Source organism: Camelus dromedarius, chromosome 10 (genome assembly GCF_036321535.1).
Source record: "Camelus dromedarius isolate mCamDro1 chromosome 10, mCamDro1.pat, whole genome shotgun sequence".
Lineage (NCBI taxonomy): Eukaryota > Metazoa > Chordata > Mammalia > Artiodactyla > Camelidae > Camelus > Camelus dromedarius.
In genome coordinates this window covers 34,260,910-34,512,201 of record NC_087445.1, presented here as the reverse complement: position 1 = coordinate 34,512,201, position 251,292 = coordinate 34,260,910, and the positions used below count along the sequence as shown (strand labels likewise).

Below are 251,292 nucleotides of genomic sequence, written 5' to 3'. Positions count from 1 at the left end.
CATTTATCCCCACCCCCCACCCACCACCCCCACCACCCCCACCACCCCCACCACCACCCCCACCGCCACCATCCGCATTCCACCATCTGTGCATACCGGCTGGAATAGCACGCCTATTTCCACGAGGCGGCGATCTTTTGAGCTCACGATGTTGGAGGAAGAGCAGACACTATCTGTCAATCACTGTGGAAGGGGGTGGGTTTTCTGGACAGGAAATGGGGCCTGATGGGGGAGAGAAGACTCCTTGCCCCGCCTAGGACCATCCCGGTGCATAAGTGCAGGATGGCACCAGTCACGTGGGGCGAGCCTACTGACTTGTGGCGGGGGTGGGGGCGGGGGATGCTGGGTAAAGATGTTTGGTGTCTGCTGCCTTCGGGCAAGCCTGTCTGTGGGATGAGAGAGGCCCAACCAAGAACCCTTTCTCGTGGGATCCCAGGAAGAGGAACCGGAGATTACACTTTATAAGCGTGTCGATTCTTGGCACTCTGATTATTTCCTCGTTGTTCTCCCCAGCTTTTATTCGTGTGTGTAAATAATAATAAAATACACCATCTTTGTCTCAGTAAGGTTCTTGGAAGCAAAGAAAGACTTCCTATTCCTCCTGAGCCCATTAAAGCAGGAGAAATGCTTCCACTAAGGACAGTGTAGGGCAGCAAGAAATGAGGGAGATGGAAGAAATGGGCACCCCAGGGACATTTAAAGAGAGTCAAGTTTGCATGAATGTCCCCATCAGGAGACAGCCCCCGTAACCCCCTGGAAGATTTAATTCTAGTTTGTATCAGTTTATCACCCCTTCATGATTTGGTTCATTAATCCAAATACTGCTCTCCTGAAAGCCTGCTTCTTCCAGGAAGCCTCCCTCCCCACTGCAGTCCTCAGTGCTTTTCTCTTCATGTCACTCTTAATGTCACCTTTCAATTGACAATGAATCCTGCACTAACTGGAGACATCTCTTAAACTGGACTGTTACTGATGTTTTCTGTGGTGAAATATTTCACTCCTTTGTCTTGTTTTCCTTGAGCACCAGGAACATTTGCTTTATAGTGTTCCTTAAGTCATGTTTGGCTAAGGACGTTTTGGCCCTTCAAGTCACAGCAGTCAACTCTAGCAAAAACCATTTTATCAACTTGAAGCAATATATAAATGAATGTAATTGTTTTGTCATTTTATAGTTGTGGGTGGTATTTAAATAATTTGTGTCAATAATTTCTGTGATTGTAGTTAGTCTAATCCTTGGCATCCATTACCACAGTCATCCTCACTGTTTGGCCTGGGCTCATCATTCTGTCTTCTGGAATTAGATGCATTTTTGGTCTTATAATATGTCTCTAAAACTCAGTATAGTTTTCTTCCCTACCTTGTAGAAACCTGACAAGGCCTTCTTTAAAAAAAAAAAAAAAAAAGTAAAGAAAGAAAAAGAAAGCTTGATAAAATACATAATAGCTGGTATATATGTGTCTACTAAAAGTTTCAATTTTTAAACTTTGAATCAGCCACAAAATGTTCATTTTACTATTCCCACCTCTCTACCTCATGTTAATGGCCTATGGTGAAATTTCAGGCCTACTTACATTGTTATTTATCCTAGGAGTATTAGCACTGCTAATCTGTTTGTTTTGTCTTTGTTTTGTTAGCAAACTGAGAAATCAGCAAGATAGTGGCTATTGAACCCAATGGGAGATGTATCTGAGCTCCTTTGTTGATATACATTTTAACTTCCAATTCATTTGAAACTCTTAAGTGAAATTTTATTTCAGGATTTGTTTTCGCTGTTGCCTCTGTTCTTTTTAATCTATTACAGCAGAAGACACAAGAAAACTCTTTCAAGAGCCTCAATTTACAAGATCATCAGTTGTATAAGAAAGTACTTAGGTAGATGGTAAATTGAGTGAATTATTAAATTGAAAAATTAATCATCTTTGCTTTTAAATGGCCAGTTAAAAGAAGGCATTTATAAATTATAATCTGAAAGAGCATGCTAATGTTTATTGGCTCTTCACAAACATCAAATAGTTAATGTATGTTGTTACTTTTTCCCCATGAAATTAAACTTTGTAAAATGCATATTTTTCAACCAGATATCTTCTTGAAATTTTAAGCAATTGAGCCTACAAGAAAAAAACTCATGATAGTAAGCCATTTCTTTTTCTTAAACGGAAAAGGGTCACTATGCTGCAGATAGTTCCAAAATAGCAGTTAATACTGAAAAGTCATCTACAATTATCTTCAAAATACATTTTTAAATTTGTCTGGATTATAAGTACATTTTCTCTAGATCACTTCATTTAACTTATATCATGTTCAGTGATTTTCCTAAATAACTTAAGCTTTCCTCTTTAAATGTCAAAACTTACATTATAACAATTTTTATTGGGAAAAATTCTAGAGTATTTCTACTCTTCTTCAACAGAAAGGAACTTAACATGATTTAATCTTTTGTTGGTAACTCACAAGGCATGACTTGTGAAAATCAGTCATTGTGTGGTCATGAAGCAGTGATGCTCCTGGGGTCTCCTTAGGCAGAAGGCCTCTGCGCTGAATAACACAGAGCAGCCTTCCCTGCCTGTGGCTGTGCCGTCTCCTATCCTCCCGTCAGCTCTAACCTTTGCTGAAGTGCTGCTTGTGATGTGCGCCCTTACTGTATGTTTTCATCTTCCTGAGAGCCTGAGACTGGCTCCAGATGCTCAGGCAGTGCGAGGATGATGCACTTTGTGATGGATGTTTGCTGCTCAGACGTTCTGTCGCTTATTTCCAGGTTCCAGGCTAGGCTCCTAAGAACTGACCTTGTTGGGGACAGTTTGCTTGAGAGGAGCTAGCAAACTGCCCAGATCCAAAAACCTGCCTCCTTGTTCCTGTCATCTCTCTGTGCTTCAAAATTCCTCCCATAGAATTCCAAAACAACAACAGTTCACACTTCAATGGTGCTTCTGCTCTCACAGGCACTCATTTCAGCCCTTTACATACGTCAGTCATAGCATCTTTACGACACTTCTCAGGTTACTTACAACTTCCAGATGAAGAAAGGGTGGCACAAAGAGGGTAAGTGACTTGCCCATGGGCTCATGGCTGGTAAATGGCCAAGCTGGGACTCTACCCAGGCAGCCTGACTGCCAGGCCTGCAGTCCTATCTACCACACTTTCCAGGATCTGACTCTCCATCTCTGTGGTTATTGGTGGGAAGTGGGGTGCAGAGAGGGAGGTGGCTGGTAATGAGATTTCACAGCTGCACCCTCGGGTAGAGCCATCTTCCTGAACAACTAGGGCCCTGCCAGCATTATCTGCTTTCAGATTGCTCCTGCTCCACCAATCCAATCTGCAGTTAGCGTCAGCTGCCAACAATGATCGAGCGTTTTCTGTGTGGCAGGCTTGGTTCTAGGCATCTGACAGATATCTCTGACCCCTGTGCTACTGTCTTCTCCTCATAAAGAGGGAAGGTTCAAGTGGCTTGTTCAGATCACAATGATTGGCAGGCCCACCACTTTCATTCTTCAGACACCTCAAGGACAAAGCCTCCATCCTTCTCCATTTGCCTATAGGATAGAAGCCAAATTCCTCACTGGCAGGCAAGGTGCCATGCTATCTTTCCAACTTTATCTCCTGCTGGGCTCCAGCTTGACTCCTCTGTTCCAGACTGGCATGTCTGTGCCTGCTCCCCCAACCCACAGGCTCACTCCCAGTGCCCCACCATTCATCTGTTGTTCCCACGACCTAAAATGTCTTGTTTTCTCCTTTGTGCCTACTCAAGTCCTGTGTGACTACCAGGTGCTGTTCAGTCTTCCCTCTCACACAGGGTCCTCCCACACGAAATGCTTCAGGTCCTAGGAGTCTCACTTCCCCCTTGATTCTTCCCGCTCATACCAGCCCCTAGGGAACCTAGCACATGAAGTTGTACACCTAATCGTTAGGTCCAGCCAGCTCCACACTTGACACTTGAGCTGAATATTTTGACTCATATAGTATCTTGCTTCATATATATAGTTAGAAGCACCACAGGGAATTTTCCCTATGACCTGTTGCACCAAGAACTGGAGCAAAAACTGCTTTGCCTGGACAAAATGCAAAATAGATTAAATTTATCATTGGTCTTTTCTAATATAGCTTCCCCCTCCCATAAGTTATGCCAGTACATGGAAGGTTATATATATATGTACCTTACTCACTACTCTTCTTTTCTTTAAAATATGTAAATAACAACAATAACAACATTAACAACAGCATACATATTATTGTGTGCTAGATACTTTTCTAAGCACATTATGAGGATTAACTAATTTAGTCTTCCTAATAATCCTCTGAGGTAGGTGTTACCTTCCTTTTATAGCTGAGCTGACTGAGTCACAGAGAGGTTAAGAAACTTGCCCAAGGTCACACAGCTGGCATTCAGTTAAGCTCAGCACTTAATTATGATGCTGTATTCCTCACCAAGAAAATAATGTTTGTTTCTAATAGTGAAAGTAATGCCTGCTAGGTGAATTTTTTTAAATCAAATAATAAATAAAATATATGCACCACAGAGCTGTAGTAACTGGAAAGCAAAACACATAATAATTTATTGTGAAACAAGATTGGGTTCTAAATTCTAATGCTAAGAATGCTGGGGAGCTGGGGTTGACCACAGGGCTGACATTGAGCCCGCAAGGCCCAAACTCAGATGTCAGTGCTTACCACCCAGCCGCAGGGAAGAGACAGAAGGGAAGGTGCCAGAAACAAAGAAGCAAACTCCCAAAGTATAAGAATATCACCCATAATTCTATAACCCATGGAGAATTAAATAACCTACTTAAGCAGATATTAATATACATTAGCTCCTATTTCAGAAATGGAACCCCACTGTATATCACAGTTTTTTTTTCTTTTAGTTCAAAAATTTAAAGAGTTTCATTGAGGTATAATATGTCAACTATAAAATTCTGTTTTAATCATACATATAATTTTAGTAAATTTATGGAGTTTTTCAACCATTATCATGATCCAATTTTAGACCACTGTATCACCCCCAAAAGATCCCTTATACCGAATTGTACTCACTCTCCATTCGAAAACCCAGCCCCAGCAGCTACTGATCTGTTTTCTCTTTATATTGATTTGCCTATTCTGAACATTTCATATAAATGGGAACATATAATACGTGGTATTTTGAATCTGGCTTCTTTTACTTAGCATACTGTTTTCAAGGTTCATTCTTGCTGTAGTATGTGTCAGGATTTCATACTTTTTGATGGCTGGATAATATTCCATTATATGGATATACCACATTTGTTTATTAATCCAGCCATTAGGGGACATTTGGATTGTTTCAAATGAATAATGCTGCTGTGATACTCATGTACAATCTTTGTGTGGACATAATATTTTCATTTCTCTGTAGTAGACATCTAGGAATGAAATTGCTGGGTCATATGGTAAAGGTTTCCAAAATGGCTGTGCCAGTTTACATTCCTACCAGCATTATGAGTTTCTCCACATCCTAGCCAATACTTGCTACTGTCTGTGTTTTTGAGAATAGCCATCCTAGTGGGTGTGAAGTGGTATCTCATTGTAGTTTTGATTTGCACTTCCCTAGTGACTAGTGATATTAAGCTTCTTTCCATGTCCTTATTGGCCATTTGAGTATTTTCTTTGGTGAAATGTTCACTCAAAATATTGCCCATTTTTCAACTGAGCTATTTGTCTTTTCATTATAGCATCACAGAGTTCTTTATGTATTCTAGATCCAAGTCCTTTATCCAATATATATTTTGTATTTTCACTTTCTTGATGGTGTCTTTAGAAGCACAAAGGTTTTGAATTTTGATGAAGTCAATTTTTTTTCATTCATTGCTTGTGCTTTTGATGTCATATCTAAGAAGTCTTTGCCTAACCCTGCCAAGTTCCAGAACTGACCTCCGTTTTTCTCCCTCACTTATCTCTATGCCCTGGACATCTTTCTACTTCAGTACATGTAGATCTGCATCTTCATCCTTCATAGTTTTGGTTTCTAGAAAGAAGGAAGGGAAAACAGGGCCAAACTTCTCAAAATATCCAGGGCCACTCTGTTCATCTTTGAGGTCTTCCCACTTTCCTTTTATATTGTCTTGTGTCTGGTACCTCCTCTGTGGTTTGTGAAGGAAAACTTTATTAGGCTATTAACTTCATCACGACATTGTATGTTTTAATACCTTGGCCACACAGATTCCCAACCCCAATTTTTCCGTAGACTTAAATCCATCCCTCACAGATTCTAGTGAGGGGATGCTCATAAGAAACATGTGTGCCCTGTAATTTGGGATTTGACAGCCACTGCTTCTGGCATTCGACTTTGTTCTTTGAAACTGGACTTGGCCTTGGGAATGATGCAGCTCTAGTTAATGTATTAAAACATAAATATGGAAAAGAAAGAAAGGTAGTGGATAACAGCAATTAGTATGTGTGTTTTAATGAAAGTCTTAATGGCTATTCCTGAACAAAATAGTGGTTATCATTTACCAGATTCCAGAATGAGATGAATGGTTGCTTCCTGGCCTCTGTCATAAGTAAAGCTTCCTTGGCTTAATGGATAGGATATGAGGTAGTGTGTAAAGCTAGAAGCTTCTTTAGGAAATACTTTTCAGATAAAGAACACTAATGGAGAAAATCCAGGTTGAGGAAAAGAGCCTGTGACAGGGGCCTCAGAATAAGAGTGGGAAAGGCAGGTTAGCAGATTTCAGAGCTCAGGGCTGAAAATGCTAATCTGCCAAAAGAGAGGGTCGATGGACAACCATTCTGATGAGAAGTCAATGGTGTGGCTACGATCCTCTGGAGACCTAACCCTCAAGAGCTGAGACCAACAATTTGGAACCTGAGTACTAACACTGGGAAAAGGAGAATTGGGGAGAGATGTAAGGGCAGCCTCCTGGCTGGACAACAGCCACTGCAAGGTTAGGGACCTGGTACTGATCAAAGAGGTAGGAAAAGGGCCAACGAAGAGCTCCTCCAAGCTGATAGGTAACTATATGAGGCTGAGAAATGTATTTGAAGTCCTTAAAGATGCAGTCTTAGGTCTTTAACTTTTGTTTTTCACAAGGAAAGCAATACCAAGCTGCTGCAGAGGCCAGCTGCTGTGTGCCTGGAATACAGAATACACTGTAAGACTAAGGAATAGCGAGACCAGCAGAAAGCTACTGCAGAGATTCAGACAGAAGGGCTGGCCTTGGAGGAACACTTGGGTATGTAGGAAGAAATGGGCAGCAGGCCATCAGGGTGGATATGCTATGCAAGGGCAGAGAAAGAAGACAAATGTGTTTGGGGTAAGGGTGAGGATATAAGCATCCCCTCACTAGAACTTATGATAGAAGGCTTTAAACCTACAGAAAATTTGGGACTGGAAATCTGTGTGGAAAAAGAAGGCTGTAAGATTTGGGTTTTTTGGAGGTATAATTATGTACAGTAAAATGCACAAATCATATATGCGGAATGAATTTTGATAAATGTCTACAGTGGTTTAACCACTCCCCTAATAGAGGTTTTTTTTTGGGAGGGGGAGGGGGAGATCATTAGGTTTATTTATATATTTGTTTAATGGAGGTACTGGGGATTGAGCCCAGGGCCTCCTGCATGCTAAGCATGCACTCTACCACTGAGTTACACCCTCCCATCCCCAACAGTAGAGCTTTTTGAAGAATAAATTTCCAGTGCCTGCAGATTTTAAGTGAAGTTGCCTCAAAGTCAAGAAGCTATATGCCCCTGAAATGAGAAGCAACAAGGACTGAACTCTAGCCTGGAAAGTTATCTGGAGCCAGCAGGTAGAGATCTTGTGCGCAAAGGAACACAGGTGCAGGAAAGGGTGACCAGAGAACAGAAAGGCCCAACTTGGGGTGCGCTTGAGCCGAACACTAGGGTCTTATTTGCTGATATAAGCGTAGAGACTTCTCGTTTTTTCAGGCCTTCAATCTCATACTTAACTCTCTTAAATGAGATAGAAACCACTTTCTGAGTTGGCTTCTGCCGAATTTGGAGAATAGCGTCAGGTGGGGGAAGGGAGCTGGAGGCTCCCACAGGGTGGTCTGCACCTCCTCCAAGCACCCTGCAAGATGATGCACAGCTTTGTTCTCGACCTGCGGAGCCCAGCTCCCTCTGTGCAGCTTGCTCGAGCTGCCCAGCCTTGGCACCTCGAAGAGTACAAGGACCACACTATTCTCGAGCTCCTCTGCTCTGCTCAGGTGCGTGAGCTTGCACCTGCCCTGCAGCAACTCCCTGGGTGTTTGCAGCTGGTGCAAGCTTGCACGCGGCGGGAGCAGTGTGGCTAGATTTGGGGGGCGTGGGGCGTGGCCGCGCTCTTTCGCGCCCTCTCCCGCCCAGGCAATCCCGGGAACGTTCTGAAAAGTATCCAAAAGTTCTAAGCAGTGCGCGCGCAGAAAGAAAAAAAAGGGCCCACCCCCCACCCCTCTGGGCGGTCCGAGTCCCGACCTCGCTACTCTGGCTGCACCTCCGGCTGGAAGGCACACGTCTCCTAAGCCTTCTCCTCCAGAGCGTCGCGGTCGGCTGGGTGCTCCCCTTGCAGCCACCGGAGAGTCCTTACGCTTCAGCTTGGGGCACCATGCCCAACGACGACGCATACAGCAAGCCCTCGGCACCGTCCGAGGCCCCGCACGCCCCGCAGGGCAAGGCCGGGGGCTTTGGCAAAGCGGCGGGGCCGCTGCTCGGGACCGCGGGTGGCGCGGGCGCCGGGGGTAGCGGCGGCTCCGGCTCGGGGGCGTCGGGCATGGGCGCCGCCGCGAGCAAGAAGTCCCCGCGGCTGCCCAAGTGCGCGCGGTGCAGGAACCACGGCTACGCGTCGCCGCTCAAGGGCCACAAGCGCTTCTGCATGTGGCGGGACTGCCAGTGCAAGAAGTGCAACCTGATCGCAGAGAGACAGCGCGTGATGGCCGCGCAGGTGAGTGCGGGCGTCCCGGAACCGGGTTTCACCCGCGAACTTTTTGGATAAAGCCCCTCGGGCCAGGCGGGCGCCCCGCGGGACCTGGGTTCGGGAGGGAGGCGGTGCTGGCCGATGGCCGCTGTGCGCTCGGGGCCCGGGCTCCCAGCCACGCGCCAACGCCGCGCTCAGAGGGCCGGGACTCGTCTCCGATGCCGCGGGCGGAGCTGGGCGTGCGGGGTTTACTCTGCTCCCGGGGCTCCGGATCCTTGATCCGTCCCTCTAGCAGGAGTTGTGGGGTTTGCCCCTTGGGGGGTCCCCAGGATGTCTGATCTCTCAGAGCTGAGAGTTGCAGGGCTCGCACTGCTGGGGAAGGTTCCCCGGGATCTCCGACGCCGCCTCCAGCAGAGAGTTGCGGAGTTTGCCTCTTCGGGGCCTCCGGCATCCCTGACCTCGCTCTTAGAGTTTGGGGGTTTGCCTCCTCAAGGTGCCGTGGGATCCTTGACTCCGCCCCCGATCAGAGAGGTGCGCTTGAATTAGGGAGGGTGCTGGAGGGTGCTGGCGCGGACTACTCGTTAGGGCTAAGCGGAGAGCCGGCCGGCTGCTGCTTAGCTGGATAGCGTGTCGGGAGGCTTTGTTTTTCTGGAAAAGTCGCTGTAACGGACGCGAGCGTGGCGTGGTCCTCGTTGTGCTCTTGGCGCACTTTTCGTATTCGCCCTCGTGGATCCAGGCTAAGCGTCTCAGCCATTTTGTGTCCTACGGAAATTTCATTAGCTTTTTAAAATTTGCTGTCTCGACCTAAGTTACTCCAGTACAAATTACTCTGAGTATATATTAAAACGCACTTACGAGGTTAAAAAATAAGCGAATGGGAGAAAATGCAAGAGTTTGAGGTATTGTCTGTCGTTCATGGTGTTAGTTTTTTAAAGCGTCCTAAGCTGGGCAGTGATTTAGCATCTTACCGGAAATAAAGTCGTCGGTATCCTAAAAGGATTTTTAGAAGAGAATAATATACATTCTTTCCAGCTAAATGTTGTTTCATCCTTTAAAAACAGGTTATTTAAAATAAAAGATGCCAAAGAAATATTTACTAACGATGTGCTTTCGGTTAGGAATGGATAAATATTCTCCATTGAAAATGATTTAGATAAGAGCGATAAACAGGACTGCACAAATGATTAGAGATTATACTTTTTATGTACCTCCAGTTTTTAAAATGTGTTTTAAACTAGATGTATCTTGGCTTCACAGATTGTGAGTGCAGTCGTGGAAATAGAGGTTGCTTTACTCAGTTTCTTTACAGATTTTTAGCTTAATCTCTAGTGGATGAAAAGAAAACACTTAGTGTAGCATTAAAATGCATCACAGTGAGCTGACTCAAACTTAGGGACATTTGAATTGTATTTGTAGATAGAAAATTTTTCTGAACATTTAGCTGTTGGCTCTGATATTTAGTGTGGAGAATATGCTTGGGAGGGGAATGTTCCTCAAAATGTAATAAAAATATTTATCCAAGTAGGGCCATTAATTTTGAATAAGCTATGTAAATAGGGGTACTAACTTGGGAAAAGGCTGTTTGCTATGTTAAAAACAAAGGCAACTCAGGATTACTTTTATAATATGAAACTTACATATTTTTCACATCAGAAGGCTTGTGCTGTGCTGAATGAAATCCTTTAACATCCATGAGACAGGCATTTTTAGTCATTCTAAAATAGTTTGAAATTGATCTTAGGTGTGACTTTAAAATAATTGCTTATTAAATCAATTGCCCCATCTTCCCCATTTAAGTAACATTTCCTCAGAACCCTTGAAAGATCTTTGTAAAAGTGCTTTTATTTTTTGCACTATATGATACCCTGTACATTTTGTGCATGCATAGAATTTGTGTAAGTCAGGGTAGAAGTTTGCACTGACATACTTCACAAGTTTGTGGGTATTTAAAACAAATTATGGGCAAATCCTTAATCTGTTTCTCAACTTCTGGGTTAGTAGACAATTCAAGATTTAAGCTTAATTATTTAATTTGATTATTCAAGGATAGATTTTGTAAGTTGAAAACTCCTCTTGTTATGAGTAAAATTACTTCCAAATTAATCAGCCTTCTGAATTTGGACTACAGATTCCTAAGACAATACATAAATTGTAGTTGTGTTTCTGGTTTACTATTTTGATTTCAGCTTTTGGCTTGTATGTGGCTTGTATTTGTACTTCTCTTTCTCATTTCATTATTCCTAGTGGTCAGTTTCAACAGAAAGTCTCCTTTTTGTTACATGTAGTAAGCAAAAATACAAGTTATTTTCTTGACACCTCTTTTTTCAACCTTTAACAATGTTATTTAAAAAGATAAATTAAAGAGGAACTGTGAGGAGTGTCTTAGGTGTGCTGGGTCCTTTCCAGCCCCCACTAGCAGTGCCTCCCCTCCTGCCTGAAACATCACACCTGTCCTCTCCTTTTCTCTCCTCTCCAGCCTCTCTCTCTCAACAGCATATTCCAGCCCCCTTTCCCCCCATTGTTTCTGTACATGGTCCCTCCACCCCAGAGGACAGGGGTCTGCGGGGTTTCCTCAGCAGCCCCTGCCTTTCCTGCCCACCCTGCTCCCTTGTTCTGGAGTATTCTGCCCCTTCGTCCTTGTCTGTCCAAGCCCCATGCATCCTATCCTTCAAGGCCCTTTTCCAGTGTCACCTCCAGCTCTTTCTGTCTGAATTCCTTCTGGAGGATGAGTGTATGCCTGTCCTACGGTGTTTGCCACGTTGAGTGGCAGCCGCATGTTTGCCTGCCTCCTGTTTCTCCCTTTAAACAGTGGGTACCTTGGAATCTAATCTAATCTCACTGTGTCTGACTGGTCACTGTTCCCAGGACACATGTGTGGAAGGCAGGAGTGAGCGGTCCCCCTCTCCTTCCTTCCTAATCTATCGGTGCTGACTTCTAGTCTTTACATGGAATTCCTCTGCTGAATCCTGTTTTTCCTCATCCAACCTAACCAACTTTATTTCCTGCTCCGCTGCATTCATCTGTTCAGTCAACCTATTTCGAGCACCTGTTGTGCGCCAGCGACCTTGGCTCTAAACCCTGTCTCCGCTTTGGCTGCATATCGGTTACCTCTGGGGAGCTTTAAAAAGAAAGGAGGGAATCTCAGGCCTCACCCCTGGCGCTGATGAATCGTGATGTCTGGGTTGGGCGGGGCTTCAGTGGTTTTGGCAAAGCAGCCCGGTGATTCTGTGGTGCTGGAGGATAACCCACTCACTGCTCGGTGCTTCCAGGTGGCCCTGAGAAGGCAGCAGGCCCAGGAGGAGGAACTGGGGATCAGCCACCCCATCCCGCTGCCCAGCGCGGCCGAGCTGCTCGTCAAGAGGGAGACCAATGGCAGCAACCCCTGCCTGATGACCGAGAGCGGCAGCGGCGCCTCGCAGCCCCCGCCGGCCAGCACCCCCACCACCGCAGCTTCAGGTACGCAGAGACGGGTGGGCTGGGCTCCGGCTGCGGCGCGGTGGGAGGGACCGACGGCCTGGAGGCTGGATCTGGGCAGACTCAGAATCACAGACTGCCCATGCCAAGGGGGTCCAGACTGCATGTCAGTCAACCCCTTCCGTTTTAGGGTCCTCTTGGTGGGAGCTAAAGATCCTTGTTTCCTAGCACCGAAAGCTCATTTCTCTGGAAAAGACTGAACTAATTTAGGGAAGGCGTCTGAAAAAGCCAAATCCTAGGTGTTGGGTTTCAGTGGACATTGGGGAGTGGGGCAAGGCTTGTCCCATTGCCTTACGTTCTCTCCCCTGTGCTAAGATTATAGCAGGGGCTTTATGCCTGCTACTTCATTTCATTTCATTCTTAGAATTAGGAAGTAGTAACCCTATTTTATACCATTTGAAAACTGAGGTAAAAAAAAGTTGAAGTCACTAGCTACGTCTGCAGAACTAGAAAGTATCTGAGTTGGTCCATCTGCCTCCAAAGCTATGTGCTTACTGCACTGGGTCTCCAAATGACCTCAGGAATCTTGGTAGTCTGAAGCTGCACTGGCCAATACAGAAGCCCCTAACCACATTTGGTTATTTAAATTTAAATTAACTACAATGAAATAAAATTAAAACATTCTTCCAGAGAAGATACGCAAATGGTCAAAAGCTCATGGAAGGATGCCTGCTATCATTCATTAGTCACTGGGGAAATGCAAGTGAAAACTACAGTGAGACACTACTTCACACCAGTTAGGATGGCTACTACCAAAAAAGCAGGAAATAGGAATATTGGTGAGGATGTGGAAAACTGGAACTTCTGTGCACAGTTGGTGGGAATGTAAAATGGTACAGCTGCTATGGAAAACATTACGGTAGTTTCTCAAAAATTAAAAATAGAATTACCACATGATCCAGTAATTCCACTTCTGAGTATACACCTGAAAGAATTGAAGGCAGGGTCTTAAAGAGATATTTTTACATCTGTGCTTATAGCAGCATTATTCATAATAGCTAAAATATGGAAGCAACTCAAGTGTCCATTGACAGATGAATGGATAAGCAAAATATGGTAAAAAAATTATTTAGTCTTAAAAAGGAAGGAAATTTTGAACATGCTACTATGTAAATGAACCTGGAGGATATAATGCCAAGTAAAATAAACCAGTCACAAAAGGACAAATACTGTATGACTCCACTTACATACTTAGAGTAGTCAGAATCCTAGGGACAGAAGGTAGAATGGTGTTTGTCAGGGGCTGCAGGGAAAGTTATTGTTTAAGGGGTACAGGGTTTCAGTTCTACAAGATGAGAAGAGCTGTGGAGATGGATGGTGGTGATAGTCGCACAGCATTATGAATGTAGTGAATACCACTGAACTGCGCAATTAAAAAATGGTTCAGATGGTAAATTTTATGTTCCGTGTATTTTACCACAATAAAAAAATAAAATAAAAAAATTTAAACATGTAATTCCTCAGTTGCACTAGCCATATTTCAGATGCTCTAAGGCCTGCCGTATCGACATTTCCATTTCTCACTAAGTTCCATTTAATGGCACCGGTCTAGGATGGAGGGGCTCTAGGAAATCATCTCTGACATCCTGTTGGCAAATAAAGACATATATTACATATTAAACACATATGTTGAGATTTACAGAATCTTTTGAGCTTCTGAGGCGATGGGGAATGTAGCCTTGCAGTGTGGTTCCTCTTAACAAAGCTTTTCATGAGTTAACTCAGTTTGCTGCACTTAACCACTGGGCTAAAGTCAGCTGCGTGGCATTAACTAGCTGTGCACCTTTGGACAGTTTGCTTAAGCTCTCTGATCCTCTTGTTTCCTCTTCTTAAAAAGGGGGGATGAGGTCTTTGAGGCTTTTGAAGATTCTAGGAGCCTTGACCATTATAAGGAAGGAGGAGGTTAAAGGGCACCAAAGAAAGCAGGTGAGAGATAGAGTTGTAATCTCTGCTGCAGGAGGGCATGTCTGGGTATCTGTCACTGTGTGTGTTATTGGGGCTGCAGATTCTGTATTTAACAAAGGGAATAGTGTTTTTTTTAACTTGATTGCCTTTAATATATATTCACAGCTGTTTTAAAACTTCACTTTTCATAGGAAGGAAGGAGTACTTCTGTCAGAAAGATAATTCTTGCATTTTGGGATTTTAAGCTGTGTCTAAGGTTAATTACCAAATAATATGAGGTCAGGGCTGATCAGGTGGATTCAGCTGGAGGGCTGTTACAGGAACAGGGGGTGTGCCAGAGGGGTAAAGAGGGGAGTAACTCATTTGATGTTCACAAGCATCTTATGAAGTAGGAATTATTATTCCTGTTTACAGATAAGGAAACCAGTGGTAAGGAGACTGCCCCAGAATACAGCTGAGTTGAGCTGGGATTCAGTCCAAGTCTGTCTGGTTGCAAGCCCATGGATTTTTCATCTGTCTGTGAAGAGTGGCTGTGGGACTAGTAGCCATGTCTCCTTAGAAAATGGACAGTTATGATTAGAAGTTGTGATTTAATGCTCAGAAGGGAGTTAGGGCTAACAGGCAACTAGGAACACTGTAAGGACCAGAGCCATCCTCAGCTGGGATAGAAGGCTGTAGCCCCTGGTCTACATGGGGAGAAACACAGGGACAGGCGGTGATGGTTAAATGTTAATGCTGGGCACTTTGTAGGGAAGCACAGGTGGACGTGGTCTAGCCTGCTGCCTGCATTCCACCACGGTGGGAGAGGTGTCAGCGTTTGACTGCACACCCCAAGACAGCAGAGCCCTGGAGAAGGATTTCAGGCTAGGTGGAGTTCAGAAAGATACAGAAGTCCTCGCAGGGTATTTCAGAGTGGTGATAGGGAAAGTTACAAATAGAAGCTGCAGAGGAGCATGACAGAAGGGTCAGGGTCAAGGAGGATGTGACCAGTTTCCCTTCTTTGCTGATAGACCACAGAGCCATTTCAGGGTCTTGAACCAACACTCAAAGGGAAGGGAGTGCAGAAGCCAGCAGTTATGTTGTGCTCCTGTGCTCCGGTATGGGTGGGAGGCTTTACCTGCCATGGGAAGGTGGGCCCTTCCTGAGCCAGCTCATCTCCATGGGGCAGGAGCCTCATCCATCATCGTCTCTCACAGGACGTCCACTAAGGCTCTTGAGTCAGGACCGATGACTTCTGGACTGGGCTGGGACATGAGCAAGGGGAAAACAAAAGCCAGTAGAATTAAACTACCTAAATATACAGAGGGAGAAAGGAGGAGGGAGGGGGAGAGAGTGAGGTAGAGAAACAGAAAACCAGGCACAAGATAGATGGACGAAAGAGTGTTCTTCAAGTTTTATGCAGCACATGGGGCCCAACTTCCTACATAGCGTGCTGCTAACAAATACATAGCTTATATTAAATTTCCAGAGGTTAGAGTTTCTTTAAAATAACATTTAACTTTCTGTCGGTAAATGATAAACATTTATAGACTACAAAAACAGAGTCAATGAAAGATAATTGTTCTTCTGATGCCAACCTGCAGGTCTGTACGTCATCCCAGGATTACTGGCTGCGTGTGCACACTTAGGTGTTTGTTTTTATATACGTATGTGTGTGTGTGTGTGTGTGTGTGTGTGTGTGTGTGTGTGTGTGTATTTTATGTATTTAGTTAATGGGAGGTGTATTGTTCCCACTTGTGTGTAGTTTTTTTTTTTTTTATTTAAATCTGTGAATTTCTTAATGGCCTAGTGTCCCATTACATAGACGTGGAAGGCTGGGGGTTGCAGTTATTTCATGAGAGGTGAGGTTGTAGGAGCTGTCACAGGCAAGTAGGGCCTACCAGCCTGGCTCCCACCGGGGCAAGTTCTCACCCCTTTCTAGTACCTGGTGTTCAGTGTCTGCAAGGCGGTAGCTTAGTGACATCCAGGAGACGTTTATGTCCTTGAGATTTCTTAGTTATCTCCTTTTGGCTCCTGAAAGTGCCAAAAATGAGAGTGAGAAATGCCTGAGAACTGTTGCTGAGATTATTGGCTGAATTCTGAGGCTGCAGTGAAGGAAGTTGGATTCACCAGTCTGTTACTTCGTCCGTCGGAGGACTGATCCCTCTGACTAGGTAACAGGCCTTAGGGGAAAGTCTCTATGGTCCTTCGCCAAAGATTGGTTCAGATCAACCAAAACATTGAGTGAAAATTCCTCCAGCAATGGATATAAAAGATGTTTGTTGTTATTTTCATCTGTGACTGTGGGTGTTACTGTGAGGAGACAGCCTTTTGAAGAAGTGCCCTGTTCATTGCTGTTCCTTAGACGAGCAGAATCAGATACGCCAACAGATACACGACTGATTAGCAAACACTGTCTTCCCAGCCATTTTGGAGGCCCCCAGAAATGAAAGGAGAGCATTTTTGGTTATAAGCGACAATGAATTAATAGCAACTTCAGCATTATTTCTGTGGTTTCATTTCACTTTTAAAGTTTTATTCTCAAATATGTATTTTTTTTAATTTCAAAAGTTATCAACTGACTTGAAAAAAAATCTCCTAGGCATTCTTCATCTCTGAAATTTGGGCTCCCCTCATTTTATTTTATATTCTGCTTTTTCTTCAACCTCCGGTGCAGCCAGTAGAATGCCGTTTCAGCCAGTGCCCCTAAGGGCTGCCTGGTTCTTTGCCTCTCCTTTTCTGTACAGAGCGGTCAGATGAAGGGCTGCATTGTAGAGAATCGGTTCTGCATGTGTGTCCTTTGTAAGTCGGGACCTGAATGTTATCTCCCTTGGGGCCCTCCCTTCGGGCGCACCCTGGGCTTCCACACACACTCACGTCCACACTCCCCCACACCCAACTACCTTCGGCCCTCAGGCCTTCCCCCTGTCTCCCAGCTGCCTGTGGCCTGCATTCACACACCTTTCCCCTGTGCAAGGGTCAGCCAGGCCTGCCTTGGACGCTGTCTGGACCCTCTCCTTCACCCCTTTCTTAAACAGTCCACGGAGAGAGCTCGTGCCGGCAGGGAACACATGCTGTCCTGGTTGTCTGCCTTCCGAGTGCTTAAATGCTTTACAGACATGCAGTGTGGGGGGTTGAAAATGGAATGATGTCCCCATGCAGTTTTTACCAGTAAAAAATGTGGCTGATGAACTGTCAATGGGAGGTGTTGAGTTAAGTTTCTTTAAATATAAACTTTATTCATTAGAGCAATTATGGGTCTACAGCGAAATTTAGAGAAACATACAGAGATTTTCCATACCTCCCCTGCCCCCGCACCTGGCTTCTTCCCCCAGTATTAACATCCCCCACCAAAAGTACATGTGTTACGATTGATGACCTACCTTGACATACCATGATCACCCGAAGTCCATAGTTTGCATTAGGGTCCACTCTTGGTGTTGTACCCTCTATGGGTTTTGCATAAATTACCAGTGACGTGTATTTATCACTGTGGTATCACACAGAGTAGTTTTGCTCCCCTAAAAGTGGAGTGATTTAAATTTAAAATTTCATTTCAGTTTCTGTCTTAGCAGTATTCCATATTGTACAGAAAGAAGTATTTCATTCAAATGGAAAACCAAAATATTTTATCCAGATTAGTTTGAAAGTTGATATTTGGAGGGTTCTGCCCACTTACAGGAGATGAACTCCATTTGATTTTAGACAGAGCTCTCAATTTCGAGTAAAATGAAAGATGTGGAGATTGGGTTTAAAAAAGCCTTCAGATAAAAGCATTCCCCAATTTTGCTTTCAGAGTCAAAGAAATTTCCAGGATGTTTGACAAAAATCTCCTTAAAGTGAAGCAAGAGTGGAGGCTTGAATGAAAGAAAACACTTAAGATTAATGGTTCTGATCATTTTGATAGTCTAGTGTTTTATTTTTTTATTTTTTAAATTTTATTTTATTGAGTTATACTCAGTTTATAATGTGTCAATTTCCAGTGTAGAGCACAATTTTTCAGTCATACATGAACATATACATATTCTTTGTCACATTCTTTTTCATCATGAGCTACCACCGATCTTGTATATATTTTCCTGTGCTATACAGTATAATCTTGTTTATCTATTCTATATACACCTGTCAGTATCTACAGACTTCGAACTCCCAGTCTGTCCCTTCCCACCCCCTTCCCCCCTGGCAACCACAAGTTTGTATTCTATGTCTATGAGTCTGTTTCTGTTCTGTATTTAAGTTCATTGGTCGTCATCATCTTCTCCCCCCCCCTCCCCTCCCCCCTCCCCCTTTAGATTCCTCATATGAGTGATCTCATATGTTATTTTTCTTTCTCTTTCTGGCTTACTTCACTTAGAATGACATTCTCCAGGGACATCCATGTTGCAGCAAATGGCATTATGTTGTTATTTTTATGGCTGAATAGTATTCCATTATATAAGTATACCACAACTTCTACATCCAGTCATCTGTCAAAGGACATTTGGCTGTTTCCATGTCTTGGATATTGTAAATAGTGCTGCTATGAACATTGGGGTGCAGGTATCTTTTTGAAGTAGAGTTCCTTCTGGATATATGCCCAGGAGAGGGATTCCTGGGTTGTATGTTAAGTCTATTCCTAGTCTTTTGAGAAATCTCCCTACTGTTTTCCACAATGGATAGCCTAATGTTTTAAATAGTGTCTCAATAAATTTTGTTTATTACAAGGGCAGTTTCTGCTTACAGGTCAAATATAGGAATTCGCTGGCTTGATAGAAATTCTCCACAGACAGGATTTCTGTAAAGTAGTTAAAACAATGATGTAAGTAGGAAGTAGCCTGATGATCAACCTTTAGCTAGAAAGGAAATTTGAAAAAGATATAGAGAGACCAAAAAAGTAAATATGGGGTTTAAAGTCAACGAATCAGGTTTTTTTGAATTGAAGTATAGTTGACTTACAGTATTAATTAGTTTCAGGTGTACAGCATAGTGATTCAGTATAGATTATACTCCATTTAAAGTTATTCCAAAATAAGGGCTGTATTTGCCTGTGCTGTACAATAACAAATTAGTTTTGTACCAGCATAGGTAAAAGATATAAAAATATTTGATTGGTTTCCACCTCTGTCTCCTTTGTGAAAGTGAAATCATAAAGCAGGGGTGCATTTTATTTATCGTGTCACTCATGTGCATAGTACAGTGCCTGCCTTTGTAGTATGTGGTCAGTAAACCTTTGCTGAATATGTGAATAATGAAGGCTAAATTTGAAGTTTTGTTCTAAAACACTGTGGTAGTGGTCATGAGCCCACCTGCAGAGATCAGAGAGTAAAATCACTGACGTTCAGTCTGCATTTTTGTTCCGTGATATTTTTAAAATGTATCTGAATTTTTTTAAATAGCTAAAAATTCAAATGTAGTTTAACAGCCTAAGGTGTAACTTATATGCTGTACAGTTCATCTATTTAAAGTGTACAACTCATTGTTTTTTTAGTAAACTCACAGAGTTGTGCAGCTGTCCCTGGCATCTAATTGTAGAACTTTTTTTTTCCTTCTTAAAAGAAACCCTGTACCTGTGAATAGCCATTCCCCATGTACTTCCATACCAGTTATAGGCAACCTCTTTCACTTAATCTGATGTTTGCAAGGTTTATCCATGTTGTAGCATGTATTTATTACTCCTTTTTTTTAAATGGTGCTTTAAAAAATATATTTATTTATTTATGTTAATTAATTAATTTATTTTTAATGGAGGTACTGGGGATTGAACCCAGGACCTCGTACATGCTAAGCACGCATTCTGCCACTGAGTCAGACCCACCCCTCTCCATTATTCCTTTTTTTAAAACTGAATAATATTCTATAATATGGGTGTGTCATATTTTTTTTTTCTTCATCAGATGATGGACTATGGGGTTGCTTACTCTTTTCGGTTGTTATGATTGATGCGTCCATAACATTTTTGTGCCAGTGTTTGTATGAATAAATGTTTCATTCTCTTGGGTATGTACCAAAGAGTAGAATTGCCGAGTCATATGGTAATGCTGGGCTTAACCCTTTGAGGAACTGTCAGAATGTTTAAGAGGCTGCACTGTTTTACTACATTCCCGTCGCTGTGTGAGGGTTTCAGAAAATTCATACTGAAGTTTTTTTAAATTAAAAGATGAGATTCCTTTATTCTGGTAAACACTAAAAACATAAAACCCAGTCAGTGTCTCTTTGCTGACCAGAAGTTTAGACTATTGAGTATTCTCTAAGTTTGTAATTTATTGTCACTAGAAGTATGTTAATATTCAGTCTTTAAAACATTTCCTCTTTTGCCTCATTATCACAGATACTCTGTAGTGAAAGGAATACTGTTTGTGGGATTAAACCGCAGAGGGACTGGTGACGGGTTTTTTTTTGTTGTTGTTGTATTATTGGCTGATTGTTTCTGAAGGGCTTAAGCAGCTTTTTAGACCTTGGGTAACAAGCATTTCCTCAGAACAAGGGAGAGGGAATTCTCCTGCCCTAGAAACTTGGCAAGAATCATTTTTATCTTTGGATTTCTAAAAATGCCATCACTGCTGTGGAGAGCAAAAGAGGAAACCTGAGAGTTGGTGAGGATGGACAGCAGTTCCTCACTTACCAGCGGGAAGAGGTAGTTTACAGATGGCCTTCGAATTGACTGCCGTGGCCGGTCATGGCGCTGGAGCGCTCTGACAGGTGCCAACTCCGGGTGCTCTCACGGTGCTGTCACGGTGTGGTACGGCCTTGCGCTGGCCGCCTTACGAAACCTGGGAGTGTCGGAAAGCTCGCCTGTGTCATCAGTGTCTCCTGCCTGCTCCACAGTGTCCTCCTGGTTATCTGCTGGCTCCAGGAGCCTGTCCCTTGACCACCCCCTCAGCCACTTACTACTCTGGGTCTTGTGGATGCCTTTCTGTGCCATCTGTTGTTTTATTAACTTAAACAAAATTTTAATCGTGGCAAAATATACATAACATAAAACTGACTATTTTAACCATTTTGAAGCATACAGTTTAGTGGCATTAAGTACATTCACATTGTTATGCAACTATCACCACCATCCATCTCCAGGACTTGGTTCATCTTCCCCAATTGAAACTCTACCCGCTGCGTGGTAACCCCCCATCCTCTTGTGAACTTGGCTCGGGACAGCCTCTTTTGCTAGCCCAGCTTCCTTGGCCTTTGGAATCACCTGCAGACTCACATGAGATGATTCCTTCTGTCTCATCAATCCTTTCTTTCCTCTCCTTCTCCCAGGCCCAAGATACTTGCTTTATTGCAGACTTCTCTCTTAGTTTTATATGCTTGTCTAATCTGTGTCTCTGGGGTCATGAGGGCTGAAGTTTCTCAAAGGACTGAGGGTAGGGGGCCCAGGGGAACGTCACCTTATGCCAGATACTGTGAATTCCGTTCCTCTGCCAGATGATCTGGACTCTGGGCCTACGAGTGTGCCATGCTGTGCCGTAAGGCCAAGGAGGCGGGGCGGGGGTGCCTGTGCGGCCCCCGGGGCTTGGCTGCGGTCTCACTGATTCTGGACTTGCCCAGGTTCCCTTTGCCATGGTCCCAGGCCAGTCTGTAAGTGCAGATCTGAATTTCCGTCTCAGCCTCAAGGTGTCTTACTTTTCAGCTTATACAAAAATTCAGTGTAACAAGCTTTTTGACTCCCCTAAGAAAAGTCACATAAATACTGATCCCTGTTGCTGATCCCAATTTCATTTCAAATGCAGTTTCCTCTGGTCTCTTACGTCTGCTGGTGGACTTCACAGTCTCTAATCTGGTCTCACTGTACAAAACCGCTGGATGTGCTTTTCAGGAAAAGTGCACAAGAAACTCTTAAAGTCGACTATAAATGGCTGATTTGTTGTCCAAAGAAAATATCGATTCAGTCTTCTAGTAATAGCAGATTGTCTGATGTTTAATGGCAGTAAGAGCTCTCAGATACTGCTTCACCATCCAGTGTCACTTCAGTCTGATGTGTGCTCACAGACGACTCTTAGAATTGACCCCAGCACTTATAAAACTACTCCGTTTTTGCACCACCCTTTCACTCTGGTCCTGAGGTTTGGGAGTTTATCTAAAATAGAATGTATGTTAATTCAGGGAAGCAGGTTGGATTCATAAAACACTAGTAAATGTTCGCTAAACAGAGTTGAATTCATCTTTGCTGGTAGTCAGATTCGCTCCCTCCAGTCTTCCCCTTCTTCCTTCTGTTTTCGATCTTATTTTTCATTTACTCAGCACGTATTCATTGTGTGACTGCCTTGGGCCAGACCCTTTTCCAGATGTGGGTATACTGCAGTGCAGAGAACGTCCGTCTCTGGTGGAGCTCACACATCCAGCAGGGGAGATGGTGGATAAACAAGCACACCAGTCAGTGAGCGAGACATTTGCAGAAAGTGGTGATGTGGAGAAAGACTGAGGGATAGGACGCTTGTGTCTGCAGGGACAGGGCTGTTGATGGGGTGGTTAGGGAGAGGGGGCCTCTCTATGGAGATTAATTCAGAGTTAGTCCGGAGTGAAAATAAGCCGTCGCGGTCAAGGTCCGGGGGAAGAGCCCTCCAGGCAAAAGGCCCAGCAAGGTGAGACGGCGCCCGACAGCAGGACCGGGGCTAGTGTGCTGGCGTGCTGAGAGCACGGGGTGACGTCCCTGGGGGCTGCGACTCCAGGCCCTTGTAGGCCAGGGAAAGAGTTGGGATTTTATTATGCGTGCGATGGGAAGTCACCGGATGTTGAAGCAGTGAATGCTGTGATCTGATTTACTTCTTAAGAGATCTCTGCTGCTGTGTGGAGTGGAGTTTGAAGGGAGACTGGGGAGCAGAGATCAAAGTGGAGGCTGCAGTTGCCCCGGCAACGAGAAGCCACTTGCCCTGGGCAGGGTGGTGATAGCAGAGATGGAAAGACATGGCAGGACAGGAGGTCTATTTTGGAGGCGAACTGACATGGGATGTTGGTAGATGTTTTCAATGGCACTCCCTCCAGAGAGCAGCTGCCACAGCAGTGCCAGTGCTGGGTGGTCCCTGGGGCTTTTCCAGCCTGAAAGGTGAAGAGCTGTACATGGGTGTGGTCAGCCCCCCAGAGAGGTCCACACCCCGGTCCCTGGGCCTGTGAAGAAGTTACCATGGCAAAGGGACTTTGCAGATGTGATGAAGTCAAGGATCTGGAGATGGGGAAGTGATCCCAGATTCCAGGTGGGCCCATTCTAATGGTAGGAATCCTGGGAAGTGGAGAGCCTTTCCAGGCTGCCCCAGAGATGCTACAACAGAAGATGCAGGAGAGTTTCAAGTCCGGAAAGAGACTTGACCACTGTTGCTGGCTCTGAAGATGGAAGAGAGGGGCACCAAGCTAAAGAATTCAGTTCTCTAGAAGCTTGGACCAGGCCTCTGCTGACAACCAGCAAGGCAGTAGGACCTCAGTCCTACAACTGCAAGGAACTGAGTTCTGCCAGTACCCAGTCTAAGTGAGGGAACGGATCCGTCCCAGGGCCTCCAGAAAGGAACGCAGCCCTGTTAACACCTTGATTTTTTTGCCTGGAGAGAGCTGGGCCAGACTACGGGCCCACAAAACTCTAAGATAATAAGTTCCAATTGTTTTAAGCCACCAGATTTGTGGCAGTTTGTCATAACAAATATAACTGATATAGTTTATAATCCCCTTTGCCTTTGTTAGTGAGGCTGAACATCTTCTCATATGTTAAAGGGCCATTTGTTTTTTTCTTCTGTGATCCATCTGTGTGTGTCCTTTGCCCATTTCTCTGTTGAAGCCCCTCCCCCATCTAGGAGTTCCTTATTTGTTATAGAGATTGGCGCTTTGTGACATGAGTTGCAGCGTCCCCCCACTATTTGGTGTTTCAGACTAAGACTAGATGAGACTGGGGACAGGCTGCAGAGGCAGAGGAGCCCGAGGGCCAGCCCGCTCGCTGCACCCCCCGCTGGCCCCCGTCAGCGGAGCACAGCCAGGGGACAGGGAGCCTGCTGTTGCCCTTCACACTCCTCCAGCTTCTGTCTTCATCCAGTTTAACCACGGGCGGAGCTCGAGTTAAGCTCATGGCCCCAGTGAGTGAACCAGGTGGCAGTCATGTCTGGTGTTGTGGTCTAGAGGTTTCAGAATGACTGTGCATAATAAACCAGCATGGCCTCGGCAGAGGAGTGGGATGTACTGTCTAGTCAGCTGTTCTGGTTACTAGAGACCGATTTTCTTACCAACGTTACAGGAAATTAGAATGCACATCACCCATCAACTATTTCAAAATAATTTTACTACTTCTTTGTTTGATGTTGAACGCATTCTGGGTTGTGTGTCCCCCAGGCTGAGGGTTAGTTGTTATGACTGTGTGGCAGTGCTGGGTTCCCCCCTCGCTGCACCCCAAGAGAAGGGTATAGCATCACAGAAACTTGATCAAGGATCTGGAAGATTGAAGACACCTGGAAGCGGAGATTTGCTTTTGTCTGGGTGACTTTATTCTTGGGGAGGAAGCCCAGTGTCACTGAAAGGACATGAGGTCTAGAGTCCAAAGACCTGACCGTTACTATCACCTTTTCTGACTTTGAGCAGTTCACTTAATTTCTGTGTCTGTTTCCTCATTTGTGGAAAAGATAAAAATAGTAGTGCCTGCCCAGTTTACCTCGAAGAATTGTCATGGTGCTCAACAAAGATTTTAACGTAAATGTTCTTTGTAATCCATGACAAAGTCTAGAAACATGCCAGCAGACTCAAGTTTCAGACATTCAAATGCGGAACAGAGGAAGGAGCCCAGACATGATCCACCCTGTAGCCATAAATTAGTTTTTTGTTTTTGTTTGTTTGTTTCCCCAGAATCAAGCTACATGAACTGACATAAGAATTACGCCTCTGGGAAAGGATTGTCACAGGTCCCTCCACCCCAGCCCACACTCAGCGGCCTGGAGTGTCAGAGATACACCTTAATGCACACACATTAGACTATGAGTAACTCTCCCCTTCTTTTCTTGGCCTTACTTTTCTTGTTTTACTGATTTTACTGATACATGTCTTTGCCGTTAGCTGTCTCTTACCCTTTCTAAAGGGGGTAGGGCGTGTTCTATAACCACACGGATACCCGGGGCTGGAAATGAGGAAGTTACCGTCAGCAAAATAGATAAAGCACCGTCCGTATCCTACTGCCCCGCACAGTTTGGACAGAAGGCACACGATTCAGGAACCCTGGGCCTTGGCTGTGGATGAACAAGCAGGGACCGTCAGCACAGGCCTGCTGGGGGAGGGGAGAGGGGTTGCAAGGACACAGCTGATTCTCACACCTTCACACCAGTCATTGATTGCGGTGGACGGGGAAGGGGCTGACAGGTGCCAGCGCCCTGCAGTGCAGAGCTCTCCTCATTAGCAAGTTTGAGCGTATCTGACCCTGGCATCCGGGGAGCTGCTGCCTCTCAGAGCCCGGCATCATGGGCGAGGGCGGTGTTCACCCCACCGATCACTCTCTCCCACGTTTCTATCTGAGAGATGGAATTATGAATTACGAGGTGAAAGGAGACAGAAGCACATCAAAGAATTTTCTGGTGGCTTTTGAATAAGGGGCCTTCTTGGTTGAGGGTTGTTAGCTTTGAGGTGTGCTGTTTTCATCATGAAGCACCTGGGGTTTGCTTTTCTCTAAAAGATGTAGATAAACTAGAGAGAATCCAGGGGAAGGGCAACAAAAATGATGGATGGTTTGGAGAGCAGGAGAATAACCGTCTATAAATATTTGAAAGGTAATATAAAAGAGGGAGAGAGATTATTTATGGCAACGGAGAGGAGTTGGACAGGGAACAAAAGCTTGCCTCTCGGAGCAGGGGAAGATTGGGTAGAACTGAAGAAACAGGGCAGAGTCGGAGTGATTAAGCAGAGAAATGTAATCCTCACCTTCGTTTGGGTTGCCAGGAGCTAGCGTGGCAGGAATAAGGGGTGTTTCTCAAACTGAGGCTCCACGCACGACTGTGAATAGCGTTTTCTAATCCCGTGTGTGAAGGGGACTGCGCATGGTGCTTCATCCTTCGCCTTCTGTGTGTGTGGTTTGTTTAACTCCCAACTCTTTGGCATTATGTTTTCAGAGGTGGTGGTAATGATTACGATACTGCTAGCTCTCATTTACGGGGTGTCTGCCTCATGCCAGGTATTGTCTTAGCTGCTTTGTTATTTACGTTCTCATTTACTCTCTACAGCAACTCTGTAAAATAGGAACTATTTTTTCCATTTATAAGGAAACAGGCTCAATACTGTGCCCAAGATCACACGTATATTAAGTGGTGGGCTTGGGATCCAAACCCCAGTCTGTGGCTCACAGCCTGGGCTCATGCCCTGTACTGGGCTCCGTTACTCTCTGGTCATGTTAGTAATTTGGGACCCACTAGGTAACCAGGTTACAAAGCCAGGTGAGCAGTTTGTATCCTTACAGGGGTGAGCAAAATAGTGATGTTCAGAGCTTCTTTCATTTTTCTTCCCTTGAGCTGTATTTTCACAGTGTCACTAAGGGCTGTGTTACTAATATGCTACATTTTCTCATTCTGTGTTTTCAGTTACACCACAGGTTTTTGTTTTGTTTTGTTTTGTTTTTAACATTTTTTATTGATTTATAATCATTTTACAATGTTGTGTCAAATTCCAGTGTAGAGCACAATTTTTCAGTTATACATGAACATATATATATTCATTGTCACATTTTTTTCTCTGTGAGCTACCATAGATCTTGTATATACTTCCCTGTGCTATACAGTATAATCTTGTTTATCTATTCTACAATTTTGAAATCCCAATCTATCTCTTCCCACCCCCCCCGCCCCCTTGGCAACCACAAGTTTGTATTCTATGTCTGTGGTCTATTTCTGTTTTGTATTTATGCTTTTTTTTTTTTTTTAGATTCCACATATGAGCAATCTCATATGGTATTTTTCTTTCTCTTTCTGGCCTACTTCACTTAGAATGACATTCTCCAGGAGCATCCATGTTGCTGCAAATGGCGTTATGTTGTCAGTTTTTATGGCTGAGTAGTATTCCATTGTATAAATACACCACATCTTCTTTATCCAGTCATCTGTTGATGGACATTTAGGCTGTTTCCATGACTTGGCTATTGTAAATAATGCTGCTATGAACATTGGGGTGCAGGTGTCATTTGGAAGTAGGGTTCCTTCTGGATATATGCCCAGGAGCGGGATTCCTGGGTCATATGTACACCACAGGTTTTAAACAGCTTCCCAGTTACAGAGTGATCTGTACACATAAGAAAGAAAATTCGTGAAGTCAAGCATTACCCTGAATCTTAAACACTAGTTGTGATGGGGATCCCTTGGTGGTGTTCTGTACTTCCCTTGGCTTTCTGACTCTGTTTCATAATGTCCAGTGTATTGATGATTACTAAAAACAGAAACAAAACACACGGCCTTAACTACTCAAAATCAAGGCGAAGAGCTAGGTGTCTGGATTTTTCTTGTCATTGCAAAAAGACACCAGACCTGGACTCAGGAGACTCCAGCTTCTACTGTATTCCTCTGTGTGCAGGGCATCTTTCTAAGCCACAGCCAGTTCCTCTTTCTGGGTCTCAACCACATAGCGTTATTGCTGGTAGCAACTGAAAATCTATGTAATTTGTAGATTATTCCATAGATGAAGGATGATATTACAGCTAAAAGTTAACATCATTTGCATTAGGAGCTCTCCTCTTAGCTCTACTCCTCTTGGTTAAAATCTAGGACAGTTAGTGATGGTTGACACTTGAGGAAGTTGACATTATGCAAAGGGGGCAGTGTCAGATTTTTACTGTGGGTGAAACAGAAAGTGTCAAGTGAGTTTCAGAGACCTTCTACTAATACCACGACTGTTGGCTCCCCCTTTGGCCCCGGTGCCACGGAATGGAGACCATGCTGAGTTTCCTGGCCAGAGATGGGTGGCCTGGGATCCGGAATGTGGCTCAAGGCCCTAGCACGTCTCCTTTGCGCTCTTCACCTCGCGGATCTTAGCCATTGTTCTGCATAGAAAGTACCTTCCCTCCAGAGTTGTGTGCTTTCTGAAAATAAAGAGCTGTTGGATTTCCGTCCCCGTGCTTTTCTCCCAGGGGCTGTCTCCAGTGATTTCCTCTCTAAAGGCGTCCCTAGATTACTTTCACTGTAACCTGTAATGGTTTTACCCTGGCCGTATTTCTCCCAAGGTCTCCTATCTCGGTTACTTGTAAGGCTACTCCTCCCCTCTCTTGTTCACTTTGATCTTTTATAATTGGCTTAAAACTCTCCATGTTTAATCTGCAGTGACTTTGTTTCTCCTCCCTAGTTTTACATTTCCAGTCCCTGAGAATTTAATAATCTGTTGCCTATTATTTTCTCAGTTTTTCTCAAGATGTCATATTTCCGGTCGCACTCTTTGTCTCTTCCCCTTGTCTACCTGTTTGCTTTATTTTAGCTATTAATGCAAGTCTGCACTCAGCATTTCCACTTGCAATGAATACAGTCCTACCCATTCTGAGGAGTTGGTGGGCTTCCTGGTTTCAGACTCTGGTGCGCATGGTAATGCCACGATAAAATGACCCTTCCTACTTTGGAGTTAAACAATGGAGTACCCAGTTGGTGTAGAATGAATGAATGGATGGATGGATGAATTTGTTGAGCTTTTGAGAGCTTCCCCTCACAAGTTGGCCAGAACAATGGCTGTGACTGCTCACCACGTATGAGGGAGCAGCTCTGTCACCTCCTCTGCAGTTGACTTTTGGGTGACTCCTTCCCGTGACAGCATCCGTAACTGTCTTTCCAGTGAGCTCAGCTGTTCGGCTCACGTCCTTCTAGTCACAGCACTGTCATCTCTTCCCAGAAGGCCTTTCAGCTGGTCTGGGTCTCGTCCAGGGATGGGAGAGAACCCCCGGTGAGTGCCCAGCTCTGCCTGTTTTGTTGTTTTCCTTCCTAGGGGGGAGGGGGCCAGACAGCTTTATCTTAAAACTTGTATGTTAGTTGGAGCGTGTGCTTTTTTATGGGTGGTGTTCAGGTAGTTCGTCTTGCTTCACCGTTGATGAAAAGAAAACCTGTTTTCTCCCACTTGTCAGCCCAGTACTGTTTCTGGGATGGAGTGAACCTTGAGAAGCAGGGCGGGGCCGCTGCTTGTCGCAGCCACAGGTGATACCAGGCTGGCTCCCGTGCTGCGGAGAGGCTCCCCGGGTGCAGGCCTGCGTTTTAGAGTTGACATGCTCCTCCCCATGCCACAGGCTGTCTCCTCGCAGAGATGGTCCTAGGTTCTGTGTTTACTTGGAGTGTTGCCAGACGGTTCTTGACACTGATGACCTTTCTTTGAAATGGAGTTTCTGAGAGCAAGTCAGATTTCCAGAGATCCAGATGGACAAAATCTGCACACACAGGTCACTCGAGGAGGAAGAGAAAGGTGGACTTGATGCAGTGTGACTGTCGTTGTGAGAAGTTGGCCGGTGACATAGCTTCTGTCGCACTGTTTCTTAGTTGCCAGGATAACATTTTGGTTGCCAGGCCCACACTGGGTCTCTGTAATCATTTCTTTCAGTTAAGATCTGACTTTCTTTGCAGTTGGGCTGATGATTGACTTGTAGGTAGAGGTGTGTCTGCGTGTGTGTGTATATGTGCGTGTGGTGTGCACGTGTGTCTGCATATACACGTATGTGTCCCAAGTTGTCAGAGCCCTAAGGGCCTTGCCGCTGCTGCTTTGCTGTTATCAAAAGCCACAGGTTTCTGGCTCTAGCCCCCAAAAGAAAAGGGCATTGTCACAGATGAAGTCCCACTCTCGCTTTCTTCGTGCTCTGGGGCCTGGATTGCACAGAGGCTGAGTATTTGGGTTCTGGCTCCTGCATGGGGAGGTAGGAGTCGGCACAAGTGTGACATTTTTCACTGTGCCCCCTTGTCCCTGTCATTAGTGATATGTCTGGCGGAGCAGTTGATCTAGAAGAGAGAGCAGAGTTCAGAGGCCATCACCTCGCATGGTGTGTCGTGACTTGTGTACACGCTTTGAGAACCGCACCACACGGCTGGCAGCGAGGCACAGCTGCAGAGCCAAACGAGGACCCAGGGTTGGAGCAAGCTGCTTCGGGGATGAGTCAGAAGGGCCACAAGTTAGGGCTGTTGGGCCAGTGGTACGCGCCCTTGGGCCAGATCACAACTCAGCCCCTGTCCTGCTGACATCTCCTAGCGGCAAGGATGAAGTCCTGACTGTGTCCTGGTCTCTGTCTTTGGAGTCTGAGAACTGTCTAGACCTCGGTGTTTGACCCACCTCCACGCCAGCCTGTGAACGGTCAGTCACTTACATTCCTCCCCAGGAAATCGTCGGGGTTGACTCCTTGTCAGTAGCAACAGATGTCTTCTGACTTAAGGTGTTCACGGACCGTATGTAAGTGGCTTCCTTTCCCCTTAATGAAACGGCTTGGTGGCGAAGTGTGAGGTGTCAGACGGGAGCCTCAGCCTGCTCCTGCTGCCAGTTGTGAACACATCCGTAGATTCACCACTTGAACTTCTCCAGGTGTCGAAACAAGGGATGACATGACTTCCTCGGCCTTCCCAGTTGTCAGAATCGGTGAAAACTGTTAGGTTTAATTCTCTGTGGGTCACCCTACCTGGCTTTGGTAAAATTGATGGTTGAAGGAGTGGACAATTATTTATTTTTTAGAATCGACTTTTCATTTCAGAGAAGCTTTATTCAAAGGGAAGGAAAAATGGAAGGGAAATCAGGATGGCACACGTGGCAGGTGTTACCCGTGAAGGAGATGCTGTGGGCGGTCCCAGGTGCAGTGGGAGTTAGCGACCACACAGAAGCGGGGCAGTTTCATTCCCAACTTTGTGTGTGTGCATCTTACCATAGCGCAGAGTGCACATCCCCCCCCCCCCACCTGAGTGCAGCGGAGAAGACACAGATGCCAGAGCATGGCTAAGCATTTTGGTGCCCACGTGTCCAGCCAGCAATCCCCGTCCCCTCTCCTCTTTCCCTGCTAGTGTTGAAAAGTGAGGTAAATGTGACTTCAGGCTGTTTTACCAAATGTCACTTCTAGAATTAATATTTTATATGCACCTGGAGTCCCCAAATCTCATCTTAATCACTGACAGGAACATAGTTGCTCCTCCCACTCAAAAAAACACTAAATGTGGGAGCATATATATATTGAACTTTAAAATTGGAAGTTTCACCCTTTTTCTATTCCCTTCCGCATCTCCGCTTCCCCCGTAGTGGTCTTGAAGAAAAGTGATACACGTAAGCAGCCAGATCGAAGAAAAGGGAGTATGAAGGGGTCCAGGTAATTCCCAGCTTGGGTTATCTGCTTCCACATAATGGAGAGTTGATGGTGCTTTATTTTCTTGTCATTTGAGGGGGTGGGGAGCTCCACCGAGGTGGCAAAGGAACATCTGGAGGAGACCTGAAATATTCCCGACTTGGCATAAGTTTGCCTGTAAAAGGTTCTAATGTCGGCTTTGGAATATACCATTCAAAGCGGTAAAGGTCAGGAAAGCTTCCTTCACAAGTTTGCTAAGAGGGAGCAGTTAGCCGTGACGGCGTGCAACCCGGGAGGTCACAGACCAAGCTGGGAGCAATAATTATGCCTGGTAGTGGGTAATTACAGATAATGGCCTTCCGGGGGCGGCAGAAAGCGCACAGCCCCACGGTCCTGCCTGGAATGGACACTGAATAGCACATTAACTTTATAGCGAGCTAGAAGTTCAGCCCCGGAGCAGCAGCAGTCCCCCCAGGTACATAAAACCGTTGCCCGACTTAAGGCAGAGGCGCCGTGGTAGCCACACTTCTCAAAAGCAGAGTTGACCACACGAGGAGGTGGGGCAGGAGAGGCGGATTTGGGGAAGGGACGCTGTCTGAGTAGAGACAGCTCCCTTCTCACGGCAGGTACACAAGTGAAGGGGTTGTTTGCTTCCCTGGAGCCAGGTTTTGTGTGATGTTCAAAACAGCCCTGTCATGATTGCCTCGTGGGAGAAACGGATTGTTCCCGCATTTCCTGATTATGACTCTGGGGAGTGATAGCACACCGACTGCGCTCAAGGCTACTGTCTGACCTCTGAGGAGGCCAGGAGCGGAGGGCTCTGCTCCTTTCCAAGTTCTGTTGCACTCGGGAAGCCCTGCCAGGTGCAGCTCAGCCCTCCTGTGGTCCCCCAACGATGAGCATTTGGAGCAGGGATTCCTTTTTCTGGTCAGAATTATTTGGTGGCAGAGAATGCTCTCACTGTGTTGTGATTGCGAGAATAGCACGAGCGAATGTTTACTGAGCACTTACCCTGTGGGCCTTTCTCCACCTGCCTGCCCTCTGTGATGTAGGTAGCAGTATTAACCCCACGTTATGTATAGACTCTGGGGCCCGGGAGACTTGAACTGATCCAAGGTCACGGGGCTGTAGATTCAAGATCTGACCCAGAGTTTGACCAGGAGCCCATGCTGTCAGCCTGAGCTCTGCTGCCTGGATGCACTGGGTACTGGCTAATGTCTTGTTTCACCGAGAAAGAACCTTCCAGGCTTAGGGATAAGCTGGAGGTGCCCAGTTGGACCATTCTTGCTGACCGATAACTGAGCGGCACGGGGCGCCAGCTCAGGATCAGACACTGACTGTGACTCCATTTGTTCTCAAATCAGTCCTCCTGGAACGAGAAAAGCCTGGGATACGGAGGTTCTCATACCTCTTATGCTCCTAAAAATTCTCAAGGACCTCAAAGAGCTTTGGTTCATGTGGATTATATCTCTCAATATTTATTGAATCAGAAACTAAAACTGAGAAGTTAAGGATATATTTGTTAATTAGTTTAAAATAATAAATCTTGTTGATGTAAGTAACGTATTTTAATGAATAAGAACTACATTTTCCTAAACAAGTTAGTGAGGAGGGTGGCGTTGTTCCACATTTTTACAGCTGTCTTGGGTGTCTGGCTTATTAATAGGACATAGCTGGGTTCCCATACCTACTTCATTCGATCTGGGGCTTTTTGATTGAAATACATGAAAAGAGTTCAGCTTCACATAGATAAAGAGTTGGAAAAGGGAGAGAAGTGTGTGACGAGCCTTTTGAGATCACTGTGACTCTCCTTTGATGCTAAACCAAAACTTGACAAGTGATCATTTCTTACAGATTAATTGCAGTGTGGATTGGAAGCCATGCTAGTGGGCTTTTTGTACTTGGTTAAATTAAAATCCATTGGTCCATCTTGCACTATAGACAGATCTGTCACCCATGCATTATTTTGTAATGTCATACATCAGTCATTTGGAAAATACTAGTTCGCTGAATTGTACGTATTTTCCAAATGTTGACATATTTCATTACAAAATATCAGAAAATCCCACTCATGAATGTCACTGCTGATTTTGTCAGAACAGTCTAGGTTTGGGAAGCTGTTAAGCACATGGTGGTGGACATGCTTTCCAAAATTCTGATTTATACCCTGAAGCCCACATTTTTGGTAATAACTACTTCAGTTGTTTTCCGTGAAGTGACAGGCTCACTTTGCTCATTTTCAAGAAAGTGTCTGCTGAATACCCAGGGCTCAGTAATTATCGTTTGTTATCAGTTATTCTTTCGAGGAAATGGCGTTCCATTTAAAAAAAAAAAAAGGCAATGACTACAGCTCATAAACATTTGCACAAGTGCCTTTTCCAAGGAAACCATCCTCACCCTCCTGTGCGCAGCAAACATGCTTCATGACCCCTTCCCCCTCGGTCACACAATTAAGAATATGCACTCAAAGGTTGAGATTTAATCAAGTTTTTTTCTTTTCCCTGCTTCATCAAGGGTATCTTAAGCAAAATTTACATAAAATGTAAAAACTTACAAAAATATTTCACTTCCTAGCAGTGAAGAATACAGTGACTCTCAGTACAGTTTGATGGGATGGCTTTGATTCCTGCTAAGGCACCAGGGTTTTCCCACGATTGCTTCCACGTCATCAGCGCAAATGTCAACACAGCAAGGAAGGCCAATATCAGCTTTACGTTATTGTGGAAATACTTTTGACCTTGTGGGCCCTCGCACGGGAGGTGTGGACAGGGGGCCTCAGCTGCATTTTCGGAGCATTTATGGAGCTGCTGGGATGAGGTGTGAGGGCAGGACCTCTTGGCATTAAAATACTGACTCTGATGGCTTTAAGGCAGTTGTCAACCTGCTGGTGCTGGGGTCACCCTGGTGGCTGTGACGAGCTCTGAGGCCGGGGTCCCCAGCCAGAGGCTCTTATGTGCAGTGTCTGGGGTGTGGCTGGGTCCTGAGGAACTTTGCCCTCCACCCCAGCCCATGCAGCCAAAGGTGACAGCGGCTGGCTTAGAGGCAGATTCTATTCCTGGGGGGCCCAGTCCTTCTCAGCAGTTGGCGAAGTTACTGTTCTTGATGACATGAAACGTTTTACAAGACAAGTACGTGGAAACCAGGACTGTTGAACTGAGCTGGATATAGCCTTGAGTTGAACGAAAGCCATGTGAAATGATGCTTGGTGTAATTTGGCTGTCTCCTCACAGTTACCTAAGGGTCCACTCCTTCACCTCAGATTGCTGGTGGTGACCTTCAGGAACAAAGCCAAACATCGACAATCTTTTTTAAAAAGAAAGTTGAAAAAGCAGAATCTAAATCCCAAATTGAAATTAGGGGGCTGGCCTTGAGCAGACTTAAAAATGGATGTCCCTCTGTTGAGCACCATTCTTGCCAAGAAAAAGACCCCGATAAAGGAAACCCCTGCATTTTAAGTTGTTGGAATATGGTTCAGAGCAGACCTTTTCTGTGGAGACCTAAATATCTGGACATAGTCAAAAATGCTCCTAATTTAAAATTTACTCAGTGTAAGAAATATTTAAAAGGTTTGAAAAGGGATTCTCCCTGTAAGATGTCTTCTAATAGAGCCGGGGGTGGGGGGAGGTGCTGGGCCTGTCCCTGTGCTCCGGCTCCCCACTCCCAGCGCCGCCCCCTGCTGGCTTTGCTTGGTACTGCCGCGCCCTCCCCCCAACCCCGTGCCGACGGAGCCACACACTGTCTCCGCCATCTCGCCAATGACAGGAAATTCTGAATTGGCCTGCAGAGAGGAACCTCTTCCCTGGCCGTGAGATAGGCTTTCATGGCCATGAGACATTTTCTAGTGAAGTCAGAGACATGGCATTTTCTCCGTATCTGACTGCCCCATGGGGGCAGCTCCCCGTGCAGCTCCCTTTGGGTTCTCTCCTCCCCTGGTGTCGGGGACTCTGGGGCACACACAGAGGGCGGGGGCCAGGGACGGGAGAGCAGAAACCGTGACCAGGAAAACTGGCGGGTGCCCACGTGGATGGGGTGGGGCCTCCTCCAAGAGGCCAGCGGCTGCTCCTGGGGACCGCATGCTGAAGTGCCAGTCTTTCCAGGTCCAGGCAGGGTTTTCCCTGGGAGGAGAGCCTAAGCCCCATACCTGTGCCCGCAGCACCCTCGTTCTCATCCTGTTGGGACCTTGCATTCCGCCTGCTCTGCTCTGCGGGCTGTCGGACACCCGCAGAAACTTTTTTGGAGCCGTGTTTCCTTTCTTTGCTTCCTTCCTCTCGCCTTTGCTCTCCCATCTTTTTTTTTTTTTTTTTTGAAGTGTCTTCCACTCTGAAAACCTCTGATCCCTTAAATTCTCCCGTGACTGCATCAGTACAAAGAAGCTCCTGCGGCCACAGATTAATTGGCCTTTGCTTATTCTGGGCATTCCCTGCCCGGCACTTTGGGAGCTGCTGCACACGATGGATATTCTTGGTACTCCCTGGGCTTTTCAGTGGCCCCAGGGCAGCCTGTTTCAAATCTTGGCAGCTCCCTTGGAAGGCCTGTATTTGCTTTTCCCCTCTTTACATTTTCTCCCTCGTCCCCCATGTCTCCGGCTTGATTTCTTTGATCTAGTCATGTTCAATAATCAGTATCTGTCTCTCCCCCGCCATCCCTTTGCAACCCACACTAATGTTTCACACACCCTTGAACCAAGCTTGCCCCTGGCTTTAAAGGCCAACTTCAGGTTCGTTGTGTAATGCAAAGCCTCCACTCTGTGAAGAAGAGTGACCTTGACAGATTGCTCCAGGACCAAATTACATTAAAAATTTTTTCTTCTTGGGAAACAGGAGAACCCGACTGTAACATATTCCATGCCTTGTGGACGAGAGTGACGCTAGTGAGCCACCAGCAGCAGACCCTGTGCTTTGAAGGCTGGGCTTCATCTCGCCCTCCCGTCCACACAGTTTCGTGTTTTCCCGGAGCCCCGGTCAGCCTCTCCTTCTGTGTGTGTGTTTCAGGATCTCCCCTGACTGACGGCCCCTGCAGCATCCTGGACTATGTCCTTTGTCCCCCAAAGCTCCGGACAGGTGCCCTTGCACACAGTGGGTGCTCAGTAAGTGTATTGCTCTGAACGTGAGTAGTTTCTCCAGAAGCAGGGGAAGGTGACAGCTGTGGTGATGTCCCTCGTCCACCGTCACAGTCACCACTTAGTGGTGGGGACAGTAGGCACACTGCCACCTCTGCCACAGCCTTCCCCACGCCAGCTCTGCGCTGCCTCAGGGGACCCACCGTTTTCTCAGTCGGGATGGTGAGCTCTCCTCTCGCAGTGGTAGGAGTGCTCAGAGGGCCCAGGCGTCAGAACGGCTTCTCTCCCCGTGTAGCTCCCTTTGGGCTTTCTCCCTTGTAGGGGAAGAGTCCGGAGGCCGAATTTCTCAGTTCTCCCTAAATCTAGGAAATGTCAGGAGCTGATTAGTCTGGATGTAGTGCTTCCCTGCAGAGAAGACCACTAAAGACATGGAGCTGAGGAAGCCTCCTTGTTCCATCCTGTTCCAGCGAGTAGCATCCGTTACCTCCTCTGGACTTCGTGACATGTCGTCAGACAATGTTATCTTTTCTCAAGATCTTAATTTTCCTTAAAAAAATGAGGAAAATGACTTGGACCTTTTCTGTACCTTCCTAGATCTCAGCACAACACGTTTAGTGGCTGGTGGGTAATTTTGAGATCTCAGACTTACTAGCAGTGAACAATTTTCCTGGTTGGTAATTCTTAAAGCTAGGAGATAAGTAGGGCAGGCAAGGGATGGGGTTACAAAGAATAAAAACCTGGTATACTTAAATTTACCACTTACACGAGGTCGTTGTGAATCACAAATAGTCTTATCGTTTGTACCTTGTAAATGCTGGTTTCGTGTGTGATGTTTCACGTAGAAAACGGTGGGGTTTGGCTTTGTCATTAAAAAAGGAGTGTGGCTCCGGGTTTGAACATAAAGGACTCAAAGTGCAACAACTCCAGGAATCTTGACACTAGACAAGGGCGGGAGAAAAAGCCTTCACATATCTTAAAATGAATTACTGGTTAACTACTATTAATATGCCGTGGGCCGGGAGACCAGCATATAACACTGCAGGATCAATAAGGGTGTTTATCATGTGTGGGTATTGATCTCCCAGGAAGGAGTGAATCATATTTCACGCTGCATATGTTAGTGCAAAAAAAAAAAAGTAGCAGAGGGATTGGGAAGCCTTATCAAAGAACTAGACGTGAGGACAGTGAACTTACTGAGCCACAGATCACAGCATCGCAGTAAGAAGACAGCGAGTCTGTGGGCCACGTCTCTGCAAATGTCTGTGTTAGACGGTGCCTGCTGCTCATTTTCCCGGATAAAATACCTCTCCAGGCCCTGCTTCCTCTCCTAGCTGTTGAATCCAGACCTGCTGATCTTTCTTCCTTACATGGCAAATCGGGACCATCTCAGTGATAAGTAACAACACTAGAACGGCTGACTTCATGCCTCCATTTGCATCTTGGCAGAGGACCTAGGAGTTGATAATTACTCTGAGGGACCCCTGATTAAGAAAGCTGCCACATTTTCTTGGAACAATGCCACTGGGCTTTCTATTATTATTAATGTCCTTGCTAAGTCACTCTGGCCAGTTCTTATTCTGGAAAAGTAAAAAGTGAGATCCAGCTTAACAATTTTCGGCAAGCTCATTAAGATGTTTCCTTTTCAGTGTACCTCTCTGGTCTTCGGACTTAGTCACCCTGGCCTTGCAGCTTGGAGTCCCTGTCGCAGTGTGCGTGAGGCATGGGGACGGCCAGGAGGAAGTCACAGTCACAGTCAGGGGCCTGATACACACTGGTGCATTCAGCTCAGGTGTGTGGAGCCAGCTGTCAGTTTTTACTGCCTTTTTTCTTTCTTTCTGTGATTCAGAAAATGGTTAGGAGATGAGTTTGTATAAGGAAAACCACTCTTTGAATATATACACGTACTACTTGGCATTTTATGTGCTTAGTTTATGTATCTCGTGGCTTGTTAGTGGGACTCTTTAGGGTTTATCGTCGGGGTACAGTGACGCTGAGCCTGACCTGCCAGCTTTGACGACACCTCAGTGTTGAAGAGAACGTCTCCGGTTTCTCTTCCTGGAACTCCGCTGTAGCAGAGGTTGGAGAGGTGGGGTGTGCTGCCTGTGTTCTTACTCTGGGTGGGAGCTACACACTCCTTCTCAAGCTGGAGTGAGTGAAGCGTGATCACTCAGCAGTTGAGCATGGATCTGAAAGGGGAGCTGGGCAGGGTCCCAGGTCCCTGGATGGCAGGTATTAGCAGTGTAATGTGGTCGTTTGAAGGAAATTCCACAACACCAGACTGCCAGTGATTTTCATGCAGTTCCTTTTTTCCCGTTACTGCAGGCTCCCTGTACAAGCTTAGAGTTACCTCTTCTGGCCAGGAGTATTCAAGGAGCCTAGTCCATTCTAGTCTGCAGACCATGTACACACACATACATAGAATGGACTGTTTTAGCCTAGTCTGTACTCCTGCATCCTTATTCTCCATCTGTCTTTTGTGCTTGGATCAGATTAATTTTCCTAAAACATCTTTACATTACTTCCTCGCTCTGAAAACTCATTGACTCCCTAGAGCTTAAGGGGAAACTGGAAGTCCTTGGCTGGCGTTCATACTCAAGACCTTCCACTATTTGTCCCAGGGTGACTTTCCATTCTCATCATCTATTGTCTCTTGATGTGAACTCTGTGCTCCAGTCAGGCTCATCTGGTCACTGTCCCTGGAACATGTCTTGTCCTTTTCTTTTTCCTCTTCTGAATGCCCCCTCGCCCCACCATCTCTGAACCACCTCCATCCTGGCTCACTTCTCTGCCGCCTTTGCGGATGGTGACACCTGCCTGTGCTCTCATTGTGGCCACTGGGTTATTGCTCTGTAGGATTCTCAGTCTATACCTAGTCTTCTCAAATAGCTGGCACATCTTTGAGAAGAAATGAGACATTCTGAATATTTCTTTGTGCCTTTTTACAACATCTAAAGCAAAGCTTTGGACATAGTTGTTATATGATAACTAATGAAATGAATCAAATGTAAGTACAAAAATAGAACTTGAGGTCAAAAATAATGACTTTTGCTTTACCTGCTCCTCTTGGTTGTCCAGAAACCTTATGAGGAATAGTACGGTTTGTCAAATGGAATGAGCTCTTGAGAGGGTGAGTTAAGCTTTTGTGCCTAGAATAAAGGAAGAAGGCCTGGGTTGGGCCATGAAAGTCAGAAAACCATCTGGCAGCAGTGGACACGCAGCACCTACGGCTTGTGATCTAAACTCCGCAGTGATTTCTCTAGAAGCCCAACTTCTTTATTCAGGGGAATTCACTTGTGTGCTCTTATTTGATAGCCAGTCAAGACTGTCAGAGTAATGCAGTGAGGAGTTGACGTATTTTTAGGGATAATTTATGGAGCAGTTGCTTTGAATCTTTAGATCAGTGGTTCTCGATCTTTTGAGTGTATCAGGACCTACCGAGGGCTTTGCTGAAACTCCGATTGCTGGACTGGCCCTTGGAGTTCGTGATTCAGTGGGTCTGGGGTGGGGTCCGAGGATGTCCATTTCTGCAAGTTCCCAGGTGGTGCTGCTGCTGCTGATTCAAGGACCACATGCTGAGAGCCGCTGCATTAGACACAGGTAGTTTGATGGATGTTTATTTCAGCCTGGGGAAATTTCCATGTACAGGTAACATGCACATAAAGCCTGGGAGGCATAAAGCTGTTTTTAACACTGACTAAGAGTTTTAATTTGGAACTTCTAAATGCAGTTGGGTGGTTTACAAAATACAGGATTTGGTAGTTCCCCGTGTCCCTGGAACAGGTGCCTTCTTGTAGTGCTTTTTAAAATGTCCCTTTTTAGGAGTGCTTAAAACATGTTAAGAGTCTAAAATATTTTGTCATTGACTCTTACAAAGCTCAAATGACTTTTATTATTTAAATACTGGTATGAAATGAAACTTTTACGTGTATCTTAATTTATTCTTAAAGCACCATATAATTTGAAAGAGGAAATAAAATACAGGTAAATGGAAAAGTGATGGTATCTTAACTAATCACAGTCATCTGCAGCAAAACAAATCCTTGCTTTGACCTGATGTAGCATTTTATCTGAGGTTTACTGTAAAGTTTGTTGAAGCTGTTCTGTTGTTACCCTGAGAAGTAATACTGGCAACATTTTGTTGCTGGATAACATGGCCTGGTGAAGGGTCTTGCTGATGTTATGATGTAGAAATTCACAGACCTGTGTCTTAGAGTGCTGGTGTCTTTAGGTTTCTCTTTAATTCTTTACCTGCTGCTGTATTTTGTTTTCTTTATCAAGAAGCTTGCTTTTGAAGGTTAGGCCCTCGGGGTGGGTATCCAGTGTTTTTCAACTGAAGGGACAAGGATGAACATCTAATAAAATGCCTTCCTCGAGGCCTGTGAGATTGTATACAGATGCCCAACTAATAATGATGACTAGGTGGTAAGAATATGTCATTCGGTCCTTTTCTAATTTAAATATCTGTGTAACTTTTTTTTTTTGTGCTAAATTTGTATTGTTTTTGTAATCAGGTTAACAGTAAAGACATGACACTGAAAACAAAAGAATTAGATGCTGAAAACTGCCTATCTTGCCGCTAAATTGGTATTTAACATAAGAGAAAGGACCCAGTGGGAGGCCTTAGGAGGGGAGAAGGACATGTGCTTTCTCCAGACTCGGGGAGAGTCATGGAATCAGAATTTCCCTTCTCATCAGTTGGGAAGAGGAGGAGAGAAGAAAGGAGAGAAACATAATAAGACAGTGGCCCTGACAGTGCATCTCCAGGAGCCTGAGGTGGATGGATTTGGTGTCCTTTTGGGGAGAAGAGGCTTCAGTGCTGACTTTAAAGTGAGGCTGTGAGAACATTTTGTTGTAGATCTGTCCCCAACCTCCCCCACATTCAGGCAGCGGACACTGAGCACCTGCTTCTCCCTGCCCACGTGTGCTCAACCCTTTTCTGTGGTTTAAAAACGAGGTAACAACATTCTGTTACTCCTTCGAACTTCTATTTTCCCCTCACGTTTATGTTGATGCCAGGCTACTTGAAAAAGAAAAAGAAAGTTATTCGTGGCTCCCTTCTGGAAATACTTAACCACCGTGTGTTGGGCAGTGCACTTGGCACAGGACGCTTGGTGAGCCAAGAGGAGGCGTCGTGCCTGCTCTGTGGAGCGTCCCTTCCGACCAGAGAAGGCTCTTCGCAGTGTCCACCGCTGTTTCTTCCTCACTCACTTGCTCCTTTATCTCTCACCGGCGCCTGTGTGTCCTCCCACTGTGCTCAGCCACAGGGCCCTGGAGGCCTAGTCATCTGTCGGTCTTTTCCAGAACTAACTTTGCTGAATCTCTTAGCAGCATTTGACTGCACAGCCTGCCCCTCCGCGATCCTGTCATCTTTGTCCTCTGTGACATTGCGTTCCCTCCTCCGTTCTCCAGGATGCTGGCCTTGGCACCCTTTTCTCCTTTCAGAACATACCCTTCCGTACCAACTCCCTTCTCCTCTCCCCAGATGGGCTTAGCATCTCCCAGAGGAGGTGACTCCTGCTGACCCCTGCGGCATCTCAGCTTCTCACCTCAGCCTCTCCCGTGTGAGTGCAAGTGTCAGGTTTCTCACCCTGACTCCTCCCTGGCTGCGTGGCCGGCGGCACCACCGTGATTAAGCAGAACTGACCCCCTCATCTCCTCCACCACTGTCACCCCAGGCTTCCTGCCCTTCCTCTTTGGCCTTTCCCGGATCTCAGATCAGACGCCCATCAATCCTGTGGTTCTGTGAGCTCGTCCCCCCGTGTCCCTGGCAGGTCCCTGCTGTCGTGTTTGCAGTCTTCTGGGTCTCTCCCAGCCTACTTCAGCGGCTCCCTGGTGGCTCTCCCTGCCTCTGGTCTCTCTTCCCTTCGCTATCTGATGAATTGCCCTCAGCTGAATCACCCCAAGGCACAACTCTGACCCTTTGTGCCCCTTGCTGGGAAATCCTCAGTGGTTCCCACCACCCTCTGAAGAGAGTTCAGAGAGCTGGGCTGAGGCTTTCCCTCCCCTCGCTCCCGCTTGCCTATCGGGCTGGACCTCTCTTGCCTTTTTCTGGTCCAACTCTTCAACTGGACGGCCCCATCCACCGCTCCCAAACTCCGCGCCCACCTTCCTGCTTCCATCCTTTGTTCTCAGTACTCTCTTTTTCTCATCTTTACCTACCCTTCTGCTCTTCTTTTAAAGTACAGCTCAGGTGCAGTTTTTTTCTATGACAGTCCCTGTCGTTCTTTTCTAGGCTGCAAGTCATCTTTCCAGCTTTTGTGTTTCTGTAAAAGTTTATGGTATTCTTGTATGAGAGTCCTTGTATAATTCATAATTCCATCATTCATCCTAGGCTGGACTCCCTGTGAGTAGGTGCTGCCTGATACCTTGCAGCTCTTTCTGGTCCCTGGCCCACCTTAGAACATTGTTTAAAAAATGTCCATTGGAGGGATGAGTTAGGAGTCCATTCAATTATTTATTGAAATTAATGCAGTTTAATGCCTAGACCCCAGGCTGGCAGACTTCACCCTGTGGATCGCTCCGGCCCACTGCCTTGTTTGTGAATAAAGCTTTATTGCAACACGACCACACGGCAGCCAGCACGTCCTACAGCTGAATGCCGCTGAGCCCGCAGCGGTCACTAACTGACCTTTCACCGAGCTTTGTCCCCCCGGGGCTATACCACTGTCCAGACTTCTGAAGGACACAGTATCAGCTGTTGGAAGGAAGTGAAGGAAACAATGTTTGCTTAAACTCTTAGCCTCTTGCTTTGGCTTTCAGACGTATCTGTGTGGCTACCGCAGTTAGGGCACTGGAATTTTTTACTACTTTATTCAAAGTGAAGTTCAGTTAATTACGTTGGAAGAATGTTGCAGACAGCCAAGTTAACAAGATTTGGTCTCTAATTTCTTGACATTAAGACAGGAATCTCTGGGCAGAAGTTAGACCTGGCCAGGATTTATGTAATTAAAATGACCCCTATCAAAAATGTTTTTGGTATTCTCAGTAAAAATAATCATCAAGAATCGGTCAGCTGTGCGGCCAGAGTCACGCCAGCCTTAGAAACCCTCCTGTACTTCGGCTGCAGGAGAAGCAGCACGCTCAGGTGCCTTGCTCTGCAGCCCTGCGGATCTGGAGGAGGAAGCCTGCGCGTTGCCAAGGTTTAGAGGTGAAGTCTTGTGGCCCCCACATTAACACCATGCTGTTTTTTTCTTTTTCTATTTTTTTTTCTTCCTTTCTAGAGGGACGTATGGTCATCCAGGACATTCCTGCTGTCACCAGCAGAGGGCACGTGGAGAACACACCTGACCTTGTGTCTGACTCCACCTACTACAGCAGCTTTTACCAGCCGTCGCTGTTCCCTTACTACAACAACCTGTACAACTACCCGCAGTACTCCATGGCCTTGGCTGCGGACTCCTCTCCCGGGGACGCGGGAAGCCCCCTCGGGGGGTCCCCTGTGAAGAACAGCCTTCGAAGCCTCCCAGCGCCTTATGTGCCTGGTCAGACAGGAAACCAATGGCAGGTAAGAGGTAACCCAGAGAGTGAACTGGACATGTGAAAGCCACACACACACATACGCTCAACTCAGCACACGTGTATACCATTATGCAAAAGGTACAAAAAGTTCTCTCTACCTATAACATCATTTACCCCCAGAGGTTGCCTGCAAGGAATTGGAAAGAATTGTTCATGTATTTGTTGGCATTTTCAAATTTTACTTTTCTCATTCTTCAGCGTCATTTTGCCCAAATACCCAGTTGGCCAGAGTCAGCGTCACCAGCGGCTTACAGTGTGAGGCTCCATCTCCTCCAGCCTTGCCTCCACTTTTTTGTGCAGCTTAGAAAATGTTGGGTGCAGCCTTCTGGATGGCAGTAATCCTAGTGATGCTTTTGCACCCTGGAAGGGAGGTGTGTTACGATCTGTGTGTTTGTGTGGAAGAAAAGTAAGAAAAGGAATTAGGTCACTATCATGCTGGGCCAACTTGAGTGCATCTTTAGCTGGGAATGGAGGTCACTCATATGCTAAGTATGTGTTTTTAAAATAGTGTGCAATCAAGAGCTTTTAATATTTGGGGTAATACAAAGCATTTTGCATTATCAGGGAACATTTATTCAGCACTGTCTACTTCCTCAGTTTTCACCATTTCTATCATGCCAGTATATTAGCTGCAGAGTCAAGGCATGGAAAGCATTCACAGGCTGGATTAGCACGTTGGGGGACTGTGCACGCGTGAGCGCGCGGGCTCGGCACCTCCACGCCCGCTCCAGCTGTAAGATACGATTCTGCGAGAACTGCTCTCATCGTGGATGCGTTTTCCGCGCTCAGGCTTCCCAGTGGGGCTTTGATTCCAACACAATGCAATGTATGTATTTGGGAGTTTAGGCTACATCTTTGATCTTCTTATGCCCACTTTTAAAAAGATGTGAGTGGACGTTTTCCTCTGAGCAGTTCGATTCCGTTTTGCATTTTCAGATGTGGGGAAGTGGTTGATATTCACATCCGCCCATTTTTAGATTTTTGCACAAGCCTTAGGGAATCTGACTACCTCTGCATATTAATGTCAGCTTTAATCCCCTGGGCTACTCATTTTCATAACTTTTCCATAGATTTTATTTTTAGAATCATACTTTTTAAAAAGAGCTTAAAGCATATTGGTGTTAGAAGTGAGAGGTAATATGAATGTAAAGAAAGTGCGATGATTTATGGATCTTCAGGCTGAACCCCTGCAGGCCTTTCAAAGTGCCAGCTGGATTTCATGATTTTGCGTAGGTTTTAGGTTGATTTCTGTTAGGGACTCTCCTCTGAGAAAGGAGAAAGAAGTACCTTATAGTTCTTAAAAAACAGCTCATCCTGCAGGTTCCCAGGAGCCAGGGACTTCATGCTACTGGAGTGTCCTGGTTTTCTGGCTACTTTCAGGCTTTAAGGAGAAAATAGGGAAGGTCTGTGGACCTGCTGGCTTATAAGAAGAAGGATGAGAAGGGAAAGTCTTAAGCGTCTTCTGAAAGAAAGACAGCCGTGATTGGCTTTACTATAGCAGCATCAGAAATCTCCTAAATTAATTAACCCTCCTTTGTCAGAATCTCTCAGACGGCATATGATGCCTGACACACAAATGCTTACTCACTCCACCTGGAAGACCTAGGGAGGACATGGCAGAGGTCGTGGATTTCCTTGGAGGTCTCTGGCCACGATCCACCCTCTAGGGGCCTGGAGACAGCCAGGAGGAGAGTCCTCGTGGGCAGCTGCATTGCCTGGTCTTGGAGGGCTGCCTCGCCTGCTGTGGGCAAGGAGAGATGCCCCTGGGGGTGAGGTCCAGCACCCCTGCTAGCAAAGTGGGAGGGAAGACTGTGCCCGAACATTCTTGGCCGTGCGGGGGGGCCTGCAGCTTTGATGCTGCTCGTGCCCCCTCTAGAACCATCACTCAATTAGCCTGGAGAGCTGGGTCCCTGGTGAGAGGCCCAGCATCTCACCTGCCGAGGCATCAATTAACACTGGAGTTTGTTTTCAAGGAGGCCTGGGCTCAAGCCTTTCTATTTCCTAGCCAGTCACCACTGGCAATACATGCTCATCTAACTATTTTGCAGAAATAGAAATAGGTCCTTCCCTGCTACTGTGGTTGATGCCCGTTCCTCTTGGTAATAACACGGATTCTGATGGTTGTCATTTGTTGAGCAGTGAGTCCTCCCCACAGCCCTGGGAGGCAGGTGGAATTGTCCCTTTTTCATAGGTGAGGACATCGAGACTCAGAGGCCCGCACCACCACACAGCCACCAGACAGGGAGCTGGAGTTTGTATCTGTCTGGCTCCAAAGTGTGTTTCCCTGCTCGGTCTGGTTATCGCTGGATCTGCAACAGACTCGGGGCTGCAGAGACGGCTGTTAATTAAGTATGAATACGGAGACCCTCTTTAGCTCTCAGGGCTTGGAATTCCTACCTAAGTCCTTTGCTTTTCACTGGGGATCTTCTTGGACCCACTGCTCTTCTGATTTTCTGTCTTCATTTGTGGGGACTGGAAATAAGCAGAAACTTCCAGAACAGTGATGAGGTGGGGTACTTCAGGTGGCTGAACACAGAGCCCCAGACACTCCCCTGAAATACAGTCTTGGCCTTTGGTGTTTAAAATGTGCTGAATCCCTTGCAGTTTGGAAGTTGCTTTTGGAATCTGCATACATATTTTCTTTGAATGTGATTAATCCTAAGCACATCTGGGCCCAGCTGCAGTGGGTTTGTGACATGGAAGATGATCCTCACAGTGGAGATGAGAGGGTTTGACCATGTGGCCTCTCCATCCCTTCTAAGCCTGACGTTTTATGAGTCTGTGGATTAATCTTGTAAGCAAACATGAACACAAACTTGACTTACAGCCTTGTAGTCATGCCCACAGAAATCAGTTCTCTTGGAAATAAACTCTTATATTAAAAATACAAGAGCCAGCATCCACATAAGCCATCAGTTTGCAGAAGGATAGGTGAACGCCTGTCCAGTGCTGAGCAGAGCTGACGTGGGTCTCACATAGCTCCAGCGCAGCCCATCCTGCTGCAGGACGACTGAGAGCTGGAGCCGGAGGGGTTTGCTTGGCACCCACAGCTGGCTGGTGACAGAGCCTGGCCCAGAAACCAGGCCTATTTATTTGGGGAAAATAGTACGGTGTGCTTTGAGGAACATGGAGTCTGGTACTTGGAGATCTATATTCGGTCCTAATTTGTGATTTAACTGTTTGTGTCACCTTGAGCAAAGTACTTAACCCTCTGAATCTCAGTTGTTTTGTTTATAAAGTGGGCATAGTACCACACTCATAGAATCACTGCAGGGATACACAAGACGACAGTTTAATGACTGAAGTGAGATGATTACTGCATGAGGAAGTGTCTGTGTAGACCAAGAAGCGCTATGCTGACATGAACTTCAGTAAATTCATTTCATTAATCATTATTTTCTCTTGGCCCTGCTTTTATAAAAAAAATCTATTTAATTTTTTGTTGATGTGTGTTTTAGTTAGCTATGTCAGATCCCCTCTGGGATAAGATAGGGTATGCATAATGCACATTTTAGTTGTTACTGGAAGGTCGTGACATGTGAATATGGGCCAAGTATGAATGTACATGGAATCAGTTTTATCCGAGATGGGGAAGAATTCGATCCATTTAGGAAGTAGAAAACTGGAAGCATAGACAAGAATTATAATGGTGCAAAATGTGTTTATTAAGGGGTGTATAAGTAAATACTAACACCTACAGATAGTACTTAAAACCAGTGTTGAAGGGGTAGAAACTGGACAGCTCGTGTTGTCACTGGGCCGTTAGGGCAGAGGTGCAGGGGACCGCCATCTGGGGCAGGGCCTCCCCCGGCCTTGCTGATCTGGGAGGGCGCCCTGGCTCTGCTCTTTGGCCGGTGCCTTGCCCCTCCTGGTGGAAGCCTCCCGGGGAGGGCCGGGGAGGGGCTCCCTCTTGGTTGGAGCCACGCTTTCCTGTCTCCTTTGTGGAAAGTGGGCCACAGCTGCGCCTGGAGGGCACCGAGCTGGTCTCTCTGACTAGATCTTCCCCAGGTCTGACCCCGGCTCGACCTGAAGGGCCTGAATCTTAGCAGCATCTCCTCCATCTACTTTCTTGGCTCTGTTGCTAAGACCCGACTTCCCTCCTGACTCTTCACCAGAGTGAGAACTTTTATAAGTTATCCTCCTTCCTTTGCTGCTTTTGGGTATCAGTGTGTTTTGGGGGAACAGCGTGAAGTGTTTTCCAACAGAGAGCACCTTTCTGATTCCTAGAAAAAAATCGACACTAGTGGAGATCATCATACATTTTTTTTTTAAAGCCAGACTTTTTTAGAGGTTAGTGGGCAGAGTATTGAATTATTTACAAAAGAAACTATTGACTTTTTGTTGTAGCGCGGAGACTTTCTGTAAGTCTCCCTATAAAGTCATGCAAGCCACAAGTAATTATTGAGCACCTACTAAGTGCAAAGCCTATTTTAAAAAAATAGCCGTCTACTGGGCCAGGATCCCAGAATCCCAAGGCGCTTTCGTGTCGATGCCCAGAACGCATGCTGAGAGCTGCTTTAATTGCTTTTGGTCTGTCTCCAGCCTCTGGAGATTTGTGGCCCAATCACAGATTCCTGTCCTGTTGTGAAACAGAAATAACATTTGTGACACTGGAACAAACTCACGATGAATGGCTGGTTCCACTGACCAGCAGCTCAATTTCACTTCTGCATTTAATTGCCTGCAAAAGCTGTTTATTGCCTGGTGCACTCCTCCACGGCAACATTACCTCTTAAATAAACGTGTTGTACCAGGTTGACAAGGGAGAGGTGCATATCAAGTAAGGAGAAATAAATATAGGAGGACTCCGAGCTGTACCGGGATCTCCATTTAGTCCCGGTGGCAGGTGCCCCCTTGATTAGCTTTTCAGAAGCTTGTGCCGCTGGAGGTGGAGACCCACGTGCCGGCCACAGCTAGGGTGTGGTCAGAAGGCAGCGTGGGTGATTTCCTTCCTCCTGGTGGTTCTTTTGGGCTCTGTCTGAAGGGTCTCAAGATACGGTTGCCCATTTATGATTATGCTCCTCACTGGAATGCATTCAGTTATTAAGTGAACAGGCATCGAGGTCCTACTGTGTGTTAGCGATCTACCACTGAGCCACACAGTCAAAAATATGAAGAGGAGGTCTTGGAGGAAGGCTGTTGTTATCATCTGGTAAATGAGAATGGAACTAGGGGATCATCCAAGTAGCGCTGGATTTGAAAGTGAGACACAAGGTGGGAAAGAAATCAGATTCTGGCGTCTAGTCCTTGGAGCACAGAGAAAGGCGCCCCCGTGTGGACATTACTGGGATGGCCCTCCAGCACTTGCCTGCCAAAGGCCAGAGGGCCCAGCAGGGCTCCTGTAAAAGCCGCCCATTTGGATTGTGCGGCCTGCAGGCAGATGTTCTCCATCCTTTGCCGAGCAGCCAGACTAGGCCCTTGTTTACACATGGCCTCCTCTTTTTATTAGCATGGTTCAGTATCAGAACAACCCGTTAGCTGGAAGAATGCTGAGAAGTGGCTTCGGCAGCATGTGCCCCGGGGGTCCCACAGGAGGGTCCAGCGGCCAGGGTGCAGGATAGGCAGCCATGGCTTAAACCCGGCTCCCGTTCCCAGGGAGACAATGATAGTTAGCCATTCATTCATTAAGCCATTAATTTTTAATATTTCTAAGTGAAATAAAAAACAGGGACAAGGTAAAATACACAATCTCCTTCAATTTTTAAGGTGAAGTAGGAGACTTGAGATAAACGTTTGTGCTGGCCTCAGGTCAATGAGCTGCACCGTAGGGCCCCCAGGATAACGTGCATCTGGTCACTCAGACCCCTGAGTGATTCTGGCTGAGAGCGATGAAGTGTCTTGTCTGAGGAGCCTGGGTCTTCTTACTCTGGGTTAGGCGCCCTCTCCCAGGCACCGGTGATCCACTAGGCGGCCCCTCCAACCCCATCACCCACTTCCTCGGCTGCTTAAACTGGCCCCTGCTTCCGTTTTTAGAGCAAATTCGCAATTGGCCACTGTTGGTTGGTGGATAGACACTGACAGGCTTTTTCCTCTGGAAAGAAAAACTCACAAAGGTTTTAAGCACAAAGAAGAGGAATTCGTAAGACCATGTTCAAGTCAAGACATTTAAAGCAATTTCTTTCCTCAGGAAAAAAGAATTAAATTAGATATGGCCTTGGACTATTAGAGCTCACCACCCTGATTTGTTTTTTAAAGGGGAATTTCAGAGACGTGCATTCCTGTTGATGTTGCTGTGCTGAGGTGTACTTGCATTGTATCTGGCCACTTCCGTGAACTCTGTAATTCTGATAATTTTATAGTTGCTTATTTTGGGGTTTCTAGGTTAGACAGATATTTTATAGGAAAATACTGATGCTGACATCTTTCTTCCCCCTGAATACCTCCAGTTCTAACTTCTGTTCTCAATGCATCGTTCGGTTGAGGTATCAGAGGTGGACGCCGGTGTCATCTTGTTCCTTACTTCACTGGGAATGTGTCTTGAAGTTCACTGTCCTGAGTGCAGGATGTTACCTGTGCTGGTTTACAGAGAAATGGGGAAAATAAGGGCAAGGGGGTTTTCTTACAGCCAAAGTATTCAATTCAAAGAATGTTTTTTATTGAGACTGTACCCTTCCAACATTTTTTTAATGAAATGAGGATTTTTTTTTTTTTTTTGGTAAATGCCCTTACTCAGCAATATAAAAAGTTGGCAACTCTATCCCTGTCTCCCTCGCCCCCTTTTAGAAAAGTTGTACTAACCTGAAGTCCAGAGGGAGCCTGGAATCCACGGCCCCGGCGCCGGGTCTCCGTGACAACAGTGCAGCTCTTCGTGGTCCTCACAGTGCTGCTTTTAGCAGTTGTTTCTCCCTGCCTCTTTGCAGGAAGAGTGCTTCGGTCTTTTCCTGTCTTTTGATCTCAGCCCTGTGAACGTCCCTGTGCTGGGCCAGCATTCTGTGGGACTCCTCACATGCACCCCATGTCGGTCCTGCCTTCTGGTACAGTGAGGACACAGGGGTTGGGCTTCCCTGCTCAGGGACCCAGTCTTGAAGAGTCTTCTGTTTTAACATTAAAGTCATCACAGACCACCAGAAGTCTAAAGCCCGTGAAGTGAAGGTGCCAGGCCTCCCTGGGTTTGGGTCACGTTGCCTCTACTCTGAACTTTCCTTTAAATGACCTGTCAAGTCTCAGCCATGTCTGCGATTTTCTCTTCTGAAACGTAATTCCTTGTTAGCTTCTTCTCGTTTACGGAGAAATAATAAACCCAGTTCTCTTGTGCCTTCCCATTGTACTCCTTTTCCTGCAGGAGAAAAGCTCTGTGGGCCGGGGTAGCGGAGGGGCGGCAGCAAGCCCGGGCTTCCTGGGAGCTTGGCAGCCCGTGAATGCAGTCCTGGCTTTCTATTTCTAAGCGACCTCCTCGTGGACATGGACTTTCCCAGCGGAATTGCTATTTTGTCTCGTTCTAGATGAACACAAGCCATGATCAGAAAGCTATCGTCTGTTATTTATTATGCTTTTCCTAGAAGGAATGGTTGTTTTCTTGGAGGGATTACCAAAGTTTAATGATTTGTGAGCTTTTGGTCCCACAAGAGGACCATTGTTGGCGAGAATTGGTGCCCGTGATGACGATATTCCTGGTGTCTCTTGGTCTGGAACCAGAGCTGAGGGAGGTGGTGGGTATTGTAGGAGCTGAACTCGGGTGGTGAGAGGTAGGGCTGAGGACTGTTCCTTCACTACAGCAATGCACAGGAGAGTTGCTTTGGCTGAGTATTTTGGTTAAAAACCTGTGGATTACAGGAGAAAGTGGAGCTGGCCTCTGGAAACCGGGGCACGGGGGAAGGCAGCTGGGTCTGAGAGAAGATTTTGGGGGAGGGCTGGGCCCTGGCCCTCCCAAGGGACTGTTTCTAAGTCTGGCTGACACAGTCCAGTAGCAGCCCAGGAAATCCGGAGGGAGGGTAGCCTTGGATTCTTAGGAGGAACCTTTGAGGGACTCCAGTAAATCCAGGGCCGCCCTGCAGGGTCACTTCCAATCTTCCATGAGTTCAGTTTAATCTGGACTGAGTTGGGAAATCCTGGAAAGGGCTGGTCCACTCCAGGGACGACTCCACAATTCAATTGCAGGCAAAAAGAAAGACACCATCAGTCTGTTGCGAGATTGTTACACAACATGATCTCTGACACGGTAGCATCGGGTTAGTAAATAATACAGTCATTTGGGGAGTCTGTAATCTACTTGAAAATTAGATAATTAGATCACAGTTTTTGAAAGCTTTCAGACTTGATTTGGTTGGGTTGGTGGCCAAAATCTTACCTATTTGTGTTTGCCTTTTTTAGGTTACCCTTATTCTTAAGTAGATGTAAATATGGTATACAATTAGTTGCTTTTCAGAATGTTTAAGTGTGTGGATGAGCGATGCTAAAATTTCTTGGGAGTCCATATTTCTGTGGCCTGTTAAGTGGCCCTCATTAGTTGAATAAAGACCGAAATCAAGGAAATGCTTAACAGAGGCAAATTTGCCCTCTTTTTGAGCTATGTTAGGAATATGGTAGTAGAAAAACAAAAAGAGTAGGGTTATGGGAAATCCCCGTATGAAACAGCATGCATAAGAAACTCCTCGGTGTGTTTATCATTCATTTGTTGAGCACCAGCTCCGACCTTGGCCCAGTGCTGGACTGTGCCCTCCGGCGCCAGCTCACAGTGGTTGGATGAGAGATCAGAGAATGACACGTATCATTCTCTGATGGCCACTGTGGTCAGAGTCTGGAGGTCTCCCCGGAGGGCTGTGGTGCCTCGTGGACAGGCGGGCCCTGTGCAGTGCTGGGCCCAGGGGTGGGGTGGGGCGAGGTGAAAATAACTATTTTACCACTACTGTCACTTAAAATTGCCCCTGCAGGGCGCTAATTAGAAGCAGATTGACTTTGTGTGTTTTATTATTTTTGAAAAGTGCTCTGGAGAGAGTGTATCCCCTTAGTGCAGCCAGGACAGGCTGCTTTCAGTGCCCTCTTCTTGGGAGACCCCTGACCCTGAGGGCATATCCTTGAGATGCATGAGTTCCTGAGGTGAGGGGCGGGGGGTTCATAAGAAGATTGAAGAACAGGGAAAAAGGAATTTTCTCCTCATTTTATTTTTCACACCTTTTTTTGTCACATTCTTTCTCACTAATACTGTTTTTGGCAATTCCTAGCCAGTACTAAGGGAAGGAAGGCAGACGGAATAATTTTATGTCTTGGGTCCTGGTATGAGACCAAATAATGTGAAGGAGCCTTTTCACTGTCTCTCTGTGTGTGTGTGTGAGATAGTGTCAATGTAGTTTCTTGAGTTGGTTTTTCAAGTTTTTAAATGTGAAAAGTAGAAACATTTTGGACAATGGATTTTTCTTTCAAATATCAGACAAATATTTACAGACTTTAAATAATTTTTGAAGTATGTAATGGGCAGGTTTTTTCTGCCGCCCTCTCTGCCCCTGGATCCCTGACTCCTGTGAAAGGGCTCAGAGTCATATGGTAACTCTGAGGGGTCCCTGGGTGTGACCACTCCTCCACTGATGCCCCCACAGCGGGAGGCCAGAGAGGGGAGGGGACGGCGTGACAGGACAAGTTCTGAACAGCCTGGCGCCCCTCCTCCCTGCTGCTCCCCTCAGCCCTGGAACTCGGCCTGTCCTGGATTGGCATCTCCTTTTGTGGGCGAGGAGGCTGAGGCTCAGGAAGTGGAGTAACTTGTCACATCACAGGTGGCAAATGGGGGCTCGTCCACACTCCCATCTCTGCCTTCCTCATGGTCAGCACACGTTTCTTCTTTTCCTGGTGTGAAGCCCTGAGAAGTGTCATAGTGTCTTCTTGCATCTTATGATACAAGCTACTTTAAGAGGTAATTAATATTTGCAGACACTTAACGTGGGGAGAGTCCTAGTTCTGATCATAGTAACCAGACTTCAGTCACACATGCACACATACACAAACACTTCTGTGCACTTTAGGGGAACAGATTTTTGGTCATTCTTGGGTTGTTTCGGTTGCTGAGAGGTGGATTTTGGAGTGGGAAGCACCTTTCCAGGCTGCTGACCGCCTGTGAGGCGGGTGTGCCCATCGGCGGTCACCAGCCTGCGTTCCGAGTTTTCGTGCCGGTTCGGATCCAGCACATGCGCGTGTCCTGACACTTAGAAGGTGGCCCGAGACAGTCTCACCGTGCCCTGCAAGCAGTCTGTCATGTTCAGGACTCATAAGATACCCTTCACACTGCTGATTTATGCTGAAAGTATCCTCATGTTTCCGACAGCTCATGTGTGACGTGAATATAATCCATATTTCTTAGAGCAGCTAATCCAAGTGGCTTATTTCCCGATACTGCTGATGGAGCTATATCTCTTGGTGTTGCCGCCGTTGAGATTCTGATGGTAACATATTGTTTGTGGGTCACTAGTTTTGTCTAAAACAGTAGGTTGGAACAGAGTAGCAGAGGTTAATTAACTTTGTCCATCAAGATGGGAGCAGAAATGGTTGCCTCTGATACGTCTGGTCCTAAAATCAGCGTTCCTGAATGTGTGGTTACAGGCATCTTTTCTTCTCATTTTCAGACTGACAACCCTCAAAAAAGTTTCTTACTTAATCTCAGAGTAATGAAAATGTAGAGTTGTTAAAATTCAAAGGCAATGAGTAGGTCCTTATAATAAGCAAATGTCTTACTTTAAGATGGGAAAGGTGGCTTGGTTTAGCAGAGAGAGACTTTTGAGGCCAACTCACCTTCTCTGCTTAATCCCTTTGTGAGCAGAACCAAGTTTTCTGATGTCTCTGTGCAGTTTCTGCCTGTGTTCATGCTGATTGCATTGTGGAGGACTCAAGTCTCTATAGTTCCCATTCCAACCCAGCCCCATCCCCCTCTTACCTGCCATGAGATTTGGCAAGGTACATTTTCTCGGGAAACTTACATGAAGAATGTCACCATGCCAGAGCCCCCCGCCACCTCTTCAGAGATGTGACATAATGCTCTCAGAGACTTGCATGTTAGGGAGAGTGCAGTACTTTGACTTGACAGTTATTAACCCAATTTAAAGTTCAAACCAGCTCTTTTGCTGAAGCTGTTTCCTCCTAGCTTTTATGTAATTGATGCATATTTTCTGCCTGGCTCTGTGTGACTTCAGCTGGGAAGTCAGGGTTTGTGTTTTAGATTTGTGAATCACAAATAGAAGTTTCTGACCCAGGAGCTTGAAAATCCCTCTAAGGTTAGTGGTTTGGGAAAAAGAGAAGGGCCCTGGGCTAGTCCCAGAGGCTGTTTCCAGGTGGCCCTGCCCCTTTCTTTTGTGAACCCCCAAAATGCATCAAAACCCTCCCAGGCTCCAGGAAAGGGAGCCATTTTCATAGTTTGGCTTTTTCTCACTCTGTGCCACTGTTTAAATGTCAGAGTTTGCAGTTAGGAATATTATCCTCCACAGTCCCTCTTCTTAGGATGACCATTCCCTTTCTTCGCTGACTCTCAATTCTGTGCAGCTGAGCCAAGCTTAATCAAAACTAGAGGACAGCTTGGTCCTCAGGAATCTTCCAGCCATTTCCTGGATGGATTGTTGGGTTCTAGGTAAGACCAGACCCTCTTCCTATCTGAAGCATTAATAGACCACCACTGAGTAGTATTTAGGATTTTTTTTTAAAGGAAGTGAGGCCTAACACTTTTACATGTTGGAACTTTATTGTTACAATAAAGAAGGGTGTCTGCGGTGTATAAGAAGGAAACCTGTGGTTCAGGTTTACTGTGCTGTATGTTCTCAACAGTTTAATAAAATAAAACCCGAAGCTCTGAGGTTGTCGTCCGGGGTTAATACTACCAGCACGCACGTTCCCTGCCAGCCCAGCTCCCATCGCAGGTCACACATACTCAGACTTGGGGTGGGTAATGAGATTATAAAACATGCCTCTTGCTTGCCAGCTACCACATGCTAATAATAATAGTACCCATAATTCACTGGAATCCTGGGCTTTTATGTTTTACTTGGTTTGTTTGTTTAATTTAAAGGAATAAAAAATAAAATCTTGAATGAAAAATAAATCTCTTTTTAGCAGAACTGCGCAGTTTCTTTCCTTTGTGAGCACCTTCTGTCCCTCAGTAGAACTTTGCTGTTTCAGCTGGAGGTGAAGGGCGAGCACAAGGGGGTGGCATTAGGTTAGTTTAAAGCAAGTTTTCTCCCGCGTGGCACTATCAGAATGGTGAATCGGTCGCGTCTGCGTTACGAGGACTGCGCTGGAGGATGGTTATCGGCATCCTGGTCTCTGCTCCCAGGTGCCAGTAGCACCGCCCCCCACCTAGTTGTGACAATTGAAAGTGTCTCCAGACTTTGCCAGTTGTCCCCTGGGGGACAAACTGCCCTCAGTTGAGTATTGCTGGTTTAAAGTAAAACAGCACGTTTCAAGGTTTTCCTTATTTATTCCATTTTTGTCTAAGCCTTAAGTAGCATACTGTGATTTTTTTGTTTGTTTGTTTTAGTTAGAAGGGAGCAAGAAGCGATCTAGAGTTCTAAGTCTCATTTTTCCATGCCATTTTCTATACTTTCTGGGTGAATCACAATTCATTTTTTAACTCCATGTCTCAGAGGTTTACACATGCACTTAGAAATGCTTCTAGCTGGCTTTCTTACATCTGAATTGTCACATGGTGGTTATTTGTAGATTAATCTTCCATTTAGGAGCAGGTGAAGGCCTCAGTAAGTTCACATTTTGATCACCTCAGGTGGAGTCTGACCCTTTGTATCTTCTTCTTTTGCTGGAGGTCTTTTATAGCTCAGTCTTCAGGATTCATGGGAGAAATTGAAAAATCTAAGTTCAGTTAACTCAATACCTATTTCTAAATAATCCTTGTTATCTGATGCTTTCTGAAAACATAGAAAAGGAATTAAGGGGAGAAATAAATATGAACATGGGTTTGAAATTGCGTCTATTTTCCAGTAAGCTTGAGCTGAAAGGAAAAAAGAACCCAACAGTTTATCTGAATCTCTTTTCAAATATTATACATATTGGGATTGGCAGCAGTTGACCAGTCTGTGAGACTTAACCTTTTGCCTTTTTTAGTTAATACTGGGGATGTTGTGATTTTGTGCTTCTCCGGGTATGGGAAATACGTAGGTAATTCTAGAATACTAGTTCTTAATCTGGGTGTCAGATTAGAATTATCTGCGGAGATTTGAAAAACTCCAGTGCCCCAGCAGCATCCCAGACCAGTGAAATCTGATGCTCTGGGTGGAGCCCAGGCATCGGTGCTGGTCCCCCTCCTTCCCCAGTATTGCACTGGGAGTGAAGGTTGAGAAACAGGTGCATTTTTATAAATAAAGCTTTATTGGAACAGAGCCACTCTCATTCATTTACTGATTGTCTAGAGACCCTGTGGCTCGCAAAGCCTGAGATAGTTACTCTTTGGCCATTTACCAAAGAAGTTAGCTGACCCCTTATCTAGACTCTCAGTGAACATTTTTCAAATATTTTGAAAAGAGGCTTTATACAAAATTCACAGTAAAAGGGAAAAAAAATCCAGCATTTTGCAGAGCCTGCAGGCTCTCATCCTCTCAGTTTTCTTGTACGTGGAGAAAACTGAAAAGCATTTTCCCTGAAGAACTGATTGGAAGGTATTGTCAGAGCAGAAGAAGTAACCAGCTCACCACCACCTCAGAGCTGGGAAGCTCCATGAGTTACATTAGGGCACTTCATACTTAAAAGTTGGCACTTGGCTTCCAGCTCAGTGTTCGTTACTCAGCCTGTGTCTGTGTAGTAGACCCGAGGGAAGCCTGCAGAAGCAGAAATGGCTCTTGAATGCAAAGCATGTTTGAGTTCATTATTATGGCTGCAGGAGTTCTGGATGGTGGCAGACCCCTGAAAGAAGTTCTTTAGCTCTGGGGAATCTTAGATATAAAAAGAAAAATAATGAAAAAATTTGAAATGCCTTTTACATCATTTCCTCCTCCCCTCAGTTCAGGTGGAAAGTTGATGCTTGTAAATAGCTGGTCAAAAAAATGTTTTAGAAGGTCCTCCTTTGGTCACAGCCCCTAAAGGCCCCAAGAATGGGAGAAAGGATCATTTATTCTAGTCCCTTGAGCAGAAAATCAGCATCCCCTGATTGAGATGCTGATTGAGAGCGCGTCACACTGTGAGGCCTCCACCCTGGACTTACTGAATCAGAATGTGCTTTTTAACAGGATCCCCAGGCTATCTGAATACCCATGAAGAGAGCCCTGGGAAGCCCTGGTCTAATTGATAACAGGGTCTGTGCAGTAAACTGACCATTGATTCTTACTTTAAGTGATTTCACAGCTCCTTAATGGCTTCTGACTTGGGCTCACTCATTAAAGGCAGACAGTTTTTCCCCTTTGGCTATTTCCAAGTACAGCTTGTCCTGCCCTCTTATTTAGTAAAGATTTATAGAATGGTGGAAAATGATTGTGTGTGTGATTGAGCTAGAAGAGACACTGTTTTATATGCATCAAAAAAAAAAAAAAAACCAAAGTAGGAAGGATAAAGGGAACTTGCCAGATAAACTTCACTTGTAAGGACATAATCGAGTGGAATAGAGTTTTTTTTTTTGCTTCTGCAAAAAGTAATCCACCCATTAGAGCGGACATCTGGGCTGAGGAGCAGTTGGGAGGGTCAAAAATGAATCCCTTGAGCTTCTCCGATTAGCATAGAGAGATCAGAGAGTTAGGCGGGTTTCATTTCCTCCAAGCAAAGCCGTAATCCCTAGGCCTGTATCACTTGGGAAATTGTCCAAAATTTAAAAGCTCATAGAAAATCTTGAAGCCCAGTATCTACTTTTATCCTGCCAGGCTCTGTCAAGTTAATACTACTTACTTTTATCAAGTAGCATTCTAAAGATTTGATTGAAAAACATGATTTTGAAATTATTCCTTAATTCTTAAACAGAATTGGTTTATCCTTGAACGTTCTCTTATGTTGACTTTTTAAATAAAGTTAATACCATCTAAATTTAGTCTTTTAAAGGCAGTATAAATAATTGCAGTCTAGCTGTTAGTCTAGCTTTCTTGCGTGAAAATCTGATTATGCCTTCAATGCTCACTGTCTAGTCCGTGTAGGATTCAGAACTTTTCTGGGTGTTTGTGGAAGTGGCCAGGAAGAGCCAGAAAAGCAGAAGTGTGGACTGGGACCCCTTTTAAGCCTGGAGGTTTCAACTCCTTAGCCTGAACGAGAGGTCAAGGAGCTGTGGGGGACTCCTTACGTAAAAGCTGCCCGATGTTCCCAAAGGCAGGGTCTGACAGTCAAGGATCAGCTGCCACTGACCCTTCTGTCTTCCAAATCTCATTTCATGTCCTATGAGCAGAATCCAAATCATCTCCAGAACTCTGGTGACAAGAGAGTCCAGGAGACAGATCCCAGACTTCGCTCCCTGCTATAGGGAAAAGCACAGGAGTGGGTGGGAATGGACTCTGAGTAACAGTATTCAGCGCAGCATCATGCTGATGACAACAGCTGACCCTCACACGGGGTTGCATGTTGTTTTTAAAAAACATTCTCTTGATGTGAAGACTGAGGTAACCAAAGTAAGATGCCAATTTTACACATGACGAAACACATGAGGAAGTTAAATAACTTGCTCCTGGTCAAACGCACTGGTCAGTGTCACAGGGATTGGGTTGGATTCTGTTGGCGCCTCAGCGCCATCTTTTCCGCCCTATTCTCTCTTATGCTTACTATTCAAGCATCATATGAGCAGTTGGAATTAGAGGGGTACTTTTAGAGGGGACCCCAAGAGGGAAAACGCCCCTTGGCCTGCTCAGTTCTAGTATTTCTAGAGTCTGTGCACTAGTATTTCTAGAGCTCATTCATGGGCGAGGATGCTTCCAACTTTAATAGGCTATTCCCTTAATTTAAAGAAGTAGTTAATTCTTGTAATGATTGTAAAATGCAACTGTGGTCTCAGTATATTCCTTCTTTTTTCTTAAGCAGATGAAAAACTCGGAGAACCGCCACGCAGTGAGTTCCCAGTACAGGATGCATTCTTACTACCCGCCTCCTTCCTACCTGGGCCAGAGCATGTCCCAGATCTTCACTTTTGAGGATGGCCCCTCCTACTCGGAAGCCAAAGCGAGCGGTAGGTTTCTGTTACTAAGTCTGGATTTGAGGTGGAGAGGAGACGAAGGCCGGCTCTGGGTCTCCGGTCTCCTCTGTCAGCCTCCCGGGTAGCAGCTGGTGGAGAGGTTATGTAAGTATCTCTTAACGTGTTTAGTTATGGAATGATTTTGCTTTGCTAGGTTCTTAATAATCATGTTTCTCTCTTTTCTGGATGCTTGGAATGACAAGAATAAGACGGAGGCTCCCGTCAGAAGCTAAAAATATATTTTCTAGAGGATCACTAACATCAGGGACACTTGAAATGTGGTTCAAGTCCTGGTATTTTTGGTGAAACGAATTTCTGTATATTGAAAACTCAATTTCCAAAACTTCTTCGTTTTAAAGCTGAAGGTGTTTTCATCTTTTGGGGAGGAAAATAAAATAACATAATAAAACATTTTTTAATACAGTAGATCTCAGAGTTGATGCAGTAGCAACATGCTCTGATATGATGGCTTTAAAATAAAAAACGACTGCTTGATGAACCAGAGCACTCTGAAAGATGCAGTTCCTCAACTTCAATTTTAACTTTCTCCCCAGTGTTTACCCTGTGAGGATGACAGGCAGGTCTTTTATGGCTGCTGTGTTTCCAGGCCCTGTTTTTAAGTTCTTTACATTTAAGCACCGTCTTTTGATCTAGGAAAGTGAGACATGTGCACAGCTGAGGCAGTACGTGGAAGTCAGGGCAATAGTGAGGGACTTGGTAGAGAAAACGGCAGCTAGAGCTTGCTCTGTACGGGACCAGAGAAGCTGGTTTTCTGAAGAACTTGACTCCGCGGAGATCTGGCTTCTTTGTAAAGCAAGTGTTTTTAGAGAATGAGAATCAGAACCGTGCTTTGATTTCCAAATTGAGAACAATGAAATCTAAAACAGCTGGGAAAGTTATGCTTTCTTTCCCATACTAAAATAAAAGATTTCGTTAACATGGAGTCTGTTGGTCGAGGGAACCGACCAGTTTGAACTGTGGAGAGAGAGGAAAGCACGCATTGTTGATTGCACTTTTTAACTTTTATTAATGATCACTTTTTGTCGGGAGTGGGCAAGCACAGCTCTGTTTTATAGGAACTCACGCCGTGTACTGTATGTCCACCTGGCCCTTGTCCACACTGCCTTTGATTCTATGTATGTATGTGAATTAGCAGCTCCTTAAGGACAGAGGACACATCTTCTGGACTTTTCTAGTTGCTATGATGCCTTTTGTTATTCACCGGTTGAGTGAATGAATGAAGGGAGGAAGGAATGAACAAATGAATACTTGAGTCAGATACGATTTTTAAGTAACCTTGCTCTGTAAGAAAACACAATCCTGAAAGATCAGAATCCCAACTCGTTGTGTGACTGATGGAGCCGGGGCACAATTTAGGGATAAAGCAGTTAAAAGATACGTTGGTTCGTACAGAAAATTAGGACTGAAACCTACTTTCAGGAAGAAATGGCCTGAGCTCCTTGCTCTCGGAATAATAGAATATTTCTAGAAGCACCGGCACTCTTGAGACAAAGGTGTAAATTCAGAGCGAGGCAGGAAGACAAAAAGATAAGAGGAAATTTATTAGAGCAGAGAGGAAGGAATTTGGAGAGGAGCAATAGGCATTTGAATTTATGGCAGGAAAGGAAGAGACTCTCTCAGAAGGAGGGAGGTCACAGTCCAGGAAGGGAAAGAGCAGCTGCACCGGTGTTCCTGGGGAGAGCCTGGGAGGGGCACCTAGAACGTCCCACAGCTTCTCTGGCGATGTGTGTATTTGAAAGTGTGGTGTGAGGAGACCTCAGGCTTGACCTTCTGGTCCCCCTCTCACTCACTGGTAATTAATCCACGAGGGCCAAGCTTCAGACATGAGGGAGTTGGCTCTGAACAAGTGCAATGAAATCTCAGGGATATCTGTATTGGAATTGCCATGGAGAAGGAGAATGGGAATTAATAGAAAATAAAATCTCAGCCTATGTTTTACAGAAACATGGCTCTATGGTTTCCAAGTATATGGTATCTTGGGCTTCCACATTGCATGGCATTTTTACAAAGCAGGTTGGAAGGGAGGGGAAAGGGGAAGTTGGGGATCAACAGGAGCACCCCAGGTTCACCTCCTGGGGCCTTAGATCCTCGTTTTACCATTAGCATCGACGCAGGTGGGGGCAGGTTAGGCCCTCTGCTAAGTGTGGCTGCGGCTGCTGGCAGGATGTGGGGATGGGGGTGGGGCATGAGCATGTTCATTTGTGAGGAGGTGGCAAAGGCTGGCTGATAACCAGTTACGTTGATCACTTCTATCAAGTTTGAGCTGAGGTCCTTTGGTTGGTTGCATTAACAAACAAATTATGATTTGTAAATAGTATGTAAATTATTCTGAGTGCGGACTTGTAAGTTATTTGAAAAATGTTTTCTGTAGGTTTCATGTCTTCTTTAAAGTCTTTTTTAACTATAAATATGTCCAGTAAATACATTTTTCTTCAGTTTCTTAAAAGATAAGTTTAAACCTCTCTATACCATCTAAAGAAATGAGTTCAAGTTCAAGGTTTTCCTCTGGTTTTGCTGAAGATGGCGTCATGCAGATAGAATGGAGGGGAAAAGAATTACACAGAAAGTTTTCCTTTCGCTGTGTTGCTACTGCTTTATGTTTTTCTCTGTAAAGAGGCTAAGAGCCGTTCTCTCTCCTTTTTATGTCCTGGAAAGTGTTAGGAGGTAGATGAGAGATGGCGGGGCCTGGCCATGTAGGACTTTGTGAGCCATTGCCAGCTCTTTGGCTCTTACCTCAAGGAGATGGGAAGCCACTGGAGGATTTCCAGCAAGGGGGTGACATGTTGGCTTTCTGGTTTTAAAGGTCATCCTGGCTCCTGTTTAAGAATGGACTGCAAGGGTGCGAGGTGGAAGCGGGGAGGCTGGTTAGAAGGCTACTGCAGGAATTCTTGCAAAGGATGACAGTGGCTTAGGGTGCGAGTGTGGGAGTGATGGCAAGTGGTTGAATTCTAGGTACATTTTGAAGATAGAACCAATAAGATTTGGTGATGGATTTGGGATGTGACAGAAAGGAAGGAGTGAAGGGTGACAATCTAATTTTTGACCTAATCAATCAAGTAGAAACTGGGCATTTCTATTTTTTCAGGTAAAGAAGACCATGAGAGAAACAGGTTTGCAGGAATTAGGAGTTTAATTTTGCACACGTTGTGAGATGTGTATGAGTCATCCAAGTGGATCATCAGGTAGGAACTGGATGTATGAGATCTGAAGTTGAGGGGAGATATCCCTGCTGGAAATAAGAACTTAGTGTAGATGGAGAAGAATAAAGGGCCAAGGACTGAGCTCTGGAGCCTTCCAGTGTTTGGAGGACCCGCAAGGGAGAGAGTAATAAGGAGCACCCATGAGGTGGGAGGAAAACAAAGGTGAATGGTATATGGGAGGCAAGTAAAGAAAGCATGTCAATGAACAGAGCCCAGTGATGCTAATAATGCTGGCAGGGCGAATGGGATGAGGTCTGGAATTGACCACTGGCTATGGCAAGGGGAAATGATCGGTGGCTGGATGAGTGGCTGGTATGGTGGGGAGATGGGCAGCACAGCTGGATGTGCATTCAGGGGAGACACATCGGGCAGTGAGTGTAGACAGTTCTTCAAGGAGTTTTGCTGTAAGAGGAGTAGTGAGATGGGGCAGGTAACTGGAGTGCAGAGGTGAGTTCAAGGAAGCTCCTTCCCTTTTTTTTAAAGAAGGAGGATATTATAATAGGTTTGTGTGCTGTGGAGGGATCCAGAAGACAAGCTGATGCGAGGTGTGTGGGGGGCACGATTGTCAGGGACAATAGCAGTGCCTCTGAGTTGAGGGAGACAGGGTGGGACCCCCTCGGGCGCTCCCTCCTGGGGCAGTGGTCCCCCGGGGTGGGCGCCATGCACACTTTGTCACCTGTCTAAGAGGATGTAAGTAAAGGAATTAAGAGTACATAGAAACTTCATAGCAACTTGACAGAGCAGTTTTATGCCTGTTGAACCAATAAAAAATTGGATCTTATCTTCTGTCTTTTACTTTTCTAGTGATTCATTTTTTTCACTGAAGTAAAATCCACCTAACATAAAATTAACCATTTAACCATTTTAAAGCATTCAGTTCAGTGGCATTTAGTAGGTCACAATGTGGGCAGCTGTCACTTCCATCAAGTTCTGAGTCATTTGCACAAGGAGCCCCTACCTGTTAAGCAGCCACCCCCATTCTCCCTTCCACCAGCCCAGGGGAACCTCTTACTGCCTTGTTGTTTGGATGAATTTGTCTCTTCTAGATGTTTAATTTAATGTAAGTGGAATCATATAATCATATACTATGTGGCCTTTTGGACTGTCTTCTGTCACTTAGCATAATATTTTCAAGGTTCATATAAGTTGTGATGTGTATCAGTACTTCCTCATTACAGCCTAACAGAACTGGATATACCAAGGTTTGTTTACCTGTTCATCAGTTGATGGACATTTGGGTTGTTTCCACCCTTTTTTGGCTACTGTTAATAAGTATTGCTGTGACTATTCATGAACAAGTCTTTGTTTGAATGCCTGTTTTTAGTTCCTCTGGGTACACAGCTAGGTGTGGACTTGCTGGATCATATGGGAATTCTGTGAGGAGCCACCGCACCATCATCCACAGCCGCTGTACCTTTCTACATTCCCACCATAGTGGACGAGGGTTCCAATTTCTCTAGCCAGCACTTGTTCTTTTCCATTTTTGGATTATCATTCTGGTGATTCATTTTTATTGTATTTTATAAAAGCCTCAGACTGTGGTGGATTGGAAACTAAAAAAAAAAAAAAAAAAAGAACAAAACGGGTCCGTCCTTGCAGAGAGTTTGAGAAACGCTGACCTAGACCTAGTGCCCGAGTGGAGGGCTGGCTTATGTGTGAGTGGCCAGCTCCTAGTAACAGGTGCAGGTTGTTCAGGAAGTAGTGACAGGAGCATCCGGGAAATGCTGCTGCCTCAGCTCGGGACAAGGAGGCAGACTGCGCAGGAGTACCTCTGTGTGGACAGATGCACACGTGCCTGCAGGTAGGTGGCATTCCACAGCTGTAAACAGGCATCTTTCTCTACATGTTCAATTCCTGAGTTCTTGGAGTATAAGTAGCTGGCCAGCACTTGCAAAGAGATTTAGATTTAAAATGGTAAAGATGAACACGCTTAGATCTTTTTGCCTATTTATATCGTGATCTCAGTTTGAAAGTTAGAAATGGTGCCTCCTGTTTCTTCTGAATCTTTGGCTCAGGTACAGTAGTAGCAGGCACCTGTGCAAACCCACCCTTCCTTTACATGCAAACTCTGCTCCTTCTGGGAGACAGAAACACACATTTGAGGTGCTTATTTTCTGTCCCGAGCCATTTGGGTGTTTGTCATCTAAGCACACAGGACGTCAGCAGCTCTTTGGGGCCAGGTGCACAGCATTTACATTTTACCCAAAGGTCAGACGGCCAAGGTCAGCAGAGGGGCACCTCTGAGTTGAAGGCCTCCTGTTCCTCCTGTGATGTCTGGGCAGCTTGCTAAGGCCTATGTATTTTCAAGTGTGCTCATTTGAATTCATTCAGCATTGGCAGGTTCATAGGCCAGTGAATCTAGAAGTGTCTGATCTTACTGATAGCACAGGCTACCTTCCCCAGTTGGCATGACTGAATGTGAAACGGAGTGGACTTGCTTAATGCTGCTCATTCAAGGTGGATTTTAGCAAAAGCTTATCAGGCCGAATCTCCCAGGTGTCTCGGTGCGAACAGTGAGGTTGTGCAGCCAGTTGGAAGCACCCTCAGAGCTCCTGGCTCACAACCCAGGATGCCAGAGCTGCCTTTGATGTAAGGGCAGGGCGGTGGAAACATTATGTGCTCAGCCTCTGAATGGATCCGTGCTGCGACCAGCTGTAGCCTGGGGAGGATCAGACTCTTTCTCACTTGGTAAAGGAGGGGGAAGGGAGAGCCCTGTCAGACCCTCACAGGTGTTGTGAGGATGAGACCTACGGTGTGTGTAAACAAGTTCTGTAAATCACAAATGCAACAAGAGGGGCGGGACACTCTTCTTACTTTCACATTCCTTTCTACAAGGGTCGAGTTGATGTTTCAGACAGTTCTTGTCCAGGAGAAAGCTTTCCTGGAAATGCTTTAGTCTTGCTCAGACAGGAGACAGAGCAGTCCAGGGAGTCTGAGGGCTGCTCTGTTGTGTGTGTTCTGCTCTGAGTTGTAGGACAGGTCCACAGGAGGGAAGAACGTTGACCCTTTTCTTTCCCTGCTTTTTAAAGAAGGCTGAATGTGTTTTGTGCAACATTTAGAAAATACTGAGTTGAAGCTTTGGCACTTTAGGAATGACTTACCATTTGCTAAATTTCAAAGAAAAGAGCACTTGGCTGGTAAACCTATTTTTCTCCTCTGACTTTTTGATTCTCAGCTTTAGCTTTGGCTAGAGAGGTAAGTGGGGTGTTCAGTGGCAGTGACCGTGCAGGCTGGTGCGTGCAAGGGCATGGATGTCCCCCTGCCGGGAGGGGAGATCAGGCTCAGATCCCCAGCTCTGGGCTGGATTATAAGATGCTTGGTTAATATCTTAGAGCTTCAGACCCCTCATCTGGAACGTTGAAAAAGATAATAGCAACTTCATCTGTGTTTACATATGGATCACATAAGTTGAATAAAAGCATGGCAGGAGCTATCAACTCCCTTAATCGCACATGAAGACCCACCATCATGTCTTACAAATCTTTCGCTTTCAGCGAGTGCCCAGCACTGGGCTGGTCAAATGAAAGTGATCACAGTTGTGAGGAGGGCTTGTTTTTAGCCCTATAGGGACCCTGCTTAACTTAACCCCGTGTGTATTGTGGTTCTCAAAACTGGCTAGACATCGTGGTCTGCTGAGTGAGGAAAATGAAGCACAGTAACTTTAAGCATATAATAAACATTTAGAAATGGCAGCTTTGAAGACTTGTTTTTAATATGTCACATACATGATGTGTTTCAAAAGAAGCAGTCAGGGAAGAGGAATATATAAGGACACCAGCAGGTCTCTATCTGTAAAGAATGATATAGAAGGCAAGCTGAAACTCTGCTGGATGAGCGCACACAGGTTTCTGTCTTTTCTTCAAACTTCCTTTTCTCCCTCCATGAGAAGAGAGGGAGCTGATGGGTCTCTACCACGTCCTCTTTGTAGAAAGCTGCCTTTTGACAAGGCCACCACCAGTTTAGAAATCGCAGGCACTTCCCAGGGCCCTCCCTGAGGGAAGTCAGACTCATTCGTGGAAGGGAGAAATTCACCCACTGCTGCACCTTAGCAAGAATTAGCAGGGTGTTTTCCACACACAGAGGGCAGCCATCTCATTCGCTCGTCTTTGTCTTCCTTCAGGTGCCCAGCATGGCCCTGGGCTCTCAGAGGACTCCTGGGATGGTTCACAGTTTCTTGTATGAATAAGAAACTGACCTCTGGATTCTTTCTGCTGGTACTTCCTTGGCCCAGAGTTAGGCATTCTGATGAAGCACTTGGTGAAATAAATCAGACGTGGGAAAACAAGGGGTGCAGCCCCCCCAAGCTGCACCATATCCTGGATTTGTATCAGGTAGAATCTTTCCTGTGGAAAACTTGAATTTTAAAGACTTAAATCTTTACGGATGACTTTTCTGATTAATAACACAGCCCTGCAAGAAGGTCAAGAGGTGCTGGGTGGAGTTGCAGGCAGGGTGCCCTGGTATCTCTGAGCCTGTTCCTAGTGTTGAAGGAGACGAGCCAGCAGACGAGCTCAAGTCTCCGAATCTTCCCTGGTGTGCTTTCTGCTCCTAAACTCTGTGCTTTCTTCTTCCCTCCCTTTCCTTTTCTCACCAACACTTACGTAGCTCTCACACTGTCTGCAAGACAGAGCCCTGTGTGTTGTGGCGATAGCTCATTTTATTCTCATGATAGCAGTGTTATCCCCATTTTGCAGATGAGAGCACTGAGGCATAGAGCCAGTGCTTGTGAGATTGGGATGAGAAGGGGGTCCTCATTTCCATGTGGCAGGTGGAGAAACACAGTGATGCCTTAGCTGGTCAAAAAACCCCATAAGCAGCCTTAAAAAAATCCACAGGGTGTCACAGATAGTTTTTACATTATTATTCCCAAAGCCAAATGTAAACTTCAGAACACCTTTTTATGACTTGATTAACATGGTAAAGTCACTTTAGTTTTTTGGTGATATTTGAATTTTCTTTTTATTTGACAGGAGAGAGTGAAATGCTAATGTACTATTTTTAAAAAGCAGACATTAAATAGCTAGTTATTAGCGTTGAAATTATAAGTACAAATAGAAACAAAACTACTTTTTAAAATAGTTTTTTCTCCTCTCTGTGGACATAAGTTATTTTAAAATCAGTATGAATAAGAGGCCTATTGATTTTCCCCAGGTAATTTTTGTGAAAGGCAGTAACGTTACATTCTACCTAGTCTGTCAGTGGCTTTTACTCTTTAACTTCTTCTTTAAAAACAAGGCACCTTTGCTGGGGTTTTCCTCTGGGCTAAAGATGACAGGCGGGAGCTGGGCAGAGAGAGCAGGGCTCTGGAAAGTGCACTTTGAGGAACTCTCATGTGGCCTGACGGGACCAGGTTGAACATAATGACTGGAATCTGCTGGCCCAAGTTCTCAGGGCTCATTTTATCATGACGGGATTTAGGCTGCTCCCTGCCCACTCAGTGCGGGGAGCCCACCTGTTGTGGGCCCGTCACACGTCATCAGGTTTGCCGATTCTGTTACTCATTCAGCGACCACCCGTCCTTAAGAGTCCTGGAGAGACAGTGCTCCCGCGGGCCGTAACGCAGGGGGACAGTAGCCGCCGAGGGCCTAGCGTCCAGCATCCTCACCCGCGAGATTTCCTCGCCTGAATCTGACTCACATCCCTCCGGCCTCAGCGCTTTTTCTTGGGCACAGGATGGAGTAACTATGGAGTTTATGTTCCCTCCTCGGCTCTTCAGAGGCCCAGCCCAGGCCAAGTACAACTTGAATAACCTTCAGGAGAGCTGTGCTGTCCTTCTGTCGGCCGCTGTCTTTGAAAATTGCCTGCAGAGTTAGTGAGCAGGAACAGTTAAGATTTACAAACAATGATGAAGCTTGTCATGCGTCTTTCACATCCATCATCTAGGTGCCGTGCCTGGGCGGCGAAGTGTTCTTCATAAAAACCAGCTCGGTGTGAAATACACCTCACGCAGTGTTTACTGCTCTGAAGCTCGTCAGCGGCCCTTTATAGTAAATCCAGATTGCGGTGTGACATTACAGTATATCATTGCCCGGCGCGGCGGGGTTTACACTGCGAATGAGTGCAGTGCGCACCAGATGAGGTGTCCAGATTGAGTTATGTCAGAATTTGGCTGTTATATGGGGATAGCTTTTGTTTGCGGAACACTGAAAGTTAGCTTTATATGTATTTATATTTATATATGGGCATATACTTCCCATCTTGCACGTATACATGGGTATACAATATATGCTGAGGTCAGATTCCAACTGGGCTTCTGCTGTAAAGAATGGGGACCAGCTTTTATGTCCCTTCCAACGTTTGTTCATTGAAATTGGCATAAACGGTATCTTTAGGGGGAACTAGATGGTTATTTCATCACGGAAGTGGGTTTGATTTTGCTGTTTGTAAAGTGCTCAGATTTACCATTCCTTCTTACAAAACAAAAAGGGCCCCTCCCTCTCTCCTGAGCTGATTGTGATACGCTGGAATGATCCCTTGGAGGGAGGGCAGAGAGGAGAAACCCCTAGAACTGCCCCCACCTGCTCTCGAGCACCTGGCCCGTCGTGCTGAGCACATGCATTTGGGGAGGGCTCTGAAGTCAGTTGCTTATTTATTATCTTTTTAGTGGGTATCAAAATCCTAGTGCTGCCTCTGTTATCTTGAAAGATGCTGCTTCCAAAAGAAGATTTATGGTGTTTTAGCTTAAATCTGCAAAATAAAAGAGCACACTGAATTTATTGCATGATCAGCTTTATTTACATTCACCCTAAAAGCACCGATATTAAAAATGAGCTCCATAAAAAAATAATATTCAGAGATAACGGCCGGCCCAGCGGTTCCATGACCATCTTCTTAACACACATATTTTAGAATTCTCTTTTCAGTGTAGCAGGGTTGTCAGGAGAACCATTTTGCGGGCTTCACACATCTGGCACTGCACTGAATCCAGGGTCTCTCCCTGACTTACACCATGTCTAGGGAGGAGTCCCCCCACTTTAAATGCAGGGGTAAACATAGCCCTCTCGGCATTGCCCTTTGTTCTTTTTCCCCGCTGTTTCCTCTTAGTTGCAATGTCTTCTTACTGAAGATTGGTTAATGGTGCCACGTCTGAGCTTCCGATGCTGCACAGGACAAGGACACCGGTGCAGGTGTGCAGTGCTGGCCTCTACGGGTGGGACAGGGGCCAGACGCCTTCCATTGGCTGCAGCCCCGGGAGGCAGAGAGCAGCCACAAGTCAGCCCAGTGTGATCACTTTATCAGTGTTGTGAGATCAGACACGGGATGGCCAGTTACAGTGAAATGTCAGATAAACCACAAACATTATTTTAATGCTTAATAAGCATTTGTATGCTTACTGTGTAAAAATTATTTATTGTTTCTGTATTTGAAGTTAGTTCGGCATCTTGTATTTTTATTTGCTCAATCAGGCCACCTTGGGCTTCAGCCAGGTCCTCTGAACCACAGGTCTCGGACACCGGGGTAGAAGGCAGAGATGAACAGTGGGCGGAGGAGAACAGTGCTTTCTCTAGACATATTCAGCAGTGCTAAGAGTTGTTTCATTTATATTTCTGCAGGAGTAGTACAAGGGGCGGTGCTGGTCGTGCTCAAACTAGTTTCCAGTTTTGGTTGAAGCTATTTGATGGGTTTCTTGGTGAAAAATTTCTGGATCACAATTTGTCCTTGCACATGTGAACTGTATTGTTTCTTCCTCTATTTAGGTAATTTGTAGGTCCAGAAGTTTCTTTTTTCATTTTTTTCATAGGTTAGCTCCATTAATATAACAGCAAATGAAAATTAATGCACTGCTACTCAGAATCAAAATGGAAATGTATAGTTTTTGTGCATTTGGTTCAGTTGTCCCGTTGTAGCTTAACCAGGCATTACAGACACTCTTGAAGCTCTTGGTTCCTCTGTGTCTTTCCTGAAGTCTCCCCACGCCCCTCACCAGGATATGAACTGATGGCTCAGTCAATAAACAAGTAGTAAATTCATTGAGTGCCAATTATGTGTCTGTGGCCCTAGCATTATGCCCAGGAGATGAACCGTGGCAGAGAACAGGCTGCCGTGATCCCTTAATGTCAGCAGATCTTAGGGACACTGGCCCTCCCCTTCCTGTCCACAGAAGGGCCGTGCCTCAAAACCTCTGCAGGGTGTGCAAGGGAGTAGCCACCTGCCCCGCTGTCTGGCTCTTACTCAAGACTTGGTTGAGGTCTTTGCCACAAACCTAAGGGAGAATTTCCTTCTCCGGTTAGAGAAGCCATCGTCACAACCAAACACTGTGGATAGACGTTCCCAACACGCGGCCCTTTCCAGGCGTGCCTCCCGTGTTCCTGTTAGGGCTGTGGAGGTGGGATGGGCTTGACTCACTTGTTTGTTTATAACAGCTTTATTGATACATAAGTCACAGATCATCAAATTCACCACTTTAAAGTATGCAGTTCAGTGGTCTTCAGTACGTTGACAAAGTTGTGTAACCACCATTACTATCTAATTCCAGAATATTTCCATCATCCCCGAAGTCTCCATATGCAGTCAGTCATTTCCACTTCCCTCCTAGTGCCTGGAAACTACTCTTCTACTTTTTGTCTCTGTGGATCTGCCTATTCTGGACATTGCGTGTGAATGGAGTCATGTAGCTTGTGGTCTTTTGCGTCTGGCTTCCTTCACTTAGCATAATGTTTTCAAGGCTCATTCAAATGGAGGCAGGTAGCAGTGCTTCATTGTTTTTTATGTCAATAATATTCCATTATATAAAAGGGCTAGGTTTATTTTGAATTCAAAAACTATTGCAGGACCCAGCACAACTATTAAACCCTAAGGTTCTCAAGATGAAATAATGTGTTTTCTCTTATTTTAGTAAGTCTCCACCTGTTTCAACTCAACACATGAATGTTTATAATGAGTAAGACCTATGATATGAAATGAAGTGACCCCACAAATGGGGGGCCCAGGCTCCCCACATTCAGCAAGCCCAGTTGTGTGACTTTCCTGTTTCATGTAAATGCTATTTATATTAGTCTGATAGGGCGGCCGTAACAAAACAGCACAGGTGGAGTGGCTTAAAAACCAGAAATGCAAAGTTCTGGAGTTTAGAAGTCTGAGATCAGTGTGTAATCAGGGTTGGTTTCTGGGGAGACCTCTCCTCTCTGACCTTCTCTGGTGTATGCAGAGAGAGAAAGAGGGAGCGAGCTCTGATTTTTCTTCCTCTTCTTGTAAGACCACTGGTCCTATCAGGCCAGGGCCCCTACCCTTAAGACCTCATTTAAGTTCATTTACTCCATAAAGGCGCTCTCTCTAAATACAGTCACGGTGGAGGCTAGGGCTTCAGCTTATGAATTTGAGGGTGGAGGGTGGGGCACAACACAGTTCAGTCCATAACACTGCTGAAGGGTTAACCATCTCTAAAGATCTTTCCATGGTGAGGTCCTTGAGAGGTGGAGAGGTGCTGAGGCTGGGTGCACCAGTGTGTACACCTTGCCTGGTCCCACTGCCCAAAGTCTGGCATTGGCTGCGCATTCAGTCACCTCCTAAGCTCTCCGATGTGCTGAGCCCAGCCCATGGCAGGCCCTCATCTGCAGGTCAGAGTCCCCAAAGCATGGAGGTTTTTAGAGAGAAAACTCCATGGTCAGGTGTGCCCCACTCACCGAGAGCACTTCTTGTCCAGATTGTTGCTTTTCTTTTTCTCATCCCCCACCTCCTCCTAGAACTTGGTTTCTCTTTTTGTTTCTCTTTCTCTGAATTTGGAGGAAGAATTTCCGATTCCTCACCATCTTTGCCCTTGAAGTGCTCTATGTAACCTTAAGCAGTTAAACCCTGATGTAGTGCTACAAATTAGAATCTTTGCCAGTTTTCCTAGCAAATATGGCAGGGAAGAATTAGGGCCTTCCGCCAGAGGGAAATGAATGAGAAAGCTATGTATTGTTTCCAGATGTTACTATGAACTGATGCAGAGACCACTTCATGGTAAACTTACGATTAGCGTCCGTAAACTAGCTAATGTCTGTTACGGATCAGCCAAATAGGAGAGCTAATCTCTTACTCTCTGAAGCACTTTGACCTACATCATCTTGTTTAATTGCAACAACAGTCTTACTAGGTAATAAGAGGTTTTTTCCTCCTGACACCAACCAATTCTGACAGCACCTGGGTGCCCTGTGATTCAGTTCAAGTCTAATGCTGACTATCTGAATTTAGCCCAGACCCCGTGGGTTAAGGGCTCAGTCTCACAATACCACCCCTACCTCAGTCACTAGCCACAAATGGGGTGCTCAGGCTACCCTCGTTTCTGCCTGGCCCATTACAAATTTGGGGGTTCCTACAACCTCTCCTCAGGTTTGATAATACACTAGAATGAGTCACAGAACTCAGGAAATCATTTTCCTTACTTTACTATTGCGGGTTTACTGTAAAGGATATGACTCAGGAATAGCTAAATGGAAGGGATGTGTAAGGCAAGGTAAGGTGCGGGGAGAGGATGGAGGGCTTTCGCGCCCTCTTCGGCAGCACTGCCCTCCCATCACCCGATGTGTTCACCAGCCCGGAAGCTCTGAGAACCCCAGTCGTGATGGAGGCTTCATTACTAGGTATGATTGATTAAATCACTGGCCATTGGTGATTGGCTGCATCTCCAGCCCCTTTTCCCTCCCTGGAGGTTGAGGGGTGGGGGTGGAAGTTCAAAGCTTCTAATCAGGGCTGGGTCTTTCTGGCGATCAGCCCTACCCTGCATCTGTGACCAGCCCCCATCCCAAAATCATCCAGCTAACCCGGAGTCACCTCATTAGAACAGAGAGGCTCCCATCAGCCTTCTCACTCAGGAATTCCAAGGATTTTAGGAGCTCTGTGCTGGGAACTGAGACAGAGTCCAAATACCTTTCTGTGACACCATGGGTAGGTAGAGCAGAAATCCCAGACCCTACTTTAGAGAAGAGAGAATGGCTGAGTAGAGACAACAGGAGCAGCTGAGGGTGGAACGGGACTAGAAGCCCTCCGTTCTCCGAACTCCGTGTCTCTCCAGGACGCTCTCCAGCCTGGGTGTCACTCCGGTATTGACACCCTTGTCTTCAGGCTGCTGTCTTAGACCTGCGCCATCTAGGACAGGAGCTACTGGGCACGGACGACTACTTAAATTTAGATTTAAATTAATTAAAATGAAAACCCTAGTTTCTCTGTCACACTAGCCCCGTTTCAAGTGCTCAGGAGGTAGCTATGGGTAGATAGAGCAGAGAATGTTTCCATCCTAGGACAATTCTGGGGGACAGCGCCACCTCGGACAGTTAGGGGAAGGCTATTTCGTTAGGGAATTTCAGAGTGACAGGATGGGGCAGCAGTGTTTAAACCTGAGACAAAGGGGTGACATAGGTATCGCAGCCTCAGCCGACACCACTTTAAAGTCTTGTGGGAACATCAGCCCGTATTCAGATCGCTGTCAGGTCGACGAGGACTGACTGAAGGTAAACTAATTGAACACTGATAAACGTTAGTTGATCTTTGGGCCTAACAGTGGTGCATGCTTCTTTCTGTAATAGCAGGTGAGAGGGAGTAAGCTAGAACCTCGTTGATCTCCATCCAAGAATGATAGTACTTGCCTGGGGTAGAAAACCTGTCTCGTGGCCATGGGCAGCGTGTGAGTCTTGGGCACTTGCCAGCGATTGCTGACATTAGAACCAAGAGGGTAAAGCGGCATTGATTCCCTGATCTGATACAGGGTTTGTGAATACTTTTTCCTATTCCACAGGTGGCCTTTTCACTCTGTGCATTGTGTGCTTTGATGCACAAACGTTTTTAATAGTGATGAAGTCAGATTTGTCTATTTTTTCTTCTGTTTCCAGTGTTTTTGGTATCATAGCCAAGAAGTCATTGCCTAATCCGATGTCATGAAGGTTTTCCCCTATATTTTTTTCTAAGAGTTTTATAGTTTTAGCTCTAACATTTAGGGCTTTGATCCACTTTGAGTTAATTTTTATATGTGGGGTAAGGTAAGGGTCCAACTTTATTCTTTTGCATATGGATATCCAGTTTTTCCAACACCATTTATTGAAAAGGCTGTCCTTTCCTCATTGAATGGTCTTGGCACCGTTGGCACCAACGTGGAACACGGCAGGAGAGTCAAAATTTGACCATTGCCTGTGGCTTTTTCCTGTGATCACCAGAGAACATTAGACACTGCATACTGAATCTGTAGCACAAACCTAAAGTAGGCAGTTGGTGATCCACTTGGATCTCTGTGGTGAATAGGTTTTCTAGAGTTATTTTTTTTCTTTTGTTTACTTGTCTCTTCCTTCTGATTCATCTGTATCTTTTAGCCATTCCTGACAGTTCTTAAATAGAGGAGAACAGGATAACAAGGGAAGGGAAGCCTTCCACAATCAGGATTGTAGTACACAGCGCTATGAGAGTAGTTGCGAGAAGAAGAGACTGTGGCTGATTTTCCATTGTTCTTTTTTTTTGAGGAGGGAGGTAATTGGGTTTATTTATTTATTTTTAGAGGAGGCACTGGGGATTGAACCCCAGACCTCATGCCTGCTAAGCACACACTCTGACACTTGAGCTATACCCTCCCCCACAACATTGTTCTGATTGGAAGTGACTTAGAATTTTTCTAATAGAAAGAGACAAATGTTAATTTTTTAAATACTCAGTTTTTAAGGGTCTTCTAAAGCTGCTTATCCGTGAGAGATGGCAGAACCTTCTTGGGTGAGCCCCAGTGGCAAAGCCATGAAGCCTTTCCTTCCTGTAAGAATATTCCTGAGGCAACACTAGCAGAGCTGCGAGCAGATAAGCAAAGACTCTGAGAATGCCTGGCTGGCCGGCTGCAGCCCAGAGTTGTCAATCACCCCTTAATGTTTACAGAAGCGAAAAGTCAATGTGTAGTTGTTTTAATTTGACACACTCTTGGGTTGAGAGAGTACAATCGCTGGAGGGGACAGTTAAGTGGCTGTGCTCCTTGTCAGCTCATCTGACTCACACACTGAGCACTTTTCTGATGAGCAATGGATTGAGTTAAATACCTGCGTAATTGCCCGCTTCCGCATACCGCTCCAGCGCGCCCACACCGTCTACTACATTTCTATCAGCACTTGCCTGAGGCTGTTGGGGTTTATGCTGCAAAGAGAATCCGTATGCTCATTTTCATGAATCAGTGTCGGTTTTTGAAAAGCAGTTGTTACAGCGCTAAGTGGGCTGTAATAAATTACACCCTCTCTAGACCTATTAGAGTAAATCAGAACTGCTTATATCTGTCCAAGTGGTCTTTTAAGTATAAACGACTTTTTGTTTACTTATCAAACCAAACTTTTGTCTCCAGGAAATGGAGGCAAATAATTTGCTCATTTTTAAAAATGCTGTGAATTGCACTTTGCTGCTGTTAAACCAGAGAGGAAATTCTGTGTGTAGTTAGGTGGGGAAGTCTCCCCACACAGTAAGAGATACTACCCCGAAGTCATTTTCAAGGCTAGAGACACTTGACTGTAGTAATTAGACTAACTCTGCACATCAGCTTTGTCTCCCGCCACTACTTAAAATGTGCTGGTGGTGCACTGGGTCTGAAGGGAGCGTGGTTTCTCGCCCAAGAAGTTTCTAAGTGAGAACTTCATTTTGGAATGTGCGTTTCTCTCTTTGGATTGCTGGGCTCTGCTTCTTTGTGAAGGAGGTGTGCTCCCTGATACTTACACACTTTGGCTGTGAGAGGAACACTGTGGACACGGCTCTGTTCATCGCTTTTGCAAGCTGAAGTGGCCGGAGGTCTGACCGTTCATGGTTGGGACACAGATGTTTGTTAGAGTTTGATCGTGGTGGCTCTGTTATTATGGAATCTCTGTTTCACATTTAGTATAGTTGGAAGAACTATCTCGTGATTTTCTTTTCTTTGTTTTTTTTTGGGGGGTGCTGGGCCGTTGTCTTCTTCCACTTAGACCTTGTCTGTGGGGCTTGCTGGGACAGATTAATACTGTCTCTCTCAGTGAAGCACTGTGAATCTTTTATTTTTATTATACTTTTTCTTTCATGCTAGACATATATAACATAAAATTTGCCATTTTAACCATTTTAAAGTGTAGGGTTCAGTGCCACCAGCTAAAGTTAGTCACTGACCAGTGAGATGCGGGGGTGGCTTCTAACCCTCACTCCTCTTCACTGGTTGAGTCGCCTCACCCCACAGCCTGCTAGGGGTACCTCCAGGGTACCAGGGACACCCCCTTCATCCCTTAGGCATCTTTCCCACAAGGGTCCTCTTTGTTTACACCACGGCTGGATCCTGATCTCGCCCCTGCTCGTCTTCTGTGTGACCTGAGTAGTTCAGTGTCTTCTTCTTCAAGGTGATCCTGGTGCCCACCCTCTGCTCCAGGGACCACTCAGGTCCCCCTTTAACTGTCTGCCCTTTCCTACTGAACTTACTCCCAAGTGGAGCCATATTCCAGAAATAATCTAAACTCCCTACAACGCCCCTCATTCGCCAAGTCCTCTTCTTCAGTCAGCCAACTCTAGAACTCCTCTATCCTGATGCATTCCAAGAGCAGGGTGATTTTCCCTGGTCCTGCTGTTTGGAAATATGAAACTTCTCCACATACTGAGAATAGTTATTCCTATTTTCTGTTGCATATTCTTTCTCCTCATTTGTCCTTCAACCGTTAACGTTTCTTTGTTGGCATTGGCGTAGGCCACAATGCCTGAAGGGGGCTTCGCATTGTTCTCTGTGAAACTCCTAGTTCAATGCTTCATGCAAGGTTATTGTTATTATTTTTGTAAAAACCAATACAAACTCATTGGGAAAAAATCAAATAATACAGAAATATAGTAAAACCAGAAGTTTCATAGTAAATTTTTGTAATTTATTTTATGTAGATATACATTTTAGGAAGGTTCCTTCCCTCCCTAAGGTATATTATGGAAATATACACTAATACCCATAAGAATGGTCGTCATATTTATGTCAAATGCCTTTTTGGCATCCATCAAAATAACCTGTGATGTTCCTCTCTTTAATGTAGTAAGTCACATTAATGGATTTCCTAATATGGAGCCACCCTTGTATTCCTGGAATAAATCTTACCTGGTCATGAGGCATTATCTTTTTAATACATTACTGGATTCAATTTACCTGTATTTATTTAGAACATTTATATTTATACCTATAAGCGAGCTTGGCTGTTTTTCCTATTGTGTGGTATCCTTATCATGTTTTTGTCTCATGGTTATAAACTTACAGGATGAAACAGAAATTGTTCATGATTCTTCATTCTCTGGAGAAGTCCAAATGACATGGAATAATCATGCCTTTGTGTTTGAATGAAATACTCATAAAACCATCAAGGTCTGGGACCTTTGGGAAATGGGGAATGTCTTGATTAACCTTTCTGTGTATTTTATGGTAATCTATTGAATGAACTCTCTTTCTCAGTTAATTTTGACAGTTTTTCTTTCTTTGAAGAGAACTATACATTTCACTGTTATTTTCAAACAATAATATAAAATTGCAATCATCTCTTAAATTTTTGAAAACACTACATCTGTGGCTATATCCACCTTCTCACATTTAATGCTTTTCTCTTTATATGCTTATTTTCTTGTGTTCATGGTTAGATTTTCCAAAGGTTGGTTTGTTTTATTGGTCATTTTATAGCACCATCATATGAGTTTAATTTACTAGTTCATGTGTAGATTTTGGTTGACATAAAATGTTCTTTTTCTTTTTTCTCTTTTTTTAAGATGTTTTTTTAATTGAACTACAGTCAATTACAATGTGTCATTTTCAAGTGTACAGCACAATGTCCCAGTCATGCATATACATACATAGTTTGTTTCCATCAAAGGTTATTATAAAATATTGAACATAGTTCTCTGAGCTACACAGAAAAAACTTTTAAAAATCTATTTTTATATATAGTGGCTAACATTTGTAAATCTCAAACTCCCAAATTTATCCCTTCCCACCCCGTTTCCCTGGTAACCACAAGATTGTCTACTGTGACATAACATGTTCTTAAAGAGATTTTTGAGATTCTTTATTTCTACATTTCTTTCATTACCCACCCCAAAAGTAGATATTTGTGGTAAGAAAGCCAGCTGGCTTAAAGAAGTTACTCCCCTAAAAAATGTAGTAAATAAATGGCAGAACTGGGGTCAAACTCAAGATCTGTCACTTCCTCCCACCCCCCTGTATTATGCTGCTTGGTGAGGTATGAAAGAGGTCTGTGTCTTAGCTTGGGTTCTACTTAAAAGCAGAACTCAAGACAGCAAGGGCTGTGTGCCATAGTGTATGGGATGGTAACTCCAAAGACGAAGAGTGAGGGCAGGAGGAAAAGCCAACATAAAGTTGTGTCATGGGAGTCATGGCGGATAGCAGCAGGTGTTAGATCTGGAAGCTTCTAAGAAGCCCCTAGAGAACTGTTGCAAGATTGTCCACCTGAAGATAAAGCAGGAGAAGCATTTTATCCACGGGCTCCCACCACCACTGGCTGAGGTGTTAAGCCCCCTCGCTTCTGATTTGCACTGTGTGCTTGAAGAAGGATAGTGTTTGTGGCATCAGAGAAGCCCTGAGACAGGAAGAGTGGCCCACGGTCCATTCGATGCAAGATGCTATCACAGGGAGGAGAGGTGAAGCTTACTTACACAGAGGATGCCGACGGGACGTGCTGGGCACCAGAGGCGTCTGTTACAGTCTGCCTATAGGAATATCATTTGAAGTCACACATGACAGTGCATGTACCCAGCTCTTTTCCATGACCATAACTCACATAGCCTCCTAACACTTATATCGTGGTTTTGGAGTACTGTGAGTTGTTTTTATTTCCTTAAAGCCTGAAAGTCATTGGGAGGGTGGGACACATGGTCCATTGCCAAATGGACTTCCTTTTCACCTGGGAACATCTGCCAGGGGAAAGGGGGCGCCAGGAGGATTGGTTGAAAATAATGTGTTGAAGATTTGCCAGCAGATTCTAATTTACTGATGAAGAACCTCATTCTCAGGAAGATTAATTCTGGTTAAGAAAGGCAGAAAAAGCACTGCGGGAAAGAAGCTATTTTTACCTTTCTTAACCAAGATATATCTACTTAAAGAAAAGAATGCAAAGGTGTGAGAGAATGTGGTTGGCTTTGGGGCTTACACCCTGATTTGTGTTCAGATGACTTCATTTTCCTTCGTGTATTTGCATAATGGCACAGAGCATTGAGTTTGGAGTCTCCTAGACCTGATTTGTCACTTTGTAGCACATGACCTGGGACAAGGGTCTTCCTCTCTCTGAACCTTAGTTGTAAGTTGGAGGTGATAGTATGCATCTTGTTAAGGTTGTTTTTTTGTTTTGGGGGGGTTTTTTTCAGTGTGAATTAAGGGAAGTCATGTATGTAAAGGGCTTATTAACACCATATACAGCACATGGTTAGGGTTTAGTAAGTTGTAGTTACTTTTATTGATTTTTTTAGGAATTCATGATCTTCTTAAGTGAGTATTTCTGGTTGAGTTTGAACCTGCCAAAATTCTTAGAGAGGTTACAGTTAAAGTGCTCCAGCCAGGACCAATTTCAGGAGAGAAACAGAGTGATTAGTAGTTGTGGACTTTTGTCACGTCTCCCCTCATCCTCACGGTACAAGCACACTGAGAACCTTCTCTTACTTTTGGCAGCCTGCTCCCCTCTTGCCCACCCCTCTTTTGAGAAAACTGTTTGATAAATAACATGGTAAAATAATATTGATTTTATGTCTTAGTCCTCCTGAGTATTTGAATTTTAAAAGGATGTTGGTGTTTATTCTGAAGAAATGGATCTTTAATGGTGGAATTTCAGGTATTTTGGTCTTTGGGTAGCAGGCATATATTAAGGACAGACCTGCTTGTCCCCTGATTCTCAAATCACTCTTTTATAAGTAACTACCTCTTTTCTGTACATGGAGCCAAGCCCGATCCAAGCATCTTGGTTACTGAAGTGTTTTAAATTTGGCTTTATTCCAAATGCTATATTTGTGCTCCTAGTATAATATCACACACTTATAATAACAGACTGTGTGTCATAAAATATCACTGTGTTGTAATGTTTCAATATAGACATTATAGTATATTTTTATCTAGTTGTCAATTGTTTGCTTTGGAAGGTGCACGACTACTTATTAACAAGATAATTGCCTAAAGTACACACTCAAAAATGGCTAACTTAACCTAAGGAGCTCTCCAGACCTCTGATAGATTAAAGACCTGTATTACAAGAAATTGGGAATAATAATGACCTCCCCTACACATATTATCAGAGAGTTAGATCATTTGCAAAGTTGCATTTTCAAAAATCATAGTTTAAAGTGGTTTATGTGAGCAGTGAAACTACAGTTAAATTTTTTGCTTTCATACTGGTTTGCAAGCAGCTACTTCATACCTCCACCAAGATGAAACTTGCTATACTTGTTTTATCTTTTGTACTTTATTCATCTAAAAAGTACTCTTCCAGTCAGAAGTTTCAAAGAGAGCAGTCAAAAATAACTTAGGAAAACTGGTTTTTCAGAACATGTTTCTGAACATACAGTTAAAATAACTTTTTTCTTAAATGAATGGAATGAATTACCGCTTTTATTTTCTCTGTAATTCCTGACAAGGTTTGTTGGTTTCTTTTTTAATCCATACGCATGTTTTCTTACCAGTTGTAATCTTGGTATGTGAATTGTGTTGTGGCCTACTTTTCCCTTATTTGACGTGTTTTAAATTGCCTCAAGAGCTAGACTCTCAGTGTATGTCATTTCAGACGCTGTGCAGTGCGGACAAGTGTTTCTGTAGAAATACATAGTTTGCTTGGCTTTTTAACGTAAGGAGTCATCATAGTGAGCAGATTGTTGTTCGCATCTTTTTCAGTCAATAGCTGGTCTTAGTTAGAAACCTGTCATGTTGGTGCAGGTAGATCTACTTTATTCTGTTTAACTGGCACACACTATTCCAGAGTTTGGGTGGATCATAGTTTGTTGGTTAATTTCCTTCTTTATTGACAATCATGTTATTTTAAACAAATGCTGCGGTCTCCTTGTACACATGTGCTGGTGCTTTCCTGGGGAGATGCTAAGGAGGGACATTTCAAAGAAAGCCTGCCTTATAGATTGTATTAAATACTGACAAATTACCCCCAAGACGAGCTGCACCAGTTTACATTCCCAGCAGCAGTTCGTGAAAGTACCACTTTCTCGCCAGCCTTTGCTAGTGGTGGTGGCGAATGTCTACATTGTCGTCTAGCCGGTGAGTGGAAAATGGAGTCTCGTGGTGGGTTTCATTTTCATCAGAGCCAGAGTAGCCCTGGAGCGGCCTGGCAATAAAGAAGGTCCCCTCAGCGGCATCTGGACAGGGCCTGAGACGCCGGTGGCAGGACTGTTTGGTCCACCACTGCCCCCTCCTCTCCCTGCGCCAGGGCACAAGAGCAGGTCACACAAGACGAGCCCCTCCAGCAGAGCATGTCTCTCCCTAACAGCCAGCTTGCTCTGAGTCCCAGTCCATCTCCATGTAAAACACCAGCCCTTATTTGTCCAAGCGGAGGTGCTTGTAAAGACTAGCCATTTCCATCTCTTGTAGCTGCTTTCTCATTACTAGAGGGTCTAGTCTGGGAGAAAATAGACCGAAAAACAGAAAGGAGAAGGTGGTTCCACCTGCTTTCTCATTGATACAGCATGAGGGACAAGTATATTTCCTCTGGGACTAAAAATGTGCTGTCTCCCTTGTAGGAAGAGTTGAAAATGTGTCCTCCTGGTGCCAGTGGGTGTGTGTCCAGGTCTGCGAGGTCACACTGGGCAGTAGTTGAGATCCATGCAAAAGAACAGTGACTGACACTCTTCCAAGGCCTGGATTCATAGACTGAGCCATCAAGATACCAAAGAACCCGTAGGTTTAGGAAATTCATTGTGAGAAGTTTTAGCTCATGATCTGATTTCCACCAAGTCTCCTGACGTGATTAGGGATTGATTATGGGGCAGAGGCTGTCACATGTCACCTGAAGCTCCTCTTCTACACAGAGATGGAGGATTTGAACCTCCCATTTAGTGGCCGAATCCCAGTGATTGGAAAGAGCTTAGTGCGTTGTTGACAGAAAATGTTCACGCCCCTAACTAGGGAAGAGAAGGTCTTCCTATCTTGTTTCAGAAGTGATCACTTGATGCTGAATTACTCAGTTCTGTTTTATATTAGATCAGTTCTGACTTTGAGTAGGCACTTAAACCTTTTGAGCTTGAAAGAAATGGAGATTTCAGAAGTCATACACAAAGAATCTTCGTTCCGAGAAAGAAGTTAGAGGTCATTGACCTCAGCCCCCCACTTTATAGATGTGGAAACCGAGGCCCCAAACATGATTTGCCCAAGGGACAGTATAGTCTTAAAGACAAATTCTGTAGAATCCAAGAGTTGATTACTGTACTGAGAACCATTCCCCAATGCTCTGGCTTTAGATCTGAGCGTGAACTGGACTGTGTTAGCTTCACTGATGGATAGGTTTTCCCGCTGGTGGCCCCGGGCAGGCACGGTGGCGTTTCTGTTAGATGTATCAGGAGCCCTTGATACTGCTGACCGTGAGGTGCTGGGGCTTGCTGGGGTGAAGTCATTCATTTTTTACCATCTCCATCCTGACTTCATGGAAGGTCACATGAGGTGGAATTGGGTAATTACTTACCTACTCTGAAAACTCACCTGTATGGATTGGCCTGACTTCGGCCCTCTTGTGCCTCTTTGTGCTTGGGGAGCTTGACGGTGAACGTGAGGCCTGTGAGACGCGTCCCGCCTTGGTGCCACCCAACCCCAGCTCTTTCCTTTGTCAGATGTGCGCCTTGCTGAACAGCATACGTCTTCATAATCTTAAATCGGATGAAGGGAAAAGCATCCTTTTACACGAGGAAGGGTCTTTTGTGCCCCTTTGTTCTTTTCTCCCCTGGACCCTGTAACTTGGGGAAAATAACACCCCTTGAACACTCTTTTTTGACATTTTGTTGTCTAGTTGCTTGCAGATTCCTGGATCCTATGGTTCCGTTTCCGACTCTCCTACCGGGTGCTTGGGAGTCTTGGTGTAAATCAGCATCCTCTCCATGGCCGCTGCCAGCTTCTTCGCTGGTCCGGGAGAGACCATCCCCTCTCTGTGCTCTGCTGCTTAGGGCTCAGAAGGTCTGCAACAAGGGATTGCTTTGACGGAAATGTAGGGTTCAGCCAAGTGACTCACAGTTTCCGAAACACCTGGAGTCTGACTGACATGCAGCGAACAGTTGCCTTTCCCCCACCCTTCACTCCACTGAATCACATGACAGCTCCCTAAAGTCTCTTCTGCTTGGAAAGTAGATTAAAAGATGTGGGAGTTGGGGTCCCTTGGGAGCGGCTTTCCTGGATTCATTTTCAAAAGGCAAACCTGCAACTCAGGTGACACTTGGGCTTCCCAGCTGTCTTTTTCAGCAAAATCATGACTTTTTGGAGGGGAGCTCAGGCAGCAGCTTTGAGAATGTGAAGAGGAAGGCTTGTGGCAGAGGACTTCCTGAGTCGTGCCGGCAGAGTGGGCTGTGTGAGAAACCAAGCCAGCAGACCCATCGTGATGAACTGGGGTGGACAGTCAGTCCCAGGTTTGAGTCCTGAGCACAGGTTCTGGCTCTGACTCTCGACACTTGTGTGACCTTGGATGTTAATCACTCTCTCTGAGCCTCAATTATTTAAATCTGTCAAATGAGGATATTAATACCCACCTCCCCGAAGGGTTTTTGTGAAGATGATAAGTAAAGTACAATGTCTGGAACATGATCGGGGCTCCGTGAATGATAGCGATGATTATTAATAATTATGCTAATAAATAATGTGGGCTGAACCTCATTTCACAGGCCTGCTTACCTAAGTCAGCACTCGGCGGCTCCTGCCTGGGGCTGGCAGTCCAGCCTTCCTGAGGCTTCCTGTTTCATCGCCGGGCACCTGCCAGCCTGCTCTCCTTAAAGAACGCAGTTCACTCCTACAGGGCGCGAGCAGAGAGCGGTGCGCCCAGAAGTGGCCTCTGTGTTCTTTGATTTCCTTTTATCCTTGATTCTGTCTTTTTATATCACTTTTTATTACTCTGAAAACAATACATGTTTACGAGAGCAAATTAAATCTGATGTTATTTGATTGTTTGGTTTTTTTCACAGAAGGTTCTAAGTACTTTTTAAATAAATGAATGACCTTAGTTTTGCACTGTAAAAAATTTCCCCCTTAACTACCAAGCACGTTCAGTATTTTTGTCTTTTCCTTTTCTCTCAGTTTTGTCTGGTACGGTGTTACAAGTAGCAGTATTTCCTAACGAAAATAATTGAAAGTTCATTTTATTCTCTGCTCTGACACATACAATTCAGGAACATCTCTGAAGCACTAGAAAACAGGAGACTTACTGTTAGCGGAAAATAATTGTCTTATAACCTCGGTTCTTTAAATGCCAGTCGTTTTCTGGTTAGCCACAGGACAACATTCTAATTAAGCGCCTGCAAAGCAAGTGAAAGGAAAGCTGATTATCAGTGTGAGAGTCTCTTAGCGGTAGATGCTTTGAGAGGCTGTGCACTCCATCCTAGGGTGGGGACGCAGACCAGGCTGGGCCCAGAACCTCACTTAGCAAGAGTGTGTCTTTGTGGAAACCTGACATAGTAAAGGTGAAATGCTAGGATTCACCCACTTCATGGCAGTACCTTCTGTATACTGAGTGGTTTCGACAACACTTGAGAAACTTGTCCTGCCCCCAAACATGACATCTGTGCAATGTCTAGAAGCTACCTCTGAAATGAAAATGCCATTAGGAGGGTCAGAGCATGAAGCCCATGTTTATCTCTTAGTAAGAGCTTAGTTTAACTGGATTTTTTTTTTTTTTTTTATCAAGAACCCCAGGCAGTATCCTGAGAGGATAGAACTGTGTCTGGAGCGGGAGAGGGGGTGTTGTAAGGTGTAATTTGGCAGAGGGGGGCCTAGGGGAGAGGATCAGGGAGCACCGGATACCTAAGAACAGAAAAGTAGTGCACGGAGGTGAAGGAGGGACAAAGGATCAGGCAAAGATATGACTGAGAAAAAAACTCACCTTCCATCTCACTTTGCTTCAGGTGGCCCCTGGTGTACATTTGAAGCAGTTACTGGTTATCTGCTCCCTTATTACGGAAACGCACAAGCAGAGGAAGGAACAGTGTCGATTGAACATAATTTTTAAAAATTACAACGGCTTTTAACATTATTGTCCTAGTAATGAATGTCCGGGATTGAGATTCAGAGTGTTAAACTGTTGTCTGCAGTCACATCCCAGAACGTGACCCAGCTAGGCTCTGGTCCCAGGTGTCTCTGACTGCAGGTGTCCTTGGCGTTTTCCTTACGTGGACAGAGACTGCTTTATCCTTTCATCTACAATAGTGCTGGGCCCAGAACAGACCCTTAGTAAATACTCAATGAATTAAGTTAGCACCACACTGTCTTCTTTAATGCTTCTGAAGAGTGTTCGCTAGTTCTGGAGCTGGATGAGAAAATAAAGAGGACCAGCAGTAACCACCGTGCTCCTGAGTACTCGGCTCCCTAAGGTCTCTTCCAACGCCTTGGATGTGAAATAAAGCATGTTCTGAAATTTATGCTTTAAAAATTATGGTGTAATCAAAAGGCCTAGCAGCACATAAACTTGACAGTTCACGTAATTTAAATAACGTTTCTGATTCCCAGGAAGCTTGCAGATAACTGTGGAAAGCCGAAAGCCTTCCACATGTAAACTGGTCACTTTTGAGATGAGCTGGTACCTTCTGAAATTAGCAGGTTACTTAAGCTTGAAGGAGCTGAGGTCACCGTTTGTTATTTGATTGCTCTTTGCTCTAAGCTTCGAGAGCAGCCAATAATGCAGTGAGAGCTGGACTTTCACTCTTGTTTTCAAATTAAAGATTTAATTACAGTCTTCACTGAAGATGAACCAAGTGTGAAAAGACCTGATCTGCTTGAAATGCGGGACCGAGGAGGAGTGTGTGGGTTGGAGCCAGTGCTCTGGCACTTAAATACTTTCAACAGTAGCATTGAGGGCGAAATCAATTATCTTGTGACCAAATACTGGCCTGTTGGGTAGTCAGAGTCAGTGAAATTTATATTCTTCTTGTTTGTCATTTTTTAAAGTTGAGAGTTTTATTCCTTAGTTGTTCTTCTGATAGACTACAGGCTTAAATCTCCTAAGACTTCAAAGGTTTGAAAGATACACATCTGTGAAATTTGTGGAGACTTGCTTTGTAGATTGGTACATGGTCATTCTGTGCTAATGTTTCAGGGGTGCTTGTGGTTGGGGCCAGAGTTCTATGTACATCTGTTGAATCAAGCTTTGTGTTGTCACATCTTCAGTCAGTCAGTCATCAGTCAGTCAATAATAATGAAAGCAGTCTATTCAAAATCTATCTGACGGCACCATATTACCTAGTTTTTAAGGTGGTAGTTTTTATAAGATTCTTTTGCTTTGGAGAAAAAAAAAGTCTATATACCTTTCAGTCTTCCAGCTTCCGTCCTGATATTTCTCTGGGTGTCCAGAGGGATGTTATGTTCATCCAAGGACTGGGTTTAAGAATAGGTTCATAAAGTCACACTAATTCACCATCATTGAGAAATGATCTGCTCTGATTAAATGAGTTTTCCAAATAACTGATAATTTCTCCAGCAATTGCCAAAGTTCTCTGCCTCCCCACCTTTACAAAATGGATTCTTTTCTTTCTCACCTCAGGATGTTGAACCTTCCTTGAGGGTTCGGGTTCATTGCCACAGACATCTGTTTTTGTGCTCCCAGCTCACCTGGTTCCCCACCCGCTTTTTAGGTTTCCTTGCCCCTTCCGTGACGTGGGCTGGCGGCTGTCACTTCTCTCCTGCCATTAGCGCTGCCCCCCACCCCCGTTCCTTCTGTGCTCACTTGTTTAGTACTCTGGCTGTGTTGGTTGGGATCTGGGAAACAGATTGGCCGGCTCTGACCGGTGAGACTGACCGTTCATTCGTTCCTCACCACCACTTGCGGAGCGCCGGCCAGGGGTGAGGCCTTCAGCTGGCGGCTCCCAGAGGGCCTCCACCGAAGTCTGAAGTGGACCGTGGCCTGTTGCTGGGGGGCAGTTGTTAGGTCAGTGATGGAAGACGGTGGGAGGGTGAGAGTGCCACAGGAAGGTTTAGGGAAGCTAGCTCTGGAGCCGGGCTGAGCTGTGGAGACTGGGGAGGCAGTGGGACCAGCGTGAGCTGGGTGTCAGAGGCAGGGAACCCAGGTCAGTGCGGGGATCGAGAGCAGGAGCGAGTCTGGAACATGGCTTCCCTGCAGGGAGACGTGGGGAATCAGGTTGCCCCTCAGACACCAGGCCAGTGAGATGGGACTTCTTCAGAAGCCTCCAAAGGTGTTTGTTTAGGGAAAACATCTTGTTAGACACATGCTTCTGGAAGAATAACTAAGTGGCCATCCTGGGGGAATTAGAGTGAAGTAAAGACTGGACAGGGTGATCAGATGGCTGGCGGATGAGGGCTGTGGAAAGGGGATGTGTGGGAGCTTCTGTGCAGTTCAGGAGAGCAGGACTCAGCAGCAGCTTAGATGTGGGGGGTAGAAAGGGGTCTGAGAGAGACCCTGAGCTGCAGGGGAAGTGGGCGTGCTCAGGACCCAAGGGAGAGGGGGTGGCAGGTTCATCGTAGGAGGAGATGATGGTTTCAGTTCTAAACATGTGCATTTGTGTGTGTGTGTGTGTGTGTGTGTGTGTGTGTGTGTGTAAGCTCATCCAGGTGGAGATGTTCAGCCGATATTTCAAATACATAAGTAGTTCTCAGTGAGAAACCAGGGCAGGAGATAGTTGTGAAGTCATTTGCAAGGAGGTGATATTTAAAGCTTGTGTGACCTAAGGGTACCAGCTGGAGTAGTTAGGAGAGTCTGTGCCCAGGGTTTGGGCAGGAGAAGTGATAGTCGGGGGAGAAAGCCTGGAGGGCAACTGAGGGAGGTGAGGGGAGGGGGCATGTCAGGTGTCAGAGCTCCAGGGCAAAGAGGAAAAGACCACAACAGGCTGTGGGCTTTGGGGACCAGCAGGTCATGAGTGACCTCAAGGAAGCTTTTCTAGGAATGAAACAGCCAGCAGCTTGCCAGGCATAACCCAGTGAGTGATGGGCAGTGGGTCGGCTCTTCAGTTAAGTTTGGTGGTAATCAGAGACAGGGTGGCGGGTCAGGGTTGGGGAATAGTAGGAAGAAATGGAGGAAAGGATTACTAGAAAAGAGTCAGAAAACAAAATCCCACAAATCACACCATTAGGATAGTTATCATTTAAACCACAACAACAGCAGCAGCAGAATAAGAAGGGTGGCTGAAGATGTGGAGAATTGGAGCCCTGGTGCGTTGCTGGTGCGAATGTGAAATGGTGCCCCTACTGGGGAGAACTGTGTGGTGGCTCCTCAGAAGCTTCAAAATAGAAGTAACACATGATCCAGCCACTCTACTTCTGGGAGCATACACAAAAGAATGGAAAAGAGGGACCTGAACAAATATTTGAACACCAGTTTTCATAGCAGCACTATTCACAATAGCCAGAAGGCGGATACAACCCCTGTGTCCACTGATGAATGACTGGGTAGACAGAATGTGATGGTACACACAGTGGGCGATTATTCAGCCCCCAAAAAGGGAAGAAATTCTGCCACATGCTACACCATAGGTGAACCTTAAAGACATTATGCTAAGTGTAGTAAACCAGCCACAAAAACAACCACTGTGTGATGCCACTTACATAAGGTGGCTGGAGTAGTTATATTTAGAAAGTAGAAGGGTGGTTACCAGGGGCTGCGCAGACAGAACACAGACTTATTGTTAACAGGTACAGGGTTTCAGTTTGGGAAGATGAAAAAGTCCTGGAGATGGCGGGCTGGTGAAGTTTGCACAACACTGGGAGATACTTAATACCACTGAACCGTTACACTTAAAAGTGGTTAAAGGGATAACTTTTTTGTTATCTGTATTTTACCACAATAGAAAAATTTTCCTAAACAGAAAACTAAATCCTGAAAGAAGACCAATTTTTGGACTAGTGGGAGGAAGACTTAAATAAAAATTGTCTTACGCTTTGGTCAATACCTGCCAGCATGGGTTTCCTTCATTTGGTTGAGGCTGAGCCTGGCTGACCAGCACCAGCAGGCCCTGCCCAGAAGCTCCTCACCCAAGAGACCAGGCGTTATTCTGAGAAGCCCCTAAAAAAAGACTACGGTTAAGTTTGGCTTCAGACAGGATGCGGCTGGGGGAAAAAGAAAATCTTTTCTTGAAAGCAAACTAAAATACTTGTCAAAACACGATGTCTTCTCTCCTGAAGCAATTAAAAAATATCGTGAACCCCTGGAGAGGGGAGGGCGCAGTCACATTTCCTGAATGCCTTATATCACCGCAGCTTTTTAAAGGCTCAAGTCTTTTCTTGGGGTCTGACTGAACAGGTGGCATTTTAAACAAACAAAAAAATGTTTTAAGAAATACATATATGAAAATATTAAGTATGGGTGTCTTATGCAAAGTGTGCAAATACTCTTCAGGAAAGACAGTTTGTGCTGTTTTTTTTCTCTTTACCCTTAACGTGAATTGTTCCAAAAGAGTGTATTCTTGAGCCTGTAATCTGAACTGCCTTATCCATCCATGATGGCTGTGTTGAATTTAGGAGGTAGAATAACCTGTGTGACTGAATAGGCATGTATTCTCCTGCCTGGAAATGCCTGGAATTTTCTATCCTGGTTGATTTCATCTGATACATGTTGTATTTAAGTGTGTCTTGGTGTTTGCTTACTTCTTCTGTGCCAGATAAAAATATTAATAATTACTCATCTTAAATTTCCTGTGATGCTAGTTAGAAAGAAAGAGAAGAAATTGGCATAGCATAAGGAGCTGATACTGGTGAAGTTTTGCATTGCCTTTTGAAGAAGGCAGACTCTCCTAATAGAAAAGATAAAATAATTTACCAGACACAATCTTCTACCCTGCTACTAGCATAGCACTTGAGGCGTGGTATTTATTTTCAAATTATAAGCTGTGAGTTTTACTCACATTCTACTTGAGAAATGGGTCATGAACTTTCTCTATATTCATTTAGTTGCAAAGAATCAGAATATTTTTAAATGAAAGAGTACCCTAAAACCCATACAGCTAAAGCTGCACATATTACATACATACTTTGTTAAATATGTTTTATCGGAGATGATCTAATTCCAAAGTGAAAGGTTGACCCCAGGCTGGTGGATTAGCTGGAAACTGAGCTCATTTGGGGCCCCAGTCAGAAGGCAGCTGTGTTCATTCTCTTCATGACCGGCTCTCCTGGCAGTGGTGTGGTCTCCAACACTTTAATCCTTTTTCTTTGTCTTAACAAGACATCCGTGAAGGTTGAGATTTCCATCATATATTATCCTTTAAGGCTGAAGCATCTGCGGTTCGTTCTTTTCAGTGTGAAGAAAACTCTCAGCAAGGCTACTTTAAAAAATTTCTCTTGTTGCAAAACAGCTGGACAGAGGCACCCTAGTTTCTGGGATGACAAATGCCACAGCTTTCCCTGAATCAAATGGAAAATCTGTTCCAGAGGTGACTTGTAGAGCCTCTTGTTTGCCTGGTCTGCCTCAGCTCTTGAGATGATCACACATTTAAACTCTGTTTCCAGATGCAGTTGCACGTGTGACCACACTGTCCTGGCACCATGCAGGCACTTGGCCTGCCTTGCATTGCCGAGTCCCCAAGGAACGTGGTCCTGCGGGCCGGAAGCCAGACTCCTGGGCCTCAGCCCCAGCTGAGATCACATTCTAGGGTGTATTTGTGGCTTTTCTCTTTGCCTTGATGCCCAGAGTCTTTGGAGTAAACACAGATGGAATGAGATATAAACCTGGCACTTTAAAATCCTCAAAGCTGGTTTGAGACTCGCACTGCCTTTGCCAGTGCGCGGGTTAGCCCTGCCGCGTGGGGGCAGCGTGTCTAGTGAAGATGCATTTGCACGGTCTCGGTCTCTCCCCCTCGCGCAGTCGTTACTCAGCACTCGCTGGCTGCGCCGCACCTTGCCGGACCAGATTGTGTGCCGTAGATGTTCTCAGCTGGGTTTCAGTTTAGCAGGTGTCAGTGTTCCACCTGGCAGACTTCCTGTTTCTGCCGGGAGGTGGTTGTCTGGCTCCCGGCCCCGGCCCGGCTCAGCCAAGTCCCTTCCCGTTGGCCCAACCGCAGGAAATGTCATGTGCACCTGAAGTCCCGGGAAAAGCACAAAATAACAGGCTTGGGTTTCAGTGTGGAATTCATCTTAGCTTTCAGCCCTCTGGTGTGTAAAGAGGGACGAATAAAGTAAAAGTTACCTTTCCCTGAACATCGAAATTGAAACTGGCCACTAATTCTTTTTTTTTTTTTTCTTTCCTTTCTCAACCAGTGCTTAATAAAAATTCTGCTAATTTCTTGGTCCTGTCTTAGGCAATGTAGTCTGGAGACTAAGTCACACTTTTCCCCTGAAGAAGCACACACTCTCAGGCCAGGGGAGATGTCTTCACCTCTACAGATGATTTTGTCATATACCATCTCTGCCATCCTCAAAGCAGCTTTGTGAAATACATCATTATCCTCCTTTTTACAGTGAAAGAAATTGAGGCTCAAAGGCGTTATTGAGGTGCCAGTGTCTGATGGCAGAGTTCATGGTCTTTCCACAGATTCTCAGGTGGCTGCTGTTGGGAGGTGGGCTCAATCCAGCCTAACAGACCCTCTGAAATGAGCAGAGCTGGGCAGGGCAGGACCCCTCAGCCCTCTTGCCCTTATCCGTGCACGTATGTGGTGGGAAAATGGTCTGCCTCCCTAGAGATAAGAAGCTGGACCAGAGATGACAAGCACTGAAGAAAGACTAAGCAGGGCAGCGGGAGCATGGAAGAGGGCAGCAGAGGGGAGGATGAAGGCGGGGAAGTGATGCTAGGAGTCGGGCTCGGTTCAGATGGCATCTAGTGCTCAGGTGCTGCAGGCCACACATGTGGGTGACTAAGTGGTAAAGCTGTGTACAGTTGTCATGTGGGCTTTTCAGATGCATCAGGCTTAACGGGGCCCCAGCACTTTATATAGAACCATCCGAAGTGCTCTATCCTGTGCCCATTTTACAGATGAGGAAACAGGCACGGAGAAGGTAGGGCACTTGTCTAAGGTCTTAGGTTAATAGGAGAAGGTCCTCCTCCAAAGTCCACACACCTCACCCCAGTCCTTTGTTGCCTTCTGACTGAGGGTCAGCTTCTGGTAGCCCAGGGCTCCAGGTACCTAATAATTGTAGATTAAGAACCATGAGACCCCTACTTCTTTCGGGACATTAAAGCCTGTGCCCAGGACTTCCCAGAGTTTTCAACTTTATTTTTGAGGACAAACTTAAGCTCAAAAAAAAAGAGATCTTCCTGCTTTCAGATACTGCTGTCTGAAGGAAGGGCTTGCTTGACCATTGGATAATAACATTATTTTTTGTATGGTTTATAAAGCATGTCCAGAGGCATTCTGCTCCTTGATTTTCATTTGACACCAGCCATATTCTCACCCTCCTCTCAAAAAAATGAAAAAGGCAGAGCTTATGTAAGGAGGGACCTGTTGTCCAGACAAAGAGTATGTTGTTCCCCAAATGAAGTAAATGTGTATTCCTGGTTCCTAGCTCTCTCAAGGCCCATGGATGTGTGGCCCAGAGGGAACAGACCTTGTGCTAAATCCTGATTGGATTCTGGCACCTTCAAAAGCAAGAATCTTCTGACTTTAAAGTACTGACTCTGCAGACAAAGGAAGTAAGAAAACTAAATATGTACTCAGTAATTATCACAATGGCCTGCGGTTGGCCTCATTTTACAGATGGGGGTCTGATGCTAATCCCATCACCAGGTAGCATAGGGGATTTCTTCAGAGTCCACTTTGTGCTTATTTCACTGATGGGGAAAACCGAGCAGAGTTAGTCAGTGTGAGGACTTACCTCAGAATGTTGTCACCAAAGAGAAGAAAGAGCCACACTTTTTAGGTTTTGAGATGGAGTATATTTTGGGTAAAGCACAGTGGATTAGAGCACCTTTGAGTGTTTGGAGTGTGTTTCACTCAGTGCTGCCTCCCTGGATGAGACCAGCCAGCTGCGCCAGGCACAGTGAGTTAACCCCTTGCGCGCACACTTGCCCACTTCAGGAGGGGTGCGGGAAGAAATGAGTTCATGGAAGAAGAGTCTGCACAACTCGGGCCACACGGAGGGTGAGAGAGAGGCCACGGGGCATCCCCGCTGCTGGTGGGCAAGAGGTGTCTTGGGAGGTGTGGATGACGAGGTACTTTGAGGGTGTGAGTGCCTGCAAGGGTCAGGCGGCTGTCACAGACACATTGCTTGTTCACAGGCTTGCTTTGAGACTTGAGCTGGTTTTGGTGACCTCCTCTCCTATGAAATAAACAGGGAGTGGGGGGTGCAGAAGGGTCTGTGGCGGAGGGTGGGAGTCGGGGCCGAGAAGGAATGTCTGGACCTGAGATGATACTGCCTGGGTCCCAGGCGAGGTGGGAAGCTGAACAGTTTCTTCTCTTTTCCCTTTTTGTGCACTCACCACTTTATAGACAAAAGAGCGTCTTTCCCTTCGTGTCTCAGTTGAACTCTGAGATTCTCGCCAGAGCCCTCAGCACCGGGCTAGTGGGTCTGCAGCGACAGCAGGGCCAGCCCGTGAGCCCAGGTCCTCATGCTCCCAGGCCAGCACGCTCTCCCATGCGCCGCTTAAGGATGCTTGAAAGACTTCAGTTTATTTTGAGAATTAAAAAGTTAGAGTATTATCTTGTGAATTGTGTATCCATGTTGTACATGAACTTTAGAGGGAGAGAGGCAGTGCCGCGGGTGGAAAACTATGTGCTTTCTGTTATCCGTCCCCCTCGTTTGTGAAGATGGCTTTGCCCAGGGGTTGCACAGGGTGTTGTAGTTGTAGCCAGGAGGGAGCACCAGGCATGTGCCTCCTTCCACAGACAGGAGCTCTCCTGTGTGACAGCTTGGCCACTTCTCTCCACAACACAGAGTGCAGAGCCGGCGCCTCTCAAAACTGGTGTTAGATTTTAGAGCTGACAATTAAGATAATGTTTTCAGGGAAAGCATAATCCCCAACAGCCCCTCTCTCTTGTCACTGCTCTTTAATTACACATAGGTGGAAAAAAGCATGCTTAATTGTTTCAAAGATTATTATTTTTTTAGTAAATGTATAGTAAATGGGGGAGATTAATAAAGGGCTATTCTCTTCTCAGCTTGTGGTTTCTAATTACATCAGTTACAGCTTAGCCTTCCTCTTCACTAGAGTGCAGGCATGAACTGGAAAAGAATGAGCTAATCCATAATAGATCAGGTGGAATAAAGATCTCCATTCATATCTTTACCTTTTATCCCTTGCTCTGAGTGCCAAGAATTAATGCTGTTTGAAAGTACAAACTGAACCTGCCAAGCCTCGGATAGCTGAGATAATCCTAATTATTTTCAATGTTAGTGAGAAGGGCAGAGTTCCACTCTGGAAAAGAGTTCTATTGTGAAACATTAAATATCTGCTAAGTGGTATTGATTGGGCATGATTTTATTTCCAAACACTATGGTTATCACTAAGCGGAAGAATTCCTTGTTTGAGACATTTTCATCAGCTTTTCATCAGACTCCTGGGCCTGCAAACTCTAGGAAGCTAAAGAGGCCAGCACTTTTGTTTTTTTTTCCTGTCAGCATCTAGGTGAAGAGTTGCTAACAGTTGAAGAATGCCACTTGCATTTTGATTTTTAAAATGGTTTCTTAGTGGGAGTTTAATAGTACTTAACAGATAGAAAAAGAAAATTTTTTTTTCTCCAGCATGAATATCCTGTTTTCTCACATCGCTGGAAGAGAATTATTCCTTCTGGTCCATTGACTTCCAACAGATCATTCAAGTTAAAAGTCAGGGGTCTTTGCAATGTCAAAAGATTTAGCAGTTAGATTGGTTTTTGTTTTGCTTTGTTTTTAGAGAGGTGGGTTTTAGGGGAAGTCTCTAAGGCTTTCCAAAAAGAATATTGGTAGTTAGATGGCATCACTGACTTCATCCTTTCCCCCTACATTGGTAAGAGTGATTATGTGTAAGGTTTTTTTGTTCGTTTTAAAATATAATAAAAGAAAGACCATTTAGCTCCTGTAGACAAATAGGCTGCTTGAGAGAAAACAGATACTGGGCTTGCTGGTTCAAACAAGGGTCAGCCTCAGGGTTTAGTCTCCTTTCATTGTAACACGAAAACAGATCAGATGGGCACGTCCTCCCTTTTTGTCCTTTTCTTACTTTTCAGTCTCTAGTCTCTTCTCTCCAGAAGTCATTTCTTCCCTGTCTATAAATGCTGGGAGCCTATGGATGATTACAGGGTAGCATAATCCTGAATTGTTTATTGCCTGTGAGAGCTTCCTGCCCCCCAGGCCCAACGCAGCTGCCCCCATCCCTGCCCCACCCCCGGCACCAGAGCAAAGCGCTCAGTCTTCACTCATGCAAATAGTAGTGTGTTGAGCATCTCCCGGCCAATTATTCTTTCTTTCTTTGGGTTTATTCCCCAGAGTGGAATTACCAGGTCAAGGGGTATGAACAGTTTTACGGTTCTTATTCTATGTCACTAGATTGCTGTCCAGAAAGATTGAACCAATTTCCAGTGCGACCAACAGCGTATCTTTCCCCACAGTCCCATGGACACTAGGCATTAGTATTTTTACAAAATAATGAAGGGGAAACTTTTGAGTTGAAATTAGCCTTCTGCAGGGCTCATTAGAATCAACAAGCAAAAAGAATTTTGGCTTTTTAAAAATTGGTATAAAATGATTTTAAATGACCAATTATTACTCTTTCCCCCCAATAAAGTTTAATGAAGCTGCATTTAAAGGAAGAGGGTACCCGAGGGACTAGATTTAAGGATGATAGTAAAATAAATTTTGGACATTAGTCACTAAGATAAACACTTACTAGATCTTTCATGCACTTGGAACTACTTTTACAAGGTGCTACACAGAATGAGTTAAACAGACAGATACTATCTCTAACTTCAACAGCCTATTATTCAAAGACAATGCTAAGCCTCGAACAAATGAAAGTAAAATGAACTAGATTTAAATTTTGAATGGAGAAAAGCTTTTAAAAATACAGGTATTTTCCCAAACAGGTTGAGTTCCTTTATTTGCATCTCCTCTGGAGTGCAGTCATGCGTTGAGTATGCTCAGAGCCTCCCTTAGTCTGTGCAGGTGACCCACTGTGTGTGTTTTTGTAGCCCCAGGTCACAGGAACACTTTTAAAGAAAATATCTACAAGGAAAGTGAGAGCAAAAAGGGCTATCCCAAAATTCCTTTCTTTTGCAGAATTCCTGTCCCTCCCTTTTTCAGTCCCAAGTGGGCTGAATGAGGAGTGGAGGGGTACCCCTAGGTCAGCTGTTAACTCTAAGCAGAAGGCAAACTCAGGGCTCAGAACATGTCTGGGGGACGCTTACCTGTTACCCTTTATAGCCTCTGCAGTAAACTGACAAGGGTCAGTTATATTTTGCTTCCTTAAACGCACACAGAAGTTGGGAAGGTTCCGTGGCCAGTGACTAAATGTGGCACCCAAGGGTGGGATGGTGCAGGGGTGAGAACAGGCCAGAAGGTGGGGCTGACCAGTGCTGCTCTGCCCTTGGCAGCTTCCACAGGGTCCCCTTTGTAAAGTAGGGAGAATAATTCTCAGCGATGGTTTGAGGGTTAAATGTAAACACTCATTATTAAAGTAAGTGGCATACAAGAAGCAGTCAGTAAAAGTGCCCTCCTTTCCCCATCTCTTCTATTCAGAGGACCTTCTATCACTGGTTTGAGGTGTAGGAATGAGGGTGGGCAGATTAACTCACAGATTCTGGTTGGCTCTTGGTGCTTCAGATCTGTGTGTAGAAACAAGATGTCTGAGCAAAGTCTGCTGTTCCCTGTGTATACAACATCCCTGAGCATGTAACACAATTCATAAATTATCTTGGATTTGTGGGGAAATTAACATCCATGTAACAATTCAAATTTAGTGAGCAACCTTTATGAACTGCAGTAAAATGAAGGTTTCATGTTTCATAAGTTCCCAGTTTAAGGGAGTTGCTATTATATATTTATACACACATGCACATGCTTTTTGGGGTATCTATAAAGTACTATTTAACTGCTTTTTCCTTTTTTTTTTAAAGCTTACAAACTAGTACCCTGCTTGCTTTTTATTTATGTTACTAAAAACTGAACAAATAATATCAATATCAAAAGTAAATTGCTAATCAGGAAACTACCTAGATTGTTTTTCAAAAATTTTAACTTACTCAGTTTTCAGATCACTCCTTTCCTTTTTGGATATTGAGGTAACTATCCAAAACTCTCCATCTGTCTGTCTCTATGTACGTCATGTTAGAAGAATGGGGCTTTCTGGAATAATTTGGTCCAGTAGAGTGGTTAAAGATCAGCTGCTTAAATCCCAGCTCTGTTCTTTTATTTCTGTGTCGTTCCACCAGCTGCAGCAAACCTTTTCCAAACCCATAACAAGCGTAAATAGTGTTCTCTTGTAAAAAGGTCTCTTTTCAGCATGGTAATATACCTTATTAAATTCCAAACATAATAAGTATTGATGGCAAACACATCAGGACCCAGTACAGCTTCTACTATGATTTAGTTCTCTACAAATGACTTCAGCACTCAGCTCCCAGTGCATTTTGCTAATTACATCATAGATTTCCCTATTGATGAACACAAGCTGAATTAACACAGGAGCACTAATGTACCCTTTCACCATTATTGTTGTACAAGAAGCCGTGGCAGATGCTGGCAGTTAGTTACACAAACATTAGTATTAACGATTGGCCATTTGGAATTGGTGACAAACTACTGCCCGGCAAAATCCTGAGGCTGAAACCAATCAGGAAGTTAATGAGGAGAGAAATTACCACTGCAGCTTCCCCTTAATTACATTCACACTAGGCAGGAAGGGAGTTCTGGGGATGGATCTAAACTCGGCTAAGGTTAAGAAGGTCAGAGACCCTTTTGCTTAAATTTTGTATCTACTGTGGCTTGTAAGGTTGCAAAAATTGTCCAACATATTATTACTTTTGCATTCTTCATATTTAATGTTGGTTTCCCAGTGACGTTTTATGTTTATGAGTTTGCTGTTAAAACCTTTACCTGACTTACCTGACTTCTGTTTCAGTGTTACATAATTTAATTTCTTTTACTTTTTGTGTTTTTAAAAAGGTTTCCTTCCCATTTACTGCTTTTTACCTTTTACAAGTTATGTATGCTAACCACCCCCTCCAAGTGCTAGTTTCCCTCTCTCCAAGGAAATAACAGGGACGTTGATAAGCTCTCACCTTCACTTGCTATATACTGAGAAACTAGGGTTACCTGTCAAACGGTAGAAATGACTTGGTTTGATCTTGCTTGGGGTAATTTGTCAGATGGATCGTTTGACAAGGCTCCTTCTGTTAGCATCCTTTATATAAAGGGGAGGGGCTCAGTTAAGGGTGGAAATAGTTTCCCCAAAGAGGGGGGAGCAGACTGTTTTTAATGAACATAAAATTGAAACACTGCTACCTAACTAACCTCTTAAGTTAAATAGATAATGCTGTGGTTTTTTTTTTTATTCTGAAGAAGCTCTGGGGATTTTAATTGGTGTCTATAAAAACGCTTTCAACATAGAAATTGCGGAGTACCTTTTTCTTTGTTGGAACCTAACTGAACACCGAATACAGAAATACTAGCCACTTGTAACTCACTCTTCTCCCTCTGTCTCCACTTCCCAGTATTCTCGCCACCTAGCAGCCAAGATTCGGGCTTGGTTTCCCTCTCCAGCAGCTCTCCTATCAGCAACGAGAGCACAAAGGGAGTGCTCGAGTGCGAGCCCGCCTCGGAGCCCAGCAGCTTCGCGGTCACTCCCGTCATCGAGGACGACGAGTAAGCGTTTGGCGTTCATTTGGAGCCGCAGGCTTGTTCCATTCATACACAGGGTTTGTTGTTAACATTTTGCTTTTTGACTTACGTTGCCAACTTAACTGTTGAGGATGCATTTGGTTTTTACTCCGTAGAGCTTAGCCCAGAGGCTAGAACACATTTGGAATAGTTTAGGATCTGTGACTGCTATCTGCAACAATTAAGTGCTTTGCTCACGGAGTTCAATCTCAGATAGTTGTTGTGCCCCTCATTTTTTATGACACTAGTTTACATGTAGTTTTCAAGAAGTACAATAATTCACTCAAGCAGAGCAGTACACTTGAATCTAAATGTGTCATAATTAGATATTATAGTTTTAAAATGAAATCCTAGGTGCCTTAGGTTTTTTGAAATTTAGTATTTTAATACAACTGCAAAAATATAAATTTAGCCAAAATACCTGACTGGTGAGAAGAGCAGACAGTTAGTGATTATTTTTGAAATCTGCAGAAGGTTAGAGGAAATAGAAATACTGTATGTTTGTGTTGCTGTTGGAAAAGCCAAGCCCCATCCCATCCCCTCAAATCCAAAACATGACTGAAATATAGTCAGAAGGAAAAATTAATGCCTTTGAGAATTGCTGCCTTTTCTGTAAAGGGTAATTTGAAAGCAGTACAATTTAAAGTAACCCTAGTAATGCAGAAATTTCCTGTGTGTTTCTTCAGAATAAGAGTTTACGATACATATTCTACTACAAGAAAAAAATGGATGCAATCTAGATTATTTTGTAACGTTAGGTTGTAAGCTGATTTGAAAATAAGTACATCTTTATAAGTTACTACAGATTTCTGAGTTCATTATTTTGTTAAAAATTGCTTGTGAAGTACTTCCTTATGTAACAGAAGCCATCCTGAAATGAAACTAGTCTAAAAAAAATTTCATTGTTCTGTGTAGTTGCAGCTGTACCTGAAATAAAAATGTTATTGATGACTGAATTTTCTTGTGTGTATATTTGGTGAGAGGTATTAAACAGGAAAAAAGAAATTACTTGTATTTTCTTCGCTCTGTGCTTTGAAAACATCTATTTGATTTCACCCCCATCTGTTGTAATCAATAACCTGACCATCTTGTTTTTTATTAAATGCACTTACTCTTAATTTCATCCACCAGTGGTTTTAGAGAGAATAATGTGGAGTTACCTATATAGGTTTGACATTATAAATCACTTCTTGGGGCTGAATCGTATAGCGGTATCGATTGATCCTGATATATCACAGAAATTTACTGTCACTTCTGTTTTCAATTAAAGATACAATCAGTCAGATAATGACTTAATTGGATTTTACAGAAGATTGAGTTTTATTGCCCAGTGCTTTACGAGTTTAGTTAAGGAAGATCATTTTATCACACTTGTCAGGCTGCTGCTACTGCAGCCGAGTGCCCTTCGGGGCGGCTGTAGCTGTAGCTATTGTGACGGTGACGCTGGGCGGCTGCAGGGCGCGCAGGGAAGGTCTGGGCAGTCGAGTCACCACCTCCAAAGCGTTAATGGTGGCTTCTTACAGATGAAGATCCCTTGCTCACCTGCGCACTCGCTGTCCACTGCCCAGACTCCTCTCCATTTCTTTGAATAATCCTGGCTTCTGCGGATCCAGGAGTCTTCCAGTTCTTACCATTCCATAAACGACCCCAACACACTAATTTTGCCCGGTGTTTTTGATGGAGAAACTCGGCATGCCCCAAATGGGGGGGGGGGTGCGCGCGCGCGCGCCCTCTCCCAGCACAGCCCCCTTCAGTGCCCCTACATTTCTGGAAAGCCATGACGGAGGCCGGATAAGCGTGCCAGCGCGCTCTCAGACTCGACTGAGCACCCTCCGGGCCCCTGGTGCCCCCAGGGCACCAGGTTCTGGTTTCCAAGGCTGTGCGCAAACTGCCGCCCGGAGCTCGACTCCTGCCGCTTGAGCTTTGGGAACCACACTTATCGCGTGGGCAGCGCCAGCCCTTCGGAGAGACCCCTCTGGTCTACGCCCCGAGGGTCCACCTGCTTCTATCGCTGAGTCGGGTTCTCAATCCAGGCAGCCGCCGCGTGGGAGCGCCTATCAACGATCCAGCCCCAGAAAGGCCACTCCCAGCGCAAGGGCCAGGCCCTAAGACCGCGACGAGTCCAAGTGGAGTCTTGGGAAGGTTCTTCTCCACCGAATAGCCCCGTAAAATAGGGACCTGGGGCCTTCCTCCTGCGCCTGGTGGGGTGGAGCGGCCCTGCGATGCTCAGGTTTCCTTCACAGGGGCTTACTGATCGTTAGGGAGGAGGGCGCCAGGCAAGCCCAGGGCCTGGCCCAGGCAGACTGCGTAAGGAACTTACCACATTCTGAACACAAGGTAGAGCGCACACAGCAAGTTTTGGCTACTGGATTTTAACCGTATTTTAATGCCCACATTTGAGGGGCGATCAGTTTCTCTGAGCTCTGCTCCCTTGAACGGAAACCTGTAACAGCGAGGCCGCGTGCTCTGGGGCGGCAGCGGCGCAGTGCGCAGTGTGTGAGTGCGCACTGCTGTGGGCGTGTCGGGTGTCACTGCTCCTGCGCGGGGAAACCAAGGCAGGCGCGCAGGGCCTTCCTTTCCCGGGTTCTGGGCAAGCTGCCGCCAGACGATTTGAGGCTGTGGAGACAAGAAGCTCATGCATCTCTCCAGGGCTGTCTGCGGCTCCCCGCAGGGGCTGGGAGTGAGGGCGACCCTTACCCAATTCCAGCTGACGCGGCCCCCAGGCCCGCGCCCACCCTGGTGCCCCTGCCTCTCACCCCATTAGTGTACAGCGGACGCCCCGCTGAGGAACTAGGGCCTCGGAAAAGGCCGTCTGCGGGGCCCAGGGCGCGCTTGAAGACACTCGTCTCCCGGCTGCCACAATCCCTGATACATCTGCAGCGAAGACTCCCCAAAGCCCACGCACGAGACCGCAATTCCGGTCAAGGGCAGGAGCCGGCACCACCGCCTCCCTCCCACGTCATGGGAACTAGACTTCTGCCACGCTTAGAAATCGAGCCCCTCCCCGCTTCACGGGAACGGCAGTGCTGAACCGGCTTCACAGGCACACGTGGATTGCATTGCACCTGACGCTTGGCACCAAGTGGTATTAAAAGCGTTTTACAGAACGCGCTTCGCGTCGCAAAGAAACCCAGGGGGCGGCCTGTTGAGGGAAGGGGATCTTTCCTTGGCTCCCAGGCTTGGTCCTGCCCGCCCCACGGGTTGGGGTTGCGGAGGCTTCCCCGCACGCTGCCGCCCCGCTTGGCGGTTTGCTTTGGAAACTTGTGAGAGGCTTTTTGCCCGCTTTTCTCCCCACACGCACACGCACGCGGACCAGGCCTGAGACCTGTGCTGCTTGCCCGGAATCTGGCGCCCGTGAAGCTCAGCCGCCAACGACTCGAGATCATTAAAAGGCGCCTCCTCCCTCTCCCCCCTCACGGAAGTGTTGTCTTCCTCAACTCTCAGCAAAAATATCTGCAAACTTTTTGGCAAATCTAAAGCTGCTGTCGGGACAGCTGGGGAGGGTCCTGGGCGAATGGGCCTGGCAAGCAGGACTCGGGGCGGGGCGTGGCGTTGGGTGGGCGGAGCCCGAGTGCGCCGGAAGTCGCCCCGCCCAGGAGTCTCTGGCGGGGGGGAAGGGAGCCGGGAGTCTCGGCCTAGATCCCCGGGGGTGGGGCACCCTTCGAGTCTCAGCACAGCGTCTAGGCCTTGCCGCGTCGGTCCCGCGAGTGTGGCCTCGGTGCGTGGAGTTCGCATTCAACTTTCCCTGGGTTGCGGGCAGCGCTGGCCGTTTCCCATCTTTATTCCCGGTCCTCTTGAACCGAGAAGGGACTTCTCCGGAAGCCCTCACTTCCGACCACATTCCCTGGGGCAGAGCTTTGTTCCCGGACTGCGGAGGAAGTGGGGAAGAGGAAGAAAGTTCTGGAAAGGGGGCTTTTCTTGGGGAAGAACTGCACCAGCACCCCAAGAGCAAACAGTGGGGAAAAGAAACTGTCTTGTATTTTGAGTGGTTCTCTAAATTACCTAAAGTGGTTTCGTCGGCCTTTTTTGGTTTTGTTTTAAATTTTTAAGTCGCATGGGGAAGATTATTTAAAAACTTCTAAGGTCAGCGCTCTTCTGATTTCACCTTGGAGGGTACGTGCTTTTTATTTTTCTTTTGGCACAGAAGGCAGACGAGATTTGCCGGCTGTCCCGGGGATTCTCTTCCAAAAGGGTGTAGGGACCTGACCGACGTCCTCAGTCAGGCCCCCTGCTGCCCCGCGGGGTGTGTGCGACTCGGCCTATGAGCCCCGGGCGCCGAGTCTTCCGCTAGAAGTACACCCGGGCCAAGGCCTGATGAGGGAGCGATCGTCTGCGCCGGGTGGCTCGGCAGCCCAGGCCCGGCAGAAGCGCTCCGAGGGCGCCCTCTTCCAGACCCTCCCCTTGAAAGAGCGGGGCGGAGGTCGCTGCTCAAGGAGCTTCTCAGATGTTAGAGTGTAGGAGAGACACCCCTGCAGCCACCCTAGAAGATGGGGGCGAGCTCGGCCTTGTGTCTGGGCAGTGTGTGAGGAATCTGCACAGGTGGGAGCGCTTGCTCCCAGGCCTAAGAGTAGAGTTGTCTTCCAGAGTTCTAGAATACACTGGGCCGAGCAGCAGCACCTGTGCTTTCTGGGCCCCCGTTTGCTCCGAAAGGCCTCCCACTGCCAAATGTTGTGGGGTTGGGACTGTCCAGGATCTTCCTTGGGCTCAGCGGCGTCCCGGGCCCGCCAGACGCAGGTTAAGTCACTTCCCGGTCGCACGGTCTGCGCCCTCTGTCCCGCGCCCCAGAGGGCGGCTTCGGGGATGCCATGGACGTGCACACGAGCCTCTTCTCACTTAATTGTGGGAGACAAGGGCATTATTGTCACCTCAAGAAAGTGACTGCTGGCTTCCCCACCGCCTCGCTAGACATTTGTCTCCTCTTTAAATATGAAGCTGGCCAGAGAGCGATGCCGAGAGGCACGGACAGGGTGAGAGCTGAGAAGTTCATGCCCGGGGAGAGGGAGCCCGTTTTCCTGCTTTTAAAGGGCTTTTTGTAGGCCCTACCCTCCAGCGTCACAGTGGTCGAGTTTTAAACAGCGGAATAGGAACCTTGACCTCCCCTTCCATGAGAATGCAGCAAAGCAGAAAATTTCCTGATGTATTATACATCCGGGACAATATGAAACTGTCCTTTTGATTAAGTGCCGCTTGCGGCACTTAGACTTCTAGATTTGGAGTCTGAACATCCTCAGTTTCTCAGCAAGGACACCTGCATTACAAACTTTCATATATATATGGACACACACACACACCATGAGATTGTGCGCCAAGAGAAAGAGAACCACATACACACACTTTCACCCTTTCGCTGTTAATACCTATAGCAACTCTTAATTGTGGTTTGAAAACACGCGGACCCCTCCCCCCCACCTAGAGCAGAACGCGAGTGGATCCAGTCTAGTGAGGTTATATTTACTTGTAATCCTTCCCCCTCCCTTTCCAGTTTCTTTGATGATTTTTCCCATAAGTGTCTAAGCCGCGGGGACTTAGTAGAAGCAGGCTGCTCCTCCTGTGATTCGGACCATATGCTTTCTACATTCATCCCCGCTCCGGCTTTTCTTCTCCACACTAACTGCTAACACGTTATAGTCACCTTGAAATTTCCTCTGCTATTTTCCAATTAAAAGCTTAATAGCCCTGGAAACGGAGTTCATGTGGTGAAGTTTACCATAGCCCCTTGTTCTGAAAGGCTTTCTGCTGGGATCCCATTATGTGCTTGAATAAACCCTTTCTGCAAACAGAAATGGGACTCGGGGTTGTCAGGTGTTGGGTTACAATAGACTTTGAGGCAGGGGACATTTTACCAACATAAATACAAACCTGTCCCTATAGGGCGATGTTGTCAAATACTGGGATATGGAAAACATTCCCACCAAATATGAGAAAAGGATTATTGCACTATATCAAATGAGTATTTAGATTTCAGCCCCCGATGTGCACTGGAGTGAACTGGGGCCGGGGACCAAATAATGCCGGACTGTTTGAATGGCAAAGGGATAGGGTGGCTAGGTGAGCAGGGAGGATAGGAGGTCGCCTTGGTAGTGGACATGCCCCCTAAAATCTGGTACAGAGCTCTGCTGCTTTCCTTTAAAAAAAAAAACAACTTTCCTCCTAAGTTCCCTATACCCGTTGGTTTCACTGTGTGGAGAAAATCAGGAGAAATTTGGCTTTGAAAAAAGGTTGTGGTCCCTGCATTCCCAAGAGACCTGGAGATTTCAGCGCGAAGGTTCCCAGATTCAGTGTCATTCTAGGCCCTCTAAGTCTCTCCTCACATGAAGCGACTCTGCCAACTCCCCACTTCCCGGCCTCTGAGCCACGGGGCTGCGGGTGACCTCCAGTCCCGAGAGCTTCTGAAGTTTCTCCCACTTTTGTTTTAGGGCTTGTCTTCCCCCTTTCCCCGTGAAGTTTGGGAGGAGAGGATCGCCGAGCTGGTGGTGGGGAGGAGGGCTGGGGATAGTGCCAGACGCACACGGCTTTGGAAGCAGCTCTCACACGGTTATCACTCGTGCACGTGATTCCTTCCCGTGGCCCATCTGGTCCGCAAGTCAGAAACAGGGGAGGAGGGGTGCAGCCAAAGGCTTCAAGGGAAATGCACACGACCAGGTTCCCTTTTAAATCTCCTCGCCTCCTGGAATCACCCTTCTAGGCGGAGGGGTTGGCTGCTAGAACACCTGGTGGTACTTGAATTCACAGCAAACACAGAGGGGCTTTTTCGGGTTGCTTGTTTGCTTCCACCAGGGCAGGGCAGAGAAAAGCGGCCTCCCTGAGAGGACAAGGGCCGCTCTACAGCCTGACGGTTGGCCATTGCAGCAGACTCGTCTATGCTCTGGTCTCGCATTCGATTCGTCAGACCGCCGAGAGAGGAGTTCAGGGTCGGCTCCCAGGAGCTTGCGGACCAACAGTCCGGGACTGCTTCGCTCTGAGCCGTTGTGCTACTCTGCGCCGCTGTATCCACCTACTTTTTTGTTTGTTTGTTTGTTTATTGCATTGGAGGAGGGTATTCTTACACTGGCGGAGGGTGCCTGTGTTTTTGTGGCGGTCGTCTGCCTTAAGCCAAACCGGTTCCGGTAGGAGATAAGAAAAACACAAATAGTTTAAACAGTTTTACGCTGTCATCTGGTGCAAGGGCCCTCTCCCACCCCTACCCATAGACACTGGGTGGGGGTGTGTGGCCCCATCCCTTATCCATGACTAGATCACTGAGTCCGTGGGGATTTGAACTGGGTCATGCCAGACCTCCGTTTCTCTCAAAGATTTCTGGACAGAGGGGCGATCATATTAGGTAACTTTAGGGGCGCTAAGTGTGGCTCTTCGTTCGCTCTCTGAAAGTTTAGACTCAGTACTTAAGCAAATCCTGCATAAGAGCTCTTCCCGGCCTTTCAGGACAGAGGCTGTTTTTTCATTAAAACATAGGGAGGAGGGTAGAGAAACTCTGCGCCAAAGGGGGGGGGCTGTTATTCCCTTTGAAATAGCCTGCAAAATGGGTTGTCATCTTTGGGCCAGCAGATTTTCAAAAACATTCGTTTTCTTCTACAGCAGCAAAGGAAACAAATGTTGAAAAAGAAAATCAAGAAAGCCAAAATTTCTCGAACCAATTCCACTGCCCTACCCCCAACTTTTCCCGCCAGGGGCTGCGGGGCTTGGTTCCGAACCCTCCAACTTAAAACCCTCTCAGTTCACGCCGGGCCCCGAGTGCACCTGCAATGTTCCAGTAGGCACCGGTTCTCCCAGAGCCGCATTTCTGAAACTAAGTATGGGAATAAAAGCGGCCTTGGGTTTGGTGCAGCCAAATCAGACCTGGAGGGAGGGAAGAGAGCGAAGGGGAACTGCCACCTCCCTCGCCTACCCCCACCCTCACCCGGGCTAGTCCTCTCTTCCCCGCCCCGCGTGCACTGCCGCTCTTGGAGCGCTGCAGTCCCTCCCGCCGCGGGCTGGGGAAGCGCAGACAGCTTGGAGGAGGGGGCCGTGAGCGCCCCCGTGAGAGTGGCCTGGCTGCAGGTGGCAAGGAAGCTGAAGTGCAGGGACTCGAGGGGCGCGAGCAGGAAGGAAGGAGGCAGGCGTGGAGTGGGGTGGGGAGTGCAAGGGACCAGGACCCCGGGGGTGGGGGTGGGGTGGCAGTGGGAGGGAGAAGGAGTGGGGGGAGGGCGGCGGAGGCAGTGCCCGGCCGGGCCGGCGCGCGCGGGAGCTGCAGTCGAGCAGGCTCACACCTGAACCGGAGCTCTCGCCGGTTCCTGTTGGCCGCCGCAGCGCCTCGGCGAGGGAGGACGTGCGCGCCAAAGCAGCGGCTGGCGGAGACGCTACTGGCGTGGGATTGGTGGAGCGCCAGCCGGGAGGCTGAGGCTGCGAGCGCCGCGGGAGCTGTAAAAACGGCTGCTGCTCGTCCGGCTACCCCGGAGCGCTCGCGGCCGTCGAGACTGCGGGACCAAGGACTGCACCACCCGGGGGCCGCCCCCGAGCGGGCCTCACATCCCCGCCGTCCAGCGCTCCCAGACCGCCAGCTTGCCAGCTCTTCCGGGAGCCCAGGGTATGAACGGCTACGGCTCCCCCTACCTGTACATGGGCGGCCCTGTGTCGCAGCCGCCGCGGGCTCCCCTGCAACGCACGCCCAAGTGCGCACGCTGCCGCAACCACGGCGTGCTGTCCTGGCTCAAGGGCCACAAGCGCTACTGTCGCTTCAAAGACTGCACCTGCGAGAAGTGCATCCTCATCATCGAGCGGCAGCGGGTCATGGCGGCGCAGGTGGCGCTGCGGCGGCAGCAGGCCAACGAGAGCCTGGAGAGCCTCATCCCCGACTCGCTGCGCGCCCTGCCCGGACCCCCGCCGCCGGGAGACGGCGCCGCCGCCCCGCAACCGCCGTCGACTTCGCAGCCGTCTCAGCCGCCGCCGCCGCCGCCGCGCCCCGCCGCCGAGTTGGCTGCGGCCGCCGCGCTGCGCTGGGCCACTGAGCCCCAGCCCGGGACGCTGCTCGCCAAGCCAGGTAAGAGCGGCGGCGGCGCGGGCCCCTGCCCGGCGCGTGGGCGAAAAAACTTCGAAGCGGCTGCTGCGCCTTTGTCAGGGAGGCCCGGAGGCGAGTTTTGGGGAAGTTGGCCCGAAGGGGCCTTCCGCCCCAACTCCCTCCAAGCCGGTCCTTCCTCTCCCGGCAGAAGCGGCCTTCAGTCTGGATCCAGCGATGTAGAACCCAGGCGCCCACGGGAAAGGCGCCTCGGGCGAGCCAGGTGCCTTCCCCGGGTTAACGGGGCGCGGGTAAATAGAGAGGGCGAGACAGGGCCAACGTGGAATCCACGCGGGCACATACACCACCGTGCGGACGGGCTTTTCTGGCTGCGGGCTTTAGAGGGCCTTGCATCTAGAGGTGGATATGGATAGGTGTCGGGAAGGAGCCAAGGCCCAAGGCTTGGCTGACTCGGGGTGTTCTTCTTAGCTTCCCGGGAAACTAGAGTGAACTACAAGCCCTTCTAGAAGCCTGCTGTGGCCTCCAGCCTCTTGCAATTTGTTGAAAGAAGCCCTATTTAGAAGCAGTAGTAAAAAGGGCCAGAAAGGCCCCCAGACTGATAGCGGGGACCCAGAATCTGGTTAGCCCAGAGTCAGCTCTTTGCAGAACCGCCCGGGCCCTTTAACACCATTCCACATGCAGCCCACAGCAGTCTCTGCGCTTTTAAAGAAATATAAACAAAACTTGATTTCCCCAGTTCTAAGTGGGCCTGGGCCTCCTGCTGTCTTCCCCTCTCCTCTCCACTTCTGTGCTTTAGAGAGCATGGATCTGCCCTGAGCCCTGGAGGTGGGCATACCCGGCCCTTCCCCCTCCTTTCCAGCGATTTCCCTCCTGCAGGCCTCCGGAGCCTTGCCGACCCCATCTAAGTCTCTCCTGGAGAATTTCTAGTTTATTGTCCTGCCCAGCCCAAGTGCTACTTTGATTTTAAGCTCTTGGAATTCAGTGGACAGGTGTTTGATGATTCCTTTTCGCTGGGGCAAATGTACAAAGGATAAAAGCCCATCTTCTCAGGGAGAGGGTATGAGGTATGCTGGAATTCAGAGATGGAAGGCCCTAGAAGGCCCAGAGCCCCCTTGTAGGTAGAACTAATAGAGTTTCTGCCAACTCCCCAACTTCCCCCTTGCCCAAAGACAGTACCTCTGGCTTCCAGAGAGAGGCTTTGCTGGGCATTGGGCTGCTGTGTGGAGCTGGGGAAACGCTGTTTTGGGGTGAGCTGGTAGGCAGCCTGGCAGGCACAGTTCTGCTGCCCTGTTGCTCAGTTATGCTCTCTAGACCTGAAGCTCTGAGAACATCTTATGGTGAAGAGCAGAACTGGGTATTTTAAGGACAGATAGGAGTTTGCTGAACATGGATTTTGTAGATATTAAATACAAGGTAGGATATAAGCATTTTTCTGAGTAATGCCCTCCCCCAGTTGTCTCTCTTTTGTGATCTCATCATATTTATGGATTTGCCACAGAAGAATAGTAATTGGGGAGAAAGAACTTTCTTTTTGTTTTTCTCCTTTAAGTTAGAGCAAGTAACTAGGAGAGTTTTGTCTCAGTTCTAGAAGCTGATCCATGCCAGTAACTTTTTTTTTTTAACTTCACTGTTTCCAGTTTCTCAGTCTCCATTTCCCCCAACACTGGGGCAAGTGTCTGAGTTTGTGTCCATGGTAGCATTTTGCAGTGGCCACCTGCCCAGCTGCAACCCAGTAATAGCGCATTGGGTTCAGGGATTGTCCAAGAGGGGATTTTTTACACATCCTGTGCTTTTCAAACCTTTCTTTGGGATGGCCAAAGTTCATGGCTTTTAAAGTGTCCCCAAGCCAAAAACAACCCTTGGAGGCGGGGAGTGAGAGCAGGAAGAAAGGCAGAGCAGTAGCTGCAGCAGGAGCAGCAGGATACATGCTTGGAGAGAACCGGAGAGGGAGACTGATTTCAACTGGACAAACCAGACCTGGTGCTCTCTCTTTTACTCAAAACCAAGTATTCAGGGATAGCCTGCGCCTTCTCAATTGAAGACAATTAATTGCAAAGGAGAATGGGATTTACCACAACAAGAGGTCAGAGTGATGGCTCTGGGGGACGGAGCCATCAGGGACCAAGGCTGTGTCCGGCTAGTCCTGCTGTACACCTTACACATTCATTTATATAACTTTTGCTTTCTTCTTTCAATTGGTTTGAGCCCCCTAATTCCATTCAACAACAACAAAAAAGCCAGTCACCAAAAAAGCCAGTCACCAATCTGATGGTGAGGGGGCCAGGAAAGGAACAGATCATTGTTTTCCATTAAGAAGGCAAGCACGCAAGTGGGTCAGTTCTAGGCAATGCTTTGTACGGAGAAAGCCCATTTGGGGTTTAAGTTAGGGAAAACTGCTTAGATGAAACTGCTGGTTGCTGTATGTTTTATACCTTTCTTGCATTTGTTCTTACAATGTATTCATACGTAACATACCATGTATACTGAGAAGCATATCAGATATGCTTCTGGACAAGTAGCTCACTACATGTAGAGAAGTAAGTGAAGCTCTATTCGAATGGTATGTCCACGTGTACAGTAAGTTCACAGAACGTTAGGAGTCTCTAAATATGTGCTGACAAATTATGGAGATATGTTTCTTTGTGATTTCTGTCAAAAACATGGTTTAGTCCTTTTAGTACATAGCTGTAGAGACATGCTTTTTTTTGTTGTTGGGTACGAATGCAGGTGCACAAGCACACGGAGTCCTTTCTGCTCTCCAGAAATCCCTGAGAAAGGCACATGTCCTAGAGAAGGATATGTTTGTTGGGCACCACTGGGGAAAAATCACCCTGTTTAGGGAGTAACAGTCATAGCAAAGCTCAGTTTCATAGCCAGAGGAAATTTCTTTCCCAAATTCTGCTTCAGATTCCTTAAAGGAATGGGGATTATTTTATTTAACAATGTATTATGTTTAATATCCTTTTCAATGCGGCAGTGCTTTTAAGAAGAATGTTCGTATTTTCATGTTATTACTTCTAGCTATGGATTAAAGTATCCCTTTTTTTTTTCTTTTTGAGTGTGCATTTCCCCTGCTCCTTGATTATCATCTGTGACTGGCCCAGAATTATTAGATTTTGACTGAACCCCAAATTCTAAATTAAACTTCTTTAAATATATCCTTCTGACTTGTTTCCTTTCCATTCCCTCTTCATCCTCCTCACTCCCCCATCCCTTCCCGTCATAAAAATATCTTGGGAAGCGTGAACATCTTTCAGCTCTTAGTGTATCTGAGTCAGCAGCTTCAACCAGCCAAGCCAGCCTTTCAGGACATGGGCTCTAGAGCTGAGGAAAGTTAAGGGTCACGACCAAGGTGAAAAGCTAAAGTTACACTCCTGTGTTTGGCTACCTTCCCCAACCTCCAACTCTTCCTCCTGGAGAGTATCCTTGGTCTGCTCCAGCTGAGAGAGGAAAGGTCCATGGTGGCTACAGATTTTTCCTAGGTTTACATCTGCCATTAAATAAATACATAAACAAGTTGTTTAAAATTTTCTTAAAGGAAAAGAAATCGAAAACATCATATTTGATTAGGAATAAGAGAGCAGGATTAAACAGGAATCTCCTTTCCTGCTTGTTTCTCCTGAAAAGGAGCGAACAGGAGACCTATAAGGAAAGAAGTTGGAAGATTTTTGAAAACTGCCTTTATTTTATTTTACCTCCGGCACCTCCTAGCATCTTTATGCTTGTTCTGGGCTTTTCACCTCCAGTTTGATTAGGTCCTATCTGGTCAGTTTCCTAATTTTACGTTTTAATTTTTTAAAGAACAGACACACTTGCAGGTATAATGAGTATTGCCAGAACACTGGTCCAGGCCAGGGTGGGAAATCCTCTGTGACTAGAAGCTGGAAGCAAAGAAGAGGGGGAGATTTCAAAACCATTCATGAAGTGTAGCTATGAAACTGAAACGGAATCTGCTTATTTAAGATGGTTTGTTTTGGGGCACGGGGCCTGACTCAGAGTGCACTTTAAAAAACAAAAACCAACCAAATGGAAAGGAATAAGCGAGACCAACTGGTCTCTTCCAAATCTTAGCCCAGGGCTGGCTCTGGAGGGCGGGACGCCGGGATTGTCTTGGCTCCAGGCCTCTCCCGCCGGCGTCCAGCGAGTGGCCGCCCGGCCTCTCAGCCCCGGAGCGGCCGAGCGCCGCGAGTGGAAGGCGGCGTGCGGGCAGCGGCTCAGGGCCCCGGGGACGCCCGCGCGGTGTCAGCAGCGCCGCTCCCCTGTGGCTGCACTGTCCCCTGGCACGAAGTCCCCGCGGCTCCTTCCTCGCTCGTTCTCAGCCCCGCGGGCAGTGCCCGCCGCCCGCCACCCGCTCCAGCCCCGGTGCCTCCCAGCTTCGGTAGGTTGCCAGACTTACAACCCCCCTACCCAAAAAAGTCTGCAAATCAACAACAAAAAATTGGATGTCAGATATTGCATGGGGCATACTTATACGAAAGCATTTTGCATGATTTATGCTGAGTTCGGGTTTAACTGGGCATTCTGCTGTTCTATCTGGCAACCCCAGGCCACAGAGGTGGGCCCAGCCCAAGTCCCCTGGGGAGGTGCTTGGGGTAGGGGTTGCTCTGGGGAGTCTCCCAGCCACTTTCTCCGAGGTGGAGCAGGAGCTGCCGGGGCAGGCTCTCTCGGGGAGGCGTTGGTACTCATCCGGTGGGTCTGAGCACAGGGTTAGGAAAAATCCAGAGTCGAGCGTTTTCATGTTTGGGAACCACAGAGTTCCCCTACCATCCGGGACAGAATCTACCCCCCACCCAACACCCCCTCCAGGTTATAAATCTGGCCGAGAGCTCTGCTCTCGACTTACACAACCAACTTTTCTTTTCCTTGATGGATGAGCTCCCGGGTTTAAAAGATTACAGTAATCACAGGAGGACAGTGTAAATCGAATCTGATAGCAATAACTTTCGGGGAAGGTCAGGCTCAAGTGAAATGTTACCAAGCAACAGGCATTTTGTTTGCAAAATACAATCAAAGAGCATTGATGAGAAATTCTTTGCTGCAGCCAGTCAGCACTTTCTGCTAACAGCTTTACAGAGGGAAAGGGAGTAAATCTTCATAAATCAACATCCCTGGAGGACTTGGAGCCTCTTTCTGGAAATGTTGCACTTCTTCCTGACAGGGAGGCGGACAGAACAAGAAAACCTATTCATCTGCCTGCCTCTCCTTTCCCTCTCTTCTCTTCCTTCCCTCCTGCTCTTTTCCTTTCTTTGGCTTTTTAACCTGTTGTGGCCCCTCAACCATTAGTCCCTCAGGTCCCTGAGCCCCATGTTTAGTGCTGATGAGGCTCTGGTGGCACAGTGGGCCTTGCACTGCAGTTTGCATGGGTGCTCACTTGTGGCAGAGGTTGGGGTCTGAGTGGTGGAACGATGGTAATCCAGGCCCATCACCTTGGGATCTCGTCACATCCCTCCCCGAGAGTCCTACATGGCTTTAGTGAGTCACTCTCTTGTCTGAACACTGCAGACTACTGCTCTCTGAAGAAACTAAGGGTAGCTAAAACATAACTAGGATTTTTTTTTGCATTTTATTATACAGCTAAACAGCTGTAAAAAATTAAGCACAACCACTGAATAACAATATTACAGAAAACTTAACATTCAGAATATCAGGGTTTTTTTTAATTGAATCTCTACTCTTTTTGATTTCAGTGACTAGGCAAACAAATTTTACAAAGCTGGGATCAATGTTCTGCTTTTGTCTCCCACTGATTATTACTTAGTTGAGTTCAGTGTATGTTCTACCCATAGCCTTTATATGTGACTGTTTACAAAAATATTCCCTCCCATGAATACACCAGTCTGCCCAGCTGCTGGCCTTTGGGTTCCTTGCTGTGTTTCAATGTAAAATATGACTCAGTGCACAGATAACTTGAAAATTTTGCAAAATATTAGCTAGTAAATTGTAAGGCTCTCAGTAGCCAAGAGGCAAATGCTTTGATCATGTCTGTATAATCTTACCTAGCACAGTGCATGGGCACAGAGTGAAGGATTTGATAATATTTGTTAAGTAGATGGATGAATGAGTAGCCAGCTCCATTTTTATAAGTACCAAATATACATGTGGAGTGAATTTCCCTCCTGCTTCTGAAAAGCATTCCTTTCAGAGTCAAGAAAGAGATCAAAACTAAATTTTTGCTGGACTTACAAAGTCCACAGTTACAAATCTTATTTTTTAAGTTCAGCCTTTTCTATATCAATGTCCCCCCAAATGCTGGTCCCAAGGAATCATCCTGATTCCTTCATTTGTTATTAAGCCGATGTTGTTAATGATTTTTTAAAAAGCAAAGCATGACTATTTATTTTTACTTTTCACACACCCTTCCCCACTCCAAAGGAAGAAAAGGAAAGATTTTAGACTGATATTCATCCCCTGCTATATGTTAAGTTTTCAACCATTCACTTTTCTATGATTCAGCACTTCTAGTACGAGATAAAGACAGCAGAAGATGTAAAAAGTGTTTCCTGTTGAATTCTGACTGAGCAGTGGTCTTTTCTGGAAGCCCTATCCAGCCCAGGCGTCTTCCCTGCCATTGCTGTAAGATTTGTGTGCTTTAAAAATGACCCATCAGGGAACAGTTATTTAGAGGTGTGTTCCCCAAAGCTCAAGTGAACAGATGATGACGTGACAATCCATGTTTCAAAATACGTGACATGATTTCAAAAGAAAAAAAAATGTCCAGTGACATTTGCACTAGAAAACAACCATCTCTATGCCATTGTTTTTGTGTTTCACTGGATGTATGCTGTATTTTGTTTTTGTAGATATAATTAGAGTGGGTAAAATCCCCCATATCTAAGTGAGTAAGAGTTTTCATTTTTATGTGTCTTGAGCGGAATGTCTGCTTCCCATAGATGATGGGCTTACTCAAAATCTTTGAAATGAATACTTAGAATTTTTTGAACTGCATTTCCATATGAAAAATAATCCACTAACGGAAGTTAAATTTTGTAAACTGTAATTTCATATTGGAAGTCACCGTTGTGTGTGTGTTCATTTTCTCTCCTTGAAGTCTTGTCGCTATCTTATGGCATATGTATATTTTGAAGTTGGTAGCATTGTTTCCCGTAGAAAACTTTTCCTTCTTAATTAAGTATCTACTTTAAACAAAATTCTTTACCCTTGTGAAGAGTTTATTTAAGGGGTGGCTGTAATTGTATATCATGAAAAACACGAATTGAAAGTGAACATCTAGTAAGATTTTTAAAATATCTAGATGTTTAGCTGGAGAAACAGCAGATTGTATCACTTTTGTAACTGGTTTGTAATATCAGATGAAAGGGATTTCTTTCTACTTTAGTCTAGTAGTTTTGGCTTTCAGCATCCACATATACTAGGGGTTAAAAATATTATCAATTGAAATATATTCTTAGTCTTTATGTGCTAGGAATTAGAGTGTCAGTTTCAAGAAGAAAGAGGTTAAAACACTTGAGGAGTATTTCCTTTTCATTTTGCTACTTGGCAGTTTCACATTTCTATATCCAGGAAGGCCTTTATGTTTTGAACCAACATGAACAATTTATAAAGTTCATTTAGGAAAAAATCTACAGTTGTAAAGAAATACCTGTTATTAAATTACACTTTATCACTGGGCTCAAAACTCACCCTCTGTAATTACATGTGAAAGTCTGTATTTATGTTAGATAATTTACAGTACTTCCAGTTTAGGTACAACAGTACAACCAAGACTTGACCCCGTAAATTTGCAGAGCCCTTGAGAAATTTGTGCCCTTGAGAAATTACTGCTGGGTGAGGAGTTACTCTTGGTACAAGGTGAGAGGGTAGTCTTCCTTTGCCCGGTTTGAAACCCCAACACCGTGGATGTTGACTGGGATCCTGCTTACCCAGCAGCCTTTAGCAGGACTTCATACGGTGCTCAGGTGCACAAAGACCACTGCTTCATTCAGCGCCTTCTGCCTCCCCTTTGAATACAGTATAAACAGTGCTGAACTCGGTTGGTTGGAATGTTCTGAATTTGTAGATTTGATTTCTGTGACATCCTATTAGATTTTCTCACTTTTTGGCCACAGCCCACACACCCCTTTGGAGAGGCTGATCAGCCCAGAAACCCGCAGGGAGAGTGGATGAATCAGCCCAATCCCCCATCACTCTCTGAGAAGTGACCAGAAGTGCTTGCTGCACTGGGGGGTGTCACGGTGGCAGGTGCAAAGGGTAGTACGAGAAAATTCAGACAAAGCTTTATGCAGCCTAGAGGCTCACAGTTGGTGAACAAGCTGGCACCCATAGAAGATTCCGCTGTGGCCTGTTCTGCAGATCAAGAAACAAAAGTGAAATTTTTTATTGTTAGGTTTATAATCCTGCTGTCCAATATCCAGTTGATTGGGACAGTAGATCCTTTACCATCTTGAAAAAAAATACTACATTTTCATAATGGTAGATATATCAGATTAGCCAGAACATCATTCCTTAGTTCCCTTTTGGCTAAATTTCTGCTCTGGAAGTGTTCTGTGGAAGAACGAGTTTGGTGGTAGACCTCAAAACATTTCTCCCAAATGTCTTCCATGTTTGTAACTCATCCAGGGTTTGGGGTGTGGAAAATTACCTTTTAAAATAGGAAGCTATTTTTAGGTTCACACATTTTGTTTAAAAGTATCTAAGTTTAGAGCTTTGGGGCTATATTTACAAACCCATTATTTCCCAGGAGAACCAGTTGTTTTTCTTGTTAAAAAAAAAACCTCACCACCCCCTTTATTGCTGTGATATTATATCATATTTCTTTTACCTTTTTATTGTGGTAAAATACCCATAACATAAAATTTACTGTTTTAACTTTTGAAACCAGTATAGTGGCATTAAATACATTCACAGTGTTGTGCAGCCACTTTCCACTTTCAGAACCTTTTCATCATTTCTAACTGAAACTCAGAACCCATTAGACAGTAAGCCCACACTCCCCACTCCCCCAGCCCCTGGTGACACCGTTTTACTTCTGTCTCTATGAATTTGCCTATTCTAGGTATGTTATATAAGTGGAATCATAGAATATTTGTCCTTTTGCGTTTGACTTTTTCCACTTAGCATGTATTCAGGGTTCAACCACATTGTAGCATGGGTGAGAATTTCATTGCTTTTTGAGGCTGAATAATACTCCATTATATGTATAGACCACATTTTGTCTATCCATTCATCCCTCATTGATGGACACTTGGTTGCTTCCACTGTTTTGGCTCTTGTGGCTAATGCTGCTCTGAACATATGTGTTCAATGTGTACATACTTGCCGCTAGCAAATTCTGCCTATGTTTGCTTTCCCCCCTGCACATGTGTCTTATCTCCCCAACTTGGCAATAAATTCCACCAGTCAGAGGCTAGTGTTACACCTCCTGGTGTCTTCTACCCTTTATTCTGTTTCTCTCAGTATCTTGCAAGTTACAAGGATACAAATACTTGATACTGATAATAATAAATGATGAAAGCTAAAGTTAAAGAAATAAGAAAACCGTTTAGAGGAGCACAGTGTTCAAAACATTAGTTTATGTCCGTATTTCCCCGGGGAGGTTATTTGACTTGTTTTCCCAAGCTCCACTGAGCAGGGGCCAAAATCCAGTTGTGCCTTGGGTTCAGTGCTGAGTTAACATACTGCCACTGTCTGCTCATTGTCAAGTGTTTAATAATAGAGTAATACCAAGAGGTAGGCGTGGGGTCATGAGTCAGGATGGTTTAAACAGGTCTAGCTGATTAGACTATGAAGCCATGAAAGCTTTTTTGTTGCTGTTTTTCTCATTGGGATCAAGGACAAATAACATATTAACCCAGGAGATGAAAACTGGGTCCCCAGTCCTAGGAAATTGCGGGAAGACAGTATGTCAGATTTCTCTCACAAAAACAGGTCTTTTGTGCATATCCCAGAGTTGCTACAGAAAGCAAAAATGGCTTAGTATGTGTGGGTTGCAGATGATCCCTATGTGGACACCTGATATTTTGTATTGGAAACAGAAGCAGTTTACTTAAAATGCAAATTTGGGATAAGTATGATTTTGTATCAGATTTATGATTGAAAGTTTCACTGATACAATGTAAGAATATTTTTTAAAGTATGTATTTATGCTTAGCACATGTTTATTGCTTTGTGAAGAATCAAAGTTTTGTTTTTCGTTGTAGTTAATACAGTTATATTAGGAGAACGTTTATAAATGGGCTTTTGTTTAAGGCTTTTGAAATGAAAAACAACAACAAATAGAAGGAGATGGATTTTAGAAGCTGCTTTGATGAAATTTCACCGGCTGCTTATCTACACACAATCAGGTGTGCCCACAGAGAAGGCGACAATGAGGCTATTCAGGGCAGGGCAGCAGAAGACACAGGCAAACCCGTTGTTTACAGCCCGACAACTGGGTCATTAATAATTTTCATCTTTAGATCAGTAACATTGGCTTTGAGTAGACACAGCCGGTACATGTTTTTAAAAGGATAAAAACCCAAGCTATACGCAATAGCTGGTTTATAAAGAATACACTCCTTTTTTATAAAGATCTGCTAGAATCTGCTTCTGCAAGCAAACCAGTCTTCACTTACCTCTTACTTCCTTTCTGCCTGCCTAGCACTGTAATTCCAGCCTTTGTGGGCATAAGATCAAAATGTTAAATTCGCAACTGGTTTACTTCATAGTAAATCTCTGCTTTATTTGGGGAGCTTTTTTGGTTTCTCTCTTCTTTTAATGTATATAGTGCAGGAAGGTATCTTGAAGTCCTGTCCATAAACTTCACTAATGAAACAGTTCCTGAAAACATAGCTGCCTCTTGCAGCCCAGGTCCTGGTGTGATGGACGCCCTGTTTCACAGGGAGGGTCTTGCTCCCCGCCCGTTTCACAGGTCTTCTCCAGCTGCTTCCGTCTTCCTCTCCGGCAGCCTGTCCCACAACCAGGTTTCACAGCTGATTTTGCTTGCCCTGTAGTGCAGGTTATAGGCAGTCAAGTCTGCCAGGACCTTGAGTGGCCTTTTAAGAGGGTTTTCCATGTATAGAGGCTTCTCCCTTCACTCTGGCAGTTGTATCCACTAGCTATTGTACACAGTGTCCTGATTTGAAGCACACTGACAGCTAGTTCACAAGACATGTAACATGGAATCTGCCAATGAGAAAATGGACTTAAAACGTTAAAAATTTTCTGTAGGCACAAGGGTGTTGCATCAGCTGATGATATCCTTGGATGACATCGGCCACCTCATTTGCAGAAGAGGAGCCAAAAGACAAGCCTGAGCTCATTTTCCTGTTCTTCCCTGGGTTGTGTTTATCCTCAGCCCTACAGATGGTCCCTGGTCCCTGTTTAGATGGTTACTGGTAGACAGCCACATCTCTGGTTGTACGTATCGTGCTGCTGTTCTGTGTTGAAGGAAGGCTTCCCTGCACACATCATTCTGAGGAATCCCTCTGATTTCTAGATTTTTATTTACAGGATTTTTTTTTTTTTTTTTTTTTTTTTTGCCATTTGCCAGTGACCTAGTTTGGATTTTTTTTTTTTTTTTGAGTCCGGTAGTATGTTATAACCCACCAAGAGCAGTTCCCCTTCCAAAAAGCCAGCACAGGGCCCTCCCCGGGGCACATCTATTCCCCTTTATGCACACCGGAAAGGAAGGGAGTAACCCCGCTGTTCTCTGCTTTTCAGATTTGACTGAAGAACGACTTGGGGACAGCAGCACAGCCGACAACACGGAGACCTTCAGTGACAAAGACATCGACCAGCGGAGCTCCCCAGACCTGGCCAAAAGTAAGGGCTGCTTCACACCCGAGAGCCCAGAGGTCGTGTCGGTGGACGAAGGTGGGTACGCGGTCCAGAAAAATGGGGGCAGCTCCGAGAGCCGCCCGGACAGCCCCAAGTACCCCGGGGAACAGAATCACCTCCTGATCGAGGGCCCCTCGGGCACCGTCTCGCTGCCCTTCAGCTTGAAAGCCAACAGACCGCCCCTGGAAGTGTTGAAAAAGATCTTCCCCAACCAGAAGCCGACGGTGCTCGAGCTGATCCTGAAGGGCTGCGGCGGGGACCTGGTGAGCGCCGTGGAGGTCCTCCTGTCCAGCCGCTCATCCGGCGTGGCCGCGGACCGAACTCCCGCTGAGCCCGAGGGCCTGGTCCTGCCCTCCAATGGGCACATCTTCGAACACACCCTGAGCTCCTACCCCATCTCCTCGTCCAAATGGTCCGTGGGCTCAGCCTTCAGAGTCCCAGACACGTTGAGGTTTTCTGCCGACTCGAGTAACGTGGTCCCCAACCCCTTGGCCGTGCCCCTGCAGCATCCGTTCCCCCAGCCGCCCCGCTACCCTCTGATGCTGAGGAATACTCTGGCAAGAAACCAGTCGAGCCCCTTTTTGCCCAACGACGTCACCCTGTGGAACACCATGACGCTGCAGCAGCAGTACCAGCTGAGGTCCCAGTACGTCAGCCCCTTCCCCACTAACTCTACCAGTGTCTTCAGGAGCTCGCCCGTCCTCCCCGCCCGCACTCCCGAAGACCCCCGCATCTCCATCCCTGATGACGGGTGTCCCATCGTGTCAAAGCAGTCCATCTACACTGAGGACGACTATGATGAGAGGTCTGACTCCTCAGACTCTCGAATACTCAACACCTCCTCCTGAAGTGGCGCGCTGTGGGTGGTGACCAGGTGACGTTTTCTGTGCGTTTGAACCCTGGGCTCCCCTTGAGGGGAGGCCACGTCCTGTGTATACCTTTTCCTTCTGTTTGACAAAGTGACTTGTGCTTGATTCTATACCTTAGCAATAAAACCATAACTTATTTAATTTCTTGCACTTCACTGGAAAATGCCAAATAGCTCTGCTCTGTGGCTTTAGTGCTGAATGTTTGTTGTAAAAGAGAGTCTAATGCTAAGAATAGTCTTGGGAAAGCCTTGGGTCCATGGAAGATTTATTTGAGGATGTAAAGCTGAAGGTCAGCCTTGCTCCTAATCTCGGCCTGGAATGTTCAATAAAATAGTATACTTGAATGCAATTTTGTGAAAGAGGATTCCTCAGGATATGTGAGCCCTAAAGAAGTGGTTCGGTTGCAGATGGACTATAAACAGGGACCTTATATTCCTATGCTAAAATCCTTGTTGCATTTTAAAGAGAGACTGTACTTAATAGAGTGAACTGCTCATGTGCTTATTTAAGCTTGGACAGTTTTCAGAGACAAACTCCATTAAGAATTATTCTTCTCACATGGCTGAATCCAAACGTGTAATGTCAGTGTGAAACCAATCACAGCTGTGAACTGCATGAAATGTATTGTGAAGTGAACACAAGATTAAGCTTTGTCAGGTTCATGTAGCATGCTAAGGAGTCTAGAAAAAAAATAAACTAAGGAGATCATCTCGGTTTATGTCATTTCTCCTTGTGGAATGAGGACCTCTAAAAATAGATCCTTGATGTAAAAGCTTCTTAAGAGTGCATGGATCGAGGTTTCAGTTAAATGAGACACTCCTCAAGAAATATGAATGCTAAAGTTTTGGGGCTGCATTCAGAAAGACGAGAATTTATTGTTCAAGAGTAGACTTATTTCAGTCCCTCCGTGCATTCATTCGTTCTCCAGCAGATACTTGTTGCATGTAAGCATTTGTATTGCCCAAGTTCCCTGCCCGTGAGGCCACAATAGCAGGGAGTATGTAATGGAGAATCCCATTAGAAACAAAGTGAAAATGAAACAATGGACAGTGTGGGCAGTAAGCAAAGCGCTTAGCACCGTGCCTGCCTGACATAGAGAAAGCACTCAGCCAAGGAGAGCAGTTACTCCTGTTAAGTTCAGTATATACTCCTATTTGCATTTGGGATGTGGAAGTGAATTCCCTCATTCTTGGAGGAGGTGCCATCCTGGTTTGGAAGATGACCACTGCAAAACCCTGGAAACCAGGCCTTTCCCCCTTCATTTTAAAAGCATTTTGGGGGGCGCTGTATATGGCAAGCTTCTTTGCCCAGATATTTTAAAAAGTAAGTTTTAAAACAATGACATGCAGTGGTGTCCATGCCAGCCACTTCTCACTGTTGCCATTCTTCAGAGTGCTTGAGAAGAAAGATGACTGCTGAGGTCAGACCTTAAACTTACGAACATGGAAGGGAAAGTAAATAAGAAAATAAATAAAAAGCCTCGACAGACAAGGATGCAGAGAGCTCTCAGTGCAAGAGTAACGGGCTGACGGGCTCTTCGGTCTGGGAGGGAGAAGGGCAAATCCTCTTGGCCTGAGATGCTCCCTCAGTGGGGGACAGGAGCTGATGTCAGCTGCCCAACACCCTCGCCTGGGTCCCAGGATAAAAAGAGGTATTTAAAACAAACAATCTGATTTTTATTTCTATTGGGCACCTTTGGACTGAGAAGTCATTGAAGGGGAAAAAAATTCCTTATATTAGTTGGACTGATGTATATTTAATTGAAATGGTTACATACCAGACTGCTTAAAAGTAACTAGGGTTTGTTGTTAGGGTTATATTTCAACATTAGTGTTACATAAAGGAAGAAAGTGAGGGGCCGGAGAGGACAACACGGTAGCCTCTGATTCTAAAGACACATGTCCAGGACACTCCGTGTGGTAGTGATTGGTAACATCTGGGCCTACCTCGCACAGTGTATTTTCATCTCTAAAGTTTATCTACAATTATCTAACAAGGAACAATGATAACGGATCCTATATGAGACAACGATGCTAAACAACCTGTCTTCAGCTGTTACATCTTCAGGTCGAGTGACCTGGATTGCATAAAACTTGGCCAAAGACACGGTACCCTGACAGCTTGATTTAGCCCACAGGTCATCAAAGTCCTAGCCTTCTTTTTACAACGGCCAGCAAAATGGAACTGTCTGTAAGACAGCTTATCCATGGGCTACTGCAGGGACGTTTGATCCTCAGTATAATCTTCTGAAGCAAGACGTGTTTACTTCGGTGCAGGCAGTGTAGTCAGGGGTCAGAGGGAGTAACTGCGTGTTAAGATCCTATATCCTGCTTTCAGTTTTGCTTCCTCTGCAGTCCCGACAACAGAGGCTCCTCTGGTTAAAGCGGCAAAACCTCTTAGACTTTAGCTCAGCTCTCAAAGACCATTCTGCTGCAGTGGCATGTAGGATTCCAGGGAAACAAACACTCCTCTGCCCATGGGCACTCAGTTACTCTTTCACGTGAAACAACACCTGGATGAAGAGAAAAACAAAATCAACCAACTCCTTGTTAAATCTCGTCTGTCACACTGATGAAGTACCTGGGTCCTTGGCTGCACACTTGGAGTTGAGTCAAGCCTGGCTTACAGAAAGTCGGTTTGTATTAAACCAGTGCCTCCATCCCCTTCTAGTGAGGACCTGCCGACTACTGGTCTGGGGGTAAATGCTTTGTTCATCTCTGATGTGAGGGTGGGTGTCTTGGTCATGTTCTGCGTCATTGTGTCTGAAGTGTGGTCCAGGCACCCGCTGATGCTTAATTTGTGGTTGAGATTCCTGGGCCCCACTTGTTGAGTTCAGAATCCCTGGTAGCCTAAGCACCTACATTTTTATTATCCTCTCCAGGTGAGTCTTCAGCTCACTAAGATTTGAAAACCAGCTTGTTCTGCAGCACATCCTTGGGTTTCCTTCTTAGATCTAGGCCACATGAGAGAGCTGATGGATACACACTCTGATGTTCTCGCCCCCCACCCCCCACTCCCATCCACGCGCCCCTGGCAAGTGTAAACTTGGCCGTGTACGCAGCCTTCGTTCACGCCCTAGGGCTAGTGCGGGGAGCTTTAGTGTCACTGTTAATGCTTAGACTGAGTATACATTTGGGATCAGAAATGTCTGTTTCTGGAGTTTCTGGAAACTCCTGGCTGGTAAAGGACCAGATATTAGCATAAGTGTGTTACCCTTCCCCCTAAGGGGAGTGCTGCTTAAAGTGCCTCCGGTTGTCAATGCTGCCAGTTTTTCAGTTGGTCTGTGCTTTTCTGGTTTAGTAGTGACACCTTGAAACAGGCTTGGCCCTGGAGCTTTGAGAGAGAGCAACAGACCCTCCCCGCCCACCAGCTTTAGCAAACTGGAATTGACGTACAGCTTTGCTGAAGATGGACAGTGTGATGATTTGATATATGCACATTATTGCAAGATGATTACCATAGTAAGGCTAGTCGCTCCATCCGTCACTTCACACTTTTTTTTGTGTGTGTGTGTGTGGTGAGAACATTTAAAACCTGCTCTCTTAGCCACTTTGAAGTACACAATATGGTACCGTGAAGTATAATCACTGTCTGCACATTAGATCCCCAGAACTTACTCATCTTATAAATGGAAGTCTCTACAACTTTGACCAACATCTACCCATTTACTCCACCCCTCAGCCCCTGGCATCCACCAATCTACTCTCTGTTTCTATCAGTTTGGCTTCTTTAGATTCCACGTATAAGTGAGATCATGTCATACCTGTCTTTTTGTGACTGGCTTATTTCTCTCAATAAGTAACATGTTCTTTATTGATTTGCCCATTGACCGGCCTGGGCTGTGTCCACGTCTGGTGAATGATGCTGCAGTGTGTGTGGAGTACAGGTGTCTCTTTGAGTTAGTGTTTTCCTTCGGGTATGTTCCCAGGAGTAGAATTGCTGGATCCTATGGTAGTTGTTTTTTTAACTTTTTGAGGACCCTCCATACTGTTGTCCATGGCGGCTATACCAGTTTTCATTCCCACCAGCAGCGCACAAGGGCTTCCTTTTCTCCGCAGCCTCGCCAGCACTTGCTCATTAGCTCTTGTCGTTTTGGTAACAGTCATTCTAACAGGTGTGAGGTGATAGCTCGTTGTGAAATAGCAACACATGATGAGGAAAGCAAAAGTAGTCTCACAGATGTCTTGAGAAGCAAGGCCTTTGTTAGCCAGGCTCTTGGCTGTGGTTGAAATGAACAGTAGAGCAACCTGGAAAGGCGACAGGTACCAAGGAAAACAGGCGGTGATTCTGGACCTCTGGTTTAGGCGCTTACAGGTAATTGACTGGCTTCTGAGAGCCTAGGAACATCTAAACTGCATGAAAAGAAGAGGACTGGGGAAGGGGTACACAGTGTAGCGGTCATATGTTGTGGGCTTTGCTCTTCAGGGACTCGTGTTCCAAGGTCCCCAGGTTGCCCTGTGGCTGGATCGGTGGGAGGTATTGGGAGGGGGTGTGTCTTGGGAACATTTGTTGGGTGCCCAGAAAACAGACGCTGACTGCATTTGAACTGACATCTTTGAAAAATGAACTTGATTTCGCTGCATACTGTTTCAGTGATTCATTCTTTATATGTGCATTTACTCAGCAGAAGTGAGTTGAAAATAAGATGGATGCTAAATTTATATGTTAATTTTAATACTGAAGCTATCCTGTATTTGAAGAATAAGATCAGTGCTTCAATTTCATTTCTTATGTGGTGCTGAGCGTTGTCATTACTGGGAAGAAAAATCATTTCTGAATGCATCCTCCCCAAATTCCAATCTTAGAGGGCAGAGGAGTCTTGGAAGAGGCAATTTTGTCTTTTGCAGATGGTCTCTTCAGTGATGGGTTCATTGTCCCCACAGTATCATTTACAATTTCAGGGTGAAGGGTGGAAAGCAAGGATAGTGGTTTTTCCTTCAAGTACAATGGGGTTTATTTACTATTGGATTCTGAGAGCTTGCTGGGGTGGTTAGGCTGTGTCAGGAGATTCATATATCCCGTCGGCAAAGCCACTGGACTTAAGCAAAAGTAAACTCAGCAGTTGTTCAGAAAAATTATCCCTCCAGAGGACTTGAGTCACTGCTTGGTGGTTTTAGACGTGACCTCATACTTACACTGTGATTTAAGTGAAAGATTCCAGAGGCCTGTGGAAGGTTGTGTTGGGGAAGATGGAATCTCTTGTCTTCCAGCCAAATATGGTGGTACCAGAAGCATGCCGGCTTCTCCCGAGGGAGGGCAGGTGAGCTTGGCTTGGGACCTGGGGTGATACAGGTGGGTTCTGTGTGCACCAGCAGACCACTGGCTCTCCATGCAGGGCCTGGCCTTCCTCTCAGGCTCTGCCTCTGGGGGGCACTGGGCGACACTGGCTGCTGTGGCTGGTTGTGTATTTTGTGTTTTGCAACAAGGGGCTCAGCCAAGAGGGCACATGGGACCTCAGATCCAGAATGAGTGTTCTTTCCTAATTTGCCAGACCAGGAAAGGTGCTGTTTTGGGAGATGCCTTTTTCTGTTCTGCACAAAGCTGTAGTAAAGTGTGGCAGGGACTTTGGGGAAAGAGAGAGAGAAGGAAACAGGGAATGAGTTGCAAAAGAACAGCTCAAAGTATACAAAGAATTGGTGATCGGTCTTTGCCATCCCATCTCCTCAACCTGTCCTCTTTGACAAAATAGGAAGTTGTTTCAGTTCACTGAGTGTCCAGAAAAATCTCACTCCCTGGAGTTGAGATTAGAAATATGATGTTGGATGTTGGAAGGAAGGGGGAGAACTAGCCTTTGGTGAATGCTTCCCGCTGGCATTTGTTGTTTCCGGCCGCCATTCTGATCTCATTGTGTCTCTAAGGACTGTTCCTGCACCAAAACCAGCTCAGGCCACCAGCCACCAGGCAGACAGAGGTCATATGGGGCTGCCTGAGTAGACAACAGTATACGGAAAACAGAGCTGATGAAGGAATCAGAACACCCACAGCAAATACTGACATACGTGGTTTCCTCCCTCCCAGAGATTTCTGTGAACCCGCCCGCCAGACACCTCCAACACAGCAATGGCTGTGATTCACTGCACACCCTGAGCTTTCAAGAAACATTGTGTCTAATGTGGTTTAGTATGAAAGATATTTTTTTATTACATAGAGAGTCCTGGGAATTGGCAGCTGGGCTTGATGCATACAGAACTCCCTATTAAATGGAGTATTTGATTTGCCAAAGTCCCCTGTGTGCATCTCTCAGCAGCATGTTCTATAAATCCATGCTTATACCCATAAACAAGATCTTGTTAATCTAACACTGACTTACTCAAATTAGCAATTCAAAGCACCTGTTAGATGGTATTATTTTAAAAGCTCTGTCTAGATCCAATCCAAAAGCAACAGAAATCAACGCTACCCAGTCTCCAGCATTTTCCAAAAATGGTTTGACTCAGGAGCAATCAGTTATAAAGCCCTGACTCTGTGCTGGCCATTCTTCTACAAGATTCCATCTATTAACTCACTTCATTACTGTTCCCCTGAGTTAAATGAGGAAGCAGAGAAGTAACCTGCCCAAGGGCACTACCCGGAAGTGCTGGCTTCGGGTTTCAGTCTCAGCACTTTGGGTTCATTCTTTGGGCTTGGAGTTCACAGGGTGTTTTAGAGGTCTTGTGCCTTTCTTTGCTCAGCCCCCTGGTTTTTCCTGGGATCTGGAGATGCCTCCCTTAGAGGTGGGAAATGCGGATGGGGCTGCAGAATCCTGGGGATTCAAGCAACCAGAACCCTCGCTGCCCTCCCTATCTATCAGCCATCCCGTCAATACAGTGGGACGGGCGACGTCCTGCCGCTGACATGAATGAATGCTCTTCCCAGCTCTGCTGCCCCCTGGAGGTCTGTGGAGGTAAAGTGGGTGAAGTCAGCATTTTCCCTCTGCTCTTTGGTCATAATCCCTTGGCTAAACAAGAAAGGTGTGAGTCTGTATCAGAGGCGTCTTTGCTAAGTTCTGTTTCACTCGCGTTCTAGGATCTCTCCTCCAGGACAGTTGTGACTGTGGACTAAGGCATTCACACCCCCAGCCCTGCGACACTGGACCTGCAGGGGACTCCTGAGACACCCCAGCCTATTAAGGAGTGAACTCACCACTGAGTGAGTTTCCATGTTGCTGGTGGTTGTGCTGTTGACTAGCGATTCCCCAAGAAGGGATCACAGGTAAGCGGACAGTAAAATGGCTCCCTAATTAAAATCAAATATGAGTTCTCTAAAGTCACCAGGAAGGAGATAATTTAAAATCACATCTCTGTTAAGCCTACTAGACAAATAATAGAAAACCAGAAAGATAATTTAATGCAAAGTTTCTCCGAGTGTTGTCTGTGAATCACTGGATTTGGAATGCCCTGAGATGTCAGTAGACAATCTAGATCCCAGATTTCTCCTCAAACCTTCTCAATGGAAACCTCTGGGAGGGGACATCCCCCTCCCCCAAGAGAATCTACAGTGGCAACAGGAATCACCAAAATCCACTCCTGTCTGGAGAACAGCCTTCTAGACCCCAATCCAGCCCTCCAGTGAGAGAGGAGAAGACGAAGTTTACTGGTCATCATATGTGAGAAGAGACTGCCCATCTTTCCATGACCCACCTGGGTGAAGGAGATATTCTCTTAGGGTATCAGCACATGTGAACTTGTCCACACCACTGCGGTGGGGCTCCCAGGTGGGGCGTGGTCAGCACTAATGCTCAGAAGTAACTCATCCCCACAGGGCTGGAGGTGAGGGGACAGTTACTTACCTTTCACGGTTATGTATTGGTTTGATCAGTTACAAGAAAAATGTCTCAAGGGGAATTTCCCCCCGCTGAACTTGGAATTAGACCCAGTCAGTAAGGGTTTTGAAATGTAAGTGGAGGACACCATTGCCTTACAGGGGGCTCCTTGTGAGGGAGGGAAGGCGTGGGGGAGGAGGCAGTGGAGATGGAGGTTCAGGGGCAGGGCAGGGCTTCCACCAGGTTTCCTTGTGCATTTCAGACCCCACTCGATGGTGGGAGGTCCATGGTCTGTGCATAAGTTTGGGGGTGGGGGTGGGGGTGTCTGGGACCTCCACTTGGCTTCTTGGCCAACAGGAATAGCCACCACAGCTCCACCTGCAGCAGGATGGGGAAGGGGATCAGTATATGCCACCCTCAAATATGCTGTGTTGGCATAAGGATTATTTTGAGCTGAAAGCAACTGAGAATCAACAGATGCAGGAAGAGTTCTCTGCCCTCCTCATATCTGCCTGAAAGCGGAGACTAAATTTCCCCTTGAAGAAGGCACCTGCCCTGTACCAGGGAGACAAGAGCAACTCTTAACCATTGACAATGGGGAGTCAACACTAAGGTGAGTCTGCATAAACAGCCCTTACTACAACAGCCCTATCTTCCAACAGTCCCCCCACCCTGTGTCCCCCACACTTTATTGCCTTTTGAAGCTCAAACCCTTTCCTTTGTTAAAAAGGTATGTAAGCCCCTAAGTCTAACCACTTCTTTGAGTTTCACTTTTTTCTGTGAACCCATACACGTGTAAATATTTTAAAGATTGTGTGCCTTTTCTCCTGTTAATCCATCTTTCATTATTTTAATTTGCAGGTCCCCAGCGACTTAACATAAGAGCTTAGAGGAAAAGCTTTTCCTTCCTGACGATGGACAGTGTCAAACAGTAAAGTCTGCAGGAAGGAGGACTGTGGTTTCTGAGCTGGCCTCCCTCTCACAGGGAGTGGGGAGACGGTCCCCAAGTAACCCCAGCAGAGCTCCGCTCGCCACCAGCTCCCACCAGGTCCAATGGGCAGGAGGAGTGTTCAGAGGGTGTTGGAGGTGGGCAAACCTGTGCTCCGGGATGCTGAGCATCCTGCTGCAGTCCCCCCGGCAGAGACAGGAATGAACTTTGGATGCTGGGGGCAGCCTGCAGAGAATCAACCCATGGTCAGTGGCCTGGTCCTCCAGCGGGTCAGACGGATAGGAGAGTAACATGTCTTCCCATTGTGGCCTGAGGCCTGCCCCAGAGGGAAACCAGCTGGCGTAAGGGTACCTGACCTGACAGCCACTTCCAGTGTCAGGGGCCCCACTTGCCCAAGGAGTGCCTCTCTCTGTGACAGGATTAAGTTCATTCCTCCCTGCCCTGCCCCAGGCAGCCATTCACCCTGCAGAGCTTTGGTGACTTGCTCTGAGCCTAGTTGGCTTCCAACACTGTTGGCGTCCAGATTTCCTGGCCAACTGAAGCTGAATTAAGGCGAGCTCACTGTTGAGCTGCCTTGGTCAGGAGCCAGGTATATTATACCAGTTGAATTTGAATCTCATATAAACAGTGAGTAATTTTTTAGTGTGTGTCCTAGGCAATATTTGTTATCAGGATCTGGGTATATGTATGTGTATATGTGTTAAGTATTTGTAGAGGATGTATAAATATATTGCAGACAATATTACATAAATACTGCCTGGGACATACTTATATTCTTCAATATAAGTATCGCCTACACATACTTATGTTTAAAAATTACTCATTTTTTATCTGGAGTCCAATTTAACTGGGTATCTTGTGTTTTCATTTGCTAAATCTGGCAACCCTGCCAGGAGAAGGATGCTTTCGTGGCCATGGCCGGGGGCAGAACCCTGCAGTCAAGGAAACAGGAGAGGTCAGGTTCTATGTTGGGCTGGAGACCTCATCCAGCCCTCAGATGTATTTTGTTTGACCAATACAGCGTTTTTATTTTCATTTTCAAATCATTGGCAGCATTTAAAAATTGGGAGGACTCACCTTTAACAAGGCTTTGGGGCTATTCTGGAAATAGTGAGAGATCTGGCTTCCAATATAGCATGGAAACAAGTTAGTTGGTGCCTGCCTTATCGCATTCATCTGTGCCTGGTTCCTGCAGCTGAGTTTGAGACCGGCTCATCCAGAGCATTTAGTTTCTTAAATCTCGCGCCAGCTCGGGGAGGCATGTCTTTGGTCCTGAAAACCCAAGAGTGACCGCTGATCCTGACCAGGTGGGTCTGAGGTGTGGGGGCTGCTTATCCCTCAGCCTCCACTTTGACCTGGAAACTTGCTCCTTGGAACGGCTTAGGTGTGACATGCGCCAGTCTTGGAGACTCCAAGTCTGTTTTTGTCTCTAAAGCAAGAGGGAAGCAAATCCATGTGTCCCAACTTTTTTTTTTTGGTACCAGAAGTGTTTTATCAACCTCAGGTCACTGTGGAAACCTCATGTCTGAAAGATCTTGTTTACCCGAGCAAATGACATATACTACAAACAGCCTGTGAATTCTGGCCAGCCTGAAAGCAAACCAGTGTCACCACACCTCATCGATCAAATTCCCTCTACAAGCAAAAACATTCCATGAGCTCATGTAACTGAAAACACGTCCAGATCCCCTAGGCTACCTGTAGAGCCCCTAGGGGTTGGGGCCGTATCAGTCAGCTTAGTCCAGGCTGTGCTGAAGGAACACGTAAAGTCCAAAAGGCCGGCGGCTTCCCACGTGAAAGTTCAAGTTCATGCAAAATGTGCTCTGAGGGTTCCGACACAAGGGTTCAGTTTCTTTCTCTCTCGTGGCTCCACCATCTCAACACGGGGCTTCTGTGGCAGGAGGAGAGATTGTTGGCGGGCTTTTCAGGGCCCCTCCTCTGCTCACATTTCGTGGGCAGGATCTAGTCTCATGCCTCATTTAAGAGCAAGGGCCTGGGAATTACGGTTTTCTGTGTGCCTGGGAAGGAGCAGAAAAATGCATAGATGAGCCATAAGGGATGCCCCCAGGGGCAGAGGATGACCTGTGGGGCCCCATTCAGCCCCCAGGTCCTACATCCTGTCCTTCTGAGCGGACCTAGGGTGTGGTTTGTAGATACAGCCGCTCACACTGTGTGATGACTGAGAGCCGTCAAGCAGAACAGATGCTCCAGATCCTCTGATCTTTACATATCTCCAGTCCCATCTTTTTCTTCCTGGTAATGGTAGCTAAACTTTATGTTAATTCTTACTGTGCGCGTGTATTGACCGATTTATCCTCACGACAGCCCTACCAGGCAGGTGCTTTTTTCTCTTTTTTTCTATTTCTATTTTATTTCTTTACGGGTACATGTTTCATTGATTTAAAAAACAGGCACTGTGTGGTTTTGAACTGACATATCTGAAAAATGAACTTGATTCCACTGCACTCTGTTTCAGTGGTTCCTTCTTTGTATGTGCATTTACCCAGCAGAAGGCCTCAAGTCACTGGAGTCGCTTGCTTGGATTGCACAGCAGGTTGGTGAGGACTTGGGGAGGACCGGACCCCTTCCCCCCCAGGTTGCATCACAGAGCCTGGCCCCCGCTGCTTTCGCCTTTGCTGGCACTAGAATCGCTAGGCTTTGGGGCTGGGGCAGGTCCAGCTTGCTTCCAGGGTCCCCTCCTCAGGGTCTCAGAGATCTTCACATCTGGAAACTCCATTCTGAGTGGAAGAGGAAATTGGCATTAGTTTGCCCAGCTATAGTGACTAGGCTTTGATTTAAAATGGATTAAATGTCACCCCTACAGGGGGCTTGAACTGGGCTTTGTTCTTTACACGGCCCAGTGGCCCACATTCCAGCAGACACGTTTGCCCGCTGTCTGGGGCTCTGGCCCAGCCCAGCCCTGAATCCAAATAACTACTGTTTCCCTTTAAACTTGATTTCAAAGTCAACTGACTCCTTTTGTTGTTGTTGTTAGGAAGTTATTTTTAATCTTTACTTTTTGAATAGGTCATACATTTACAGAGTTCAAAAGTCAGGAGAAAATCTCCCTCCTCCTGTCTACCTGAAGGTGACCTCTTAATGTGTTGGACATCCTTCCAGAAATATTTTATGCATACACAAATGGAGGTATTTTTTTTCCTTTTCTGCAGCAAAGATTGCATACTGTATACACAGTTGCTTTATTTTGCTTTTTCCCCCTCACTTAATATGTCTTGGAGATAGTTTGATATAATTGTAGAAATGATTTCTTCATTTACAAAAAGTTACATGGTATTCTGTTGTGTGTAGCTGTCCATTTAGGGTTCCCTTTGGACAGGTGTTTACGCTTTCCTATCACCTGCTATCACAAGTGATGTGGCAATGAGTAAACTTAGACAAATGTGGATGGAGGTGGGAGCAGGCATAAGTTGGATAGATTCATAGAAGAGGAATTCCTGGGTCAAAAAGCATATGCATTTGTAATGTTACTTGATGCTGCAAATGGTCCCCCTATAGGTATTGTTCCAGGTTATACTCCCACTAGTAACCTCTGAGAATTATCCATTTCCCTGTGTCTTCAGTAAAATGTGTTTTCATATTATCCTGATTTTCCACAACCTGAAAAGCTCACTGTTTTAATGTGCATTCTTTTATTATGAATGAGAGCAGGCCTCTTTTGTATGTTTTAGATTCTCCTGTATCAACCAGCATATCTTTCGTGGTGTTCTGGGGGAACACTTGGCTTTGAACAGGCTCCTGACCTGCACTCAAGCTGGCAGGACCCATTGCTGCCAGTCACCCAGAGTCATAGGTTACTGTCTCGGGGAACAAGCTGCTTGCAGTGCGTTCCCCTGAAAGTGCTTGTGGGTGCAGAGTCCGGTCGTATCCAGGCTGAGGGCGCCATGTGTCCTGAGATGGGTAAACAGAATGCAGTGCAGTTTGATAAGGGGAGTGTTTGGGCCTGTTAACACCGATGGAGCTCTGGTGTTGGCCTGGGGAGTGCCCCATCAAAGCCGAAAATCTCACTGACCTACTGAATTTTCTTTTGTCCCGCTGAGTATCTCGGAAGTGGGCATACCTTTTTACTTTCTGATTATAAAAAAAAATCTTTTTATCATGAAACAAAAAATGCAGATCTAGAGAGTAGCAAAGTGAACCCCAGTGTGTACATCACCAAGATTAAACTGTTATGAAGATTATGCCGATTTTAGGGCATATAGTTTCATTTGACCCTCATATACCTCAGTAAACACCTCTAAAAAATGGATGTCTTCATACATAACTGGCATGACACTGTCATCTCTGACAAAATTAACAGTAACTCCTTGGTATCATCAAATAACCCAGTTCTTGCAAAAATTCCCCAACTGTCTCACATCTCTCTCCCTTTACTGTTGGTTGGTTTGATTCAGGGTACACACACCGCATTTGGTTTTGTGTTTCTTAAAGACTGTATTTCAGAGCAGACCCTCTCTCCCTGTGTGAAGAAATGAAGTCCACTGCCATCCACTTGGCAGAATGTCATCTGTTCTAAATTTGCATATCTGCTGCCTGTGGAGTCCTTTAATTTGTTCCTGTATCCCCTATATTTCCGGTAAAGTGGAAGCTAGTTCTTGAAGCTTATTTGCTATGGGTTCAGATATTTGGGTGAGAGTCCACAGGATGTCCTGAGACCTCTTACTGCATCATTTCAGAGGGCACATAGTGGGTCTTCTGTCCACTAAGCAAGATCAGTGGCATCAGGTGATGTCAGCAGACCTCTGCATTGACCATTCCCTTCCATCTTCCCCTCAGCCTTTCACATAATGGTCTTATCTACCAACTGTGTTGCCTGAATCAGTTAATTCATTAGGGGTTGAAAGATGGCGATTTTCAAGTTGTCATTTCTTTCACATTTATTAGCTAGATTTTTTTTAATATAAAGAAAACCAGGGCTATTTGGTCTCTCTGGAATCGTTTGTTCCATTCTTAAAATGGCCAATGATTTTCTCAAGTTTTTTTTTTTTTGCTTCTTAACTAGTCTATCCTTTTCCACTTGAGAAGGAACAATAACTAAATAGAAAAGAGGACCATCTCACCCTCAGACTATGAAACTAGCCTAGGAGGGAGCTTTCTTCTCTGCTTTACTCATTACTATTGAATGTTCAGCCCCAACTGTGTGTGTAATTTCATAATTACTAATTGATTCTTTTAAACTGCTGGTCTTACCCTTTCTCCCCGCCTTGTGTCTTCTCAGGATCTGTCTCCTTGAATAAACAGAAGTCTTGAGATATAAGCATGTAGACTGAAATATCATCATTGAGTATTCTTTTAGACTGAAGGCCAAACACTTCTTGTTTAGATTATACACTGCAGTGACTATCAGTCTTATACACTTTAGTGAGAATTAATGCAGCCAGCTTGCTTTCCATCTCACAGATTAGTTTATTGAGGGAAAAATAAATTTGGGAGTTAGTGAGGAGAAACAGTCTGGGAAGAAAGCAGTGAACAGAGGGAGTTTAGTTACTGATAGCAGGCCACAGCCTAGGTGGTTGTGAGAAGGTTGAGCTTGGAGTTAATAGAGGCAGCTGAGGACATTGCTGGCTATAAAGAAGTACTAGGAAGGAGATAAAGAGAAAAAGATGTGCCAGGGAGTTTGCTGCTCAGGAATGGGTTAGGTGCCCCTGTTATGGGTACTTAGAGTGCCTATTCTTCCCCTGCCTCGCTGCATCATGAAATATGTTTTGGCTGCAAGTCACAGAATGCCAGATTAAGAAGGACCACTATGTGGACATGGGCATTGGTGAATGATTATTGACTAACAGGTAATAATAGCACAGTGTTTAAGTTCACAGGACTTCATCACTTGGACAAGCTGCTTTAATCGCTTCAGCCCTCAGTTTCCCCACCTGTAAAATGGGGATAGTAATAAGGCCAGAAGGCAGTTATATGAAGATAAGTGAAAAATGCACTTAAAGCACTAAACACATTTCCATTGACATAAACCCTCAATGCATAATAACTTTGAAAAAGAGTTTAAAAACAAGAGATAGAAGAGTTTTTTGTTTTCCACTTCACAAAGGATTCTACTAGTGTTTGTAAGAAGAGGTTTCATTGTCATTAATCCAGTGGGCACACAACTCCTCCCGGGATCCTTCTGTCGGGTAAACAAGAGTGACCTGGATGCCCCTTAGACATTGCTAGATTGTTCCAGATGTCAAAGGTTCCTGGCCAGATGAAAAGCAGCTTCTAGCAGCCCTGACTTTTCACTCCTATCGTTTTCAGTCCACCTGTCAGGATTGTTCCCTCAAGTAGGGCTGAAACAAAATCCACCCCGCACCGTTAGGCAACACGGTATGTTCCTCGATCCAATAGCTCCATCTTGTGGTGAAATGGCGCTAACACAGTTTGGCACCCATCCCAGGTTTTGTGTCGGATTTACCAAGTGCGGTCTTAAAGAGTTCCTTTTTATGACATCACCTTGACTTTAATACTTAACAGAGAAAGTGGTCAGGTGCCTAGGCGCCACTGGCTCTAGAGATGACGGCCACATTGCAACCCGTTCTTCTCTTTCTCATACCGTATGCTTTATTTCAAGAGAAGCTGTAATTCTGAAATTTTATGTGGAACTTCCAAAATTTTAAATGTTGGTAACAAATTTGCATTTTGTAGAAAATACCGAGTGAACAAAACAAAATACATGATTGTTTCACATCTGTTTGATGTAGAACATCTGGATGAAATTGCCCGTTAGTCATGAACAAGATGAAAAGAAATGACACGGCAAATGTATAAAATACTACAGAAAAGAAAGGGAATGAGAGAGGCAGAGCATGTAAAGATAGATGAACAACTCAGTCTAGGAGGGAAAAAAATGCCCAAAGGAAAAGGGAACTCAGAAATGAGGTCACGCTGTGGCTAGAAAATCAAGCCATTACACTTAGAACTGAGATTTGAGCTCTGTTTGAGCCCAGCTTTTAAAACCCGTCAACGGACCAACCACAGTGGAATTCAGGCTCTTACAAGCTGACCTTTGGGCGCCAGCGCCTCCTTTCTGAGCGTCAGCCAAGCAGGGAGGGACTCGCTCCAGGTAACAAGCCGCTGAGAGCCAACCAATCGGCGACAGCCTCGTCCGGTGACGTCATCCACACACGCCCCTGAGCGCCCGCTTCCACCAGCGCGTAGGTGCGCTCGCCAGCCTGGTCCCCTTGGGGAGACCCTGAAAAAGCGATCACTCCAGGTTTGTTTCTTTATTTCAGATATTGAGTGGTGGTCTCATATCCTTTGACGAATTCAGGAATGACCAAGCCGAAGTGAAATAAAGATATCGGTGGTGAAAAGTGAATGATATAAACCGGAACAAAGAATAGAACAACCATGAGGTTGTGATTATTGAATCGGACGTAAAAGTTATAAGATGACGAAGTAAAATAAAACGAACGACAACAAAAACAGAAGGGGGAGGGGCTGGGGGAGGTGGAAGGAAATTTAAGAGTTTAATTTCCTGAATTTTTTAACCTGGTATCATTTAGCAATATCTAAAATTCAACCAAGGAGTTGGAAAGTGATTCTACTCTACTAGTCTTCCCCGCTAATGTCTTTAAAAATTATTTTTGTTATAAGGTAATTTAAATGTGTACTGACACGACTAGATATTATCTTCATACCCTCATAGTTCATATGCAAAGTATATACCAACAAAACCAGTCAAATCCAGATGAGCAACAATTTAAAAATAGATTCTGAGTATAACAGACCTACCGAAAAGAGCACAGATGTAGCAAAATGATTTTTCACAGGATAAACACGCTCATTGTCAGCACCTGAATCAAGACTTAAAACATTGGCGGTACCTCAGAGCCACCTCCTTTTCGACCTTCCCATCGTCAGCTCCCCCAACAAAGGTAACCCCAAATCTACTTTCTCACACTAGTTTCGTTTTGCCTTTTTTTGAACTTTATAAATAATGGAACCATACAGTGCGCCCTCTTTTGTGACTGGCTTTTTTCACTCAATATTATATCAGTGACGTTCATCCATGGTGTTGCATGTGGTTGTAGTTTATCTTCGTTTTAACAATATTCTACTGTTTGAATAATACCGCAGTTTATCCGTGCTACGGTTAATGGACATTGGAGCTGTTTCTGGATTTTGGCCACTAGGAACAGTGCTTCTGTGAACGGTCTTACACATGTCTTTTGGTGAACATCTGTACACTTATTTGTTACGTATATTCCTAGAAGTGGAGTTGCTCGGGCAGAGAATACATATGTTCAGTTTAAGTAGATGCTGCCAAACTGTTATCCAAAGGAGTTGTAGCAATTTATACTCCCACCAGCAATGCATGAAAGTTGCAGATGTTCCGTATTCTTGCCAACAGTTGGTACTGTCAGTCTTTTTCATTTTAACTATTCTGGTGGGTGTTCAGTGATTACCTCACCGTAATTTTATGTGCATTTCCCTGACTGCTAATGATGCCGAGCACTATTTCACAAGTTTATTAACCATTTGGGTATTCTCTTTCACGCAGTGCCTATTCACAGTTTTTTCATTACTATTGGATTATCTGTCTTTTTCTTACTGATTTGTAGAAGTTTTTGTATATTGTGAATTCAAGTCTATTGAAGCTCTTAATTTTAGTGAAGTCCAAGGTTATGAAGGTATTCTCCTACATTTTCATCGAGGGGCTTTATTGTTTTACATTTCATATTTAGATTTGCAGTTCATCTGGAATTGATTTTTGTGTATGGGATGAGGTAGGGGTCAAGACTGATTTTTTTCCTCAAATAGGTTTCCAGTTGACCCGGTGCCTCTTAGTGAAAAGACCATCTTCCCTTCGCTGTCTTGAGTTCTATCACAAATCACATGCCTGTGTGAAGGTTTGTTTCTGATTTTAGGTCCTTGGGTCAATCTGTTTATCCCTCTGTTGGTATTATATTGTTTTAATTATTGTAGCTTACAGTCTTGACATCTTGCCATAGAATTCCTTTAGTTTCCTTCTTTGAGGTTTTATTGACTTTTCATGGTCATTTGTGTTTCCATATAAATTTTAGCTTTAGATTGTCAGTGTTGGGGTTTTGATTGTGAATAGATTGAATCTATAGATCATGTTGGGGAGAACTGATATCTTTACAATATTGCGTCTTCCAGCTCATTTATGTAAGTCTTTTCTAATTACACTCAGTAGTATTTTGTAGTTTTCTCTATAAAGGTCTTGCATGTCTTTGGATGGATTTATTCCAGACATTTGATGTTTTGATGCTATTATAAATAGTACAGTTTTAAATATTTCATTTGAAATACTGTCTTAGTGATATATAGAAATACAACTGGTTTTTGTAGCTTTCTAACTAAATTCACTTATTACTAGTTTATCTGTTGATTCTTTGATTTTTTTTTGTTACTTGTTTGTTTGTTGTTTAACTTCCATGATCATGTGATCTAATTCTGGCCAGCAGATGGGCTAAGTGTGGATAACTTTATCCAATCTGGATTTGAGCTAATTAGGTTTATTTGTGTGTTAGTGAGAACTGGCCATTTCCATTGTCCTTAATTCTAGAGGAGATGCTTTCAGGGCTCCTAACAAAACCTGGGGTATTTCACAGGGCCTCTCCTCCTAAACCCCAGTTTTGTCTCCCCAGCTCCAAAAACCCTGTTTAGCTTCTCAGCCTCTTGGTCACCAGTTAGTTATGTACTGGAGAATTCCTGAGGGGAAAGGAGCTGAATGTCAGGGTCCCCCTCCATGCCCCCTTCCTCCTGGGACCTTGGCTCAAGTAATCGCCACATCCTTTCCGTTACTATTTTTAAAATTATAGCCATCTTAGTGGATGTGAGGTGGTATTTCCTTGTGACTTTGATTTTCATTTATTTAATGGCTAATTATATTGAGCACCTTTTCATGTGCTTTTTGGTCATTTGTATATCTTCTTTGAAGAAATATCTACTCAGATCCTCTATTTTAAAACTGTGTCGTCTTTTTATCATTTAGTTGTAAGAGTTCTTTCTGTGTTCTGGATACTGTCTCTTGAACAGATATGCAGTTTGCAGACACCCTCTCCCATTCTGTGGGCTGTCTCTTCTTGACAGTATTATATGCAGCACAACAGTTTTTAGTTTTGATGAAGTCCAATTTATATATCTTTCCTTTTATTGCTTGTGCTTTTGGTGTTGTATCTAAGAAGGCTTTGCCTCTTGCAAGATCACAAGAGATTTACTCCTGTTTTCTCCTAAGAGTTTTATAGTTTTACCTCTGCATTTAGGTCTCTGATCCATTTTGAGTTAACTTTTGTGTAAGGAAGGGGCCCGCCTTCGTTCTTCTGCACGCGGATACCCAGTTGTCCCCTTGCTGTGTGTCCCACATCTTCTAAACAGTCCCTTCATCATGTATTCCTCAGTGACCCCAGGACCCTCAATACTGTGTGGCCTCATGCTTACCCACAGACTGCTGATTCCTGGGATGCCTCCCTCATGCTGCTGTTGGTTCTTAACCATTTCCTACCCGGGATGTGGAGTAGATTAGAGATTACTTCACTCAAGAATGTTGGGCTCTGCTGCCTTCATGACTTAGTACAAGGAAGGAGTATGAAAGTTCGGTATAGAATATATATAATTTCTTGGAAGGCTGGGGTGGGCAGAGGTCAGGCTACTACATTACGAAAGAGACCCAGAGCGCAGCCCCACTGCGTTGGCTATGGTGGAAGAAAGCTGGTGGTCTGGCGGAACCCCTGCAGCGTTGCTCTTTCTACCCAAGCCCTACCGTCCGAGCTGTTCCCCTGCTGGGGGGCCTGATGGCGTGCTGACTCTTGCCACTATGGTCATTAAAGCAAAATGACTTCTTTCCCCAAAAGGAACATCATAAATGCAACCAAGTGCCTGAAGATTTCCTGGGTGTCTAGTGCTCACCCACCAGGAGACCTGCTTGTTAATACTCTTTAGAACTTTCCATGTCACTTTGAGCATGGATACTTCTGTTTCTTCTGGAAAGTGGGGGCTTTTAGTATCTGTCTTGAAGCATAGATGAAAATACCACGGCTCTCCTGAAATTTGGGATGAATTCTTAAATCTGGACACTGTTAATGAAGTGTATCAAGATATCCGGATGGTAACCTGATGACTATATAGAACTCTCTTCCTGCGATTTTTTCCTGTCCCACGTTCAACAGTCACTTACAATTATAAATGGCTTTTCCTCTGGATGAGTTACAAAAACACTTTATGGTTAGGAAGGACCTCATCCACCCTTATAACTATACTCTCCTCATGTTAAAAAAGCAGAAAACGTTTTGTTTTCATGTGCCTATTGGCCGTTTATATATCTTCATTGGAGAATTGCTTATTTGGGTCTTCTGCCCCTTTTTAGATACTGTATAGTATAGGGAACCATATTCAATATCTTGTAGTAACCTATAATGAAGAAGAATATGAATACAAATGTGTGTAAGTATATATATGACTGAAACATTACGCTGTACACCAGAAATTGACACAGCATTGTAAACTGACTATACTTCAATTAAAAAAAAAAAAAAAGCAGAAAGCGGAACCAGCACTAGCAGGGATTGTTTCGCCAGCAGAGGGCAGACTTTCCGGCAAGGATCGTTGATATTCTGAAGGCTCAGAGCTGAGGCCGACAAGTCCACTGAGTAGTGGAGCCGGTGGGATCACATGTTGCTTTGTCTCTGAAGAATACCAAAAGAAAAATAAGAAGAAATTGAGATAAATCATTTGTAACAAGTTGAAAAAATGTGGCTGAAAAACTGTACCTTTCACTGAATTATTCTGTTTCTAGCATCTTACCTGATCTTGAACTGCCAGTGGAATTTCATGTTTATTCAGTTACTGATTCAATCAACAGATATTTATTGCATGCCTCCTGTGTGCCAGGCGTGGTGCCTGGGCTAGTAGGGAACAAGAGTCCAGCTGCCATGGAGTTTGTAGTCCGGTGGGGGATATCTGAGAATAGATATAAATCTGGAAATAAATATAAATACAGATAAAAATAGACTGCATATTGATAACTATCATGAAGAAAAGCAAAGGACTAGGGTTAGGATAGCAGAGTCTGATAAATTGGGGGAAGGTTTTTCTGAGTGTGATGGTTAATTTTACGTGTCTGCTTAACTGGGCTAAGGGATGCCCAGATAGCAGGTAAAGCAGTATTTCTGGGTGTGTCTGTGAGGTGTTTCTGGAAGAAACTAGCATTTGAATTGGTGAATTGAGCCCTCCTCATGTGGATGGGCATCACCCAGTCTCTTGAGGGCCTGAGTTAGAACAAAAATGCAGAGGAAGGGTAAATTTATGCTCTCTCTGCTTGATCTGAGACACTCATTTTCTGCTTTTAGACAGGGGCAGTCATAGTTCTTGGGCTTTCAGACTCAGGCTTCCGCCATCAGCCCCCCCCGGCTCCCAGGCTTTAGGATGTAGATTAAATGACACCACCAGCTCTCTTGCTTCTCCAGCTCGCAGACAGCAGATCGTGGGACTTTTTGGCCTCCACAACCACATGAGCCAATTCCTGTAACACATCTCCTCTCATATATGTGTATCTTACTGTTCCTGGTCCTCTGGAGAACTCTTGATTGATGCATGACTGTGTGACAGACTTGAAGCTGTTATAGTGGGAGGAAAAATGTACTAGGAGAGGAATTGGCAGGTGCTAAGGGCCTGGGGTCAGAATGAACTGGGTGCATTTGGGGAAGTGAAGAAGCTAGTGTGCCTGGGTGAACATGCAGAGAGTGATGACCTGAGACTAAAAGGCTTAGTGCGATGTGGTAAATGTTTTGACTTTTTATCCTGAGTACAGTAGGAAACCATTCTAGGGCTTTCAGTAGGGGACTGATGCAATCAGGTTTTGTATGCACATCATGAGTGTCTCTATGAAGACAGTAAACTCTTCGAAGCAGGGCCAGAGGCTTACGTTTGTTTATCTGCTTCAGACCCAGCACTGCACTGTGCATATCACAGGGGACCGGCTGGGTGTGTTGTGATGGTGATTCACGTAGGAATTCATTTACCTTGAAGCTTAAAAGTTTGTTTGGTTGCACTACATCAAAATAGAATATCTATGTTCCCTGTGACACAGTCTGGGAAAACTAGGGTTATTTTACTGTACTAAAAGGATAGGTGCCTTTCTCATCATATGTATACACACATATATGTAATATATATATGTGTGTGTATGTGTATGTATATGTATATATATATGTATAAAGTTTTTTCAAGTGAGACCGTTTCTTACTGCTGGAAATCCATAAATAATTTATTACTTTTCCTAATCCTTCTCTATTTCTAGTTGAAGACTGTTTCTTTTTTCAATTCATCTAAAAAAATTGTCCAGCTAATAAGTAGGTTCAAAAGCAGACAAAAGGAGCTTCCATAGGTTATGAGAAAATGCCGGGCTCTTGAAAGACCTCCACGGATATAAAAACATAAATCTCAAGAAAGCTCTTTTGAAATGTCATTGACCTTCCTTTCTCATAGGAAATCCGGGCCCAGAGAGAAATGAACTCACGTTAGAGTTCATCTGGACCTGGTTACTCAAACCAGGCAGTGTGAGGATGGTAGAGGAGGATGAACCCAGCAGAAGCAAATCCATTTGGAGTTTTATAGTTTCCCGTTTAAAAAAAAAAACAAAACCTCTTGAGCTTTCTGGTGAGACAAATGTATTTATGCAACACTCAGCACCTGGAAAATATTATTCACTGATGACAATCCAACAAGTTATCTATCAGCCTGCATTGGGATGGCAGACTTAATGCAGGAACAGAAGTCATCATTTGGTTCTGAGGCAGTAGAGCCCCTATCAGGACGTAAAGCTATCAGGGATGTTTTCACAGGCTGGGGAAGGTTGCTTCTTAGCATCACTTCTGGTTGCTGTCATTTGTATTTTAAGAAAATATACATTCATTCATTTACTCACTCATTTTCTCTCTCCCTTCTCTCCTCTTACCTCCTGCTCCCCCTTCCTCCCTCCCTTCCTTCCTTCTTTCCATGCAGCAGATACATTCTGTTCCTAATGTAGAGGGGATGCTGAGGTGGACACACAGAAGCTTAAGCAGGTCCTGCCTTTCTGGAGTAGCTGTGACTCAGACCTACGGGAAATAGAGGTTCCCAGGAGGTCCTCCAGCTTATTAGTTTGCTTTGGGAAGGGGCTGACTCACGCACGGCTTGTTTAGGAAGATTTCCGAGGTCAGGCAGTTTTTTTTTGGGTATCAGTAATGATGCCTGGTACCGGGGTTCGCCTCCCTTGATCCCTCCCAAGAGGAGCTTTGTATGCTCCTGTAAGAGTGGGCACTGAGAGTTTATTTTTTCTCGTCTTCCTGCTTAGTCCCCTCTGCACACAGAGGAGTCTCCAGACGCCACCTCTCTCACATGGGCTGTTTTCTGTATCCTGGGGATCTGTGGGCCCTTCCTGTCTCATGTTTGTCCTTGAGTGTTTTTTTGTGCCCCTTCTTGGATGCACTAGTTTGGAACTCAATATGTTGGCCCAGGTATGTGTCTTCTTTTCCCAGGATACAAATATACTTTCTGATAACCTCCAGCAGTGGCAAGGCATGGGGAAGGGCTTTCAGAGGTTATTTGAATCTGTTCTCCTGCCCCAAGAAAAGAATTCCCTGTGAGCAGATGCCCGTTCTTTTTCAGAAAATCTTCTCAGGAAAATCTGTCTGTCCCTGTTGGGCAGTCCCCCTGCCCCATCTGCCATCCAGAGCTACTCTTACTGCTGCCTCTGTTCCTTGGACGTCGCTTTTATTCTGGGAATTTAAAGTCCCTGGGACCAAAACATGATCTGCTCCAAGAGGCAGTGTAGCAAACTGGTTAAGGAAGCAGACTCCTGGATTGACACTGTGTCCAAATCCTGGTCCTGCCATGTACCAGCTCAGACACTCACTAGGCGGGGCATCCTCTCCGTACCTCAGTCTCCTCAATGATGCGGTATGTGCCTCAGAGGCTCCTGAGAGCATTCCATACCCGAAGGGTCTAGAAAGGGCCCTGACGAAGAATAAACAGAAGTTTTCTCCATTATTATGTCACCTTGGACAATAGGAAAAATCTATTCTTAGACTAAATTCTCATTAGCAATTAGCAACTTTATTTTATATTTCTCACTTGGTAAGAAGTTTCTGATAAGGAAAATAAATCCATATTCTTCTAGCTGAAGAGATACATAGACTGAAAATCACTGACTTTCTTACGTCCCTTCCCAGTCAGTCACCCCCAGCCCCAGCCGTGCGCAACCACTGCCCTCCCTCCTGTCACTGTACCTCCCATTTGTCTTTCTAGAGTGTCATATAAATAGAAGCAGACAGAGTGGCCTCTTCTGTGTCTGACTTTGTTTGCTCAGGGTTTGTTTTCCACGTTCAACTAGGTAGTCCTGTGTATTAGTTCATTTCTTTGTAGTGCTGGATAGTAGTCCACGGTGGGGACATAGCCAGATCGCACCTTGTTCATCCGTTCACCTGTTGATGGACATTTGTTTTATTCCCCGTTTGGGCTATTATAAATAAGGTTGCTCTGAGCATTCACGTAGATGTCTTTATGCAGACACGTGTTTTCATTTCTCTTGACTAAATACCCAGGAGTGGAATTGCTGACTCCTATGGCCAGTGGATGTTTTACTTCGTAAGCAACTTCCAAGATGTTTTCCAGAATGTTACCATTTTTCATCCTCATCAGCAATATATGAGAGTTCCAGTGACTCCAGATCGCCAACACTTGGCATTTAAATTTTTTTTACCTACTCTAATCGCTATGTAAGGCTTATGGTTCATTATGGTTTTTGTTTGCATTTCACTGATGACCAGCCATGTGAGGCGTCATTTCATGTGCTTATTAAGAATCTGTATATCTTCTTTGGTGAAGTGTCTGTTAAAATCTTTTACTCATTTTTTCTTTTTTGTTGGATTGTTTGCCTTTTGGTTACTGAATTGCAGGAGTTCTTTATATATTTTAGTTACAAGTCCATTGTAAAATATCTGTATATGATTATTTTCTTCCAAGATTACTTTTAACACTTGTACTCCTTCCAAGCTGTATCAGGTATTCATTAAGAGTTAAATTACCCTCAAGTAGTCCCAAACCAGGGGATCTCTTAAAGAAATGCCATTTAATTGCTTGCCCCTGCCACCTAGTATTTCTTCCATTCTTGGAGCTAAATGTTTACATTTGGAGTTGAAAAGACACCCTGTGTGAGCCTGGAAACAGCATTCCATCTAATGCTGTCAGAAAAAAACAGCTGTCAGGCCCAGCACTCCCAAATCTGCAAGATGGAACAAACAGATGTTTTGTCCATCACAGGAGGGGGTCTATCACATTTCTGAAAAGTTGTCTCTTTCTTCTGCTGCATCCTGGCTTTTATTAGTGAGCAGTCTGACCAGATGGGCCATCCCTGGCCTCTTTGATTCTCTTCCAACCAAGAGTGAAGTTACCCACAATGGGCAAAGTACATCCCATAGGGTTGGAGGATGGATGCTGGAGGCCACTCTGGCCTCACAGGAGGAGGACCCAGGAGGCATTTATCTAGACCAGGAAAATAAACCTCTGAGCCAAAAGCACATGAAGGAGAAAGGGGTGGTTTAGGCAATTGGACCACTTCTCATTTCCATCATTCTCTAATAGGTAGGAAAATAATAAAAATACTGTCTAATGTTAATTGAGTACTTAACTAGTTGCCCGACACTGTGCTAAACAGTTCACCCAGACCTTCTCCTTGAACCTTCATAAGAATCCAAAGAGGGAGGCACTTTTATTATCCTCATTTCAGAGAAGGAAACTGGGGCTTAGAGAGATTCTATAACCAACCATGGCAGGGCTGGGACATTAACTCAGATTTGACACCAGACCTGTGCTTTGAGATACCTCAGAAAACCTTTTCCCTTACAGACAGGTGTTATCTTTGTTGTTGGCTTACACTGTCATTTTCCTTCCTGGATGCCTTTTCTTTGCTGGTCCCACAAATTCCCAGAGGAAGGCATGGGGCCTATTGCTTTTCTGACTCCTTTGCTTAGGATAGAATTCCTGATCTGGTTGGACCTGTACGTGCTGACTTACTGACTGATCCGTTGCAGTTTGTACTGTGACCACAGCTCACAGAACCAAATCCCTCACCCCCAGCCATGCTAAGGATCTAGATTCTGGCTTCTTTGTGATAGTGAGAGAGAAGGCTGACCCCTGACGTTCTACAGATACATTCCAAGAACTTCATGAAAGTCCCATATATATCACTATCTTTCCTTCTTCCATAAAATGCATTCTAGATTTTGAGATGGGAGCCGCACAGCTAAGCCAAGGTACACACAATGGGCGCTCAGCTGGACTCACTCATGTAATTAATGGGCTCCCATCTGCACATCAGCCAATGCAGTGAGTCTGACTCAAGTTTGTGCCCCAGAAAAATCATGTGTCCACACATCCTGTTCTTCAAGGTTGCCCACAGAGAGCTGGAACCATGAATGTTACAAGTTGGAATGCCAAGAGTCCATACGACTGAATCCAAGATAGCCCTTGATTTCTGTGCTAAATAACTCTGTCCACATCCTTGGATCTTAAAGAAGGAATTAGAAAAGGTCTTTTCAAAAGTAAAAGGGGGAAGTACCCAGATTCATATGGGAGTAGAAGCTCAGGAAGGCGTCACCTGGGTCCCTAGACACCTCTCAACGGAACCTCAGGGAGGCTGTGCTCTTCAGCAGTGAGAATCATGGAGGAGAAAGAGGGGACAGACCAGGGAAGGACAGTGCTCATGTGCATGCACGCAAGTTCACTCTGCAGCCAGCCTTGGGGGCAGGACGGGGAGTGTGTGTCCATGGCCATTGCAGGTGGGAGGTCAGTCCTCTCTGTGCTCTGTGCCCTGGCCTGGCCCTGGCCTGAGGAAAAGGCTTTGAATATGAGGAAGCCTACTTTGGGAGTGCCGCTCAGTAGCTGGGATTGTGGGAATCTGCTAGGCTCTTGGGTAGCTCAGCTTGAGGCTTTTGATCACTGGTCACACCAAAAGCTGCTCCCAAGTTCCTTTACCAACCCTAGGCAGTGGAGAGAAGTTTTATTATGGTTTAGATTAGCTTAGTGGTTCTAAGACTTTTTGGGAGAATAAAAGCACAATTATTTCCTTAAAAGAATTAGGCCAGTACCTAGTACCTGTTTATTTTTGACTTTGAAGAAGAGGAGGAGGGGGAGAGGTAAGGAGTTTGATTCTGGGAAGGAACACGGCACCCGCAGCCCATTAAGGCAGAACGTGACGTCAGCAACGTGCGTTGTCTGAGCCCTGATCCTAACAGCGCCTACAGGGTCCCCCATCTCTCAGCTTTAGTTTCTCCAAACTGCTTTCAGGAAGGGCTCTGCATATCAGCCATTTACCCATGTGTACATTTGGGGGGTTAGTCTCTTTCTAAGGAGGCAGGGTGGTGTAGTGGTTCATGTACTAGCGCCAGCCTGCCTAAGTCCAAACCCCTTAACAAATGAATACATTTACTTAGCCGTCTTCCCCTTGTTACTCTTGCTAGATTGCTTCCAACTTCTTCCCATGGTACATAAATGCCATCACATATACACTTGTATATGGGATTTTTCCTGTGGATTAGTTTATTCCCAGAAGTGGGCTCGCTGGGTCAGAAGGCATTCCATTAGTGTGTAAACTTGACAAGTTACTCGGTATCTCGGTGCTTACGTTTCCTTGGGTGTAAAGTGGGATCGGTCATATGAGTACTTTCCTCACAGGTTTGTTGTGAGAATTAAATATTACCATACGTAAAACACTTGGAAGAATTATCTGGTATATAGCAAGTATTATACTTAATACTTGATTTATTGTTATTATCTCTGCTGGGGTATCAATTTTAAGCCTTATCTCTAATTGTGAAATGAAGGGTTATCCCCTATTGAAAAAAATCTTAGTTTTTAGGGAATGATGGAAAAGTGGCTTTAGAGGGAGGCATCTTAGCTGATACCTTGATTTGTAGCCAGGGGCTGCCCTCTTTGCCAGGGAGATGGGTGCTGCTCACAGAAGAGCTCTCTTTGGCCAGCCCAGGGAGCTGAGCAGCGCATGGTCCCAAGGCAGGTCAGCTTCCTTGACCACATCACACTCAGTGTTCTTGGACTCTCCTGCTGGCCAGTAAGAGGGGCCTCCAGCGACCTGGGGGTGTGTTTGAGAAAAGGAGCCCCATTGGGGAATAAGGCTGTTTCATCACGTGCTTCTGCCTGTCACTTATGCTGCCCCCAAGACCCTGGTGTCATGTAAACATTTATAGGGCTTTTTGAAGACAAGTGGTTGCTCAGGTCTGGGAGCGCCATACACTTAAGTTCAAGTTCTTAAAAAAATTTTTTTTAACTTTATTACATTTTTTTTGTAGGGGGAGGGTGGTAATTAGGTTTATTTATTTATTTATTTTTAATAGAGGTACTGGGGATTGAACCCAGAATCTTGTGCACGCTAAACACGCACTCTACCACTGAGCCATACCCTCCCCCTTAAGTTGAGTTTCTTAAAGCAGTGGACTGAGAATTCTGCGCAACTGGGAACCCTTGCGTTGCTGTCTGCCATGATTTTCCCAAGGCTCACATCCAGATGCCCTAAATAGTTGAGTGGACCTCAGGGACAGTTGCCATCAATTTCTTTGATTTCACATTGAGCATTTTATTTAAACTTTCAAAATTTCATTTTATTTTATTTTTATTTATTTTCAGCTTTATTAAGATATATTTACATACAGCACTGTTTAAATTTAAAGTGTACAGTGTATTGATTGAAACAGTTAGTGTGAAATGATTACCACCTTAGCATTAGCTAACACCTCTATCACGTCACATGTCTTTTTTTGTGGTGAGAATATTGAAGATCTACTCTCTTAGCAAATTTCAAGTATATAATACAGTATTATTAACTGTAATCACCATACTGTACATCAGATCCCCAGAACTCAATTCATTTCATAACTAGAAGTTGGCACCCTTTCACCACCATCTCCCCATTTCCCTCACCCACAGCCCCGGATAACCACCATTCTACTATTTCAATGAGTTCGGATTTATTTTTAGATTCTGCATATAAGTGAGATCATACAGTATTTGGCTTTCTCTGTCTTATTTCACGTAGCATAATGCCCTCAGGGTTTATCCATGTCGTCACAACTGGCAGAATTTCCTGCTTTCTCATGGCTGAATAACATTCCATTGTGTGTATACCACATAATCTTTATCCATTCATCTGCCACTGGACACTTAGGTTGTTTCCATGTCTTGGTTATTGTGAATAATGCTGTAAAGAACAGGGGGGTGCAGATATCTTTTTGAGTTAGCATTTTCATTTTCTTCAGATAAATACCCAAAAGTGGAATTGCTGGATTGGATGGTAGTTCTGTTTTTAATTTTTTGAGGAACCTCCATACTGTATTCCACAGCAGCTGCACCAGCTTCCATTCCCACTAACAGTGCACAGTGGTTCCCTTTTCTCTACCTTCTGGACAGCACTTGTTATTGTTGTCTTTCTGATGATAGCCATTCTAACAGTACCCCGGGCATTTATCTCCCTGATGATTTGGTAGTGATTTATTTACATGCTTATACATGGTCCAGGCTCTGCATGGTCCACCAAAGACTGACATTTCTTGATTTAAAGGGAACAAATCTAAATGTATATTTTATCTCACTTACCTATTACTGATTACCCTTAGAATTCGACACTGGAAAGGATTCACTAGCACATGGAAGGTGATTAATAAATGCGTGTTGAATAAATGATGGATGAACGTACTGTAGTTTACTTGGCTGTTCCTATTGTTGGGCTTTTAGGTTGCTTCCTTTTTAAAAAATTATAGATAATGTTACCTTGAATATATTTGTGTGTATAGCTTTTTTTTCTTTGGGATTATTTCCTCTTTTTAAAGTGGTATTTCTGAATCAAAGTGTATGAATAATTTTATGGCTTTTGATATGTATTTCTAAACTTCTTTGTCCAAGGTTTGTACCAGTTTTCCAGCAGTGCCTGAGTGCGAGTTTCACACGACCCTTACTGACTTTGGGTATTTGCATAAAATTTTTTGCTACTTTTTTAGATGAATAAGAGTATCTCTGTATTTTAATTTTGCATTTTAAAAATTTCCAGTGAGGCTGACTGTTTTTCTGTTTTTGATTACTAGTTGAATTTATTATTCTGTGAATTCTGTTCACTACTGTGTTCTATTATCCAAGAAATAAGATTCATACCTAATAAAGTTACTAGCCCTTTGTCCTATTCACTATAAATGTTTTCCCTAGTCTGTTATTTTTTTCTTTCCTCTTTCTTTCTCCTTCCTTACCCTCCTTTCTTTTTTCCTTCTATTGTTTTAATATTCAAGTCGTCAAATCTGTTGATATTTTCCTTGACTTCTTTATTTATAAGCCACAAGAATGTGAATACTAGTAGCAGAGGGGAAACATAAGCGCCTAATACACAATGTGGGAAATTTTCTCTAATTTTGTGTTGTGGCTAGTTTATACCTCACTCCATACTTACTTTGGGAATTTTTCAGTTGTATGTTTAGTTCATAGCATGAAGGGGATGATATATTTCCAACACTTTTGGCATCATGCCTTTGTTACATGGGATTTTACTCACTTTCTTCCTCCCTCCACACCCCCTTTGTGAAAACGGCAGGAGAGGAGAGAGGCAGTTGATTTGAGTGTTGGAGGAGGGGAGATTATCACAGTGAAATGCGCCTCGCGACCTGCTAAGTGAAAAATGTGAAAAGGAGGAAGGCTGGAGTCAGTGTTACTTGGCTCATGCAAAGCGGGCTTTTAGGGTTGAGTTAGGGGGTCTGTGTGTGGTGGGAATGTTTGTGTTGGCACCAGTGTGCAAACGCATTACACAAAGGGAAGAAAATGAGCCATTAAACGAGATGCCATTGCTAGGTCAGGCTTCCCCTGTATCCAAAAATGAGAATATTGAGGCTCCAAAATCCTAGTTCCATGGAAGATCTGTAGAGCTGCCTCCCCAGGGTTTCCCACCTGTGCTTCCCGTGGCGGCCGTGTGTGGGGCGCGGACCGTGCTAGTTGTTACGTAACCAAACAGAGCGCGGGTCCCAGCTCGCCAGTGCCGGGAACTCCTGTCCGGGCAGTTCACGTGGGAATGAGGGGGCCAGAAAAAGTCTCTTTCTCAGTGGGTGAGTCCTACTTTCCCTTGTGTTATTTTAAACATTACACTGCCATTGCCCTATGATCTGACTGCAGCGTGTGGTTTGTGCGATGGATTTTAGCAAAAAACAATTACTTGATAAACCAGCACATTTGACCCAAAAAGCCATTGAGATTGAGCCATTCCCCCTTCTCCTTTCATGCAGCGAATACAGCGCACTTAGAGCAGTTAGTAATTGTGATGAGAGGTGAGTGTGAGAAGTTAAATCATTTTGATGTCAGTGCAGTGTGACACTCAGAATGGGACACAGCAGATGAATTTAGTGCTTCACTTAAGGTTCAGTCATGTCTGACGCCGAGTGGCCCCTGTCGTTACCAATGAATGTTAGTGCTGTCCAGGCATATGTGTATGATTAACTACGGAAAAACAAGCAAATGGGCAAATCTGAATGCCTGATGGAAGGACAGCTGCCCTTCAGGGGATTCTCCTTGTGGGTGGAGACCTCAGCAAGTGATCATTTTTGATTCCTGCCTCTTTAATGGATGTGCCTTTAGCCTACCTGGTCTTTATCTGTTTGAGCTGGTCCACAGTAGGCCCTGGGGTTAGGGGTGCCTTGCTGACTGATAGAGGGAGCAGCAAGGGAAGAATGGATGCTCTCCTGCTCTTCCTTGCTTGAGGGCAGCCTGCTTGTAGATCCTGAGAAGCCCTTCTGAGATTGTTCGTTTAGGAGGGGCCTGGGGTCTTCCTGGTCTGGTCTTTATCTAGAGGCAATGGCTCTGACCTCTTAGAATTGACAATATAACAGCCAACATTTAATGGATTCTAGATGCCATACTGAAGCCCTTAGGGTACTGTTTCTTCTAGTGTGAGCGCTGAACCAACCATATCATCACCACCTGGGAATTTGTTAGAAATGTGCATTCTCTGGCCCCAGCTGAGACCAACTGAATCGGAAGCTTTGGGGGTGAGGCTCAGCTGACTCTGTCTCAGCTGGCTGTGTAGGGGGTCCTGATGCACGCTGAAGTTTGAGTATCTCTGTTTTAGACATTATTTCATCCACACAATATCCCTATGGAGTAGAACCTATTTTTAAAAGTCTTAATTTTGTAGACAGGGAAAGACAAAGGAATTCACCCAAGATTTCACACCAGCAGAGCTGGGATTTGAGCCAGATACGCTGACCTAGGGCCCGAGATCTTAAGCACGACACTGAGATGTGGGGACAATAACAGAAGGGAGAGGAGAAGGACAAACTTGGCAGATAATGAGAAACAGGGATGATTTTCGTTTAGTTTATATCTATCCAGCTTATGACAGGGTGCTGGAGCCTGTTCCTGCCAGCTTGTGAGAACCAGTTGTGAACTTCTCTTCCCAGCTCTGAGTTCAGTGAAATCAGATTGGCTGCTCGAAATTTGTTATGGTGGGAATATTTACACCCCAGAAACTATTAGGCATTGCAAATCAGGGCTTCCTCCCACCCTTAGTCAGTTGTTAAACGTTTACCAGCACACCCCTGCCCAAATGTGTGTGTGTGTGTGTGTGTGTGTATAGTTTATATTCTTAGTCGATACTACATGCCAATTATACAGGCTAATTTAAAGCAAGCACCATTCATGGATTTATTAATATTTGAGCCACAGCTCTGTTTTCTCATGTCTATAAAATTGCTTTGATAGCATTAACACTCTGGAACCTTAGAGTGAAAAGGGAAGTTGGCATTTATCTTCTCAAAGTCCTTGGAGTTTAAAAAAAACCAGTAATATCACCTGCCTCAGAGGAGCTCCAGGATTTGAGACATCTTTTGGGCCTTTTTGGTATCCATCGGGGCTGAGGTGGGGGTAGATACAGCTGGTCCAGGCCTGAGAGGCAGCAGCTGGTGGAAAATCTGGTGAGAAGGAGGGCAGAATGGGAGTTCCCTTCCCTGTGGCCTGGCAAGGGTGTGGGAGAGATGGGGTCGAGGGTTCCCTGCTTCTGGAACAGGGTAATGAATTGAAATGTCAACACAGAGCCTTCTGTGAACTTCTGTCTCAGAGGGATTCATGTAGGAACAACTGAGGATTTGAGATTTCAGGGTTTCCAGGCCAGGGGGCCGGGGCTTTCTGTAGTTTCCCGCCAGCCTATCATTCCATCTTTGTCTTAGGTGACGGCTTACACCACTCACTGGCCGATAGGGTGTCCCTCTCCCCAGACGGTATCAGGAATGAATTAGCATGTTTCCCTCTTGTAAGTGATCCTCTTTTTGAGTAAACATCCCCTGGGTTTCTGTGATGTGTAACTAATGGAGTGCTAAACTCTCAGGGCTGGTTTAAGACTCAGAGCGCACACGTGTTGCCAATCCATCATGCTCCTAATACTAATTAACATAGCAGGGACACAATAAAGCCACAGATCCTACACACATTACCCGGCTTGGGTTACGCTCTCATAACAATCTCGCTATTGACCCAAGGAGAGCACACGTTGGGAAAGGGAGCTCTGGCCCCTTCTCCCCGGGCTAGGCCTGCCCACCAAATACAGAATGCCGCTGTGCATCATTATGACTGTGGTGCCCACCATCCCCTTGGTGTTTCAGCTTCAGGGATGGTGCCCGAGTTCACAGGGCTGGGGGGTGGGGCTCCCCAGCTGTGCCTGACGGGGGGCTGTTTCTCTAACACCCTGGGCTACTGTTCAGACTAGGATTTTGGGCCCCACCTGGTTCACAACTCTTAAGCAGGCCTCTCAGGAAGATTTTCTGAGGACTGAAAACTGGCTTACCTGCACACTGCCAAGAGCACTTATCCCTCACCTCAAAATCAGCCAAACAGATAGGCATCTCGATCTTGATTGGGGTGTTAGTTGCACGGGTGCACACCTCTATCAAAAATCATTGGATTGTACACTTAATGCCAATGCATTTCACTGTAGATAAATTCTCCCTCCTTTAAGAAGTTCTAAAAATTACCCTGCAGCTTCCTGTCTGAATGACTCAGGAGTTTGAGTGTCTCACAGTCCAAACAAGACACAGAGACAGATGCCAAAGTTAGCATAATAGGCGTCTCTAACCTTGTCAAATCTTGCGGTCATTATTCTCTAATAACATTATTCTCATTAATTTAAATGATTTTGGTTGTGAACTTAGAAAATAAATTATTCAAAAAAATAAAAGGAAGGACACGTTCAAAGCCCATCATGATGGAGCCTCATAAAATATTACAAATTCCTGCTTCAGAGGCCTCTCATAAAGGGGGGATTGATCCAAGGGAAACATGATGAAGCATTCGGAGTCTGGTGCTGAAACGCTCAGCAAACACATTCTGTGTGATCTAGCGTCCAGCTAAGCCTCCCTTTCCTCAGTTTCCATGATTTAGGGACCGCTGCGCTGGGCTGGGCTGGGCTGGGCTGGGCTGGGCTGGGCTGGGCTGGGGGAGGTGGAGCCGCTGGAACACACAGGGCCCCTGCCCCTGTTCCAATCAGGGTGGCTCAGAATGTAACCATTTTACCTCCAGGCCTTGTGGGAAGCTTGCTTTTGTTTTTTCCCCTAAATGATAAGTCTTCATTAGAAAATAAATAAATAATTAAAACGCGTGCATTTTTCAACAACGATTTGGGTGAAAACAGTATTCTGGGAAATTTTATTTTATTGTTATTTGTCTATTTTATTTTATTTTTAAAATGTTTTAATTTTTGATATACAATGTTATATTAGTTTTTGGTATATAGCATAGGGATTCAGTTATACACATGCACACACATATATATATACACACACATATTCTTTTTCATTACAGGTTACTACAAGCCATTGAATATAGTTCCCTGTGCTATATAGTAGGACCTTGTTGTTTATCTATTCTGTACATAGTAGTTTGTATCCACCAATCCCAAACTCCTAATTTATCCCTCACTCTCCTCTTCCCCCCATTCTGGGCCCCATAACCATAAGTTTGTTTTCTATGTCTGAGTCTCTTGTAGAAAGGTTCTTAAACTAAAATATGTTTGAAAACCATGAGCAAATGATCCCAGCTCTCAGTTTAATGTTTTTATCATTCTATAAGTGGGCTATATTAGGTAATATTTCCATGATCACACATTATTATGTGAGATGTTCTTTATTATCTTTCCAGAGTCAGCAAATCTTTTCATGTTGAAGTATGCCTGACATGTAATTTACAAAAAGTAATAGTTATGCATACTATAAGATTTTTTTTTTAAAGCCACATATACTTAGTTGCATGAGATACATGATAAATATGCATAATCTACAATATTATATTTTAAAAATTATGTATGACAAATTATTCCATAAAAATAGGAGAAAAAGTAAAAATAATTTTGAGTTGTAGTGCATGGAGAGAGAAAGATGACCTAAAAATGGTTTGTTTGTGTCTCTCCCTGCTGAAGTATTTTTAAAGACCAGACTATTGGTAGATGATGGCTTCTTTTTCACATATTCTCAGGCTAGGGATTTGCTTATTTAACTGTGGAACAAGTAGGCAAGTGATGAGAATAATAAGACAAAAACAAACAAACAAACAATGTCACATTGTCAGGTTCAAGAAATATCAGAGGAGGAAGCTAAAAGCTCATAATGGAGACAGTAGACAGTCAAATAAACAAACTATTAGATTAAGGAGAGTGGTGTTAGCACACTGGTCATTTGATAATTAGCTAATTGTTGATGGCTTTGCTCCACCTGTAGGATTACACTAAATTATAATTTCATTACCCATGATATGCTTGCTAAACCGTCTGATAATTAAATCTATTCTTCCTTTTAAATATTAGCATTATTAGGTAAGTTAATACATAATATTATAAAGACTGGGCTTTCTGTTGAGATCTCATTCTGAATACTCTGATGGTTAAGCAGAGAATCGATGATTTTTTACCTACTAAATATCAATTTTGATGTTTCTTGCAATTTCCTTTCCTATTTTGGGTCAGGTAGGACACCTTTCGCTAACGTGATATTCTCCCACGTAACTCATGTAAAGTGTGCTGTGTCATCTGCGCATCCATGGTAGTCATTGATAAGCCATCACTCCGCTCTTTGCTGCTCAGCTTCAGAATCATTTGCACAGTGCAGTGCTCTTGGCAGCCACAAACTGGCAATCTGAGTTCATGCTGGAACCGAAACCCATTTGCCCTCCTGCCTCTGACCACTGCTGCTTTCTGATTCTGGGATCCATTTTCCCAGTGGTTCTCTCTCTTTATAGTGACAACACTCCCTACTCATTTTTTGCTTATTAAAGTACGCCTCACGAACTCCTCCTTTCACATGTGCAGATCCAAATATGGAGCCTAGAAGTGCATCTGATGGACACATGTCTTATGATTCTGAAATGAAATAGAAAAAAAGAGAATTTGTTGGATATTTATTTATCAAGTAAGCCTTTCAGTTACTAAGTCAGAGCTGGACCAAGTTCCTGGATATCATGGCTCTACCAGACTATTTGAGCCCCTAGGTCAGCGATTCTTAATCTTTGATGGCCTTCAAAGTGCCTGGTTTCTACTTGAGATGTGCTGCTTCAGCACCTGCAGGGATGCTGGCCCAGGCACTTCTTTGCAGGAGACGGAAAGCAAAATTTTGCAGGTGGTTACCATCTGTTCTGGAAGTTGAGAGCATCTACCCTCGGGATATGTGCAGTATTTTCCCCTTTGGGTCTTGTTGAGGCCAAAGGAGTAGCTTCAGTAACAGGACACTGGGGCCTGGATGCTGAGGAATTCTAAGTACTGGACTCTTGCTCTCAAGCCTCCACACACCTTAGTTCCACGAGAGAATTGCTAGTAATATGTTAACAGCAGTTAACTTACCATTTATTGACGCATAGTGTCACTTGCCAACAGTCGATATCCAGTTCTCAAGCGTTAGCAATACTAAAAGCACTCATATAGGTAACATTGGCCATTTATATATAAGTTGTCTGGACTCAAGTATAATGTATGTTTGAGACTTCTGCAGTTTCCACCAACAGTGGTTGAAGGAATGGACTCCGGAGTTAGATCTACCTAGTTTTGAATTCCAGGCCCACCAATAATCGATCGTATGTGTCTCTGTGGGAAAAACTTTTAAACTCTGTACATCTGCAAAATGGGCATATTGCTCAACTCAGAGAAACAGATAATCTACCAATGCATCTAGCCTAGGTGGGTGCTTATAAATCTAGCAGCAATTTTATTTTACACAGTTAACCCGGGTGTTCATCTAATTTTAGTCACTGGCATTCATGCTAAAGATAGAAATTGCGTTAACGCTTTACACTTCCGTTTACGTTCCCCGTCTTCCTCAGAGTGAAAGCCCAGGTCCTCTAGGTGCTGTGCGATGTGTCCCTCCTGCCTCTCACTCGTTCACCACCATCGTCTCCCTCACTGACTCTGATACAGCTGCATTTGTGCCATTTCTTGTTCATTAAAACACCAAGCACATTTACCTCAGGGCCTTTGCATGTGTCATTTTCTCTGGTTGGAATGTTCTTCCATCAGATATGAACACCTCTTTGGGTCTCTGCTCAAATGTTTCTGATCAGTGAAGCTACTCTATATAAAATAGCACCCATTCCAGACACTTCTTATTCTTCTTACTTAGGTTTTTTGTTTGTTTGTTTGGCACTTACTACCATCTGTCATATTATGTACTTTCCTATTTGTTTGTAATTGTCTGCTTTCCTTCCATAAGGCCAGGAGATTTTGTCTGTTTTGTTCACTGCTGCATCTCCAGAGCTTAGAACTGGTCTTACCACATAAGGACTTAGTAAGTGTCTGTTAAATTAATAAACGAAAGACCTTTATTTGCCACTCAGAAACTAATGACTTAATCATTTAATTAACAAATATCCACTGACCACATACCTTCTGTAAGGTATTGTTCTAGGTGCTGTTGGAAACAAAGAGTTTTAAGATATGGTCCCTCCTCTTAAGGAGCTTACAGCCTAGATTTGGAAATATGAGCTACCAAAATGATAAAAAAGAAATAAAACAATACAAAAGTAACTAAAAACATAAGGTAGAGAATAAAGAGTGTAGATATTGAGATAAATCAGAAGTCAAAGGAGAAAGGCAATCTTTGCATAGGGTAGGCGGAGGTTTCTCATAAAACGTAAACAAATCCTTAAGAAATGGTAGACTGTGATTGGTGGGGTACTGAGGGGCAGGCAGCAGTGGACAGATGTGGAGGAGGAGTCAGTAAAGACCTGCAGGTTCACTAGAAGGCATTGGACAGCCCGGTGTGGGTGGGTTCTCAAAGACAAAAGTGCGGATTGAGATTGTGGACGGCTTTGCAAGCTGTTCAGGAGTTAGGGCTGGTGGCACGGGACTGGAGCACTGAGGAGGGAGTGACAGCATTGGAGGCTGGGCCACAGTGATGTCTTCAGATGATGCATCTGCTCATGTAAAGGAGGACTGGACCTGGAGATGTTTGCCAATAGAGGAGGCTGTGGAGACAGGCCAGGCTCAGGGCATGGGAGATGGAGCCACACATCAGACAGGAAGGCTGGCCTTGAAAATCAACTCTTGATAATACAGAGGCTGGTTAGAGAGCTTGGGGATTATCCAGACCTGTTGTGGCATTTTATCTTTCTTATATTAATAGTTAGTTTTTTGGTCATTTCATGGCTCATTGGCCCCTTTAACCAGATAAGAAGGGTGAAACCTAGTCTTTTAAAACTTTTCTCAACCCCCCATTTCAAAATTGGTTTGCTGGAGACTTGGATCCAGAGCTTTTATAAATATTTAAAAAATAAACATTATGAGCATGAATGTTAATGTTTTATAAACATTAATTACATCAGGCTGCCTATTTGTCAAGATTACTTCATATCGCCTGCCCATCCCCAGAGTGCCCCGAGGACTCTCTCCTGTAAACTGTTTCACTGTCTTACTACAGTGCTCACAAGTGTGTTTTGCTTAGAAACTTCTCCACTGGCAAGGTGTAATACCAGAGTCAAACAAATGTTTGGCTAGTCTCTGAGGTCATGTCAGGTCAACGGACTACTCCTTGCGCCTGTGAGAATGATCTGTTTGTGTCTGTTTTGAGACATGGCCTGCTCCCGCTTCCCCAAACTGAAGTGATCGAGGCAGAGCACTTTGAGTCTGAATTTCTTAGCTTGTTGCCTCAACTTTCTGGGTGTTAACAGCCTATGTGATGGATGTGACTTTAATTTCTCAAACATATTAGAATATTCTACTTATGATTTGGACTCTTGGAGAGCCATCAAATATAGAATTATGGTTCTTATAATTTCATTGACAGTTGAATAAAAAACTCTGCATAAAAAGGAAGGAAGCCCCTTCAACGTTCTGAACCTAAGTAAGAATGAAAAAAATGCATTCACAGAAAAAGCCCATTAAGATCTGCTTTCCAGGAGGCAACGAAAGGTACAGTATTCTATGTAGCTTTCCCTTCCATTCTGATTTTGCTGTAAGTGGCCATCCCAAACTTCAGAACTTCAGCATGGCTCTCCTGAAGCTTAGTAGGGCTGACTTGGATTGAGATTAATTATCTCTCTGTTGGATGAGGTAGGACTGGGACTCAGGTACCTGGGGATGGTTATCAAATAACATTAGCATAAAGCAAGCAGAATCACATGAAAAAGCTCTTGCCTGTCACTCCTGAATTACTCTATTGCACATGATAAATTGTACTCCCAAATTTCTTTGTTAGAATATTATAATTATTGAGTAATTTAAAGGTAGCCTCTTCTGGCTGTTTTCATTTAAAGTTTTGCAAGCAATTAATAAGAAGTAGAAATGAAATAGGTGGCACCACTGAGTTAAGTCTCTTTCCCCAAACCAAGCACCACCGACTTTGTACTTTTCATAGCAATTTGATTAATTTTATAGGTTTTAGAGAAATTAATTTTACAACAGAAGTAAAAGCTAAATTTTACTTATAGAGAACTTTTAAATTCTATTTCTGTAATTTGTACCAAGTATGAGACATTTGGTTAATAAAACTTTAGTGCTTTACAAACACACAGACACAGACAAACTAGGGGTAATCTCATTATGATGTAAATTGATCAACATTTCTAGATAAAATTCCACACTTAGTATCTTCCCAGAAAATTTATATGTAACGTAGATTTTTAAGTGAATGTTCTAAAATTTCCTGAAACTTATTTTATTTTTCTGTGTACTAAATGGAGTAATTAATTTCTTTTGCTTTTTTTTTTTAATAGAGGAGTTGTTAAAAGCTTTTTGCTTTTTTCCCCCTTTCCTTTGTTTTTTAAATAGAGGAATTGTTAAATCAAATATATATACCTTTATAGCAATAAATGTTCATGGAACTTAGAAAAATGGAAATAATTCTGTCGTGTTGTAGAATCTGTGATCTAAAATGGCTTTAAAAACACTTTTGCTTTTACTAAGTATTTGGTAACTTCCAAAAGACTCGAGTCTTTCTCATCACAGGCTAAATGCATGGATTTTTCTCTTTCACTTTTTAACTATCAACATGCTCAATGCTAGGTTTAAAAACCAGTGTTACGTGTTCTGTCCCTCAAATAACTAAGAATTGGTTTTCTCAAACTTTGTTTGAAAAAGTCACTGGTTGAGCTGAGTTTATGCTTGAAAAATTTCACCCCAGAAGGAAAGGAGAGAAAACAGGGCTTTGAATGGAAGCGTGTGTGTAACTGAAGAGGAGGGCGAGAAGGTTGTAACTGACAGGTCCCTTCTGTGGTGCAGAAGCCACCATTACAGTAACATTAAGCTGCGCTCAGTTAGGCAGTTTCTCTACTTGTGTCTTGACTTGAAAACATTTGAAATTCAGAAACTGTGATCCTGTAACCAGAAAGGAACATTAAAACGTGTTAAGTGAGGAAGTCCATTGATCTTTAAACTGTTTCATCTTTAGTCAGGAACAGACATATTAGGAAGATTTTAAGAAAATGTTTCAAAACACCAACAATCCACAGGGACAAACTGAAAAAAAAAGGAAAACAGTACATTGAAATTCTGCATCTGGTTGACATTTAAATAAAGCTGCCAGAGTACAAACAAATTTCAGGACAACAACTCTAGCGACATATTTTTAAAAGAGAAGTGCAGAAAAAAAAGTTTGGCTGAGCAAATCTTAACACCACATGTAAGGGAACCATCAATATTTATTACATTATAGATTTGCCAAATGATGCGGAGCATCTGGGAATACTAGCAAGAATGCCATAACTGGAACTTGATGATGTGCTTTCATATATTGGACTGTGTACTGAGGCCAGTTCTAGTTCTTTTGGAAAAGATAAGCCAAGTCTACTGACTTGCAGCTCTTAAGTAGATGAAAGTTAAGTGTACAGATGTCTGCATGCACTGGGCAAACTGGGGTGAAGGAAAACCATAGAAAAGGAAACAATGACAACAAAAATCCCTGTTCTTTGAGCTTCTGTTCTTGAGGTCTGTCAATGTAAATAAGAGGTAGGTGAAGAAGTCTTAGGCTGGGCTCAAGATGTTTCCTGGGCAAAGAGTAAAATTCACTGAGTGTGGAGGAGTCCAACAGGGTCATAGATCTAAAACCAAAGCTGAGGTTAAACTCTCTGCTAAAGTAACTAAATCTAGGCCCTTACAGTGCAAGAATTCTAAACCTTTTGTAGCAGTAATTAATTACTGTGTGTTTAAGGTGGTTAATAAAGCAGGCTACACTAGAAAGGCAGGAATTCAGCTTCTAGACTCTAGAATCTAGAGCCATGGTTCACTTCTGCCACTTCTGTCTCTGGTTCCAGTCCTCTGGCATCAAGCCAAGTGCTCAAATAATGAATATTTTGCTGGAATGATTTATCACAAAGTTGTGAATTCTAGAAGATATCAGATCTGAGGCCCAAGAAATACATCCAGTTTGTATAATTAAATCTTACCTACTCAGTCAATGGGGCTGCAGCTTTAATTGACAGAAATGCAGTGGGCTTTTTGGAGTATTCTTCTGAGGAAGGAGGGGCAGAAAGAATGGCCCATGACAACTGTTAAATCCAGCTCATGGATATATAGATATCGTATATCCATATGGATGTATGAATAGCGTGGATATTATACTGTTGGAGTATTCTAATGGATATTATACTATTTGGCCAGATTTTGTGTATTGTTTAACATTTCTATTATTAAAAGTATAAGAAAAAGAAAGAAAGAGAAAAGAGCTCAGCTGGAAACCATCTAACTGAGATAAGAGAGTTAAAGATGAACCTGTTCTTTCCTGCACAATAGCACAAAGTTTCTTTGGAAGAAAAATGAAAAGCCTTTGGGTTAACCTGTTTATTTAGCAAGGTTTTATTCTTTCTGCATCCCTCCTGCTTTTCAAAGTGAGAATAATATTTCCTTCTCAACGCTTCAGCAGGGATAAAGAAATCTACATAAGCATCCCAAAGCTTTGTTCCCTGTTGGCCAACACTGAAGTTTTTATTTGGCTAATGAAGGAACAAAATGGCAGCTTCACTTGAGAGAAGAGTATTGCTTGAACAACCATTAATACAACAGCACAATATTTCCCTCAGTGGCCTTTCACAGCCATCATCTTATTTGATCTTGTCAACTTGCTTCCCAGGGCATGATGTTCCTGATTTGACAAACTAAGACCTCATTAATACCTTATGCTCAAAATACCTTATGATTTTCAAAGAATTCCAGGTTTTTTTTTTCCATTTTTAACTTAGAAGTACGAGTCAGAACCCCCATAAAAGCACAAGACCCCCCAATCTCCCTTTCCTCGGCTGATGACCCTTCAGACTTCCAAATCGATCACTGTTCGCTACGCACCACCGACTCCACCTGGAAAAGAGGGTGGGAGGGCGCGAGGATTTCACTCTGCGGGTGCGCGGTGCTGCTGGGGTTCCCGCGGGGCCCCGCGCCTCTGGGTCTCATTTGGGTCCTTCCCACAGCGCCCCCGCGCGGCCTCTTGCCGAAGGGAGGACGCACCCACTACAAGTTGGAGGAAGCTGGGTCCTTGGGCAGCGGCCCCGCGCAGGGGGTCTTGGCATTTGGCAGTGCAATCCGCTGGGGACCACTAGACGCTGTGGGAGGATCAAAGCATTCTTGCGCGGCCTGAAGCACCGGGGTTGCAGTTTTGTTAGCCTGGCCTTACCTCACCAATAAATTTTCTGCAAAAGAAGGGGCAGGGGTGGAGGGCTAAGGGGCGTTTGGTGGCCAGGAAGTGGGGACAGGAGTTTCTTGCACCTGCGCTCCCGCCCCGCTAAATCAGTGTGAAGCAAGTGGCATCTCCCCTCAGCCTTCCCCTCTTCAAACTGAACTGCTTATCTCCCTTGTTTAGCACACCCGCCTGCTCTCTGGGGTCAGCCTTTTCAAAGAGTATTTCCATTTGGCTCTTAAAGTTTATGTAGCACTTTGTTATAGGCGGCGCGCCCTCAAGTTGGGCTTTCGTCTCTCCCTGTCCCCTCTCTCTCCTCCCCACGCACCTCCGTGGAATAACCTTCACACTAGCCTTTCCCATTTTCTCACTCCACCCCAAGGTATTTAAATAGTATGGGAAGGAACTTCAGAAGTGATCTGATTCAACTTGAAGACTTTCAGTTTGCAGAGTAGACAATCGAAGCCTCAAGGAATGATGGTGAGTAAATTGGCCCAAGGTCGAGGGATACTTTAGTTGGTAAAACCAGGGCTAGAACAGCAGAATCCCTGGAGAGTCTTACTACTTTTTTTTCACTACTTATTTCATAGACAGAAAGAATCCCTGAACTGTCTCAAGCAGGTCAAATACTTTATAGAAGTGTCTGTGTTTTTGCCAGTTGGCTTCAAGACCAGAGCTTATACTTCAGTCACTTGGATATATGGATGGGTCACTTACTATCCATATTAAAGTGAAGACAGAGCCAAGTACAGTTTGATCCTCTCTTCTCAGCCACTTCCCTCCCCACCCCCAATCCATCACGACATGCATCTGTACTGTGCATGTCACACTGTTGGAATCTTCTACTAGGTTGGGGTAAAGCTTGACCATAGGGATGCTTCTGGTAGAAATTGGGAGGAATTCCTCCTGCCAACAAGGACACTTTTCAGAGAAACTGCTGTCGGCTAACAGCAAAGGAAATATTTTGTCCTTCCCCAGAGCCCAAACTCAGACCCCAGAGGGACCATATCATACAGGACAGAGCTGGGGAGGCCTGTTTGAGTCCCCTGGGAATTTTTTTTTACTTAAAAATCCAGCCATATAGACCTAATATGGAAGCCACAGGATCAGGGAAACTTGGTGATATATGAGAATCCTCTTTGTCACTTGAATGGATCCCCATTGGGTCTGGGCTCTGGGGAACTGCATCTTTTGTGAAACTACTCCACGTCCCCACCTTTTACTAGTTGACACTTTTTGGTTTTGTTATCACATTTTGGACTAGGATTTTGATAGGATCAATAACAGAAGTATGGGGGAACAGAAATGTCACCAAGATGTCAAAATCAACACCAAAGTTTGTTTCTAATTCTTTTTCCTCCCTCCTCTTTCTGTCCTTCTTGGACTTCTTCATGCCCTTGAACTTACTACCTGAATTACAGGAGTTAACATTTGTTACAGTTGTTAATATTTGAGAGAGAACTTGGACACCACTGAATTTTACTCCTCACTTTAGTCAAAGAACCTGAGGCCCAGAAAGGTGAAAAGATTGCCCAGTGGCTCCTCCACACAGATGAATTAAATTTTCACCATAGTGCCACAACACAAACACATTGCTTTCCTCTTCCTCTCTTAATTCCTCTCTACTTGGTAGTAGGACTATGGGGAAAGTATGGAGAGTGATTTAAGTGTGGATAAAATCTGCCCCCTGGAAATGTTAAGCCCCAATGTGGGATGGGAGTAGGGGTGGACAACTCCCAGGATTAAGGGTTTACTGTCTGGGTTAATCATGAGGCCCTCTGGGGGTTGCAGGGGGGCCCTGAGCAGGAGCTCTGTGTGTGCTTGGCTTCCTGATGTGGCAGCAAGCCACATGCCCTCTGATGGCTGCCTTTCATAGCAAGGACACTATTCCTGGGGTGGAACCCTGGTCCCCCTACAACCCTGAGACTCTATCTCCCCTGACAGCCATTTGGAATGGGTATTGAGAAGTTGAGGAGGCCTGCAGTTGCCTCATCTCATAGCTGCTACTTGACCCCCAAGTGAATTGAGCCACATTCCCCAGAATGGAGGATGCAAGCTGCCTGGGGTTTGGGGCAGGCCGGCTGGCAGATCCCTCTACGTGCTAGCGCTGTAGGATTGCGTCACAAACCAGGCATCTGACTCCACATTGCGCTGCAAAGGGCACATTTTTGTTTGATGAATTGTGTGAAGACACTGAGGTGGAGGGAGTAGTTACTGTGGCCCCTTGGGTCCCACGCAGTCACTATGGAGCTGTCCCCGTAGCAAGCCCCGTGAACTTCTCTGAGATCCATTTTCCTCTCCATTTGTAAAATGCGGGGGAGTGGACTAAGCGCGTCCCTTTCTGTCACATATGCCTGTGATTTAAAGCCTGCTTCCCACGGAGGCGGGATGAGATCCCAGATCACACTGTCTTTTTTTGTTCAGCTTCTCTTTTTTTTGGACACGCAGAACAGGGAAAGGGAGAATTCTAAAGCCTCTCGAAGACAAGTTATCTTCTGCAAACTGCCTCATCCTCCCCACCCCCTCGTCCCCATTGCTTATGACAGGTCGTATATTTGCTTACGCAAAGCAAATTGGGAAATCGTATCTCCGCAATCCCATCTGGGATTATTTATTTCGCCGCGTCCGCAGCCGGTCAAAATTGTGAGACGATACAATGTTAAAAGGAGTTTACCGCGCGAGGAGGTGGATTGAGTTCTTTTTCTGAAGAAACCAGAGCCATAACCAGCTACAGCTCCAAAAGTCATTCACCAGTGCAGCGCTGCGTCAGGTGATGTAGCGAGGCGACTCAGACTGGCGGTGGAGGGCAGGCCTCATGTCCAGGCCTCCGCAGCTGGAAAGTCGGGCGGGGTCGGAGGAAATTGGTCTCGAAGCTCCCAGCCTCCCGCTCTTTGCAAGCCAGTTCGTTGGGTTAAAATGGTAAAACTACTACTACTACTACAACAACAACAACAACAACAACAACAACAACAACAACAACAACAACAACAACAACACACCCAAATACTGAATGTTCAGTGTGGGCGGGTCACCGAGCCAGCGGGTCTCCGCACATCATATCCTTTAAGGTTAACTCCATTTTGCAGTTGTGGAAAGTGAGGCACCGAGGGAGTAAGGATCCTCCAGCCAAGGAACAGCAGATCGGGCATTTTAAGCCCCCGTGTGCCAGGCCGAAAGGCGGGCGCTCGGCCTCCAAGCCATATTGCACTCGCGGAACCTGGGCCCCAAAACCCGCCCAGGGCCCGCTCCGCGCCGGGCCTCAGTGAACGCGGCGGGAGGTGGCCGGGCTGGGCTGGAGAAGCTAAGCGCCCTGGAGTCGGACCCCAGCCGGCGTGGCCACGCGGAGGGAGGCGGAGGGGGCCGACCGGCTGGGATTCTTAGCAAGGAATTGATGGGTCAGCGCGGGCCAACTTGAAACCAGCTCCCCACCACTTTTTTTTTTTTTGAGAATAAAAAAGAAAGTCCCACCCTTCCCCCGCCTCATTTAGGGAGAGGAGACAGGAAGAGAAGGAAGGAGGGAAGGAGGGAGGGGGAGAGAGAGACAGAGAGAAACAGAAACTCCTCCCCGGTACCCGTTTTCCTGCCTTTTTTTTTTTCCTTCAGGTTCCCACGCTTGACTCGCTAAATGGGGGGGGGGGGTCTTCGCACCGCACGTGTCCGAGCTGCACGAGAAAGGGAAGGGGTGTAGAGTGAGAGAGGTTTGGGGGAAAGGGGGAGGGAGGCAGAGGGAGAAAAGGCCCCCCCCCCCCCCCCCCCGGCCCCGCGCCAGCCTGCTCAGAGAGAAGCAAACCCCGCGGCCGCCCCCATCAAGCGGGACTGGCAGAGTCAACCGTGGCCCCGCTGCCTCGTAATTTACAAGAGGGACGCCGAATTGCACTTTGTAATTTGGTGTAGGTTTACAAGCCAAAAGGACTTCTGTTTCCTCACCTAACAGGTCCTCAGTCACCGCCTGACCCCTTTTAGGAGAGGGACCTGGAAAAAGGAGCTGTATTCCTTGCGCCCTCCCAAGCTTTTTGTCAAGCTTGGGAGGCAGAGGTGGCTGTCCGTCTGTCCTGGGGCCGCACGGGCTGCAGCCGCTGTATAAAAGGAACGTTTTTTGAGCTCCTATTATGAGAAGACATTCTATCTTCATTATTACCGAGTCTTCACAACGACAGGCCAAGGAGGGCCATTCTCCCCATTTTGCAGATGAGGCAACTGAGATGCAGGGAAATAATTGTCCAAGATCCAGTAGTGGGTGGAACAACCATCTTGGTGCCCAGGATCTCCGAGACTCCTAATGCCTCTGAATACTTAGTTTACTAACCCGTTTGTGCAGTCGTAGACCCCATCCCCACCCAGATAATTTCTCACCTAGTATTAGAGTTCCTCAGACTTCCTGAAACTTGTCCTGAGATTAAACACCTCTCTTCCCCCTACCCCCCACCATCTCACCTCTCAGCATTTGGTGGGATCGTGATTTCCTGTGGGAATTCAGGGCCAGAGAATGGAGTGTAGTTCAACTGGATCACTATTACAGCTGCATGTCCCCAAGTATGCAGGTGGTGTGCAGGGAGAATGGGACTAGGGTGGGTGGAACCTGGAGATGGGCAGGGAAGTCTCGAAGGAGCAGTGGAGATGTAGTTTAGATTTCTGATGAGGAGGGCAGGTGTGCAGTGGAAGGAACAGTCCTTGGCTCACCCACCTGGAACCAGGAAGCCCCATACCTCCAGTAAGTTCATGCTTTCTCCACCTTGAGCCATTCACTGCACAGAAGGTGAGCCTGGCTCTGACTTCTGAGGGCCTTGCTGGCTCCTTGTGCTTCTGGGAGCCTCCTCCACCCTTCTCAGGTGCCCACCTCCTCCCAACTCCTATACCCTGTCCTGGCTTCAGCCCCCACGGTTTACTGTACACAAATCCCACTTGTTTCCTCCTTATATAGCAGCTTTACAATTCCAACTAGTTCAAGAGCTGCCTATCTTATTTGTTTTCTGTTTAGGAAACAGCTGCTCCTGCCCCCTTTCTCCTTCTGTTCCCACCTATTTCCCCTTCTCAACCTAGTTACACCAAATTAGCAAACTTATTATTTTTGTGCCCCTCACCCTTCCCTTTTCCTACTGGTAACCACTAGTTTAGCAAACATTTTTTCTTGATTTTGTTTCTTAATATTCAAAATAACTAGCAAGGACTAATGATTTCATGTTTTCTGCTGCCTCCCCACCCCCAAGAAATAAACAGAATAAAAACCCAGTCTGCCAGTGTCTTGCACACGCAGCTGGCAGTGGTGGGGGCTTGTAGTTTGTTTACAAGTCCCTGGGCAGAAGCACTGAAATGTCCATTTGCAAAGGCAGAAATGTAACTAGCACGGGGAGACACAGAGGACAGCTGGAAGCGCCAGGTATTAAAATCAGAAGGAGTGCAGGTAAATAAAATAAAAACCACAAACTTTTATCAGTTTTTCTATCTTGCAAAGTTTGAGACTTAATAGCAGAGGCTGACCTAGGACCAAGGTGCTTACCAGTCTATAGCCCTCCCACTGCGTGACTCAGGCTTCCTCTTTGAACCTCAGTTCCGTCATTGGAAAAACGGGGATAATAACACACTTCTGCTTTGGTCAAGAATTCAAACGCTGTAACATAGATTAACAAGTGCCCATTGATGAGTATAAGAAACTATGCAAAAGGTAAAACTCACTGGTGTTATTAGGTGGTGCCAAATGGGACAAACGAACAAGTCTGCTTGACTGTCCCGCGTCTGAGCGCGCACAGTTCCTAAGCCGCCCTCAGAGAAGGTCGGAGCAACTCAGCCTCCGACAGGAATAAACAGAACTGTTTCTCTACTTTATTCACTGGACATCGAAAGCAGCTCTGGGGAGAAGAACTCGCACAAAGGGAAATCCCAGTGCCTGGTAACTTAGGGAAGAACTTTCTACGTCGACAAGGCTTTGGAATGTCTTGCGCGTCAGGCAGATTGCGTTACTTTCACAGTAGTAATTCCTAAGCTGCCTTGTTCCCACCTATCTGAGCTTGGTTAACTTCTAACTTTCAGTAATTTCCTTCCTTTAGCAAATATCTATTGCGACCCTACTATGTGCTCAATGCATTGGTACTCAATTTTCTAATCTGACTCCTATACCGATCCTAAGAGGCATTGATTATTTAAAGGTGTTAACTAGAAAAGCGTCTGAGTTTAAATTTATTTCAAAAAATGAAATGCGGCATTGAATTAGAAGACTAATTCCTTCTTTCAGTAAGCTGGAAACGTAACTGTTATTAAACATTTACGTTAAGAGATTTTTGAGGGAGATAGTAGGAAGTCCCCCCCCCTTATAAATACATTGATGCATACTAAAAAGTTCTCTTTAAAAAGAGATTCATTTAAAAGATGTGAGTGAATAAATAGCACTTAAGTCTCTTAGTGGCATATATTTCTACTTTCCCCCAGATCAACTCCCAGTAATTCAGATAGCAGAAAAATATGTGACTAGGTGACTTGGTGACCTGCCTGTCTCACGCGCATGGTGAAAGTTAACGGCAACCACTTTGCACTTTGAGGATGAGTGGCGCTTGCTACAAAAGTATCTACAGGTTCTAAATCCGCTAACCCGGTGCCGTGGTGCAAGGTAACCGCTGATTTATTCTTGAAAGAGAAAGTAGGGTGCCCCCGTGCGCTTCCCTTATTTCCGCACCCAGCTTTGGGTTAATGATTGAGTCGCAGGCCGACTGGTGATGCTGATGACGTTGCCTTTCTGATCTCTGCCTATTCGTCTGCTACCTTTCTTGAGGACGGCACGATTCGGAAGAATATGTCTCTGCTTTTTTCCTAGCCCGCAAGATAAATGGCGTCTTCGCTCCCGCAAGCGCCGTCACACTTCGGTTTTAACCTCGGACAGACGACCCGGCTGCACCGAAGGCAGCGCAGGAGGATTCTAGCGGAGCGTAGCGGGAGGGGCGCGGCATGAGGGGCGCGGCCGCCGCCAGGAGGCGGGGAGCGCCGAGCCGAAGCACTCTGGCCAATCAGCGTTCAGACCGCCTGATAACCGGCCAATCAGCGAGTGCAGGGCTCGGGGGCCCGAGCGGATAATACTAGGAAAGGGAGCCGCGACTGGCGACTGCAGCGAGGGGCGCTGCGCCGCACGCAGCTACGTGCGCCTGCCCGTCCTGGGAGCCCAAGATCTGACTTGCTCAAGGTGGCTCAACCTTCCCGCCCAGCTAGGGTCAAAGGAAGCTGAAAACAGCCTCAGGGAGGCGAAGCGCCCGGGGTTGCGGAGAACAGACCGGAATTTTGTAGTCTGGGAATTGCGGAGCGAAGTCGCTGAGGATTTGACTTACCTTCTCCATCCTTCTTCTCCCCTACTCCTCATCCAGTGGGCTCCGGGCCTTCAGCTGCCAGCCCCCGGTTTCGTGGCATGGTGTGACGACCGTGATTTTTGTTTGCAAGCACAGCTAGCAGCAAGGTCCCAGGGCTGGATATCTTTTACCTCGGCTGCTTAGCCCGGGCCTCAGAGTCTTGGTGAGTGCTGTGATGTTGTGGGGGTGTCAGGGAGGGCGAAGACCGTGAATCACCTTTCCTTATGTTTTCTATTTAACTTGCATGTCTTGTCTTAAAGTGCAAATCATGACCAATATACACAGAGCTCACGCGGCTTAGCGCTACGTGGCCAGCTGAAGCATTGCTAATGCTGGACGTCAACTGCAACTTTGTGCCTAGTGCCCCTACGGGGCTCCAATGGCAGCAGAACAACTTTGGGTTTTCGTTGATTAAACCCGGGGTGTGCTGGGGTGGTACTTCGCTGGATCTGAAGGGGCCTTTGTGATCAGAAAGAAAAGAATTCTTCCATCGAAATTTTAATATTCATCATGGCCAAACTAGTTGGGTCTGGGGAAGTCCAACGAGTGACCTAGGCCAGTCTAATTGGACACAATACTTTTGTATGGGTGATCATTGCATTACCCAGGGACTTGCCCCCAAAGCGTTTGTAAAGCCAGAAAGGGCTGTAGTTAAAGGTCAGGTGTTCACAGAGCACTTAGAATTAATAGATTAAAAACCTTACTGGGTTGTGGATCCATGGGGGTGGGGGAGGGCAAGATACAAGAAATGGCATGTGTGGTCTGCATGTGAAGGACATGCAAAGAACTGGGCTCCGCAAGGGGTCGGAGGGAGGTGGGCAGAATAGGAGCTCTGGGACCAAGGCCTGGGGACGGTGCCTGACGGCGGTCGGTGGCTCTTTGGGTCTTTTCGTGTCTCTCCAGAACGCAGGCGACTTAGCGTAGGCCCGGACGAAGGGTGGTGCGCCATGGCGGGCCGGCAGACAGGTCCCGCCATGGACTGGGAGATCGACGTGGAGAGCCTGGAGCTGGAGGAGGACGGTCGCGGGACGCCGTCGCCAACGCCGCCAGGGCCCACCCCGCCCCCCGCCGATGGGGATGGCGAGGAGGACGACGACGCGGAGGAGGATGACGACGACGATGCGGAGGACGAGGGCGACGGCGAGGAGGCGGGAGCTCCCCTCGGGGTGCCGGGCCGGCCGGAGCAGTCGGGTTTCCTGGCGCAGAGGCCTCCTCCCGCGCCGCAGGCCTTGCAGGCGCCGGCCGGGGCCCCGGAGCGCGGCGCGAACGCGGGCGGCGCTGCGGAGCCACGCAAGCTGAGCCGCACGCCCAAGTGCGCGCGCTGCCGCAACCACGGTGTAGTGTCCTGCCTCAAGGGCCATAAGCGCTTCTGCCGCTGGCGGGATTGCCAGTGCGCCAACTGCCTGCTGGTGGTGGAGCGGCAGCGCGTCATGGCCGCTCAGGTGGCGCTCCGGAGGCAGCAGGCCACCGAGGTGCGTACCCGTCGGCCGGCTCTCGCCCCGCTGAGGTGTCTGGGGCCGCCATGGGGGTCCGGAGTCGAGGGGCAGGCTCCGCACACACCCGGGGCCCGGGCCTTGAGGTCCCTGGCACGTCCTCGGAAGGATGGTGAGGACACCTCTCTGGCCACGCTGGCCTGCAGAGGTCCAGGGTCCTAGGAGGGAGGAAGCCCTGGCCATCGCTGGGGAACTTGGCAGAAAAGATTGTGTATTGAGAAGCAGGAAGAGAGGCCCTGAAAATGGTTAGTCTCATTTCGACATCATGAGAAAGATGTTTTATTTCTAGTTTTTATATTTAACATTTATTTTGGTGGTGTTCCGGGGAGGAGAACAGCGGTGGATGAAGTGCACGACGTCCACTGCGATGCTCGTCGCTGTATTGCCCTCGCTGAACGCTAGAAAGAGCCACGCAGCACGTAGTGCTACTCACAGCGCTTCCGCTGTCACGGGCCGTTTAGGAGAGAGAGAACGTGCTGCCTGTTTTACAGATGAGACCGAAAGTGTCGTGGGAAGTTAGCTTCTGGCCGTGAGAACTACCGAAGAACCGGTGGACGGATCTCTGCCGTTTCCCACGGTGGAGCTACTGCTGTGAGGAGAGCCTGGGTTTTCTTTAAGGGAGAGGCTCCTCCTGAACCTCGGACTGTCTCTGCAAAAGAGCGGTCAGAACGAGGAAGGCCGCGCGGGACACCTCCCAGATTCGCGGTGTGGGAGAATTTTTGATTTTAGTTTTAGGTGAGAAGGGGCTCGGGAGTGGGTCACCGTACACACGGGAGGCAGTGACCTTAATGGGAAGCCTCCCAAGGGCTCGGAGAGCGCAGGGCACTGAATGCCTGAGGCGGTCCTGGGCTGGCTTGGGCCTCGGCATCCTCCCATGTGCGGCGTGTTGCACTGTGGGCTCTGCGTTCCCTCAGGCTCCCTGAGGCCTGCTGGTTGGGATGCGGGCGTAGGATGGCGGTGCTGGAGGGAGCAAAGGTGGGGTCCTCTTGTCCTGCGTCACCTGCGGGTTCCGAGGGTTTTGTTTGCCTTCAGGTGCCCCATTGTCTCAGTGAACAATATTGAGTTTTTAGCCAGACCCGAAAAGTTTTGAGTTTTCTCGCTCAACTCCCTGCATCCTGTCCCATCCTTCCTACTGCGGGGAGAAACCAGCCCCAGGTCACAGGCCACTGTCGGATCTCAGGCACCTTGGGCTCTAGCCTGGGCTCTGAGGACGCAGCGGTCTGAGGCACATCTCTCTTTCACGGCTAGGCTCCTACCGTCTCGTCCACTGTGGGTTTCATCTCCCAGGATGTTTCCCCACTTCTGGCTGCAGGCTGGATCTGGGGTAACTCTAGAAAAGCGACCCCAGAGAAAGCTGGGTTGCTGCTCACCAGTTGGAGGCTTTGGACAGGTCGTTGTTCTGGAATTAAGGGATGCTGACGTTAGTTCGTTTAGAATCATTTTCACATGGGATAGGAAAATAAATACATTTAGACCAGGGAGAGTTGCTGATGTCTCTTCCTTCTCCCATCTCTCCTGTTTTTGTTTTTGTTTTCGTTTCTTTTCAGGGCATTATTGATTATGTTTCTTGTATTTACAGGACAAGAAAGGTCTTTCTGGGAAACAGAATAATTTCGAGCGCAAAGCCGTCTATCAGAGGCAAGTCAGGGCACCCAGTTTGCTGGCCAAAAGCATTTTAGAAGGTAAAGCAATGCAAAATTATCCTTTGACCTTTTAAACCATGTTCTGAGGAATTCTCTTTTTTCAGGCATGTGGTGTTTTCACAAACCTGTGAAGGAGCAATCTGAAGGAAAAATACATCTTACTGGAAAGTTTTGCTTTAGGAGGGAAATCAGGATGTGGGAAAATAAATCTTAACCTCCTGAGGTTTTTGTCATAGGTAATTTTGTCTTCTGCTTTGTAGTTAATGGGTTAACATGAAGTGCATGTGAAATTTGCCCTAGTGTGCGGGATGTGCAGATACACTGCCAAGTGATCCCAGAGCAGATGTCCTGGAAGGAAATAAATTAAAAAAAAATCTTTAGTTGTATTTGGAGCTCAGTAGAGTGAGTCAAGTAAGGAGTTTAACAGCTACCCACACTAGTAAAGGCCTCTAGTCTGGGCAATCCAGCCTTTAATCCCACTCTTTTTCATTATACTGTTTTCCTCTCTGGATTATCTTCTTAAATTGCAGTTATTCAGCACTTCATTTTACTATTTTTTAGTTGAGATTGTAGAATCTGGAAAAGGTTTTGAATCACACAAGAGAAGTGGAGGTTGAACTTGAAAAGAATGAAGCCTCTCTCCGTGTGTTTGCTTTCTCTAAAGCCTAGGATGCACTAGTTTTTCTTAAAATATTACTGGTTTTTAAAAGCATCTCTGTATGGGTATGGAATTTATTTATTGACCTAATAAATAATATATTGACTAAATTCCACCATTGAAAGAAAACGAAAGTTTATATTTGTGGTAGTCACTGCTGCTTCATAAGATTCAGGTAGAAAAGCAGTTTTTTTTTTTTTTAAAGTAGACATTTGAATTTTGTTTTCTTGTTTTATGGCTTCTGAATTGAGTATTTTCTAGACAGGTTTTAAAGTTTGTTCATGTCTTACCCTGTGCTGTGTGTACTTCCGAACTGAGGATGGTTTCTTATGCATTCAAAATGAATTTGGTTACAAACTGGGTAAACAGATTTATAACCATAGGGACCACAGTGGTAAATTGAAATTGCGCCAAAGCAGCTTGAGAAGTGGGAGGACTAAATGGAATAGAAAATAAGTAAATAACTTCCTGGCAAAAATTTACCATAGAAATGGGAACATTAATTTTCAAATTTTATTTTATTTGCAAATGAGTATGATGGGTTTGTCACTATGTAAACACAAACATCACAATGGATTCTTCAAACAAATTTGATAGTGCTGAATGCTTGGGGATGATGAAATACTCAAAGTATTTTATGCCACCAGGAATTGTATTTATGTTACACTAATCTTTGTCTTTGACTTTGTCCCTATTCATAAAATGTATGATGATTTAATCTGTGTTCTAGTGATTGCTTGTTCAACCATTTTTGTATCTGGCCAACATAATTAGTACTTGTGAAAAATGTTTTAGACCAGTTATTTTCAATGTAGCAGGGTATCTCCCACCTTTGTTGGTTTGTACTAAGAGTCAGAAGTAGGGGTAGGGGCCTGGTTAAATTGTTCACTGCAGAGTCTGACTAGTTAAAGCTCTTTTCAATTTTCTATACTTCTCTGTTTCCTTAAGTCTTTTCTCTTTTTCTCCTCACTAATCTGCTTTCTCTTTTTTCCTAGTTCTCCTTGGATTTTTCTACAACTGTAACAATGTGTACATAATGAGCCATCTTTAGAAAATAAAAGTGACGTCAGCTCTAGGTATAGATGTCTTTTTTAATAATGGAAAAAGATGACATGGATAGTGTTAAACTTGATTGAAATAAGATGAGCAGCCTTACCCCTTAATGTATAGGAGCCTGGGAAGAATATTAAAATTTCAGCCAGTAAACTAATGCCTGTCAAAGAAAACAAACAAATACGTAACAACAACAAAAAAATAACAAAAAGTTACATTATGGATATCCTTCCCCCAAAAGGATCTATTTGAAATTGAACCCATACTTTTGTTCCTGTATGAAAATAACAGTGATATGGAACTGTAAATAACTGTTCTGCCAATCTGCAGTGTTTCTTTTGCCTTCTGGATTTCCAGGTTTTTCCTCATTAGATGTTAATCTCTTTCATGTGCAATGCTTATTTTAGGCTACCGCCCTCTTCCAGCAGAGACTTATATGGGAGGGAGTTTACCGCTACCTCCCCCAGTAAGTGACCGGATGAGGAAGAGGCGGGCCTTTGCAGATAAAGAGTTGGAGAACATCATGCTGGAGAGAGAATATAAAGAGAGGGAGATGTTGGAAGCATCCCAAGCTGCTGCCTTGTTCCTGCCAAACCGCATGGTACATGGTCCTGAGTACAACTCCTACAAAAGTGCCTACAGTCCCAGCCCAGTGGAACCACCAGGCAAAGACTTCTGCAACTTTTTCCCCACTTGCCTTGATTTAACCATGCAGTATTCGGGGTCTGGGAATATGGAACTAATTTCTTCCAATGTCAGTGTGGCCACGACTTACAGACAATATCCCCTGTCCTCGAGATTTTTAGTTTGGCCCAAGTGTGGCCCCATTAGTGACACCCTCCTCTACCAGCAATGCCTGCTAAATGCTACCACGTCAGTTCAGGCCCTGAAGCCTGGGGCCAGCTGGGACTTGAAGGGAGTACGACTCCAGGATGCACTCGGAGCAGAACACGATCTGATGCCACCAAAATTGGAGGGCTCTCTGGTGCTACCTCACACTCTTGAGGGCCAGACCCCTAGAAATGACCTTCAGGGTCACCTAGCTGTCCCCGAAAGGTCTGCATTCTCCCCACCCCGACGGAATTTCTCGCCGATTGTTGACGCGGACTCCCTGGCAGCTCAAGGGCACGTCTTAACCAAGATCAGCAAAGAAAGCACCAAGCACCCTCTACCACTTAAACATAATCCATTCCACTCATTATTCCAGCAAACTCTTAATGACAAATCAGGTCCTGAATTGAAAACATCATCTGTCAAAGAGGCCTTTGAAGAAGCCCCTAAGAAACCCAGAGAGTGTTTAGTCAAGGAGAACCAGAAGTACACATTTACAATAGATAGATGCGCCAAAGACCTTTTCGTAGCCAAACAAGTTGGAACAAAACTCTCAGTGAATGAACCCCTGTCATTTTCTGTTGAGTCTATTCTTAAGAGGCCTTCATCTGCCATCACTCACGTCTCCCAGTGAAAGGCTGCTTAAATGGAAAGCTGGATTTTCTGCAGTCTCAGAGGATTCTTAACCAGTCACTAATTTTTTTTTTAAAGAAAAAAGTTAAGATGTTTGTATAAAGAAATTTCTAATGTAAATGATGGTGATTTAAAAAAATTCTATTTGTATGCATGTACTTTCCCTCAGCACATAAATATATTTAAACTTAAGATGGAAATTGCTTATGTGCAAATTGTAAAGTTTCAGGTTTTACCTAGCATTTCAAAAAGCAATAAAATTGACACTGTCTTCTAAAAGACCCAGTATTTGCTGAAGTAAATAGTTTCTTTGTCTAGGTGAAAAAGCTAGTGTGTTCTTTATTTTTCTATGTTCTGTGTATTTTCAAGGGCTCTTAATGGTTGCTGGGGGCCACAGGAGAATGCGTATAATGCCTTAGTTGTGCATTTTGGAGGCTATTTAAAATTAGCTATTCAAGACTGAGGCAAAAGTAACTCTAAGGAGAACATATGGAAGATTATTATGTTTATAGAATCTTCATTTCATGTGATTGGACAAAGCTGAATTAATTTGAACAGCAATCAAGTGTGATATCATTTATATGATGACGTGGGTTCTTGGAAGGGATCTCTCAACTCTCTGGGTCCCAGTTCCTTCCCCAATGGGGTTGTGTATGCGGGACCTCAGGCTGCCTTTCCAGGTTGAACATTGATCCTATGACTTTCAGGTGGCTGGGGGCCACAGAGCAGGTTCTCTTCTAAGGTGCAGTCAGTTCAAACCATGATGGTACATGGTTGAACCCCCTTTCAGCTCCTTGTTACTTTGCTATTTCCTAGGGACTGGTGACGGCAGGCATTTATGGGAATCTCAGCTTTATGTGCGTCACGTTTTCAGCAGCGTCAAAGGTTTTCAGTGTCACTCTCTTCCAAGAGAAAAGCATTGACTGTTCCAATTGCTTCAGTGGACAGTTGCTGAAACCTGCAGATGTTTTATCAGAGCATAAGGGTGGCTTCTTGATTCTTAAAACTTTCCCCCCGGTTTTAAGTTCATTATCATCCTATTCTGCTCAACAAGATGTTAACTGTTGTTCTATATGATTGACAGAGTGAGAGTAAGACATGTATCAAAGTGTGAAATTCATCCCTGAAGATCTCACCTGTGGACCTCGAATCAAATTATAAGATGTTATAGTCATTTCAGCACAGAAGATAATGAGCCAAATTTCCCGCCTTTAAGTTTGCCATGAAGTGAAGTTTTACTTCCAGCTCTCCTCTTGTCTGGGTAACAAGACCAATAGGTGGGCATGTGGAATGTGCCAAGATATTTAGCGGCTTGAAGAGTTTCTTTCTTGCTCTGGAAAACATTACAAATTATTTTAAAATGATCTTTTTGCTACTGATGAGCTCATGTAAGTCTCAAGGGGTTCTCTGAGTTGTTTAAAATTAGCATCAATTTCAAAAACAACAAGCCAAACCGTAGATTGATTTTCAGTTTGTACTTGTAAAGTAACACTTGGTTTTGTTGAGTCAAATTTAGTTATTTTTACTATTGCAAAAGCCAGAGTGAATGGAAATTTGCCAGAGAAAGCGGGCAGAGAGCCCAATAACTGTTGAAGATTATCATTAAGTGGAAAAATATTTTCCAGCCACGAAGCCCTGGGGTCAGAGACAGAACCTCCCTGCAGTTGCCCCTCTGCCCCTACTGCACAGCGCCCCGCCCCAGTCATCTTTGTTTTACCTATATAGTTATTAATTTTTATTTTTCTATCAGGAATTTATTTTTTATGTTAAGTGTAAACTTAGCATTGTACCTAATTACTGCAGAGGTAATGAGGGAAAACGCATTAGAATAAACCCACATAAAAAATCCCATTGACAAGGCCTTAACAATCCAAACATGGATTTGTCTCTTTTTCTTACTCTATTTTAGTATTTGGAATACATACATTTGTCAACATTTTTACCCTTTTGTGTTCAGTGAACACTTTGAATGTCTTTTCTGTCCTCTATATGTCATTTTAATCTCATTAAGTGAATCCAGTTGGCTGTGGGTGTTAGTGGTTTTTCTCACATTACCAGTGACCAGAGTTTTTATTGTTTTTGAACATTTATGAGGGTCAGTACTTTCCTTGGCAAATTTATTATCATACCGTGCATTAGTTCTGCTCTAATGATGAATTCTTGGAACTGCAGACCTACCAAATCTACCATCAGCCCCTCAGTGAGAGCGTTGTGCTTGCTTCTTTGCTGCTTTTACTTATTCTGCTTTCTTAAAAGCTACTATTTGGCTATTTACAGTCTTCAAAGAACACTGTCAGTGACATACTGGATGAAAATTGTGGTGTAAGAATTTTTTATGTTCAAGACAATAGATATGGATTTGGCTTTAATCGTTCTCAAGAACTTAATAGTAAAACACGGACCTTTCCCTCAGTTTGACTCACAGTACAATAATGCAGCTTTAATAACATGTTTTCCTTCCGTCTCAACTGATCAAGCAGTTCTGAATAGTTTACAACAGTGCGTCTTAACCTTTATGGACAATGAATCACCTGGGAATCTTGGTAAGTGCAGATTCTGATTCCGTAGCTCTGGGATGGGCCCGAGCTTCTGCATTTCTGACAAACTCCCAAGGGGATGCGGCGGCTGCTGCTCTTCAGACCAGGCTTTGAGTAGCAAATGTTTACACCATTTCTGTTACTTTAACTCACATTTAATACACTTGTGGATTTTGGCCTCTAATGCAATAGAGTTATCATGAATAATTTAATATACATAAATAATTTAAAAAACATTTCCCTCCAAACCCATAGAATGTACACCACCAAGAGTGAACCCTAATGTAAACCATGGACTTGGGGTGACTATGATGTGACAAGGAAGATTCATCAATTATAACTTATGTCCCACTCTGGTGGGAATATTGATAATGGGGAGGCTCTGCCTGTGTGGGGTAGGGGAACATGGGAAATCTCTGTACTTTCAATTTTTCCGTGAACCTAAAACTATTCTAAAAAAAGTAAAATCAGTTAAAGAGTTCCCTTTCTCTCTAGCCCTTTGGTGGCGTAAGTAGGAGAAGACCTAGGCAAAGTCATGAAGTCAACAAGTTGCTTCTCTTCTCTCTTATTTTGAACTTAGAAGTTGTTGAGTTTGGTTAAAAATAACATATTTCTCTTTTTTTTAAACTGAAGTATAGTCAGTTACAATGTGTCAGTTTCTGGTGTACAGCACAATGTCCCAGTCATGCATATATATATACACATATATTCATTTTCATTAAAGTTCATTGTAAAATATTGAATATAGTTCTCTGTGCTATACAGAAGAAATTTGCTTTTTATCTATTTTTATATATAGTGGTTAACCTTTGCAAATCTCAAACTCCTAAATTTATCCCTTCCTACCCCCTTTCCTCTGGTAACCATAAAATTATTTACTGTGTCTGCAAGTCTGTTTCTATTTTGTAGATTAGTTCATAGTGTCATTTTTTTTCTTTTTCTTTCTTTTTTTTTTTTTTTTTTTTTTTGGATTCTACATATGAGTGATGTCATGTGGTATTTTTCTTTCTCTTTCTGGCTTACTTAGAATGACGATCTCCAGGTCCATCCATGTTGCTGCAAATGGCATTATTTTATTCTTTTTTATTGCTGAGTAGTATTCCATTGTATAAACATATCACAATTTCTTTATCCAGTCATCTGTTGATGAACATTTAGGTTGTGTCCATCTCTTGGCTATTGTATATAGTGCTGCTATGAATGTTGGGGTGTATGTATCTTTTCAAATTAGAGTTCTCTCTGGGTATATACTTAGGAGTAGGATTGCTGTATCATATGGTAAGTCTGTTTTTAGTTTTTTGAGGAATCTCCATACTGTTTTCCATAATGGCTGCACCAAACTACATCAGAAAAGGTGCTTGAAATAATTTCTATCCTCTTAAATTTGTTGAGGCTTCTTTTGTGCCTGAGTATATGATCTATCCTAGAGAATGTTCCATGGGCACTTGAATAGAATGTATATTCTGTTTTTTGGGGATGTAATGTCCTAAAAATATCAAGTCCAACTGTTTTATTGTGTCATTTAGTATCTCTGTTACCTTATTGATTTTCTTTCTGGATGATGTTAATGAGGTGTAAAAACTCTCTTACTGTGATTGTGTTCCCATCAATTTCTCCCTTTATGTCTGTTAATTGTGATAAAATACACATAACGTAAAATTCACTGTCTTAACTGTTTTCAACTGTTCAGTGGTATTTAAGTATTTTCATATTATGTGCAACCATAACCACTATCCATTTCTAGAACTCTTTTCATCTTGCAAAACTGAAATTGTTACCCACTAAAGCATAACTTCTTCTTCCCCGAGCCCTTGGCAACCACTATTCTACTTTCTGTTTCTATGAATTTGTACTCTAGGTACCTCACATAAGTGGAATCACACTGTATTTGTCCCTTTGTGCCTGGCTTATTTCACTTAGAATATTGTCTTCAAGGTTCATTCATGTTGTAGCATATATCAGAATTTCCTTCTTTTAAAAAGACAGCAATGTTCCATTGCATGTGTGTTCCACATTTTGTTTATCCCTTCACCTGTTGATGGACACTTGGGTTGCTCCTACCTTTCGGCTGCCGTGAATAATGCTGCTGTGACTCTAGGTGTGCAAGTATCTCTTCACCCGGTCCTCACTTCCCGATTTCACCTTCTTCCCATGTTCAGGAACTCAGTTTTCTTATGTAACATGCGTCCCATATTGTTTCCCCTTCCCTCAGGGTATGAACCACCTCTATTCCTCACCAAAGCAACACTCCTCTGCCCGGGGGGGCTCCCGTATCAGTTGTGACGTTTGTAATGTGAATTTAAGTGAGTGTCTTAAATCGTCATCTTCATTTAAAAGCTTAATTCTAATTCTGGAATGAAAGACTTGCATTAACTTGTATTAAGAAACTTTCTGGAATTTGTTCTGGAAATTCTCAGTAGTGCTGAAGAGCAAAGAAATGGCTGAAGGTCAAGATGAAGTAAGAAGGAAAGTCCACAATTCCCTGTAGAGTAATAGAGACATCACTTTGTATCAAGGCTGGATTTTCAGTCGGGACTAGAACTTTTACTGGCCCTCCTGATTTTATTTATTTTTGGATTAGCTTTCTTTGTGCCTATTCTAGGCCTGTAAACTTATTTCCTTTTGGGGTCCAATTTGTAGGGTGTTAGTTCTTTAGATGGCTGGATTCTGCAATTTATAAACTTTGATTTGTGGTACACAGTTACGTTTATTTTAATTATTGTGCCAAGCTCTTATCATACTCTACTACCCTCAGTTTACTATGTCTAAACACATTTAGAGCATGCTGGACAGAGACACCTGGAAATAGATTGACATCTGGTGCAATGGTAAGTGTGTCATAATAATTAAAATGTGTTCATTGGCTGCTCGTTTACAGAGCAGCACTTTGACGTTTATCTCTTGTTCCTCATATGAATTCTATATAAAATTGGCAAGTGGCCATATGAGGAGTTGAATCTACATCTTTGTATGTGTGTGTGTGTGTGTGTACAGATTTGGGGATTCCCCCCCAATATGCATGACTTGATATGGCTTTATCTCTAAGACTTTGTATGTAAATGCTAAGTGCATCATATGATTATATTATATATGATACACTAGATATGCAGAATGTTGCCTGTATTTTATGTAGAAACATTTGCATATCTGTCCTAATTTCATAAGGTAACACACACAAACACATATACACTATCTTAGGGTGTTGTGAGAACAACTGGGAAAAAGAATGAGAAAAAGCCTCCTGGGAAGCACAGCAGACCGACAGTCCCAGCTGTCACTCCTTTGGCTCCACCATTCATACCAAAGTTACATTTTCCACAGGCTGCTTCCAGCAAATGACTGAGTAGAGCAGGGTTGCTAGAATGGAACCACTTCTGTGCAGGCATCTTTGGCTGGGGAACTCCCCATTCACGTATTTTGTTATGCATGTTTGAGAGGCCTAAAAACTAATACCTCCATTATATGCCTGAGGTTCAAGCAATAAATAAGACAAAGGATTTGGCATTTAGAGATTAGAATATACCTTACTTACCTTTATTACTAATTATGAATGTTTGAAATTGACATATCCAGGAGCAAGGCAACATCTTGGATTGCTCTCTAAAACTAATTCCCAGAATTCATCTCAAATATTAAACTCTAGAATTAAATAGACTTACCCACCAAGAAACAGCACTGGCCGACCATACATCCCCTGCGTGCAGAGAGTGACTGTCTCCATTCTTTGCATGCGAGTTAACTTTTGATAGGGGAGAGGAATATGCAGAGCTATCCCTGCCCCTTTCCCTTTGTCCAAATTTCCAATCAGGTAAGTTACCCTCACTCCTCCCTTTGATTTAATATATATTTTATTATTTTCTTTGTTTTAAATTGAGATCAATCCAAAGACCACCTGTTCGTCGGTTTGGTGAGTGCATTAGTTTAAGTAATTGCTGAAGATGCAAACTAGCAGACGGAATGGTGTGATTGCTTTATGGGTGCCAGCTAGACTGAAGACTGTGAATTTTTTTAAAAAGAATTAAAAACTGGAGAAATGACTTCACTTTCTCTAGTTGGAACTAAGACATTAAACATTAAGTATAACAAGCTGACAAGCACAAAAGTATCCTTTCACTGATGAGTAAGTACATCATTTGATACTATTAAGTAGCATGGCCCAGTGGGATTCTCCTTCTTTCAGTCATTACCAGATTGTTTTCATGGAATATTGTCAAAAAAAGTTATTATAGTTAGGTACCTGAGATGTGAAGCTATCAAGCCAAACCAATATCATTTTGGCTTTTGATAGGGTTACTAGAGAGTTATCAGGGAATTGAGACAAGGATGGTGAAATGTCTCAATTCAGCAAGGGATTTAACAAAGGCTTTCAGGGTAGGACATTTTAGTGTGGAAAACAGACGTTAGGTGGGTCTGTGGCTGTCTGAACAGCTACTTTCAAAAGGCATTGTGTAATAAAATCAGTGCTAATTTTGAGGAAGTTCGTTAGGCTTATGGCTCATCAGTCTTTGTTTTGGACTATATCCTGGTTAGCAAATTAAGACATAAAAGGTGTGTTATCAACCTGCACATGACATTGCAGTGGGAGGTCTGCTCACTATTGTTGGTGGTGGAATAGGCTTATACTGGGGCTATATAGATCAAAGGGAAAATATTATATCTGGATTTTGAAAACAGCTGTCACCCAATTATAAAATAATATGTTGAGGGAGATTTGACGTGACATTAGTTTATGTGAAAGTGATATGGAAGTCAAAGGGGATCAGAAAGCTCAAAAAGAACCAAGAATGAGTCATGGCTATAAGAAATTGCTAATGCAAACTTCCATTCCATTAATAGAGTTTCCAGATCAATGGGAATGCTAATTAACTACAGTATATTTTCTCCTGCCCCTCAACCCCCAATCAGATCACCTCTGGTCACGTTCTGAGCATTGCATTTTTAATGGGGATGTTGATGGACTTAGTTCGATAGGAGGAATGGAACCAAGGATGAGGATGGTGAAAGGTCTTCAGGGCTTGTCTACTCCTGTAGACAATTAAGGGCATTGGAATGATGACCTGGAGAAGAGATGTCTTAAGGGAAGAGGGCTTGATTTGTGTCTTCGTATATTTGTAGTGGTATCGTTTCAAAGAAGGAATTAAGGTCCCTTGGGAGTTTCTAGAAGAAAACAGTCATTGCTAAGAAGGAGATGTTACAGGGGATGAGATACAGCTTGATAAAAGGGGGACCATCTTTCAGTTTGGGTTATCCATAAGTGGACTGATCTGCCTGATGAACAAGTGCATTTGGAGGTTTTCAGGTGGAACATAGAAACCTTACATGGGCATGAGACTGAATTATTAAGCAGAGGCTCTGTTTCTCTTTGCATCCCAGGTCGTAGTACACAACTGTTACCAAGAATCTTTGTTGAGTGAGGAGAATATTTTTCAACTCTAATAATTCCTGATTTTGTGACAAATGACTAGTGGGAAAGATTAGATGAGGTATTTTTTTCCCTCCCATCTACACTCTTAAAAAAATCCCAACACAATTTGCTATTTTAATTGAAAAGGTACACAATTCACTTAATATCTTAATCAGACAGCACTGTGAATAAGAACATTGCACCTTTATTCTGCATAATCTTAATCTGAGGAGTGAAATTCTCAAAAATGCCTAGATTGCCCAAGTTCCCTAATGTTGTTGGTTTTTCCGATCGTGATGTTTCCTGAGGTTTTGTGGCATGGAAAGTCCTATTGTATATAAGCAACTGGTGTGCTTTTGAATGAAACTAATTTTATATGAAATCTTGGGATTATATTAAGATTATTGTCTATATGCTAATAAATAATGAATTCCAAAAATGGCTTCTCTGTTTTAGCTACCTTAATAGCTGGTCAGTTTTGATTAAAAATTTTACTTAATATGGCTAAAAACCCAAAAAGATTTAATTGAGATTATTGATTTAGATAAAGCCTGAATCTGTTTAAGCAGAGTGAAGTAGAACTTCAATTCTCCTTGCTATTGTTTAGATCAATCCATAATTCTGATCCTTAGACTAGAGTTACATTTGCATTTAATTCAACAAAAATTTATTAAGCACTTACTGTGGGCTGGGCAATATTGATCTCTGAGTGGTATAGACTACTAAAATATGGATTTCACAAATTCATAATCTAGGAGGTTAACATGGGTTCCTTTTGTCTCTATTATACTTTGTGATTGCAGAGAGCCCTTCTGCTTCCCAATTTCCTCTGCCTCCTTCTTGGAGAGAGTCCATGGTTATTTCCTGTCATTCAGGCATGGATTGTTTGGATGTGAATCAGTTTTCTTTCACTCTCCCTCTCTCTTTTTTATTTCAATCAGAGCTTTTAAAATGAAACTTGTAGGTTCAGGAGTTCCTTTAAGGAAAGTAGTGATTTTGGCCTTCATTACCCTAGTTTGCTTTGAAACCCAGGCTTGGTGACAATAACCATGAAATCAACAAAGGACCATCATTCTCCAACCCATACACTCAAACAATGAAGGATCCAGTGTTATTCACAGGCCAGAAAGCACCTAAACGCTTGCTGTTGCTAAATGATGACTTTGCATGGACTGCTGGTAAAATTCCAGTGAAAAACAGACACAAAGTACCCAGCACTGTCTTCTGAGATAATGCATTTGAAGACTCAGGGCAGGCAGAGAGCAGAGCTGGTACAGCTGCGTGACTGTGTGATTGTCTGATTTTTCATGGAATTCACTTCAGTTTAATTAACATCTACTGAGAACTTTTTGTGTGCCAAATACATACTAGTAAGTGGGCCATGTTATTTAGTTTCTTTTAAGTAGATCCCCTCCACCCCAGGACTACCTAAGTTATTAAAAAAAAAATAAACGTTTATTTTAAGGAGAGATAAGGAAGCGAGGAAGATGGAAACCTCAACACTTAGCAGGTCTCTCAAAGACTGGAAAATGGTCTGGGCACCAGAAGGTGGTTCAGCCCAAGTCTAGCAAACTTACTTCCTTGTTGTGCCCTTGTATGACCTGGGGAAAGTACCAGAAACTGCTAGTTGCTTCTTTAATATCTACTCTCCTCTTCTTTAGTAAGAGCCCTGGTTTTACTTGGACTGGTGACATGCCCAGCTTAAAGACTGCATTTCCAGCCTGGTTGGCATCTAGGTATAGCCACCAAGAGGCACATGGACAGCCATGGGTGGACTTCAGGAAGTCTCTCTAAGGGCGGCTGAAACATCAAGGAGGAGCACATTTGGACTTTTTTCTCTTTTGCCTTCTTTCTTCCTGGGATCTGGAACTCCAGTAGTGTCTTATGACCTTGAAGCTGGCAGCCATGTTCAAAGGAGGTTGGAGTAGAGAAATCAGAAAAGACTAGATGCCTGTTCATTTTGAGGATCTGCTATACCAGCCCTGGATTGTTTTACTTTGGTCGTTCATCCTTTATGGGAGATAATAACTGTTTACATGCATGAGCCTTGTCTCTGGCTCTGAGTGTGATTCCTCCTGAGCAAGGGGGGCTCCTCTGTTCTGATGAACCATCTTTTGTTTGTGTCAGCTTTCCCTCTGGTTCCCACTCTTTTCTCTATTTTCCTTCCCATGGTGGCTTCTCTTTACTGTTACCTCTGTGTGCATCTTTTGGCTTCTTTCTCTACCATATTGTTCCCTCATATTGTAAGTAAGTCCTTTCTTCAAACCTAAGAGTGGGGTTTGATGGGTTCAGTTCATTCCTGTGTCTTCTTTCAGCCAAGACTTACAGGCCAGTCCCTGCACTTGGTCTCTGTGGGGAGTCACATGGTGTAAGCTATGGTGAAGCCCCTTCTGAGACCCCTCACTGGAAGCCTGGATGTAGTGGGCCCTTGGAATATAGTAAGTTCTTCTCCCAGATTAGTCTCAAAGAAGAATGAGACATGCTCCCTGCACTCTAAGGGCTCAGCGCCTGCTAAAGGAGAAGCTTCCATATGCTTAGTGCTTATTTTTCCTCAAAAATCCATTTCTAACTGTAAGTCAGATGATAATAATCATAAAAATAGCTAACATATATTATGTTCTTCATTTTTGTCTGACACTGTGCATGCATTATTTCATCTAATCCATGCAAAGTTTAACTTGTGAAATAGGTATGATTGTCATCCTCATTTTACATGTAAGAACATGGGCTTAGAGAAGTGAAGCAACTTGCCCAGGATCATTGCTCTGGGCCCATGACCATGGAGAGAAAAACCCCAGGTCATTGGAATTTCAGAGACTGTACTCCTAACCAGTGTCTTCTGCGACCTCCAGAAACGGAAAACGACTCCTTGTCCTGGCCACATCTTGGTGTAGGAGGAAGGACAGAGAGGTGGGAAATCAGAGTTCTGACCCACTGCTTCCTCTCTCTGTCCTTGTACTTCTCTAGGTCTCAGATTATTTTCCATCTGTAAAACAAGAGTAGATGAAATGGGCCTGAAAGGCAGAGCGGGCTGTTGAAAGACAGCATTTGAATCCTGGCTGGTCCACATGCTTGTCATGTGGCAGGAAGCACCAACAGAACCACTGAGCTGTAGTAGCTCTGGCCAGTCTATTCAGCATGGGCTCCATCTGTAGCCTTAATCCTCTGGGAAGAGACTCTTTAAAATCCACTTTATGTAGAATAAAGCTAAATTATCCAGGGGGACATCTGAAGCATGAACCAAAGGATGTGTTTTAAGAAGCTTACCCTGATGCCGAAAAGCCTCCAACAGGAAACAGGCATGGCTCGTAGTCACTAAGTCAGCTCTAGTCTACCTTTTATATGGCATTTCCCCTCCTTTCCCCACTCACTTAAATGGCCGATATTCTTAATGTGAACCTGTTCCCTTAGATTACTTCCAGGAGGCAGCATGGCAAACTGGAATGTACATAGGCTTGGAGTCAGGTTAAAGCTGGATTTAAAATTTAGCTCTTCTTTGGGAAGTCATCTCATTTTGAGCTTCCTTTTTTTCTTCTGTGCAATGGAAACAATAAACAGCACCTCTTAACAGAATTGTTAAGAGGATTAAATAATATAATGTCTGTAAAGGGCCTGATCCATAATCAAGTTACTTTCTCCACCTTTGACCCATGGTATTCTCTAGAAGGTACTTCCTTTTCACCAACAGCCTGTAACTTCAAATAGCCTGCAAGGAGAATGGCATGGTTTTAAAGACTAATTATTAAGATGGAAAAATTTAGCCTCAAGACTCCACAGAACTGCAGACTGTGTCATTGAATTTTTAACATTATAATAAACATAAAATTATTATAAAAACAAACTACAGGCAAGTGGAAATAAACTGTAGTAAAAACTAGCCATTTTGTACCCACTTGTAATGTGGGCCTCTTTTTTTTTTTAACATTTTTTATTGATTTATAATCATTTTACAATGTGTCAAATTCCAGTGTTCAGCACAATTTTTCAGTCATTCATGGACATATACACACTCATTGTCACATTTTTTTCTCTGTGAGTTATCATAACATTTTGTGTACATTTCCCTGTGCTATACAGTGTAATCTTGTTTATCTATTCTACAATTTTGAAATCCCAGGCTATCCCTTCCCACCCTCCACCCCCCGGTAACCACAAGTCTGTATTCTCTGTCTGTGAGTCTATTTCTGTCCTGTATTTACACTTTGTTTTTGTTTGTTTGTTTTTGTTTTTGTTTTTTAGATTCCACATATGAGCGGTATTTTTCTTTCTCTTTCTGGCTTACTTCACTTAGAATGACATTCTCCAGGAGCATCCATGTTGCTGCAAATGGCATTATGTTGTTGGTTTTTATGGCTGAGTAGTATTCCATTGTATAAATATACCACATCTTCTTTATCCAGTCACCTGTTGATGGACATTTAGGCTGTTTCCATGTTTTGGCTATTGTAAATAGTGCTGCTATGAACATTGGGGTGCGGGTGTCATCCTGAAGTAGATTTCCTTCTGGATACAAGCCCAGGAGTGGGATTCCAGGGTCATATGGTATGTCTATTCCCAGTCTTTTGAGGAATCTCCACACTGTTTTCCATAGTGGCTTCACCAAACTGCATTCCCACCAGCAGTGTAGGAGGGTTCCCCTTTCTCCACAGCCCCTCCAGCATTTGTCATTTGTGGATTTTTGAATGACGGCCATTCTGACTGGTGTGAGGTGATACCTCATTGTAGTTTTGATTTGCATTTCTCTGATAATTAGTGATATTGAGCATTTTTTCATGTGCTTTTTGATCATTTGTATGTCTTCCTTGGAGAATTGCTTGTTTAGGTCTTCTGCCCATTTTTGGATTGGGTTGTTTATTTTTTTCTTATTGAGTCGTATGAGCTGCTTATATATTCTGGAGACCAAGCCTTTGTCGGTTTCACTTGCAAAAATTTTCTCCCATTCCGTAGGTTTTCTTCTTGTTTTACTTCTGGTTTCCTTTGCTGTGCAGAAGCTTGTAAGTTTCATTAGGTCCCATTTGTTTATTCTTGCTTTTATTTCTTCTAGGAGAAAATTTTTGAGATGTATGTCAGATAATGTTTTGCCTAAGTTTTCCTCTAGGAGGTTTATTGTATCTTGTCTTATGTTTAAGTCTTTAATCCATTTTGAGTTGATTTTTGTATATGGTGTAAGGGAGTGTTCTAGCTTCATTGTTTTACATGCTGCTGTCCAGTTTTCCCAACACCATTTGCTGAAGAGACTGTCTTTATTCCATTGTATATTCTTGCCTCCTTTGTCAAAGATGAGTTGACCAAAAGTTTGTGGGTTCATTTCTGGGCTCTCTATTCTGTTCCATTGGTCTATATGTCTGTTTTGGTACCAATACCATGCTGTCTTGATGACTGTAGCTCTATAGTATTGTCTGAAGTCTGGGAGAGTTATTCCTCCAGCCTCTTTCTTTCTCTTCAGTAATGCTTTGGCAATTCTAGGTCTTTGATGGTTCCATATAAATTTTATTATGATTTGTTCTAGTTCTGTGAAATATGTCCTGGGTAATTGGATAGGGATTGCATTAAATCTGTAGATTGCCTTGGGCAGTGTGACCATTTTAACAATATTGATTCTTCCAATCCAAGAGCATGGAATTTCTTTCCATTTTTTTAAAGTATTCTTTAAATTCCTTCATCAATGGTTTATAGTTTTCTGGGTATAATTCTTTCACCTCCTTGGTTAGATTTATTCCCAGATATTTTATTACTTTGGGTGCTATTTTAAAGGGGATTGTTTCCTTACTTTCTTCTTCTGTTGATTTATCGTTAGTGTAAAGAAATGCAACTGATTTTTGAACGTTAATTTTGTAACCTGCTACTTTGCTGAATTCTTCAATCAGCTCTAGTAGCTTTTGTGTGGACCTTTTAGGGTTTTCTATATATAGTAACATGTCATCAGCATATAATGACACTTACCTCTTCTTTTCCAATTTGGATCCCTTTTATTTCTTTCTCTTGCCTGACTGCTGTGGCTAGGACTTCCAGGACTATGTTGACTAGGAGTGGTGATAGTGGGCATCCTTGTCTTGTCCCAGATTTTAGTGGGAAGCTTTTGAGTTTTTCACCGTTGAGTACTATGCTGGCTGTAGGTTTGTCATATATAGCTTTTATTATGTTGAGATATGTTCCCTCTATACCCACTTTGGCAAGAGTTTTTATCATAAATGGGTGTTGAATTTTATCAAATGCTTTTTCTGCATCGATTGAGATGATATGTGGTTTTTGTCCTTTCTCTTGTTGATGTGATGTATTACATTGATTGATTTGCGTATGTTGAACCAGCCTTGTGTCCCTGGGATGAACCCCACTTGGTCATGATGTATAATCTTTTTTATGTGTTGTTGGATTCTATTTGCTAAAATTTTGGTGAGGATTTTGGCGTCTATGTTCATCAGTGATACTGGCCTATAATTCTCTTTTTTTGTAGTGTCTTTGCCTGGTTTTGGTATCAGGGTGATGGTGGCTTCATAGAATGAGTTTGGGAGTATTCCCTCCTTTTCAATTGTCTGGAAGAGTTTGAGAAGGACTGGTATGAGTTCTTCTTTGTATGTTTGGTAGAATTCCCCGGTGAAGCCGTCCGATCCTGGACTCTTTTTTAGATTTTAAATTACTTAAAAAAATAGGTGAAGAAAGCACAAGCTACAAGATTGCAAAACGGCATACAGTACAAAGTAAGCCCCTGAATCCCCTCTCCAGAGTCAATTACTATTGCTAATTCCTTATATATTGTTCCAGACACAGTCTATGAACACAGATGCACCTTGCCTTTTCGCTCAGTACTGTATCTTGGGACACATCCCATGCTGGTTCATGCTGAGCTGCCTTAATGTGGACTCGGTGTGGACTCTGTCTTGGACAGTCAGCCCTCCTTATTCGTTGATTTTGCATTCGTGGATTTAACCAATGATCTATTTGGCTGAACTCCTGAATGTGAGACCCACAGATACTGAGGGCCAACTGTATTCATTGTACTGCACCATTTTGTATAAAGGACTTGAGCTCCATGGATTTTGTATCCATGGGGACTCCTGGAACCAGTTCTCCCCCACTCCCCACCCCCATGGATACAGAGGGAGGACTGTACAAGATTTCATGGTGCAGATGAAGGCACTGTGGCCCACAGGAGTGTGAATTGTTCAAGGTTGCAGATCCCTTGAATTTCATTCCTGTGAGCTTTCCCTGTCACCAGGCTGTGTATGAGTGTAGGTGTGTGCACACATGTATGTGAGCAGATCGGCCAGTAAATTAGCTAACAGCTACTTCTTATGTATGATGTGCCAACGTTCATTTAAAAGTCCCAACAAACATTACAGACACAAAAGATACAAAAGAGGAGAGTGAGGCTTGAGTAAAGAATTTGCCCAAGGTTTCTAGTTTTTTCCAACTCTGAAATCCACAGCCTCTTCTCTCTCTCTCTGTCTTAGAAGCGACAGAATTAAGAAAGTGGAGACAGAGGATGAGAGGTGGTGTTAAGTGAGTAGATTTTGATTAAGCACAAAATACAGTAAAACAAATGACTGTTGAATCTTGAGGGAAAGGCACGTGGCGTTGTACGGGCAGAGGTGAGTGTGGCTGGGAAGGTTGGTCATTAGGAAGTAAGGGTCAAAGCTGCTTGCAGGTGTGGTGAGGATGTTATAGCATCATGATGCAGGCCCAGTCATGTAGGTGTTCTTGAAATGACACTGCTAACTGACTTGGTGTCCATAAGGACCAAACCCGGCAGCCAACCTGGCCAGCATCTTGCTTCCTTCTCTTAAACCATGGAATGTGCTGCCCGGTTTCATTGTGGCTTCTCAGCTTGTTGTGAAACCTTCCCTCTTTTCCCCAGGACAGTGGGGGACAAAGTCATCTGAGCCATCCTCACTCACAATGAAACACCATGCATTTCTCATCTTTGTTATAGGTTCTGCCTCCTGTAGGGGCTGCTCTGCAACCCTGGATGCACAGTGGATCCTAAGGCTGTGTCCATGACAGAGTGGATTAGGAGCAGTGGATGACGTGGTAATGTGGCCACGGCCACGGTGGCCGGCAACCTCTGGCCGGGCTCTGCCGTTCTCTGACAAGTTGGAAAGCGCTCTCTGCTCACAGGTAGTGTCATGAATATTTCCTCCCTATTTTACAATGAATACGTGTGTGTATAATTTTTTGTTTTCTTCCCTCTCTCATTCCCTTACGTAACATAAAACATATTAATTTTATATCACAGTATTTAAGTACTGTAACTGTATATCATCATCTCTAAGCGCTGGGATATCAAGAAGAGGAACCATCACTTAAGGACTTCACCTCTTCTTCTGAGGAGGGGGTTAGTGTGATTTCAGCGTACACAGGACAGTTATACCCTGTTAGGCAGAATTATGGCCTTCTTATTGTTTCATTTCAAGATTAAGCATGATTTAAGGAGATGCGAGTGGGTGCCAAATTGACAAGAGGTTAATTTTCGTGTCAACTTGGCTAGGCCACAGGGTGCCCAAATTAAACGTCATTTCTGGGTACGTCTATGAGAGTGTTTGCCAGTGAGATTAGCATTTGAATGGGTGGGCTCAGTAAAGCCTCCAGTCCAATGGGGGCCTGAATTGGACAAAAGGTAGAGGAAGGAGGAAGGTGCTGCCATTTTCCTGCCTCACTGCGGGACCTGGGAGAGCTCATCTTCTCTGGCCCTGGACTGGAATTTACATTGGTTCCCCCGCTTCTCAGGGCTTTGGACTCAGAATAAATGACACTGCTGGTTATACTGAGTCCCTAGCTTGCAGATGGCAGATAGCAGGACTTTTCAACCTCGGTGATCTCATGAACCAATTCCTCATTGCTCACAACTTTTGCTGCTTTCTGCCACCATTGAAAGGTTATTGGGTTGGAGTTTATAAATCTAGCACAGAGCTCTGCTTGCCTTGGTTCGTCTGCTGCCAGGTAGTGATGATCAGCTATGGTCTCACAGATCAGACAGCTGCTAGGGAAACATGGACTGACAGGCTTTTACATTCAACTGAGGGAACTAAGGGGAAATTTTTTCATAAACCTCTCACTGGGATATACACAGTTTCTGTATAATTTTTGTGCAAGCTACAAGCATTCTATGCCTTTTTTGTTTCTGTCCCTAAAGTGGGAATACTTACATACATGTCACACAGATTTAAATGAGGTCCTATTTTGTGAGCACTCAATAAATATAAATTAGCTTTGAATAATTACTATTTTCCATGTTTGTAGTTTTCCAAAAGTGGATTTCTCTGGTAGCTATATTCTAAGTTCTAACCTGCCTTTTCTATTTATGGAAGAATCTTTTCAGCTTGCAGCCCATCTTTGCGAACAAGGGAGAGTTTTATAATGTGCATGTCCATAACCGACAGGCTCCCCGCTCACTCCCGGACAGACTGATTTTTAAACACGACCTATTTTCCCTAGGCTATACTATTTTAAAACACTTAACCAGAACCCAGCATTCTTTCTGAGAAAACATAGAATGCAGTTTTTCCATAATTCACCACTAGAAAACCCTGGGTGTTTAGGAAACAAAGAACAGCTCCAATTTTTCAGTACCCAACTTTCCACTAATGAATTAATGATTGCAAATGGGTTACAGTCAAGGTGAAGCCTGTTAAGGATGAGAATGCCAGGTAGTAGGTATTGCCAATTCAAGACAGGATAGAAATGTACCTCTTTCCTGACTCCTACTGTAATCTTTAGGTCTTTTATTCATGGGAAACCTAAACCCAAATAATACAGAATAAACTAGGACTCTGAAATGAAGGCAGGGGCAGGGGTATGAGGAAGGCGTATTCATGATTCATTCATGCTTTTTCTCAAAATTCAATCTGTATTGAACAATTCTGAATGTGTATTCTGCATATTTAGGGCAACTTTACTTACTACCATGGTGTAGATTGGAATTTCAGGTTTGCAGAAATACCACTGCCCTCCGTGATATGAGCCTGGGGGAAGACGATCTGTGCACCAACTCTTGTTTATAGGATTCTGTACTGAGTGGTGTTAGAATGCTTGGTGTTGCAAGTCATAGAAATCCAACCCTTAAGCATTTAGTTTAAGCAGAAATGCAGGATTTTTGGAATACAAGGGCTTCTTATATAATTACAAAAGGTAAAATCTCAGAAAAAGCAAGGACACATTCAGGCTTCAGGAACAACTGGAATGAAGACATTTATCTGTATGCAAGGTTCTCTCAGGTCAGTCATCTGTCATGGCTTCTTGCTACATTTATCCTCCATTCTCTCTCATTGCAGACCGGGTCCCTCACAAGCATCATACTTCATAGCTTTTACCCCTGAGAATGTGGAATTCTTGCCCTTGCCCCAGTTTAAAGTCCTGGGAAGGAACTCTGATTGGCCAGGCTTGGGTAAAGTACCATCCTTGGACCAGTCAACCCTAGCCAGGCAGATGAGGACACATGGCCTAGGCAAGGCTACTCGAGACCAGAAAAGAGACTCCTGAGTCAAGTGGACCCCCATTTGGTACCTACCATAGTTTGCTGGTCCTTGGTTTCTTTAGGTGACCAGGCATCTCTGCATTTCCTGAAAAAACTCTATACACCTGCTGTGCTCCTGTGTTGATGTCCAGGTACAGGTATCTGGAGGAATTCTGGGTGAAAAGACCCACTTGGCCATAAGATAAACTGTAGGAAATGTGTAGAGAAGTTTCTTGAGTCATGCATCCTAAAGGAACATTTCTTAGAGTGAACATGAGCACTTTGACATTTTCTTTCCCCCATGAAAAGACATGTCAAGCCACTAACTCCTTCGTTTGAAAAGACTCACCCCACCTCTCCATCTTTGAGATACTCAGTAGAGGCACTCACTCACTGGTTTTGATATCACAAATAATTTGTTCTTCTGGATGAAAGTGTTTGCTGAGGCAGTAGATTCCCCTGACTGATTCTTTATTTGTGCATTAAAATATAATAGGTCTGCAGTTCTAATCCTGGACCAGAGAGAACATAAAGAGCGTTTGATCTCTGGTTCATGCTGGAGCTCCTCAGGTCTTGGATACATTATTTCTGAATAGGTGCCCTTTGCCCAGAATTCCAGCGAGTACTCCAGGGTCAAAGATAAACTGTGTATCCAGAGATGAAAGGACAGTTGTTTCCCTACAAAGCCTCATAAATCAGTTTTGATATCGTGACTGTTTGATTTGATTTGATATTTTTCTGGCACAACCTTGGGGCTGTTTGATGCATTTAACTGAAAATATTTGTATAGGTCCCTCGCTTTTCTTTTGTGATGAAAAGTGTTACCTCAGAAAAAGAGCTGATAAATTGAGAGGCAAACTGAAGTGAACATCCACCCAGCATTGGGCTCTGAGAGTCCAACATCTGAATGTACTTAGCGGGGAGGAAACTTTAAAAAAAAAAAAAGTCAACCCAACTTTCATTTCTTGCTTCTTTTATCCTTAAGCTCAGCAATAAACTAGCACTCTTTGGTTAAAAAGTCAAGGGGACAGATGTAAATTTCTGGTGCTTCAGCATGTATATTTTAAACGGAGCTCATGAGTTACCAGAGCGCCTCTCCGGGCTCAGAGGGAAGAGCCTCAAGGGGCATGAGCTGCACTGCTGTCCGTCATCCGGGGGCATCCGAGAAACAGCCGCCCCTCCAGTTGTCTGGATTGGCTTAAGGAGGCTGGCTGTTCATTTCACGGAGGGGCAGTAACTGGTTGAACTGTGTGGAACTGAAACACCAAGATTTGACAGCTGGTGGGTTTCAGGGCCCGGAAACGATACTGCTGAAAACTGGGGACAAACATCAGCCGCAGCTTAAAAAGGCAATGACACAGCAAGATCTCCAGTTCTGTCCCAGAAGACCTGGGTCTTGCTAGTTATATGACCTTAGGGAAGGTGCTTAGTTTTCTTCTCTGAAAACTAGGCATATCTGTGCCTGCTTCGGAGGGGTTTCGGGAGGATGCGTAGGATAATAATGTGTGTATTTGCTTTTGCTGCAATGTAGTTTATCTTTTTTTTTAATTATTAGATGACTCATTACATATAAGAAAGATGGTAAAGTATTAAAGTTTCATTCAACTTTTTTAATTCAAAAGCTGGAAAGGACCTTTGAAGTAGTCTGGTCCCATTTACTCATTCTGAGATGGGCAGTGGCTTTTCCCAGGAGATGACAGGCAGAGTAGGCCGGAAAAGGCACAGGTACTCCTTCTGCTAACCCACACTTCTGCCAGGCTCTCCAGTGCCACCAGGTCAGGTTCCCCAGAGGTGTGTTCAGCACCTGCTACGGTACCTGGCACTCAGTGAAGGTGTGTTCATTGGCAAAGGAAACTTCAGGTTGCCAGGCATGTCACCAGAAGAGATCTTTTTAGCTTTGTGATTCAGTTTCTAGGCCTTTCTGAAGAGTCGGTGAGTGAAATATTGTGAACTGCTTAATGCATGACACAAGTTACTAAACAGCTTAATATGTGAACTGAACAGAAAAAGGGATATTTTAAGGAAAACTGCTAATTGATGGTCAACAATACAGTCCAAACCCTAATTCATTCTTTAGCAGTCAGCAAATATGTTTTTAGTTGCCTCCTTTACACCTTGGTTTCTGTTATGTTAAATTAAGTTGGGAACACAGGCTAAAGATTTATGGTTGGCAAACATCCCTCAGAACATGCTTAAATAAAGAAACAAGCAGATGATCAAACTATTCTCTTGATGTTCCCAAAATGCCTTTAGAAATTAGTAGTGGTCCATCCCCCTTTCCTAAGAATTAGGATCAAATAGAGACACTGATCCCTCTTCTCAAAAATACCCTTCTGTAAGCTCAGGCCAAGATTCTTGGCCTAGTTTTATACACAGCTATGCCAGCTTTGCTCCATCTGCAGATGGAATCCACAGAGACTCCCGGACCACTGTTGGCCACGCACCATCCTCTGCGCCTACCTATTCCTGCTGTGTAAGGAAGGGTGGCCAGACGAGGGCACAGGGAGACTCTGAAGGTCTGGCGCATGATGAGGGTGCCAGTTGGGCTTCGGTGTTTTAAAGTGGAAGAACTTCTGTTGAGTCGGTCCGCCCTGGTTTGGAAGTAGAACCGGACAGAAACAGGTGGCCCCGCAGGCAGTCTGGTAACTTGGTGCCTGGATAGTGTGTAAATGTGCAGCCCCTCTTCATTTAGGCTGTGTGGGGAAGCATGGGGAGGTCCACCGCCAGTGGTGCTCTGCTTGTCCTCTGTTTTCCCAAACGGTTCTGCTCCAGCCCCAGATATGCTTATCTGCTGTGTGAAACAAAAGCCTTGCATTCTGATTGAGTGGAGTTATTTGTTCATCTAAATGATTAAGCAGACCCCCTAAGGAGGCAGTTTAAACAAGGCCACCATGGACAGTCTTGCAGGTCATATGTAAATGACATCTGCTAGAGTTGTGCACAACTCTGCAAGGTGGCCTTGTGGCCCTGAGTTTAAATAACTCCTACTATTATTCGTGTATTTCCCTGGGAGAAGGGCCACACACAGCCCCACCCCACACATTTTATAACTGGATCCTTTCTAACCTTGCAAAGTGCTCTCAGTAACGCAAGTGCTAGGAAAAATAATTTTTTCCATCTTGTTATAATTCTAGCGATATTTTTAGCACCTCTTAAATACTAGCACCCCAGGCAACTCCTGCCTGCCTGACCCACCCCTTACTTAATTTGCCTCAATGTGGAACAGAATGTAAAACAGAGGAAAGAAGAAATTGGTGGTAATGAGAGATCACTGGAGATATTTAAAAGCTCATAAAATACAGATGAACTTCCAATGTGTGATGTTTAGCCAATATGTAAATCACCATTTTTCAGAATTCACCAAGGATCCAAAAAATTAGGAGTCAAATCTATTTTGATTCATTTCACTCCTTTTAAATGAAGGAAATAATAAACTATAAACTGTAGAATTTATATCCTTTCAAAGAGTTTTCATGTGTATGATGTCATTTCTTTTTAAGGTACAAACTTCTCAGTTCATAATACCTTATTGTCATTCATCATTGGTCCATGTAATACCCCTCTTATTTTATTATTTTTTTCCCCTTAATCCCCAACCTCTTATTTTATTATTTTTTTCCCCTTAATCCCCAACCTCCATTTCTAGTTCTCTCTCCCCAATAGGTTTCCAAACTAATACGTTGACAGTGAGTCTTTAAAGATGCGTGTGTCCTAGTAAAATATAGAGTGCTGTTTGGAACGTGCTTGTGTTTTTAATTTGTCATTCAATCCTGTATTTAATACCATGTGGCTGAAACTAGTTAGCTCTGTATTTCTAAATCCTGCAAGGTATTGCATAATAAGCATCCATTGTGTTTTTAAGAATATTTTAAAAATTGTGGTAAAATGAACATAACATAAAATTTACTCTCAACTATTTTTAAGCGTACTGTTCTTTGGCATTAGGTACATTCACATTATTCTACAACAGTCATCACTGTCCTTCTGCCAAAGCTTTTTCACTTTACCAAACTGAAACTCTGTAACTATTAACCACTAACTCTGCATTTCCCTTTCCCCTCAGCCCCTGGCAACCACCAATGCATCTACTGTATTTTATTATTCCCCTACTGATGAACACTTAGGTTGTTGTCAAGGTCCAATACCACAAACCACACCACAACCAGTGACCTCATACAGATCCCCTATGAGGCCATGCAAAGACTTCCGTGACATACAACACCGGAAAGGGATTTGAGGGTCATAGAGGATACATTGTTTTCTAGAATGACTGTGCCAGTTTACAGTTTCCCAAAAAAGTATCCCAGAGTTTGCATTTTGCTACATCCTGCCATCTCTGGAATTATCTAGTATTAATTTTTTTCCATTTAAAAAGTCTTATTTTCATTTGAATTTCTTTGTTTACTGAAGAGTCTGATGAGCATTTCTTTATATTGTTATTAGTTACTGGGGCTTGCCTTTTTGAGACTTGCCTGTATAATACTTTGATTATTTTAAAATTGGGTTTCCTACTTTATTCCTTATGGATTTTCAGGAGTTGTTTGCAGATTACAGGTGCTAAGTTCTTGCTGGTTTTGTATATTACAAAATGCTTTCCCCTAAACTCTCGTCTTACTTTGTGGTGGTCTTTATCTTGACAAAATCAAGTTTGTCAATATTTTATCTAGGCATTTGTGTTTCTAGGGTCTTTTTCCAGTAGTCTTCCCTCTACCCCCATATAAATAACATACTGTTGTACATTTTCTTTAATTTTTTCTCTCTGTTCTTTGTTTCCATATTTCTTCTATATTTTATATTTACCTCTCATATTTATGTCTTTAATCCATCTAAAGTGCACCTTTTTAAAATAGTTTCATAAGTTATAAGGTCCAGTCTTATTTTGCGTCATCATAGTCATCCACTTTGCCATCACAATTTACGAACAATTCATCCTTTCCTATTGTTTTGTGGTGCCAATTTGATCTTATAGGAAGTTCCCATATATATGTAGTACTGCATCTAAAAACTTTCCTCTTTTCCAATGGTCTATTTGCCTGTTCCTGATTCAATACCATGCTGTTTTTATAGTTTTGTAATATCTGGTGGGGGGAGTATGCCCTCATTGCTTATCTGTTTCCAAATGGCCTTAGCTATTTGTGGAATTTTATTTTCCCATATAAAATTTAGAATGAGTTTATGGAATTCTTTTTAAAAAAAATCCCCTTGGAAACTTGATGAGATTGCCTTGAATGTATAGATTAATTTGGGAAGCAATGACATCATTATAATATTTCTCCATTTATTCAGACTTTATGTACTTTAACAGAATATTTTTAATATTTATTCTATAAAGGTCATATATATTTTTCTTAATTTTGGTTACTATTGCCATTTTTGTTACTATTGTAAATGGTGTCTTATTTTCTAGTTCATCATTGCTAGCATAGAGGAATATTACTGTTTTTGTGCATTTATCTTATAATACAATGACCTTGCTAAACTCTTGTAAGTTCTAATACTTTGCCATGCTCTTGAGTTTTCTGTATGGGTAGTATTAGTAACTGAAAACACTAAGTTTTATCTTCTTTATCAAATCCTTAAAATACTTTTGTCTTTTTTTTTCCTTATAGCATTAGTCATTTCTCTTGTTAAATTAAGAAGTGTTTTGTGTCTAATGTTAGTGGAAATGAGTAAAGTATTTCTCTATTATATGTGCTATTTAATATATAGGTTTGTGGTATGTAGTCTGTTTAACGTCAGGGAAATTACCTTATATTCGTAATTCTCTAGAATCATTGAACTTTATTGAATGCTTTGTCTGCATGTTGTAAGATAATCATGTGATTCTTTTCTTCCATACCACATCACCTCTCATTCTAAGGAGCAAAAGGAAGGAAAGAAAAGGGGTAATCATGAAGCATGTGTCCTATGCCAAGGAATCCTGATAGACTAAGGTGAGAGTTGGAGGTTATGGGCAGAGTTTTGAAGCTAATAAACAACACTAGCGGCAGGTAATCTGTGTTTTTTTAGGGCTTCATAGGAAGCAGTTGAAGGGGTTGTGAGGAAAAAACCCATATAATGCTGTGATTAAAAGGGTAAAAAGGAATGTAAATTTCTTGAGTATTTACTATGTGTCAGGATCTGAGTTGACAGTTTTAAAGCTGTTATGTATCTTTAAACCTCATAATAACCCTGTGAGGTAGACATTATTTCTCATGTTTTAAAGGTGAAGAAACAGAGGCTTAAAGAAGTTAAATAACTTGCCCGAGTTCTTGCAGTTAGCAAGTCACAGAGCCAGTGTTCAAATTCAGATCCCTTTCAAAGCTCGGGCTTTTCCCACACACCATACTGTACTCCTTACATGAGCTCTAATGATAATATGACGGAGATTCAAAAATGAAACCGAAGTCAGTCATCAAAAACAAAACAAAATAAGTCAATCTCAGTATGTTATAAACCTGGGAAAAATGGGAATGAACTATGGCTCCTTTGAGAAATGAGCAATTCCAGGACTGGGGCAGTGAAGGTACAAGATGAACTTGGACATGTTTTTATGCCAGAAAGTGAAGAAGTCCTCATGAAAAATGATAGGGACCTGTCAAAAGTGTATAGGAACCAGCTGGAAGAGGGCTCCTGCTGGCCAAATCTGGAAAAATTTGAGCATCAATAAGAAATAAGAACAGTATCTAATTGTAATCTGTTGAATAAAGTAAGAATCTATGAGTCCAAACTAACAAGTAGATAAACCAAAATAAGGGCAAGAAAGAGGATTCTTTCTTTTTAAACACGATAAACGTGGAAGGAGTGGTGTCATTGGGAAGATCACTGTTTTGCAACCATCATGGCAAAGATTGGTTTAGGTGTGAATCATCAACGGATACTAAATTTAGGGTATATATTCTGATGTGAAGCAGAATGTTTGCATGGTCTCAAAAGGTCTCTCCAAAGATTCTTTATTAGATGTAAGGGAGGAAAGAAAGAAATGTACAGTGGAGAAAATGGACAACACCTTGACTTAGTGATAAAAATCATTACCACCGATGGCGGGCGTGTGTGCCTCTCACTATGGTACTGTGAGGACATGGCATCTCGGTAGTGTTCTGGCTGAGCATATGTGACCAGATCTAATCATGGGGAAACATCAGCCAAACCCAGACTGAAGAACAGTCTATATAATAGCTGACCTCAACCGAAGGACTGAGGGACTGTTTCAGATTTAAAGAGATTAAAAGGACATGACATGTAAAATTCAATACTCTATGTGATCCTTAACCATATCCTGTACTGGGGAAGGAAATGTTGTAAAAGGCATTATTGGTACAATTGACAAAACTGGATTATGGACTGTAGATGAGATAAGACTATTGCATGTGTGTTAAGTTTCCTGAATTGGGTAGCATTGTTAAAAAAAAATTCCTCCTTCTTAAGAAATATATAATGAAATATTAAGGGGAAATGGGGCATTCTCCAATGGTTCAGGAAAGAAAGAAATAATGAAATGTCTTTAGGTGGAAGAATGAGAAAGTAAGTGTGGCAGTATGATAAAAATTGGTGAATCTGAGTAAAGGGGATATGGAAGTTCTCTGTACAATTTTTGTACCTTTTCAGAAAGTATGAGATTATTTCAGAATTGAAAAAAATGAGGAAAAGTTAGTAAGTCCCTTTGTCAAAAATACTGACAAATTTAGGCAATTGACATTTGACCCAAGCCATCTCCGTTGTCCCACGAGAATGGATTATTAACACACCTGAGGTATCTATTTGTCCCCAAGATAGACTCATTAGAAGCAGAGGCCTCCTTATTGGTTAACCACCTTCTCTTGCTTCTAAGTTTAGTAACATTATTATAAGGAAAGGAGGCGTTTGTTGGTGAACAGGTTTTATCTTTTTCCTTTACTCAAAATGGTGTATGCCCAGCCTAAAGTTTCAACCTTGCCAACATTCTCACATGTCTGTTTCCCAACTTGATATATTTATAAAAATAATCTTTAAGAAATCAGCCCTCAGTGACACCCTGCACCTGAGGGGACTTAAAAAACGAAATTCTGTGTGGGGTCCAGAGTCATTTTGGGGATGCAGTTTGCGTGGTTCCAAGGAAGTCACCCTGATCGTACGACTGCTGATACCTGGCTTATCAGGAGTGAACAGGAGTTCTACAAGATGAGTGCTATTTCTCTTTTTCTTTTCTTTAAAATACATTTAAAGACTGTGGTAAAATACACAGAACATTTAGCACCTTAACCATTTTCAAGTGTACAGCTTGGGGGCATTAAGGACATTCACATTGTTGTGCTGCCATCGTCACCATCCATCCACAGAATTCTTTTCATCTCGAAAAACTGAAACTCTCTACTTATTAAATAGTAACTTCCTACTCCCCTCTCCCCCCAGAGCTTGGCAACCACTATTCTACTTTCTGTCTCTATGAATTTGACTACTCTAGGTACCACATAAAAGTGGAATGATACTGTATTTGTCCTTTTGTGCTGGCTTATTTCACTTAGCATAATGTCCTCAAGGTTCATCCATGCTGTGGCATGTATCAAAGTTCCTTTGCTTTTCAAGGCTGAACTATATTCCACTGTATACATATACCACGTTTTGTTTGTCCATTCATCTACTGGTGGACATTTGGGTTTTGTCCACCTTTTGGCTTTTGTGAATAATGCTCGTGTGAACGTTGGTGTACACTTTTACGTTCAAGTTCCTGTTTGCAATTCTTTTGGGTACATATCCAGAAGTGAAGTTGCTGGATCATACAGTAATTCTATTTTTAATTTTTTGAAGAACCACCATACTTTTTCTATAGTGGCTGCACTATCTTACATTCCCATCTGCAGTACAGAGGGGCTCCAGTTTCTCTACATCCTCAGAAACACTTGGTTTTTTTTGGTTTTGTTTTATTTTGCTAGCAGTCATCCTAATGGATGTGAGGCAGTATCTCATTGTGATTTGAGTTGTATTTCTTTTAAATGCAAACTCCCTTGAGAAGGAAAAACAGAATCATTATCAAAGTTGTCAGTATTTTAGAGTGAATTAGTAAGATTTCCTTTTTTTTTTTTTTCCTCAAAATGACAGCTCCCTCTGGAATGACATATATCTGGATGGAAAATACTTGTATGTGGTAAAAACAACCCTGAGCTTAGAGCCAGAAGGCCCTTGTCTTAGCACATTACTGTGAGGCCTTTGATAAGTCAATATAATCCACAAAAGCCTCAATTTCCTTATCTGAAAAATGTGCACAGTCCTCTGTAGGACTGGTTCTCAAGCTTTAGCACACATCTGAATCCCCTCGAGGGCTTGTTAAAGCTCAGATTGTTGCACCCACCCTCACAGTTTTCTGACTCAGTGAGTCTTGAGTGCATCCCAAGAACTTGCAGGTGGTTCTGGTCCAGAGACTACACTTTGAAAATCATGGCTCTAAGGACTAGTTTTAGGAGTGAGATAATATAAGTAAAGTCATTTCCTACAAATTTTAAGCACTGTGACATGCCAGAGATTAGTTTAATCGTGTGAGGATGGAACGTCCCCTAATATAGGCAATGGGAGCTAATAGATACTTTTCAGGATTGCACTAAAATCTGAGACGTGAGCCAATGAGGAGAGGATATGCTGAAAGAGATGGACTTTGGGAGTGAAGCTGGGAAGGTTTCAGACCTCATTTTACCTAAGGTAGGAGTTTGCCCAGGACCAATTCTATCTAGCACCTCTTTGAGGCTTCAGTATCAGTGAAGAATTCTGTTTGGCTGCAAGAAAAAGAAAACTCACTGAATGGGCATAGTAGCCTCTGAGACAGTTAAGCATTTGCTTTTTTCTCATGCAATAAGAAATCTAGAGGTGGGTAGAAAGTTATTTATATTGATTCAGTGGCTCAAGGATTTCAATACTGAGGGCTGCCGACCTTTGGGATACTTCATCCATGTCGTAATCCCTGGAAACCTGTGAATATGCTGCTTTATACTTTGCTGACTTAATTAAGTTAATGAGCTTGGGATGGGGGTAGTATTTCGGGTTATCCAGGTGGGCCCAATGTAATCACAAGAGTCCTTATAAATAAAAGGGGGAGGGGCAAGAAGGATTTGAAGATGGCGCTAGCTTTGAAATCAGGGGAAGGAGCCACAAGCCCAGGAAGGCATGCAGCTTCTAGATGCTAAAAAGAAAAGGTCATGGCTTCTCTCCTGCAACCTCCAGAAGGAACGCAGCCCTGATGACACCTCGATGTGGAACCAGGGAAACCCATTTTTGATGACCTCCCGAACTGTAAGGCAATATATGTATATATATTTACTTATAGATTTTTTTTGCTTAAACCCACTAAACCTCTAGTAATTTTCTACCAGCAATAAGAAACTGATACAGTGAGCAAATACTAAATGGTGCTGTGGATTGTGGAATACAAAGATGAATAAGATATTCATGCTAGCCTTTAGATTACTACCAAGTCAGTGATTGTCCAACTTTAATGTGCATGGAAATCACCTGGGGAATATTGCTAAAATGCAGATTCTGATTGTCTAGGTCTGAAGTGACCCTAAGATTCGGCAGTGCTGTTGGCCTGGGGACTATGCTTTGTTTAGTAGGCGCCTAGGCTGTAAGTCTGTTTTGGGGGCTGGGAAATAACAGCACAGCTGTTTAGTTTTTATGATGGAGAAAATGGTTGGAATGATCTTAAAAGTTGAAAGATCTGAAACTTACTAGTGGGACTTGGGGCTTCAAACGCTTGAAGGATTGTCATGATAATCATACAAGAGGATGTATGTGAATGCAGTATAGGTAATTTATAAGGAACTGTGTGCAAACGTTAGTTATCTCTTTAGATGTCAGATGAGAGCAGGTTTGGCAAGGAAGCACAAGTGTCATTCTGGACTCATACTTCCCTTGCTAAACTAAAGTGAAGGGACAAATAGTTGGATAAAAAAAATCCTGGTGTAGTTATCTTGTCAGCTGAAGTGGGCTGAAAGGGATTCGAGGAGGTGAGCTGCCCAACTGGAAAAACGCGCCAGGAGCCAACATGGAGCGAAACAGCACTTTACTGCAGTACAAGCGGGTGGCGCCCGCGGCGGGCGGTAGCGTGGCGCTCAGCACTGTCTTCTAGTTCAGGATGGTGCCGCCCGCATGGCGCCCTTGTCCGACTTTCATCTACTCTGCCCGTCCACGCGCATTGTTCATTTCTTTGTTCCTAAGGCTTACATAGCGCTACTAGCGCATGCGTACCTTTACTTCTTTGTTTATAAGGCTTACATAACTGGCGCATGCGTATAGTTACTCCTTACCGGGTGCAAGCTATTGTGAACTTTGGCCTGAGCCCCACGGCATATTCATTTAAGGCTGGTGACATTATTGTAGTCATTTTTCTTTTATTTCTTTTAAGTCCTTTATTCTGCTAGGATCATAACACATGTATGAAATGGAACACTTAAAAAAAAAACTCCAAAAAACCCTTAGAGGTGATTATTATTATTCTCTAACTTCATAATTCAGAGATAACCAGGACCTTGATCTTTTCCAGGAGCTTGATTGATTTGACGGTCTTTTAAAGTCTTGGCATACTTCAGTCTTCCCTAGGTATCATAGAAAAGCATAACTGTACTTGTGCACTGTTACTAGTGCCCTATACCGATATTGCCTCTAATAATTTCAGCCACAGCAGGGAACACTTGACCTTAAAGCAGCAGTTCAGTTGGGGGAAATTTTGTCCTTTAGGAACATTTCACAGTGACTGGAGACTTTTTTTTTTATCGCCAGGACCAGGGGTAGGTTCCTACTGGCATTTAGCAGGGATTGACCAGGATGCTGCCGCATGTCCTACAATGCGCAAAACAGTACCCCAAACGCTAATTACCTGGCTCAACGTGTCAGTAGTGCCGAGTTTGAGAAACCGAGTTACAGAGCAGTAGGTTCCAAATTTTAGGGGTCATCAGAATCATCTGGAAGTCTTGTTAGGTCAAACTTGCCCCCTACCAAACTTCTGATCTAGCTGGCCTTGGAAGAGGCCAAGAATGTGTTTTCCTAACAATTCTCAGGTGATGCTGCTGCTGTTGGTATGAGAGCCGCACTTGGAGAACAAATGCCAGAGTCCTCAATAGCTACACAGCTTTAATTGGACTCATATGAAGAATTAGCTGCATGATTTGTGTCCTCACTCATACTTAGTGAGGCTCATCATATCAGTGGTCTGTAGCAAACATCTCTTGGGCACAGGCCAGATCTCTTCCTTCCTTTGGCGTGTCCTGGGATGCTGAGAACAGGCCTCTCTGATTACTGGGGACCAGATGGTTTCATTTGGCTGTGTGGACTTGGCACCAAATAAATGGCTCCAAGGACATATGAATGAGTTGTTGGCTTGGGAGAGATTGATGGAGAGGGGAGAGATGGGGCAAATGAATGTGGAAAGAAAAGCAGCCGTTTTTACTGTGCTTAAGACACACACTCAAGGTATCCTGAAAACTCAACACACCTGTGCACCGCTTTGCAGTTTCTTACACAACAGGGTCTTTTAGTCTGAAACGGCATAGACTCCCAGCCTGACACTTGTCTTCCTGGTGTTGCCATCAGGTGAACTTTTCAGTGTCATCACATCAGCAGGCTCTGAAGAGGGGAGGTCGATCACCTATATTCCTGGGCTCAAAATTTCTTCTCAAGGACCCTTTCTCCCACCCTGCTTCCTGCCAGCCCTGGTCCATTCAGCATGTGCAGAGCTCACCCACCTCTGATCCACGTCATGCTGAGGCCTTGGAGTGAGGTGGCGACTGAACACAGCGCTGGGGAAACTGAGGCAAGTTGGGACTGAAAGGCTGCAGGTCAGGCATGGGTTGGATCAGCAAGAGCCCAGAAGCTGTAGGTCAGAAACCAAGGGACACAGTAGCCCTTGTGCTCAAAATGAGGTAGTCAGTCAGGAACCAGGTGGAAGGTTAGAAAGACCACTGGGGACAAAGCACTGGGGAATGGGAGAGCTTACAAATGAGGCCTCTTTTTGGAGCCTCTAAATGTTTCTCCTGGGCCAGTGAACAAAACCGGTGCTGGTCTGTGAGGTGCTGAGCTGGTTCATCTGGTTCGTATAGCTGATAATTTTCTCAGCGGAGGATGGAGACGGGCACACGGAGCATTTCAAAGGTACTGCTAGTAGTCTTTGCCTATGCTGTAAAGTCAAGCACTTATTTTATTGCTCTTTTAATACTTATAATAATTGATAGTCTATAATAATCAACAACTGAAGAAGGATAGCAGATAACATTAATTAAGCGTCTACTATTCCTCTGAATAGCGTGAAAGATAATTTTCTCCTCGTTTCAGAAACAAGGAAACAGAAGCTGGGAAGGAGAAAGTTCATTTGCTCGAGGACATGCGGAGCTGGCATTGGTACCCAGTTTCCTGTGTCAAGTTCTGTACTCCCCCACTAAACTGTAAGGCAGTTTGGGTCACAGGCTGTTCTCAGTTTTCTTCTTGATCATTCTGGAGTCCCCCTTCCATGCAGGGGGTTACCCTGTCTCCCAGTAATGGATAACTCACAACTCTCATGTTCCTGCCTGCTAAAACTGAGCTGCCTCTCCAGGAAAGCTTTCTATTGGTTTCCCTTCACATGCTAAACAATTCTCAAATCATGAGGATATCAACTCGTTTCCATTATAACTTGCAAATTGCAGGGAGGGAGAGTGAACTTCCGCAGCACCGAAGTTAAACTAGGTAGTGTGGTAAGTCTCCCTTATATTTGTCAGAACCCTCCCTGAGGAAGCAAGCGACAGTATACTCTGGAGAGCCTCCCGATTCAATGGGCACACATACGGCCACATGGAAGTCCCCTCTTCACCTTTGTAGGTGCTAGTCACGCCGCAGAGTTGCCTGTAAAACGGTGCTGTGTCACCCAAGAACGTCCCGCCCTCGTTCACGTGACTGGAGGAGAGGCTGAGTGGCACCGTAGAAGTGCCTTTGTAGCACTGATGAGTCATGGAGAAGGAGGGCCGGGCGGCAGCTGGAGCCAGCAGCAGAACCAGAGAGCGCAAGGTGGAGACCACGGGTTAGGGGGTCATGGGGGCCTAGGAGTCAGGGATTCATACCCACATCAGGGCACCCACATCAGGAACAAAGCGACAGCCCGATCGGGCCGTTGTTAGAGGACACACCCTGATGGAAAGCCAGGGCTGTGTCATTTCGCTAGAGCCAAGCCAGAGATGCGTGTCTTGATTCTGATAGGCCTTGATTCTGAAACCCCAAAGCTGGGGTGTGGTAAACCTCTCAGATCTTGCTTTCAAATAAGGTATTTTAAATATGTTCACTACACTTTTTCATCTTCCCGGTTGACATGGGAGCAACTTATTAGCCCGGTGTGGTGAGACTCCCCTGACTCCCCTCTGTAGCCAGCCTGGCCTGTCCTCCTTGCCTCAGTTGTCCTGCTGCAAAGTGAGGTCTCAGTGGTTGCAGCCCGGTCGCCAGACGTCAGGCCTGTGGTGAGCGCCTCCAAGGCCACTTCCCTCTCAGCAGTGCCCACTAGGTGACGCCTGTGAATGGAACAGGCTTTCCAGAGTGCAGCTTCCTCGCCGCCTCCTTCCCAGGCTCACATCTTGCCTAGGAGATGCTTACATGGCAAGATCCCGAGGAAATTATTCTGAGCCTAATGCTCAGAGGAGGGCATGTGAGGATCTCAGTTGGCTCCTTCTTTGGAGGGATACTGATAGCTTTGCTTACTGTATGTGATGGTCTAATTATAAAAGCAGGAAAAAACCAAAAACCTTGTATAACCCGAACAGCTTTAAGTTTCTGGGTAGATTCATAACTGCTTTACCAGTGCAGATAAAAATCCCCCAAACTAAGGTGACTGCCGATGGTCCTGGGGTAGTAAGCTTAATTATGAGAGCGTGCTGGAAAGAAGATGGGAGACGGATGTGATTGGAGACAAGTGTGGTTATTTTGTACTATACTGGTGGTTCTCAAGGGGGAGTGTGCATCAGAATCACCTGGAGGGATTGGCAAGCCACAGATTTCTGGGTCCCACTCAGAGTTCTTGAATTAGGAAGTATTGCGTGGGGCCTGAGAATTTGCATTTTGGCATTTCTAACAAGTGCCCAGGTGATGCTGATGATGCTGGTCCAGGGACCTCGCAGAGAGAACCACTGCATGACAGCACCATGTTGTGAGTATGTGAGTATGGCTGGAGAGAGGGAGGGGGGCTAGGAGGGGCAGGGGACTGTGAATCCATGCAAACAGAGATTCCCTCTTAGTTATAGCAAAGGCACTGCTCCCTTTCCTTATACAGCTTTTCAAATGTCCTCCTTATTCCAAAGAATATCAACAACACACTGTGCATTCGTTACGTAAATCATCTGGGCAGGGATAACTTAAATCCAATGGCAAGTCAGGGACAGATAACCAGGCAGCTGGGCCATTGCTAGAGATACATTGAGGTGATTTATTTAAATTTGCTTGATTGTTTTTCTGGTAGGGAAATGAAATGTTCTCTCTGTATTGCAGGTGTTCAAGTGCTTTTTTTAATGGCTAAATATTTAAAGTGACAGTCAAGTCAAGGTTAAGAAGGTTATAAGAAAGCACGTTCATAGCCAATGGGTTTTGAACGTCCCAGTGGAGACTCTTTGGGGTCTTTATAAAGGGTGAGAGTGGGTGTCTAGGTGTATATGAAAATGGTTATTCCCCTACATCCCAAATTCCTCTTGAGGTGTGGTTAGCACTGCTCAAAGCGTCTTCTTGTGACAGTCTCTTTCTACAGATTTTTGGATGTTTATGCTTTTTCTCCTTTTTTTCCCCTAAACTAATGGTTCTGTGCAGCACAACGTAGGTTAGTTTGATGGTCTGATTCTGTAAGTGAGGAATGTGGTCCAAGGCAGCCAAATGATAAGCCAAAAGTTGCTTGGTTTAACATCCAAACTGGAAACAAGAAGTCCTCGGCTTTAGTTTCTAAGCTCCATCTAAATTTTTTGTTTGTCTTTTCACCTGAACTCTCTCTGTTAAAGCACCTCTTGGGAAAATTTCCATGAAGTTTGCTGTAAGTTGTGTCTTGCCTCCAGTTATAATTGGCATCCTTTTAAGATCTGGTGTTTCCCTCCCACAGTGAAATATTTAGCCCTCAGTTTGATAGCAAGGCAGGCAAACTTCTTCCTCTGGATCTTTCATATAATGACAGTGAAATCCCTTTCACAAGAACATAGAGGTTCTTTTCTGTTTCTAATTTCAGAACAATAAGTTTCCAATGCACCACCACCCACCGGAAAAAGAGCACACAGTGACTGACAAGGTGAGGTCTTTGTTTGGTTGTATTTCAAACCTTGCACTTTCTGAAATCCTTAACACTTTGGTTATAAATCACTAAAAGGTGGATGTTCTCTAAAATGAATTTTGCATGAGATGTCAGCCGGAGTCTAGGGGACAGCTCCAGTATTTACGACTGGTGGTATTTCTTAGGAGAGGTCAAAGAAAATGAAGCCAATACAGTTTAGCTTAGTACTGGGGGCAGGGAAGAAAGGGGAGAGAGGGAGTGAATTTCTTTCACTCACCCAGATACTTTGTTTCTGCCATTTTCAGTGCAAATAAAACCCATGGTGCTCAAAGGGCAGGGTTCAGGGGGTGTCGATCCATGTGGTAAAGAATGGGCTGGAAGAATGTGAGCAGCTGTGTGAGGGGAAAATAAACAAACCTGAAACAACTATGGGAATGTACTTGTTAGTTGGGAGATTGTTTTACTAAGTCCTCCATTTCTGAAGGACAGTTTGATCCTAGTCATGGCTCTCGGTGGTTTGCTCCGTTTATTTGGGGGAGGAGATGTTGCAGAGATAATTTAACATCCATGTGTCCCTCTTCATTGTCAGGAAAACAGAGGACGTCTCTGCTTGCCATTGGAGGGCCTCTAAGTCTGACACTAATATTTTCAATATTTCTCCCACAAGTCTTCCTTGCTAATTGCCCTCCAGTCTTGTGGGTCTCTTGAGTATTTCTGTTCTGTGTCTCTGCTTGAAAACTGTGGTACATTCTCCTCCTCTATCTCTTTACCCAAATGGTTCTCCATTTAAAAAAAAAAAAGCTTCACTAAGGCAACTCACTGTCTTAGCTCAGGCTGCTCTAACCAAATACCACAGACAGGGTGGCTTAAACAGACATTTATACCTCACAGTTCTGGAGGCTTTTAGAAAGTCCAAGATCAAGGTGCCAGCAGATACGGTGTCTGGTGAGAACTCTCTTCCTGGCTGGCAGTGGCACCTTTCTTGCCTGTCCTCACGTAGCAGAGAGCTTTCATGCTCTGGTGTCCCCTCTTGCAAGGACAACAATGCTATCTTGGAGGCTTCACCCTTGTGACCTCATCTGAACCTAATTCCTTCACGAAGTTTCCACCTCCAAATACCATCATATGGGGATTAGGGCTTAAGCATACAAATTTTGAGGGGACACATTCAGTTCATATTATTCACATACCATGCAACTCACCGATTTAAGATTTGTAATGCAGTGCCTTTTTAGTATACTCAGTGTGTAGCCATCACCACAATTTAAGTTTGGAACATTTTCATCTCCTTTCCCCCTCCAAAAAAAAAAAAATCCCTGTACCCATTAGCAGGCTCCATCTAGATATATCTATATCTAGGTACATAATTCCTCTATAGTTTGGCCTGTTTAGGGTATTTCATAAAAATGGAATCATGTAGTATGTAGCCTTTTGTGACTGGCTTCTCTTTACTGAGCATAATGTTTTCAGTGTTCAAAGTTGTAGCACGTGTCAAAACTTTCATTTTTTATTGCCAATTAATATTCCATTATATAGATATACCACATTTTATTTATCCATCAGGTGATAGACACGGGTTTTTTTCTGTCTTTTGGTGTTATTATGAACACTACTGCTGTAAGTACTCATGTACAAGTTTTTATGTGGGTATGTTTTCATTTCTGTTGAATAAATACCTAGGAGTAAGATGTTGGGCTCATAGGCTAACTGTTTAACTATTTGAAGAATAGCTAGACTTTAAAAATGACTGTGCCATTTTACTTTCCCACCAACAATGATTGGGAGTTCTAATTTCTCTGCATGCATGCCAATGATACTATTGTTGTCTTTTAAATTTTAGCCATCCTAATGGGTGTGAAGTAATTTTAACTTACATTTCCCTTAAAGACTGGTAAAATGACTGAAGAAAGCATTTTCTAATAGGGTATGTTTTATTTATATGGTATGAGGTAAGGGTCCGACTTCCTTTTTTCCCATATTATCCCAGCACCATTTGTTGAAGATTCTCCTTTCTCAGTCAGATTGACTTGGCGTCCTTGTCTAAGAACAGTTGACTGTAAACATAAGCACTCACTTCTGGATTCCCAATTCTATTCCATTGAGCTAATGTCTATCCTTATGCCATTGCCACTCTATTTTGTCTTGAAAGCTTGACTTACTAGCTTTGTAGTTCAGTTTTTCAGTTGCAAAGTGTGAGTCTCCCAACTTTGTTTTTCAAGATTGTTTTGGCTATTCTGGGTACCTTGCATATGAATTTTAGAACTGGTTGTCAATTTCTGCAAAGAAGCCAGCTAGGATTTTGGTAGAGATTGTATTGAGCCTGTACGTCAATTTGTGTCATGTATTGCTATCTTAATGTTATGTCTTCTCAAGTATAATCATGAAATGTCTTCACATCTATTTAGGTCTTCAGTTTTAGCTATGTTGAAGTTTTTGGAACAGAAGTTTTGTGCTTCTTTTATTAAATTCATTACTTTTTTCCATAGATGATATTATATTCTCTGTGAATAGAGATAGTTTTATTTCTTCCTTTCTGATACGGATGCCTTTTATTTCACTTCTTGCCTGATTGCTCTGGTGAGAATCTCCAGTACTGTGCTGCATGGAAGTTGTTTGCCTATTTTCGTCTTATCTCTAATCTTAGGGGGAAAGCATTCAGCCTTTTACCAAAAAGTATGATTTTACTATGATTTGCAGGTTTTTTTGTAGATGCCCTTGATCAGAGTGGGGAAGTTCCCTCATATTCCTAATTTGTTGAATGTTTCTATCATTTTTAAGGCCTCTTGAATTTTGTCAGTGCTTTTTCGCATCTATTGAGATAATAATTGAGTTTTTGTCCTTTTATTCTCTTGGTTGTGGTGTATTGTGCCAATTTTGTGTGTTAAATAACCTTGCATTCATAGATAAATTCCACTTGATCATTGTGTATAATCCTTCTTACGTGTTGCTGAATCCATTTTGCTAGTATTTTGATGATGATTCATGCATCTATATTCATAAGGAATGTTGGTCTGAAGTTTTCTTCTTGGTGACATCTTTGTCTCGTATTGGTTTGGATATCTCAATATTACTGGCCTCAGGTGAGTTGGTAAGTGCCCCTTCCTATTCTGTCTTTTTGGGTGGAATTTTTGTGAAGGATTAGTATAAGTACTTTTTAAAAATTTGATAGAATTTATCAGTGAAGCAATCTGGACCTGGGTTTTTCTCTGGTTTGTCTTAAAGTTAATAGACTTTTACTTGGTGTAAGTTTATTGAGATACTTTAATTCTTGATAGTTATGGTAGTTTGTTTCTCTGTAGGAATTTGTCCATTTCATCTGAATTATCTAGTTCTTTGGCATACAATTGTTTATATTCTCATAAATTTTTTTTATTCTGCCAGTAATGGTTTTTCCTTTTTAATTTATAATTTTAGTAATTGAAGACTTCATTTTTATCCTGGTCAGTCTAGGTGAAGGTTTGTAAACTTAAGTTCTTTTGAAAGAACCAACTTTTAGTGTCACTGACTTTTTTTCTCTATCATAAATTTTCTTCTGTTCACTTCTACACTATTTTATTTTTACTCATTCTGCTGTATTTGGGTTTGGTTTGCTTTATTTGCACTTTCTTGAGGTGGAAGATTACGTTGTTGAGATCTTTTCTTTCCCAGTATAGACTATTATCACAGCTATCTATTTCCCTCCAAACACAGGTAGTGTCCAATAAAATTTGGTATGTAGTATTTTTTATTCATCTCAAAATACTTTACAATTTTCCTTGTGATTTCTTCTTGGAACCATTGGTGATTTAGGAATGTGTTGTTTAATTTCTACATTTCTGAATTTCTCAAACTTTTTGTTACTGATTTCTAACTGTATTGTGGCTGGAGTGGATACTTCATGGGATTTTTAATACTTTTAAATTTACTGAAGATTGTTTAGCATCCTCTGTCTGTGCTAAAGAGATTAGCACATGTTTCCGGTATGCTTGAGAATAATGTGTGTGCTGCAGTGATTGGGTGTAGTGCTGTAGATGTCTCTAGATGTCAGTCTAGTTGTTTTATAATGACTTTCAAGTCTTCTGTTTGCACATTAATGTTCTATGACTTGTTCTATTTATTACTGAAAATATAGTATGGAAATCTCCAACTCTTAATGTCTATTTCTCTCTTCATTTCTCTTTTTTGCTTAATGTATTTTTAGGTGTCTGTTAGGTGCATGTATGCTTGTTGTATCTTTCTTATGGATTAACTCCTATCATTATGAGATGTTCTTTATCTCTACTAAAATTTTAAAGTCTTTGTCTGATTAGTACATTATTCCAGTCGTCTTATGGTTTCTGTTTGCACGGTTTGTCTTTTTCCATCATTTTACTTTTATCCTGTTTGTATCTTTGAAAGTAAAGTGTGTCTCCTATACACGTCATAGACTTGGATCTTAGTTTCTTTAAATCAAATCTGGTATTTTCTACCTTCTGATTTTATTGTTTAATCTAGTTCCATTTCATGTTATTAATAAGGTTAGATTTATACTTGGTTTTTTCCTTTTGTTTTCTGTGAGCCTCATGTTGTCTTTGTTCTTCATCCTTTACTTTTGTATTAAGTGGATTTTTTTCTACTGTAACATTGTAGTTCCTTTATTGTTTAGTTTTTTGAATTGATTTTGTATTTGTGGCTCTATGGCTTACCATACATGTATTATCTAAACCTACTTGATACTAACAATTCCAATAAAATATAAAAACTTTACTTCTAGTACAGTTTCATTCCATCTTTCTCTATACTATTACTGTTATACATACTGTATCTATTTATGTTTATACTATTGTTACACATATCTGTTATAACCCCAATTATACACTGTTAAAATTACTATTTTATATAATCTTAAGTCTTAAAAAAAGCTGAGAGGAAAGCAGATAGATATTTGAGTTTGTTATATATGTACATATACTTTTTTTTTTTTTTTTTTTACCATTTCTGATTCGCTTCATTTCTGAATTTGAGTTACCATCTGGTATTCCTTGCTACAATACAGCTTTGGTGACATTCACTTTCCTGTGCTATTATTATCTTCAGGAATTCTCAGACTTTTGAATTTCATAGCTTTATTTTGGGATTTATTTTAGGATTTCAAATTTATTTTGGTGATTGACTTAGGGCTCCTAATTTTCACAACTGTAAGTGTGGACATCAAAAACATAGCCAACCAACTATCGTTTATTATCATTATTTTTTAAAGGAAAGGCTATTTTTACCACCACTCCTTTAACCAATTAGGAAAGCTTTAATCTCAGAGACAGAGTAATCCTTCCCAAGTAAAAGGAAGTGAAAATGTTAAACCAACAATTTTGCAGCAGACTGAAACTTTATCACAGGTCAGCATTTGAGAACTTTGGGTTTATATAAGTAATAATGTCATCATCTTCATCAAAATGACTAGTTTCATTAAGTGCATATTATGTGTGAGTCAAGCATTTTTCTAAGCGTTATTTGTATATTGACTTGTTTGCTAAAATAATTTGTGAGATGGGTATGAGTATCATCATTTTATAGTGTGGAGAGAACTGAGGTACAAAGACATTGGGTACTCTGCCCAAGGTCCTATAGTGGCAGAGCCAGGATTCAAACCTCAGAGGGCTGGCCCTAGCATCTGTACCCTAAATTGATATAATCTGCTACACTGTGCCATTGCAAGTTGGCTGAATGTGGTACTGGACTGTGATCTTGGTTTTGTTAAGTGCAGTGAAAGTAAATGTGGTTTACTAGTGTGTCCCAGAGAAGGAAATGTGGACCTTGACTGTGTGAGTGATAGGTTGAATTAGGCCCTAGTGATGATCTCTTTATGTGCATTGAACCAGAGAGCATACAAGGCAGGTTTGCCCCCCAGCCAGCTGCAAAACCCGAAAGTTGAAGTTTGGGTTTTGACTCTCTCATTCTTATGACCTGTCAGTCACTGAGTTCTATTATTCAGTCTCCTAGATATATTACATGTTTATCTTGTCAGTTTCTTTGACTCCATCCTATGGCTTGTGTAATTCATTTTAAGCCTTCCAGACTCTAGCCTTGTTTTTCTTAAATTCATTTATTCTCTACACTTGAATGGGTTTTCTAAAACACAAATCTAGTGAGGCCATACCTCTTGTAATGTCTAAATTGTTTTCTTCTGTCTTCAAAACACTCCTAATATACACTACAAGACTTTCTAGTCTTCCTCTTTCTCTGTCCACAATCCTTTTCCAATCTCCAGTTATAATAATTTTTTTTCTCAAAATGCCTTTTTAATAGCTTTTGTTGAATAAGTCAAGAGAAACTCATCTTTACCAAGACTTAAGAAATTTAATCATGAAAGTTATAACAGTTTCCTAGGGTGCGATAACAAAGTACCACAAACTTAGGTGGCTTAGAACAACAGAAATTTATTATCTCACAGTCCTGGAGGCTAGAAGTCCTAAAGATAGTGGCATGGTTGGTTCTTTCTGAGGGCTGTGAGGGAGAACCTGTTCCATGCCCTTTTAGCTCCTGGCAACCTCAGGCATCCCTCGGCTTATAGACGGCATTCTCCCCGTGTCTTCCCATAGCCTTCTCTCTATGCCTGTCTGTGTTCAGATTCCCTGTTTGTATAAGAACACAGTAGTACTGGCTTAAATCCTGCCCTAATGACCTGATCTTAACTACATTACCTACAAAGACCTTATTTCCAAATAAGGTCACACTTAGAGGTACTGGGGGTTAGGACTTCAACATCTTTTCAAAGGACACAATTCAACCCATAAAGTATTTTCTGAGATAGAATTTATTTCAGAAGCTTTGAACATAGATAAAGGCATTATCATGAATAATTATATCATCCTAAATTGTTGTTGTTGGCATTTTGGTGTGTTATCTTTCATTCATTTTGTGAACACTTCAGGAATCTTTATTAGGAAGGTCATGGAACAGATATCCCTTCTGTAGCCAAGCTGTCAAGGGCTTCTGACCTGGTAGTCTTTGCCTCCAGCTCCTGGAACAGTGCTGAGAATCCAGAACACTCGCATCACATAAATGCTCTTTGAACGAATGGCTGCAGACACAACACCAGAGAAGTGGGAGTGTGGCGTCAGTCAGGCGAGGAAATTCTGTGGCAGTGGGCACTAGAGTGGGGGAAAGATGCCTGAGTGACAGGGATACACAGCTTTTCTTTGACATTGTTTCCTCCAGATATGACCTTGATGACTTTTATTAAAAGTTACATTCTTCCAATAAAACAATATTCATAATGTTTCCATAAATTTATCAAGGGGCTGTTATTTTTGACTCTAATTGAAAATGAAAATTGAAGAAAATTTAAAGGCTACTTGGGAAAGGTAGAGGGACAGTTAGAGTCTTCTTGGCCCACTTTCTTTTCCAGTGAAACCTTTAGATTCTTTTGCCTCTTTTCTATTTTTTTTGTTCTTTTTTTCACCTCCTATTCATTCTTTTCTCCTTTCCCTTCTATGTACAGATGAGACAGTGTTTTCTGATCATGCTTTCAAACTCCCCAGGACCAACAGATGAAAATGCAGTAGGAATTGTGAGAGGGCTGGCTTCGCTTGGAGCGAATTGAGGCAGTTACTGAGAGCCCTGGTCTCTGAGATGCGGGAGGCTTCAGCACTGGGGAATAGATGACACTCAGGGAGGAAGCAGGTGTGAGTCAGGGTGGCGGGTGCACGTGGCTTTTCCCATTTCTACTCAAGATGACCTAGAGTGCTTATCTGTGACAGTGCTTTAACTTTGTGTGGCTGATCTTTTAACAAACATATTGGAACCCCTATGCCTATGAGAAATTTTATACTTATTATAACACGAAGTGGCTCTTCAATGTTTTTGGTTATTCAGCACTGCACATGCCTTTGTGTCACCCCCCCCCCCCAAAGAGCTGTAAAGGTGAGACCTTGCTTTTCTGTGTATGGTAGCTGGCCTCAAAAATGAGCCCCAGTGAACCATGCCACCCAGCCTTCCCATACTCCCCTCTCTTTAAGCCTAGAGGGCTGGACCCATGACTTGCTTGAAACCAATAGAATATGACAGAAACGACACCATGTGACTCCAGAGACTATCAGGACAGACCTTTCAGCTTCTGCTTTCATCTCTGGGAAAGCTTGCTTTTGGAATGCTTCTCTCAGAACCCAGCTACCGTGTTGGGAGAAGCCCAGGCCATATGTGAAGCCCACGTGTAGCTGTTCTGGTCGACAGCCAGGACCAACTGCCAGCATGTGGGGGAGCCACGTTCGCTGGCCACTCAGTCCACCCTTCAGATGACGGTAGCTCTATCTGACATCTGACAGCGGTTCAGACAGGCCCTGAGTGAGAAGTGCCCTGCTGAGCCCAGTCATCCCCCAGAGCTGTAAGAGATTAGATAATAAACTGTTCTTAAGCCACTAAGCTAGGGGGTCACGTGTAGGCAGCAATTGATAACAAGAGTGCCTCTCCTTCTGGCCATAAGGCCTGGGCACATGACTTAGCCAGTGTACCAGGCTTGGCCAGTAAGACATTACACCCAAACTTTAAGTCTAGGACAAAGGATGTAAAGATGGAGGGACAGTAGAGAACTTACCATGGAAGCAGCGGGGGCTGTAGCAAAATCTAGTGCCCAGGGCAACAGAAGCAATGGTCAGCTGTCCTGGGCAGTGGCTGGTGTTGTCAGCAGTGTCCTTCCCCCATGTTCCTATGGTGGGATTTCTGGCTCCATTCTGGCTTCCTAGTCTCCCTTTGTTCCCACCTGCTTTAAGTCTAATTCTCCAGTCTTCCTGGGAGGTCTCTGAACTTCCCTCTATGCTCTCAATTAATTCTTTTTCTGATCTGATAAGCCAGGATCGATTTCTTGTCACATGCAGCTGATAACCCTAAATGATAGGTGACCATATTATTGTTGGTCTCTTTTGAAAGTGATTGAAGAATTGGAAGCACACTCCTTTAAACCTTGTACTTTAATCCTGTAAGGGCAGAGCTGATATTTAGAAGTGACTCAAAAGTACTGGGAGGAGGTATCCTAGTGGAGTGATGGTGGTGGTGGGGGAACCACTGAACCTGGTAGGAGTCAGGAGATATGTATTGCAGCCTCAGAACTGCAGCTAATTCACTGCATTGATCACTATCACGTTGCTTCCTGTCTGGACCCCAGCTTCCGTGTCTTTATAGATGAGAGTTGAACAGCACTAGATTATGCCCTCATGTTCCTTTCAGCTCTGAGACTTTCCAAGGTTTCCTGTGTTGTTAACCTCAAGCAGATATTCCCACCCTTGACATTGTCAAGAAGCAGATATCCATGTGACCCACTGTGGACTCCATCACCCTCAGAATGACCCTAGGGAACTGGGCAGGGCATATTATAGTTGATCAGTAAATGTTTTTCAGTGAATGGTGGAGTGGCACTTTATTAGGTGCTGGGGGTTAAAGCTAAACTGTTTGCTGAGAGACATATACAAATCCTTAAAACACTGTGTGATGAGTACTTGTATTAGGGACTTTGACACAAGGGACACTCTACTGAACTGCTTAAGAGGGGTGTGTGTGTGTACACCAGTGTGTAAGAACTAGGGAGGGATGTCATTACAGAGGAGGTCACCTTTTTGCTGGGGAAGTAGATGAAGGGAATTCCAGGCAGAGAACCCCAAGAAGGAGATGGCTCCAAAGACCATGGAGGTGTTTGGAGAACAACAAACGACTTATTGTGGCTGGGATTCAGGCTTCCTGGTGGGGTGGGGATGGAAGGCAGTGGGGGGTGAAGCAGGGGTTGGATCACAAAAGGGCTTCTAGAATAAGTTGAGGAGGTTAGACTGTCTCTAGGGGGCAAGTGGGAGTCATAGAAGTTTTTAATGTTGAATGGTATTGGATCAGATCAAAACTGCAAGGCTGATCTTTGGTAGGGTTCTAGCAGCCAAGGGAAGTGTCTTCTCATCTGTAGCCAGAGTAAGGAGATACTTTTTTTGCATTATGTTTGCATGGAAGTTTGTAAAATGACCCAAATCTACCTCTTTAGGAGCCAGAGTGCAACTTCTGGAGCTCTAAGGGATTAAGGCACTTGATGGAAGAAGATATCCAATTTCTGTTGGTACAGGTACATATTTTACTGGCTCTTTGTAAAGGTGAGACTAAGGAAGAACATGAATGAAAGTATCAAATATTCTAAAGCACATGTGGATTAAGTTGGTGAAAGGTGAATTTTCTCTCCTTCTAGAGTTAATGTCTTCTTTAAAAAAAAATTTTAGAAACTACCAGGACGTTTTTGAATTCTTAAATGTCCACATACACACGGTCAATGTGATAAAAAAAGACAGGTTTTCTTACCTGAATGCAGTGACATCTTAAAAGGTTTCCTTTGTTAGAGTTAAACTTGTATGCCAAAAAATTATTCTTGGCATATAATTTATTCTCTATTTATTCAGTGTTGCTTACGGTGATGTTGCTATAAAGTGAGACAGCACGCTTTTATATTCTAAACTACAATTGTTGGACAAGAATCTTGACAATGCCAGACTAATCTCTTCTGATCGGTGCTGTATTGATACTGGCTGACAACATAAACCCGTGCTGGAATATTCTAATCCATCACCTGGCATAAGGAGTATTTTACTTTGGGCTTTATGGGAGGATAATCCGTTTGCATCTGGGTTTCAAAGAGTGTTTCTAGGGGCATGAATGTCTCAACTTGCTACCGTCTCTTTGTAAGAAGGGATAACAACAGGCAATCGTGAAATGAAAGAAATAGCAACATGCGCTTCCATTCAGAACCACATGTACCCTTGGTGTCTTTGAAACCTGTCCTTTGTATTATGTTTCACGATGTGACCTCCATCACATGGAAAAATCTGGGCCTAGATAAAAATCTTCACACAGTCCTTTTATTTTGGTGGAAAGGGAAGAAACCAGACATCATGAAGTAGAGACAAGTCACCCCCATGTGTCCTGTCAGAAGTCTTGACCCAGAGAATCCATGAATGTAATAGTGGTGGTAGTTTCAGGCCACTGCATGTGGGGAGATTTGCTATGCAGCGATAGATAGGTAGAACAGGTTTTATGATTGGTACCTGGAAAACCTTGGATAAGGAATCTAACATTACTAAAGCTCATTTTTCATCTTTAAATGGCGTTAATGATAGTAATATTGATCATATGTAGGCTACCTTTCACTTGGCAGACACCTGTATACACATATGCACATGTATACGGTAGACTCTTGAACAACATGGGTTTGAATGAACAACATGGGTTTGAAATCCACTTACATGTGGATTTTTTTTAATTAAAAACATACTACAATCCTACTTGATCTTGGGTGACTCTGCAGATGGGGTACCCTATGTATAGAGGGCTGGCTGAAGTTAAACATGGATTTTCAACTGTGTGAACGGAGGACACCCTTAACACAAATGTTGAAAGGCTGAGGATACATTGTATATCCATATCCACATACACACATATATCCATACATAATGAGAAGTGATTGTCTATCCATTTATCAGGGTGGTTCTATAAAGTTACTGAGAACATTGAATTAGCAAGTAGTAAGCATTTCTACCAGAGGAAATATAGGCTTGGGTTCCTGTGAGTCTCTAGTCACAGTATTTTCACCAACCAATCAACATAAACCCTTGTTTTGTGTTTTTGTTGAAAGAACCTTTATTGAATACATATATATACATATATACATGTATACATATATATATATAGTTGGCTCATCAACAGTAAACTCAAAGCCAGTGGCACCGTAACCCATGCCAGAACGGCGCTTGTCTAATGTATATTTTCTCTCAAGAGACATCCTGGCCTTCTTGTACTTGGATCACTAGCCAGCACTTCAGTCCTGTGCTTGTGTGTGTGTAGGGAGGTGAGTTTTAAATAGCAAAATCACTGACAAAAATGAGAACAGCGTGGCACTAAGTATATCCTGAAAAGACACTTGTTTTCAATATGAGAGCTGAAATAAGGTGGAGTGTGGCTTGTTGGGCCTCAGCTGGGACCGTATTTCCCACGACTCTGTAAATGTGCATGGATGGTTGTGGAAGTGTCCTGAGTGTTGACTTGGGGGTTAAAATCTTAGTGAGCAGGAGAACTTGCAAATACAGAATCTGTGATTGTGGGGATCTACAGTATATATAATCTCACTTCTTTCTGTTGTGTAGGATTAGATGCCTGTGTTTTTGGCTATTCCACCAGGATGCCCCACCACTGCTTTTTAACTTGGGAATGTGAAATGAGATGCTGGTAACGAAAAGATATTATTTGAAATACTCAATTTTCTTTTGCATTGTTTTGGGCATTACTTTATTCTGCCGGAGGTATCCATTTGCCTCCGAGAGGACAGAGGAGGTAGAGCAGAGATGCTAAGAGAAGAAAAAGCCAGTGCAGGCATGCTGCAGGGATATTATGGGCTCCATTCCAGACCACAGCAATGAAGCAAGAATCATAACAAAGCGAGTTAGACAAATGTTTTGGTTTCCCACTGCATATAAAAGTTATGTTTACACTATACTGTAGTCTACTAAGTGTGTGATAGCATCATGTCTAACAAAATATCTGTATAGCTTAATTAAAAAATAGCAGATTGCTAAAAATTGTTAACCATCATTTGACAATGCGGGGTTGCCCCAACTCCAAGACAATGATACCTGCAAAATGTGACGAAGCAAAGTGTAATCAAAGCGTGCCTGTAATAGCGGCCAGCACTGTTACAGTGCATAGTAGTTGCCAGGTACTGTCCTGTGTTTGATCTGTGTTCACTGAGTCCTCGCAATAGCCCTACAAGGTAGTATCATTAAAATATGAGCCACAGCAGCCAGGACATAGTCTGCTGCTTACCTTTGTGCCTTAGGGTGCCTTTCTGCAGTCAGTTTTTGACATGCAGAGTAAGATTTCATTAGTCCAGAGGAAAACAACATGCTTAAATGAGTCCCTATTAGAGAAGGAATTCCTCAGTTTCCTTGGTCCTGTAACAAGATCTCAGCCTGATGACCAGACATTTCCTTTGTAAGGTAGAAAGGCCACCCCTTAGCTTTAAGAACACACAGGATGCAGTGTGAGGGGAGTGCAGGCCGACTGGGAGAAATGAAAAGCTCGACCTTCCTTCCTTGCTGGGCTGGGGAGAAGGGAGACAGTGGGGAGAGGGGTGCAAAAGCCAAGCAGCGTTTAGTCACTTGGGGTATGGTGCTACGTTACTACCCCATTACCAACTTAGGTCCAAAGGCTGAAGAAGGGACCTGTTAAATACTGTGAGAGGAGAATGGATAGCATTACGGAAGGCAAGTTCATGTACCCCAGGCACAGTGAGGCCAACACATGGAAACATCAGAGTTAGACTTGCAGGAAGCCGACTTACCCGTAAGAACCCCTCTGTGCCAGAAAAAAACCATCAATATGGAGGATCAGACAGAGGAAGACGGGGTCTGGGTCACTACAGACAGCCCTGCGGTGTGGGCATCCTGCAACTCCACAGGCCACCATGTGCTTCGATGTCGATGGAAATGCTTTGTCTCCTAGAATTGTGTTTTGTGGTGGCCCTGGTCTGGGTTGGCTTTCTGGAGTCTGTTTTGGCCCCTGTATGTGGCATGGAAATGTCCAGAAACTACCCTGCTGAGTCCTATGCCTTGGGATATAAAAGTGAGTAAACTATAGGCCTTGCCTTCGGATTCCTTGTAGGCTGGTGGGAAGGGCAGACTGAAATAAATAGAAATAAAGTTTGACAATAGGGTATTAGAATTATGCCTGGGTAATGGAGGACAGAACGGAAAGTAGAATCAGTTCCCTAGGGTGGAGCAGGCAAGGGAAGATTTCACAGGAGAGGTTGTGCCCTCATGGGCTTTGAAAGGATGATTGGGGGTTTGTGAGGTCCATGAGGCAGTAAGTGACTTCATGGAAGGTAGAAGGCCTGGAATATGCAAAGGCCTGGGGATGTGAGAGAATCTGGGCTCTCCAGGCATGCATAGGATCCGTTTCCTGGACTTAAAAGCTAGTGCAGAAGTTCTTGGGTTTTGATGCTCTGTGGTTGTGGTCTAGATGTGCTTAGTGATCTTACCTTTGACTTTGTGTTCTGTGAGTGAGGTCGATGGGACAGCAGAGCATATACTTGGAGCAGTGACTTATGGCTGGTCTCGCCTCCCACAGCCTGCTACCCTGCCTGCCTGGAAGGTAATCTGGTCATCTGCTCCCTTTCTCCTGGCTTGCAGGGCCCTGCCTGGCCTCCCTCTTTTCCCCTTCCTCCCCTCAGCCAGTGACCGCTGCCTCCCTCTGCCCCAGTTGGGGACTGGGTGTTGTGCCCAGAGGACTAGGGTAGATGTGTGTATCCTATCATGTCTTGGAGCAGGGCATGCGCGTGGCCATTCCTGGCCTGGGCTGGTAGCACCGCAGTGTACTTTGCAAGTCATCTGGTTGGGGGAAGCCTCTTAACCATACCTGATCCAGATACCTAGTGCATCTGAGCCATGCTCACCTACCAGGGATTAGGGTAGCAGATTGTGGGAGGGAGAAATCTCTGGCTCGACTTCTCAGATCAGTGCCACAGCATAACATCCCGGACCTGCTCTGGTGCAAAGGGAAACTGACGGTCAGGGTCCATGAATGCTCCAAGTCACCATGGCATCTCTGAGGGTTTGAATTGCCTGAAAGTATCCCCTGCTTGAGGGAGTACAACATTAAATAACAAAAAGACACCGTGACAGGTCAAGAGAGAGACTACAGAACACACAAAAAAAGTCTTTTATTTTAGAACTTCTAATGATATGTCCCTCCCTACTTTTTTTTTTTTTTTAATATATATACAGGGGACCTGACATTTTCACATTACACTAGGTTCCAGAAGCTAGGTGGTCAGTCCGGGTATAGGGGAAGGGATGATTGAATGAATGGGAGGGGACAGCTCTGAGTATAGACCCCAAGCCACCACGTCTTCCTGTCCCCCATTTGGGTGTTAAGCGACATTACTTCACAGGAACCCTCAGTTGCTACTTTACGAATGAATGTTTGGAACAGTGCCTCCAGCTCACCTGGAAAACTGATGAGAGAGGCAGTGTCAGAGGTCCCAGCTCCAGGATTCACCCTGCGGTTAACCCTGGAGGCACCTGCTCTTTCGTAATCCTCCATGGCCAGTGATACATAAAAAGCAAGGTTAATGCAAAGGGCAAAGAGGACTGCTGATTTATTGCATCAGAAATGTGTTAAATCGTACCCTAGTGGCTAAGAGTTAATACATCTTCCAAAGCAGGTAATTTACTGGCAGCCAACTGAGCGAAAAGAATATGGGATCATAAGACTTTAGCACTGGGGCTGCTGGTGGTGGGGGAGTCTTTGAAAGTATGTGGCCCAACTTTTAACAGACAATGAAACTGAGACTCGAAAGGTGAAATGACTCACCCAAATTCACAAAGCTGCTTGCTTCCAGAGCTGGACTTGACTCAGGTTCCCTGACCTCGAGGCCAGTGCTTATCTAGCTCTCCTGCCTCTGAGCCCAATAGCTAATTAAAGGGACCATAAATCTTGTGGCAATGAATTTATTTGCTGTTTGTGTAGCACTTGACATTTTTAACTTCAGAGAGGTGGTTTTTTTCTTTTTCCCTCTGGACAAGCAATTTTATTGGCCTCATTCCTATGCAGACCAATGTTTTGAGGATAAAGTTTATTATACAGCATATAAACTTGGCCCCCATCAGCAGGGATTCCTAGCCTGGATCTGAACACAACCAATAAGAAATCCAGCCTCCTCACCTTGAAGTGTGACTGTCTGAGTCTTGCAGAGGCAGCAGTATATGGACACGTGAGCCTGGCTGGTTGCTGGAAGTAGGATGCAAAGGACCTGCTGGGATGGGCCAGGTGAGGGCTGAGAAAAAGCATGCCTTCCTGGAATAGCAATGTAAAGAAAGGAATGTTCTGGCAAATAGTTCCCTCCTGATATGGTGTATTTATTATCATCTGGGGTAGTTCTGCTTGCTGTCAGGGGCCAATGTCTTCCCCCAGTAGGTCAAAGTAAATCTTTAAATCTGTGAGGGAACATCCTCAGAAATCCCAGCTGAAAAGAGTGGATGGATGATATGGAAGCTCAGCCCACCTGGCTAGGTGCTAGAATGAGAAGTAAAGCAGGAAACATGATTTTTCCAAAAGAGTGGCCTTGTCCCTGGCAACTGTGTCAGTTAATAAGCCCCTAGCTACTTCTGGGATCTTGAATGAGATGGCCACATTTGCTTACACCTAAGAATACTCTTATTGTTGGGCTCATTTCTGGGATGAGACCTAGAAGGAATTACCTGTCATACCCCTGGTGGCCTGACTTGGAGTTTGGGGTTGGCTGGTTACATTCGCAGTCCCATTCAAGCTCCCTTGTTCCCGCTCTGTCATGTAACATCCTGTGCTGATTGTACGTATTGCACCCTAGATAGAAAGTATTTTGGGTCTTGTCAATCAAGCTCATCATTTTATAGTTGGGGAAACAGGGGACCAGAGAAGTTTAATCACCTATTCCAAATGCCCCAGTTAGTTAGTGGCAGGTCTGGGAGTAGAACCCATGCTTCCTTCCATGCTGCCATGCTACCTGGAGGGTGCCTGAAACGTAAATCATAATAACTTCAGGAGAAGCTCTTGAAATGGTACACTTGGCTTTCAGGAATAGGATTTAAAGTAGTATTTTAAAAGGCTCTTTCCAAAGGCTTCTTATGAAGTCTGGTACCTGACAGCCACAGTTCCCTTTGGGTCCATCTCATGGAATTGCTGTGAATGTGAAATGGACAGATGGCTTGGCTTACTGATTCTGTGGTTACCAGGAAGAAGATGTATCTTCTCAAAGGCAGGGCCTTGTCTTATTCATTACTGATACCCCAGTGCCTAGCACAGTGCCCAGCATACAACAGCGACTCAGAGGGTTTTACAGATTTTGGGGGTAGGTCAACAGAAACTTTTATTTATCACATTTTCATTAACTACTTAAATACTGTTGACTACAGGATGTACTTTTTAAAAATAAATAACTATGAAGCCTTATTGGGAAGAAAAAGAAAAAAGGTATTTTAGTTTAAGACAAATCTTAATCATTCATAGAAAAAAAATAAATATCCAAAGTTACAATTGATCAGAGTAGTTCAGATTAAATAGAACATCAGAGAAAAGATGGCCTTGTTGCTTTTTAATCTAGCAGAATTCATCTAACTCTTCTGAACCTGAGTTTTCTTACAAATAAGAGTCAGACTAGATCACCAAATTTCCTTCCTGCATTATATAACATTACATGATCTCTGTCCACTCCCCCACCCCCAGGCATAAACTCTTCAATAACACTTTTGATTGAGACATTGTGTGTCTATATGTGTGTTTGGCTTGCTGTATAGACATACTATATGGCAAGGTGGTTTTCAGTTCTGAAAATCAAATGCACATGGGATTAAATGCACCTCCAGTTGCACAGACTAGTCATTTCTTCTTGGTTTATTGAATAATAACAATTCCACCATAAAAATGAAAAACTTTTTAGTGGCTTGGAGAGAGAAAAAATTAATCCTCAATTAAATAAATTTGAGGGTGGTATTTGTTTAGTTTTAAATGCACATTACATCTGTCTATTTGGAAATCCCACAACTTATTCCTCTGTCTGCCATAAACCACTGTACGGTGACAAACAGGATACCACATGTTGCTTATTGTGCCGAAGCTGGAGATACTGTAACTTGCATTCAGGATGTTAGATTGGGCTCAGGCTCCAGGAATTGATTTATAACTTGAGGTGAAACCATGAAACCACATGGACTGTTGTCTGAGAATAAGTATGACCAATTGCACCTGTATTCCTCAAAGCAAAACTACTAAAATCTCAACTCAGCATACTTTTGCTCTCAGTGGTATTCAAAAGATATTAATCATACATTGCTCCATGGAAAGAATTATTTTAAGGAAAATTGACAGCACTCTGATAAATTTCTCCAAAGTACAAGCAATAGGGGTCCAGGAATCAGATTTTTAAGAGTGGGAAGAGACCATTTATTTCCATCTCCTTTTTTTGTAGAGAAGAACAAGGAGACCCAGGATGGTTAAGGAACTTACTTAAGGGCACACAGCTAGTTTGAAACATAGTTAGCAATAAAACACATGTCTCCTAACTCCCAGTCCGGTACTCTGTGCATCCCTGAACTCCTGAATGTAACCATTACTTAAATCTGAAGGTTCATCTGCCATTTATTTCCTATGTGCTGAGGGATATGCTGAACATTTTCTATGCTTCGAGTCATTTAATCCACAAAATAACTCATTTTAACATTGAGGAAGCTGGTCATAGAGTGATTACTAACATCTTGTGGTCACATGGCTAAGAAGTGGTGGGACCAGGATGGAAATACAGGCAAACTATTTTGGAGTCCAAGTTAGGGTGTATAGAAGAACACTAAGTTAAATTTGAATTTTAGATGAGTAACACAGCTTTTATTTTTAGTACAAGTAGTGTGTCCCAGATACTGCCCAGGACAATTCAGATTTAGCTGATCATCCCATATATCATTTGCTAACTATGGCAACTTTTGATTAAGCTGTCTCAGGGTTCTCTATCTCATGGTTGTTTCATAACCTTGGCTTTGAGAAATATACTAGGGTCATTTCTATGCTGCCCTTTCTCTGACCTTACTGTATCTTGAAATTAAAAGTATACTTTGTCACTACTCCATGTTTTGATTTCTTACACTTAGGTTACATTCTGAGTCCTTTGGGAGTTTGGGCTGAGGAGAGATTTCACTGGGAAGAAGATGGGGTAGAATGTTGCTGGGCATAGGATTTCATGGGTGCTGGCAGGAATGCTGAGGGCAGCTGTGCAAGCAGTATTTTATGTTGTGTAGTTTCTTTCCCTGGATATGATTCGTTTAAGTTTTCCACTGGCTTCGCTTTCCCCCTTGTCTCCCTCAAAGTAACACCGTTTAATGGCTGACTAGGCACGTGCCCTATTACGTTACTCAGTTTTACTCTATGATGTGGAGCTGGGAGTCAGTGTAGTAGAAATGTTTAGGTCAGGCAGATGAAGCAACTTTGACTCTTCGTGTCTTGAGTGTATTTTCCCAAAGTGGGGAGAACAGATTTCTCCTGATGTCCTCTTTTTTCAACTCTACCTTGTACTGACATCTATATTGAGTCAGAATCCAATGAAAACACATCCCAGGAATGCAGGGGAGTTTTACCATTAGGAAACTTCTTGATGGAATTCGCTGTGTTTCCCCACTACGAGATCATCTCAATAGACATAAAGTAAGTATTTATTAAAATTCAACACCCATTCCCATTAAAACAAACACTCCATAATCTAACAGTAGAAGGAAGTTTTTTAACTTGGGGAAAAAAAGAGTATATAAGAAACCTGTAGTCAGCAACATACTTAACTAATGATATATCAGAAACATTCCCATTTTAAAAAGGCAAAAATTCAGCATTTTTCTGGTGGTACCAGTCAGTCTGTGAGTGGGGAGAAAAAAGTAATGAGAGAAATCTACATTTATAGAGCAAGAAAATCCTGGACGATCAATTGAAAATTATTGGTTATTAAAAGGGAATTCAGGGCTGTGTTCAGCAATGAGTAATATGTGTAAACTCATAACACTATTTTTAAACAATAAGCAGAAGGAAAAACCCATCTAAAACTGCAAAAAAAATTCTCTGAAATATTTTGGAATAAACTGGAGAGAGAATGTAAGGCTTATATGAAGAAAATGGTAACTTTCTATAAGGACAAATAAAAGGCCTGACTAAAGGGAGAAGATACTTCCAGATGAGAATCTTTACATAGAAATGTTCATTCTATCCAAAGATTCAGGTCCCAACAAAAATCCCAACAGAGTTCTTTATGTAACATCGTGAGCTGACATTAAAAAAAACCCTGAAAACTTAAACCAATAAGAAAAATAGACCACTTGAGAGATACGTAAACAAAAAGCAACAATGAGGTGTCTTGTTATGTCTGTCAGATGTAGGAGAAATGGGGAATTACATACAGTTGATGGAACTGTAAATTGGTACATACCTTTTTTCGAGTTCAACTTGACGGGCTAAGATTGAAATGTGAGGAAAACTGGATATTCATAGAAAAAATAAAACTGGATCCCTATCTTCCTTCACTCACAGTAATCAACTCAAAATAGGTTAAACACTTGAAGCAAAGACCTTCAGAACTCCTGCAGAACTCCTAGAAGAAAACAGGGGAAAAGCTCCTTGACACACTGGTCTTGATGATTTCTTGGATATGACATTAAAAGTATAGCCAACAGAAGCAAAAATAAACAAATGGACTACATAAAATGTAAAAGCTTTTGTATAGCAAGAGAAACAATCAAAATGAAGAGGCAGCCTATGGAATGGGGGAAAATATTTGCAAACTATTTCTCTGCTAAGGGATTGATACCCCAAAATATAAGGAACTCATACGACTCAGTAACAACAAAACAAATGATCTGATTAAAGAATGGGCAGGGGATCTGAATGGACATTTTCCCAGAGAAGACATACAGATGGACAACAGTCACATGAAGAGATGCTCAAAATCATGAATCACATGGGAAATGCAAATCCAAATTGCAATGAAATTACTTCACACCTGTTACAATGACTATAATGAAAAAGACGAGATAACAAGGATTGACAAGGATGTGGAGGAAGGGGAACCCTTGTGCACGGTTAGTGGGAATGGAAATTGGTGCAGCCACTTTACTGTGGAAAACAGTATGGAGATTCTATACTATATGGTCTAGCAGTCCCATTTCTGAGGGTATGTCTGTCTCCAAAGGAAATGAAAACAGGAACTTCAAGAAATACCTGCACCCCCACAATCCCGTGTTTATCGCACCGTTATTTACAACAGCTAAGGCATGGGAACAACTTAAGTGTCTGTCAATGGATAAAAAAGTGTGTGTGTGTGTGTGTGTGTGTATATATACACACAGACACATATATATAAAGAGAGAGAATTATTTAGCCCCGAGAAAGAAGGAAATCCTGCCATTTGTGACACATGAAGGCATTATGCTAAGTAAAGTCAGAATACTATATAATTTCACTTATTTGTGGAATCTAAAAATGCCAAACTCAGAGATGAGACTAGAATGGTGGTTACCAGTGGCTGGAGGGTGGGGGAAATGGGGAGGTGTTGGTCCAAGTGTACAGACTTTCAGTTATAAAATGAATAATTCTGGGAATCTAATATACAGCAAGGTAACTATAATTAACAATGCCATATTATATAGTAGAAAGTTGCTAAGGGGAAAAGTTCAACTTAAAAACTTATAAAATTTCAAAAACGATTTAAATGTGAGAGAAAAAAAGCACAATATTGATGGCAAACATGATAGCATTTGAAAAACAAACATGCATGTATGTGTCCCATGTATGATAATGTATACATGGACACGGGTGTAGAAAAATACGGAAGGATGTTTTGTTTTGAACTGTTTAGAGTGATTATTCTAAGAGTTTAGGAGACCAGAGTGATCAGACCCTGTGTTTTCTTCCTGTATAGTTCCACATTATTGGAATGTTTGTCATAAAAATAGTAAAAACTGGAACTCAAAATGAAGTTGTGTTTTAATATTGGTGGTTTCAAGGGCTGGAGTGAAGTAAGGGGAATAGAATTAACACGTGGTTGGTTTCTTCTCGTATCTTTTATGTCCTTGATCAGTGAGAGAAGTATGAAGAAGAAACCTATTTGTAAGTCGTGACCATCCATTTGATATCAAATTTGTCTCTTTAGTGACAACTTCTTGCCAGAGCCTGGTAAACAAATGGGGGCTTCATGGATTCTTCTGGAAGCAGTGAAAGAGGGATCAAAGTTTCCCACAAACTCTTGGTGAACCTTGTAAAATATTGGCTCTTCTGCAGGTTGAGAAAGTTGTGACTTCCATTTGTCTTTCATATTCTAAATATTTTCTGTGATTTAAAGCATTCATTGCTTCCTTTTGCTGTCAAGGAAGTGAAGGAAATGCATTTCAGTAGCACTTTCCTGAATGCACTTAGCTCTGGCTACCACTATAAATACGCAGTGATCAGATTCTCCTCGTGCCCAATAAATCAAGATCTTTGGCCAGAACTTTACTTGTGTCCTGTGAAGAAATAGTCTTCTCCCCAACTTATATAGTGAATTCTATAGTAATTTCCTTCCCTGGGGACAGAAAGTAACCAAAGGTAAATGTAGGGTTTAAAAAAAATGCTGATTTCATGGCTTGATTTACAACAGGCTGTGGAACATCTGTGTGAACTGCTGGCTGGAAGGTGCAGTTGCTTTTGAGAGTCACAAACTGGGCACCACTTAAGAACCAGGCTCTGTCTTTGGTGCAAAGGTACATGGAAAAACAAGTCCTGGTTGCTGTTTTCAGGAAGACCGAAGTCTTGAGAGACAAAAAGCCATATTTGGATCAAGTCAGAGCAGTGGTCATGATTAGGTTTAAATGGATGAAATCAAGCTGATTAAGAAAACAAAAATTGAATTTAAAAATTTTGAACACTTCATGGCTTTCTCCAGTTAAGGTGGTAGAATGATAATGTTGCTGTTGATGCTTTGTTCCTTTTGTGAGATGTTGTTGACTTGACCTGCAGACACCATACAAGGTCTTGACTCACTGGTGAATACTGAGCTTGAGGTGCAAACATTCTAGAAAACAATGTATGTCCATCCCTAAGATTTCTCTAGAAAATCCCTCTAAACAGTTAAAAAAAAAAAAAAGCGTTCTCAGACACAATGGGATAAGGGTACAAGTCTAGACATTTTAAACATATGAGCTAAGCCCCCTTAATGCAGTTGTTCTAGAATGGTAGCATGCGTCAGCGTCACCTGGAGAGAGGTGTTAAAGCACAGATTGCTGGGTACCATTCCCCAAGTTTCTGGTCCAGTAGGACCATGGCTGGGTGAATAATTTGCATTTCAAATACGTTCTTGGGGAATACTGATGTTGCTGACCTGGGGACCACAGTTTGAGAACCACAGCCTAAGGGCAAACGCTCTCAAAGAGAAGACTGATTAGCATCAGACAGTCATCTTTTGTTCCAAAACTGATCAGTCAGCTTTAAATTAGGTGCTGTGAGGATTATCTGGGGTCAACTCAGCATCTTCCTTGCTCCAGAAACAGAAGTGGGAAGGCTCATAGTTGAATGGGCGGGCTTAGGCAGCTTGGAGTGGAGAACCTTGCCTCTGATCCTCACTAGCTGTGTGAACTTGTGGACATAACTTGATCCTCCCGTGTTCAGTCTGTCCATTTGTAAACTGTGAACTATAATAGTACCTATGTCAGAGGTGCTTGTGAGGATTAGGTGAACTGATGTACGTAAGGAAGAACGCTGCCCAGTGATAAACACTGGCCTAGTATTAGGTGTTATTCACACACAGGTGCTGGATTTTTCTGTGCTGTCATGAGCTGGGGTTTTGTGTCTTAAATTTCAGCTGGATGCTTGTTTGAGGAGGCAAAGATGTAGTTACTCCCCCAAAATGGATTGGGATATAGCCATACATTTCAACATGAACAGGAAATCTACTGTTAGAGAAACTTTTTGTCCCAATATACATTGCTGTGGAGCCATAAGACCCCTGGTATTCTTGAGGGACCATGTCTCCAAACCTTTCCAAAACTGTAAATTTACACTGGGAAGCAGGATTTATAGGCTCTCCATTTTTTGAAATTGTCTTTGTGTTGAGAATCCTTTGCTTTTTGTATATCTGCTCAGAGTCCAAGGACCTGCTTTTCCAACTTTAACTGAAGTTTAAAATTTTCTAACTTGTTGGCCGTTTTAAAAAAAAAATAACAAGAATAGTTTAGTCTTCCTGATTTTTATCACTCCAGGGAGTTTTCTGAACACCCCTAAGTGGAGAGTGTTTTCAGCTATTGTGAGACTGACAGGTTAGGAACTGATTGAGAAGATACTCACAGTTCCTAAGAGGAGGGGGCACACTGCTCCTTGCAGGGCTACACTGGGGAGCACCAGGTTTGGTCAGGAGGCACAGGGAACAAGGGGAATCTGTGAGCAGCAGTTTTCCATGAGAAAAGAAGACAGTGTAAGCAGGTTCAGGGTTGGCTAGTTTGAATAACTTCAATGGGCTGTTGAGCAGAGGAGCTTTCTCTAGTTACTTGATACCTGGCCCCAGGGTGATGAGGGCAGGTGGATAGTGGCTCGGCTGAGAGAGCCCTAAAGGAGGTGATTGGGGGGTTTGTGCTTTGGATTAGTTGGTTTGCATATGAAAGGTGTGCACCCTAGTAAACTGTTTGCTATCGCTAGATACTAACTCACCTTGGGAAGGGTAGTCCCTCCCTAGTCATCGAGACCCCAGATGCCGGAGCATCAAGAATACAGAAAATGAGAATATATAGTTAACACAAAGAAGGAGTTGCAAAGCCACTTTGGGACGAGGCTGGGTGACTCACACTTGCTCACCAGTGTCCCATGATCTACTCACTTGGATCTTGACTATGAGAGCCCTACATGCCACGGACTTCTACAATAATTCAAATTTATCTGAAACTGATAGTTAATTTACTAAGGTCCATGAGGAAAGGGAGAGTATCTGTTTTTCCATTCCTCTAGTCTAGGATTGCTTAGTAAAATACAGGATGCCCTGTTAAATTTGAGTTTCAGATAAACAATGAAAAAGAACTTTAGTGTAAGCGTGTTCCAAATACTGAAAAAATGTTTCTTGTTTATCTGAAATTCAAATTTAACTAGACATCCTGTATATTTATTTGCTAAATGGGGCACCCCCACCCTCGTCTACTACCACCTATTCAGGGCTTGAAATACCTGTTGAATGAATCCATAAATCTCATTTTGGATTACATGATTTTGTTTCATCTGTGCCTCAGGTCCATTCTCATGGGAAATTGACCATTAATACCAATTTGCATATGTCTTCTTTTTTTTCATTGACTCTTGTAATTTCTGGTCCTTCTAGTCTTCATTCTCTTCATATTTGAGGCTACTCCCCAGCTGCCAGATCCAGATCCTAAGCCCAGTTTGGATTGGGGGGTTTAAGGAACTATCAGGGCTATATAGAAGTCTTGGCACTATATCCAGCTTGTAGCCAAAATTTGTTAAGATGATCTCAGTCACCTTCCCCAAACCCCAGATCCTTTAAAGCCAAGGACTGAAATTTGCCTTGCAAAAATTACCGTAAAAATTCATATTTCCAAATCTAATAGCCATTTCTCCAGCCTCATTTTTAAGGACAATTTATTGAGACCTTAATGGATTTATAGGGATTGAAAGTTAGACAGAAATGACTGGGTGTTATCAAAAGAGGGCACTGAAGGCTATAGGGCCATTTCACATGCATTCCTATGTGATTCTAATGTGAAGCTAGGTTGAGAACTTCGCATTACCTTATGGGATTCCTTACTGATTGATCCTTAGCTACATTCCCTCCCTCCCCTTAATTCTCTCACCATGGTAATCTTAACCATATTACTTCAGACTAACAGTCACATTTATATCACTAGCCAGACCTCTCCTTTTAGCTCTAGATTCACCAATCTGTCCATTTCACATCTCTATTTGGAGGCCATACACATATCTCAAAGGTAACGTATCTATTTTTCCCTTGAAATTTCTCTCATCCTTCTAGTGTTCTCCAACATGGAGGATGATAGTAACAATTTTCCAGCTTTTCTGGCCTGAAATCCAGAAGTTGTCCTTAATTCTCCAATTTCATCTAGCAACAAGTTCTGGATTCAAACTCCAAAATATATTTTAAATTAATCTCTTTATCTCCATCTCCACCATTTTACTGAGTTTAATCTCCCATCATCTTTCTCTGAATTTATTTTCCCACTTTTCTTCTATCCTTCTTTAATAAGTTCTCTAAGAGCCAAAGTTGTTTTTCTCAAATTGTAGACTAGATTGTATTCCTTTTATTGCATAAAATTGTTCATTGGCTACCCATTCAATGAATTTGGAATAAAATAGAAACTTCTGACTCTATGTTCTATAAGACCCTTCATAAGCTGGTCTCTGCTGAGCAATCCAAGCCACTCTTCTAATTTTCAGCCTGTGCCACACACACTGATCTTATTTTATCTCTTTACACACATCAGCTATTTTCCTACCTCAGTGCCTTTGCACATCCTGCACCCTTGTCTGGAAAGCTGTCCTTTTGCATGGCTAAATCTTTCTCATCCTTCCAATTGCATCTTAAGTGACATTGCCCTAGAGAAACATGCCCTGACCATCATTTCTAAAGTAGAAATCTTTCCCACCATATTTTCTACCTCAGTGCCTTATCTGATGTTTTTCATTAACACTAATGATAATTTATAATTATTTTTTCTCTTTACTTACTTTTGTCACCCCTAATGAGTGTAAATTTCTTATAATGGTAGGGACCAGTACTTGTTTTGTTCACTGCAGTACTTCAGGTCCTGGTACATAGCATTGTACAGAATTGACTCCATAAATATTTTTGGATGAATGATTTGGGACCTGTTTTTACCACACCCTACCCAAAACCTGGAGTTTTGTCACTTTGTCAAACTTTGGTGCCTAGGTTCTTGATCTGCTTGCAGAACCTACCTCCTTACCTGTCTACTTACCTGGATCTTTGCAGAGCAAGGCCAGTAGTTTCTCTTCTGTATTTAACCTGCTTTACCTGTCAGACTCAGAGATGGCTATATTCTGCTTACTAAGCAGAACTTGATGAAACTAGATCTGCTCCCATTATTTAGATATTTATTCCTCTGAAGTGTTTTTTCTCTTGGCCTTGGTCTGTTGAAATTAGCTTTTCATGCCCAATCGATCATAGGAAGTGACAGGTGAGAATCCTTTATTTTCCTAATACATTTGAAATTCATCTTCAAATATCCATTGTTGTAAGGTAAGTGGGCAGAATGGTAGAGCAGAACTTGAGGTCCCTCATTTCTGGGATGTCAGACTAGATTTTTCTTAGTGACACTTATTAAAATGAAAACATTATCACAAGTGTCATCTGTGGCACAGTGCAAGCCAGTTTGGACAGGACAACATGAAGCTAATTGTCTAACAGCAAGACAAAAGTATGCGTTTGTGTTTATGCTGCCTTGAACTGTTAAATCCTCGCAGGGATTTTTGTCATGACTTCCCACTGAGACCATAAACTTGAGAGTAAGAGTTGTATTACATAATTTGTTTTTCTAGAGCATTGGCGGCACTATACTGGCACATTCTTACTCCCTTGAAAGATATTGGACGGAGGAGAGATCCCAGTCAATAAGAGAGGCAGGCCATATGTTAGAACGGACAACTGAAATAGCAGACTGTAGTGGTGGAGGAGGCGCGTGATGGGTGCTGAAAGCATGAATGGTACTCTACTGATCTGTTGGGTCACGACAAGGTTTAATAGGCAAATGAAATAATTACTTGTACTTCCTCAAGAGAGATCAGGAAGAGCACAGAAGTGCTTGAAATCAGTGATGGGACCTGCTGTTAATAAAAATAATCAGAAAAGACTTCGCCTAGAAGATCCCCGATGCCTCCCTCCACTTGTGTTCTGGTCGACATATTACTATCTTTGAATCTTTGTCCCAGTTTACTTCCTTTTTTTCTTAAAGCTGCTGCTAGAAAGGTGGCAGAGGTGCGTGAAAAAATTGATGGCAGTTGTGATGGGGAAATGCACTGAACTTTTGCTAGCACTTGTTTGACTGTCTCCTTTATTGTTTTGAGGTTTTAATAGAATCTGGAAGTCATGCTCTCTTGGGCTTTGGCTGGATGGTTGGGTGACCAACTGTCCTGGTTTTCCTAGGACTGTTCTCATTTTAGCACTTAAAGTCCCATGTCCAGGAAATCCCTCAGTCCTGGGCAGACTGGGAATGTTGCTGACCTTACTGGGTGGAGAACTGGAAGACGTTTGGGAAAAAGGAAATGTCGGTGAAGTGAACACAGCTATCCCTGTCCATTCCCTTTTTCTCTAAAGCATCTCCTCACCTGCCCACCACCTACCTCTCTCAGCTTTGAATAAAAATGATCTATAATAATATAAGTGAAATATAAATATAAATATAAAAAAATTAAAAACAGCTTGGATTCTTCATTTATACTACTCTACCCTGCCTTACTGTCCATGACTCTCCTTGCCTTAACTCTCTTCTCTCCCTGACTTCCATCTGCCTTGTGCACTCATTTATCCTTAACCTCCATCCAAGAAAAGCTCTTCTCTCACAGCTTTTAATGCCCCCTTCTCCTCTCAGATTTAGCTACTACTTTTTACTCTGTACCTCCTTGCAGGGTACAAATACTAGGATCTATACTGACAGAATATCTGAGCCATTTGACTTGGGTCTGTTTAAATCTGCCCAGCCTCAGGGGCTCTTTCAATAAAGGCATGAGGGCAGCAATTACCCTTGTAAGTACCTGCCTAAAAACCTGCTACCTTGTGTCTCTGTTCCCAGGAGCATCCAGTGTTCCCTTTTTGATAATAGGTAGAAGAGCAGTAAAAAGCATCTTCCTGATAGCCATCCGGGGCTTACCAGACATAGGAAAAGAGGGCACTTAAATATGTATTTTATGAGACGTCTATGGCAGGTTAGACCTCCAGCTGGGCCTGTTCTTGCTTGGAGGGCTCTAACAGGAAATTGGTTACAGTAGACTCACATGGCAGGAGACCTCAAGGAGAGTATTTAATGTAGCTCCTTGACATGTGGTTTGAGAGCTCCAGCGCCCAGGTACTACTATGAGTCTCCCGTTTCAGTGGTTCTTATGATGTTGGAATGCAGGACTGGGTTTCCCCAAATTTAGAAGGCAACTGTGACTGATTTCTCGATCTTTGAAGGCAGTTGGCTGCTTGTGTATAATGGAAAACAAAATTCTGTCAGCAGTAGGGGTATATCTGCCTCCTAAAGCTTTCTGCAGACTATCATTATAGTATTGGTCACATTATAGCTTTAATTTCATACTCAAGCTTCTTACTAAATCTATGTGCTTCCTGGGTCTCTAGTACCAAAAGAATTCCTAACAAACAGCACTCAGTATATATTTGCATATTTGAATGTATAAATAATTGACACTGACTATTATAGTGGAATGGTATTGTATGTATTGTGGGGTATGGTCATAAAGTGATCAAAAATTCCTTAAATCACCATTGGCACCTTAAAGAATGTTAACAGATAGTCTATCTTTCAGAAGTCCAAACCAGATATGTTTTTTCCTGACCTATGTTAGAACAGTTCTATGACTTGACAAAGTGAATTAGTTTGCTTATATTTTAGGGATATTTTGCAGGGCACAAATGTATTTTCAAACATGAGCGTTGCTCTTTGGGGGATAAGCTAACACAGAGTGAAACACGTAGGAACTAAGAGGAAGCAACAGCTGATTCACATCCTCCTTGTACTCCTAGGACAACTCTCCAATGAAAGAAGTTGTAGACAGTAGTGAACTTAAAAAATTGTTTCCCTTTTTCTCTCTCTTGAGCAAATAATTTGAAGTAGTGTAAACAAGAATGCATATATATCTGCTATACTTTTCCAGGGGTATTTGCTTTTCACATTTTTCAGAATCTTGAGCTGAAAGAACTGCCTTCTAACCATGGAATTGGGTTATTTCCTTATAAAATGTATTTATTTATCTTTGAATAGGCAACATAGACATTTGATTCAAAATTAAAAAGGTATAAAAAGGGAAAGGAGGGAGATACCAACAGTGACAAATGTTGCTGAGAAGTCAAAGGAGAAGAAGACTGAAAAGTATTATGTTGATTTGGCAAAATGGCAGTTGTTGATGACTTCAATCTTATATTTTTTGGTGAATCACTGAGGGAAAAAATTAGAGTGAGCTGAATTGTGAATATGAGGTGAAGAAATGGACACCATAAATCTTTAAAAAGGTAAATGGTGTGTAAGAGAATATCGAGTGATTTGAGCTTTAAAAATTTTGGTGAAGAGACTTCTATTTCTGGTAATGATGCGCAATCTGCTTTAGCCTTGCTTTCCCAGTTAGGACAACTAGAAGAGCTGTACAAATCTTTAAAAAATTCTTTTTAAAGTCCTTGTAAATCTATAAGAAAGGTAGTGAGATATTCCAGGGCCAGGATCTTGGAAAGAAGGCATGGAGAAGAGTGCAGCATTTGGGACTGATTTTATCCTGAAGGTATTTGCTCATCTCAGTTGCTGATAGAGCATTGAACAGAATTTTCAACAAGCATATGGGTTTGTTGGATTTTAGTGCCCTTCAAAGGGAAGGGGGCCAAGTAAACTTCAATATTTGGGTCAAAATTACAGAGAGTTCAGCATTATTATATGAGTAAGGGTACACAAGAAATAGACCAGCCCTTGCAGAAACTGAAGTTTAGCTTTTGAATAATCTCAATTGCTGATTGGATTATGTGGATTATGGTAATCTAGGATTATTAATGGCCCAATCTCCTTGCATGCCAGTAGAAAATTAAATCCTCTCTAGGAAGTTAACATATTTAAAGATTCAAGTCATCTCTACAGTTTTTAAATAATATTAAAATTCCAGCAAAAATAACCAGGCATAAAAGTAGACAAGACTTGACTATAAATCAAAGAAGACAGTAAGACAATAGAAACAGCCTCCTAGGGCATCAGACAATTGAATTATCAGACATAGACATGTGAATAACCATATGCTTAAGGAATTAAGAATAGGGTTAAAAATTTCAGCAGAAAACTAGAAAAGAACCAAATAGAAATTCTAAGGATAAAAAATAATAATAATTGAAATTAAGAATGCAATGAATTGAAGTTAACAGCAGCTTAAAACAAGCTGAGGAAAAACTTCAGTGGACTGGAAGATAGGTCAGGAAAATATTCTAGACAAAACATAGAGAGACAAAAAGATGGAAAAAGATGGACATTTTCATATGACGTATTGTGGGATGCAGCTAAAGCTCTGCATAAAGGGAGGTTTATGGCCTTAAATACATATATTATAAAAGAAAAAAGTAAAAGTAAATGATTTAAGCATCTATTAAATGACTAAGCTTAAGAAGTTAGGAAGAATAGCAAATTAAACCCAAAGAAAAAAAGGAAGAATAATACACATTAGAGCAGATATTAATGAAAACATTTCCTCATGTGTAATAGAGAAGATGATTGAAACCCAAAGCTAGCTCAAATAACTGGTAATAAACACACTGTCAAAACTGAGCAACAAAAAGAGAGTGAAAATGAGACTCCACTATGTATCCTACAGACATTAAATAACATGATAAAAATATTATGAACAATACATTAGAAAATTTAGATGAAATGGACAAATTACTAGAAATACAAAAGTGCCAAATTTAGATGAAATGGAAAAGCTCCTAGAAAAGTGCAACTTAAAAAAAAGAAGATATGAAGACTGCTACAAGGATTAAAAAAAGAAAAAGTATCAGTAATTAAAAATTTTCACTCAAAGAAAACTCCAGGGTCAGAGTTTTACCACTTATTTGAGAAAGAAACAATACCAGTTTTACACAATCTCTTAAAGTGAGTAGGAAAAAGGAAAACTTCCCAACGCAGTGTTTAAAAAAAAATCAATAAATCAAATGCCTATCTTGTAATTTTAACTTTACGAAAAAAATTAATACAGTGTAGGGTATTTAATTTTCCTTTTGGTTCTAGCTTCTTTGATTTGCAAAACTATTCTTCAAGTAAATTGATAGTAGACTAGGAAAACTTATTCATTGAACCAGTTATAAAATAACCTACTGATGTGTGTTACTGTTAACATTAAAGATACAATTTCCAATTTCAATAACTGAACAAGAGGCAAATGGTCCTTTAATAACGAATGCATCTTTCTCTGTGTAGGCAGTGATTTCTAATAGCTGGTTCATTGGCTTTTTAGATAAGGTGAATCAGTGATTGAAGAAAGAAGATACTGATATTAGACACAGTTCTTCTTGGGGAGGATTCCTGCAGCTGTAATTATCCTCCCATTTGTGAGTCACTCACCTGGGAATATGGGTCTTAGCTATACCACAAGTCTGCTTCTACCCATCTCATTGTTCTTCCTTTATATCTTTAGTTGTAGAAGATCTTTTCTGCTAGACTTTGGTCTTTCCATCAATAGTTGCTCTGTAAATAGTTGTAATTTTGTTATGCCTATGGGAGGAGATGATTTCAGGGTCTTCACACTCCAGTATTTTGCCCACCTCTCCTCCCTGCCTAACATTCTTTTTGGCTCTCTTCTCACCAGGTAGCTCCTTGTGCTAAGGTTCCACCTTTAAATCCTGGGGGTGAACCAGTTCTTGAGTTCTTGGAGGAAGCAGCTTTCCTAGGTTGTAATTTGTAGCCATCAGAGATTGGAAAGACTGTTTTTCTTCCCTTTCTCAAGTCATAGTACTTACCAAAGGGCATGTCTTCAAAAACCAATTAAAAAAAAAAATAGCTACATCAAAGTCAAACAGAAAACGCATGAAATGCAGCAAACTACTCAAAATCTTCAAACAAAAATTTCAAAACACACATTCCTGGAATCTTCCAAACCAGTTGCAGCATGAGAATTCTTTCACCATAAGCTGAATGAGTACAAGTTTGTGTCTGGTGCAGAAATCTTTCAAGAACAGTACATCCTTGGGTATGTATTTCACTAGTCATGTTTCCAAGACCTGGAGTGGTGCATTTTGCAGCACCGGGCATGCATTTAAGTTACTGGGGGATACCTGGCTATGACAAATATATGGGTTTTGCTACTTATAAGGACACATGACGTATTCTAGACTGGTTGGTCTAATATTCCCCATCCCCACTTCTTGCTTCTTCCTCATCTCCTTAAACAAAAACAAAACAACCCTCCCCAAGGAAGGGTCTCTTAAATTATCCTTAATATTTAAATAATCTCTAAACTCTAGAACTACTTGATATATAATAGGCACTTTAGGACTTCTATAGAGGTAGTTTTCAATTCCAGTGGGCTTTTCCCATATTTCAAAGTCATCTTGATAGTAAACAAACAAGCATCAAATCTTTCGATAAATATAGGACTCAACTGACTAAGTAGACTTAAAACACCAAAAATCTACAAAACAAAACCGCAATAATAGAAGCAACAACAGTAAAAACACAAAAGACTAGACAGAGAGTTCTAAGAATGGTATATAATGGCTTGCCAGGGTCTCTCCTTCAAGAGTTGAACCGCAAGCAAATGTCCCTGAGGCCTTCATTCCAAGATTATGGGTACAATTTTGAAGAGTCTTGGATATGTCATCTTTGCTATGATTTGCAAGTGAGGGTTTTGCAGTTGGGCAGAGTAGCCCTTCTTCCTTTATAGTCTACTTCATCCTATACAGCCCTGGGTGCTTCCTCCATGTGTTGCTCTGTAAAGGTGGTTTGACTGTGGTCCCACTGGTCCAGCCAGAGAGCCCTCTAGAGACTGAACAGTCTTTTTGAAGGCAGTGTGACAGAGTGGAGTCAGATGTCCTGGACTAGAGATGTTATTTGACTTCCCTTAGGAAATTCGTCAGGCTCAAGGCCTTAAGATTGCTGAAGAGTAACTTTGTGAAAGTCAGATTTTCTCTCTGAGTAGAAGTCGGCAGACTTTTTCTATAAAGGGTCAGATAATAAATAATTTTGGCTTTGTGGACTATATGGTCTCTGTCCAAAATATTCAACTCTGATATCATAGCAAAAGCACCCACTGACAATGTATAAATGAATGGATAACGCTGTGTTCCAGTAAAACTTTACTTACAAAACAGGTGCAGGGAGCTGACTTTGACCTATGGACTGTAGTCTGGCTGCTTGTGTCTTTGAGCCTTGGGGAATCTCATGTGTAACATGGGGAGGTGGAGAGTAGTCGCTACCTAAGGTAGTAAGTCAGAATCCAGTTAGACTATAGAGATAAACATTTTATTCTTAAATAAACTGCACATGTAAGTGGTTGTGTCCGGGGGTTGATTTTTCAGGTGGAATTCCAATACCTTGGGAAATTCAATGGCTTTTCTGTATAGCTTAGGCAAGTCCAAATATTTGGTTGCAAGTAAATGTCTTCATAATTTTTTTTTTCTTCTGGCTATCCAGTAGTCCTAATGGAAAGGTATTTGCGTAAGTCAGCTGTCAGTGCATAAGAAACTTGTAGATAGTTTCCCCAGGAATGCACGGGAAGTAAGAGTGGAGAGAACGGAGAGGTGGGAGAAAGGAGGGGTCTTGGACCACACATACCTGGATTTTGCTCAACTGCCTATTTTAGAATAATGATTTTGCACAAAGCTATTTTGCTTGGAAAATATCCTTCAGTTTCTGTGACTCAAAGTGTTCAGAGTTGCCTTTGGCTAGCTCTTAGGAAGGAAGGCTTAGCTAAGCAATCAATTGCTCAGGAAGGTAGAGAGAAGGGAACCTTCCAGGAGGCTTGCTCTGGGAAATGATGAACTTCCAGGAAGGGAGGCTTGGGATGTGACAGTGCTGTCTGTCAAGGGTGTGCAGGGTGCAGGTGGGTGGAGTGAGCAGCTGTGTTCTCTCCTGGGCTCAAATACAGAAGACTTTCCTCATCCTGGGACTTACCCACAGCAAGAGAACCATTGCCTGTATTGATTGATTGGCTAGTCTTGTGTTGATTTGTCATATTTAAATCAGAAATCCTTTTTGTAAAATGGCTGATCAGCTTTTTCTGTTAAAGTGGAAAATAACAGTGCAGGGCCAGAGGGCCACAAACAGCTTGCTTAGCTTTTGTTTACAACCCACAATCTAATTTTAGGAAGAGAGATTGGAAGCTGCTTCTTTGCCTCTGTGTTTCACATATGGCCAGAGAACAGCATTTAGGTGATCAACTTGTAGTAGCTCTATTAAAAGCCATGGGTAACATTTCTATATTTTTAAATGCCTCTACTAGAGCAAAGCAAATTGCTCCAACCTCACAGTATTAGACACAGTTTCCCTGGAGATTTGTTTAGGGAATGTGAGAACACTTTTTTCTTATTCTGTGGCTTCACAAGCCTACAACTTGACTTTGTTTTGCCCATCTATTATCTATTTACTAGGCAGACCAGTCAAAAGGTGTATCTCACAGGTCTTGGAAGCAAATGTAAGAAATCTGAATGTGGCTTTGAATGACAAGGAAATGATTGTGTGTTTGAGACATCTACTGAATGCATAAACACTTCCAGACAAGTGTGGGCACCTATGTGGGGAATCCCATTTATTACTGAAATGTATGCCACTTGGAAATGTTCTTTACTATTATTAATAATAAATGAGTGGTTCAGAGACTTCTAATTTTCTCTTCTTGTCAAAAACAAACAAAAGTAGTATCTTTCCAATAAGTGTCCTGGGTTGGACTGGGCTGGGTGGGCACTTCCACTCCATTTGGACACTTAGATTTCCTCTGTACTGATGCTCCAGCTTCACCATCCGATGGTGTAGCCCTCATCTGCTTCATGTGTGCATGAGTGTGTGTATGCAACATTATAAGAAGATGCATTTATTCTGTGGGGCTCTCTAAAGCTATGTTAATTTTAAATGGAAAAAAATGCAGCCCATAACATTCTTTCCTGATGTCTTTTCCAGCAACAGACCTCTGATTTACATTGTGTTTTTTAAAGGGGTGAATCTTTTGCAGGCCCATCCTTTGTGAAAAGTCCTCACTTCCTCACCTCAATCTACAAAGCTGGTGTTACGGAGGCTGGAGTTCTAAGGGGCTCAATAAAGTGCCCAAAGTGCAGGGAAGGAGCTGGAAGTTGCTATGAGTAATGAGAAAAGCAAACGTGATGAGGGTAACAGTAACAACAGACAGCTTTGTCTTGTGTAAATTAGGTTTGTCCAGAGCAACAGAAGCTAGTATAAACTCAAAGTGAAATTCCATCTTCAGGCTCATGTTACCTTCAGAAACAATTGAAAAGGCTAAAAAGTAACCTAAGCCACTTTCTAATCAGGAATGTTCTTTATGGGTAACGTCACCAGCAAAAGCTAAGTCCTAAGCTGTTTCCTTTTTGATAGTGCTGGTAGGCTGTGTTTCATGGGTACACCTACCCGCATGCCACCTCCTTATTCCTCGGTGACTTGGCTAGAGAAACTGTCCACGGTATTTTTCCTGTTTCTCTAGCAGACCCTCTGTGCTGTCTGCTGCTCGCATCTTTGTGTAAACATCACTCTCTGAAGTTGACAGGCCTTGGGTTTCACTTCACTCTCAAGAGGCAGAACTCTGTCAGATTTTAAGTGAAAGGGTATAGTTTATTTAAGCCTTACTCAGGATAAGTCGGAAAGGAAGGTGGTCTCTGGGTGTTTAGAATGGCTTGTTTTCCTTAAGATAAGCCCTGAGAAGCACTTTCATTGGCTGACATGTCTCCTGGCAAAACAACAGCAGAACAAAACAAAAAGAAAGTTCTAGGGGAAGCAAGGCATGAGGGAAAAAGTGTGATCTTTACAATCAGACCGATTGGATTCTGATCCTAGCATTTCCAATCACCAGCTATTTAATCGCTGGAGACATCTAATTGTACCCAAGTATGCATTTCCCCTGCCTTCTTCTGAAAATAGAAGGATGGGACACATCACTCAAGGTTGAGATTCAGTTTCCCAATTGCTTTGAATTTAGATGTGGGCAAATGACTAAGTTCTCCCAAAGGAAAGTGAGCGGAAGTGATATGTGAAATAGCATCACCTCCTTAAAGGAAATCACCAGCCCTTCATGACTTTTCTGTACTCATTCTTATGGTTTAAACACTGAGGCTCCAACTCCCACTAGGCCAGTGAGGACTGTAATGTAGACGATGGTGGAGCAACAATGTAGGAGGAGCCTGGGTCCCTGAATGATCACATGAAACAGAGCTGCTCACTGATCCTAGTCCTCCTGCCTATCTCTCTGTTGTTAACTGAGAGGAAATAGAACTCTTATCTTTGAGTCAATGTATTTGGTCTAGCTTACTTCCTAAGGAATAACTTGACTGAGAAAGTTACTTGTCTGCCCCCCAGTTTTCTCATCTGCAAAATGAGGAAACTATGTTGCCTATCTTTACAAGCTTATTGTGAAGATTACACAAATAAATGACTGCTAGTGTATCTGTTGTATGTTTTGTTTGTCCAGTACTATTGTCTATGCATGCTTGTAAGTCTACCAGGAAAGCACAGATTTTTCAAGATGGATCAAATGAAAGTCTATAACATATTTTTATTTTTTGTGTTGTGACTCGCTTGACCATCCATCCTGATCTTCCTAGGACCGATGGGGTTTCTGGGAGGTGGGGCTTTCAGTTTTAAAACTGACATACTATCAGACAAACTGGATCAAATTTGGCACTTCAACTGGAAGCCCAGCATATGTGGGACTTTCAGGGATAAAACAAAGGCAGTCCCAGGAAAACTGGAAAGAGCTGGTCACTCTATTCACAACATATCAGCTAGAGAAGTTCTCTGAAATAAGTAAATCTGAATTTGAAGTAACACACATCCAAACTCTCTCTCCATCTGGCGGGAATTTAACCCACTGATGCCAACTCTCCAATTTATATAATTTTTGTTCTTTGAAACATTCATTATCATAGATAAGAAGTGCCTTGTACATACCTCTGCCACTACTAACTAGCTCAGTGCCACCCTGAGGAAGTAGATTTTGTCATTCTTTCATAGTAAGGACATACAGGGTGTAACAAAAGGCAAATGTTGACAGTTTTTTTTTTGTCTTTTGTGTAACATTATGATCAACTCTAATTGACGACTGGGTGATCACATTGGTGGTTTCACACATTGAGAAGATGATTGAAATACTGATTTGCTTTGCTAGGGTGAATTTGGTTCCTGTATTATGAATACAGGTTCTTTAGGTGAGGAGAGACCAGAATACAGCTTACTTATCCATAAGACTGAGCTCACTGGTTCACTGTACTTTAATTACTGTACAATTAAATTACTTAAACTGAATTTAAATTTACCTATTAATAAGTGGACTTGGTGAGCTTTGACTTAATGAGAACTTAGAGGACAGAATATAGCTTATTTTTTTCTTGATAGAATTTCCTTCAGATTTTACATATTCCCCTCACCCCTCCTCCTGAGTATGAAGAGTATTATAGTTACATCCTAGGTCAGGTCTGAGTTTGTCCCTCCAGATATGACTCAGTGTCTCCAGCGGTCACGTGAACACTAAGCTCATGTATCTTACATTCTGGAAGGGAATGCCCTGGGGCAATGTGGTAGGCCAGGACTGTGCATCCTTTGGAATTGCTGTTCACCTTTGATTCTGGAACTTTTTTGTTGGTCTTTGTTATAATAACACAATAGTGATATTTTCCAGGATTTACTGGCATCATTTCTTGAAGTACCTGGAAGAAATCTTCATCTTAAGTGAACTCATATGGAAACAATAGCCCCTCTGGCAGCAGTAATGAATACTGTATAATCAACAAAGTGAAGTCGAGTGTCACCGTGGGGCTGTGATGGTCACTGTCATTGATTCCATTGGACTGGTTAGCTATAGCGTTGTCCCCTCACCCCTCAATTATCTCAAGTTTCATGTTGGACCAAAAAATGCTATTTCCCGAACATAAGACGACCGTGATTTGCCAAAGGTACTAGTATTGTAGGTAGGGAGGCAGTTCAGTTCTGTCTAGGGAAGGAGTTACCTGGCTTCACAAACCAGAATGCATTTTCATTGCTGAAAGCTATCACTTTCTTATCAAACAGATATT

The 251,292-nt window shown here is 43.8% G+C and overlaps 3 protein-coding genes across 6 annotated transcripts; all 3 read left to right on the top strand.

Annotated features, from left to right (window-relative positions):
- Positions 1 to 8,404: 8,404 nt before the first annotated feature.
- Positions 8,405 to 101,058, top strand: DMRT1 (doublesex and mab-3 related transcription factor 1). 2 transcript variants are annotated; one of them, XM_031449801.2, is made up of 5 exons: positions 8,405 to 8,890; positions 12,133 to 12,319; positions 43,695 to 43,978; positions 59,902 to 60,046; positions 99,937 to 101,058. In XM_031449801.2, exons 1-5 carry the CDS (start codon positions 8,555 to 8,557, stop codon positions 100,089 to 100,091), a joined length of 1,107 nt encoding a protein of 368 aa, XP_031305661.2. In that variant the 5' UTR covers positions 8,405 to 8,554; the 3' UTR covers positions 100,092 to 101,058. The 2 variants fall into 2 exon arrangements, with proteins under 2 accessions (XP_031305661.2, XP_031305660.2); XM_031449800.2 differs by having other exon boundaries at positions 59,899 to 60,046.
- Positions 101,059 to 108,080: 7,022 nt separating this feature from the next.
- On the top strand, positions 108,081 to 121,859 carry DMRT3 (doublesex and mab-3 related transcription factor 3). The gene is made up of 2 exons (XM_031449799.2): positions 108,081 to 109,118; positions 120,753 to 121,859. Exons 1-2 carry the CDS (start codon positions 108,668 to 108,670, stop codon positions 121,715 to 121,717), a joined length of 1,416 nt encoding a protein of 471 aa, XP_031305659.2. The 5' UTR covers positions 108,081 to 108,667; the 3' UTR covers positions 121,718 to 121,859.
- A 49,406-nt stretch (positions 121,860 to 171,265) lies between these two features.
- On the top strand, positions 171,266 to 178,476 carry DMRT2 (doublesex and mab-3 related transcription factor 2). Of its 3 annotated transcripts, none has more exons than XM_064490249.1 (5): positions 171,266 to 172,040; positions 172,781 to 173,349; positions 174,950 to 175,052; positions 176,667 to 176,747; positions 177,132 to 178,476. In XM_064490249.1, the coding sequence occupies exons 2-4, from the start codon at positions 172,825 to 172,827 to the stop codon at positions 176,720 to 176,722; spliced, it is 684 nt and encodes a 227-aa protein (XP_064346319.1). In that variant the 5' UTR covers positions 171,266 to 172,040; positions 172,781 to 172,824; the 3' UTR covers positions 176,723 to 176,747; positions 177,132 to 178,476. The 3 variants fall into 3 exon arrangements, with proteins under 3 accessions (XP_064346319.1, XP_031305655.1, XP_064346318.1); XM_031449795.2 differs by lacking the exon at positions 176,667 to 176,747 and having other exon boundaries at positions 171,630 to 171,717; positions 171,896 to 172,040; XM_064490248.1 differs by lacking the exons at positions 171,266 to 172,040; positions 172,781 to 173,349; positions 176,667 to 176,747 and adding an exon at positions 173,439 to 174,105.
- The last annotated feature ends 72,816 nt before the right edge of the window (positions 178,477 to 251,292 follow it).

Coding starts and splice junctions, on each gene's coding strand:
- DMRT2 (XM_031449795.2), top strand. CDS start 172,825: ATGGCGGGCCGGCAGACAGGTCCCGCCATGGACTGGGAGATCGACGTG. Junction 173,350..174,949: donor GGAGGCAGCAGGCCACCGAG/GTGCGTACCCGT, acceptor TTGTATTTACAG/GACAAGAAAGGTCTTTCTGG. Junction 175,053..177,131: donor GGCCAAAAGCATTTTAGAAG/GTAAAGCAATGC, acceptor TGCTTATTTTAG/GCTACCGCCCTCTTCCAGCA.
- DMRT3 (XM_031449799.2), top strand. CDS start 108,668: ATGAACGGCTACGGCTCCCCCTACCTGTACATGGGCGGCCCTGTGTCG. Junction 109,119..120,752: donor GACGCTGCTCGCCAAGCCAG/GTAAGAGCGGCG, acceptor TCTGCTTTTCAG/ATTTGACTGAAGAACGACTT.
- DMRT1 (XM_031449800.2), top strand. CDS start 8,555: ATGCCCAACGACGACGCATACAGCAAGCCCTCGGCACCGTCCGAGGCC. Junction 43,979..59,898: donor AGACAGGAAACCAATGGCAG/GTAAGAGGTAAC, acceptor TTTTTTCTTAAG/CAGATGAAAAACTCGGAGAA. Junction 60,047..99,936: donor CTCGGAAGCCAAAGCGAGCG/GTAGGTTTCTGT, acceptor TCCACTTCCCAG/TATTCTCGCCACCTAGCAGC.